The 221,738-nt window shown below is 35.7% G+C and overlaps 48 protein-coding genes across 48 annotated transcripts; 32 read left to right on the top strand and 16 right to left on the bottom strand.

Annotated features, from left to right (window-relative positions):
* Positions 1-38,719: 38,719 nt before the first annotated feature.
* INS49_014406 (uncharacterized protein) lies at positions 38,720-39,950 on the top strand (the record flags this gene model as incomplete). Its single annotated transcript, XM_043175097.1, has 3 exons — positions 38,720-38,893; positions 38,967-39,048; positions 39,115-39,950. The coding sequence occupies 3 exons, from the start codon at positions 38,720-38,722 to the stop codon at positions 39,948-39,950; spliced, it is 1,092 nt and encodes a 363-aa protein (XP_043022042.1).
* A 328-nt stretch (positions 39,951-40,278) lies between these two features.
* INS49_014405 (uncharacterized protein) lies at positions 40,279-41,938 on the bottom strand (the record flags this gene model as incomplete). The annotated part of the gene is made up of 6 exons (XM_043175096.1): positions 40,279-40,336; positions 40,411-40,538; positions 40,601-41,146; positions 41,210-41,356; positions 41,414-41,721; positions 41,782-41,938. The coding sequence occupies 6 exons, from the start codon at positions 41,936-41,938 to the stop codon at positions 40,279-40,281; spliced, it is 1,344 nt and encodes a 447-aa protein (XP_043022041.1).
* A 4,770-nt stretch (positions 41,939-46,708) lies between these two features.
* On the top strand, positions 46,709-48,473 carry INS49_014404 (uncharacterized protein; the record flags this gene model as incomplete). Its single annotated transcript, XM_043175095.1, has 3 exons — positions 46,709-46,930; positions 46,999-47,352; positions 47,451-48,473. 3 exons carry the CDS (start codon positions 46,709-46,711, stop codon positions 48,471-48,473), a joined length of 1,599 nt encoding a protein of 532 aa, XP_043022040.1.
* A 1,277-nt stretch (positions 48,474-49,750) lies between these two features.
* On the top strand, positions 49,751-50,398 carry INS49_014403 (uncharacterized protein; the record flags this gene model as incomplete). The annotated part of the gene is made up of 1 exon (XM_043175094.1): positions 49,751-50,398. The coding sequence occupies one exon, from the start codon at positions 49,751-49,753 to the stop codon at positions 50,396-50,398; it is 648 nt and encodes a 215-aa protein (XP_043022039.1).
* Positions 50,399-68,197: 17,799 nt separating this feature from the next.
* Positions 68,198-69,139, bottom strand: INS49_014402 (uncharacterized protein; the record flags this gene model as incomplete). Its single annotated transcript, XM_043175093.1, has 1 exon — positions 68,198-69,139. The coding sequence occupies one exon, from the start codon at positions 69,137-69,139 to the stop codon at positions 68,198-68,200; it is 942 nt and encodes a 313-aa protein (XP_043022038.1).
* Positions 69,140-70,134: 995 nt separating this feature from the next.
* Positions 70,135-71,050, top strand: INS49_014401 (uncharacterized protein; the record flags this gene model as incomplete). The annotated part of the gene is made up of 4 exons (XM_043175092.1): positions 70,135-70,389; positions 70,449-70,470; positions 70,529-70,590; positions 70,697-71,050. The coding sequence occupies 4 exons, from the start codon at positions 70,135-70,137 to the stop codon at positions 71,048-71,050; spliced, it is 693 nt and encodes a 230-aa protein (XP_043022037.1).
* Positions 71,051-71,629: 579 nt separating this feature from the next.
* On the bottom strand, positions 71,630-76,002 carry INS49_014400 (uncharacterized protein; the record flags this gene model as incomplete). The annotated part of the gene is made up of 7 exons (XM_043175091.1): positions 71,630-72,076; positions 72,154-73,125; positions 73,202-73,423; positions 74,402-74,752; positions 74,806-75,329; positions 75,439-75,641; positions 75,974-76,002. The coding sequence occupies 7 exons, from the start codon at positions 76,000-76,002 to the stop codon at positions 71,630-71,632; spliced, it is 2,748 nt and encodes a 915-aa protein (XP_043022036.1).
* Positions 76,003-76,239: 237 nt separating this feature from the next.
* On the top strand, positions 76,240-78,272 carry INS49_014399 (uncharacterized protein; the record flags this gene model as incomplete). Its single annotated transcript, XM_043175090.1, has 3 exons — positions 76,240-76,258; positions 76,323-76,379; positions 78,121-78,272. The coding sequence occupies 3 exons, from the start codon at positions 76,240-76,242 to the stop codon at positions 78,270-78,272; spliced, it is 228 nt and encodes a 75-aa protein (XP_043022035.1).
* An 8,497-nt stretch (positions 78,273-86,769) lies between these two features.
* On the bottom strand, positions 86,770-87,232 carry INS49_014398 (uncharacterized protein; the record flags this gene model as incomplete). The annotated part of the gene is made up of 2 exons (XM_043175089.1): positions 86,770-86,777; positions 86,902-87,232. 2 exons carry the CDS (start codon positions 87,230-87,232, stop codon positions 86,770-86,772), a joined length of 339 nt encoding a protein of 112 aa, XP_043022034.1.
* Positions 87,233-88,391: 1,159 nt separating this feature from the next.
* Positions 88,392-91,102, top strand: INS49_014397 (uncharacterized protein; the record flags this gene model as incomplete). The annotated part of the gene is made up of 4 exons (XM_043175088.1): positions 88,392-88,708; positions 88,773-89,741; positions 89,877-90,957; positions 91,025-91,102. The coding sequence occupies 4 exons, from the start codon at positions 88,392-88,394 to the stop codon at positions 91,100-91,102; spliced, it is 2,445 nt and encodes an 814-aa protein (XP_043022033.1).
* A 2,827-nt stretch (positions 91,103-93,929) lies between these two features.
* On the top strand, positions 93,930-98,757 carry INS49_014396 (uncharacterized protein; the record flags this gene model as incomplete). The annotated part of the gene is made up of 7 exons (XM_043175087.1): positions 93,930-93,932; positions 93,982-94,134; positions 94,579-95,006; positions 95,073-95,445; positions 95,862-96,931; positions 97,005-97,192; positions 97,244-98,757. 7 exons carry the CDS (start codon positions 93,930-93,932, stop codon positions 98,755-98,757), a joined length of 3,729 nt encoding a protein of 1,242 aa, XP_043022032.1.
* A 1,427-nt stretch (positions 98,758-100,184) lies between these two features.
* Positions 100,185-101,711, top strand: INS49_014395 (uncharacterized protein; the record flags this gene model as incomplete). The annotated part of the gene is made up of 5 exons (XM_043175086.1): positions 100,185-100,466; positions 100,531-100,722; positions 100,860-100,932; positions 101,004-101,296; positions 101,394-101,711. 5 exons carry the CDS (start codon positions 100,185-100,187, stop codon positions 101,709-101,711), a joined length of 1,158 nt encoding a protein of 385 aa, XP_043022031.1.
* Positions 101,712-102,201: 490 nt separating this feature from the next.
* Positions 102,202-103,386, bottom strand: INS49_014394 (uncharacterized protein; the record flags this gene model as incomplete). The annotated part of the gene is made up of 1 exon (XM_043175085.1): positions 102,202-103,386. The coding sequence occupies one exon, from the start codon at positions 103,384-103,386 to the stop codon at positions 102,202-102,204; it is 1,185 nt and encodes a 394-aa protein (XP_043022030.1).
* Positions 103,387-103,808: 422 nt separating this feature from the next.
* Positions 103,809-105,673, bottom strand: INS49_014393 (uncharacterized protein; the record flags this gene model as incomplete). Its single annotated transcript, XM_043175084.1, has 5 exons — positions 103,809-104,045; positions 104,111-104,215; positions 104,241-104,842; positions 104,907-104,946; positions 105,014-105,673. 5 exons carry the CDS (start codon positions 105,671-105,673, stop codon positions 103,809-103,811), a joined length of 1,644 nt encoding a protein of 547 aa, XP_043022029.1.
* Positions 105,674-106,912: 1,239 nt separating this feature from the next.
* On the top strand, positions 106,913-108,263 carry INS49_014392 (uncharacterized protein; the record flags this gene model as incomplete). Its single annotated transcript, XM_043175083.1, has 2 exons — positions 106,913-107,367; positions 107,450-108,263. The coding sequence occupies 2 exons, from the start codon at positions 106,913-106,915 to the stop codon at positions 108,261-108,263; spliced, it is 1,269 nt and encodes a 422-aa protein (XP_043022028.1).
* A 409-nt stretch (positions 108,264-108,672) lies between these two features.
* Positions 108,673-108,930, bottom strand: INS49_014391 (uncharacterized protein; the record flags this gene model as incomplete). The annotated part of the gene is made up of 2 exons (XM_043175082.1): positions 108,673-108,765; positions 108,835-108,930. 2 exons carry the CDS (start codon positions 108,928-108,930, stop codon positions 108,673-108,675), a joined length of 189 nt encoding a protein of 62 aa, XP_043022027.1.
* A 2,819-nt stretch (positions 108,931-111,749) lies between these two features.
* On the top strand, positions 111,750-113,657 carry INS49_014390 (uncharacterized protein; the record flags this gene model as incomplete). Its single annotated transcript, XM_043175081.1, has 8 exons — positions 111,750-111,755; positions 111,820-112,086; positions 112,154-112,218; positions 112,273-112,340; positions 112,480-112,741; positions 112,825-113,151; positions 113,213-113,264; positions 113,340-113,657. The coding sequence occupies 8 exons, from the start codon at positions 111,750-111,752 to the stop codon at positions 113,655-113,657; spliced, it is 1,365 nt and encodes a 454-aa protein (XP_043022026.1).
* Positions 113,658-114,120: 463 nt separating this feature from the next.
* Positions 114,121-114,804, top strand: INS49_014389 (uncharacterized protein; the record flags this gene model as incomplete). The annotated part of the gene is made up of 1 exon (XM_043175080.1): positions 114,121-114,804. The coding sequence occupies one exon, from the start codon at positions 114,121-114,123 to the stop codon at positions 114,802-114,804; it is 684 nt and encodes a 227-aa protein (XP_043022025.1).
* A 1,357-nt stretch (positions 114,805-116,161) lies between these two features.
* On the top strand, positions 116,162-119,457 carry INS49_014388 (uncharacterized protein; the record flags this gene model as incomplete). The annotated part of the gene is made up of 4 exons (XM_043175079.1): positions 116,162-116,607; positions 116,660-116,775; positions 116,830-116,997; positions 119,453-119,457. 4 exons carry the CDS (start codon positions 116,162-116,164, stop codon positions 119,455-119,457), a joined length of 735 nt encoding a protein of 244 aa, XP_043022024.1.
* A 20,553-nt stretch (positions 119,458-140,010) lies between these two features.
* INS49_014387 (uncharacterized protein) lies at positions 140,011-141,191 on the top strand (the record flags this gene model as incomplete). The annotated part of the gene is made up of 5 exons (XM_043175078.1): positions 140,011-140,083; positions 140,178-140,381; positions 140,514-140,921; positions 140,981-141,048; positions 141,099-141,191. The coding sequence occupies 5 exons, from the start codon at positions 140,011-140,013 to the stop codon at positions 141,189-141,191; spliced, it is 846 nt and encodes a 281-aa protein (XP_043022023.1).
* A 187-nt stretch (positions 141,192-141,378) lies between these two features.
* Positions 141,379-142,029, bottom strand: INS49_014386 (uncharacterized protein; the record flags this gene model as incomplete). Its single annotated transcript, XM_043175077.1, has 1 exon — positions 141,379-142,029. The coding sequence occupies one exon, from the start codon at positions 142,027-142,029 to the stop codon at positions 141,379-141,381; it is 651 nt and encodes a 216-aa protein (XP_043022022.1).
* A 1,124-nt stretch (positions 142,030-143,153) lies between these two features.
* On the top strand, positions 143,154-143,999 carry INS49_014385 (uncharacterized protein; the record flags this gene model as incomplete). Its single annotated transcript, XM_043175076.1, has 1 exon — positions 143,154-143,999. One exon carries the CDS (start codon positions 143,154-143,156, stop codon positions 143,997-143,999), a length of 846 nt encoding a protein of 281 aa, XP_043022021.1.
* Positions 144,000-144,678: 679 nt separating this feature from the next.
* INS49_014384 (uncharacterized protein) lies at positions 144,679-146,829 on the bottom strand (the record flags this gene model as incomplete). The annotated part of the gene is made up of 3 exons (XM_043175075.1): positions 144,679-144,694; positions 144,786-146,272; positions 146,326-146,829. 3 exons carry the CDS (start codon positions 146,827-146,829, stop codon positions 144,679-144,681), a joined length of 2,007 nt encoding a protein of 668 aa, XP_043022020.1.
* A 1,643-nt stretch (positions 146,830-148,472) lies between these two features.
* On the top strand, positions 148,473-149,464 carry INS49_014383 (uncharacterized protein; the record flags this gene model as incomplete). Its single annotated transcript, XM_043175074.1, has 3 exons — positions 148,473-148,631; positions 148,711-148,784; positions 148,846-149,464. The coding sequence occupies 3 exons, from the start codon at positions 148,473-148,475 to the stop codon at positions 149,462-149,464; spliced, it is 852 nt and encodes a 283-aa protein (XP_043022019.1).
* Positions 149,465-149,914: 450 nt separating this feature from the next.
* Positions 149,915-152,982, top strand: INS49_014382 (uncharacterized protein; the record flags this gene model as incomplete). Its single annotated transcript, XM_043175073.1, has 9 exons — positions 149,915-150,079; positions 150,277-150,667; positions 150,732-151,097; positions 151,268-151,426; positions 151,483-151,528; positions 151,612-152,005; positions 152,333-152,405; positions 152,514-152,615; positions 152,666-152,982. The coding sequence occupies 9 exons, from the start codon at positions 149,915-149,917 to the stop codon at positions 152,980-152,982; spliced, it is 2,013 nt and encodes a 670-aa protein (XP_043022018.1).
* A 63-nt stretch (positions 152,983-153,045) lies between these two features.
* Positions 153,046-153,542, top strand: INS49_014381 (uncharacterized protein; the record flags this gene model as incomplete). Its single annotated transcript, XM_043175072.1, has 3 exons — positions 153,046-153,178; positions 153,262-153,470; positions 153,537-153,542. 3 exons carry the CDS (start codon positions 153,046-153,048, stop codon positions 153,540-153,542), a joined length of 348 nt encoding a protein of 115 aa, XP_043022017.1.
* Positions 153,543-153,657: 115 nt separating this feature from the next.
* INS49_014380 (uncharacterized protein) lies at positions 153,658-155,251 on the top strand (the record flags this gene model as incomplete). The annotated part of the gene is made up of 4 exons (XM_043175071.1): positions 153,658-153,815; positions 153,999-154,317; positions 154,454-154,776; positions 154,831-155,251. 4 exons carry the CDS (start codon positions 153,658-153,660, stop codon positions 155,249-155,251), a joined length of 1,221 nt encoding a protein of 406 aa, XP_043022016.1.
* Positions 155,252-156,993: 1,742 nt separating this feature from the next.
* INS49_014379 (uncharacterized protein) lies at positions 156,994-157,233 on the top strand (the record flags this gene model as incomplete). Its single annotated transcript, XM_043175070.1, has 1 exon — positions 156,994-157,233. The coding sequence occupies one exon, from the start codon at positions 156,994-156,996 to the stop codon at positions 157,231-157,233; it is 240 nt and encodes a 79-aa protein (XP_043022015.1).
* Positions 157,234-158,465: 1,232 nt separating this feature from the next.
* INS49_014378 (uncharacterized protein) lies at positions 158,466-160,176 on the top strand (the record flags this gene model as incomplete). Its single annotated transcript, XM_043175069.1, has 2 exons — positions 158,466-159,431; positions 159,499-160,176. 2 exons carry the CDS (start codon positions 158,466-158,468, stop codon positions 160,174-160,176), a joined length of 1,644 nt encoding a protein of 547 aa, XP_043022014.1.
* A 2,260-nt stretch (positions 160,177-162,436) lies between these two features.
* On the bottom strand, positions 162,437-163,450 carry INS49_014377 (uncharacterized protein; the record flags this gene model as incomplete). The annotated part of the gene is made up of 4 exons (XM_043175068.1): positions 162,437-163,117; positions 163,180-163,236; positions 163,296-163,352; positions 163,418-163,450. The coding sequence occupies 4 exons, from the start codon at positions 163,448-163,450 to the stop codon at positions 162,437-162,439; spliced, it is 828 nt and encodes a 275-aa protein (XP_043022013.1).
* Positions 163,451-164,256: 806 nt separating this feature from the next.
* On the top strand, positions 164,257-164,733 carry INS49_014376 (uncharacterized protein; the record flags this gene model as incomplete). The annotated part of the gene is made up of 3 exons (XM_043175067.1): positions 164,257-164,370; positions 164,426-164,485; positions 164,569-164,733. The coding sequence occupies 3 exons, from the start codon at positions 164,257-164,259 to the stop codon at positions 164,731-164,733; spliced, it is 339 nt and encodes a 112-aa protein (XP_043022012.1).
* A 96-nt stretch (positions 164,734-164,829) lies between these two features.
* On the top strand, positions 164,830-165,255 carry INS49_014375 (uncharacterized protein; the record flags this gene model as incomplete). The annotated part of the gene is made up of 1 exon (XM_043175066.1): positions 164,830-165,255. The coding sequence occupies one exon, from the start codon at positions 164,830-164,832 to the stop codon at positions 165,253-165,255; it is 426 nt and encodes a 141-aa protein (XP_043022011.1).
* Positions 165,256-165,811: 556 nt separating this feature from the next.
* Positions 165,812-166,578, bottom strand: INS49_014374 (uncharacterized protein; the record flags this gene model as incomplete). The annotated part of the gene is made up of 2 exons (XM_043175065.1): positions 165,812-166,483; positions 166,546-166,578. The coding sequence occupies 2 exons, from the start codon at positions 166,576-166,578 to the stop codon at positions 165,812-165,814; spliced, it is 705 nt and encodes a 234-aa protein (XP_043022010.1).
* A 635-nt stretch (positions 166,579-167,213) lies between these two features.
* On the top strand, positions 167,214-168,106 carry INS49_014373 (uncharacterized protein; the record flags this gene model as incomplete). The annotated part of the gene is made up of 3 exons (XM_043175064.1): positions 167,214-167,303; positions 167,394-167,891; positions 167,990-168,106. 3 exons carry the CDS (start codon positions 167,214-167,216, stop codon positions 168,104-168,106), a joined length of 705 nt encoding a protein of 234 aa, XP_043022009.1.
* A 62-nt stretch (positions 168,107-168,168) lies between these two features.
* INS49_014372 (uncharacterized protein) lies at positions 168,169-169,070 on the bottom strand (the record flags this gene model as incomplete). The annotated part of the gene is made up of 2 exons (XM_043175063.1): positions 168,169-168,543; positions 168,618-169,070. The coding sequence occupies 2 exons, from the start codon at positions 169,068-169,070 to the stop codon at positions 168,169-168,171; spliced, it is 828 nt and encodes a 275-aa protein (XP_043022008.1).
* Positions 169,071-170,115: 1,045 nt separating this feature from the next.
* On the bottom strand, positions 170,116-171,150 carry INS49_014371 (uncharacterized protein; the record flags this gene model as incomplete). Its single annotated transcript, XM_043175062.1, has 2 exons — positions 170,116-170,393; positions 170,472-171,150. The coding sequence occupies 2 exons, from the start codon at positions 171,148-171,150 to the stop codon at positions 170,116-170,118; spliced, it is 957 nt and encodes a 318-aa protein (XP_043022007.1).
* Positions 171,151-173,219: 2,069 nt separating this feature from the next.
* On the top strand, positions 173,220-173,858 carry INS49_014370 (uncharacterized protein; the record flags this gene model as incomplete). Its single annotated transcript, XM_043175061.1, has 3 exons — positions 173,220-173,516; positions 173,583-173,667; positions 173,719-173,858. The coding sequence occupies 3 exons, from the start codon at positions 173,220-173,222 to the stop codon at positions 173,856-173,858; spliced, it is 522 nt and encodes a 173-aa protein (XP_043022006.1).
* A 2,250-nt stretch (positions 173,859-176,108) lies between these two features.
* INS49_014369 (uncharacterized protein) lies at positions 176,109-178,834 on the top strand (the record flags this gene model as incomplete). The annotated part of the gene is made up of 3 exons (XM_043175060.1): positions 176,109-176,536; positions 176,587-177,393; positions 178,087-178,834. The coding sequence occupies 3 exons, from the start codon at positions 176,109-176,111 to the stop codon at positions 178,832-178,834; spliced, it is 1,983 nt and encodes a 660-aa protein (XP_043022005.1).
* Positions 178,835-179,709: 875 nt separating this feature from the next.
* INS49_014368 (uncharacterized protein) lies at positions 179,710-180,588 on the top strand (the record flags this gene model as incomplete). Its single annotated transcript, XM_043175059.1, has 2 exons — positions 179,710-179,808; positions 179,866-180,588. The coding sequence occupies 2 exons, from the start codon at positions 179,710-179,712 to the stop codon at positions 180,586-180,588; spliced, it is 822 nt and encodes a 273-aa protein (XP_043022004.1).
* A 1,048-nt stretch (positions 180,589-181,636) lies between these two features.
* Positions 181,637-184,389, top strand: INS49_014367 (uncharacterized protein; the record flags this gene model as incomplete). The annotated part of the gene is made up of 2 exons (XM_043175058.1): positions 181,637-181,753; positions 183,757-184,389. 2 exons carry the CDS (start codon positions 181,637-181,639, stop codon positions 184,387-184,389), a joined length of 750 nt encoding a protein of 249 aa, XP_043022003.1.
* Positions 184,390-185,528: 1,139 nt separating this feature from the next.
* On the top strand, positions 185,529-186,356 carry INS49_014366 (uncharacterized protein; the record flags this gene model as incomplete). The annotated part of the gene is made up of 1 exon (XM_043175057.1): positions 185,529-186,356. The coding sequence occupies one exon, from the start codon at positions 185,529-185,531 to the stop codon at positions 186,354-186,356; it is 828 nt and encodes a 275-aa protein (XP_043022002.1).
* Positions 186,357-186,768: 412 nt separating this feature from the next.
* Positions 186,769-187,807, top strand: INS49_014365 (uncharacterized protein; the record flags this gene model as incomplete). Its single annotated transcript, XM_043175056.1, has 4 exons — positions 186,769-186,831; positions 186,960-187,058; positions 187,112-187,249; positions 187,292-187,807. The coding sequence occupies 4 exons, from the start codon at positions 186,769-186,771 to the stop codon at positions 187,805-187,807; spliced, it is 816 nt and encodes a 271-aa protein (XP_043022001.1).
* Positions 187,808-188,667: 860 nt separating this feature from the next.
* INS49_014364 (uncharacterized protein) lies at positions 188,668-189,809 on the bottom strand (the record flags this gene model as incomplete). The annotated part of the gene is made up of 3 exons (XM_043175055.1): positions 188,668-189,082; positions 189,138-189,610; positions 189,678-189,809. The coding sequence occupies 3 exons, from the start codon at positions 189,807-189,809 to the stop codon at positions 188,668-188,670; spliced, it is 1,020 nt and encodes a 339-aa protein (XP_043022000.1).
* An 813-nt stretch (positions 189,810-190,622) lies between these two features.
* Positions 190,623-192,120, bottom strand: INS49_014363 (uncharacterized protein; the record flags this gene model as incomplete). Its single annotated transcript, XM_043175054.1, has 2 exons — positions 190,623-191,518; positions 191,595-192,120. The coding sequence occupies 2 exons, from the start codon at positions 192,118-192,120 to the stop codon at positions 190,623-190,625; spliced, it is 1,422 nt and encodes a 473-aa protein (XP_043021999.1).
* A 3,255-nt stretch (positions 192,121-195,375) lies between these two features.
* Positions 195,376-196,401, top strand: INS49_014362 (uncharacterized protein; the record flags this gene model as incomplete). The annotated part of the gene is made up of 1 exon (XM_043175053.1): positions 195,376-196,401. The coding sequence occupies one exon, from the start codon at positions 195,376-195,378 to the stop codon at positions 196,399-196,401; it is 1,026 nt and encodes a 341-aa protein (XP_043021998.1).
* A 184-nt stretch (positions 196,402-196,585) lies between these two features.
* Positions 196,586-198,681, bottom strand: INS49_014361 (uncharacterized protein; the record flags this gene model as incomplete). The annotated part of the gene is made up of 10 exons (XM_043175052.1): positions 196,586-196,773; positions 196,837-197,031; positions 197,097-197,216; positions 197,286-197,418; positions 197,477-197,863; positions 197,923-198,016; positions 198,085-198,101; positions 198,178-198,222; positions 198,267-198,368; positions 198,430-198,681. 10 exons carry the CDS (start codon positions 198,679-198,681, stop codon positions 196,586-196,588), a joined length of 1,533 nt encoding a protein of 510 aa, XP_043021997.1.
* Positions 198,682-201,841: 3,160 nt separating this feature from the next.
* Positions 201,842-202,605, top strand: INS49_014360 (uncharacterized protein; the record flags this gene model as incomplete). Its single annotated transcript, XM_043175051.1, has 4 exons — positions 201,842-201,954; positions 202,026-202,182; positions 202,244-202,359; positions 202,419-202,605. The coding sequence occupies 4 exons, from the start codon at positions 201,842-201,844 to the stop codon at positions 202,603-202,605; spliced, it is 573 nt and encodes a 190-aa protein (XP_043021996.1).
* Positions 202,606-203,382: 777 nt separating this feature from the next.
* Positions 203,383-205,081, top strand: INS49_014359 (uncharacterized protein; the record flags this gene model as incomplete). Its single annotated transcript, XM_043175050.1, has 2 exons — positions 203,383-203,588; positions 204,118-205,081. 2 exons carry the CDS (start codon positions 203,383-203,385, stop codon positions 205,079-205,081), a joined length of 1,170 nt encoding a protein of 389 aa, XP_043021995.1.
* Between the last annotated feature and the right edge of the window lie 16,657 nt (positions 205,082-221,738).

Here is a 221,738-nt window from a genome sequence, read left to right as displayed (position 1 = left end):
CCTTAAGGGTTTTAAAATAAGACATTACCTAACTTATTTAGCTAAACGTTTTTAAATATTAATTTATTTTTAATAAAATTAACATTCATATTATACTTTATAACTTCTTTTAATTCTTAATAAACTTATCATTATAACATGAAGCCTTATTTAATAATTCATTAGATATTTATAAAGATAAAAAATTTAAAAAACTAAGAAAAATTTTATAAATATAAGCAATTTAAAAATATACGTTTTAAATATAATTAAATATAAAATATAACTTATAATAATAAATTAATAAGCTTAAAAAATAACTTTTTAAGTTAATCTTTCTTTTAATTTTATATTTATATTAAATATATGAAATATTTTATATATCATTAATAAATTAATATATAATAAGGAAAATAATTAATAATTCATTATAAATTTACCATTATTAATACTTTAAGTAAAAAAAATAATAGTTTATAATAATTATATAAATTCTTTACTTTTTTATAAAATTATAATATAAAAACTTATACTTATAAACTTACTACCATAAGTTTACTTATTTAGCTGCATTCCTTTTATAATTAAAAATATTTAAAATGCAATAAAAATTCTTATTAAAAGAAGTTTATATAATATATATATATTAACGTTATAATTATTATAAAAAATTAACTATTTATTAATTTCCTTACTTTATTATTTATTTTATAATTAATATAATAATTAACTTAATTAAATATTATAACCTTAAGTTATTAAGGCATTTAATAAATAATATAAAAATTAAAAGTTTATAAGTAACCTTAATTAAAAAACTTATTATCTTAGGTTTATTTAATAAAATATTAATATAAGTTAATTATTATAAAAAAAAAACAAAGCATTAATTTATAATAACTTAACGCTAATATTAATTAATATTATTAAGTAAGGTATATAATAAAATAATAATATATAATAATTAATCCTTAATAAATTAAAGAAATAAAGTAGTATTAACTTAGTTTAATTTTAAATATTTTAAAATAATATATTAAATAAGCATTAATTTAAAATAATATAATTAATAAATAATAAGTTAATTAAAATTAAGATTTAATTATATATAATTAATAATTCTAGCTAAAATATTATTTTAATTAATATATTAAGGTTAAAATGCTTATTAATATAATATATAAAAGTTATTATTTCTTAATATTATACTTAAGTTTTACCTTAAAAAATTTATCTTTCCTTTTTATAATTAAAGCTTAATAATTATATAAAAACTTTAAATTTAAACACTATATCTTATAAAATAAAAGTAATTATAATAACTTTAATAATATTTAAATATTATATTTAATAATTAAATTATAAAAAAACTTAAAAATAATTATAAAACATACTTTATTAATTATTATATAAGTAATTTTAAAAATATTAATTATAAATATATTAATTATAACATTAAGGTTCTTTATAATTTTTAATAAGGAAAAAATAAAATACTTTATTTATTACTACTTTTTCTTCCGCTTAAATTAACTTTTAATTAAATTAGCTATTAAAATAATTATAATATATTACTTATAATTATATATTTTAATAAGAAAGGACTTAAGCTTTAAAATTTATTATAAATAAGCTTATAACTCCTATATATTATATATAATATTTACTTATTATTATTATAAAAATATTTAATAATATAAAAAGTTATTTATATAAAGCTATTATATTATTAAGTTTAGCTATTACTATTTAAAGATTAATTAATAATATCTTAATAAAGTATATATATTAAGCAATATTATTAATAAGCATATTAATAATTATAATAAAGTAATTTAAGCATATAATATAAATAATATTATTTAAGTTCTTTATCTTAATAACTTAAAGTTTATTATTAATTTTATTTACTTTTGCTATTATAAAAACAATCTTAATAAATAATAATATTTATAAAGTATTATTTATAATTAAATATAATTTAATTATAAAAAAAAAAATAATATAAATAAAATATTTAAAAAAAATTATAATAATTAAGAATATTAACTTTAAGGAAAGAAAATTATAATTATAAAAAAAAGAAATAATTAAATTATATTTAAAAAAGTAATGCTATAAAAGTAAATTAAAAATTAAATAAATAAATATATATTAAAAAGCAAAAAATTTAATAAAATAAATCTTAACTTAAAGGTATAAAAAATATAATAATTTAATTATTAACTTATATAAATAAATTAAGTAATAATTATTAAAAACTTATTTTTCTTAATAATAAATAAACATTCTTTTTAAAATTACTTAAAAATATAAATACTTATTATATATTATAAGGCTTAATTATAATAAGTTTATAATAATTAATAAAATAATAATAAATTAATTTATAAAAAAGCTAATTTAAGGGCTTAAAAGTTTATAAATAAATATTAAGTATAAAAGTATAATTTAAATAATTACTTAAAATAAAGGTTTAAAAGTTTTTATAAACCCTTATACTTTTAATTAATAACTTTAGCTATAAATTTCTTAAAATTTATATTAACCCTTAAAAAAAATTTATTAATTATTATTATTAATAATGCTTTTATATTATATTTATTATTAATTAAACTTACTTTATATATTTTTAGCATTAAAAGCAATTTTTTATTATTATTAAATATTAAACCTTTTTAATATTAATTAAAATATTTTTTTACTTAAATATAATTAAGTTTTATTTTTAAATAAAAAATAATATTAATATTAAATAAAAAAAATATAAAATTTCTTTTAAAGTTATATATTATATCCTTTATAATATTTATTTTATACTTATTAAATAATATATAAAGTTAAAAAATTTTACTTTTAATTTTAAAAATAAATCTTTAAATATTTAAGTAATTATTATTATAAACTAACCTTAATATAGCTTTAAAAAAAAGTATATAACACTTATATATAAATTTAAAAATATTAATAAAAAGCAAGATATTTTAACCCTTATATTACTCTTATTAATGCATTATAAAGATATATTTAAAATACACCTTTAATAATTTTATTATTTTAATTATCAACCTATATATATTAAATAATTAATTCTTATAAGTAATAATTATAATATTTAATAATTATATATCTTTAAAATAAATATTAATATTAATATATAAGTTAAAAAGTAACTTTTAAAGGTTTTTAATAAATTATTTAATCTTTATAACTTAATATTTTTTATTAACCTTATTAAAAATAAATTTTAAGCTTAATATCTTATTATAGCCTTTAAGTTTTATAGCTATTATAAGAATATATTTAACCTTATATTATTAATAAATTATAATATTTAAGTAATAGCTATTTTTAAGCGCCTTTTATATAAATATAAATGTAATTATATTAAAAGTATTTTTAATAATATAAGGAATATTTATAACTTGCTAAGCTTTTTTAATATTTACCTTATTTTATAACATAGCTTACTTATTAAGATTTTTAATATAAAAAAAAATATAATATAATAACTTAAGCTATCCTTAAATATAAATTTAATTAATAATATAAAATTTATAATAAAAAAATATAAAACTTATATAATTATTTAAAAGTAATTTTAAAAAATTATGCTATTAATATTATATATATAAAAATGCAATAATATAATTAATAATCTTATCTTAAAACCTTAGCTAAATATTTTTAAACTTTATTTATAAAATTATTTATTATTATAAAATAATATATATTTAAAAAATGTTATTATCTTATAAATTAAATAAAATATAAAGTATAATAATAAAAAGTATTATTAAAAACTATTATTAAACTTAGCGTATTTTACCTTTTTTATAATAGCTTTATTAAGTTAATTAAAATAAATAATAATAATATATTTATTAAAGCCTTGCTTTTTTAATTTTTTTTAAATCTTAATAATAGCATTATTAAGTTTTTAAAGATTTTCTTTATATTTCTTTATAAACTCTTAATCTTTTAATTTTATAGCTAATAAATATTAATTATAAAGCTATATAATATTAAAATATTAAGTTAAGAATTCTTTATTTTTATTTAAGAATTTATAAAAAAGATTTAAGCATATATTAATAGTTTTAATTCTTAAAAATATAAAATATAAGTTTATTATTTCTTTTTTATTATAAATTTTATTATAATTATAATAAAAAAACCTTATAACTATATAATACTTAAGCTATAATTTAATTTTAACCTTAAGCAATATATATTAAATATTATATTTAAGTTAAAAATATTTAATAGCTTAAATTTAAAAAATATTATAACTTAATATAATAAAGTATTATTTAAGATAATGCTTTAAAGCAATAATATTATAATTATTAATATAGTTTTTATTTATTAACTCTTTAAATTTACTTTTAATAAAAAGGTTTAACCTTTTTATATATTACTTAACAAGATAAAAGTTATTTATATATATTAAAAAATATTATTGTAAATAAAATTTAATATAAATATATTAAAATTATTTAAAATATTTATTAAAGTCTTAATTATAAATATTATTAATATATTATAAGAATATTTACTTAAAAAATAAAGCTTATAATATATTTTTAATTACTTAATTAAAAGTTATTAATATAACTTATAATATTAATTATAATATTAAATTCTGCTTATTTACTTATAATATTAACTATAGTTTTAAGTCTTATTTATTAATATATAATACGCATTATAATAATAAATATTATAAATTTGCTTATAATATTAATTATAATATTAAGTTTTATTTATTTATTTATAATATTAATTATAATAATATATTTTATATAATTATAATTATATTTAATTTTACTTTATTTATATTTATAACTATATAAATTATTATAATTTCTTTATATTTTTAATAAAAAACCTTATTAATAATAATAAGAATATTAAGCTTATTTCTTATATTCTTATTACTAAGTAAGTTAATTAATTAACCCTTACCTTATATATTATTAAGTTAAATTAAGATAAATATATAAGTAATAACTTATTATTAATACACTTCTTTTTCTTTTTTAATTTTAATTAAATTTAATTTATATTTTAAAGAATTATAACCTTTATAAATTAACATTATTTATTTTTAAGTATTTTATGTTAAATAAAAACCGTTAAAATTAACTAATTTTAAAAACCATTTATTAAAGATAAGAAATTAAATAGCTACTTAGCCAACCTTTAAAAATATTCTTATAAGGTATTTATTTATAAATATAAGGAATTATAATATAAAGTAAGGAAAAATAAATAATTATTAAGCTTTAATAAAGATATATTAATATATAATTAAAATAGCTTTATAAAGGGCATTACTTAATGCAATTTATTACTAAATTTATATTATAAAAATATAACATTAATAATAAAAATAACTTATATATATAATTAAAATAAAATATTATTAGGTTTAAAATAAAAGCAAAATTATAAAAAATAAAGTATTAATAAATTTATTTATTATAAAATAAGTTATTAAGGTATAAGAATTATAAGTATATTATATTATAAGTTTTAATTACTTTCCCTCTTTTTTCTTTATACTTAAAAGTTTATTTAACATTATATATAAAAAAGCTAAAAAGAAAAGCTTATAAGTTATTTAATATAATTTAATTTTATAAATAAAAAATGCTTATAAATAACTTCTTAAAAAAGTTATAAATTATAAATTATAACTTTAATAATTAATTAATTTTAACTTTAAAATATAAATATAATATATATTATATAAAACCTTTAACTTAAAGCTTTTACTTATTATAATATTAATATAAAAGTTAATATATTTATTAATAATAAATAAAACATAAAAAGAATATCTTATTATATATAATAATTAAATTATATTATAAATAAGTTAGCTAATTAAGCAATAAGGCTTAAAATTAATATTAAAATTATTTAAGCTTAATATTTATTAGCAATATAACCTTAATAAAAATATTAACTTAATTTTTATTAAAAAAATACTTATATTATTATAAGCATTAATACTAACTTTATTATTCTTTATTTATTATTAATATAGCAATAAAAATAATAATAAAAATACTCCTTTTTACTTAATAAATATATTATAATTTATTATCCTTAATAGCTATATAATTTTTAAAATCCTTAACTTTTATTAAAAATACTTATAACTTTAATATTTTCTTTCTTAATATATATTTTTTTATATATAAAAAACCCTTATAAGCTAATAAAAGAAAACTTATAAATTTTCTTTAAATTAAAAAAAAAAAAATATATATTTACTTATGTTTAAAAGTTTTAAATTATATAAAAAGTTAAGAATATATTATATATAAATAAAACTTAAAATTAAAGCTAAAGAATAATTAATAATACTTATATTTTTTATATAAAGATTTAATTTTATAATTAAAACTTAAAGTATTATTAAAATATTATATAAGTTTTTTATTATTAAGAATAAATAAATTATTAAAAGATATAATTATCTTATATAATATAACTTTTTAAGCTATAACTTAATTAAATAACTTTAATTAAAAAAGAAATTGCTATTTATAAAAACTATCTTAAATTTAATCTTTTTATTATTTATTTATATAAAAAGATAATCCTTAAAAGCTTTAACTTAAAGCTAAAAAAATAATTTATTATATATTATAATTATAATATTTTATTATAAGATATTAATTATATTTTAAATATAAAATTTAATATAAAAAGCTTATAATTATTAATTTCTTTATAAAAATAATAATCTTTTTCTTAAATATTTTAAAAATAAAGCTATATAATTTAATTATTATAATATAAAAGTTATTAATAACGCTAATTATAAAAAGCCTTTTTTAATTAATAAAAGCTTTTAATATAATTATTAATAACTTAATTTACTTTTTATTTAATAATAATAAATAAAATACTTAATTATAAAACCTTAATTAAATTATTATTTCTTATATTTTACGCTTTTAATTATAATTAATAATAAGATATATAAATTTTATAAGCTATATATATAATATTAAATATAATATTAATAAAAATATTATTAAAATAAATATATATTATTTTATTATAATATTATAAATTATTAAATGCTTATTAATATTAAGTAATTAAAGTTAAGATTTAGCTAGTAATTATAAATATATTATAAAGGAAGTTATAGCTAATACTTATTTTTAATAATATTTAATTAATATTTTTTTAATATTAAGGGCCTTATATATAATAATAATAATTAATAATAATTACCTTACTTAATAATAATATTAATAACTTAATTAATATTAATACTTAAATATATATTAATAATTATAAATTATATAAATAAAAAATTAAAAGGAAATTTAACTTAATTTATTATTTTAATATATAAGCTAAGTTTATAAAAAAGTTGCATTTTATATTATAAATATAAAAAATAAAAATTAAGAATTATAAAAGATTTATTATAAAAGCAATTATTTAATTCTTATTTAGGAAATATAAGCTATTTTTTTAATTTTAAGTATTATAATTAAGTATTATTAAGTTTAAATAAGTATAAGAAAGTAAAATAAAACTTTATAACTTAAAGTTTATTTAAATTATTAAATATAAGTTAAAGAATATTAATAAAAATTATAATAAACTTAATATAAATTTAATTAAAGTAATAAGATATTATTTTAAATTAAATAAGCCTTAAAAAACTAACTTAATATTTAAATAAGCTAAAAAAAATTTAAAATTATTTAAATAAAGCTTTTAACTTAAAAAGTTTAAATATTAATAAATATATAATAATTTTATAAAGTTATATAAAAATTTATATAATTTATTATAAATTAATTATTTTAAGATATATTATTTAAATATATTTTTAATAATTTATAATAAATTAATAAAATAAGTTATTTTTATAATAAAATTAAAATAATTTATTATAAATTATTATTTATAAGTTTAATAAATTAAGTTTTATTGCTAACTTTTAACTTTTAAGGTTGCTTACCTTAAAATTAATTATAGCAACTCTTTATTACTTATTTTATAAAGTAAGTATAATTAATTAATTATTTATTAATATTTATTAATTAACTTATTATTTATTAAAATAAAAAAAACTTTAATCTTAAAATTTAAATAATTTTTCTTAAAAATATATATTTTATATATTTTTAAATTAAATATTAAATAAAGTTCTTTATATTTATTATTAACTCTTATTTAATATTATATTTTAAATATAATATCTTTTAATAATATTCTTATTTTTAACTTATATAATTATATTAAATATATTACGCTTAATATAATAAAGAATATAGTTATAATTTAAGTAATTATAATTATTAACCTTTATAAAATTTTAAAGGTTTTTTATTAACTTATATAATATAATAATATAAAAAATGCAATTAATAAGCTATTTTTATGCTTAAAGGGCGTTATAAGCTTATTTAATAACCTTTTTAATGCTAATAACATATTGCTTAAAACCTTGCAGTTTTATTAATAGCTTTTTAATTTAATTAATTATTAAAAGAATTATATAAGTAAACCTTAAAATAATATTTACTTAATAATAGCTAGCTAATTCCTTAATATATAACTTGCTATTATTAAGTACTTATATAATGCAGCTAATAACTTGCTTTATTAAGTAATATTTATTAATTTATTTAAATTAAATGCTTAAAAAAAGCATATAAAGCGCTATTATATTAATAAAAAAAAAGCAATAATTAATATAATTATTAATAGCTTTAAAAAACACTTTATATTTAAAAAGGTTCCCTTTATAAATATAATTATAATAAATTAAAAAAAACTAAATATATAATACTAACCTTTATTAATATTTAAAATTTTTTAATAATAATATCATAATATATTATGCTTTATAATAAAACTATCCTCTTTTAAAAATTATTTAATTAAATATTTAATATAAAGCTTTTTATTTAAGGGCAAGGCTTTTTTTTTTAAAATAAACTTAAGTTTAATTTAAATAAATACTTTAAGGCTTTTTATTTAATAAAATGCCATTTTTTTAAGCTATACTTATATTATTTTAATAAAAAATTACTAGCTATTAAAAATCTTAATTTAATTTTACTTTTTAATTATATAATATTAATATTAATATTAAAGCCCTTATTAATTACTTAAAATTTATATATAATTTACATTTATATAATTTATATATTACTTATATATAATATATTAAGCTTTATTTTAACTTTAAAAAATAAAAGCTTTACTTTTTTTTTATATAATACTTAAGAAATTAAATAAAAGCATTTTCTTTATAACCTTGCTAATAACCCTTAAATAATATTATACTTATTATTAAATAAAAACCTTATTATAATAATAATATTACTAAGCAAAGTAAATTAAATTTAATATTATACCCTTAAAAAAGGCATTATTAATTAAATTTAATGCACTTTATAAAATATAAAAATAATTTAAGAATTTATAATATAAATTTATTATAATAATAACCTTAAATGCATAATAAAATTACTAATTATAATAATAAAAAAAGCATTAAAAATACTTAAAAATAAAAATAACTTAAAGCTTAAAATAAATATCTTATAATTATATAATACTTAATACTTTAAAGAAGCTTTAAGGTTATAAAGCTAATAAAGTTTTTATATATTTTAAAAACTTTTAAAATTATAAAAGTTACTTTTTAAAAGCATTTAAAAGCTATAAAGGCATTTTAAAATAATAAAATAATAAGTATTTAAAACCTTAAATAAAAATTTAAAAATTAAATGCATTATATTTAATATATAATTTTATAAACTTAAAACCTTTTAAAAATTATAAAGAGGATATTAATTTTTTACTTAAATTCTTTTAATTTATTATATTAATAACTTTTCCTTTAAAAGTAATATTAAATATTATAATGCATTTAAACTTATTAAAAGTAATTTTATAAAGTTAATTATATTTATAAAAATTTATTTAAAATATTATATATATATTATATTAAATCTTAATTACGGTTTATATTAAATTAATAAAAAGTTTCTTAATTATAAAATTATTATTATTATTATTATTAAATTAATTTAGCTTAAATAAATTTTACTTATCTTTAATAATAATAACCTTAAATTAATATATTATATTATTTAATAAATATATATAGCTTTTATTATTATTAAGAATTAATTATATAAAGTTTAAGAATATTATTCTTTATATAAAAAATAAAGCTATTTTTTTAAATATATTAATATTAATATTTATTATATATATTTATATTATATTTATTAATAATATATATAAATAAAATAAGAAATTTAAAATTATATTATTAAAAAAAATAATATAAAAATTATATATATAATTAAGTTTTTATTAATATCTTTAAGTTTTTTTTTTAAATTATATTTATATATAAAAATTATTTTATATTATTTAAATACTTAAATATAATTATTTTATTTATATATTTAATTTAAAAATAAGACTTAAAGCTAAAAAAGCTAAGAAAAAGGTTTTTATAAAGCTTAAGGCCTTAGCAAAGCTTAAAGCTTTAATAAAGCCTAAGGCTTTTATTAAATATAAAATTACTACCTTAAAATATAAAGAAATATTAATTAAGCCTTAAAATATTAATAAAATAATTAAGAAAAAAAATAAAGGAAAAAAATAAAAGCCTAAATTAAAACTTACTTTAAAAAATATACCCTATTTTTATTATATTAAATTAATAATTAATAAAAACTTTAATAAAAATTATATATAAAATAATAATTATAAATTATATTAATATTATTATAATTAATATTATAAGTATATAATATTATTTAAAAATATTTAAAATAATATACTTAAATTATTATATATTTTAAATAAATATAAATTAAATAAGGATAAGATATAAATAATAAAAAAAGCTTATATTAAAGTATTTAATAAAATTTCTTAACTTAATAATTTTAATAATAAAAATAAATATAATTAATATTTAATAAGATTTAATAAGTTAATATTAAGGTTAAATTAAATTAATATATTATATTATAAGTAATACTTAATTAATATACTTATATTTATAATTTATTATTATAATTAATAAATAAATTAATTATATACTTAAATTAATATTATTTATTTTATTAATTAATTAATTAATTCTTAAAGTAATAAAAAGTTAAATATAATAATATTAATATTATATAAGAAAGTATTTAAAAAAAGAAAGGGTATTAAGTTTTATAAAAAAAAAATAAAAGTAAAAAAAAGATAATTTATATTTATTAAAATATTATTTTAAAAAATAAAAAGCATTATATTATATAATTTAAATTAATATAATTAATAATAAATTATAAAAAATTATTATATTTTTTAATAAATATTATTTAATTTTAAAAATAAATAATATTATTATTAAGGAAAAATTTAAAGTTTATTATTTTAATAATATTAATAAACTTTATTTAAAGTAATTAAAGATAAAATTATCTTTCCTTAATGCTATTTAACTTTAATTTATAAGCAATTTATTAAGCTTTTATCTTAAAATATATTATTAATAACTTTAAGCTTTTTTAAATATAATTTTAATAATCTTAATATTATAAATATACTTTAATATAATTTTTTTACTTATTAATATATTAATATTTATTTTTTTTAATAAATTATTTTTATTAAATATTTTAATAATATTAATCTTTATTATTTAACTTATTTAATATATATATTTAATTATTTATAAATATTTAATTAATATAAAAAGGATTTTTATAAATTAAAAATTATTTATATATTAAAAATTAAAATCTTTAATTATAATATTTATTATAATAATAAAAACCTTATATTTATTATTTAATTTTTTATATTAATTTATCTTTATTATTATTTTTTATCTTTTTTTATTATTAATATTAAAAGTAAATAAAATTAACTTAACCTTTTTATATAACTCTTTATTTATAATTAAAAAAAAGTATATTAATAAAATATTAATAATATAATTATAAAAAATAATAATATATTACTTTTTATAAGAATTATCTTTTAATTTTATATTTTTATTATTATTATTTATTATTTTATTAATTAATTTATAAAATTATTATAATTTTAAGGTTATTATTTTAAAATTTCTTTATATAATCTTTAAAATTTTATTTATTAAAATTTTTAATATTTATATAATATATTTTTAAGTTATATTTTAATTTAATTTAAACTTATATAAAAATATTTTTAATTATTCTTAAAATTAAATATTTTATATTTAACTATTTTTATTTATTATAAAATTATTAAATAAAGGTATAAAAAAATATAAATAAAATTAAGCTATATAAGGTTATAGCTATTATTAACTGCTTATTTTTTAATTATATCTTATTTAATTAACTTCTTATTATAAAATTCCTTACCTTTTTTCTTAATTAACTTCTTTTTTTTATTTTAATTAGCTTTTATTAACTTAAGCTCCTTAATAATTAAAATTTATATATTTATAATAAATATTAATTAAGTTACTTTAATTTTAATATTATTAAATAAATTAATATTAATATTATAAGCATTAAATATTAATAAGCGGTTTAATAAATCTTTATATTATATTTAACCTTATTAAAAATATATAATAAATAATTAATAATATAATTAAATTTTATTAATAATTTTATTCCTTTTAATATTATTTATAAAGCTATTTATAAAACTATAAATAAGTTATTTATAAAGTTTAATAATATATTAATTTTACTTAAGTAAAATAATAGGTAAATTATTAAACTTAATTTTAAATAAGGATTATTATTAATATTAAACCTTTCCCATTAATCCTTAAAGTAATTTATTATTATTTTTATAATATTAAATCCTTTCTTTATAATTATTTTATATAATATAAATAATATAAAAAAATGCTTATTAATATTTATAATTTTTTATATAGCTTTAAATAATTTAATTTTATTTTTTTTTAAAGCCTTTAAAGTTTTATATCTTATTAAAAATAATAATATTAAATATAGCTTATAAAATTAACTTTTTAAATTATTTAAACTTAGCTAATAGCTTTAAAGTTATTAAAGGGCTAGCAAGAAAAATATTATATATATATTATTAACTTTAATATTAAAAATACTTAACTTTTAATTAAAAACCCTTTAAATATTTTTAATAATATCTTATTTTTATTTAAGATTATAAAAGTTTTATTTAAATATTAACTTTTTATAAAAATAATAAAGCTATAAATATAAATCCTTTTTTTTAAAGTCTTTAAAAATAATAACTATTTATTATATTTATATACCTTTTAAATTTAATAAGTTAATTATAAAATAAAAGAAATTAATTATATAATTAAAAATACCTTAAGTTTTATAATTTATAAAATAAAAATATTAAACTATTTATATATTTTATATAAAATAATAATATTTATTACCCTTATAATTCTTTAAAAAATAATAATTAAGCTTCTTTATTATTTATTTCTTTTAAATCACCTTTTTAAAATTAATAAGGCAAGCTTTTATATAAAAATATAAAAATATTAATATTATCTTATTATATTTAATATTTAAGTTAATATAATACTTATTTATACTTATAATAATTAAATTTATAAATATTTAATATATATTAAAAATTTATTAAATATATATAAAAATCTTTATACCTTTAATAATATACTTACTTTATTTATTAATATTAATATTAAAAAATATTAAAGCTTTTTTTAAAATCTTAAAATAAAATTTATAAAACCTTAAATTAATATTTAATTTATCTTTTATAATTTACTTAAGGTAACTATTATAAGTAATCTTAACTATATAAATAACCTTAATAAAGTTATTTATAAAAAGAATTTTTTACTTATTATTATTATTATTATTAAAAATAATAAATATAAAATAAAGTATTAATAAATATTCTTTCTTTAGCATAAAAGTTTTAAATTACTTAATTTAAGTAATAAGCTAAAAGATAAATAATATAATTAATTAAGCTTTAATAAAAAAAAAGTTACTTATATTTACTTAAAAATAAAGTTTAAAAGTATTAATTTAAAGTTTAATTAATATAATTATAAAATTAATCTTTAATTATAAAATTATCTTTTTTAAAATATTAAATAAGCTTATAATTAAGAAATATATTAATTTATTTAATAAAATTTATAATAATATCTTTATTTAATTTTTAAATTTTATATAGCTAAAAATATTTAAATTATAGCTTAATATTAAAATTATTTTTATTAAAAACTTATTAAGCATTACCTTTTAAAATTTATTTATTTAAATTTAATTAAAAAAAATAATAATGCTAAGATTTTAAATATATTATTTATTAATATTTTAATATTTTGCTTTTTAAGTAAAGTTTATTTATTAAGTAGCTTAGCCTTAATTTTATTTTATTTAAATAATAAATAGCTAATTAAAAATATTAACGGCTATATTAATATAATAATGCCTTTAAATTAAGCATATTATATATTATACTTTATTACTTTTATAAAGTAAATTATATTTATTTTTATTAAAATAAATTATATTATAAATATATATATTAAAATGCTTACTTATAAGAATATAATATCCTTAAAAAGTATAAAATAATTTAATTAATAAAGAAATATTAAGTATTAAATTATTAAGTTATAAGTAATAAATTAAAAAATTAAATATAATACTTAAAAAAATATTTATATAATTATACTTTTTATAAAAAGATTAACTATTATTATTATTATTAATACTTTATAAGTTTTAAATATATTATTAAAAAAAATTTAAAAGTAAGTTTATATTATTAATAAGGCAATAAAGTAAATATTAATTATATATTTAATATTATAAAGTTTAAGTAATAATATTATAAAAAAGTAAACTTTTATAAGTTAGTTAATAATAATTAATAAAATATTAATAGCTATTACTTTATTAACTTATTTATTTATAAAATAAGTTAATTAAGCTTTATTATAAAGAAATAATAAAATAATTTATAACTTAATAAATAAAAAGTATATATTATTTATTAATATTTATTAAAGCTTTTTATAATAATTAAAATCTTAAATCTTATATTAATATCCTTTAAATAATAATAAAATTATATTATTTTTACTACTTTATACTTAATAATATTAAAGCATATAAATTAAATATTATATTTAATAATTAATATATATTATATAATGCATTTATAATAAATATTAAGGTATTATATTTTTTTTTAAAAAAAAGTAAGTTTAAAATAATAAAGTTTATTTATAACTTTATTTTAATTATTATAACTTATATTATAATATAAATTATAATATAATAAAATTTAATAAACTTAAGAATTATAATTTTAAAAATATATATTAACTTTATATTATAAATTTATTATTACTTTAAGTATTAAAATAATAATTTTTATATTAATTTATTATATTTTAAGCTTATATTTTAAATATATTCTTTTATATTTAAATTTAATAAATTTAGTTTTAATAATAAAAAAATAAATTATAATTAGCTTGCATTATAAATATTCTTTATTAAATATTGCTTATAAACTTAATTATAATAAATATAAGCTTAGCTTTAATTAATAAATATTTATTAATAAATTTAAAAAATAATTTTAATATTTAAACTTAAGTTTAATTTAGCATTTTAAAAGCAAAATAATATAATAAATAAAGATATTTAATATTATTTAAATAATATATTATAGTAATTAATAATTAATATTAAATATTAAAGTTAAAATAAATAAATTATATAATTAAAAAAATATCTTTATTAATTTTATTAATTATAATTAATAAAATATTTAAGCAACCCTACTTTATTATTAATAATAATAATAAAACTTTAATGCATAAATTAATATTAATAAAAAAAAAATTAAAAAACTTTTAAAGTTATAATTATACTTAAAATTATTATAAGTAAAACTTAAAAATTATTTAAATATTTAATTATAAAAATATAAATTAAAATAATTTATTATATAATTAAAAAAATTATAATAAAAATAATATTAAAAATAATATAAAGAATATTAATTATAAGGCTTAAAAATATAATTATAAAAACTTTTAAATAATTAAAGTATAAAATAAAAGTTATAAAAATATAATAAATTTAAATATAATTTCCTTATTTTTAAAAAGTAAAAGTAATAATATTATTAAGTTTATTAAAAGCAGCTCTTTAATAAATATAATTATTAATAAAAATAATATTAATAATATAAATTTTAAAAAAACTTTTTTAAGCAATAATAACTTTAATAATAAAGCTTTAAATAATAATAATATTAAAAATAAGGCTTTAAATAATAATAATTTTAATAATAAAGCTTTAAGTAATAATAATATTAAAGATAAGGCTTTAAATAGCAATAACTTTAATAATAAAGTCTTAATTAATAATAATATTAAAAATAAAGCCTTAAATAATAATAACTTTAAGAATAAAGCCTTAAATAGCAATGCCTTTAATAATAAAGCTTTAAATAATAACAACTTTAAAAATAAGGCCTTAAGCAGCAATACCTTTAATAATAAAGCTTTAAGCAGCAATAACTTTAAAAATAAGGCCTTAAGTAATAATACCTTTAATAATAAAGCCTTAAGTAATAATAATATTAAAAATAAAGCCTTAAATATTAATAACTTTAAAATAAGTAATTTAAGAAGTATTAAACCTTAAAGTATTTATAAGAAAAATTAATTAATTCCTAGCTTTAATATTAATAAAAAAAGTTACTTATTAAAGAATAATATTATATTAATAATTTAAAGTAAAAGAAAGCCTTAATAAAATAAGGATATTAAGTTAATAAATAATAAATTTAAAAGCATAAGCAATATTATATTATAATAATATATTTATAAAGAATTAATATTAATATTAATTAATAAGCTTATTAATAAAACTTAAATAATTAAGCTTATATATTTAAGAATTTATTATTATAATTTAAGTAATTATTATAAGTTAATAATTAAAACCTTTAATAATTATAATTAATTACTATAAATATATATATTAAATTATTATATAATATTAATAATAGCAATTTAATATAAATTACGCTAAGTTAATTTATATAATATAAAATCTTAATAATAATAATTTATTATAAATTATAAAAGTTTAGCTTATATTATATAAGCTTATTATTTATTAAGCAATATTTTAAATAAATAATATTAAATTATTAAATAATAACCTTATTTTTATAATCTTAATTCTTTAAGTTTTTATTTTCCTTTTATTATTTAATATTTATTTAAAGTAATAATTAATATTAATTATCTTAAGCTTAATTTATTATAATTAATATTATAAATTTATTAAAAAAGTATAAATAATAACTTTATTTTAAAGCCTTAAGTATAAATTAAAAAAGTTTAAATTTATTTATATTTTTTATTTTTTAATATAAGATTTTTATAATAATTAATATTTCTTTATTTATAAGCCTTATAAAAATATATTTATAATAGCTATATTTATCTTTTATATATATTATAAAGCTTATAATGCTTAACTTATAATTAAAAATAATTCCTTATATTTTTTTACCTTTACCTTTTAATATTTAATAAATTTAATATTTAATATTTTAAATTAAATTATATTAACTATATACTTATAATTAAATATAAACTTAAACTTATTAAATTAAAAAAATTATATATCTTTTTTTATAAATTTTAAAAATACATTATAAAATTTCTTTTTTTTAATATACTTTAAATAAATAATCTTCCTTATATATTATTAATTATTAATTAATATATTTAAATTCTTAAAATTAAGTTATAATATATTAAATAATAAATATATTAATAATTTATTATAATTAAGCTTTTTACTATAAATATATATTTTAAAATATAAAATGCATAATAATAATATTTAAATCTTTCTTTTATTAAAAAGGGTTTTAAATTAAATATTATAAGGAAAAAATAGCTTTATTAAGATTATTAATCTTTTAATTAATTATAAATTCTTTATATATTTATTTATATTCTTTAACTATTAATTAAATATTAAGGTAATTATATTTAATAAAAAGGCTAAGCTTAATTAAATTATTTATAATTAAATTAATTATAAGTTATTAATAACCTTAATTGCTTTCTTAAATTTATAAATAAGTTTTAATTTTCTTATATTTAATAATATAAAATATAAATATTATAAACTACTTATAACTTTAACTTTAATTTAAATAAATTATTTTAAAATTACTTAATAAATTATTTAAACTTTTAAGTCTTCCTTTTATTAATTTAATATTAATACCTTCCTTAATACTTTAATATAAATATTAATATATTAATACTGCTTTTTATTAACTTTTTACTTTTACTTTAATATTTAAATTATATAAACTAAGCAATATACCCTTTTTTTTAAGCAAAAAGTTAGCTTAATAATTTTATCTTTATTTTAATAATATAAAGTTAAGCTTATTTAATGCTATATTTAATAAATTAAAAAAGCTATTTAATACTTCTTTATTTTTAAGTATATAATTAACTAAATAATTTATAATTAATATTAATAATATAAGGTTAAGCTTATATAATGCTACAGCCATTATATTAAAAATGCTATTAAATGCATTTTCTTCCTTAAGCGCAAAATTATCTTAATAATTAATAATTAATAATAATAATATAAAGTTAAGCTTATTTAATAAAAGTAAATTATTATTATCTTTATTAATTCCCTTTTTAACATTTTTAATATTATAAAAAATACTTTAATAATTTAATATCTTGAACAGCTTATTAATAAAGATTAAAAAAAAGCAACTTATTAAAATAAGGAAAAAATTATATTAAAATCTTATTAATAAATAACTTAAATTTTAAAAGAAATTTCTCTTTATATTTATAATTAAATTTAATAATGCTTATAATAAATCTAACTTTAATTAATAAGCATATTATTATAAAAGTAATTTAAAAAATAACTTTAAGCTTATAAGCTTACTTAATAGCAATTATTTATAAAATGCAGCATTAAAGTTTAACAATTATTAATCATTAAGCTAAATTAATATTAATTATATAGCTAAAATAAAAAAGAAATTTATTATAAATATATAATTTATAAATTTAAATATAAATTAATTAATTATAATAAAACATTATAAATAACTTAAAAGTTATTAATTATTAAACGTAATTAATATTAGTTAATTATATATAATAAGAAAAAAATCTTATATAAGCTTATTTTTTAAAAATAATATTATTAATTAAATAGTTAAATTAAAAAGCTATTAATAACTTATTAATTATTAATTATTATGCTTAATAAATATTAATTATTTATTTATAATAAAAATAAAACTTATTATATTATTATCTTTTTAAAATAGTTTTATAAATTATTTAAAAAGCTTTTTTAAGTTATCTTTAAATAAATAACCTAATATTAAAAACTTTAAAAACTTAAAAAAAGAAAAAGCTATGGAAAAAGTATAGTTTTTTAAGGCATTAAGCTTTTAAAAATATAAATTAAAAATTTAATATATTTTAAGAAATTTAAAAAGGTAAGTTTTTAAGTAATTATATTAAAATTACTTTATAAAAAGTAATAAGTTATTTAATAAGGATAATAATAAGCTATATATTATAATATTATAAAAGGTACTTAAAATAATATTAATAAATAATTAATTATTATAATAAGAAAAATATTACTTTAAATATTAATTATAAGGCTGTTAAAAGATTAATTAATTAATTAAAGTTATTTTATTTAAGCATAAATAAAAAATAAAAAATATAAATTAATTAACTTTAAAGATTATATCTTAGTTATTATAAAATAGCTTAATTAACCTTATAAATAATAAATACGCTAAAAACTCTTATATTATTTACCCCTTATATTTTTTAAACCTTATTATTTCCTATTTTTAATATTACCTTATATAAATAATTATAATAATTAAATTTCTTTATATTTAAAGTATTTTATTTTAAGTTTTTAATAAGCTATATTAAATTATAATTATTTAACCTTATTATTAATATTAATAAAAAAATAAAAGAAAGATAATAAAGATTTTAAGAAAAGTTAATAAAGAATAAAATTATGCATTTTATATATTAAAAACTAACTTAAAACCTTTAAAAAAGGTAAATAAAAAGATATATATTATAATTAAATTAATAAATTTACTTATAAGTTAATAAACCTTAATTACATTAATTAATTTTAATTAAAAAAAGAAAGTTAATAGCTTACTATTAATATTATATAATAATAAAATAATATTAATTACTTAATATTAATAAGCTTGCTATTAATAAATAAATAAATATATAATGCAATTTTAAGAAATATAATATATAAAAAGTTCTTAATATAGCTAATAATATTAAACTATGCTTATTATAATTATTTAACCCTATTATTATTATAAAGAAAGGATTTTATAAATCTTTTAAGATAATAATAAAATTAACCTTTAATATAATAACGCTAATTAAAAACTTAATTATAAGTTAATTATAAAAAAAGTTCTTTATTAAAGCTTTTATTAATTTTAAATTAAAGTAATGCTTTTAACTTTTTAAAAAAATAATAATATAAATAATAATATAAGGATTTAAAGATAATAAGCTAAGCTTAATATAAATTTATAAAAAAAGCTAAATTAACTTTTTAAATATTATAAGCTTAAAAATGCTTTAATTATAATTAAAGAAATTATTAATATAATATATAAAAAGGTTAATAATTATTATTAAGAAAATATAAGGATAAAATAACTTGCTTATAATAAGATTATATATATAATTAACCTTATTTAATAACATAAATTATAATAATAACTATATTAAAAAATTAAATGCTAAGTTAATTAAGCTATAACTTAATAAATTAATAATATAAGTATATTATTTCATTATAAATAAGGAATTTAAATAATTTTAAATTAAGTTACTTTATTTAAAAATAATATTAATATATTCTTAAGCCTTAATATTATTATTTAAAGTATATTTATTAAAAGCAAGCTTAATTATATATTTATTAAATAAATTATATACTTAAATAATTTTATAATAACTATATTTTATATAATTAATAAGTTTTTTAAAAAAATAATAAAACTACTTTATAAACTCCCTTTAATATTTATATTATTATAAATAAACTTATAATTTATTATAAATCATTAATATTAAAAATATTATTTAATATATTTATATTAATTAATTAATATAGCTATAAAGTTTAATATTAATATTTTAATAAATTACTATATTAATATAATAATTTAATATACTTGCTTTTAATTAATATAGCTATATTTATTATTAATATTAAGTTATTACTATAAACTTATATAATTATCTTTAATATAATGCTTAAGCAAAAAAGTTTTAATTTAAATTATATTAAGCTCTTTATTCTTAATTTAATAATAATTATTTCTTAATTAACATTTTATTTTAATATGCCTTTTTATAAAAATTTTTTTAATTATAATTTCTTTTTTAATCTTTACCTTTTTTTAACCTTATATTTTAAATTTTATATTTAATTAAGCTATAATATTATTATTAATATTATTAATAATATTATTAATACCCTTTTTACTATTAATTATAATGTTTTAAGTTTAAAATAATAAAAAAGCTTTATAAAATTAATTTAATAAGTTTTTTTTTTTAAGGAATCCTTTTTTATAATACTTAATTATAAAGCTATATTAATATTATTAATGCTTATAATTATTAAGTTTTAAGTTTAATTAATAATAATTAATTTATTAAAAAATATATTTAACTTAATATTTAATAAAGCATTTAACCTCCTTTTTTATAACTTTTATATATTAAAATTATCCTTACAATCTTAATTAACCTTAATTATAAAAAGAAATATTATAATAAGAAATAATATTATATTAGCCTTATTAAAAGTATAACCTTTAGCATTTTTTATATTTTTCTTAAATATTATTTTTAATTTTAAATTATTAAATTAGCTTTTATTAGCATTAAATTTAATAACTTTATTAATATTTATATTAAAAGAAATAATAATTAAAATAAATATATTTAAGAAAATATTATAAAGTAATAATATTTTTAAAAAGTTAATTAGCTTTCTTATAAAGTAAATTATATAACTATTTATATAAAAAAAGTTAAGCTCTTTATTATTAATTAAGCCCTTATACTTTATAAAATAAAGAAAAGTAATAAATTTAAATTAATAAAGAAAAATATAAAAAAAATAATTATTACTTAATAAAATTTTTAATATATCCCCTTGCTTAACCTTTCTTATATTAAATTAAATGCTTATCCTTAAAAACCTTATAATTTTAATCTTTTTTATTTTATTTAATTAATTTAAAAGATTATAAATATCTTTTTAATAATATTTATTTAAATTATAAATATTAAAGCTATAAATAATTATAAAATTAATAAATAATTTAAGATTTTTATTAATAATTATCTTAGCCTTATATAAAAAATATTAATATATAAAGCATTAAGTAAGTAATAATATATTAAGATTAACTTTTAAAGGCTATTATTTATAAGAATAAATAAATAAGTAATTATAATAAATTAATGCATTTAATTTATAAAAACTTTAAAAAAGTTATTTATTATTTAATACTTTTATATAATTTAATTAAAATAAAAATAACCTTTAATATTTTATATTTATAATATAAATTTCTTAATTAAAGCATTAAAAGCATAAGTTAAAATAAAGATATTAATATCTTAACTTATATTATTATTAAATAAAATATTAGCTTTTTTATTTTAAATATTAATAAGCTTAAAAAAAAATAATAGCTAAAAGTACCTTATTAATTTAAATATAATTTTATTAATTTTAAAAAGCTTATTTACTTTATTAATTTAAGCTAATATAATTATATAAAGCTTATAACTTTTCTTAAAAATTATTAAATTAAATAATAAAAGAATTAAAATATTAATAATAATTTATTTTAAAATATAAATAATGCCTTTATTATTAATATAAGCATTAGCCTTATTATTATTAAATATTATAATTTTTTAAAGGTTTTTATAAATAAAAATATTATTATTAATAATAAAAATATTATTATTATTAAAATTAATAAAAGTATTAATAAAATTAAGAAATATAATTAAAGATATTTATAAAAAATTAATGCAATATTTAATATTATAATAAATTAAGTTAAAAAGTTAAAGATTTTAAAAATAAAAATGTAATAATAAAGGCGATTTAAATAATATAAAAATATAAATTATATATTAATAAATAATACTTAATATAAAAGTAAAAGAAATTATAATATTAAATATTAATTTTATTTTCTTACTTATATTATTTTATTTTTTTTATTATAGCAATTATATAATATTAATATCTTTATATAATAAATAATTAATTAAATTAATAAATTTTAAAAATAAAGGTAAAAAGTAATATTAAAAAAAATAATAAGAGCTTATTATATATACTTTTATTAAAAATATTTTATATTTTATATAATAATAATAAAGTTATAATATATATAATAAATAAATTAATAATAAGGTTTAAAACTTTAAATTAAGCTTAAATAAGGAAATTTATATATATAAAAAATATATAATAAATAAGCATATAATTAAAATTAATTTTATTAAAGAAATAATAATAATAAAAATAGGAAATTTAATATATAAAGGCTTATTAAAGGCTAATTAAAAATATTATAAAAATTATATTAATTAAAATATATAGTTAAATATAAAATAATAAAGGATAAATTAAATCTTAAAATTAAAAAAAGATTATAATTAATTTAAAAATTATACCTTATTAATCTTTATTATATTAATAATTATAATGCTAAATTTAAATTTAAATTATAATTTCTTTAAATATTAAACTTAAGGCTATTTATATAGCTTAAGAAATAAATAAAAAAGAAATTTAAATAATACTTCCTTTTAATTATATATTTAATTATTAAGAAAGTTAAATATAATTAACTTTAAAAAATTAAATCTTATTAATATAATATATTAATCTTTATATATAAAATTTATAAAAAGTAATTAAACTTAATAAACTTTAATTACTTTTTTTTTATTTTAAAAATTATATAAATAAAAGTAATAAATTATTATTATAAAAGAAATATTAATATTATAAAGAAATTAAAGGAAATAAATATTAAATATATATATTATTATTAATATTAAATAATATATTATAAAGAAAATTTTCTTAATAATATTTAATTATAATAAAAAATATTATAAAAACCTTATATAAAAGGCTTAAAATTAAATATATATTTTTATAAAATATAATTAATGCTTTATAATTAAATATTTTAAAAGTTGCTTATTATTCTTTATTTTTACTTATAAAATATATTATATAATAATAAGTTTTTAATAAATAAATAGAAAATAATATATAAAGCTTATAAAGTAAGTATCTTTCTTATAACTATATCTTTATTATATATATTAATATTTTAAAAAGTTAATAAACTTTATATTACTTAAAGAAAAAGCTATTAATATTAATATATTATTTAAATTTATAATAAAACTATATATAAATTTATAATAAATTAATATAAAGTATAAAAAATATATTAAAGGTTATATTTATATCTTTCTTAATAATATTTATAATTTAATAATTAATATTTTATTATATATCTTATAATTAATAATAAAAAACTTCCTTATTACTTAAAATAACTATAAAGAATTAATAAATAAAGATCTTTATATATATTTAATTATTTAATTACTTATAATTAAGAAAGCATTACTTTAATTTAAAGCAAATAACCTTATATATAATAATATTATTATTAATATTAAAAAGCTTTTTAAATAAATAAAAATATAAGTTATAATAGTTATTTATACTTATATATAATATATAAAGCTTATTATAAATAAAAAGATAAATACTACTTATTATATAATAATTAAAAACTATAATATTATAAATAAAATTAAAAATATTAATTTATAAGAATTAAGGATAGGAATTTTATGAAATATAAGATTTTAAAAGAAACTTAACTTAATTAATATAATAATTAAAATAATAATTAATAAAAGGAATATAATTTATAAATATAATTCTTTTAAAGTATTTAATATTAAGAATTTTTTAAAAAATATAAATATAAATTGGCTTTAATTTATAATAAATACCTTAAATATAATAATTAAAAGCTTAATATTAATTAATAATTAATTAATTAAAGAAAATGCAATAAAGAATTTACTTAATATAAAAATTAAACTTAAAACTACTTAAATATTAATTTTATATATATATATTTATTATAAAAAGGAATTTATTAATGCTAATAATATTTAATTTTAGCTTAAAACATTCCTAATACTCTTTTTATATAAAATTAATAACGTAAGAATTAAAAACTTATTAAAGTTAAAAATTTAAAATAAAGATAATTTTAAAAAAAATAAGTATTTAATAAATAAGTTTAATTTATAATATTAATTAAATATATATTTTTTTATTATAATAATTAATTTACTTATTATATTATTTTTAAGTTTATAATCTTTAATATATTTATTAAATTAAATAATTAATAAATAAGTATATAATAAAATAATTAATATATTATTTTATTACTTTAAGAATAAATAGCAATTTCTTATATTAAAATAATTAAAGAATATAGCTAAAAAAATGGAAAATATTAAAAAGATAAAGGATAAAAATATATAAAAGCTTATAAGGTAATTATCTTTATTTAATTATTTATTTTCTTTATTTATAAAGGTATAGCTATAAATATAAAAAAGAATATAAAGCTTTTTAATATATTTTAAGCTTTTAATTATTTAATTTATAATTAACCTTAATAATTTTATAAATTTAATTAAAAAGTAGCTTAATATATATTAATTTACCTTGCTAAAGGAAATTAAAAACTTATTTTAAAACCTTAAAGATAATTATTATAAGATAAGATTTAGCATTAAAAACCTTATTAGCTTAATATTATTTTTTTATAAAGAAATTATATTTTTTTTTAATATTTTATTTTAATTAATATAAAGTTTAACTTAAATAAAGTAAACTATTATATTAATATAATAAAGATTAATAAATATAATATACTTTATTTATATAATATAATTTAATTAAATAAGAATTTATAACTCTTATAAATATTAAAAATATTTTCTTAAAATAAACTTAACTTAAAATTTAAATATTTAAAAAAGAATTTAAAATAAAAATAAAAGGGTAAATTAATATTATACTTTATTAAATATTAAATAAAGAAGATGTAATATAAGTAGTAATAAAAAAGCTTAATATTTATACTTTTTTAAATAATTTAATAAGTAATAACTTAATTATTATTTAAAAAGAACTTATTAAAAATTTAATTATATTATATATACTTTATAGCTTTATTATTATATATATAATTTATTATAAATATAAAATACTTATTATTACTTTAATTATCCTTAAATTAAAAAAAATAAAATTAATATTAAAAATAATTATATATTTAAACTTAAATAAAACTATAAATATATTATTATTTATAATAAAGCATTAACTTTAATATTTTAATATAATTATAATATAGCCTTTATATATATTAAAGTAAAAAGCTTATTATTAATATATTATATAATTAATTACTTTATTAAATTTAATTTATTAATATAAAAACATCTCTTATATATATTATATAAATTTTATAATTTTAAAAGATTAAGTAAGAATAAAGAGGTAATAAAATAATATAAGTAAATAATAAATATATTAATAAGATAAGGTAGTTTTTTATATATATAATTAATTATATTAATATTAAATAAGAATTATTATTAATTAAGGTAACCTTATACTTACTTAGCTTTAACTTATTTATATTATTAATATTAATAATTAGCTTTTAATAGCTAATTATTTTTATGCATAACTTATATATTTCTATTTTTAAGTATTAATTATATGCTTATAAATTAGCATTAACTTAAAACCTTCTTTTAAACTTAAATAAGGGTATTATTATAACTTAAAGCAAAATTAAGATTAGCTACCTACTTACTTACTTATATTAAGGTTTAATTTATAAAATATTATATTTATATAATTATATAATATTAATTATATTTTAATAAATTATAAAAAATATATAATTCTTATTAATAATAATAATAATAATAATATTTTATTTACATAAAGCTATTATATATATATATATATATAGAGCTTATTATTTAACATGCGGTTCCTTTGCAAATTTACCCATACTAAAAAAACCGTGCCTTAGCTGGATGAAAACCAATATGCCTCTTAATTCCTTTAATTAAGAGCTCCTCCCTTAACCTTACCTAAGACTTATAAAGCTCTTTTAGCTCCTCCTCTCCTAGTAATCCTCTCTTTTAATCTTAATCTTAATAAGGGCTGCTTCTCATAAGCAAATCCCTTATAGTTGCTTAGCTAAGGGTTACTACTTCTTTACTAAGGGGCCGCGGCGGCTTTAATGCAGGGTCGCAAAGCTGCCTCTATTAGTGCGGGGCTTTTGATAAAGCTAATTAAGGCCTATAACAAGGCCTATTTACCGGTTAATTTAAAGGCCCCTCGCGGGGGGGCCTTTCTATAGGGTGCATTTTAAGGCGCCGCTAGCCCAAGGTTTCAGGGGCCTAGGGCTTTCTTTGGGTGCCTATTTTTCCGTTGGCTTCGGTGGGGTTTTCGGGGCCCTATGGCGCGGGCCCCTTTTTTGGCTAGGGGGGTTGCGGGTGTATTCTTATTAATAAGTTTTATATTATTTCCTTAAAAAAGTAGTTTATTCTTATAATAAATATAAAAAATATAAATAACTTGCCTTATCATTTTATATTTATTTAAATATATTAACTTGCAATTTAAAAATAAAAACTTAAACTTCCTTATTTAAGTTAAAATATAACATTTTAATCTTTTTATATTATAATATAAATTTTAATATAATAATATTAATAATTTTAATAAAATATAATTATAATAAAAAGAAAACTTAAAGGATAAACTACTTTTTTATATTAAAAGTAATAGCTTATTTTATTAATTAACTAAAAATGCATAAGTTAATATAAAAGCTTAAATAAATAAATATATATAAGCAAACTATATTATTAATAATTATTAAAACTTTAATAATATAAATAAAGTAATTAAAATACTTGCCTTAAAGGCTAAATAGCTAAAAATCTTATATAATATTTTATAAATAAAAACTAAATATAAAATAAAACTTACCTTTCTTTAATTACTATATAATAAATTAAGTGAAATATTATTTATAAATAATTAAAGGTATAAGTAAAATATTAATATTAATTCATTAAATTATAGCCTTATATAAATTAATATAAATACCTTTTTAAAAATATAATATATTATAAATTATAATATACTTAAATCTTACTTTAATAATAAAAATATAAACTTAAAAATATAATTAAATAAAATCCTAAACCTTAATATTTAATATAATATAATAAGTAAGTTATAAGCATAAATATTACTTATTTAAGCATTATTAATAATGATATAAGTAATTTAATTTATTATATATAATTATTAATAAAGGTTTAATATTTAAATATAATTTTATAAATTATTATTGCTAATAATATTAAGTTAACTTAAAACCTTAATAATTAATAATTACTTATAATAAAAAAAATTACGTAATACTTATAAGCAATAAAAAGTTAAAATATATAAAATATAAAAAAGAATTAATTTTTTTTATATATTAATAAAAGCGGCAATATTAATAAGAGCTAGTTTATTTAAGCTATTAAAAAGTTATTTTAAATTATAAATAACCATTATTTACTTTATATAATAATTAATACTAGCTTTATAATAATAAATATTAATAGTAAAATAATATATTTAGTTATAAATCTTAGCTTAAAAAGCTTTTATTTATAAGAAATAGAGAATTTATTAATAAATAAGTAAAAAAAAACTAAAATGCTAATACTTAATAAACTTAGTATAATTTTTAGCTATTTTTTTAATAAAATTAATAAGAAATTAAATTACTTAAAAAGCTATTATAATGCTAAGAATGCATTATTTAAATAAACCTTTATTATAATAATATTAAGTAACTTTACTTAATTCCTACTTATTAATGCTATCTTTATAATATTTTTAGCAAAAAGTAAAATATTAACGGCCCCTTTTATTAATAATAATAATAATAAATTATTAATTAATATTATACCTTAAAATATTATAATAATAATAAAATAGCTAATAAGCTTTAAACTTTTTAATAAATTTAAAAATATAATTATATTAAATAAATAAATAAAGATTAAGGATTTAAATTTTTAAGAAATATTATAAAAATTATATAATAATAACTTAAGCAAAAAGTATTAATAAAAGCTAAATAATAAAGTTATTATTATAAAATAATAAATTAATTAAAAGAAAACTTAAGTAATTATATTAATTAACGCTATAAAATAATAATTAAATATAAATATAATTATTAAATTTATTAAAGCTTAAAATTAAGTTAATTAAATATTTATTTTATATTATATATAAATTAATGCAAATTAATTATAAAAAGCAATAATTATATATTATAAGGATAATAATTAAATAAATATACTTAAAATATTCTTTTATATAAATAATATATTAATTTTAATAAATAAAAATTAATATTTTAATTTAAAACTTATAAATAACATAAAGTTTAAAATTAAAGATATTATCTTAAAAAATTAATATAATGTAAAACTATAAATTAAGATTAATATAATTATTTATTTTAAGTTACTAATAGCTATTTTCCTTAAGTTTAAAGAAATATAAGATATTAAGATTTTTAATGCAATATAGAAGGCAAGGGCGCTATATAGGCCAAAGGGCCCTATAGCCCTATAGCCCCGCCTGCTAAAACGGCTCTTACAACTTAAAAGGAAACAATCCCCACCCATTTACTAACAAAGAATCTCATTTTCTATTCTCTCAACCTCCTTCATTATAGCTTTACCCATTAAATAATAGCTATAACTGCTTCTTTTTAACAGAAATGTTTAAAAAAGACGCTTAGCGCCATTAGGAATTAAACCCGCCCCCCTTTATTTTTTATTTCTACTTACGCGCCTTTTCATCCCATTAAAAATAAAAAGATTATATTAATTTTAAACATCCGCAGTAAGTATAAATACTTACTTAATTATATGCCTAATTTAAATAAGATTTAAAGCAGGATTATGCTTATAGCCTTGCATTACTTGCATATAAGTTAGCATAGCCTATGGTTATTATTGCCTATATTAAAAATAAGCGCTTCTTTATATAGCTGCCCCGCTATTTTACCCAGCACTGCCCTTCTGCCTAGCCATTAAAAAGAACTGCTTTTTAAAGGAGTTAAATTTATAACCTTAATAGTTTTAAGTTAAAGAATTTTAGCTAAATTAAGCCAATTAAGTTTAAGGCAGCCAATATAAATAGCTTTTTTAATTTTTAAGTTAATTGCTATATTGCTAAGGGCATTTAGGCATTTAAATAAGCAGCCAACCCTATTATTAGCCCCTTTACTAATGCTAACCCCGCTATTAGCCCCTTTGCTAATGCCAACCTTGCTGCTAAGGCTATTAAGGCTTTTAATTAACTAAAAGCTGTTGCAAAGAAAGGGGATGTGGAGGAAGTAAATTAGGAGTATAAGGAGGAAAAAAAAGATTATTTTAATGAATATTTTAATAAATAATCAATTAATATAATTTAGCACTATATATTTAAAAGTTAAGGATTTAATTCCAGAAGGAATTAATTTCCTTTTTGCTAAGGGTAATTAATATAGTATAAAAGGCAAGGGCGCTATATAAGCTGAAAGGCCTTGCAGCCCTATGGCCCCGCCTGCTAAAACGGCTTTTGCAACTTAAAAAGAAATAATCCCCACCTATTTACTAATAAAGAATCTCATCTTCTGTTCTCTTAACCTCCTTTATTGCAGCTTTACCCATTAATTTTTAAATTATTAAAAAAATAAATTCTGCTAGTTATAAATAAGATTAAGATAAAATTAATATAAAATAAGTTTAAATTCCTTATAAAAAAGTATATTTAGCATAAACTTACTTATATATTAATATTTACCTTAATAAATTATAAATTATAAGGAAGGATATTTAAGAAAATTATTATTAATTTAAAAGCATAATTAAATAAAACTTATAATATTAATCTTATTATTGCTTATATTACCTTATTTAAATATAAAATACTTTTAAATATTTAAATGCTTAAGCTTATTAACTTAAGTAATTAAATATATTAAAATATTAATATATATTAATATTAAAAAAGTAATTATAAATAATAATATAAAATAATTACTTTTTATATAAAAACTATATTATTATATTATTCCTTATAATATATTAGCATAAACTTTATTTAATAAATATTTATTTTAATATATATAAAATTAAAAATAATTTATCTTAAGGCATAAGTTAAGTTATAGTTTATTATAAATTGCATTTTAAATTATACCTTAAGGACTTACTTTATGCTATATTAAATAAAAATATATATAATATAAGTTTATTAAAGAATAATAGCTATATTATTAAAGCTATATAAATAATATAATAATTATAAAATATATTTAAGTTAATTAATATAAATAATAAATTTTAACTTAATATATATAATATAAGTAATATATAATTAACCTTAAATTATAAAATAGCCTTAAAATAATATTTTAAGGTATTTATAATAACCTTGCTTATTATAAGTTAAATATTATAAAAAACTTTATTATATATATTTAATTAATAAATTTTCATTATATTATGCTTAAAAATAATTATAATATTATAATCTTTATTTATAACCTTAAAACTTTTATATAAAAGCCTTAATATTATTAATAATAATAAATATATTTAAAGTTATTATATTATTAAATTACTTAAATTATTTTTATAAATTATTTAAATTTAAATTTAAATAATGTAAAATATTATATAAATTAAGTATAAATAACCCTTTTTAAACCTTTGCTTTTTTTTAATTTTAATTGCATTAAGCATTTTTTATTAAATTATTTAATATAAAAAAAATAAAAGATTAGCAAAAACTTAATATAATATAATTAGAGTAATATATATATATTTTATAATTATAAGCCTTATTATTATAATAATAATTTATATAAGCTTTATATATTATTACTTATATAATAAATATAAAGTTAATTATATAAAGTAATTATAAACTCTTTTAATTCTTATATTATTTATAAGGCTTTTTTACTTCCTTATTAAATATTTAAATTAAATAAGCTATAAGGTTTTAAATTTTATTAATATAAAGGCATAATATTAAAAATAAATTTAATTAAAGATAATATTATATTAATAATAATAATAACGCTTTAATTATTTTAAAGAATAAAAAACATTAAACCGTTAATAAAATATCTTAAATATAATTACTTATAATTAAAATGCATTAATAAATATATATAAAAGATTAAATAATTTAAATAAACTTATATATTAATCTTTAATTAATAATACTATAATTATAAATATTAATATTATAATAATATAAAGTTATTAAATATTTAAAAGAAATTAAAGTTAATAACTTTAAGCATTATAAAATAAAAGCTTATTATTAAAATAATTAAGGGAATAACTTATATAATAAAATAAGATAATAATATAAAGTTTAGTAATAATGCTTATTTAATTAAAAGTATATAAATATAAAAATTTAAATTATAAACTAAATATTAAATTTCTAATATAAAATATAAATAAAATAAGAATTAATCTTAATAAAATATTAAATTTATATATTATTAAGGGAATATAAAACTTATATATTATATTTATTAAATATAGGAAATTCTAAAGAGCAGTTTGGTATAAACTACATAACGGGAGAGAGAATTAATATTTTTTAATAAGAGATAAATATTAAAGCTTATCCCTTAAACAAGATATAAAACCATTTTAAAAGAATGGTATATACCATTACATTTCCCTTATTTCTACCTTTTATTACAAATACTTACAAGCATTATAAGTATATATAAGCTTATAATTTTTTTAATAAACTTAATAAAACCTTTTAAGCCCTTTTAATACTTAAATAAAAACTAAAAAAACTTAATAACCCTTTAGCATCTTTAATTTAAATACTTAAAGGCTAACGCTCTTAAATTGCTAATTTAATATGCTTAAAGCATAAAATTTAAGGAAATTAAATAAATTAACTATAAGAATTGCTTTAAAGCCTTTATTAAAAAGGTAATTTAATATAAGTTATTAAAAAGCAAGAGCTTAAAACCCTTTTTTTAAATCTTATAAAACTTATTTTATTATTTATAAGCATTAAATAAGTTAAATTATAAGCTTATAATAATAAATAAATTCTTAAGATTTATTTATATCTTCTTCCTTATATTAAAAACTTAAGAATAAATATTTAGCACTTTTCACGTTTATAAAAGCTAAATAAAATGGTAATATAATTTAAATATTTATAAAATTAAATAAAATACTAAAGCTGTAATAATTAATTAATTTATAAATATTAAATATATTAAATAAGTAAAATAAAAGGGTATTAATTTAAAACTTACTCCTCTTTAAATCTTAAAAGCAAATAATACTATAAAAAAGGCTAGCAAAGTAATAATTAAACATACCTTAACTATATTATTAAAAGCTAATTTACTTTTTAACCTTTAGCTAAAAGCAATATAAGCTATAACTTAATTACATAATATATCGCTTATTTTAAGGAAAAGAAAACGCGCCTTAAATACTCTTTTATATATATAATTTTCTTATTATTTTTAATAATTTAAATTAACTTAAATTTAATATTTCATAACTTATTTATTACCCTATTAAAATAATATTTATACTTATAAATACAAAGCATATATACTTAAAAAGAAATGCAAAAATAATATAAAGAAATGCCTTATAAAAGAGGAATTAAAAGCTTATATTAAATATTTAATTAATTATATAATATTTAATATCTTTTAAATTTAAATTCTTTTACTTAAATAAATAATCTTTATAAGGAATATATAATTTAATAAGAATATATTTTATAAATTAATAATAAATAAAGTAAAAAACAAGCTTTTAATTCTTAAAGTAAAATCGCTAAATATTAAAATTATTAATACTAAAAAGATTTAAAATTATATTTATATTATATTTTTAATACCTTATATAAAAAATAACTTAATTAATTTAAATAATAAATTTAATATTTATTTTATATTAAGAAAAAATAAAATTAATACTTTTAATTAAAACTTAAAAATAAAAACTTTTAAATTTAAAAGGTAAAATTTATTATATATTACTTTCTTAAAAAGCTTAAGAAATTAAGAATAAAAACTTTTAATCCTTAAAAAAACCTTAAATATATTAAAATAAAACTTTTATAATGAAAAACATACTTTTATTAATAAAATAAGGGCTAATAAATTTAAATCTTTTTTTTAAGAATTATATATACTTAAAACTATAAGAAATTAAAAATCCTCTTAGTTAATATAAATAAGGAAGATATAAGAATAAATTTAAAAATTTAAATTTATAAAAAGATTTTCCTAAATATATAATTAAGATAAATGCTTTTAAAAATTCTTTAATTAATCATTATATTTAATAAATATAACTATATTTTACCTTAATATAACCTTTTAAAGTAACTTTATAATTACTTTTTTACTTAATTAACTTAAAAGATAAAAATAAAGAATACTTAAGGATTTATATTTTTTAACCTTAAATAATATAATAATAGCCATTATTTAAGCCCTTAAAATTAAATTTAAGCTTTACTTAATATAACAATATTATAAAAATCTCTCTTTAAAATTAATTATATAAAAAGAAGCTTAAAAAAGCCCTTTTTAAAATAAATAGCTTAAAGCAATATATTAAAAGATATAAAGCTTTATTAAGCTTAATATTTAAAGAATTATTAAGCATTAAAAAGCAAAATTAATATTATTACTTTTAAAATAAATATATAAATATAAGCTTAATAAAGATAAAATAATTAAATTTTTTAAAGTATAAATTTATATTTAAGGAAACTTATAATCTTATTTTATTATAAAAAGCATATATATTATAACCTTAGCTATAAAATTATTTTAAATAATAATAATAATTATTATATACTTTAATTTAAAAATTTAATAATTTAATATTATAATTATATTTTTAAATATTAATTAAAAAAAATTAAATTAAATTTATTATAAATTACTTAATAAATTTAAAGAATTAAGGAAATATAAAATACTTTTAAGGGTATTTTATAAATTAAGAAACTCCTTATTTTTTTAATATAAAGATTTTAATTATATGTTATAAAATTTAAGCTTAAAACCCTTTTTAAAAAAGCTATATTTTTTTATTAACTTAGCTTATAAAATAGCAATCCTTTTTTATATAAATAATATTTTAATTATATATTTTAAAAATAAATATAAATTCTTTATAAAGATTAAAAACAGGATTTAATTTATATATAAAATAAAAAATTAAAAAAAAGCTTAATAATTCTTAAATATATAAATTTTTAAAGATTAAGAAAAATATATTATAATACTTTTTTATAACTTATATATTAAAAAGATAATAAATAAATATAATTTATTAAAAAGTAAAAACTTTTTATTATTTACCTTAATATTTAAAGAAAAGCTTAAGCCTTTTTTTAAATAAGCCTTAAAATAAGAAATTTAAGAGTTTTAAGAAAAAGTTAATTTTATTTTTTATATAATAATTATAATATATTTAAATATAATATTTCCTTACTTTATATTATTAAAATTCCTTATAAACTTAAGTTTAAATTATTTTAAGGTAATAAATTATATAATTTAATATTTATATATTATTTAATTCCTTAAATTATAATTTAAAAAGAATTAAAAAGCTTAAGCGTTTTTAATAATTAAAAATGCTTTATTTATTAATAATAAGGAAGATTAAAGATTTTCTTAAGGGTATATAATAACTCTTTTTAAGGGCTTTATATATTAAAAAGTATATAAATAAATAACTATTTTTATTTTAATTATTAAGGCTAAATTATTAATTTTAAAGCTTATAGCTAAAAAAATAATAGCTTTAAAATACTTATTTAAAGATATAACTTTAAATTTAAGCAAGCCTTAAATTATTTATTATAATAATTAAATAATTATATGCTTAATTATTAATAAGTATAAATAGTTAAAAATAAGGCTTAAATATATAAATATTTAGTAAATATAATTAAAATAAGAATTTAAAAAGGGTACCTTTAATATTATATACTTAGAAATTAAGAAAATGCTAATAAATAAACTTATTAAAGTTTTATTATATATTTAATTTAAATATTTTAAAGCTTTTTTAAATCTTTAAGATATAAGGAAAGTAATAAAAGGGAATTAATTTATTTATTAATTATTTTTATTATTAAGTTTTTATTAAAAATCCTAAAAACTATACTTTTTAAAAATTATAATATAACCTTTATATAAAAACTATTTTATAATTAAAAACTATCTTTTAACCTTTATAATAATATATTAATTAATTTAAAATCTTTTTTTAATTATTATAATAACCTTTTAACTTTTTTAAAAAACTTTCTTAATCTTTAATTAAATTTTTAATTATAATTTTAAATTAAGATTTAATAATATTTACTCCTTAATATTATCCTTAAAATTAAAAGGCTTAATTAAAATAATAATATAATTCTTATATTTTTTTTATAATTTTTAAGTTATTAATAACTTAGTTTTAAAGCTTTTAAATTTTTATATTAATCTTATTACATTACTTTAAAGTAATTATAATTTAAACTTTAAAGCGCTTTATTATATTTTTATACCTATTTTTTTTAACTTTTAAAAATTATTATTATAAAATAAAAATTTTTTAAATATTAAAAGGAATTATAAGAATATAATTAATATAAGTTAAATTAAACTTTTTATGCTTATATATATTTAAGGCCTTTTTTTAAGCATATTAAAACTTTTTAAATATTAAAAAATTATTAAATTAAGTATAATAAAAATAAAGTATAAATAATAAAAAAAATATTAAAAGCAGCTTATAAGAATTGCCTTAAATATAATAATAATAATAATTATCTTTATTATTATAATTTATATAAAGATTATTATTATAGCTATATATAAGGCTTTTAATATAAGGGAAATAAGAAATATAATGCTTATTAATCTTTTTAAGCTTTTTTATAACTTTTTTCTTTTCTTTATACTTTATTTTAACCTTTTTCTTAAAAAAAAGTTTTATCTTAAGCTTTAAGCTATTTAAATATACTTAAAGGTTTTTTAAAGTTATATTAAAAATTAATATGCGCTTTAAAATTAATTTTTAAATTAATTAAAAAACTTACTTTTAAGTATATTATTTAATAGCATTTTAATAAAAGCATTAAAGCTTTTATTATTTTTATTAATAAGCTTTTTATTAATTTAACTGTATTTATATTTCTTTTTTTAAACCTTAAGGGTAGGAAAAAGTAAAATAATTTATAGCTTAAAAGCTTATTTTTTATTGCTTTTAATTATTTTTAATATAATTAAAAAAATACTTAAAATTAATAAAAATAAGTATTTTTAAATATAAATTTAATTAAAAAGTTTAAAAAAAAGCTTTAATTATTAATTATAAATTACGTTATAAGGCTATAAGTAGCTAAAGTTTAAGTAATAAAGTATATATATATTATAGGAAAGGTTAAATGGTTAATTGCTTAGTAAGCTATAGCTAATATTTTTAAGTATAAATTAATTGCTTAAAAAAGTAAGGTAGTTAATAAGGTAGGAATTGCCTTTTAATTAAGGGGTATATTATATATATATCCTTAACCCTGGTTTATAATTACTTTTTAAAATGCTTAAATAATTAAATTTCTTTTATTTCCTCCTTTTAAACTACTCTTAGGAGATAGACGCTTTTATAATCATGCTTTTAAACCCCTCACGACACTTGTAGCCTTCCACAATTTGGATCTTTCTGTCCAACTGGAGATCTGAGGAGCCTGGTTGGCAATTAATGGCTTTGGTCTTGAACGTGATGTAGCTATGCAGGCACAATCGAAATCGGCAGCATGACTCCCCCCTAGTTTTTACTGCGTTCTTATGTCCAGCTTAACTTTCCCAGACACTCAAACGTACGTTAATAGGGAGACGCAAGACCTGGGTGATCAGATGCATTTGGTCATATCCGAAAAGGTCACCTCATCCAAAGTTTCCCGCTGGTACCTTTGAGACAAGACCGCATCTTACAGGACGGTCCGCTTCCATGTGGTTCTCCTCGTTTGAATAGAAGCCGAATGGAAAGAACTGACAACACATAATACTTCCTTTCTGCTACCTGCACACCGCTACTTAGCTCTGTTTGGGTGTAGCGACAGCAGTTCTGCTTTCCCAGCCGTGAACCAAAACCTCACCTTTTCGTCCCAACTGCCTTCAAAGCTTCAGAACTTTCAAACCTCCCCCAACCTCTGCATCTCTCCTACACTCATTCGACGACAACCACTGTCAAAAACCACCTTCGAGACCATCACCGCTGCTACTTCAACATCTCAAGATGTCTGACCCCGGTGGCGATGGCATCCTTGCCAACGCCGATGTTCGTCTTTTCGAGACCGGAAACTTCGCCGACGCCACCATCGTGTGTGGTGACCGGGCCTGGAAGGTTCACAAGGCCCTCCTGAGCTCCCGATGCAAGTTGTTCGAGCATGCTTTCTTTGGAAACATGGCGGTGAGTTGTTAGCTTGTATCTGTGGTCTTCAATTCTCACTCGGGCACAGCAAGCTAACGAAAAGTGGCTACAGGAGGCTGCGTCCGGGAAGATTGTGCTCGAAGAGCAGGATCCTGATATAATCCACATCATGCTTCGTTTCATCTACAGCAAGGGTACGCGTTGAAACGATCAAGCTTCTAAATGCGAACCAATTCGAATCCCACTGACCGCGCAAACAGACCTCACCATCCTAAAGCTGGCCAATGGCAAAGGCATCCCAGCACTATGCGTCAAGCTTTTCCGAGTGGCCGAATTTTTCCTGCTTGGTGAGTTGCGGAGCAAGGTCAATGCACGTCTCCGTGTGTATCTCGACGCCTTACTCGCTATCCCCAGTACCGGTGACATCAAGAACACTCCTGCACGCATGCTCGAAATAGACGAGGTGCTTGAGTCGATCAGAGAGGCATACAAAGACAACAGCACCGAGTACCTTCGGCAGAAGCTGCTAAACTTTCTGTGGATGAAGAATGACAGAGTCTTCCAGGTGCCAAAGGTCATGCTCTTGCTTACGGAGATACCGGGCCTGGGAAAGGATCTGATGTTGTCCTACATCGCCTGTGATGGCACGACTCATCTTCACGATGGGACAAAGCCTCCCCAAGGTCTCAGGGTACTCGATGCCATCCGCGCACCGGACAAGATTTACAAGGCCGGGGATAAGAAGGGAAACAAGAAGGGACGAACCAAGGTTTTCTGCATCTTGCGTCACACACCAGGACGCCCGTCGCCTTTTGAAGCTGTGAACGCCCAAACTGGCGTTCTGATCCCGGAGCTGGCTTGGATCACGCCGGCCACATGCCGAATTTCCTCGATCGGCAGCTATGAAACTTCGGAGATTGTCTGCGTCGGTGATTCTGAGAATCGCAACGAATTGTGGCTTCGTTTCGAGACCGCCGGCGATGCGAGATACTACGCCGCATGCCACAGCGGAGTTGATCGCTTTGTTCGACAGGATAGATTGACCAAAACCCAACTGCAAGGAGAAATGTCTGCGGCGCGTGCTAGGGTGGTTTAGGCGGATGACTCCTCAATCAGTCAGTTCCCCTTCATGGAGAGCGAGTGCCTCGTATGGGAGAGGCAAATGCATTGCCTTGCCTTTTGGCATTCACGGGGACATCGACGAAGGCATACCAGCGCCAGGAAAATGACTCAGGTCTGGGGCAGGACCTTATGCGAATTTACGAAAGGAGGCATTTCAAGCCAATATGTACAGTGGCAAGAATCAGAATCAACCCATCTCTTTTGCCATCACCCCCCTGCAGCGAACGTCAGGAGGGGCGCACGATCCAAACATCCCATCCCCTCATTTCTTAAAACCCCCCAAATGTTTTCAATGACACAATCTAGTAAGTCGAGCCAATGGGGCCGAACTTGATGTTGGAGTAAATCACGGTGGAGTCGCTGGGCAGCGGTTCTGTTAGTGACGTACCAACCAAGGGAGGAAGGAAAGCACACGCCGGTGATTAAGGACTTACGCAGCATTGGACTCGACGTCGGAGGGGACACCGCTGCTGGTGGCGCATGTGCCGCGGGCGACGCCGGGCTTGCTGGTGCTGGCGCTGACGGGGTAGCTGGAGTCGAGCCACAGCATGTTGGCGTAGTGCTGTCACGGCAACGTTAGCATCATAAAAGCCATCACCTGGCGGTATCAAGGGAGGTACTCACGTCGTCCCACAGGGACATGACAAGAACCATGCCCTTGCTGAGCGCAGTACCCATGCCGGACAGGCCGCCCTTCTGGCTGAAGACGTCCTGGTCGCCGAAGGCGGTCTTCTGGGCCGTGCACATGGCCGAGGTGATGGAGTTGTAGCTGGTCAGGCCCGAGACGGTGGACTTGGGCTGCTGGATCTTGACGCCGTTCTGGATGTAGTACTGCTTGATCTCGCTGGAGGTGAACTGGGTGACGACGGTGAACTTCTTGGTCGTGTCGACCGTCTTGCCGGGGCCGTAGAAGCCCGTGTTGCCCATGCGGTAGGCGTTCCAGTCGCACCCGTCGGGGTCGCAGTCGCCCGCGTACCGCGTCGCCGAGTACGTGCCGCCACAGGCATCACCGGAGCAGATGTGCTGGGCAGAGTTGGTGCACGGGTGCGGCGTGAAGGCCGTGCTGATCGAGTTGGCCTCCCACACGTCCATCTCGGCGCAACATGAGCCCGAGCCACCCACTCCTGCGTTGGGGTCATTTGAGGACGGCTCCCAGCCCTCAGCGTTGGCCTATTTGGGTAGGGAGCGTTAGTGGGAGCGTTACTGCTCGGTGGCGTTACTCTTGGCACATACCATTCCGTTAATGAACTTAAGGTCGCGAGGGCACTGGGAGTCGCAGTATCCAGTACCGTACTTAGCTCCGGCGGTGTTGGTCGAGTACTTGGACATGCCACCATCGGCATCCATGGAGACGAAGTACAGCGCACCGTTGAGGCCGCACTATGATTTCTGCTCAGCTCACACTCTCATGAAGAAGCCGTGACGATGGTGACTCACAGGAAGCTTGCTCAGATCAACGTCAAATGAGAACTCGTTGTTCTGCAGGTTGAAGAGCTTGTACTTGGTCGCAGACTCCATGAGGTACAGTCTGCTGCCAATGTTCTTGTTTGAGCTCTGGGTGACAAACTTGAGCGACAGGGCGTTCCCGCTCGTGGTGGCGCCATAGGTGGCAGCGTAGTCAGCTCCGTCGAGCACGCAGTTCGCGGCACAGCTCTTGTTGTCAGGGCAGATCGTAGAATTCCAGGTGTTGCCCGTGTAGCAGTTGGTGTAGCCGTTCTTGTCATGGACCCATCGCCAGTTGGCATCTGGACGGTTGTGAGAATGGGCTTCGAAAATTTCAAGTTTGAGTGATGTTCAGAACATACCGACCACAACCTCGCCATTGTTCGTGGTGCAGCTCGACGGGGAAGTGCACGACTGCCAAGTCATCGTGGGATGGGTCTCGGTCTTCTGCGTGCCGACGCCCTGGGCGCTGACACTAGCAGAGAGCAGGCCGCTCGCGAAAGCGATTTTGCTGATCATCTTGGTATTGATGCTGATCCGATGCTTGTTTGGGGTGTTTGTGAAGATCGATGACTGAACAAGCTCACCAAGCAATGGCCCAGGTCTTGGGTTTATATGCAGTCTATTACAAGCTTCATGCTCCGGCTGGGCGGGTGAAATGGGCACATGTTGACCAGGGAGCTCTCCCAAAAAGGAAATTCGGCGAAGTCGGAGACGTGATATGTGGAGGGTTCATTTGTTTAACACGATCCAAGATGGAACGATGGGCCGGCTTCCGACTTCAAGGAGACTCTGATGTCAACATGTGGGTGGATAATGGAAGATCCCGCCCAGCAGTATATTTGCCGGAGGCTAGCAGGGTGGGCGAACACGCTGACTTGCCCCATAGCCACTGCGACGAGGTCGGTGCATGTCTGACTGGCGCATGACAACGTGGACAGGAAGGGGGCCAAAAACAACCAGGAGGAGGGCCGCATGTCCCCCGTGGAGGGCGGAAGGGAAGCGGCGACCTCACAATGCAGATTAGGGCGTAGTCTGAGATCCACAGTTGCATCAGAACTTAGATCTTGGTGGAAATAATATGAAGGACCAGAGAAACGATGGGGGTGCGGCCGGTAATATGGAAGGCCGGAAGGTTATTGGACAGCGAAAGGGGCTGTGTCAAGGTTTGCGTAGCCAAGCGGCCAGATGACTTTGAACATGCTCGCAGGGTCTTCATTGACACTTCGTAGCAAGGGGCTCACACTCAGCCAAGTGCTCCTGGAGGACGCGGATCGGAATCCGATATTCCATGCTTCCCCTCATACTCGACCGGTAGGAGCCAGAATAGAATGCCTGCGCGATGCTCGCTGCCTCGTCGAGGCCAGGCGCTGGAGGGGCCACTACACCACCCTTGCACCGCCCGCTGCCCGCTCGTGTTCCGACTCGACAGGGCTGTTTTGCGTGAACAGACGACCACTTGATCGTCTTGACTCCAATCATGTCACTGTGACTTCAAAACCGCCGATTTGAGGAGCCTGCTTAGACGAGGAGACGTTACTGGCTCTTTCGTCGGGGCGAAGGGTCATGGCACCAATGGACTTCTCGCTGTGGACGTCAGACGACAACGCTGCCCAGTACGCCTCACGGTTAGTGGTAGGCGTGGCATGTGGCGTGGCGGTGGGTAGACGGAAAATTGGGAATTCCGACAGTCAGGGACGAGTCGGCCCATGGTGCTTTTGGCGAGACGTGTCGGGCATTGGTCTCCATCCAGCCACATGACCCAGCGCCAGGAATGCCATGCATGTCGTACGAGTGGAATTGTCTATGTGACAGGCGGTTAATCTCGGGACAGCTGCCTTTGGCGAATCATGTTCTTGTTCCTGGGCTGGTTTGCGGTTGGGATTCCTGGTTAAGCCTGGTGCCAAAGCGCATATGCCTTGAATCAGCTATATCTAGGTTCGTACCTATCAGGAGGCGGTGGTGGACATAGGTTGGTTTAAGGTTGGATTGGACAGGGATCGCCCTCTTGACTGTGTCTGGGCCTCACTGGAACTTGTCATAGTGGCCGGCAGAGCTCCTAACGTGGCGTCCGGGGTACATTGGGGGGAATGATCGACTGCTAAGCATTTACGCAGTAGCCGTGTTGAAATGAATAGAAAACCAGTCTAGGGAGACCAGACGTCGATCGTTGCCGTGCTGCCATCCTCCATTTGCCGGCGCTGAAAAGGAGAGGCGTCACGCCGTTGGAACTTAGGCCCGGAGTGTCATCCTCCTATGTTCCAGATAAAGTAAGAAGCCTTCTAGAAAGGTGTGGGGAACCCTACCTCCTCAGGTGCTACCTCGCGCGATAATTCTGCCGGAGGGAACCTTGTTTGAAAGCTTCTATTTGCTTGATGCCCTGGAGCTCGGTCCAGCTCCTCCCCACCTGCGGCTGTCGGCACCGACCGCGGCGTGGGTCCGACCGCCAGTAGCTGTCGTGGGTCTTGGATTTCAGTATTCGGGACGACAGGCGAACAGCAGCGTCGTGTAACTCTCTTCAGAGGACCGGGCACGGCGAGCTGGAGATAAAAATGTGCTCAAGACAAGTCCTTGGCAAGAATGCCACCGCGTGTGTCGTATTCGAGATCGGAACCCCAGGGCAGAGGGTCAAGGTTGCTGTGAAGGCGTGTCGGAGGATTTCGAGCCGACTCGTCACGTTCCTGGTGTCTTGATGCAGGTCGCCCAACTCGTCCTTCCCAGTAATCATGCCGTAGCATCGTGTAAAGCCCAGACAGGCGAGGCCCTCTCGGGCTCCGTCTCCGGTGCCCCTTCTCCAGCAGCGAGTCTGTCAGCAGACGCATTTCTCATGTTTGCTTGACTGAACCCCACGCGCCTCATTGAGGTTGTTATGGAGGTACACCAGACTGTGGCAGAGATGAAACGGAATGTCAAAAGGCTGACCTCACTAACGGAGGTTCAAACGGAGCCACCAACGGAGCCATCAACGGAGGCATGGTCGTCGGGTGCAGTCGGTGCTCGGGACGAAGCTCGACATGGGTCGGCTTGGCCGGTTTCGTCAATACGTGCCGGAGATTGGGAGTCTGATAGGTCCATTCGTTCAGCTTTCCTTGATACCTCGCGTGCTCGTCTCAGGTTAGAAGACGGAAAAGGGGGCAGAGAAGAAAAGCATGAAAAGGGCCATGTTGGTCGGGAAGAAAGGCGAAAGGTCAGCTCACCGCTCTTGCACCAACTGACGAGCCCTCTTCCGCAAATCACTCGTTCTCTTTCCCTGCAGCAGCTGCCTGATAATATTAGCAACGAACGCCCTTCTCTTCTGTTCTGCTTCGGGTGTCTCTGCAGCGCCGCCGTCGCAGCCTTGGGAACAGCTGGGCCGTCTCCTCGTCGTGCAAAATGTTCCTTCACGATTAGCGGCCCCTCGTGATATCTCCTGCGTCTCGCCCTAGCCAAATTCCCCAGGCGTCGCGCAGAGAACACTTGAACTCAATGCCGGTGGAGGGACCAGGCCCGCCGACCGTGCGTAGTAGAGTAGCGGCTTAAATCGAGAGTCGGAGTGTGTGATGGTTCCGCTATATACTCGTCTGGGCTGTCGCAGCTGGTATTGTGGAACTCCATGAGGACGCCATCCATGCGATCCTTCGTCATCTGCGAGCTGTGCGGTGGAGGTGGCATCGGCAGAGACTGCTGGTTCTCGCGGGCTTGGTGGCTCTTGATGTTCTGAAGTAGTGGGATGGCACGGCAGACGCTCTGCGACGTTTGTTGTCTGGAAATAACGGAGACGGGCTTTCTAGCTCGCCTGTGCTTCTCGAGGTGATGACTGATGGTTGGTGGTAGGCGAAGCTGTGGTCGGGTTGAAAGCGTCGAGGTGGGTTTTGGCTTCCATGTCCAAGTGTGGCTCGATCTGAATCGCAATCAGGCCGCTGGTGGGTGATGTGGTGATGTTGGGCTGGGCAGGATGAAGAGAAAGCAAGGCGGGAGTTTGTTTCTGCTGCTGCCAGCACAAGCTCTGGATCCATGGGCCATGTGTCCTTATAGACCGATTTGAGGAAGTCGCAACGGCCTTGTGCAGTGTCACTGGGAGGGACCTGCCGTGCCAGTCCTGTCTGAGATCTGCCAGCACCAAATCCCGCGACCTCTACACATACCCATGGCCTAGGTGGGTGCGTACAGTTTTTCTGGGAGAGGGACAAATGAAGGAGAAGACGGAACCATTAAGTGAGGAATGGGAATGCGTAATGTTTCAAGCCGGCTCTGTTGGCTGCGTCTTGTCGTACTTGACCACATATTCCGACGTCCCCGACACTACCTGCCTGACTGGGAATTGTCACTTCTTCTCCCGAGGTCGTACTTTTGCAAGTGTATTATCTCTATGTCAACAACGATGCTCCCTCGTTATCATTATGTAGGGGGCCAGCGGCAGGAAGAAAAGTTTAGGATATTGGAGACATGACTTCATTCATCCAGCCATCCAGTTGCCACCTCGGTGTGTCCTCTTCGAGACTATCTGTCTGGCCTCTGCAATTGTGGTATCGCAGGGCTTTCCTGGAATTGCCCCTGAATTTACCAAAGAGAAGCGAGAGTGATCACCAACAGTGATGACACCCGCTGATGTGGTTTTCCGACTGTCTCTCCTCTCCTTGCCTCCTTCCCATCAGACAGGCAGCTCGGCGTTGAATCTCTCGGACATAATAGCGAATACGCACTCTGTAAGACGGGCTCGGCGAATGTGGAGCGGACAGATACGGGTCCAAATGCTATCGTACAGTAGTCAACAATTAGTAAGGACGAGTAAGCCTGATCGTGATCCCCTGGATCGACCGACTGGACCGACCGGGACTAACGAAGGCCGACTCCTGGCTGTTGGTGAACGTTGGCTGTAAGTGCGTAGGCAACCACGGCAGCTTTTCCCATGCTGTGTTTGAGCCAGGCAGAGGAAGTGAGAGCCGAGTCCCGGTGGCGTGCGACACCGGAGCGCCGATTGACAGCCAGCCAGCGCTTCCATCATTCTACTTGGTGACCGCGTCTCAGCCTTGGATCGCTGAGGTGGTCCTCTATCACACATACACACACAGAGACAACATCTTTCTCTATCGCATCCTTCCAAATACATGCACTCGCGCACTGCATAGGACACTATGGCTCGGCCGATCGCGCCCGGTGCTTGCTGTGGCGTCTTCATATGACCTCTTGCTGACTCCCCCTTCCCGCTGACAACTGCTCTGTCTTCCAAGCTTCTCTTCCAGCTTTGAATTTTAGGTGAGCTGCGCAACTGGCTTCTTTCTCGTCTGAGCGTTGTTTTGAACCACGCCCATGGCTTCTGCGCTAGACACGACTCGCCCGATTCCCACTGACCGAGACCAGTTCGGTGAGCAACATGTACAGATCGAGACAACTGATCACGAGGTCAAGATAGATACCGGTGCTGTTTCCGGGGGCAACTCCGAAACAGCTGCTGATGCTGCTGCGGTCTCCGTCGATATAGAGCTTGAGGCTCGCCTCAGACGCCTCGAGCAGCTCAGGGTCCAATACGGAGTGAGTCCAGCTCCGTCCCGATCCTTTCGTCACTTCGTTCTCCGGCTAATGGCCTGGGAAATCAAGAGCACCTGGGATGGCCCCGACGGCGCAAGATCACCATTGGCGTCATCTTCTCCTTCGGCCAGCTCGTCACCCTGATGACGGCCAGCATGATCGCCGCTGCCCTTGGCGACATCTCGGCCGACTTGGGAATCGACGCCGCTACCGCCCAGATCGTCTTTGCCACGTACTTCCTCGGACTGGCCTTTGGCCCCTTTTTCTCAGCCGCCTTTGCAGAGGTATACGGCCGCAAGTGGGTCTGGGTCGCTGGTAATGTTTGGTATATCCTTTGGAATGGCATCAGTCCAGCCGGTAACTCGAAGAGATTGATGATTGTGGGCAGGCCGATGACTGGCTTGGGAGCAAGTGCTGGTGTCACGGTACGATGACGCTCTGTTCTAAAGTTACTTACATACCACTGCTTGTAACAGCCCAAGGGCTATCCAAGACAGAGCTAATACATCCACCTTTGTTTCAGCTGACCGGACCTACCATGGCGGACATGTACGGCAGAAAAGACCGTGGCAAGGCCGTGGCCATCTCGTCGCTCCTCCCGTACCTCGGCCCTGCCCTGGGCCCCATCATAGGCGGCATCGTCACGCAGATGATTGCCTGGCAGTGGATCTTCTGGATCATGTGTGCCTTCAACGGCCTCACTACTCTGATCGGCGTACTCTGCATCCGTGAATCCTACACGCCCGTCCTTTTGCGTCGCAGGGCACGCAGCCATCGCACGGCTGCCGGACTCAACATCGAATCCCCATCCTTAAAGGCATCTCTAAACCTCCTTGGAGTCAGTCTGTGGCGGCCATTCCGCCTGCTCCTCCGACGCCCCGTGGTGCAGATGATCAGTCTCATCCTCGCCCTCGACTTCGCCATCTGCACCCTCCTCCTCGGCACCTTCGCCGACCTCTACATCACCAAGTACGGCCAGCCCGAGTTCATCAGCTCCCTGCACTACATATCCGTCGCCTTCGGCGCCACGTCCGCCACGCAGGTCGGCGGGCGGCTCATGGACTGGTCATACCGCCTCATGACGGCCCGCTACGGCGGCGGCGGCGGCGACGGAACGGGCAAGCCCGAGTTCCGCGTGCCATACCTCGTGCCGAGGGTCATTATAACGCCCCTCGGCCTCTTCCTCTACGGTTGGGCCGCGCAGCACGCCGTCGCCTGGCCGGCCATCGACGTCGGCGCCGCGGTCTTCACCCTCGGCAGCTTCATGGCCAGCCAGGTGCTCAATGCCTACCAGCTGGACGAGTTCGTCGAGCACGGTGCGTCGGTGACGGCTGCCACGCGCGTGCTCATGTACTCGCTTGGTTTTGCCTTCCCCGTCTTTGCGCCGGACCTGTATGACCGCCTTGGTTACGGGTGGGGAAATAGCATGCTCGCCTTCCTATGGGTCGTGTTCTGCTTCCCGTTGCCTGTTGTCTTGTGGACGTGGGGGGAAAAGCTAGGCGTCATGGGCAGGGGAAGCAAGGAAGGGCAGGTTGACAGTGCTTGAGCTACTAGGCGTCTGGGTTGTCCGAGAGCAGTTAGGACTTGACCCGTCTGCTCGGTTTGTCTGGGTGGTCGTGTCGTGAATTTCGAGCAGAGGGGGTAGAAAATGGCTGAACAGATCATCGTAGGCCGCAGCCGGGGCCGGGTGGCGATGATGAGGAGATGGTGTGCATGTGGGGGTTGTTGAGGTTGCTGGCTGGAGACGGCAGAATAAGCGGAACAGTGAGATGTCGAGGCTGTAGACAGGATGGCGGGTAAAATTCTTGAGACAGGTCACGATGGTCTGATGAGGCACAGCAACTCTCGGATCCCCAACTATTTCCGTAGGTGGTCGCATTCTTTTGGTGCTCCCCTGCTATCACCACGTCGCAGCTGCCCAGGTCAGGCCATCCCGATGCTCCAAGTCTATTGGCTGCAAGGTGAAAGTGCAGCTCTCTAGTGGAGATTCCCTATTTACTGAAGCCACGGCTTCAGCTTTCGTGTTACCAGAGGCCGTACATGGTGGGCAGCTTGGTGGGCGGTCATCAAAGTGGCGTCCATTGAGAGGCATCGGGGGATATCAGCAGTTGTGGCATCATCACACAGACTACCTAGGTACAGTACATAGTATGTAGCAGTTTACCGGTGAATTGTGGTTCCTGGAACCTTGCACCTCAAAGGCACCATACAGCGGGGCAGTGTCCTACGGCGGCCGCGTTGTGCCTTCCGAGAGACTGGGCCGCTCAGCCCTGTGATACTTGTGTTCAGCTTGATCCTACGGAACGCATTGTTGTCCTTGAGGCCTGTGGGCGCGAAAGAGTCGACAATCGAGTGAGAAAGTGAGCCTTCTAGTTGTTATATAGTCTCAATCATACGTCGTTATTTAAAGACCAACATTCGATCTACAAACGTTGTTCAACTTGTTCGGATATGCTCGCTCTCTTCACTCTGGGAGGAACCTACTCCGATCATTTCCCATTGTTAACCATGCCGACTTCACGCGAAGAGCCTACACACTATGCTCAGGCTCGGCCGTTATCACTACCCTGGCCATCCCCGCACACTGGCAGTGCGTACGGCGTAGGAGACGCCGATCTATGGTACGGCATTACCATGGGGCATCTCCTGGATGACCTGCAAAGCGACCACAGCCTGCATGACACAGAGCCCGTCCGATCATCAGCGAGTTCAAGCTTTTCTGCTCATCAACCGGCAGTTCCGCCGCTCGGCAAGCCTAGGGCAAAGAATAGAATTAGCAAGTCGGATCTGGCAGTGGCTGCTCTATCCCTCGTCTGTCTCGCAATGGCAATCACAGCAGTCGCTAATGAGGCCGCGGCGTGGAGCCTGGGAGTCGCAAACAATCAATTGATCGTCATCGGCTTCCTGCTTAGCATCATGAACCTCTGCCTCGGAAGCGTTACTTCAACATTTTTCCTGCTCATTGAAGCAAGATTCGGATCCTCCATACTTCAGAACTACGATGGTATCCTTCGCAACAAACCAACGGCTCCGAAGTTGGGCCTGCCCTGGCGGGTCGTTCTCACCCTGTTCCTCATTCTCCCAATAGCTGTCAGTGTCGCCTACAAGACCTTCAAGGGAGGTGAAAGCTCCATGAGGGTGACGAGCATGGGAGACTACGTACCATTTCCGACCTATTACGGCATGGTTGCGTCTCCTGGACTGATGGTCTTCGACCAAAGGCCAACCGGTCTTCCTCAATTCATGAACGCTACTCAGCCTTTACGGGCATTGTCATCCCCAGTAAATGGTTCTGAGCCAAAACTCCCTGGGTTTCCACACTCTTATGGGTACAATATCCTGCTGCTAAATATCAACACCACCGCGGTACTTGATAACGTCCCCGGCCCCAATCCCGGCCGCCCCCCCTTCCTAGCCGCCCTTAACACCTATATACGCCTTCTCTTCAACGTTAATTACCCGCTATTATAATGCATAATCCCTCTTTCATTAATATTTTTAATTTTTCAAAAGTATTGCTTTCTTTTAATACCCTTCTTACCTTTATTTAAGCCTTATAAATAGCCTTAATATTAATAAAAGTTGCATTTAAATTAATTTAAACCCTTTTTTTTTATAATTTTTTAATTAATTTTAATTTAAGCTTTAAACTATTAATTTTTTTATAAGGTTATTATTAATTAAGTCTTTTTCTTATTATATATTTTAAAAAGTTTTTAAAAAATATTTATAATATAAAGCTTAAATATTTATTATAATATTAATAAATAATTAATTAATATACCTTTTATAATTACTTAAAAGTTTTAAAAATAAGCTTTAATTATTAAAAAAAAATCTTTAATATAAAAAATTATTTAATAAAGCTTTTTGTGGGAATAATGGGTGTTGTTTGTATGGAGGACTATTTGGGACTAGGCAGCTTTGGCTCGTTAAGATGCCCGGCAGGCAGCAGCCTTGGCGCTGCATATAAAATAGCTAGCATAATTAAGCCTTTTACCTTCCTTCTTTTTATAATTAATAATAATTAACTATTATATTAACTAAATATTATATTATAATATATAACTTAATTATTATTAATTAATAGTTATAAAGGTAATTATAAATTAGCAAGGCTTAAAAAAATAATCTTTTAATTATATTAATTAATATTATTAATATTATAAATTTATATAATGTAATTTATAATAATAATAATATTTAATATATAAAAAGATAATTATTATAATAAGAAATTATAATAAACTCCCTTATGCTTAATATATATATATTTATTATACCTTAAATAATATTAATAATAACTTTTAAATTTAATAGTTATAATTAAAAGAATTAAATTAATATTTATTTTTATTAATAATATATTTATTTATATCTTATTATATAAATAAATATAAAGAAAGGAATTAATTTACTTTTTAATAGTTAAGTTATAAAAGTAACCCTTAACTTCTTTATTTTTCTTTAATATTATTTATTTCCCCTTTTCATTACTTTCTTTTTTAAATTAAATATACCTTTATTATTACTTTATTAAAATAATAAGAAATAATAATAATATAATAAATATAATAAGCAATATTGCTAGCTAAAATAATCCATTAATATTAATTATAATAAACTATATTTCTATACTTAAAAGTATTATTAAAATACTTAATCCCTTAGTATAAATAAATTTCTTAAAATCCCTTAATAATAAATAATACTTAAATACTTATATTTAAAGCTAAATTTAAGTTATAATATATATATTAAGTAATAAAGCATATAAAGTATTTATTAAGGATTTTTATAGCTAAATTAAGTTAATATTTAAGCAAGTTAATAAAAACTTATTATATTATATTAAGAAAACTCTTTAAGTTAAAAGCATTTATATTTAAAAAGTAAATACTTTAAGAGGACTTATATATATCCTTAAAGCATTAAATTATCTTAAATAGTTAATAAATTAAAAATAAAGATACCGCATTATATTTAAATTTAATTAAATTTAAAATTATAATTTAAATACCTATGTTATTCTTAACTTTAATTATATTATAATAAAAGCTAAGGAATTATTTAATAATAATAATTCTTTTAATTTTAAATTATTTAAATCGCTTAATTTACTTAATAATAATAATAAAGGTAATGATAGCCCTTTAAAACCTTTTAATTTATTAAAAGGTAATAATCTTCTTTTAATTAATAACTTTTATATAGCATATAATTATTATACTCTTTTACCTTTAATAAAAATAAAGAATTTTTTATTTAATTTAAATATAATAGCTAACTTAAGTAAATATTATTATAAAAATAAAATATTTATTAAAAAACTATATAATATTCTTAATAATAAAATCCTTTTTTTTATAAGGCTTATAATAATTTATAAATATAGCCTTAATAATTTAAAGCAGCTCTTTTATATATGCTTAAAGAATTAATAAAAATATATTATATTTAAGTTATTAATTAAGAAAACTTATTTATTTAAGCATATAAGAAACTTAAAAACTACTTTAATATAAATAATAATTACTATAATTATTTTATAAATTAAAATACTTTAACTTTTTTTATTATTTAATAAAGAAACTTAAATAAGAGTTATATAAATATTCTTTAAATGCTTATTAATAAAATATAGCTTTATTATAAAGTACTTAAATATATTACTTATAAAGATAGCTTTTTATAAGATATAATTTTATAAATAATATAAGGCATTTTTAAATTTTATTATATTATCTTAATAATGCTAATAAATATTAAATAGCTTTACTTTATTTTATAATAATATATTAAGGTATTAAAGGCTTAAAATCTTAAATTATAATATATAATTATAAAAGATAATTAATAAGCTTATAAATAAGGTTATATTAATAATTATAATAATTAAAATAATAATAATTTAATTATTATAAATATTAAAAAGTAATATTATTTTAATAAATAATATAATAATAATAATTAATATTTAAAATATCTTTAATTTTTTTTTAAAAGTAATAACTTTTAATTAAATTTTTACTTAAGTTAGCCTTATTAATTTAAAGGCGGTAGTTATAATAAAGAATCTTATAAAAGTAGTTATAATAATAAATATTAGCTTAATAAAGGTAATAATAATAATATATAATATAAAAAGAAAAAGTATTTTATATATTATAAAAAGAAATATTAATTAATAAATTATTTACTTAAAGATTAATAATATATTAAAGTTATATATATTTATATATATAAAGATATTAAATAATAAGTTAATAATAATAAACTTAATATATTTCTTATTAACTTTAAAGATTTTAATTTTAAAATTATTAGCATTATAATAACTTTAATTATTAATAATAATAAAAAGAGATATACTTATTATACCTTTTTTATAAATTAAGTCTTTCTTTATAACTTTTTTAATGATATAAGCAGCTTTAATATTTACTTTAATTTTAAAAATTATTTAATAATAAAAATATTTATTATTTAAGATTAATACTCTTATTAATAATATTAAGATATTATATTAAATATAAGTATAATAATATTCTTAATAATTAAATATAAATAATTTTAAGCTTTATAATATTAAATATCTTTTATATACTTAAATATTATATAAGTTAATAAAGTATAAATATAATTTAGCTTAAGCTTACTTATTAAGTTATTTAATATAATATAAGTTAATACTTTAATAAGGTTATTAATATTTTATATTATAAATAAACTTATTCCCTTTATTCTTTATATTTAAAATATAAATAAAAACTCTTTTTTTTTAAAATATTATTAATAAGGTAATTTAATAAAAAGATAAATATTTAAAAAAGATCTTTTTAATTATTTAAAAATAAGAATACTTATAAACTTTTCTTAATATAAGAAATAATAATATATTAATAATATTCTTAATAAAAATAAAGCTTTAATAACTTTATTATAAGTTTAAATATTCTTTAATTAATTATTTTTTATACTTTTTTATTAATATTAATTATAGCGATATTAATTCTTTTATTTTAAAAGTAATTTTTAAGTTTTATTATTATTATTAACTTTATTTTATAATATTATAATGTTTTAAGTTTAATCTTTAAGATAATGTTAACTTTAATTATAAAATTATTATAAATATTATATATTTACTTACTTTATTTATTTTATAAGTTATTAATTTAATAACTTCTTTTTAAATTAAATATTTTTTAATTTCTTTTTTTATAAAGAATATATAAAAAGTTATTTAATAATGCTAAATAAATATTTATTTAAAACCTTTAAATTATATTATTTATAATATTAAAATTAACTTTATCTTAATAAAATTTTAAAGCATTATATAAATTATAAGCATTATTTATAAATAAGTATTAATAAAGGTATATTAATTTATTAATAAGGTTAAGAAATATTATGCTTTGCTTTAATAAGCTTTTAATATTTTTTATATTAAACTTTTAAAAACTTATATTAAGAAAGTTATTTTATAAATAATTATTAAGATAATAAATAATATAATTAGCTTTAATAATATTATTTTAATATTTCTTATTTTTAATATATATTTAAAACTTATAAAATATTTTGCATTAACTTTTTTAACTTTTAAGAAAATAATAGCTATTTAAAAAGCTATAAGAAAGCTATATAAGGTTTATATTAAATAATAAATTAATATAACTTTAAATATTTATAATAACTTAAATATTATAAAAATATTAAGTTTTTTATTATAAAATAATATATAAATATAATAAAAAAAGTATAATTAATAAAAATTATATAAGTTGCTTAGCATTAATAAATATAACTTTATATTAAATCTTTTAAATAGCTTAATAGTTTTTTAATTAATATTAATTTAATTATATTATTAAAATAAGAATAATAAAGATAATATTTAGCTAGTTTTTAACTTAAATAATGCTTTTAATAAGCTTATTTAATTTAAATTAAATTTAATCTTAATAATATTAAAATTATTATAATCTTAATAATATAAATAGCCTAAGAAATTAAAGAATAAGTTAAAAAAAATATATCTTACTTAATAAAAAGTTAAGAATTATAATTTTTTTTTAAAGCTTTAATATAATAGCATAATTAATACTTTAAGTAATTTATTTAAAAAGTTTAATTATAAGAAAATTATAAAGTTAATTAATAATAATATTTTTTACTTTAAATACTTTAATCTTAAGATATATAAAGGTATTTAACTTTTTAAGTTATATATTATTTATAAGATTAAAAGTAAAATTAAAAAGCTATATAAGAAATTATAGCTTATTATTATTAAATATAATAATAAGGATAAATATAATATCTTTATATAATTTTTAATTATTTAAAAAGCTAGCTAAAGGCTTTTAATTACTTTAGCCTTATTTCTTTTAATATAAAACTTTTAATTAAAACTTTAAGATATTATTTAAATATATTTTTAATTAAAGTTTAAGCTTAAGCAACTTATTTTATATTACTTATTTTTTAAAATTTAAAATAAATACTTTTTTAAAATTATTATATAAGTTATTAAATTATTATATAATATTATTAAATTTAATATATATTAATAAATAATTTATTATAAGTTTTATTATAATAATTTAAATATAATTATCTTAATATATAATTTATGCTTTTTAATTATAAATTAAGAAAAGGATATTTTTATTATTATTATTATATAAATTAATAATATATTATTTTTTAATATTTTAATATTTTTAAAGTTAAAAAAATAAAAGATTAAAAAGGTAAATATTTAATATAAGCTAAAAGAAATATTTATTCTTAATAAGTTATTTATTTTTAATAATATAATTATAAGTATTTTTAATAAAAATACTTTATATTTTTATTAAAAGGGTTAAGATAAGAAAATTATGCTTATTAATAATAAGGTTAATAATTATACTTAATAATATATAAAGTAATATATATAAAAAGTATATTTTGCTTTTATTTATTAATTTAAAGTAATGTTTAATTTATTAATAATAATTTAAATTTAAAAGCCTTTTTATAAGAATTATAATAAGTTAAATTATTAATTAAAATAATAAGTTAATAACTTAAAATATAAACTTTAATATAAACTTTTAAATTTATTTTAAGCTAAATTAATAATCTTTATTAATAACTTATTTATTAATAATAAGAACCTTAGCTTATAAATTAGCTTTATTATTATATTTATAAATAAAATATAAACTTTATAAGCTTTTAAATAAAATATTAAAGGTAATATTATTTATTAATTCTTAATAAAATATTAAAAAATAATTTAAAGCATTTTAACTTTAAAAATTTATAATATAATTAATAGCTTTAATATAATTATAATATTAATAGCTACTTTATATTAAATTATTATATATTTAAATATTATAATAATTCCTTTTATAATATATATTAACTTATACTCCTTATATAAATGCTTAATTAAGCTTAATATAATAAAAAGAAAGTGCCTTATAATTAATATTATAGCTTTTTAATAATTATATAAAAAGCATAATATTTTTAAGATTTATTAAATTATTAAAAATTATAACTTAATTAATGCTTTTATAAAGAATATTTTTAATAATACTTTTTAATGCTTTATAAATATAAATAAAATTATAATTAAGATATAAAGCTATATAAATTATAGCTAAAGAAATAAGGTAATTATTTAAATATAATAAAAAGTTAAGAAAATTATAATATATTAAGGCTTAAATTTAAATTATTAAAGCATAATTTAATAACTTATTAATAAATTATATTAATATAATTTTAAATATTATTATTATATTATATATTATAAGATTATTATATTAATATTAATATAATTAACTTAAATATGCATATTATATAATTATAAAGATAAAAAGATTATTAAAAATTTTTAATAAAAGATAATAAAATAATATTTTTAATTAAAAGTAATATATAATAAAAGTATAAAAGTTTAGTTTATATTTATTAATTATTTATAAATTACTTTATAATATAATATAATTAGCTAACTTTAAATTATATTTCTTTTAAAGATAAACTTTATATTTAAGATTTTTATAATAATGCTTATATATTAAGAGTTTAAGTAATAAGGGTTATTATTATTTTATAAGCACTTAAGTTATTAGCTTTTATTTAATAAGCATCTTTAATTAAATTTTATAGTTTAATACTTATATATTAAAATTAAAAATATTATTATTTATTAATTTAATTAATAATCTTTATTTTGCATTTTACTTTTTTTTTTATTTAAATACTTTATTTATTAATTTTTATAATTTATTAATCTTTATTTTAATAACTTATCCTTTAATTATATTTCTTAATTTCTTTATTTTATAAGCAATATTAAGCATAATAAAGCTTAAGCTAAGTTAAATTAGGAAATTTTAATTATTTAAAAATTAAATAATTATATTAATAATTTAAAGGTTTAATTTAATTCTTATTTAATTTAAGCATTATAAGTAATAAAAGCATGAATTTATAAAATATATTATAAATAAAATATTTATATAATAATTATAATCCTTTAAGCTTTTTAACTTTATATAATTAAGATATTTTAATATATATATATATTTAATTAACTTTTGCTTATTAATTATATATTTTAATAAATTAATTAATTTTTAACTTTTTAATAATAACTTAAGCCTTTTTATATATTTATTTTTTATAATAATATAATATAGTAAAATAATAGCATATTTATAATTTAACTTATATATATAATTAATTAATTGCCTTTTAACTTTAAGTTTAATTTAACTTAATATCTTTCTTTCTTTTATATTTTTTAAAAGTAATATATATTTATAAAATAAAAATTGCTAATATAAAAATAATAGGTATTATTTATATAAAGGATTATTTAAGATTAAGTAGCTTTAATTTATTAAAATACCTAGTAGGCAGCAGCCTTAGCGCTATATATAAAATAGCTAGCATAATTAAGCCTTTTGCCTTCCTTTCTTTTATAATTAACAATAATTAACTACTATACTAACCAAACGTTATATTGCAATACGTAACCTAGCCAACACTTTTTATATTATTAAATTTTAATAATTTATATTAAATTTAATAATTTTTAAAAATATAATAATTTTTAAATACTTTATACTTAAATATTAATTAAAGATTTATTACTCTTTACCTTAATTAAATATTTAACTTTATAAATACCTTTTTTTATACCTTATAATAATAATAAAGAAACCTTTTCTTTATTATAATTATTAATAAATTATATTATTTAAGTTAATAAAAATGCTTTTTAAAAGCATTTTTTAAAGGTAAAAAGATTGCTATATAAAGAGGCTAAAGTATATATAATATATATATAAGTAAAAAAACTATATATATATAATTTAAATAATATTTTTATATAAAGTTAATAATTATATATATATAATGTTTATTAATTATAAGTAAATATTATTTAAAAAGGTTATTAAGAATAATATTAAGAATAAAGACTTTCCTTAGTTATTTAATAGCTATTTTTTTTATTTATTTCTTTTTAATAATTATAAATTGCTAATTAAAGTAATCTTTAAGGGTAATTAAAAATTATTATTATTATATATTCTTTCCTTTACAAATAATAAAAGGTTTAAACATAATGCTTAAGGCATTAATATATTTTATAAAGGAGGTTTATATTTAAGAATTACAGTTTTTTTAAAGAAGAGGATTATTTTTTAAATACTTAAAAGTAAGGGCATTTTTTAAGCAATTTTTTATTAACCCTTTCTTATTAATATTTTATTAATAAGCTAATTAAATAAACTTAATAATAAATAATTAAAAAAGGTTAAATTAAAAGGTAATATTCTTTTTAATTATTAATTAAAGATAAATAACCTTTATATATTAATTTTTTTAGCTTTAAAAAATAAGGTAATAAGAAAGAAAAGCTTTTAATTAATTTCTTTTAAAGGAAAGGTAGTTTTTATTTAAGAAGGTTAATTAAGCTTTTAAAGCTCTTATTTTAAATTATATTAATATTAGCCTTAATGTGGAAATAATGGGTATCGTTTGTATAAAGGACTATTTGGAACTAAGCAGCTTTAGCCTGTTAAGATGCCCAGCAAGCAGCAGCCTTAACGCTATATATAAAATAGCTAATATAGTTAAGCCTTTTACCTTCCTTCCTTCCATAATTAATAATAATTAACTACTATATTAATTAAATGTTATATTATAATATATAACTTAATTAATATTAATTAATAATTATAAGGGCGATTATAAATTAATAAGGCTTAAAGAAATAATCTTTTAATTATATTAATTAATATTATTAATATTATAAATTTATATAATATAGTTTATAATAATAATAATATATAATATATAAAAAAGTAATTATTATAATAAAAAACCATAGCAAACTCCCTTATTCTTAATATATATATATTTATTACGCCTTAAATAATCTTAATAATAACTTTTAAATTTAATAATTATAATTAAAAAAACTAAATTAATATTTATTTTTATTAATAATATATTTATTTATATCTTATTATATAAATAAACGTAAAAAAAGGAATTAATTTGCTTTTTAACGGCTAAGTTATAAAAGTAACCCTTAACTTCTTTATTTTCCCTTAACACTACTTATTTCCCCTTTTCACTACTTTCTTTCCTAAATTAAATACATTCCTATTATTACTTTATTAAAATAATAAAATGGTAAATATAATAAGTAATGCTATTAGCTAAAATGATTTATTAATATTAATTATAATAAACCGTACTTTTATACTTAAAAGCATTATTAAAATACTTAATCCCTTAGTATAAATAAATCCCTTAGGATTTCTTAGCAGCAAATAACACTTAAATACTTATATTTAAGGCTAAATTTAAGTTATGGCATATATATTAAGTAATAAGGCATATAAAGCATTTATTAAGAACTTTTATAGCTAAATTAAGCTAATATTTATATAAGTTAATAAAGACTTATTATGCATTATTAAAAAGATTCTTTAAGTTAAGGGCATTTATACTTAAAAAGTAAATACCTTAAAAAAATTAATATATATTCTTAAAGCATTAAATTATTTTAAATAGCTAGTAAATTAAAAATAAAAATACTGTATTATATTTAAAATTAATTAAATTTAGGACTATAATTTAAATACCTATATTATTCTTAACTTTAATTATGCTTTAATAAAAAATAAGAAACTATTTAATAATAATAATTCTTTTAATTTTAAACTATTTAAACTACTTAGCTTACTTAATAGCAATAGCAAAGATAATAATAGCCCTTTAAAACCTTTTAATTTATTAAAAGGAAGCAATAACCTTCCTTTAGCTAATAACTTCCATATAATATATAATTATTATACCCTTTTACCTTTAATAAAAATAAAGAACTTCCTACTTAACTTAAATATAATAGCTAACTTAAGTAAATATTATTATAAAGATAAGATATTTATTAAAGAATTATATAATATTTTTAATAATAAGATCTTCCTTTTTTATAAGGCTTGCAATAATTTATAGATTTAACCTTAATAATTTAAGGCAGCTCTTTTATATATACTTAAGAAACTAGCAAAAATATACTATACTTAAGTTATTAATTAAAAAGACTTATTTATTTAAATATATAAAAAATTTAAAAATTGCTTTAATATAAATAATAATTATTATAATTATTTTATAAATTAAAATACTTTAACTTTCTTTACTTTTTAATAAAAAAACTTAAATAAAAGTTATATAAATATTCTTTAAATACTTATTAATAAAATATAATTTTATTATAAAGTACTTAAGTATATTATTTATAAAAATAGCTTTTTATAAGATATAATTTTATAAGTAATATAAGGTATTTTTAAATTTTATTATATTATTTTAATAATATTAATAAATATTAAGTAATTTTACTTTATTTTATAATAATATATTAAGGTATTAAAGGCTTAAAACCTTATATTGCAATATATAATTATAAAAAATATTAATAAGCTTATAAATAAAGCTATATTAATAAATATAATAATTAAAATAATAATAATTTAGCTATTATAAATATTAAAAAGTAATATTATCTTAATAAGCAATATAATAATAATAATTAATATTTAAAATATCTTTAATTTTTTTTTAAAAGTAATAACTTTTAATTAAATTTTTACTTAAGTTAGCCTTATTAATTTAAAGGCGGTAGTTATAATAAAGAATCTTATAAAAGTAGTTATAATAATAAATATTAGCTTAATAAAGGTAATAATAATAATATATAATATAAAAAGAAAAAGTATTTTATATATTATAAAAAGAAATATTAATTAATAAATTATTTACTTAAAAATTAATAATATATTAAAGCTATATATATTTATATATATAAAGATATTAAATAATAAATTAAAAATAATAAATTTAATATATTTCTTATTAGCTTTAAAGGTTTTAATTTTAAAGTTATTAATATTATAATAACTTTAGCTATTAATAATAATAAAAAGAGGTATATTTATTATACTTTTTTAATAAATTAAGTTTTTTTTATAATTTTTTTAATAATATAAATAGCTTTAATATTTATATTAACTTTAAAAACTATTTATTAATAAAGATATTTATTAATTAAGATTAATATTTTTATTAATAATATTAAGGCATTATATTAAATATAAGTATAATAATATACTTAATAATTAAATATAAGTAATTTTAAGCTTTATAATATTAAGTATTTTTTATATACTTAAATATTATATAAGCTAATAAAGTATAAGTATAATTTAACTTAAGCTTATTTATTAAGTTACTTAATATAATATAAATTAATATTTTAATAAGGCTATTAATATTTTATATTATAAATAAGCTTATTTCCTTTCTTTTTTATATTTAAAATATAAATAAAAACTTTCTTTTTTTTTAAAATATTATTAATAAAGTAATTTAATAAAAAGATAAATACTTAAAAAAAACCTTTTTAATTATTTAAAAATAAAGATATTTATAGATTTTTTTTAATATAAAAAGTAATAATATATTAATAATATTTTTAATAAAAATAAAGCTTTAATAACTTTATTATAAGTTTAAATACCCTTTAATTAATTATCTTTTATGCCTTTTTATTAATGCTAATTATAATAATATTAATTCTTTTATTTTAAAAGCAATTTTTAAATTTTATTATTATTATTAACTTTATTTTATAATATTATAATATTTTAAGTTTAATCTTTAAAATAATATTAACTTTAATTATAAGATTATTATAAATATTATATATTTACTTATTTTACTTATTTTATAAGTTATTAATTTAATAATCTTTTTTTAAGCTAAATATTTTTTAATTTTTCTTTTTATAAAAAATATATAAAAAGTTATTTAATAATGCTAAATAAATATTTATTTAAAACTTTTTAATTATATTATTTATAATATTAATATTAACTTTATTTTAGTAAAATTTTAAAGCATTATATAAATTATAAATATTACTTATAAATAAATATTAATAAAAGTATATTAATTTATTAATAAGGTTAAAAAATATTATACTTTACTTTAATAAGCTTTTAATATTTTTTATATTAAACCTTTAAAAATTTATATTAAGAAAGCTATTTTATAAATAATTATTAAAATAATAAATAATATAATTAGCCTTAATAGCATTATTTTAATACTTTTTATCTTTAATATATATTTAAAATTTATAAAAAACTTTACATTAACTCTTTTAACTTTTAAAAAAGCAATAACTATTTAAAAAATTATAAAAAAGCTATATAAGGTTTATATTAAATAATAAGTTAATATAGCTTTAAATATTTATAATAACTTAAATATTATAAAAATATTAAGTTTTTTATTATAAAGTAATATATAAGTATAATAAAAAAAGCATAATTAATAAGGATTATATAAATTGCTTAATATTAATAAATACAACCTTATATTAAATCTTTTAAATAATTTAATAATTTTTTAATTAATATTAATTTAGCTATATTATTAAAATAAAAATAATAAAGATAATATTTAATTAGTTTTTAATTTAAATAATGCTTTTAATAAGCTTATTTAATTTAAACTAAATTTAATCTTAATAATATTAAAATTACTATAACCTTAATAATATATATAACCTAAGGAATTAAAAAATAAGTTAAAAAAATATATCTTACTTAATAAAAAGTTAAGAACTATAATCTCTTTTTAAAGCTTTAATATAATAATATAATTAATACCTTAAGTAACTTATTTAAGAAGTTTAATTATAAAGAAATTATAAAGTAAATTAATAATAATATCTTTTACTTTAAATGCTTTAATTTTAAAATGTATAAAGATATTTAGCTTTTTAAATTATGCATTATTTATAAAATTAAAGGTAAGATTAAAAAGCTATATAAGAAATTATAGCTTATTATTATTAAATATAATAATAAAAATAAGTATAATATTTTTATATAATTTTTAATTATTTAAAGAGTTAATTAAAAGCTTTTAATTGCTTTAGCTTTATTCCTTTTAATATAAAGCTTTTAATTAAAGCTTTAAAATATTACTTAAGTATATTCTTAATTAAAGTTTAAACTTAAGCAACTTATTTTATATTACTTACTCTTTAAAATTTAAAATAAATACCTTTTTAAAACTATTATATAAGTTATTAAATTACTTTATAATATTATTAAATTTAATATATATTAATAAGCAACTTATTATAAGTTTTATTATAATAATTTAAATATAATTATTTTAATATATAATTTATACTTTTTAATTATAAATTAAGGAAAAAATATTTTTATTATTATTATTATATAAATTAATAATACATTATCTTTTAATATTTTAATATTTTTAAAGTTAAAAGAATAAAAGATTAAAAAGGTAAATATTTAATATAAGCTAAAAAAAATACTTATCCTTAATAAGTTACTTATCTTTAATAATATAATTATAAGTATTTTTAATAAAGATACTTTATATCTTTATTAAAAAAGCTAAGGTAAAAAGATTATACTTATTAATAATAAGGTTAATAATTATACTTAATAATATATAAAATAATATATATAAAAAGCATACTTTATTTTTATTTATTAATTTAAGGTAATGTTTAACTTATTAATAATAACTTAAATTTAAAAGCCTTTTTATAAGAATTATAATAAGCTAAATTATTAATTATAATGATAAATTAATAATTTAAAGCATAAACTTTAATATATACCCTTAAATTTATTTTAAGCTAAATTAATAATTTTTATTAATAATTTATTTATTAATAATAAAAACCTTAACTTATAAATTAATTTTATTATTATATTTATAAATAAAATATAAACTTAATAAGCTTTTAAATAAAATATTAAAAGTAATATTATTTATTAATTTTTAATAAAGTATTAAAAAGTAATTTAAAGCATTTTAGCTTTAAAAATTTATAGTATAATTAATAGCTTTAATATAATTATAATGCTAATAGCTACTTTATATTAAATTATTATATATTTAAATATTATAATAATTCCTTTTATAATATATATTAATTTATACTTTTTATATAAATACTTAATTAAGCTTAATATAATAAAAAAAAAGCGCCTTATAATTAATATTATAATTCTTTAATAATTATATAAAAAGCATAAGATTTTTAAAATTTATTAAATTATTAAAAATTATAACTTAATTAATATCTTTATAAAAAATACCCTTAATAATACTCTTTAATGCTTTATAAATATAAATAATATTATAATTAAAGTATAAAGTTATATAAATTATAATTAAAAAGATAAGGTAATTATTTAAATATAATAAAAAAGTTAAGAAAATTATAATGCATTAAGGCTTAAACTTAAATTATTAAAGTATAATTTAATAATTTATTAATAAATTGCATTAATATAACCTTAAATATTATTATTATACTATATATTATAAGATTATTATATTAATATTAATGCAATTAACTTAAGTATATATATTATATAATTATAAAGATAAAAAATTGCTAAAAATTTTTAATAAGGAATAATAAAATAACTTTTTTAATTAAAGGTAATATATAATAAAAGTATAAAAGTTTAATTTATATTTATTAATTACTTATAAATTACTTTATAATATATTATAATTAATTAACTTTAAATTATATTTTTTTTAAGAATAAATCTTATATTTAAGATTTTTATAATAATGCTTATATATTAAGAATTTAAATAATAAGGGTTATTATTATTTTATAAGTACTTAAGTTATTAATTTATATTTAATAATCATTCTTAATTAAATTTTATAATTTAATATTTATATATTAAAATTAAAAGTATTATTATTTATTAACTTAATTAATAATCTTTATCCTATACCTTACTTTCCCTTTATTTAAATACCTTATTTATTAATTTTTATAACTTATTAACCTTTATTTTAATAACCTATCCTTTAATTATACTTTTTAATTTCTTTATTTAATAAGTAATATTAAGTATAGCAAAGCTTAAGCTAAGTTAAATTAAGAAATTTTAATTATTTAAAGATTAAATAATTATATTAGCAATTTAAGGATTTAATTTAATTCTTATTTAATTTAAGCATTATAAATAATAAAAGCATAAGTTTATAAAATATATTATAAATAAAATATTTATATAATAATTACAATCTTTTAAGCTTTTTAATTTTATATAATTAAAATATTTTAATATATATATATACTTAATTAACCTTTTTTTATTAATTATATATTTTAATAAATTAATTAACTTTTAACTTTTTAATAATACCTTAAGCCTTTTTATATACTTACCTTTTATAATAATATAATATAATAAAATAATAACATACTTATAATTTAATTTATATATATAATTAATTAATTACTTTTTAATCTTAAGTTTAATTTAACTTAATACCTTTTTTTCTTTTATACTTTTTAAAAATAATATGCATTTATAAAATAAAGATTACTAATATAAGAATAATAAATATTATTTATATAAAGGATTATTTAGGATTAGATAGCTTTGGCCCGTTAAAATGCCCGGTAAGTAGCAGCCTTAGCGCTATATATAAAATAACTAGCATAATTAAGCCTTTTGCCTTTCTTCCTTCCATAGTTAATAACGATTAACTATTACACCAACTAAATGTTATATTATAATACGTAACCCAGCCAACACTTAAATTATTTTAATTAATTATAAATAAAGTTAATAAAGCCTTTTAATAATTAAAAAAAAAGCTTTTAAAAATTAATAATAATATAATATCTTTAAATATTATTAAGATAATTAAATAATATAGCTTAAGGAATATATTATATTTTAAAGACTTATTAAGTTAATATCTTATTTTTTATAGTAATAAGGGTATTAATAAAGTTATTTTTAAATTATTACTTTATAATAAGAAAAATAATATTTAGGAAAAGTTTAATAATTAAAAAAAAATTCCTTATAAAGATATTAAGAAGTTAATATAAGGTAGGTATAAACGCATTTATGCGCGTATGCAGGTATGGGCCGGCCGGGATTAGGGGGCGGCCGAGATCAGGGCCGGGGACGTTACCTTGCAACCAGATTTCATTACTGCGGTCCAGAAAATTCTCGCTGTCGGGGAATCATTGGTTGTCGATGCACCGGTCATCGGTACCGTTGCCACTTTGAGTACCTCCAAGGCCGCGGACCCTGCCGGATTTGAGTCAGCCTTCAAGTCAGTCTGTGCGAATTCAAGTTGGAGTCAAGGAAAAATGGATAGATATGAGGACAACCATGGATCCTCTCTTTGGTTACTTGATGAAAAGCATAATCGCTCAAATCAATCGATGCAATACGTGGCATTTCCTCCCCTATACCAAAGCTCCATCGACTGTCCTGGACTTTTGCCTTACGTCCAACTCTACAATGTTTATCGGCAGCAGTGCCAAGGAAAATGGTCAATCACCCGCGCTGGCATTCAACTCATCAATGGTTCCTGTGACGGCGCACCTATGTCGGCGCCTGAGCAGAAAATGATCGTGAAAAATACAATGAAATTGACGGATTTCTATATGCCGACTCTCCTCGATTTCTTGGCCCCTTTTTCACCTTTTGGGTCTAGAAATCAATCGAGCTGGAATGGGCCGTACACGGCGACTTCCGTGGCGGCAATGGTATGGTCGAGAGTTGTGGCTCTCAACACTAATGACGCTCCTGTGGGTGCCGACAGGGGATACAATACGAGTACAATGGCCGGAGCTGCTTGGACGGAAAACAAAAAATTCCTCACCTTTGACGAAATCAAGTTACTATATCCCGTGAGTCTGTCAAACCAGACGATACTTCATATACGGCCAACACTACGCAGGTCACGTTTGCTTTACTTCATTTTGGCCGTTCAACCGATAATTACCGTTGCTATTGTCTGCTTTATTTTAACAATGCATTCGATCCCACTGGATAAGGGGTTTGGTCTGGTATCGATCCTTTCTGGCATCAACGCCCACACTCTCGACATCTTGTCTGGAGCATCACTTTCTGGGGAACTCAAACATCCTGTAAAGCTGATCATTTGCCCCACTGATAATGGGCAGACTGGCAAATTGGATTTCTGGGCTATGCCCATCGATGAAGGATCAGGTGGAAAGGCAAGGTTGCGCCGCGATATTCTTTATTATTGACCACAATCTATTCTCAAGTACTTATATCATAAGAAAGCACCCTTTGTGTAGCTTGGACACTGATTGCCACATGTCCAAAGTGAAGGCATAGTAGAGGAAAACGGCATTATTCCTGACGATTATGATATGTGAAACTGATATTGGCTCCATAATCGTGCTCAGCTCAGTAGCAGCAAACGGGACCAGGAAAGGCACATGCGACTCAAGCCGGCCATCTTGAGGGAGGCGACAGTCTGCAACGGCGTCCATGCAGCACAAATCCAGTAAAAGGGGGATGGGGCGGAACATGACCGGATAATATGTTCTTTTACCGCTACATAATGGAAATCAAGTGAGACAAGGACGTGTATGAATATAAGAATTTGATTGTACATACTGTGAAAACGACCAGAGAATTAGAGAATCAGTCACAGAGAGGAGAGAGAGAGAGAGAGAGAGAGAGAGAGAGAGAGAGAGAGAGAGAGAGAGAGAGAGAGAGAGAGAGAGAGAGAGAGAGAGAGAGAGAGAGAGGAGAGAGAGGAGAGAGAGAGAGAGAGAGAGAAACTAAATTAATACGCAGGACCTGACTGGTCTTACAAACTATTCGTCTTCAGCGCACAAGTCCCAAGGTTGGATGTGGGTGACAATGAACGCCTCAGGCAGGCAAATGAGATTTCAGGCCACTGTCGGAACCACATATTCTCATCGAGGTCGTCAGGGTGAAAGCCCGCCTCGTGGGTCTGTCGCTCACGGGCGACGATCTTCATGTAGTCACTTTGCAATGCCAGGTAGCTCTCAAGGGCAGAATGGCATCTAGCTGGCCCATCTTCGTCGCTCATTGTGACCGGTGTAGGATTATTGGCCCCGAAAACTTGGAGCTGATCCCAGGAAATATGGCCCCGAGGGACGTCGACCATTATGACCAAGTTTCGCACCCCAGGGAAGGTGAGAAACAAATCATGCAGTACAGAGCCCTGATACATAGAGACCCTAATTAAGTTCTCGTGATCCTCCCGGATCTGAATATTTCGCAGGTGAAAAACCTGTTCCAACGTCTGGAGGCTGAGCATGACGGTGTCCATGTCGTCCTCGTCAGGGAGGCCCTCACCAATCGGGACGCCATCACAAATATCCATGAACCGTGCCATGTCATCCGAGAGCCAGAAAACATCTGACGTATGCGAGAGGTCAAGCCCCATCAGCGCGTTATCGTTCTGAGGGGGTTTGATTATTTCGTCGGGGCGACCGAGAGACCGGGCCGCCACGTGCCTACTGGCACTGCATACACCCAGTAGGCTGCTGGCCACCACTTTCGGGTTCTCCGCGTGGAGCTCCTCCCGGTTTTCTACCCTAAACTTCCAGCCGCTGAGGAGCTGCAAGCCGAGCAATTCGGGAAGATCCGTGTCGACAATTTGGACTTCTTCGACGTCCAGGAGTACAATGCGAGGTTTCTGGGTTGCGAGAATGACCTCTTCGAACACCATGAGCTGTAGCTCGAAAGGTAGTAATTGCAAATGGTGAAATGTGCTAGACATTGTTGCTGTTGGTGACTGTGCAGAAGTTGAGAAGGCGATATGTTGCAGTTGGTAGATGGGTAACACTCCGGAAGCAGCCTGTATAGTTATTTTTTGTCACCAATCTCTTACCTGTTGACAGCCTGCCGGATGCCAATTGGAGTATTCTTAATGGGAATATGTCAGAATAGTGTACCTGTAGGAATTAACTAAGACTTTATACATCGCAGTTGTTTGGCTGTTTTGGACAATGCTAGTCACCGGGTACATCCAAACAATGATTTCTCGCTGTGTCGTATCAAAGGCACGGCTAATTGCATTGTGTGCGGAGCAGTCAATTGTTCCGGTGCGCCTCACGACGAAAATGACATTCTCTGTATTCTCAACGGCTCGTCTTTTGGTGGGTAACAACGGGGAAATGGCGAGCGAGGCTTCATGGCCGTGGATACAATAACCAAGTAAGCTCGTCTACGGTCAAGGCTGTGCAATGAAGTGGAATCGAGGTCTGCACAAGAAAGCTCAGTTTACACCTCAAACAACACCGCCCACCACTGGCAGTGTACTCCCGTATGTAACTGTGCCGCTGTTTAGGACTCCCCAAAGTCATGTCATCTGGTAGTCTCATTTTATTCAATTTCATTGCCTCGTTTCCCGGATCGCTTCTCTGTCCGCGGGGAGAAGTGCTTTCAGGGGCCATCTAATTTGCTAATGCTCGGGATGTTAAGCCAACTCACAACGATTTCGGCAAGTTTATCCGCGATCCCCTCTGACGTTAATTCCTGGGCGCATTCCATTAGCAGGGCCGGAACACAGCATGCCAAGCAAGTGGCTCTACACAGGCCTCGGGACTGCACCTACAGGGAGCAGTACGACCAAAATGCCAGCAGAGTAGCATTCTACAGTAAAAAGATGATATCAAAAAATACGAAGAACTGCCAGGTCTGCGAAACAGCCAAATCCATCCTTTCGCTCTCCTGCCACCTTCATCGAAGCCTGCCATCGGATGAGCTCACAAAATGAAGGGCGCCGCTATTCTGAATGCGTTCATTGCAACAGCCGTGGCTGCTCCAAGGCAGCACCATGGGTCACTCTTGAGACGGGCAGACAGGGACACCAGCATCGTCTGGGCTGGTGGCGTGGTCCGAAGCGAAAACATCACGGCAGTCACGGGCACGTTTCGGGTGATACGGTCGACACTGCCCACCGTGAGTGAGCCGGGAAAACACGCGTATTCTGCGAGCGCCTGGATCGGCATCGGTGGCTACACCAAAGTATGCCGACAGTGGCCTGTGGCAGGCTGATGTTATGACCCAACACCACGCCCTGACAGGTGAGGTCTGGCACCAGGCTTAGTAAGTAATGTCATTGAGACGCACGAGAAGGCCATTGTATTGCTAACGCATTATACAGGTATGAACTGTATCCTGATCCTCCCCGTGTTTCTCGACATTGGCAACATTCCGGACGGCGATGTACGTATTTTAAATTCCTCTGCTCGATTGTTTCCCTTCCAGTCAAGTAGACAGTCATGTGCTCTGTCAATTCTACCGTACAGTGTTGCTAAAAGGTTCTGCCCAGACCATCAAGGTATCTCTCGGGGTCCTTAGCTCGACACAAGCAAACGTCGATCTAGAAAACCAGTCTACGGGCAAGGGATTCAGTCAGACGACGAATATTACTCACCCAATTTGCCAGAAGACGGCCGAGTGGATCGTGGAGCGTTCTTACATCCTCTCTGGACTGGTGGGGCTCATCGACTTTGGAACCGAAACAATCGACAATATTGCGTACACCGCTTCGGATGAGTCTCATACGACGGTTCCTGATGATGTGATACTGGTCGACATTGTCAACGACGAGGCCAAAAACACGATACAGACACACACGAAATCTCACGAGGGCTCCATTCAGGTCACTTTCCATGGTAGCTAGGACTGTAGCCTGATAGCATGTCTATTTATAAGTGAGCCTAACACGCCCTTCTCCTCCTGGCGGATAAGCTAGATCACGGAAGCGACATCCGCGCGGATAAAAATGTTGAGCTGTTGTCTTCGAAAGTAAAGTGATTCTTCCTGTTTTCAAGAAACACCGAACCATTCCGAATGTATGATCATGACACAAAGGGGAACCAAAGATCAAAAAATCGATCCACCTGCATGACATTGGGAATTAACATGTGCGAGTCAGTCACAAGCGCCCACCTCGGCATCAAACTTTGCTTCTATCCCGTTCTAAGCCTCAGCTCGATCGCTTGTGCTACCAGGCCGAACTCGAGGCCAAAAAGGACACAATGTCCGCAAAACCCTGCCCGCGCTTGACCAGTCCTGTCTCAATCGATCCTGCACAACAAAGAAAGCCCTGCCGGACCGCGCCGCCCCTCGAGTTCCACCAACCCAATCGCCAGGACAAAGATCGTCACGTCCTCCGTCATCGTCCACCATCCGTTGTCCCCGAGCCACACCCTCGGCCGTCTCATTAATACCACCTCACAAGCAACCACTCATTATCTCATCACCCTCCCCAAAACCCCTCCAACCAATCATGGGCGCACTCGGAGCCACAGCCACGGCCGCCGTCGCCGGCCTGCACGGCTACATCCTCGTGCTGCAGATGTTCCTCTGGGACAAGAAGGCCGGCATGCGCGCCTTCCGCCAGACGCCCCAGTCCGCCGCCCAGACAAAAGTCCTCGCCGCCAACCAGGGGCTCTACAACGGCTTCCTCGCCGCGGGGCTCGCGTGGGGCCTGGCGCACCCGGTCCCGGAGTTTGCGAGCCAGATCCGCCTGTTCTTCCTCGGCTGCGTCGGCGTCGCGGGCATCTATGGCGCTGCGACCGCGCACAGGAAGATCCTCCTCATTCAGGGCGTCCCCGCTGCCCTGGCGGCGGGGCTGGTCCTCTCTGGGCTGTGATTCTGGGTTTGGGCGGCGATGGGAGGAGGAGGTGGTGGTGGGGATGTGCGTCTGGTGAGGAAGGGGTGCGCGAGGAGGTCTTTTGCTGGCGTCCGGTCCAAGGGGTTGTATTTGAAGACGGATCTCACCAGGTTGACGGCGGAGTCGAGCTCCCCGCGGGGGAGGCACCACTCTTTGATCTCTTCTGTTAAGCCTTCGCTCTCACTGTAGGTGTCGCTGCCCTCGCTTCCCTCTGCCTCATCGTGCTGCTGCTGCTTCTGCTGCGCGTTGATGGGGACAAAGAGGGTGAGGGTGGTGGGTTTGGCAAGGAATGCAAAGATCACGTCTTCCGTGCCCGATTCTTCAAGTCTGCATTTCTTTGCCTTTACTAGCTCTTCCGACGACAGCGAGACTGTCTCCGATTCGGCCATTTCGCCGTACTTTCTCTTCCGGGTGGCCCCCTTAGAGGCGATCCACTTGGCACGGTATGGCTGCGGCAGCGGGCCAAGGGCGTCTTCCCACCCGGGAACCGGGGACCATGTCCCCGCCGTCTTCTTTCTTGCGAACGGGTTCCTGGAACCGAGGACGTGCATCAGGGTGCAGCCGAGGGCCCAGAGGTCGGAGGCCTGGCTGGGCCGGGAACCGAAGAACTGCTCCGGCGCCCGCAGGGACACGTCAATGGTCTGGTGGTTCGGACGGTCTGAGGTCTCGAACGATGTACCGAAGTCGATAATGGCGATCTCCTTCTTGAAGTATTTTGGGTCGACCTCGGGCCAGTAGAAGCTCTCGTAGATGTATTTCGGTGCATGTGGTCCCGGCCCGTCGTGTCCTTCGGCATAAAGCTCTTCATAGTTGAACTGGTTTAGAAGAGGGGTGATGTCGTCGATGTCGAGGTCGCTGAGAGTAGTTTGAAGGAGGATATTGCCAGGGTGCAGGTCGCCATGGGCCATCCCCTTGCTATGAAGGAAGGCCAGGCCGCTCGTGACTTGGGAGCAGACGTCCTTTAGGAAGTCGACATCCCCAAGAGCCTTGGCCTTCATCACGTTGGGCCCAAAGGACAGGCATGACAACGCACAGATGTCGTCCGTTGGGGCCATCCTGCCAGAAGTGCTCCAAGGGGACTGCCAGGTGATTCTTGTATGCCTCTTCCACGCTGACCTCGTCGTCGTCTTTCGAGAGCAGCGCGAGAAAACCAACCTCTGTCTTGTAGTCCTCCCCGCTTGTGTCCGCCTGCATGACCTTGACGGCCCGCAGCTTCTTGACCTTTCTGTCCCAACACATCCAGACGGTACCGTAGCTGCCGTATCCGAGCTTCCGCAGCACAGTGAAACGGCCGGATTCGCCAAGTTTGTCCTCGACGAGGATAGGGTGATAGCCGCCCGGACGGTAGTATCTCAGCGTTTCGTGGCGGGAAACGTGCTGGAGTGGACGGTATCTCATTTTAGACGGTTTGCCTGTTGGGGCCGACGTATTCTCTGAGGATGTAGTGGAAGCCGATGAGGCTGAATAGCCAGGCGCAGGCGTCTTGAGGGCGGTGGAGGAATCTGCCATGGCTGCAGAGAAGGGGTATGTCCAGGACAGGGTGTATTGAGGAGGTCAAGTATGCTTTTTGAGTGAGTTGAAGATGCACCAAGGAAGTGCCAGTTGATTGATCGAGTTGATGATGTTGGGCTTTTTCAACGTTGGTTGGGAAAGAGGGCTGAAATTTAAGCTCCAGGAGAGTGAGTGAAGTTTCAATACCTCAGTTACAAGTGAATTGTGAGGAACGCATTAAGTATCACCGCAATTGTGCAGTGGCAATTGTTTGCATTTGTCTGCCTAGGTATGTCCTCGCTGGTGATTGTATTGAGCACCAGAATCACTACAGGCAATGAATGATTGGCTATTTTCAGACGACCGACCGTACCGCTAAGGGATACGCCCAACCACCTTGCACAGGGTTTGCTTCAATTTTATTGCCCTAGCTTTGGAGTGAAGAAGGCCAGCCGCACTGTAACTAGCCGTCCAGTCCAACACAATGAGAGACTCACCATTCAATGTTATTTTCATCTGACCCCAATTCACTTCCATTCAGCTCAGTACAATATAAACGAGGAGTCTGCCGTGTAGAGGTATCCAGGTCTTTAATAATTATCTACCCTGGGGCTAATGAATCCTGAAGCTATGCCGCATCACCAAACTTTTCCCAAACTGTTGCAATTTTCCCCAATTTTACCTTGGCGCCACACTTCGACTCCGCCTCAACAAAAAGCTCGGCCTCCTCCTCGGAGATCGAATGTACTCCCTGATCGCCTGTGAAAACGACTGCTTCCGCCTGCTGAGAGAAAGCCGCTGCGCAAGGGAAGGCCGCGGAGCCGGCATGCCCGACCGCCTCCGCGGCGCCGCCGCCTGGCTCACTGGGGCAGACGCATGCCTCCTGCCCATGAGTCCCTGTGAGCTCCGGGAGGCATTTATGCTGCTCAGAGTCCTCTGTTTCTCCTCCCGGATGTTTGTGAACTTGACCTGGCGCTGGTTGACGAGGTCCATCATGTGCGTTGGCGACGGGGGCGGCTGCCCTGGCTGCTGCCCTAGCAACGGCGCCGAGATGCTCCTGACGGGGTACCGCCTCATGCTGACGGGTGGGCGTGATGACTTGTTGACGTGCACCGTCTGTGGCTGGCCAGGGACCTGTCGGAGCATGCTCAGCGGTGGTCTTCGCTGTCTCCCCTCGGCCTCCGACTCTGGGATGCCTGGGAGGTCCAGCGCCAGCTTTGGGCGGGCCTTCGACTTGGGCGAGGGCGAGCTGGAGACGTTGCGTCGACGCTCTTCCCATCTTTGTCATAGTGAGACGTCTTGATACGAAGCTGTACAACCTTGCTAGGTCCCGACGCCGAGGACTTGCGAGTGGGTATTTTGGGACCGGCGGGTTGTTGTGGGCTGTCTGAATTCTCCGACGCTTTTGAGTCCAATTCCAATGGTTTGGCGGCGTGTTCACCCTTGTCGGCCTCAACGTTGACTGTCTCAGAGTGACTGACCTCAACTCCGGGGAGTGGCTCGTGGTGATGGAGGCTCTTCTCGTGGGTTAAGTTTGATCTCGACTCATCCTGGGATGGCTTGGGTGCAGACACCTCCACAAAATCTATCTCGTGGACACCAGGCGGCGCGGTGCCGACTGACTTGTGCTCGACGCCGGCAGAGTCAATTTTATGAAGTTCATTGGTCGTCTCATTTCCGTTGGGCTGGGCCTCAACGGGTGCCGACCACAGCTTGATGTTGTGGAGGTTCGCCTTCAGGTCGGCAATGTCGTCGTGCTCGCCGTCGTGCTCCCAGTCGTAGTCTGGGTTCGCTGACCGTCTTCTATCTTCAGATATGACAGTCGATGTTCCGGAGCGTTCGGAAGTGGCATAAAAAGAGTCTGCCAAATGTTCTTCCGCGGGCTCATAGGTGGTGCTGACAGACCCAGTCGATGTCGAGGACCTTCGTCGAGGGTTGGTGGATGAAGACGACTTCCTCCGGGGGAAATGCTCCCATGGCCGCCTCGTCAAGTTCATCATGGCCGTCATGGATCGTCTTCTGCGGCTGGGTGTTGTCTTTACGGTGTGGTTTCCTTTCTTCTCGTAATAGGAGACCATGTCCTTCACGCTCGGCGTAGGAGAAGCTGCGTGAATCATGTTGGCCACAGGACGGTATAGGTCGGCAAATTTCTTTGTTCAGCCTGAAGGAGCCGACACTCTAGAGCACACCATGAGAAGAAATTCAAGAAGGGGGCAGGCGAATGTCTCTTTGTTCGAAATTTCGGACCGGCGACGGGACTTTGCTAGTAATAAGGGCTAACCTGGTGCTGGGCCCAGACCGACCAGCTGCTGAAAAGGGGTCGAGCTGGAGCAGTGGCATAGAGTCTCGAAGCGCCACGCTGGTATTCCCAACGTTAGTTCCTGCAGCATGACTTTTCTGGCACAGGGCTTGGACATCCACCCCAGATCTGGACACAATCCGTCCGCGACGCTACTCCCGAACATTCCCAACGGGGCTAGCAATACGGGATGTTGGTGCGCGCCGTGCCATCCGCTGCCTTACGAGACCAAAGCAAAGGTTTCTGCTGTGTGCGATGACTGCCCTTTACAACAGTGAGTCAATTGATTGCGAAATGCAGATAGATGGCAGAAAATGATGGCCCCATGCTTGTGAATTACTGCGTTGTGGACACGCATGGAAACTGACGGCATCCCTGGGTGTTTCGGTAGTTGGACGACGGCATGGCCCGACAGCCCTACGGTTCGTTCTAGTACAGCCCAGCTTAGCCATTTCCGGGAAGATCTGACCTTGTTTCTTTTTCTAGAGCCGCTCGAGCATTTTAGGGCGACTCAGCTCGCCATCGAGTCGATGCTCGAGCACAGTCCGAGATGGAGGAAAACTCTGCAGCTTTGAGCCAACCTCCTGCACAAGCCTGAGTCTGGCATCGAGTCTAACCGTCAACGACCCACGTTTGCAGTCATGGAGGACATGATTGGCAGAAGAGGGATTTTGCCCTTGTCAACGAAAATTGCGCAACGTCTGGTCGCCCTTCCCCAGGTGCTGCCTGAGCTTGGACCGCAATGCCGATCCCACGAGTCCTCAAGTGCCAACCAGAGCGTCCCGCCCGTGACTGACACTCGTATACTGGTCAGCACCGAGCTGTGACTTGCCGTGTATCCGACGCTCTCGCGTGAATTTCGAACAAAGAAAACCTGCCATCCCCTAACGCCTCAACCTTGGCGACTCAACGATACGAGGCCCACATTCTGCTCGTTGCCACAGCCTAAGATCGCCGGCGCCTGGTGATACGAGAAGCGGGCAGCTTTCCCCGGACTTCGTCCACCGTCGTGAGGAAGAGCGCCGATGCTCCGGTTGTGCCGTTCGCATGGTGTGTAGGTGGAGCATCCAAAGACAACATGCTGTACGAGATCAATAGGCGTAGTCTTAAACCTGGACTAGACTCCAAATACATAGAATAAGAAGTGGCCAAGGATCCCACCTGCAAGGCCAACGATGACTGTGGACTTGGAGATTTCTGTCGTAACGGCGTCTGAAATAATAGCGTTGGATGCTTAGTCAATTAGGCTAGCTAACGTCTATTCTACGAGAGGGAAGGCCCCTATTTATAGTTATTATCCTCCATACAGTGGCAAACATATGGGGAAAAGGATATCCCGTATTAATAATAGCCTAGATATCTAGAATATTCCAACACGGCGCAGCGTTGAGATGCAAAGCTTGATGGGATAGGACCGCTGAGGCCAGCCGTGTCTCTAGAAAGGTGCCTATCCAGTAACTGCTGGGCTGTACCTGATGCTCGACAATTGCACGCAAATCTCAACAGTAAAGCAGCTCCCAATTGATGCCACAGTGGCCGTGTGCTTCGGGAAACCAGCTCGGGCGTGTCAAAGAGTCTAGGAGCAGTGATCGAGTTTCATGTCAGAGTCATTGAACAATTCTCAACCGGAGCAAGGACTTTAAAGCTCCAACATTTTACGGGTGTATTGTAATTGCGACCAGCAAACGAGACGCTGCTACTGAGAGACGCGGCGCAGGTGTCTTCTGGAACCTCAGTTGCCAAATTCTTACGGCTACTCCATTAGTGCGAGAAGCTGGAACAAAAACCGTCTCAGCCGTGGGATGGCATCTGCCACTCTCTCCATCCGATAACTTCGGTCAACGACAGCAAAGCTGTCAGATGGATCCGGGCGCTGGCGGCAGCAGAAGCACGGCCAGATGTCAGCACATGACCCAGCCCTGCGGCTTGTTTTGGCTTTCCTGCTGTCTCATGGACAAAATCGCATGTGAAGAGTCTGATCTCGGGTCTGGCCAGTTCGATTAAAACAAAGTCAAAGTCAAACCAAACGTGTCCGTGTCAAAACCCAGGGGCCTGGCTGAGCAGCTGGAGCCTGAGCCTGAGCCTGGCCCGGCTGTGCGTTTAGCAGCTCGGACGGTGCGAGCCGTTTCGGGTTGCCGTTTCTTTGCTGAGCGGACTCCGTTTCTCTTTACCGTTTCAGTGCAGGCCTGCTTTTTGGAACGGGCTCTTAGATTCACAGACCTTATGGCGTGCACGCGCAACATTCCCGTGGGTCGCTGCCTCCAAAGCTGACCATCCACGACAGCAGCCTACGCCTTGAAGATTGGACTTGAACGCAGGCCCGCTCCTCGCGCCAGCCAGCTTGAACATTCAGATGGTGCGGGCAAACTTCTCTGCAAGGGAATCAAGACCCGGTCGATGGATCAGCCCTGGGACATTTTCTGGAGCCAGCTGTAGGATGGCATCAATTGAAAGGAGCGTGTTTCGATGGGGACCCGACACGGCTTTTCGATGTTGAGCATACTCTTCACCAATTCAGACATCGCTAAGCAATGATAGAATTCCGGAATGCATCATCAGGCTTTTGAACCAATCAGTGTCTCGCGGGAGTTGGACCACGTCAAGAACTGCGACTGTTGGTAGGTCTCTCGTACGTATGATAATCGTATGGGAAGCAATCGTGTATTAATATTGTTCTATCTAAGTTCTGAAAGGCTACGTGCCCCATAGGAGATAACTAAAGTAGCCTCTTAATAATAAGGGTTATACTTATTAATACTTAAAATTTTCTCTTCTTTTAATAAGTATATATAATCCTTATTATAATTAGCTTAAAATTATAATTTATTACATATTATATATATATAATCTTTATTATAAAAAAGCATTACTAAAAAGGTTTAAAATTATAATTTATAAGTTTTAAAGCAAGTCTTAATAACCCTTGCTATTGCATTATTTCTTAAATTTATAACCTTTATTATTACATTATTTTTTAAACTTATAATTATTATTATTATATTATCTTTTAAATATTATACTTATTATTTTTAATATTTAGCTTTTAAGATTGCTTTTTTATAGAAATTATTAACTTTTATATAAAGGCCTTAGTTTTAAATCTTTTCTTTATAAGGAAAGTTAATATTTATAAAGTTAATATTAAACCCTTTAACTTATATTTATTTTTATTATATATCTTTATAATATAAATATTATTATTTTTATCCTTATTCTTATTATTAAAATATATTTAATATTGTTTTAAATTAATTTCCTTTAACTACTTTTTATTTTCTTAAAACTAAGCATTATAAGCAGCCTGCTTATTTATTATTTCCTTTTCTTGCTTTTTATTATTCTTTTTAATTTCCTTAATAATTATCTTTTGCTTAAATTACTTAAGTAATAATATATATTTTTTAATAAGTTTTTTTATATATAAGCTTTATATATATTTATTAATAATTTAATATAAAAAGTTTTAAAGCTAAGTTAATATAATAATTTAATTCTTTAATAATTAAATCTTTTTAATTTAATATATATAAAAGATATTTAAAATTAAAATTCTTATTAAGTTATTTATTATAAAAATTATAATAATTTAGCATTTAAGATAGTAATTATTTTAATAATTCTTATTATTAAAAATACTATATAGTTTTGCATTAAGAGTTTTAATACTTTTAATATAAATATATAGCTTTTTAATTATATTATTAGAAAATATTTATTTATTTTAATATTAAAAGTTATTAATAATTTAAATAATAGCTATTATAATAATATTATTTAAAAAAAGTATTTTAGCTTAAGTTATAATTATAACCTTTAGCTTATTAATTTTAATAATTCCTTAAAAGTTTATCTTAATAAGCAATTTATTCTTTTTAATACTTAATATAAGAGTGAATTTAAAGGTAATTTTTATAATCTTTATTAAGGTTTTATTAGCTTGGTTTTAATTATCTTTATTATTAATAATAATTAAATTGCTATTAATATTAAGTAAATAAAAGTTATTATTATTAATATTTTTATTAATATTTATTAAATAAGTAAGTAAATAAGAATTATTATTATTAATATCTTTATTAATATTTATTAAATAAGCATTATTAGCAATAACCTTGCTATAAAAGCTAATAAAATTAATAAGCTTATCTTTATCCTTATTAATTAAGGCAATTTTAGCCCTTTTTATAGCCTTAATAATACTTCCAATCTTTATCTTATTACTTAATAAAAATATAATTATAATATTTATTTTATTAATTAAGGTTATAATTACAATATTTATAAGGAAATCTTAATTTTAATTAAAGGTTATAGCAGGGCTACCTTTAATATTAATTATATTAATGGTAATTATGGCAATAATCATATTAATTATATCTTTAACATAAGTAATAAATATAATATTTACTAAATAATTTTGCTTATTATTATTATCCTTATAAGATATATTAATAAAAATATTAAATAATTCTTATAAGTTATTATTAATGTTTTTTATTATAATAAAAAGGAAAAGATTTTATAGGAATTTAATAATTAAAATAAATATTTATAATATAAAACTTTATAATTATTATATAATAATTATTAATTTATTTTTTAATTATAAGAAAAGTTAATAAGTTATAAATAAATTTAATAAAAGTTAGTTTTAATATTATTATTAATAAATAATAATAAAAGGTAATAATAATAATAAGGTTAACTTTAAAATAATAATTATTAATAATATTAATAATTATAAGGTTATTTTTATATATAATAAGGTATTAAAAAGGTATTAATTAAAATATAAAAGGTTAAAGTTTATATTAAGAGTTTTAAGTTTAAAAGATATAAGGTTTTATAATTAGCGGCGGTAAGGTTAAAAGGAAAAGGTGCTAGCGATAAGTTGCTCCTTTTTTAATAAAAAAGAGCTACTTTAGGTTTCTTAATTAACTTATTTACTTATATATAAAGCTTATTATTATTAATAAGCTTTTATAATGCAATATTTAAAGTTAGTTTTATTATTATATTAATAAAATTATCTTTTTTATTTATTTACTTTACTTTAATAATTTCTTTTATCTTATATAACTCTTATAATAATATAATATTAATTATAAGGCGCTTTTTCTTTATTATTCTTAGCTTTATAAGGTATTTATATAAGTTATATAAGTTTATATAAATAATTAAAGGTATATTTAATAATAAAAGTTATTTTATAGCTATCTTAATTATTATAGCTAAGGAGATTTTAATATTTACTTTATTTATTATATTATAAATTTTATTTATTAATATGCTTTAAATAATATATTTATACTTTATTAATAATTAATAAAGATTATTGCTTATTATTATAAATTCCTTAGTTTCCTTATAAGTTTTATTTATAAGGATAATAATATATTTAAGTTAAAATATTAAGTTTTAATTATTTATAAATAATCTATTTATAAATATAAAAAGTTTTACTATTTTAAGATTAAGAAATATATATTTAATTCCTTATATAGCATTATTTATTTGCTATAATAATTGCATATTTAAGCTTTTATAATTTCCTGCTTTTAAGTTTTATACTTATATAGTTATTAAAAGATTATATAAGGCTTTTAATTAATAGATTAAAGCTATATATGCTTTGCAAGTTCTTTATTTAAGGTATTTTTAAAAAGCATCTTTAATTATTGCATTAATAAAAATAAATTTATTAACTTATTTTTTTTATTAAGTAATAATTAAGCTAGTAATATTTATAGTTATATAAGCCTTGTTATAATTTATTAAGTTTTTAAGCATTAACTTTTATTTTAATTTTCCTTATAATTTCGCAGCCTTTATTTTAATCTCTTCCTTATTTTGGAATTTTAATATAAATAAAATTAATATATTATTTATTTATATATTTATTATCTTAAAGGGTTATATAGGCTTTATAATTATTAAGTAAGAATTATATATAAAGTAATTTATCTTAAGCTTTTATTAATAATGTTTTTAATATATATTAAATTAATAAATATTGAATTTTGCTATATTATATAAAGGTTGAATAATATAAATAATTATGCTTAAAAAGTATTTATTCTTTAGTTTTTTTAATAGCTTTGCAAGGATTATCTTATATAGTTTTAACTTTACTTAAGGGTAAGCTTAAATAATATCTTAAAGTATAAGAATTATGCCTTTTTCTTAAATTAATAAAGAAGTAAATATAAGAATTATTTATTAGCTTATTCTTTAAATAATTAAGCTTTATATTAAGATTAATTCCTTTTTATTATTATTATAACCTTAAATAATAAATTGGGATTTTTTATATAGTTTTATAGTTTTACCTTTTACCTTTTATATTATGCAAAACTTAAAAAAATAATATTTATTATATTACTTTGCTAACCATTTCTTAATTTAAAAGATATTTTTAATAATAAGGTTATTAATTTTTATTTTATTAAACTCTTTAAATAATAAGCTTAATATTATAATAACTTTATCTTATCTTAATTTAATTGCTAAGTTATAATTTTTATTTTCTTTCTTTAAGATATATAATATAATAATATAATTTTTTATTTTTAATAATGGTAATTATATAATAAGTTGCATTTAAAGTTTTATAGTTAAATCTTTTATTTATAAGGATTGCATTTTCTTATTATTATTTTAATAATATAATTAAATAATTATTAACTTAAATATTATAGCTTTATTTAATATATTTAAGGTTATATTATAGCTATTTATGGTAATAACCTTATATAAACTCTTTTATCCTTTTTTTTTTCTTTATATATAAATTTTACATTATAGTAAGTATTTTATGCTAAAGATAAGTTTAACTTTAATATTTAATATATTTTATATTTATTATTTAGCTATGGTTTTTTATAATATTTTTATAGCCTTTAAAATAGTTTTTACTTACTTTTATATTAATAATAATAATAGCAATTTATATAATATTTATAAGTATGCATTAAAAACTAAAAATATAGGAATTAATTTATTTAATTTAGTAATATTATTAATAGTTTTTATAGCTATTTATAAAATAGCATTATTATTTATATTATTATATAGTTTAATATATAGGATTTTATATGCTTATTTAAAGGCTTAATAATATTTTTTAACTTTCTTAATAAATTAATATATCTTTATAAGGACTTATTTATATTTAATTCCTATTATTTATGCTTTTAAATGGAATTCTAAAAATATAAAGTTTATTCTTATATTATATTTAATAATATTTAATAGTTCTTAATATATATTAATTTAAAGCATTTATAATATTTGCTATGCAATCTTTATAAATATAAATTTTAAGAATTTTGCTTTTTAAAAAGCAGTAGCTTAATTTATAATATGGAGAATTAAATATTTACTTAAATATATTACATTAATTAAGATTTCATAATTAAATTTATAATTATTATATAATATAAACTTAAAACGCTTAAATATAAGTTTATTTATTTAATAATAGTAATATATCTTTTTAATTTTTATTATTACTTATTTATTAATATTTAAATTACTAGCTTTTTTAAGCATTTAATATAGTTAATTTATTAATAAATATTTAAAATAATGATAAAGTTTCCTTATTTTTATCTTTAAGAGGAAATATATAGCATTAATAATTTAATTTAGGAAAAACTATAGGTAACCCTATTTTTTAAGTATTAATATAATAGTTATATTATTAAAGGAAACTATTTTATTTATAATATTATTATAATATACTTAAAGCTTATTTATATTTATTAGGCAAAGTAAGAATGGAATTTATGCTTAAATAATATGGAAGTTAATATAATTAATTAGGGTGGAAACTTCTACTATGCTAAGCAAATTAATAATTATTCTATTATTAAATTTAACTTTAGCTTTTCTTATAGCGGTTATATTAATTTAATACTTTAGGTTTTCTTATTATAATGCAAGAAATTGCTTATATTTAGCTATGGATATTAACAATGCTTTAATATTTAGCAAGATTTCTTAAAAATAAGTTTAATTATATTTATTTTTTAAAATAAATTAGCTGGCTATAATAGTTATCTTTATTTAAAAGACATTATTTCTTATGATTTAATGCATAAATGCTTTATTAGCTAGGAAATTAATATTTATATAATAAACCTTCTTATTAAATTTTATCTTTATAATATAGGTATTATTATTATAATTATTATTTTAATCTTATTTATCTTTATATTTATAAAATTCATCTTTATTATTTATCTTATATTCTTTAAACTTATTTAAAAAAGTATTAAAGTTATTATTATAACCTTTATATTTATATTATATTAAATAGCTTCTTTTTATTAAATATTGCTTATTAATTAAATATTTAATTAATTAGCATTTTTCCTTTTTATAAATATAATATCTTTTCTTTTAAAGTTATTTTCCTTTTCCTTCTTTATAAGTATTATTACTTTAAGCTTTATAGCTAATACTATAGGATCTTAACTACTTAAAGCTTAAATAGCTTAAGTTTAATTAGCTAAATTTTTAATTTCCTTAAAATGCTTAAAATTATAATTATTATTTTTTTTTTAACTTTTAATTATTATATTTATAATTAATATAATATTAATTTAAAACTTTATTTATAATATAAATTATAATTATATAGCTAAGTTATATTTTTATTATAAATCTTAAGTTTAAAAATAACTCTTTATATAATTAAGCTAGCTTAAAAGGAGCTATTTTTAGCTTAAGAACTCCTTTATAAGCTTTAATTATTATTATTCTTAAGTTATCCTTCTTAATATAATTTTAGTTTAATGCTTATTAATAAAGTTATAGCTTATTAAGCATTAAATATAAAACCTTATATAAGTTTTTATTTAAATTTTATATTTTTATTTTTATAAATATTATTATTATTTAATTTATATAATAATATTAATAATTAAGATTTATATTAAAATGCATTTTAATTTTAAGATATATTATTATAAATATATTAATTTAATTTATAAAATAAAGATAATAAGCCTTAGCTTAATCTTTAAGTATTTAAGGAAAAACTATATAAAATTAATTTAATTAAATTTTAATATAATAATAAATATTAAAAAACATCTTTATTTTATTATTTAACAAGTTATATAAATCCTTAGTATATTTATAAAAATTATTAAAGGTTTTTATAAACTATATTAACTTTATTAAATTTAAGTATTTATTAAGAATATATTATAAGGAAAGAATTTTATATAGGTTATACTTTTTATTTAATAAAAATATTCTTAAGGTAACTTAAGGTTATGCTAAGTATAATATATATTTTTAATATAAGCTTTATTTTTATTTCTTTATTAATAATAATAAGCCTTGCTAGCTATATTAATTTTTAATAAATTATATTATTAAGTTTAAGTTTTATAATTATATACTTAAAGCTAATAATAGCAATAAATATTATTTTAAGGATTGCCCTTTTAATAATTATTATTATTTAAAGCCTATCCATAGTTTTTATAAAGACTATACTTATAATTACTATTTTTAAAATTATATGCAATATTTATTTATATTTAATTTTAAGGCTAATAAGGCATTATAAAGCTTATTATTAATTTATTTTAATTTTTCCTTAGCTTAAATTATAGCAATTAATTATAATACTATAAGTTAATTATTACATTTTATATAAATGCCTTGCATTTAAAGAAAGACTTTTAAGTATTATTAATAAGGATTTAGCAATGCTTTAAATATTACTTATATTTATATTATATAATCCTTATAATAAATAATAAAAAAGTTATTATTATAGAAATTTTATTATATATAACTTATTAAAATACTTATTAAGTAAGTAATTAAGTATTTTATTAATACTCTTTATATAAGGGCTATAAATTATAATTTTAAATTAATATATTTATAATAAGCTAAGTTAATTAAAGTTTATGCAAGCATTTTATTAACTATATACCCTTTAATAAAAGCTAATAGCTTTTTAACATTATTAATTATTCTTATAAGTTTTTATAATAAATATTATAAGGAATAAAATTAATAAAATAAAGAAATATTAATAAAATAAATAATATTTAAAAATAAGTTAATAATAATAATTTAATAAAAAATAAGTTATGATTATTAAAAGGAAAAAGTTATTAATTTCTTTAAGCCTTAAAAGCTAGGGCTTTTTCTTATTATTAAGTCCTTTTATATTAGCTAAAAGCATAATATATAACTTATGCTTGCTTATAATATAGCATTGCATTAGCTTTAGTAATTATAATAATTATAAGCTTTATTTATTAATAAAATAAAGCTTTATTAAGTTTTATTAAGTTTTAAAAAAAAGTTAAAAATAAATTTATAATAAGTTTATTTTTAATAAAATCTTATATATAATAAATATATATTTCTTAAATAGCAATAAATATATATATAAATATTATAAGGAATGCTACTTAATTTATTTAATCTTTATAATATTTATTTAAGGAATTTAATAATATAAAAAGGCTTAAAAAAGTAATTATTATTATATAGCGCTTATTAATAAGGAAGATATAATTTTTAAATTAAGGAAATCCTTATGGAGTTGCCTCTTTTACCTTATTAATTTATAATACTTATAACTATTAATTAGTATTGGTAAGTTTCTTATACGTATGATAATCGTATGGGAAGCAATTATGTATTGGTGTTGTTCTGTCTAAGTTCTAAGAGGCTACGTGCCCCGTAGGGGATAACTAAAGTAGCCTCCTAATAGCGAGGGTCGTACTTGCCAACAGCGACAGCCGTGTAGCAAGGCTTCTGTCAAGGTACACGGCTTTGGCCAACAGTGCGCCCAGCATGGATCAAGCCCACTTCGAACAACAATCGAGTCAATGTAACAGTGAGAGGAGCAAGGCCTTAGGATTTCATCGAAGTATAAGTATGGTACTGATTGATGCTAGCCCCCTGTTCAAGCAAGTGATTTCCTCAACGCGCCCATCCTCACCAGACGTCCCTCAGATGGAATCAAACAAATTCCGAAGCATTCCCATGTGCTGCTCTGACAACCCAGTGACAGTCGCTCCATCACAAGGCTCATTGAAGACAGCCTCTCCGCATCGATTGTCAGGAGGAACCTCGCTCCAAATTGCCTTCGCCTTCTCGCAGCAGGTGGGGTCTACGTTGGTGATGGAGAACACGCCGTCCTGCGCCTTGCTGTAGTCGGCGTGAAAGCCTCTGTGGACACTCATGCATTGCTTGAGCTCGTCGAAGTCCTTTGGAGGGATGCTGGGGAGGTTGAGCTTGTGGAGGATGATGTCGAGGAGGCTTGGTGACCGTGCGGACGCCTCGTGCTTGGTGATGGCAGGGCTTGCGGTGGCCAGGGCGGCCAGAGCACTTGTGAGAACCGTGGAGAGCTTCATGTTGACTGGGAGCAAAGGCTAGTGCAGATGTCAGTGATGGGACGTGGGATGCGTGTGTCTTCAGAAGAGCGTACCAAGTATGTGCTGGGTGAAGACTGGGGTTTCGGAGCTGTCTAGCAAAATGATGTGGTGAAAGACTGGTAGCTGTGTCTGCAGCTGTAAGAGATGGAGATGAAGTTGGGGAAGGAAGAAGGTCGTCGAAGAGGGGGGGCGGGTCTGTTTTTGTGCTCGAAGGGACCGTTTCCGAATGAGGCATGCGCGATCGATGCAATGAGAACGGGAAGCTGCGGTTGTCACGGAACGGCCTCACCACCTGGCAGTAACATCCTCTCACTTTCATTTGTTCAGGGTCCGAAGGCGCGGCTGTCGACGCGCTTGATTTTTCTCAACAGCTTCAGACTCTGAGCTGTACCTGTACCTACGTTCTGTATTCCGGTGTCTCTCAGTTGACATGTCTTCTTCCGGGACTGATGAACGAGCTGAAGATTATGTACGAAGATATACGTAGGCTTCGAGCGGCAGCGTGCAGAGCAACCCACCAAGGCAAGGTCCCCGAAATAAGATCCCTATCAGGTCCAGTAGAACATTTTAATTCCCGTATTCTCTTGCCCTGCCATCCCATCTGGGCAGCCAGCGCCCATGTGAGAGTTTTGTCCAGTCTTTGGGGAGCTGCGCATCTCCCTCAGAAAAGTCGGGTTAGGGTTCGGTGCATGCTGGGGGGGGGGGTAGGCATCCATCTACCCTGATACCAACGCTTCCCTTTCTGTGACCTTCGCAAAACACTCCCACATATCTCTCACTTTCGTTTCACCCTCCTTTCTCTGATTCCTTCGATCCAATTCTCTTGTCGTCTTATTCAAGTTTTCGGCACCGAGTCCTCGGCTTGTTCCCAAGCATTGTCTTCGACAATCTCCAGCAGAGCCTTCCTCAACGCGTTGCAAACGCAGCCTCGTCGCGCCTGTCGCTCCCAATCCGTTTGCAAAACCTGAAGCACACGTCATTTCCTCGATCACCAGAACGCCTTCCTTCCCTCATCATCCAAAGCCTCGCAAACACAATCAATTGTCACCTGCCTTTCAATATCCTTGACGCGAGCCTTCCCAGCCCCTTCCCCAATTAACTCGATGGACAAGTGTTTGGCCACTGCCAGCACTTCAACATGACTCTGGAAGGGGTATTCAACCACCTGGTTCTTCCCCCGAAGCTGCCTGGTGGACAGGATCCTCACCTTGATGAGGAAGCTCAGGATTTCGTGGAGCGACTATTCAATGCAGTTGACAGCCTAGACGAAGCTACCCACAAGGTGTACACCGAGTCTCTTTCCTCTCTGCGGCAGTCTCTTCGCCTCTGCGCTCAGCTCAATCGTGGCTGCCTTGACAAGGATACCCTCGCGGCTGCGTTCAAAGACCTCGGAGACGCCCCACTGATACTCTACGTCGTGGAGCAGAACGCAGCGCTGATCATCAGACAAAGCAGGTAAGTCTTTCCCCGTTGATTATACAGGCTTCATTATTATACGTCTCTAACATCCGACCTCCAGTGAGACCAAAACGGTCACTTTCGAGGCTTTTGAAGCGTCGCCTTCATCGGAAGACGTGCTGGCTTCCGAGAATGCCTTGATTCAAGCTTTTCCGGGCCGTGCTTGCGCGGTCCCAGAAACTTGTTTCCATCACGAAGACTTCCAATCCTCCCTGGCCGAATTCCTGGAGAAGGCCAGTATGGAAACCCTGAACCGACTTGCGGCAAAAACGAGAAAGGCAGGCGTCGAGATAACCGAAGCAAGAGACACGACAGATCCGGCCATGATCACACAGCTTCTCATGCCTCTCCTTGAGAGTCTTGGTCAAAGTCTCCAGGTTGAGAAATTTCAAAAGAGGGTCCGAGACGACGTCAATATTGAAGTGCAGAGCAAGACTGGTTCTACGCTTCCTTTCCGACGTCATCCATTCTGGCTCATTCTGCGTGTCGCAATTCAACGACACCTAATTCTGTCCATGGGATACTACGGTGGGCGGGCATTGTACAAGTCACTCATTGCCATCGTTCTTGCACAGCTCATGACCAGTGCTGTCGGGCAGCTCAAGCCAGAGCTGACGCTAATGCTTCGAGCCAAGCTCTGCCGACGCCTGGCCAAGCTCGAGCAGGAAAAGGCCCAACGCCTGGGAGACAACGGCGTCTACGAATGCTTCCTCAGCTCCATGGGACCGTGGATGGAGCAGACCATTCAATCAGTCACGAACAGAATGGAGCTTGTTTGGGACCACTTCAAGAAACGAACCATGCGACATGTCGAGCTTCTGCCACCTCCACAATTCGTTCCTCTCGACCACCTGCGTCTGCAACTGCGCCAGAGTGGGAACTATCTTCAGGGGCTCCTTCGCCAGCCCCAAGAGCAGAAGCCACAAAATTCTGTTTTCGATCCGATGCGTATCAATGATGAAGTGGTCAAGCAGGTCCAGAAGTTCACTGCACGCTATGTCAAAATTTTTGTTTTTGAGGAGGGCATCAGGTACGTGACTCATGAGGCATTAGTCATTGCTGTATCCACGGATCTCGGCGGGAATCTATGGTTCTCGTTTCATTTCAGCACTCACGGTCATTGATGTATTGTTGCTGCCACATTCTGACAATTGTTTACTTCCAGGAGTCGGCGTTTCCCTCAAACCTCTACCACGGGCACTTCATCCACTGAAGCAAGACAAAATGACGAACCTGAGCAATTCATCACTACAGGTTTCGATCCGCCAACCCGTCATGTTCCTCCCGACGACGCGCATAATGACCAAGCCAGCGACCGATGTGTTGAGCTCGCAGAGTCCCTCTGCGAGTACTTTGCGACGACCGGCAATGCATATGAATCAAATCCAACCCAACTGAGCGTTTTCGTGCTCAACGTGCTTCATCTATGGGTACTGATGGATATCGCAGCTACTGAAGCATGCCCTCTCATACGAGAATACCATCCAATATTTACACCTGAGCTCTTGAATGTTGTGCAAGTTGAGCACTTCGAGGACTTTCATCGACTTTCCATCATTCAAAGGCACCTGAAAGACAGGATAGATGCCTGCCAGGCTGATTCTTTCGATATCCTCAGTTCTGAGAACTCACCCAACTGCTTTGCAGCAAAGTACCTGGTCAGTTCCAAGGAGCTACAAGCCTTGTATCTTGAGATCCTACAAGATTCCGAACAAGCTCGAGAGAAGAAGAACCAAGAATGGGAAGCCATCTCGGAAGAATGCGAGCAGCTCTCTCAGGAGATCGCCGCGCTGTCATGTCTTTGTACTGGGGAGCCCGGCGACCGCACCAAAGACGACATCAAGAATTGTACGAAGTGTTTTCTCCGAAGGAAACGCCGCCGCTTGGAGATTCAGGTCCACGAAGATTTTCTTCCAATTCACGATACCAAGGCAGCTAAAATCCTCTTCGAGCTTTCCCTACCACGCTGGTATGAAGCGTATCGTAACGTCACCTTCAGAATCATCAACGATCTTGCGTGGCCTGCTCGAATTGAGCAAGATGAGCCGCCATTGGTTCTGCGTGATTTTATTCCGCTGGCGAAATACCAAAAGGAACGGTCTGTCGCTGGAGGCGTGACACTTGCCTCACCGGCAAAGAGCTTCCTTCAGACACACTGGAGAGTCGTCCAGGTCCTCCGAGGCTCAGTCCGGGAAGTCTTGCGCCCGCATGGCCCCGAATTTGATCTGTATGATGTTAACAACAAGGTATGGGTCCAAGGCATTGACAGGCACTCCCTGACGTTCCAGCATTTATGTGGAATTGTCATACCAGCATGCCTTCGAGAACAGGTGCTTCCTGCAGATCCACATCCACCAGCTGTCCCCGAAGGCCCGTCCTCTTACGCTGTGATTGCGAATCAGCGCCAGTGCCCACAACAAGTGTCCATTCACGAGTTCTCCGCATACCAGAGGCTTCTTGCTGGTACATCACGACGTTGGATGACTATGCTTGTTGAACTGGGTTCATCGCATCTCAATTTCTCCAGCACCGAGACAGTCCGGCTCTTTTCACAGTTGGCTCTTCAAGCCGGTCCACCTGGCATGCGTGGTCTGCGCGAGTCATACCGGGTTTTTGCTGACGATGACTTCTGTTTCCGTCTGGCAGAGATGATTGATCAACGATTAGAGGCCATCAAGTTAAATTGGCGCGAAGTCAGCCTCATGGAGCTGTGCATTGCGCTGAGTCAACGCCTTTTTGTATTCACCTCCTCGTACGAGGCACGTGAACTAGCTCAAGGATCCATTCGCTGTGCCCGCAACGCCACCCTTCGATGGATTACCAGGCTTCGTGAAGAGCTGCGAAATGCCAAGGACGGCTCTACTGCAGAGAGAGCGGCTGCTTATGCTTTCAAGTCTGCTCTCCTATGCCGACGGACCTTTGCATCGACATCAGATCAGCTGAGTGCCGAGGCATTGAAGGCGTACTGCGAGGCTTCTATCGCATTGCAAGAACATATGACAACCGGCTTCGAAAACGACCCTCTGCTCAAGATGATGGTAATACAGGACACAAAAATGGACATTCGAGAAACCATTTACTCATCAATGCAGGATCATCCCCAAATTCTAGAATCGGCTATCATCAAGAGCTGGTCGGAGTCCGGTGGTTCAACTGATACAGCATTCTCTTCGTGGACATCAACGGAAGGAAAGGAGCCATGGGTGGTGGCACGAATTACCACGAAAGTTCCGGCCCCCATGGGTCAATCTTATTCATTCAGTCAGACTGTCCACTTCAATTATGTATCGGGCTTCCTGCTAGTCAATGGCAAGCCCGCCGGTCGTCTGCCAGAGCGCATTCGCAATTCAGAGGAAGTCAGAGAGTTATTCGGAGACCACACGCATTTGCGGACCTACCCATCCGTGCTGAATGGCATGTCCCACCAGCTTGTGGGTCTTGTCGAAGGCTGGCAGATCCACTTTGGCCTCAGAAATGACGAAGTACTTGTTCGGGCAATTTCAAAAACAGCAGCGCTGGAGTTCATCCCACGGAAGGTGTTCTTCAGAGAGACCGCCTACGATCTGCCCGTGGACTTACTTGAGAACTGTGTCCATTTCCTGAATCTGTCAACAGGACGTCTACAGATTCACCGCCGGCCCAGAATTTGGACACTGAGAGAACGGGACTGGGTGATTGACCTTCGCAGTCGCCAGTGCACACGGAGCAGCGGAAAGCTTGGGCGACTCTTGTGTCCTTACTCTGAGACTTCACAAACTGTGGCAAGACTTTTCAATCACTTCGAGCGACCGGAATTTCTCAAGATCTTCTTGTCCACCAAACACAAGTTGTGCGTTGACTTGAGCCGATTTGAGCTGTCGTTCCATGTCAACAAAGCCAGGCGGCTTGAGGAGACCAAGCTCGGCAAAGAGTTTGACCCGAATCAAGATGCCGGTACGCTTTATGGACTTCTCAGCAAGCTTGTTCTTCGAGACATCGCAAATTCGAGGAGACGAACCGTCATCGTGCCGCTCGGAAGGAGTGTGTATCGTCTGCGTGAATCACACGTGGAGGTTTCTATAATTCCATCGAGCGCAAATGCCTATGCCAAATATGAGGTCGATGATGTTCTTGGTCGGCTTACATGTCCTCCCGAACCTGCCTTGCTTTATACCAAGGCACATCTGCACGCATTGACAAGCTTCCCGATTCCGGACACGTTAACTGGAAGGACTGGTACCGAAGAAGCTATTCATATTCTCCAGTCCGGAATGTCTCAGCCATGGACCCCACTTGGTCGAAGCCCCATATCAGAATTGGAAGCCATCGCTGCACTTTCTCCGATGAGGGAATTCTACCCCGAGGACAAACGTAGCCTCCAAAAGATACAGTGGAGTCCTAATCTTTCAGTTTCAATTCAGCACGAGCGTCTGGAAACCCTCGCGCGAGACCTTTTGCGCAAGTCTCATCGTCTGCAGCCTTTCTCAGAGAACACCCTGCATGTCGACGAGGTGGAGATGGCGTCACATCTACGACGACGGGCCGAGATGAGGCGCTCTGTCTACGATCCTTCTTCGATACACCCACCCAGTCGCAAACCTTTCACCAAGCACACCTCCAATGGAAGCACCTCCAACGGAAAGCTGCAGCCGTTCCAAAATGACCCAGATCAATCAACACGGGACAGGTTTTATTCTGCCAGGGACCAGGGCATTGATTCCACTATGGCTATGAATGTCAAACACATAGTCAAAACAACTTTCAAGAGACCCTTCTACCTTTCCAAGAGAATTGACGTACGATCTAGGCTTATTGGAAGACAGATCATTGGCGGATTCCAGTCTGGTGTGGCTCCAGAGGGCCTAGGCAAATTGGTTGAAGACACGGTGATAGAACAATTTGGAGAGCTCGTCGAATTCAGCAGGCGCTTACGCCCCGATCGACTGTACAGACTTGCTTTTCGACTCGCACTGTTAAGCTTCAAGCCGCAGGCAGACTTAGATCTGCTTGAGGTGCTGGTCGCACTCGCGAGGTTGGATTCGCTGAAGGTTTCAGTTCCACCTCAACACCCCGTTTTTGTCGACTTTGATCTCATGGCGCCTACAGTCGAACATTTCGAAGCCTTAATTCAGTCCGCTTGGCCTCCATTCCTCCAACCTCGTGGAAGGAAATCGACGAACGTGGAATCTCGAGACCAGCACTTGATGAAATGCGAGGAAGAAGGCCGGCGGCTTGCAAAATGGTTCGTCAGACAATGGCCGTCCGAATCACCATCCCTTGATGGTTTCCAGTCCGGGACAAAGCTGCTCGACGGGACTGAAGCCCTGGACTCGGTTCTTGAAGTGTGGCAGCGGAAGCTGAACAATACCGAGCTCGACCTCTACATTGATGAGATCCAAGGAATCTTGGACAAATTTGTGACCGAGGGCAATGGCATAATGCAGGTATCACAACCCCTCCCTCTTGCCCCCACACTTCCCAATCACATTTCTCGCACAAAGCCCGTAACTCCATCTCTTCCTCTCGAGCTCCTCGACAAAACCGTTCACACTTTCAACTCGTTGATGCCGTTGAATTCGCATTCGGTCCAGTGGACACAAATGCAAGCTACGTCCAAGCCTTTGCCAGCCGCCCCGAGACCGGAACTCAACGAACTGCAGCGGATTCTAGCTGCATTCTTGAACTCAAACGATCAGCTGAGAAAGCTTTATGGAGAGGATTTACTCCAAAGCTTGCATGCGATGAGGAACGGTCAGGCGTTGTCATGCAGCCAAAGTCCAGATTTGCAACACCGGTACGAATCCGCATCACAAATAGTTTATTTCATTGATCGAAGCCGCACAACAATCGCAGAGCAGTACCAATCCATTACTGAGGCACTGGCGAAGGGCGACAAGCGCTCGGTCTGGCTCCGAATGGCCCACCTCTGGCCTGGAGGCAAAGTGACCATTCTGGAACAGCTTCGCTCGACCGCCAACAGCCACTTCGGCGCCGGGATGAAAGAAGCAATTATCAAATTCGGCGTCATGAACACCGAGCTCCAATGGCTGGAGAGGCTTCGACATTATCACCTCACCAATGACGGTGCCAAATTGATTGAAGCTTTGAAGAACACAGGGCATCAAAACTGGGACCCTCTGCAGAGACCCGACTGGCTGCTTATGGAATTGGAATGTGATCTTCTCATCAGGCCTGAGCAGGTTCAGGTTGCCAACGCGATCATATCCCCATCATCCGGCATGAACTCTGTCTTGCAGATGAACATGGGTCAAGGTACTGTACTTCGCCACTTGTCGTACTGGGGTTTCGCTGACCAGTATGTACGTATAGGCAAGACGTCCTGCATTGTGCCAATGTCAATCGCAATACTCGCAGATACCAGCCAGATTGCTCGCCTTGTCGTGCCCAAAGCGCTGTTGCTGCAGTCAGCTCAAGTGGTTCAGTCGAGGATCGGCGGTCTCGTTGGTCGAGAAATCCGCCACATTCCCTTCTCTCGCCGGACGCCATCCACGGATGAGATTCTTCGTCTTTACAGGGACTTGCACAAGGAAATCCGTGAAGAATCAGGCGTCCTCCTGACTACGAGTGACCACATGCTCTCATTCAAACTCAGCGGCCTCCAACGTCTTGTCGACTCGAAGACATCCGAGGCTGAGACGATGATTCGATTTCAAGAAACATTGACACGATTTTCCCGAGACGTCATTGACGAATCCGACTTCACTCTGGCGGTCAAGACACAACTCATCTATCCAGTGAGTCTCTACCCACCCAAACATTGAATTCATGCCAAACCCCACATGCTCAATTCTTTTTTTTTTGCTGCTTCTTTAAGAGCCTCATGAACTCTTCCATCAGACCATCTCCCCCCCCCCCCAACTCCTCCTAATTTTCCCTTTTTATCCCTGTGTGGCCGGGCGCCATCCAGTACTGCTACAACCCAACCCTCAAAAAAGTCAATTCGGAGTGACATAGATTCGTGCTGACCTCTTCTTCAGAGCGGTCCTCAGCTGTCTGTTGACGGGGCTCCTCACCGGTGGTTGATCATTCAAGAGCTCCTCCGACTCTTCGAGGAGCATCTCCCTGCAATCAGAAGAGCGTCCCTTCCAGCGTGGAAGTCGTTCCGCGCTCACAGCTGCAAGCTTTCCCAATGGCGTTTTTGCTCAGACAGGATGCTGAAGATGAATTCCACCGTCTCATTATCGAGGACATCGTCAACAACCGGACCTCTTTCTTGCGACTCTTGGAGTCCGGAGTTCCGCCAAAGAAAGTTAGGAGGACCATACGGCAATTTCTGTCCGAAGCCGACACTAAGATGCAGGACAAAGACGGACTGAAAGAAGTGGTCAATCTTTTTGCTGATCAGGAGTCCGCAGCAAAGACTCTCCTACTGGTTCGTGGTCTTATCTTGAACAGAATTCTGCTCTTCTGTATGAAGCGACGTTACAATGTCCAGTATGGGCTGCACCCAACACGAGACCCAATGGCTGTTCCGTTCGAAGCCAAGGGTGTGCCTTCTGAAAGCAGCGAGTTCGGTCACCCAGATGTTGCCATAATCTTGACAACGCTGTCGTTCTACTATGCGGGGCTCACCCCTGCTCAGTTCCGCCAGAGTCTCTCCAGTGTGCTCAAGGCTGATGACGCTGCCTCCGCATACGACCGATGGATTCATGGATGCGACACATTGCCAGCAGGGCTGCGTCACTGGAATGTCATCAACTGTGACGATGATGGCCAAGTTGATGAGCTGTACACCCATTTGCGTCTTGACAGGAACGTTCTTAACTCTTATCTGAACGCTTGGGTGTTCCCCTTGTACGCTAAGCAATTTGGCTTGAAACTCTCGGCGTCTGCATGGGATCTTCCCAACTACACAAGACCCCAGAAGTCAGCGTTGTCGGGGGCGAGAAGTACGGGTTTCTCTGGCACCAACGACAACAAATCGCTGCTGCCGTTGACGATTCGCCAAGATGACCTCCCTAGTCTGGTTCAGACCAACGCAGAGGTCCTGTCTTATCTTCTCCAGCCGCGGAATCGCCACTACTACTGTGCAGCCTACCATGGCACTCGGATGACCGAAGAGCAGCTCCTGCACAAGTTATACAAGGAGAAAATCATGGTTCTTATCGATGCTGGAGCCTACATCCTTGAGCTCAGCAACCAAGCACTGGTCAGCAAGTGGCTAGAGATGTACCCAATGGCCAAAGCTGGAGTGTTCTTTGGATCGGACAACCGCGCCTGGTAAGATATTTCCACCGTTGAGGCAGGGGACCCAGAAAACTCGGATTAGTACCAAAGCTCTAACTGGCAACAGGGTCCTCTACAGAGGGGTCAAAAAGAAGAAGGTCCCACTTGTTGCGACTCCTTTTGCGGACAACTTGGCTGATTGCTTGGTGTTTCTGGACGAGGCACATTGCCGTGGAACCGACTTGAAGCTTCCTCAAGACGCCAAAGGAGCGTTGACACTTGCTCTGGGCCAGACGAAAGATCAAACCGTACAGGGTAAGTATTGTGGCTTTTCTTCTACAGCGCTCAAAGTCTAACAAGATGCAGCTGCGATGAGGCTCCGGCAATTGGCAACGACTCAGTCAGTTGCCTTCTTTGCCGGCCCTGAAGTCCATCAAAGCATCATTGATGTTTGCAAGCTTCCGAAAAATGGCTTCATCCACTCTGGACATGTCGTTAAGTGGCTCCTGGAGCAGTCATGCTCTGCCAATGAGCATCTAGTAAATCTTCACCTTGCTCAAGGCGTGGACTACTGCCGGCGACTTGATGCACAATGGAGGTACGATAAGTTCTTAGCCACAGACGAACACCGCATGATGCTGCTTAACGTCATCCGGCAGCAGGAGCGACAGACCCTGAACCAGCAATACGGTCAGGTCTCCGATAATTCCATCAAGGGCTCATCAGATGAGGTGGTGTTCCCTTGTCTCAAGACATTGATGTCCAAGCTGGCCTCTCAGCGGAGGTCCATGGCTGGCAAATTCAATGCGAATGGCATGCACAGCTCCGCTCTTGAGGAGGTGGAGCAGGAGCGCGAGGTCGAATTCCAGGTTGAAGAGGTGCGCCAGGTCCAGAAACGCAAGGTTTTCAAGCCGCTCGCCTTCTCCCGCCTACACCCTGCTTTCGAGGACTTTGTCCACAAGGGAAGGCTTGTTGGCGACGAGGGATACGTGCATGCCTTCACCTTCCTGGGGACCACATCCATTGGTCAGAAGTTCATGGTAAAGCGAACCTCGAGCCGTTTCTTCGTCTCCAAAGAGTTCACTCGCACTGTTGTATTGAGCAAACAGGGGCAGAATAAGCATCCCGACAACTTCCTTCGACCTGTTGAGTGGATCATGTGGAGCTCTTTGACGGAGACTGCCCTGGTTGTCATTCCTGAAGAGGCGGAACTTCTGATCCCGATCATCCGCAGAGCTGGCCCTAGGTGTCTGGTCCACCTCATGACCTACGCCGCACCGGTAACCAAGTCGACCCTGCGGAACTTCAACAGCCTCAAGTACTACAATATGCCGACACTCCCAGACGATTACCAGTTTCCAAATTGGTTCACCGTGGAGTTGGGCATTCTTTCGGGACGGCTTTACGTCAGTCATGAGGACTGTGCCCTTGTCGCGAAGTACCTGCAGATGTCGCAGCAAGTAGAAGACCAGATGGACGGTTCAGCGGACGAAGAGGAAACGTTTGCGCGAAATCCTGTCACGTTCATGTTGGAGTGGCTGGCCCATCGCAGGCAGTCAGATATCCAGCAGACACCCATGGGATACATTCTAAGAGGCAGGATCGAGGCGCTGCACCCGGAGCACCCCTTCTTTACGGTGAGGACGGACGAGGATCAAGGCGTCTTGGAGGCACCTTTGTCAACCGGAAATCTTCGCAAGGTGGATGATGATGAAGACGATGATTCCTCCGATCTGGATCATGATGATGATGAAATTGACGAGGGATGGGACGACCTCGGGCAAGAGCTCGAGGGACTAGGGCTAGGAGACGGCCTCGTAGACGGCCCCGCAGAGCATCTCGGAGAGGATCCCGGCCGAGAGAGCCCTGTTGATGGCTGATTTGCAGTGCTGTGATGTTTGGCACGAATACGAAAGTTTGGAATCTTGCTGATTTGGCTGGTTCTTGGTGTACGAGTAGGTTGGAAAAGTTCTTGATGCAGTTGCTCTGGTAGAGAAAATCAAAATCAAAGTTTTATTTTTGTAAATGATGGGCTCCTTCGTCATCCTTGTGTTTTCTTCAGCATGCAGGGACTGGCCTGCTTCATGCCACCAAGAATCCAGGATGGGCATGCTCCCGCGACTACAGAGTATCAACCGGAGGATGGCGACAAATCAGCAGGGGCGTTCGGTTCGGTGAACATAATCCATGAGCAAGACAAGAATCTAGCAATGGGCGTCACAGGGGCTTCTCGTCAAGATCAAACCAAGACTACGATTTGGCCCGAGTCCAGGACTTGAGTTTTGTCTCCGGACTTTTGTCGAGTCAGTGCCGCGCCTGGCTTATCTCCCTGCAAGAAACTGCTCAGCCGGTGGGAAATTGGCGCCAGTCCCGTTGCAGGGAGGATGCCATGATCTAAAATGACAGTAGGAAGGGTTCGATGCTTCTAGACTGATGAATCGCGTGGGATGGCGCCCGAGATCCGACGTTAGCTCGGCGCCTAGCTCCTCGTCGCGTTCGACCGTGAAATTGGCTGCGTCGTTGAAATCGGCAACGTGCTCACTACTGGGAATTCCAGTCATGGCCCTCCTCACCTTTTTTTTCTCTTGGTCTCGCGGCACAGTCGCCATCGTTGGTTCTTTGGAATGGGGCCTGAATAGTCCGTTGAAACAAAACATGGCGATCGGCGCTGGGGTTGCTAGAGCCATCGAAACATCGGCAGAAGTCGATCAGGTGTCAAATTGAACAGGACTCCCCGCCGAGTGGGCCAGAAATCCCCAGGATCGCTCTGTCAATGTCGTTGCGAGGGGTCCGGTCCAAGAACCTGGGCAACCTTCCCTCCTCATTTCACACTACTACCGCTGGACTCAATCCGCTCACTGACCATCCGGAGTCCGGCTGAGCTGACCCCTGACCAAAAGCCCACTCACCGTTCCCTCATCCGGATGCTGTGATGTTCCAACGGCCCACCCTCGAACCTGGTCAGGCAATCAACTTATTGCAGTGGACCCGATACCCCGGACCGGTGGGGACCTCCCACCTCTCCTGATCGTAGGCGCCCGTCTCGGCGAAGGCTTACATCCTCCCACCACGCCTTGGCATTTAAGTAGGACGCGCCCTGTCGAGAACGCTGCGAGGATTTCTCGTTGCTCGTGGTTCATCTTCGCAACAGCAGGCATTTTCTGATACTGTTTACTTCTGGACTGTGTCCGAAGCCCCCCCCCCCCACTGTCTTTTCTGCACTCTTTCCTGACCTGTGGTCAAATTCCAATCATTTGTTTACAAGCACCGTCTCTGCGACCAACAACAGACATCCACTCCCTAGAAAATGCCTTGCGTGAAGACGTCCACGCTCAGCAGCGCCCTGACTGCAGCCACGGCAACCCTGTCGTCCATCTACTCAGGCTCCGTGCCGACCTCGGCCCCGGCTGCTGTCCAGACGTCCGTCTCCGTTGCCACGTCCTCGGCCGTGGCCAGCAGCGCCGCGGCCCAGGCCACCGATGCCAGTAGCGCGCCTGTTGCGCCGACTGCGACCAACCAGACCACATACGCTGGAATCAACATCGCTGGGTTTGACTTTGGTTGCGGCACCGATGGAACCTGCACTGTGGTATGTTTTCGCCTGGTGCTTCAGCTCGTTTTGGTCATGGTGGCTGACGGTAGACACCTTTTAGGATGGAATCACAGTGCCCAGCACTGGTGCGGCACAGATGCAGCACTTCTACAAAAATGACAACATGAACATCTTCCGCCTGCCTGTCGGCTGGCAGTATCTCACCAACAATGTTGTTGGTGGGGACCTGGACTCTACCAACTTTGGGAAGTACGATGGGTTGATGCAGAGCTGTCTTGACCTTGGGGCAAAGGTAAGGGACCCCATGATCATATCTCTCGGCTGAGGATCACCACATGCGTCATTCAGGTCTCATGTACATGTTCGAAAATTTGGACATGAATGGTCTCAAGGGCTTCAAGGAAATGTGGCTAATCGGGTTCTAATCAGTGTGTCATTGACATCCACAACTACGCCCGATGGAATGGGCAGGTCATCGGCCAAGGCGGCCCGACGAACGACAGTAAGCTGCACAGGCTCGCATCACATCCCCAAGGACCACCACGGCATACACTAACACATGACCGTGAACAGAATTCGCCGCTCTCTGGGCCTCTCTGGCCACCAAGTACGCTGACAGCCCCAACGTCATCTTCGGAATCATGAACGAGCCCCACGACGTCACGACCTCGGCCTGGGCCGAGACCGTCCAGGCCGCCGTCACGGCCATTCGCAAGGTCGCCCCGGACCACTGGCTGCTCATCCCCGGCAGCACGTACTCGTCCGCCGCGGCCCTGCCCACCGAGGCCGGGCCGGACCTGCTCAAGGTCACCAACCCGGACGGAAGCACCAAGAACATCTTCTTCGATGTGCACAAGTACCTCGACGTATGTATCCTTCCCACCCTTGCCCACGATTACCATGTCCCGTCCGTCCAGACAGAAAAAAAAAAAAAAAAGCTGACAAGACGAAAAACGCAAACAGAGCGACAACTCAGGCACCCACACCGACTGCACGACCAACAACATCGACGACGCCTTCGCGCCGCTGGCCAAGTGGCTGCGCTCCAACGGCCGCCAGGCCATGCTCACCGAGACGGGCGGCGGCAATACGGACTCGTGCGAGAAGTACGTGTGCGAGCAGTTCGCCTTCCTCAACGAGAACGCCGACGTCTTCCTCGGCTACGTCGGCTGGTCCGCCGGCGGCTTCGACAGCACCTACGAGCTGTACCTCACGCCCACCGGCACCTCTGCGGACTCCATGACGGATACGCCTCTGATGAGCAAGTGCTTTGCTCGGTAAGGGCGTATGAGCAAGGACTGGTATTAGGATGAGGTCGGATCTTGATGACCATGATTCTGGGTATGTTGGATGGTGGAATTGGGGTGTCGGAAATCTTTGTACTATACATTTCACTTCTTTCATCCCCGCGTTTGAGGCGGTTGCCGAGCAAAGCAAAGGAATCAAATGGCCTGCTCTTCCATTTGGAATCTTGTGGCAGTCTATGACTCAAGTCATCCACGCACAGTCTGAAAATTAGGCAATCGAAGTTGATTCGAGACGTTCCTGCTCATCGGATAACTCAATGTTATGTCTAATCCATCATCCGGAAAATGAAGAATAACTTTAGAATAACAGTGACTCCCAAGAAAACCAGGCATGTCTATCAGGAGTAAGACAAGATGAAGAAGAGCAATAGAAATCAGTCCAGCAACAAACATACTCCGAAAGCAGGACCCTAGCCTGCCAGCTTCACCACTTCTTCTCACCAGTTGTTGGCTTCGCCTGCGAGTCAGAGGAAATTGATAGTGACGCCCTTGGAGGTTCGGGGAACATAGACCTGGACATGGTCCGACTCCTCAGCACCATCGTCCCTCATTTCATGCAAGAGCACTTTCAGAGTACGCCGTCTGGTGTGTATTATCTCTTCGCCATCATCCGCTCCACCCGTGTCAGCCTCGTCGCCCTCGTCTTGGAATCCAATGAAGTCGTCTTCCGTCGGCTCTGTTTTGATGTTCGTCATCAGGTTGTTGTCTTCGAGGTCCTTGGGATCGTCGAAGATTCGCTGTCTCTTTGTGCGGTGTCTCTTGTTGTCCAGTCTCACCAGGCGTCTCTCATTGCTTGGATTGTTGACATGACGGGCAGGTGAAGCGTCCGTGGCCACGGTTGCGGGTTCCGTGGGAAGTGAGACGTGGATGGTTCCATCGCTGTTTTCGCGAGCTGGCTGATCTGTGTGACCACTGGATTGGGGCTCGTCGACCTGGCTTTTGTAGGCTTGAACCAAGGATTCCTCAGTCTGTCTGGGCCCACCCTGGTATTCGCGGATGAATGATCGAAACCAAGGGTATTTCAAGACCCTGTCTCCCCTTCGCTGGTTGGCCTTGTGGATGAAGTAGTCCAGGACCTTAAAGTCCTTCTCCATGGCGTGGAAAGCAATGAACTTGTGGATGTTCATGTCTAGAAAGCCGCGGATCGCCTTCATGTCGTCGCACAACTCGCCCAGGTTCTCGGCATCCCTCATAAAAGCCCTCACGGTGTAATTGTTGGCATCTGAGTCATTCCATGAATGGGCCTCGGCAAACTCAACGGCCATCTCGGCGATGTCGACTTTCCATCCTCCCCGGCGGATGCGATCCTCTGCCTGTCTTCTGCGGTTCTCGAGGTCCACCCCAATCACACGTTTACTGTTTCTGGGCTTATCCACTCCCAAGTCCTCTGTATCGGAGCTTCCGAACGGGTTATCACCCACTGCACCATTCCCAAGCTGTCTGACCCGGCCTGAACGGGTTTGCGGCGGGTCCCATTGATCTGGTAGCACAGTCGAGCGAACACGGTACGCGGGGTCTTGAGGTTGATGTCCTGGGACGCCATGCAAGTCCGAAAGTCGAGTCTGGCCACTGGGTGGGTTCATTGGAATCGTGGGCGTGTTGTCCGTGCCGAAGAGTCGTCGACGGGGGTTCAGGAAGTACCCGTCCATCCTAGATTTCTGGCGGATGGATGGACGGTGCATTTCGTTCGTGCGAGGATGGACAGTCTCACGCACAGTTGAGACGCCTGGGTTGGCGGAATGTAGGCGTGGGACGCAAGATGCTTTTGAGTGAAACAAATGTTTTCAGGATTGGAGTTGCGTCTGCCAGTTGTGATTGCGCTGATGCAAGCGGGATTTGATTGCTGATGGATAGCAAACCGCTCCTTCTCGATGACAGCTCTGGTGGTGGGTCTGCCTAATGATGGCCCGCTGCGTGCATTTGGAAGCTGCAACACAAGCCTGAAACTCTGCATAAGGAAGGGGCCACTTGAAGGCAACTTACAGAAAAAGTCGCCCATGAAGGAAGATCATGCTGGAATGCCAGTGTTGGCGTCACACCAAGTGAGCTTTTGTCTCTCTACCGCGCTAACTTATGCCTTGATACAAACGCAGCGTGGTGCATGTAAGAGATGCCCACGGCGCTTCCTCAGGAAGTAGGCATAAAGCCCGCCTGCCGTATACACCGCTCCGACACTGATGACAACCGGCCATTGAAATTGATCAGGCCTTGAGAAGATGATTGTTGTGACGTAAGACAGTATCTCGAAGAGATTCTGGAATGACGCCTCCACCGCAGAAAAAGTACCCCGATGGTCGTCCTCAACCTCCTGTCGTTCGCCAAGTCAGTCATCCTAGCCATGGGTGAGGCTTCACAAATGAGGGTGTAACCTACATCCTGTATGATGTTCTGCGCACAGAGATCAAAGCCCCAGAGCCCAATCCGACTCAGCGCAACACCAACCGCAAGCCCCGTGGCCGAGAAGATGCTATTCGTGCCCTTGCCCTCAAAGTCAGAGAAGTACCATGCCAGCACTCCAGCAAGGCACGTCAATCTGCCAGGCGAGGCTCCATATGCCAGCCCGCACGACGCCGATCTTCTTCATCAAGTAGGGTGCGGCCCACGTCGCGCTGATCTCGAAGACGCTGCCAACCCTGGCGATACCCATGTGCAAAGGCGTGTACCCGACTGAAGCCAAGTAGGTGATCATCTGACCCGAGAAGGAGAGGACTGTGAAGTAAAGCAGGGACAGCGCGAACGAGGCGAGGAACGCCGGGTGGCTGAAATAAAACGGGAGCGCCTCGATGGGCAGGACGCCGCTGATGGTGTTGAGCACCTTGGGCCCGACAGACCGGAGACGGCTTCTGCCGTGGGCCTCTGCGCCTCGGTTCGAAGCCACCGAGTCCCTGCGGTCCGAAGATGGAGCCGCCTCGGAAGTTCGCTGCAAGCCGGAGACGCGCCTGTACACCTGCTCGATGGCGACGTACTCGACAATGACTGAGGCCGCGTTCATGCCAAGGGTCGTCCAGATGGCGATCTCCGTGGAGGCGATGGCCACCAGGGACACGGTCAATGGTCCCACAAGCTTGCAGAAGAGGTCAATCCGTCGCATGCGAGCGTTCATTGCTGTTAAGGTATTAATATCACGCTTGACCACACTCTGGGCTCACAAGTGGCGAGGAGGACTCACTGCGACGGGCCATCTCATTGTTCTCGGTGATAACAACGACCTTTGTAACTCAGGTCAGTACGAAATAAAAACGGAACACGTGCATGATACATTGAGACGCCACATACCCAGTCCCTCTCAACTGAGATCAGGTTCATGGTCGCGGAGAGCTTCTCCACCACACTCAGGAACACAATCACGGCAAACACGCCAGCATTCTTCCTGGACCCAAGCTCATCCTTCTTCAACAACAGCACCAAGAGCAAGGCGCAACTCGCCGCAACAGGGACCCGTTGGCCAATGATGCTGGCCCGGATGAGGTTGAGACGGTTCCCCTTGTTGATCCAGTTCCCCACCGGCTGCGCAAAGATGATGTATCCCGCGTTCCGGACGAGGGAGTAGATCGAGACCGGGAGGAGGGTGCCCGGATAGATAAAGGTCAAGAAGAGGGCGGCGCCGAACTCGAACAGGCGTGAGTTCCACGTCGACAGGAAGTGTGACACGTACAGCCTCAGCGCCAGGGACCGGGGCACGCGGTTGGGGATGACGGCGGGGTCGTTATCATCGTCACCTTCGTTTAGGAGGTGATGGCCAGGTGTGGCATTGACTGCTGCGATGTTGCTGGTCTTCGGCGCGGCGATTGGACCTTGTGCACCTTCAGGGCCGGGTGTAGCCTCGGCGGCATCCGTAGTGTCCGGCCTTCTGGCGGTGGACGCCGAACCAGTGGACGTTGGGACTCGGTTGATTTCCAGGCTGCCTTTGCCGGCCCCAACTTGGTCTTCAGTCATGCTGGGCGAATGTGTCACCGATGCATGCCCAGGAGATGAGATTTGCACAAGTCGTTGGTTGCAGCGATTTTTCTGATGGTGAAAATGGCAGAAAAGTCGAAAGTTGCAGGCCCGCCGATGATCGGTGAATGGGCAGCTCCAGAATGAGGTGACTCGGCATCTTGCAGTCCCGGCTCCTCGCTTTCGGATCCGCTCCGTCTCCCGCGCCTGGGCGTCGTCATCTCTTGCCTTCCCAAGCCTGCTTCGGCTGCAGACTCCACTTGTTCTCAACAAGGGTTATTTAGCACGATCTGATAACTTTATTCAGCCACAAATCGATCCGAACCCAGAGCTTGTCAAGTTCGAGCTTGCGATGCGCGGATGCAGCCTGTCGAATCACAAGGCAAGACTGAACCAGGGGACTAGGAAAGTCAATCGGACATGAGTTGCTCCACCCTGTACTGCCGACTGTGTGAGAACATTCGCGTGACGCCGGAACGGACAAACATTCATTGAATGGACGTTGCTTCGGTGCTTCCACCTGATTGGAGCACGCACACGGCAAAAGCACACGGGCGCCTGAAACGCCTGCGAGAAAAAGGATGCCGTATCTACATGTGAATATTTCATTTCGTATCACTGAAATGATCTACCTCTCATTGCCGTTGAGTATCGCCTGTAACAGTCACAGACCCGGCGTCGGCTTGCCTCATGCGTCGAGTCTTTTTCTCCTCATTCAACCACTCGCTACCACAGGAATTGGGCTGGTAGCCAATCACATGTTAGAATCAGGCGGAAACAAGGTTGTCGATGGAGCCTTGGATCCTGCCCCAGCCGCTTAGCTGCAGCCTGCCATGCTCAAAGTTCGGCCGTCTTACCCCGGAGATCCCAGCCCGACGCCGATGCTACTCAGGGGAAACCCCGAGAATGTACACCCGCTTAATCGATTTGCCGATGCAGACAACACGGTAACCTCCTGGGTATCGTGTGTCACGTACACGGGGAGTGCCCAAGAGGTGTATGGTATTTCCGCACAATGCAGGAGCTCGTGTTGACGGACCGAAAAGGCCGATAATTTAACCAACGCATGTCAGTCAACGGGTCAACTTCATACCACATGTATAAAGATGGGTTTTCGCATGATGATACTCTCGTCAAAATCGTCTCTGGTTGACATCCATCTCAGCAGAACAACACCTCAGCCTCGAATCGTCATTTCCTTTTCCCGACAAGGTCAATATCAGCTGCATCACCCCGAGAATGGCTCGATTAAAAGTCCTAATTTGTGGCGGCGGCATCGCCGGCAACGCCCTCGGCTTCTGGCTCACCAAATCGAACCACGACGTCACGGTCGTGGAGCGGTACCCAGACCTGCGGGTGACGGGGCTGCAGCTCGACCTGCGCGGGCCCGGCATCGAGGTTCTGAAGCGCATGGGGCTCGACGAAGGGTTCCGCGCGCACGCTGCGAAGGAGGAGGGCACGCGGGTGGTCTCAAGCTCTGGGAGGGAACTGGCGTACTTCCCGGCGAACAAGAGCGGACAGGGCGCCCAGAGCATCACCTCGGACTACGAGATCATGCGTGGTGATCTTACCAGACTGCTATACGGTACTTCGAAGGCTAAGGTGTTGTTTGGGACATCCATCGAGAGCTACGAAGACAAGCGCGATTGCGTTGAGGTTGTGTTCTCAGATGGCAAGACTGAGCAATTTGATCTGTACGTATGAGTGTCCCGTTACTGAGCGCTTCACAGCATCGAACTTGATCGGAACTGTCATAAATACTGACGCACTTTCTAGACTCGTCGGCGCGGATGGCCAATGGTCACGCACCCGAAACATGATGATCGGAAAGGACACCCCAGACCCGATGCACTTCCTCCGCGACAACGTCTACATCGGCTACTATACCATACCCAAGGAGATGGAACCGGGCGACAACTACGACGCCAACGTCTTCCTAGCGACAGGGGGCCGGATGATCTTCTGCCGGAGGAGCGACCCGCACAAGATCCAGGCATACTTCGAAGTGATGAAGGGAGGCGCCACGGAGCGGCTGGCCCAGGCGCACAGGGGCGGCGTCGCGGGCGAGAAGGCAGCCCTGGCCGAGATATTCCGCGGCGCCGGCTGGAGGACGGAGGAGTTCCTCAGGGGGCTCGAGGAGGCGGACGACTTCTACATGGAGCGCCTCGCGGTCGTCAAGCTCGACTCGTGGTCCAAGGGCCGCGTGGTCCTCGTCGGGGACGCCGCGCACTGTCCGACGGCGGCCACTGGCATGGGCACGACTTCCGCTATGGTCGGGACCTACATACTGGCCGGCGAGATCGAGAAGCACTGCGGGGCGTCCGGGGGCAAGGAGGGCCTCGCTGTCGCGCTCGAGGAGTACGACCAAAAGCTGCGGCCTTTTATCACCCGGGTCCAAAAGGGGGTTGTGGAGGGCTCCAGGGTCTTCGATCTTGTGCCTACGTCGTGGGTAGGGACTGCCTTTCTCCATGTGATTCTGAGACTGGTCATGCTTCTGAGGTTGATGTCCATTGTGGGCTGGTTTTTCCAGGAGGACGGTGGGGATGAGTGGCGGCTCCCGGAATACGATGAGATGCTTGGCAAGGCGTAGGAGAGGGGATTCTTACTTTCTCTATGGACGTATATTCTGGGACGCACATACTCAACTCAGCTTATGCACATCATTCCATTCCTTCCCGAAACCCTCAGTACGTGATACGAAGAATCATTGTCGATGCCAGTCTGTCCCATTTCGTGCATCACACTCAAACAAATCCACATACTCTGGACAGAACGAATCGAGCGGTTTCATACTAGTTCAAGGGTATACAAGGAATGTATTCTATTTTTAACTACTCAGGTATGCAAACAACCCCATGTCCTCCTTTCAATCCCCTCATTCACACCGTTCTCGATACTGATCGCTTGACCATCCAGACTTTGAATCATGTTAGAAATATGCTCTATCACCACTATGGCTAAACTGAGTACTCACTGACAAGGCCGAGTGTGCTTCGCATTTAAGAGACACAGACGCTGCCTTTGGTGTAGCAAGTAAGGCCACCGCAGCAGTCTGCCTCCGAGTTGCAGTGGTCGAACTCATTACCGCATTGCTGTATGTCTAATCTTAGCTTTGAACGCACTTGCATGTCGTTGATGGTGAAGTCAAGGGATGTACTCACGGCAGCTCGCTCCTCGACGGTGTTGACATCAGGGTTGGGCAGGGCCACGGCTGTGCCGAGAAGGGCAATGGCGATGGTGGTCAGGGAGAAACGCATCTTGGCTGAAGTGTTCGTTGGGTGTTGTGTGAATGGATGAGATTGGATGTCTTTTTTGGCGTGTCTTGGGTCTGATTCTGTCAGGAACTTCGAAGGGACATTTCATGCCTTATATACTCTTCGCCGTAATCCATGCGTTGACCTTGGTTCGGACTTGTCGGTCGCCTTCTGATACGAGCGCAACCTCAACACTCCACACGTCGTCGCTCACTCAGCTCTTGTGCATCACAGGCACCTGCATGGTGTCCTGAATCATCAGCCCCGGCCAAGCCTTTGTGAAAGCTTATTTGGTGTTGGTCAACTGCGGCGACTGGGTAGGATTGTTATCCTGGTTATGGTGGCCAAACTGGCAACTTTTCCAAGTGGAGACTTCGTCGTGTGGGTCGAGAATCCATCTGCTGCAAGTGGTAAGCTGACAGGTGGAACATCTGTCCGCTTCATGGTGTTTATAGCTTCAAGTTGTTTGTGTCAGTTCAAGCAGGCAACGCTGTGATTGAGGAGCATAGAATCCTTCAGTGACGTGGGCAGTGCATTGTGGGGCTGGATGTACCGGTTCATCCATTCATCCTCTCGGCAGTCGGTGCAACTACGAGTTGGGAGGATCCAGCATGTGCCCCTTCTCGGATTTGATACTACGTGAGATACCCGTTTCAGAGATATTATTCAGGGATTTATCAAGTGGTCGCTAACACGTTTCTGATACCTTGAGGCTCTCAAATCTAACACAAAACTGCGTGTGACATTTCACAAGACCTTCCTCTGTGGACAGATCTGCACGGAGCATTGCCTGCTCTCTCTCTACACTTTCAGCTGGTCTATACTCATGAATCAAAGTCTTCGCGGAACGATTACACCACTTTGCGTTTCCTCGGGTGCCGGATTGACGATCATTTGTCACAGCGGGGCATCGTAAGACACGGAGGAAGATCACCGCCCAGCTGGTGAAAATCGGGGTCCTGTGGGTTCCTGTCGTGTGTCCATCCGCCGCTTCGGACATCGTCTCCGAAGCTACGGTACTCAGCCTTCTTTGCGTACACCGTTGTGGAGCCTATTGAGAGGACCAATCGACGTTTCTAGTGAATTCAGCACGGATCTCAGGTCTCGTGCAAGATCAGCACAGCTTTCATTTTTCCAAACTCGGGTGCGCGGAGATGGGGCTGGCTGGAAGATGGCGAGGAAGTGAAGCATTCTGCATACCGATCCGCGCAGGTTGAGGGACATGATATTTGCAATTACAGACTGATAGCCAGAGAGATATTCAATAGCTGGTATGATTATATATAATCTCTTTAAATAGTTTGGACAAAGAAATGTGCTTTATCCAGAGATAATTCGTCCAACTGTCGCAGCATCCCCACGTATACACACATAAGCAGGCACAGCACAAGGCACACCAGGCCCGACATGAACACGTCTAGGAGTACATATGGATAGCTGCCACTGCTCAGATAGCTTCACCAGCCCGGCCGCCGTGAGAACTCTTCGTTCGCCTCATCACTCACGTTTTTCTTGACGCTGTGGAATGACAGCTTCATGATCCAGGTCAGGGGTATCCCGAGGATGCCTCTGTATCTGTCAAGCTCTGGCGGCCTGCTAAATCGTGATGCCGTGATCACCTCGGGTAGAATGATGAAGGACAGAGACGCACTGCCCGGGACGCGCGACTAGGAGACCGCAGCCGGACTCAAGTGACTTGAAGTCGGGCGTGCAAAAAGGACCCTTTCTCGCTGCCGAATATACAGATGGTGCCGAGATGCTCAAGCGGTCCATCCATCAGCGTCTTTCCAACTGCCATTCAGTATACATATTGTAGTCGGTTGCCCAATCGTCTACGTAGATGTAGTTTGACCGATTCAAGCAAGACGTAGGCTCCTCAGGGGATAGCGAGACGCTGAACATGTCCACACACTCCCCAGCCATAATCGCTCCTTGCTAGGGTTACAACGCGGCAGCACGCCTGCTACACTACAGCATGGTTGTGGTGTCCTACCGGAACAACAGAGCTGCAAGGCTGAATCATCAGTAGGATAATCTTACAGGCTCGTACATTTTTAGGCGATTAGAACGATTGTGGGTAGTTTGAGATGGTATGATGAGGGTTTCGGGAAGTTAATGCGGAGTGTGTTGCAGCCTTTTCAAGATCACCCAGACTTGAGCCAGTTGGCTGTACAAATCTATCACCACACTGGCCCTAATGACGGAGATTCGTCTTGCAAAGGAATCATTTATCTCTGTTTCCGCAATCAAAATTTCATTAGAATCTATCCCACACAGATATTGTCTAAATAATGACGGGCGACTGATCATGTTGGATCTGAGGGTTTTCCTTACCGTTTGCAATGTTTATTTAGGTGCATTGGAAAGCATCCTTGTCCAGACTCATGTTTACTGTTAGTTGTTTCCATTATCCCCTTGACGAGGTTTCGATAAACTCCAGAGCCCATCTAGGAACACGTGTGTACTGTGAATAGGCCACCTTGGACTGGAGGACTGGTACTCATCGTCTTCATTTAAGCTTGTGAATGCTGTTTGTTGGAACATGCAAAAGTCCACAGCAGTCATCCACCACCCGTAACACTGCACCATTCAATGTGTACAGTACTAAGTTGTTTGCAAAATAGGGGCCACACCCTTTCTAAAGAATTACTTAAGAAATTTTCGATCAGTGTAATCTCTTCGATCTCTTTCCTTCTTTTCATCCTCTGCACAGCTCACTGTGGACCGCAATAACAAATACCACACTTTGTCCTCCACATACACGACACCCTTTTTCGGCAGGGAGACTTGGAACTCGCCCCCTGGACACACAAACGCCCACCATGAGGGTAAGCTTATCTCCATTTCAGGGCTACAAGAAGCCACATTTCGTACTGATTCGAAATACTACAGACCTTCTCTATGCTTGTGGGCATCTTGCTCGCCTTTTTAGGCGTGGCATCTGCGATTCCCACCGGAACCGCAACTACGCTGGAGGGCGCAACCCGTGCCAGTCTTGGTCCACGTCGGAACGGCTACAGTGACCTGCCTTCTCACGTCTCAACATACAACTGGGGCCAGCCGTACAATGCCATCCCCGACTACGTCATGGCCAACGATCCTGAGACCGGTGAAGACGCCATCATCTACACCCAAGAGGAGATCTACACTGCCATGCAGGTGGGTGCTATCCACAAATTTGAACAGTTTGTTGATGGAGCTAATCATGTATCTCATGGGGTTATAGCAAGGCTATGAGGTTCTACAACGTACCCGTGATCCGAGTCCTGGCGAGTTTGTCACGTACGGAAAGTATGTTGCCAAAGATTCGTTTATGGATTTTCGACTTAGTGCTAACAAATCTAGTATCCAGTATCCTTCCTACCTTGACTTCGGTGATGATAACCTCGATGGCACTCACTGGGGTCGATTTGGTGATTATCACAACTTTGACTTGTACGCATGGCCGCTACTGTGGACAAACTCATACACAGGCAAGTGCAAGCACTCCAGCCCGTTCTATCATGTCAATTCGGCGGCAAAACAGGACACCGTTGTGCTGACAGAATCTAGGATTCAACCAAAACCCTGGACAGGATCGTGTAGTGTTTACTGAACACGGTGTCTACCTTGGAGTCATCACCCGGCGCCCGAGTGATGCCTCACCAGATGGAGGTTACCGATGGTGCCCCCCAACAAATGGGTATGGCCAATGGATCGCCCGGTTCATTGGAGGCACTCGGGGTTGGGACTGGACCGGAGTGCCACCTGACGGAGCAAATAGCTATACTTCGCCCTCAAGGTGGAACATCGCTGCCAGCCAGCGCAAGATCTGGTGAGTACAGACCAATGCTGGGGACGCTGGAAATTTCCCTACTTTACTTTTTACGTGCCTCGATACTGACCCAGCAATCTCAGGATGGATTTGAACCCAGGCGGCATGCTACCCATAGGGAGCATCGGCGCTCAAGTCAACTCGTCCAACCCACCACCAGTCGACATGACGCCCCCGAGCGCTCCATTCGACGATGACAACCCTCTACAGTTTCCTCCCTGGGATAACTCAACCGGAGTCTGGCGGACCTACGTCCCGAGCAACACCACTATGAACCTCACTCACGAATTTGAGGCAGCCGACTGCGCCTTCGCTCGCGATCACGGAGCCGGCGGCTACCACCAGAGCTGTCAGACTAATTGGGGCGGGGGAAATAGCATGCAAGTCCGGGTCACTGTCTCCGGCACGGGGTATGTACACCAAGATGTTCCGGGCCCTTCGCCTTGGCAAGACTGCTAACAAAGAAAACAGCCAGAACACCAAGGGCTGGTGCCAGGGTATAATTGACAACATGATCAAGAACGTAAGTCCCATCCAAAATGATTCCAACCAGCCGTGCTGCAACAAGCGACTAACCAGCCTTCGGGTATAAATTCAGTGCGGTGGCAACTTCAACCTCCTCAACGGCGTGTACACCTGCAACCGAAACTACCCGGCCACGGCAACGTTCTCCAAGGCGACGGACCCGAGCGACCCTGGTTACGGCAGGTACTTCTACGGTGTTGACCTGCACTTTTATATGCAGTGGCCGTGGGTCGAGTCCGACGCCGACCACAAGTGTATGGCTAGTGCAGTGGAGCAGGGCAGCTGTGGGCGGTCGAACGTCAAGTCCCTGAACGGCAAGTGGTGCCGTAATGTCCACTGGAAGCCCAGCCCCCCTCCGCTGGAGTGGAGCAGCGACATGGGCCCTGCCTAGGGCATACGATAGGGCTGGAGAAGACTTGCAGTTGCATGAGTGTAGCCTACTTGGGCTCTAGATTTCGATGAATGTCAACATAGCGGCATACATGAAAGATCTCGAATCCCCAATGTGATGTGAATACGGAACATTGGACGCATCAAGCCCACTTCAACGCTGTTTTGCAATTTCTACTAGATATGCCTCGAACATTTGCTCGGCCATGCCCCCCAAAACCCCGCGGTCATGACGCAAAGCAGCTCTGTTGGGGCTATTCAGATACCGGAAAATTCCAGGGGGGGCTGTAGATGAGATTGACGTCAAGCACTTCAGCTCGGCGCCTGATAGGTAGTCTGGACCGCCAGCTCCCAGCCCCCTTTCCCACACTTTCGACCTGTACATCCAGGCTTATCTAACAACACGTTGGGCAATAGTGCTTCACCACCCTGTTTTAAAACATTCGTCAAAATACGCCAGCACCATGAGCGACTCAGAAGCCAAGAACAAAGATATCATTGACGACCACGACCCGGCGGAAGAAGAAGAATTCGTCCCAGAAGATGCGGAGGCTGGTGCTAGCGACGAAGCTCCAGAGCCTGATCCGGAGGACGTCAAGGAGGTCCTAGAAGACAACGAGGTCAACGACGAAGAACCCGCTGAAGAAGACGAGGACCAACAAGCCGAGGTCGACGAGGTCTATGATTCCGGCGGTGACTACGATGAAGACATCGAGAGCGAGGTCTCAGTCGAGGATGACGATGAGGCTGACAAGGAAGAGCCGCGAGGCACGAAACGCGATAACGAGGACGAGCAGCCGTCGTCGTCCAACAAGAAGCAGAAGGGATCGAATGGCGCCAGTAGCGCGGCCGAGACGCCGGAAGCCAACGGCGCCGAGGCCGAGGGAAAGGTCGGATCGAAGCACGACGACCCGCGGGATCCCGAGACGCAGGGATCAGCGGGAAGGCTGCCGGAGGTGGGTCAGCAAGTCGAATGGAAAGCTCTGCCAGGCTTTGTGGACGGCGAGGTCGTTGAGATTCTCCGCGAGGAAAAGGACGTGGAAGGGAAGACCATCAAAGCGAGCGAGGACGATCCACGGCTGGTGTTGAAGAGCAACAAGTCTGGGAAAATATGTGTGCACAAGCCTGAGGCCGTGTATTTCAAGTAATTTGTTCCAAATGCATACATACTTTCTTCCAAATTCCGGATGACCTCTTGGAATGAGTTGTGTGTCCTTTGGCAAGTTGAAATGCCTCCAGTTCTCCTTGTCCGACGGGTAACGAGACAGGACATGTGCAGCCTCACGCTTATCACTAGAGCGACAGTCGTTAATATAACTGTTAGGCATTGGTTTCTTTCGTGCTTAAATATTATCCGTCTTGGACATGATCATCTGGGATCTACCACGCTCATAGTGATGAAGCATACGAAACAGTGGTAGTAGCCTTAAAACATAATTGAATGTTAAGATGGATTTGCATCCCCAAGATATCATAATTTGAAAGAATGGGTTTTTGAAAACCCTGGACTTCAGCCAGTATGCTCAAGACATTATGCTCACGTCTCACATTTATGGTGCCCTTTGAGAGACAGGAATATGCGACGTTTCATGTGTCCAACACAGAAAGAGCCTGAGAGGAGAAACGCAGACCGCATTTTTCTAATAGGTGCTTTCATGTCCGGAGAACTGGAATGACTCAGGATTCATGTCTTCTGGTATTTGTAAGTAGCTCGAGTGGTCTCGTTTTTAATCTGTACACATATGCTTCTTAAGCAATATGCATGCAGTCCCTTCACAGAGTGATAAACGTTTAAACACCCAGCGTTAAAAAAAAAAAAAAAAAAGTAGCTTGAAAGCGCTTCAAAACTAAGAATCGAGACACTGGATCCCCAATTATCAACTACATTTCATGATGTCGCCGTACCGACAACGTTCATGAGAACCCCTGAAATCATTTAACAAGCGAAGCATAAACAAGCCGACATGAAGCTGACAATTGGTATCATATTGGCCGTTTCTTTCGCCGCGACTCAATTCGATAAGCAGTCTGCCCTTGAACGATGCCTACAAGCATGCACAAGAGCATTTCTTTCGTGTTTCTACCGCCGCCACCTCACTGAGGAGCCCGGCCATTCGGATGTCGTAACCTACCATGACGACGACATCAGTTGCAACCTTGGCTGCCACGGGGTCTCTCGAAGCAAATTTCAGGAGGACATGTCTGGGAGCTTGCTGGGGATCGACCCACCCCAGTAATAGGTTTTTGGATTGGTGATAGACCAGTTCTTTTAATGCTTATAAAGTATGCCCTTGTCGAGGACTTTTGACGAGGTCGTAAAATTCAGCGAATTATAGTCTAGGAACTCCGCTTCTCCCCACGTCACATCGCCACATCTCTAGGCCGAATGGGACTCCATGGGACTCCCTGACCCAACTGGTGCTAAATCGCGAGGGGCATCTTGAACTCATCGCTAAGCACACCAGAAAGGTGAAGTAAGGAACACTTGTATAGGATTGTGATTGAATGGCGCAAGCAACCACCGATCCGGGCTATTTAGCAAAGCCACCAGGGGACTGCTGCATTACGGGAAGCTTGCACGACGGCGAGCCACGCGGGACATACGAGACGGTCGAGGGGATAGAGACCTACGTTGTCCATCCACCTGACGGACGTTCCAATGGAAATATCGTGCTGTACTTCCCAGACGTCTGGGGCTTTTTCAACAATGGACTCCTTGTCATGGACGGCTTCGCAGACGCTGGATATCTAACCATTGGTCTTGATTACTTCAGAGGCGATCCAGTAGGGAAGCACCGCAAGGACCGACACGATACGACCACGGAGCCGGACTTCGACTATGAGGCTTGGAAGAAGAAGCATCAAGACTTTGCCGCTGAGGCTGTGCCGGGATGGGTGGACGCAGTGAAGGCCAAATATGGCTCGTCAGGGACGAAATACGGATGCGTCGGGTGAGGATATCTACTTGTTCGTTTTTTGCCGCAATGATGACTGACTGTATAGGTACTGCTTCGGCGCGCCGTACGTCTGTGACCAGCTCGCTGAGGGTGGTATCTGCTCCGCCGGAGCCTTCGCTCACCCGGCCTTCCTCAAGGAGCACCACTTCCGAAATCTCAAGAGTAAGAGTCTTTTTACCCAATGCCCATGAGACCATACTGACAACTTGGGAAAAGATCCACTGTTTCTCTCTTGTTCGGTGGTTGACCATACGTTCGACGCCCAATCTCGGCGACGGGCGCTCGACATGCTGGTTGAAGACAAGAAGACATATCATTTGCAGCTCTTCTCTGGGGTTGAACACGGGTTCGCCTTGCGCGGGAACCAGAATGACTCTTATGAGCGTAAGTCGCCCCGTAATTAAATCTTTGTAGACTCTCTCAGGTGAGAACTCATCTGAATAATGGTCTCGCAGGGTGGGTGAAAGAACAGAGTCTTCGGGGAATTATAGATTGGTTCAACTTTTGGCTCGCTCGTCAATTGTCTTCCATCAGATAGGGAGTATACTTCTATGGATCTTGATAGATAGTAAATACGTTCTTTACTCTAACGAAGGCATCAGTAGTAGGACGTTAATTATTTGCAGAATGCGTCTTGATATTAATACATGCCGGATACCCTGTTCCCTACTGGGCTTTATAATTACTTGTATCGCCAATGCAAACAGCGTTCCAAAACAGGGGTCCAGCCCGATGTTGTTCAATGCCTCGACAAGGATGTTGAATGCTCTATCGAATAGTAATTTCCGCTTCTGGTTGGCTCGTGAACATCTCCCTATCACCTGCATAATCGAACACCCCAACTCTGTAATAGATCAAGACTCCAGATTTAGTATCATTGTCTAGTGTAAGGATGAGACCCGAAGTATATTTATACTTTTCTGGTGTGAACTGAATCACGTCTATCGCAAAGAGACAAAGTTGACGTTGAAATTTACTTTCCTCTTCGACATCGTTTTTGGGCACCCAATCCAGGCAAGAGCTAGTGTCGCCCGAGCTGCTAGATACCTCCCACTTGTCTGGCCACCTGCCTTCGGGTTCCACAACGAGACGGCCGCTGCTTGGCTCCACTGGTGTCTGCAAAACCTTTCCAGAGAGCGTTATCATCAACCCAAATGCTACCGATACCATGGCACTTTTGTTAGAAGCTCGCAAGTCCGATTTGATAACTTGGAACATAACCCGTTCCACATCGAGAGCGTGAGGACAGCGAACACCCCCATTTCAAAACGCCCAGCTCCAGGATGGGGCAATATATCGTCCCCAGTCGTATAAAAGCGCAGGCAATTCAGTATATAACAATGCTGATTCTTTGCATATCCAACGGAGCTGCGTATAAAGGTCATTATGTTGCCATAGCCCCGCAAGATATTTTATTAGATTTTCTTGCGTTTAGTACGAGCATTGAATAAACTTAACCACACCGGCTATTCCTTTAAGTCTATCCAAGGCGTGTATAAGCGCCCTCAACAAGTAAGCCTCAACAAATTTCAACCAATAAAACTTTTGTCAATACTTAGGCATAAGCACATTAAACTCCCACCATCCATCCTTAAGGAAAGTTCCCTAGCCGCACCAAAACTACACGGTTTTGTTGCTAAATACAACTTATCATATAAACATCATCTCCTCTTGCCACACCCAACCACAAGACACCCATGCTGTCTTTATGGTATCTTTATTTACAAGTTTAACATATCGTAGTTCAAGTCGTATAGAGTATGAGCCCTAGATATTAAGCTTTAGTGTGGAGTAAAAGTTAAGAGTTAACATTTCCTTAGCAAGCCTTGAAAGGAAATGCTTACCAAACGAAAAGCATTTAGCCATACTAATAGTAACTCTTAAGTAAGCAAAAATATTGCACATTATAATAGCTTTAACCTTTTAATTATCTTTATTATCTTATATAATTCATGAAGCATTAATTTAAAAATATCTCATTCCAAGCTTCTTAATAACATAAATTGCATCCTAAAAGGTTACCAGCATATTTTACACCTATATACCCATAATTTCATACTTAAATTTATTTGTTATTGTGGGAATAATGGGTGTTGTTTGTATAGAGGACTGTTTGGGATTAGGCAGCTTTAGCTTGTTAAGATGCTTAGCAGGCAGCAGCCTTAGCATTGCATATAAAATAATTAGCATAGTTAAGCCTTTTACCTTCCTTTTTTTTATAATTAACAATAATTAACTATTATATTAACTAAATATTATATTATAATATATAATTAGCTAATATTAATTAATAATTGCAAGGGTAATTATAAATTAGCAAGGCTTAAAGAAATAATCTTTTAATTATGCTAATTAATATTATTAACGTTATAAATTTATATAACGCAATTTATAATAATAATAATATTTAATATATAAAGAGGTAGTTATTATAATAAAAAACTATAATAAACTCCCTTACTTTTAATATATGCATGTTTATTACGCCTTAAATAATCTTAATAATAACTTTTAAATTTAATAATTATAATTAAAAGAACTAAATTAATATTTATTTTTATTAATAATATATTAAAAACGAGCTACCTAAATAATAGGGGATAGGTTTTGCTAAACCCTCTTAAGGATAACTTAAGGAAGAGCTTTAATGTAATAAAAAGGGAAGATAAAAATAAAAGGGAATTAAAAAAAGGAAAAAGATAAATATTTTAAAAATTCTTAAAAATAAAAAAAGCTTAATTAAAGCATTAAATATATAAAAAAAGAAAAAAGTTAATTTCTTAAAAAAATATTTAAAATAAGTATAAAAGCTAGCTTTTTATAATTAGCTAAAATTTAGCGTAATATTATTTTTTATATAATTCCTTATACTTATTAATATACCCTTTTTTAAGTATTTTATAATAAATATTATAAAAACTATTAAAATAAAACTTTGCTATTTTTAATTAAGCCTTTAAATTTTAAAATTTACCTTATTATAATCCTAATTATTATTATTATTTTTAATCCCTTGCTTACTTATTTTATTATAGCTTTTACTTTTTTATAAAAGCTTTAAATATTTTTAAGATTTACTTAGCAATATATTTATTAATTATATTCTCTTAATTATTAAAGTTTGCTTTAATAGCTAGCATTAATATAGCTATTAAAAATTTAAATATCTTTATAAAATAAAAAGTAAATTTATTCTTTTTTTAATTATTATATTAAGCATAATATATTAGCTTTGCTAACTTTTACTTTTACTTTTTATAAAGCTTTTACTTTGCTTTTGCTTTTTATAAAGCTTTTACTTTGCTTTTGCTTTTTATAATGCTTTTACTTTTAATATTTATATCTTATATTTAATTACTTAATTAGCTTATTTATAAGCCTTTTAAATTATTCCTAAATAAATTTTATTATTATTTTAATTATTTTAAGTTAATTAATATACTTTAAGTTTTATTTATATTTATTATTAAAATAAGTAAATAAAAAAGATCTTTATATATGCTAAAATAAGCATTCTTTGTTAGCTTTAAAATATTTTATAGCATAATACTTAAATTAAAGGCTTATTTAATTAAAGTTATGCTTAATTAATTTTAAGTTATTTAAAAGTTTATACCTTATTATATATTAAATATTTAAAATTAAATTATTAAATTAATTTATATTAAAGGTATTATTTCCTTTATACTCTTCTTATAATTAATAATAATCTTAGCATATTATAATTTAAATAGCTGCTATTAAATAATATCTCTTTATAATAAAAGCTTACTTCTTGCTTTAATTACTTTTATATTATTAATCTTAATAAAAAGAATTAATATAAGTATTTAAATAACTTTATTAATTTTATTAAGCTTTAATTAAATAATAAATATTTAAATAATAATATTAATAATAGCTTTAAGCATCTTATAATATATAATTTTAATTAAAAAAGCCTTAGCTTAATCCTATACTTTTTAATTATTCTTTTCTTAATTCTTTTTAAAGTAGTTTTTAATAAACTTAATAATATGCTATTTATAAAATACTTTATTAATTTATCTTAATTTTAATGCAAACTTTTTATTAAAATCTTATATTTTATTTTTTAAAGCAGCTATTAAATATTTATAAATAAACGCTTTAGCATTTTTATTTATTTTACTTTTCTTATTTTTTAATATAAGATTATTTTATAATAAATAATAATTTTTTATTTTATTAAAAATTGCTATTATTTAATAATTAAGTATATAAATAAGCATAATAATAAATTTATAATTCTTTATTAATTTATATTATTAATATTTCTTAAGTAAGGTATAATTATAATGCAAAAGTTATAAAACATCCCTTTTATATTAAAAAAATTAAAAGTAAAAAAGGCTTAATATTATTTTATTAAATTTATTAATTTAATTAATTTTCTTAGCTTAAAGTAAAAATTAATACTTAAGAAATATTTTTATATTATTTTTATAAGCTTATTATTAAATATTATTTATTTTATATTAAAGAATAATAATTAATTAAGAATTTAAAATTATTAAATATTATTTAAGAAAACTTTATTTATAATAATTCTTATTTTAAAGGAATTTTTAAAAAAGTTAATACTTACTTTTTAAGTAAAGTTTTATTAATTTTAAATATTTATAATATTTAAAAATTATAATGCTTTATTAAGTAGGTTTTTAAAGTTATTAAAGTAAGAAAGTTTTATAATTATTAATGCTAAATTATTCTTTCTTAAATTAATAAGCTTAATTATTAAAATTAAGGCATTAAAGTCTTAAAATATCTTATAATATAAAAATAATTAAAATCGCTTTTTTACCTTATCTTTTTAATTAAAAAATATCTTAGCTTTTAATTATAAAGAAAAAAAGTAAAGAAAATAAATAATAAAGTAAAGAGTAAATAATAAAAGTTAAGTAATAAAAAGAAAAGATATAATAATAAAAAGAGCTTTATATCTTTAAGAATTATTATATAAATAATTAAGGTAAAAAGGGTTAAAAATAAAAAAAAAGATATAATTAATATTTAATTATAATTTAAAGTAGCTTTTATAAATAATTATTACTTATTTTTAAATAAGAATTAAGTAAGAAAAAAGATTAATATATTAAAAATATATTATTATTAAAATAACTAAGTAATAACTAATCTTTAACTTTTAATTAATAATAATATAAAAATAAAAAGAAGAAGAAGAAAAGAAAAAAAGGAAAAGGGCTTAGCTATAAATAAATAAATATAGCAATATATATAGGTTAAAGTAATAAAAGTTAATAACTTACTATTCTTAAGTTAAATAATTATATTAATTAAAAGAAAAAAGTAATAAAAAGGCTTATAAGTTATTATTAAAAGCCATTAATTTATTATTTTGCTAATAATTAAAATAAAAAGGTATATAATCTTTTATTTTTCTTAAATAATAGCTAATTATAAAATACTTTCCTTTTAATTTATAAGTTTATTAAATATAAATTAAAATAAGTTACTTAATTAAAATTCCTTTATAATAAAAAGATAAATAACTTTTTTATAAGTAAAAAATTAAAGGTAAATAACTTCTTTTTAATAATAAATTAATCTTAATTAAAAGTAAAATAATAAATTATTTTTTTTAATAATAAGGTAATTTATTATTAATATTGCTTACCTTTTCTTATTATAGCAACTTTATATATATAAATTTCTTTTTTTCCCTTAAATTTCTTCTTTTTCCTTTCTTTTTTTAATATTTTTTTAATTTTAATTAGCCTTTAAATTAAGCTAAAATTAAAGCAAAATATCATAATCTTCTTATCCTTTAATATCTTTTTATAATAATATCTTTATTATTAAACTCTTCTTAATTAAAATTAAGGAGTTTAATATAAAAGGATTTCCCTTTTCCTTTTTAAGCTATTTATTATAACTTATAAGCTAAGCAAGTCTTAATTAAAAGCATTTATATATCTTTTAAGCTAAAAGGCATTCTTAATAAAAATTAATTTATTAAAACTATTCTTTATAATACTTTTATAAAAGATATTTATATATATAAAATTATTAATATTAAATAAAATTAATACTTTGCTTAGCAATTTATTAATCTTACCTTTAAAAAGATAATTAAGGAATTATTTAATAGGTTTTTTAATAAGCCTTAAAAAGAATGGTTTTTAAATAATATTAAGAATTTAATTAAAAGCTATATAAATATTATTATTATTAAAAAAAGTAATAAAGCTCCTTATAAAAAGTATATAATAATAATATATAATTACTTTAATTATTATTATTAAGTAGCTTTATTTATAGCTTTTTATAACTATTAAAATGCTTTTTCTTATAAATATTGCTTAAAGTATATAAATTGCAATTTTTCCTTAATTATAAATAAGAATGTTTTTATTATAATTTCCTTTTTTAATTACCACTCCTTATATAATTTTTATAATAATATTTATATTAATTATATTTATTATATTAAGGGATTTAATTATACCTTAAATAAATATAATAATATAAAGAAGGTATAAAAGGCTATAATAATTAAGTAAGTAAAGTTTAAAAATATATTTAGCTTTATAATTATTATTAATAAAATAATATAGCTTAAAGGAATAATTAGCTTTAATATTATTTAAAATAAAAAAGTTAATATTATTTAAGGCTAATAATTATAATCTTATAATATAGAATTCTTATTATATTAATTATAAAAATAAGCTTTTAATAAGATATAAATAATAATTAAAATAAAAAAAAAAAAAAAAAGTAAATTAAGTTATTAAAAAGAAAAAGAAAGTTTTTAATTTTAATAAGAAAATAATAAATAAATATATAATAAATTTTATAATGCATTTTTTAAAAATATAATATTTTATATTTAAACTTAAGGCTAAATTTAATTAAGTAAATAAATATATATAAAAAGAAATTTTATATTATAATAAATATATATATATATATATATATATAAAAATAACCCCCCTTTTCTTAAATAAATACTTAAGCTAAGATTTAAAAGTATTATTAAGCTAGTTATATTAAAAATATTAAGGGTTATTTAATTAAAGTAAAGGAATATTAATAAATTATAAAGATTTATTTTTTAAGTTTCTTTATTTTATATATAAGTATATTATAAGTTTAATATTTTAAATATTAAAGTTTAAAAAATTTAATAAGTTTAAGCTTATAAATAATTAATATATTTAAGTAATAAATAAAGATATATTTAATTAATTTTAATAATAATTAAAGTTAAGGTTATTTAAAATAAGGTTAAATAAGTTAAATTTTATTAAAATATTTAAAAAAAGGTTATTATTTATAATAGCTATAAGATTAGTTTTTTAAAGTAAATAAGGTTTAGGTTTTTATATTTTAAAATAATTAATAAATCTTTTTAATTATTTTAATAAAAATATATTTAAAAGATAAATATTATTAAATATTTAAAGTTTATAAATATTATTATAATAAATATTATAAATAATAAAAGGATTAAATTAATAATAAGTTAATTTTTAAAATAAAAAATAATTAGCTTTTTTTTACTTATTAATAAATAAAATTAAGTTATTTTTTTTTAAGGAAATAAGTTAAGGAAAACCATAATATATATTTTACTATATAGCTTTCCTTTTATAATTAAAGATTAATTTAATTATTACCTTTATATTTTATAGGAAATTAAGGAGTAATTAAAGCTAAGAATTAAAAGCATTTTAAATAAAAATATTTAAAGTTTAAGTTTAAATATATTATATAAAAATAATAATTTTAATTAAAATAATTAATTTAAAGCTATAAAAAAGATAAAAAGGATTTTTTTTATAAAATCTTTTAAGTAAAGTTTAATTAATAAAGAAAGTATAAAATAAGATTTATACTTAGCCTTTAATCCCTTTATTAAATATTTTTTTAATAATAATTATAATAATAAAATGCTTATATTTAATAATATTATTAATATAAAGATTATATATTAAGATTATAATCTTCTTAACTTTAATTATTAAAAAATATTAAGTAAATTAACTTATATTTTTTTATTCCTTATTTATTATTATTTTTATTAAAAGCCTTTATTTAAAAAGGAATTTTTAAATAAAAAACTTCTTAATACTTTTTAAATTAATTATTTTAAAAAGTATAACTTTAACCTATCTTATTAAGTTATATTATCTTTTAATTAGCTTATTATATTCTTAATTAAAAAATGAATATTAAATATTAATATAAATTTTAATAAATAATTAATTTAATATAATTAAAATAATTTTATTATTATAAATTTAAGTATTTTATTTATTATAATAAAGATAGCTAATAATAGCTTTTTTAATATTAATATATATTCCTTTTTAATAATATATAGCTTAAATCTTAAAATAAGTAGCATTTCTTTTATAATACTTAAAAAGAGTATAATAATTCTTAATAATTTTTTACTTTTAATTAAGGTTATTAATAACTTATTATTATAATAAATCCTTTTTAAGTTATTTTTAAAGAATTCCTTTATAAATAAAAAAATAATAAGCCTTTTTATAAAAAAATAATTATTATTATAATATTAAGTTTTTAAGATAAGTTTTATAGTAAAAATATTAAGTAATTTTAAATAATTCTTTTAATTAAAAATAATTATTAAGTAATAATAATTTTTAATTAAATAATTAAAGTTAAGATAATTAATTAAAGAAAGTATTATATTAATTCTTAATATTTTTTTTAAATTTATAATTTACTTTATTTAATAGCCTTAATAGCTTTTTAAAAAGTATATTTATAATAATATTCTTAAAATCTTTAATATAATAAATAATAAAATTATATATTTTAATTATCATTAGTTATTTTATAATATAAGCGCTTAATATATTTAAAGTAAATCCCTTTAATTATTAAATTAAAATATTAAAATTTATTTTTAAAGTAAAGTAAATATTATAAATATAAAAGTATAAATATTTAATTATATATAAAATAGTTTTATATTTTTATTTTATTATATTATATAGCTTTTTAATCTTTATTTAAATATTACTTTTATATTAAATTAAATATTATAATTTATTTTTAATTTATATAAGGTATATATTTTATTTCTTAAAATTTATATTTATTATAAAAATAATTTTATTATTAAAATAATTAATATTAATTAAATATAGCTTTAAAGTAATTATAACTTTAAAAGTATTTATAATTTTTTAATAATTTAAAGTTTATTAATAAAGTATATTTTTTTTAAAAGGTTAAATAATAGCTTAATAATAATTTTATAAAAAGGTATTTATATTTTATAAAAGTTTAATAAGCTTAAAAAGAATTTAAACTTAATTATATTTTTATAAATATTTTATTTATTAATTTTAATAATTTTCTTATTTAATAAAAATTAATTAAATATTTTATAAGTATAATTAATAATATTAACTTATTATTTATATTATTTTAATTTAATAATATTAATTACTTTTTTAATTAACTTAAAATTATAAAGAATATTATTAAAATTCTTAATATATTTAAATATATATTTTTAAACTCTTAATAAGGTAAATATTTTTTTATTTTTATAATTTATTTTTAAATCCTTAATTATAATATTATTAAAAAAGGATTTGCATATTATAAAAATTAAGTTATAAAAAATTTAAATTATATATTATATAAATTAAATAATAAAATTTATAACTTTTATAAATAAGTTATATTATTAAAATAATTTAATTAAAATAAAAAAGATTATAATATCTTAATTTTTTTTATTTAGCTTAATTTAATTATATTTTAAGAAAAAGTTAAAAAAAATAATATTTTATATATTATAAATTTCTTAATAAATTTATTTATTAATAATAAAATAAAAATATTTTTAATTATAACTTTATTAACTTTTAAAATATTATTAATAAATTAATAATTAAAGTTTTTCTTTTTTATAAAAAATTATTAATTTTTATAAATAATATAAGATTTCTTAATAACTTTATTAACTTAATAATTCTTAAGCATTTTAATAATTATTTTTCTTAAAGCTTTTAAAAGTTAAATTATTTTTACTTAATATACCTTATAAGGAATTATTTAAATAAATTATAATAACATTATATTAATATTAATTTAAATAATATAAAATTAATTTTATATTAAAGATTTCTTTTAATTAAAAAGTAAATAAGTAAATATTTCTTTTTTTTATTTTAAAAAGAAGTTATAATTTTTTTATAAAAAAGCATTTAATTAATTAAGTATTAATCTTAATCCCTTATTAATTAAAGAAAACTTAAGCTAAATTTAAGTATTATATTTGCTTTTATAATTTTTATTTATAGCTAATTTTATTTCTTTTTTATAAATAGGTTTTTAATTAATTATATTTTTAAGAATAATATTATTAAAAAAATAGTTATTTATAAAATAAACTTTAATATTTATTTATTTATAAAGAGTTTTAATTAAAAGTTAAAAGGTTTTATTAATTAATTTAATAGCTATTAAAATAAAAGAAATTTTATTAATTTATTTTTTAATATATATAATTCTTTTTTATAAATAAATATTATAAATATAAGTTAATATTTATTAACTTTTTTCTTTAGTTTAATAAATCTTTTAAACTTTAATTTAAAAATTTTTTATAAATATAAGAATTAAACTTTTTATATTTTTATTTAAAAAAATGCTTAAAACCTTTTTATCTTTTTTTATCTTAATATTAAGATAAGTTAATATTATAATATATATTAATTAATATTAAGCTTTAATTAAGGCTTAAAAAAAGTAAAAAAATACTTTTAAAAGCTAATAAATACTTTTAAGAAACTTAAGCTTTTTTAAGTAAAATTATTTTAAAGGGCTTTTAATTCTTTTATTTTAAATTATATATTACCTTAATATTATTAAGAATAAAATAAGCATAAAGATATTTTTTTAATTATTTAAATATTAAGTTTATATTTAAAAAAAAGAATATTTTTAAAAGAATATAATATAAAATATTAAGGGCCTTATTATTAATAATAAAGAATATAGCTTTAATTTTATTTAAATTAATATAAATTTTTTTTTTATAACTTTAATTAAAGATAAAAAATTTTTCATTATATATTATTAAGTTTATATTATTAAGTAAAGTATATAAAAATTTATTATATTTATAATATAATAAAAGTAAGAAATTTATCTTAGCTTTAATATTTAAAAAAATAAATTATAAAAAGTAATTATTTACTTTTATATAAATTATTAAATAAGCTAAATTAAAATATCTTTAATTAATTATATTTATAATAAATAGTAATAAAGTTAACTTAATATTAAATAATTTATAATAAATTAATTAAAGTATTAATCTTAATATTATTTTTTAAGAAAGTAATTATATTAACTTTAAAAAATAAATTTTTAATATAATTTTTAAAATATATTAATTTAAAAAATATTTTTAATAAAATATATGCTTTAAATTATATTATTAATAAATACTTAATTAAAATTAAATTAATATTATTAAGCATTAAGATATTTATAATATTTATTTTAATAATTATAGCTAGAATTGCTTAAGCTGCTTTTTTTTTAAGTAATAAAGGTTATTAAATATACTTTTTTAATTTTAAATTTATTATATTTATTAAGCTTGCTTTTATTATAAAAAACTTAATATTTTCTTTTTAAGTTTAATTTTAATTAATAAATAAGTTTTTCCTTTTCCTTACTTTCTTTTTATCTTTAGCTATAAATTATTATTAATAATTTAAAATTAATTATTTTTTACCTTTTTAAAATCTTTAAATTAAGTATAATTAGCTTTTATAATTCTTATAACTTTATTTTAATCTTTAATATTTTTAATTATATACTTTTTTTTAATTATAATAATATTTATTTAAAAAAGTTTATTATTACTTATAATTATAAGCTTTTTTTTAATATAAATTATATAATTTATAAAATTTATAAGTATTAAAATTAAGTTAACTTTCTTTTAATTATTAAGCTTTTAAATTACTTTTAAGGCTTTTAATAAAATCTTTCCTTTAAATAAAGAATTCGCTTTAATAAACTTATAATATTTAATTATATAAAATAAATTAAATCTTTCTTTCTTAAATAAAAACTTTAATTAATTATAAATATATCTTTTTAAATTATAATTATTTTAATTATAATATAATTAAATATAAATAAAGTTTAAATACTTTAAAAGGCTAGCTTAAATATCTTTAAATAAGCTAAGAAATATTAATAATTTTTATAATTTAAAAATTATTAATAAATTATTTAAGGAAAATTATTTAAGCTTATTATATTAATATATATTATAATTTTAAAAAGTATAGCTATAATAAACTTTAAGTAACTTATTTTTTTTAAAAAAAAGCATTAAAATTATAGTTTATATCTTATTTTTATTAAAATTACTTTAATTAAATCTTATTAAAGGCTATTAAATAAAATTTATAGCTTTTAGCTTAATTATTTTAAGATTACTTTATTATTTATTATAAAAAAAAGCTTTAATATTTTATTAAAATAACTTAAATTTATCTTTAAATTTAATTAAGTTAAATTTTAATTTTATAAATTTTTTAATAAATTTATTTATATTTTATAAATTTTAATTATATTTTTTAATAATATTAATATAATTAAATTTAAATAAAGATTATTAAGCTTATAAGTTTTTATTTTAAAGATAATTTAAAAAATTAAAATTATTTTAACTTTTTTAAAGAAAATTTAGCTTTTTTAAATTAAGTAAATTTTAATTAAAATTATTTTATATAAATAAATATTTATTTTATTTAAAATATTTAAGTTTTTAATTAATAACTTTTAATAAAGCATATTTAAAGTTTAATTAAAAAATATTCTTTATTAACTTATAAGTAATTCCTTTCCTTATTAATTATTTTTTTAAATATAATAAAAGTATTTTATAAAAAGGCTAAGTTATAATAAAAGAAATATTATTTATATTATTAAATTCTTAATTATATTTTATAATCTTTTCTTTTTATACTTTTAAGTTATTATAAGGGTTATTATAAATAATATTTTTAATAATTATAATTAAGTTTATATAATAAATTTAATTATTAAATTTATAAAAGGTAAAAAGCTTTTTTTTTTAATTTTTTTAAATAAATTATTTAATAATAATATTTTTAATTATTTTTTATTAAGTTTAAAATATATATAGCATTGCTTAAGTAATTTTAAGATTTAATTATTTAAATAGGAAAATTAATAAATAATAATTTTAAGGTTATTTAAAACCTTAATAATATTAATTTTATTAAACTTTAAGGTATTTAAATTATAAATTATAAATAAAGCTATTTATAATAAAATTATTATATTAATAAAAAATAAAATTTTTAAAATATTAATTTAAGTTCTTAATTTATTATTAATAATAAATTATAAGGTTTAATTAAAGTAAGGTTAATATTTTAATTAATAATAAATAAAATTAAATCTCCCTTTTCTCTTAATAAGTTTTTTAAAATTCCTTTCTTAACTTTAAATAAAAAAAGATAAATAATTTTTAAGGTTTTAAGGTATTTTTAAAATAAGAATAAATTTAAAAGAACTTTAAACTTAAAAGTATAATATATATATTATAATAATTTTTATTAAAATAATAATAAAATAAAGAAATTTAAAAGTAATAATATTTTTAATTAAAATAATTACTTTTAAGGAATTTATTTTTAATATTATTATAAAATATTTAAATTAAAGTTTAAAAAATAAAGGTATTAATAAATATAATAAATAAAATAAATTTAATAAAAGAATATTTTATTAAGAAATAAGAATTATAAGGCTATAATAAAAAAAGCTTTTTAAATTTATATTTAATACCTTATTTATTAATATTATATTAAACTTTTAATAAATTAAATTTAAGTTTAATTAAAGCTTAAATAAAGTTATACTTTAAGTTTAAGTTTTTTATATAATTTAATTAATATAAAAATATATAATATAATGCTATTTATTAAACTTATAAGTAAGTAAGGTAAGTATTTTAATTTTATATTATAATTCTCTTTATTTTAAACTTAAAGTTATAATAATAATAATAAATATTAATTAAAAGTTTAAAGTATTTTTAATTAATATTAAGTAATATTTATAAAGTTTAAATTTATTATTTTAATTTTAAGTTTATATTATTATTATATTTTAAGTATAATTTTTAATAAAAAACTTAAAATAAATTTAAAGCTTAATAATATATTAATATATAATTAAGATAATATTTTATTTAAATATTAAAAGTATAAAAGGTATTTTTAAATTAAAAAATAGTTTTAAGGTATTTATAATATTATTATAAGTTTAATTATATTTAACTTTTTTTTATAATAAATTAAAAATAAATATAAGCTTTAATTAAAGCTTTAAGTTAATATATAAAATAATTTAATAATATTTAATATAAAAATAAAAAGAAATAAAATTAATAAATAATTAGCTTATAGTTAACTTTTTATTTTTTTTATTATTAATTAAAAATGCATAAGATTAAAATTATGCTTAAATTAAATTATTAATAAAAATAAGCTATTTAAATAATAGGAAATAAGTTTTATTAAACCCTTTTAAGAATAACTTAAGGAGGAGCTTTAATATAATAAAGAAGGAAGATAAGAATAAAAGGGAATTAAAAAAAGGAAAAAGATAAATATTTTAAAAATTCTTAAAAATAAGAAAAGCTTAATTAAAGCATTAAATATATAAAAAAAGAAAAGAGTTAATTTCTTAAAAGAATATTTAAAATAAGTATAAAAGCTAACTTTTTATAGCTAGCTGAAATTTAGCGCAGTATCATTTCTTACGTAATTCCCTGCACCCATTAATACATATTTATATATATTTTATTATATAAATAAATATAAAGAAAGGAATTAATTTATTTCTAAATAGCTAAGTTATAAAAGTAATTTTTAACTTTTTTATTTTCCCTTAATATTATTTATTTCCCCTTTTTATTACTTTCTTTTTTAAATTAAATATACCCTTATTATTACTTTATTAAAATAATAAGAAATAATAATAATATAATAAATATAATAAGTAATATTATTAGCTAAAATAATTTATTAATATTAATTATAATAAATTATATTCTTATACTTAAAAGCATTATTAAAATACTTAATCCTTTAATATAAATAAATTCCTTAGGATTTCTTAATAATAAATAATACTTAAATATTTATATTTAAGGTTAAATTTAAGCTATAATATATATATTAAATAATAAGGCATATAAAGCGTTTATTAAGGATTTCCATAGCTAAATTAAGCTAATATTTATATAAATTAATAAAGACTTATTATATATTATTAAGAAAACTTTTTAAATTAAGGGCATTTATATTTAAAGAGCGAATACCTTAAGAGGATTAATATATATTTTTAAAATACTAAACTATTTTAAATAGCTAATAAATTAAAAGCAAAAATATTATATTATATTTAAAATTAATTAAATTTAAAGCTATAATTTAAGTACTTATATTATTTTTAACTTTAATTATGCTTTAATAAAAGCTAAGGAATTACTTAATAATAATAATTCTCTTAATTTTAAATTATTTAAATTACTTAGCCTATTTAATGATAATAATAAAGGCAATGATAACCCTTTAAAACCTTTTAATTTATTAAGAAAAGGTAGCAATCTTTCTTTAGCTAATAATCTTTATATAATATATAATTATTATGCTTTCTTACTTTTAATAAAAATAAAAAACTTTTTACTTAACTTAAATATAATAGCTAACTTAAGTAAATATTATTATAAAAATAAGATATTTATTAAAGAATTATATAATATTCTTAATAATAAGATCCTTTTTTTATAAGGCTTATAGTAACTTATAAATTTAGCCTTAATAATTTAAGGCAGCTCTTTTATATATATTTAAAGGATTAATAAAGATATATTATACTTAAGTTATTAATTAAAAAAACTTATTTACTTAAATATATAAGAAACTTAAAAATTAATTTAATATAAATAATAATTATTATAATTATTTTATAAATTAAAATACTTTAATTATCTTTACTTTTTAATAAAGAAATTTAAATAAAAGTTATATAAATATTCTTTAAATACTTATTAATAAAATGCAGCTTTATTATAAAGCACTTAAATATATTACTTATAAGGATAGCTCTTTATAAGATATAATTTTATAAGCAATATAAGGCATTTTTAAATTTTATTATATTATTTTAATAATATTAATAAATATTAAGCAATTTTACTTTATCTTATAATAATATATTAAGGTATTAAAGGCTTAAAACCTTATATTATAATATATAATTATAAGAAATAATTAATAAATTTATAAATAAAGTTATATTAATAATTATAATAATTAAGATAATAATAATTTAGTTATTATAAATATTAAAAAGTAATATTATTTTAATAAGCAGTATAATAATAATAATTAGCGCTTAAGATACTCTTAACCTTTTTTTAAGGGTAATAGCTTTTAATTAAACTTTTGCTTAAGCTAGCCTTATTAATTTAAAGGCAATGGCTATAATAAAAAACCTTATAAAAATAGCTATAATAGCAAATATTAGCTTAATAAAGGCAATAATAATAATATATAATGTAAAAAGAAAAAATATTTTATATATTATAAAAAGAAATATTAATTAATAAATTATTTACTTAAAGATTAATAATATATTAAAGCTATATATATTTATATATATAAAGATATTAAATAATAAGTTAATAATAATAAATTTAATATATTTCTTATTAACTTTAAAGGTCTTAATTTTAAAGTTATTAGCATTATAATAGCTTTAACTATTAATAATAATAAAAAAAAGTATATTTATTATATCTTTTTAATAAATTAAGCCTTTCTTTATAACTTCTTTAATAATATAAGCAGCTTTAATATTTATATTAACTTTAAAGATTATTTATTAATAAAGATATTTATTATTTAAAATTAATATTCTTATTAATAATATTAAGATATTATATTAAATATAAATATAGTAATATTTTTAATAATTAAATATAAGTAATTCTAAGCTTTATAATATTAAATATTTTTTATATATTTAAATATTATATGGGTTAGCAAAGCATAAGTATAATTTAGCTTAGGTTTACTTATTAAATTACTTAATATAATATAAGTTAATACTTTAGCAAAATTATTAATATTTTATATTATAAATAAACTTATTCCCTTTTTTCTTTATATTTAAGATATAAATAAAAACTCTCTCTTTTTTTAAAATATTATTAATAAAGTAATTTAATAAAAAGATAAGTACTTAAAAAAAACCTTTTTAATTATTTAAAAGTAAAGATATTTATAAATTTTCCTTAGTATAAAAAGTAATAATATATTAATAATATTCTTAATAAAAATAAAGCTTTAATAACTTTATTATAAGTTTAAATACTTTTTAATTAACCGTTTTTTATACTTTCTTATTAATGCTAATTATAGCAATATTAATTCTTTTATTTTAAAAATAATTTTTAAATTTTATTATTATTATTAACTTTATTTTATAATATTATAATATTTTAAGTTTAATCTTTAAAATAATATTAACTTTAATTATAAGATTATTATAAATATTATATATTTACTTACTTTATTTATTTTATAAGTTATTAATTTAATAACTTTTTTTTAAGCTAAATATTTTTTAATTTCTTTTTTTATAAAAAATATATAAAAGGCTATTTAATAATATTAAATAAATACTTATTTAAAACCTTTAAATTATATTATTTATAATATTAAAGTTAACTTTATTTTAGCAAAATTTTAAAGTATTGCATAAATTATAAGCATTACTTATAAATAAGTATTAATAAAGGTATATTAATTTATTAATAAGGTTAAAAAGTATTATGCTTTACTTTAATAAGCTTTTAATATTCTTTATATTAAACTTTTAAAAATTTATATTAAGAAAGTTATTTTATAAATAGCTATTAAGATAATAAATAATATAATTAGCTTTAATAATATTATTTTAATACTCCTTATCTTTAATATATATTTAAGGCTTATAAAAAACTTTATATTAATTCCCTTAACTCTTAAAAAAGTAATAGCTATTTAAAAGGCTATAAAAAAGCTATGCAAAGTTTATATTAAATAATAAGTTAATATAACTTTAAATACTTATAATAACTTAAATATTATAAAAGTATTAAATTTTTTATTATAAAATAATATGCAAATATAGTAAGAAAAGCATAATTAGCAAGAATTATATAAGTTGCTTAGCATTAATAAACATAACCTTATATTAAATCTTTTAAATAATTTAATAATCTTTTAATTAATACTAGTTTAATTATATTATTAAGATAAGAATGGTAAAGATAATATTTAGCTAGTTTTTAACTTAAATAATATTTTTAATAAGCTTATTTAATTTAAACTAAATTCAATCCTAACAATATTAAAATCATTATAACCTTAATAATATAAATAATTTAAGGAATTAAAAAATAAGCTAAAAGAAATATATTTTACTTAGCGAAAGGTTAAGAATTATAATCTTTCTTTAAAGCTTTAATATAATAATATAATTAATACTTTAAGTAATTTATTTAAGGAGTTTAATTATAAGGAAATTATAAAGTTAATTAATAATAATATCTTTTACTTTAAACGCTTTAATTTTAAAATGCATAAAGATATTTAACTTTTTAAGTTATGCATTATTTATAAAATTAAAAATAAAATTAAAAAGCTATATAAGAAATTATAGCTTATTATTATTAAATATAATAATAAAAATAAGTATAATATCTTTATATAATTTTTAATTATTTAAAAAGCTAACTAAAGGCTTTTAATTACTTTAGCCTTATTTCTTTTAATATAAGGCTTTTAATTAAAGCTTTAAAATATTATTTAAGTATATCCTTAATTAAAATTTAAGCTTAAATAACTTATTTTATATTATTTACCCCTTAAGATTTAAAATAAATACTTTTTTAAAACTATTATATAAGTTATTAAATTATTATATAATATTGCTAAATTTAATATATATTAATAAGTAATTTATTATAAGTTTTATTATAATAATTTAAATATAATTATTTTAATATATAACTTATACTTCTTAATTATAAATTAAGGAAAAGATATTTTTATTATTATTATTATATAAATTAATAATACTTTATCTCTTAATACTTTAATATTCTTAAAGCTAAAAAAATAAAAGATTAAGAAGGCAAATATTTAATGCAAGCTAAAAGAAATACTTATTTTTAATAAATTACTTATCTTTAATAATATAATTATAAATATCTTTAATAAAGGTATTTTATATTTTTATTAAAAGGGCTAAGATAAAAAAATTATGCTTATTAATAGCAAAGTTAATAATTATGCTTAATAATATATAAAGCAATATATATAAAAAGCATACTTTACTTTTATTTATTAATTTAAGGCAGCATTTAATTTATTAATAGCAGCTTAAATTTAAAAGCTTTTTTATAAGGATTATAATAAGCTAAATTATTAGCTATAATAGCAAGCTAATAACTTAAAATATAAACTTTAATATATACCCTTAAATTTATTTTAAGCTAAATTAATAATCTTTATTAATAACTTATTTATTAATAATAAAAACCTTAGCTTATAAATTAGCTTTATTATTATACTTATAAATAAAATATAAATTTAATAGGTTTTTAAGTAAAATATTAAAGGTAATATTATTTATTAATTCTTAATTAAATGTTAAAAAGTAACTTAAGGTATTTTAGCTTTAGAAATTTATAATATAATTAATAGCTTTAATATAGCTATAATATTAATAATTACTTTATATTAAATTATTATATATTTAAATATTATAATAATTTCTTTTATAATATATATTAACTTATACTTCTTATATAAATATTTAATTAAGCTTAATATAATAAAAGAAAAGTGCTTTATAATTAATATTATAGCTTTTTAATAATTATATAAAAAGTATAAAATCTTTAAAATTTATTAAATCGTTAAAAATTATAATTTAATTAATATCTTTATAAAAAGTATTTTTAATAATACTTTTTAATGCTTTATAAATATAAATAATATTATAATTAAAATGCAAGACTATATAAATTATAATTAAGAAGATAAGGTAACTATTTAAATATAATAAAAAATTAAGAAAATTATAATATATTAAAGCTTAAATTTAAATTATTAAAGCATAGTTTAATAACTTATTAATAAATTATATTAATATAACCTTAAATATTATTATTATATTATATATTATAAGGTTATTATATTAATATTAATATAATTAACTTAAGTATATATATTATATAATTATAAAGATAAAAAAATCATTAAAGGTTTTTAATAAGAAATAATAAAATAACTTTTTTAATTAAAAGTAATGCATAATAAAAATGCTAAAGTTTAATTTATATTTATTAATTACTTATAAATTACTTTATAATATAATATAATTAATTAATTTTAAATTATATTCCTTTTAAAAGCAAACCTTATATTTAAGATTTTTATAATAATGCTTATGTATTAAGAGTTTAAATAATAAGGGTTATTATTATTTTATAAATATTTAAGTTATTAACTTATATTTAATAAGCATTCTTAATTAAATTTTATAATTTAATACCTATATATTAAAATTAAAAGTATTGTTATTTATTAACTTAATTAATAATCTTTATTTTATACCCTACTTTCCCTTTATTTAAATACTTTATTTATTAATTTTTATAACTTATTAATTTTATTTTCTTAACCCTTATTTTAATAACTTATTTTTTAATTATACTCCTTAATTTCTTTATTTAATAAGCGGCATTAAGCATAGTAAAGCTTAAGCTAAGCTAAATTAAGAAATTTTAATTATTTAAAAATTAAATAATTATATTAGCAATTTAAAGATTTAATTTAATCCTTATTTAACTTAGGCATTATAAATAATAAAAGTATAAATTTATAAAATGCATTGTAAATAAAATATTTATATAGCAATTATAACTTTTTAAGCTTTTTAACTTTATATAATTAAAATATTTTAATATATATATATACTTAATTAACTTCTTTTTATTAATTATATATTTTAATAAACTAATTAACCTTTAACTTTTTAATAATAACCTAAGCCTTTTTATATATTTACTTTTTATAATAATATAATATAATGAAATAATAATATACTTGTAATTTAACTTATATATATAATTAATTAATTATCTTTTAATCTTAAGTTTAATTTAACTTAATATCTTCCTTTTTTTTATACTTTTTAAAAGTAATATATACTTATAAAATAAAGATTATTAATATGGGAATAATAGGTATTATTTATATAAAGGATTATTTAAAATTAAGCAGCTTTGGCTTATTAGGATGCTTAATAAGCAGCAGCCCTGGCGCTATATATAAAATAACTAGCATAATCAGGCCTTCTGCCTTCCTCCCTTCCATAGTTAATAATAATCAACCACTATACCAACCAAACGTTATATTGCAATACGTGACCCAGCCAACAGCTATAATGGTTTTCATTATAAGTAACTAAGCCCAACAATAACTCAGGGTAGCATATTATAATTAAGTCTTAAAATAGGGTGGGAAGTCTTAAATTTAGCTATACTTTATAAGTCTTGCTGACGAAGCATTACAATCTCCAAAATCCAGTAAGGGCCTAGGGATAAATATAGGCTTAAAGCTCTTTTTCTAGCAAATTGTATAGTTGCTAATGCATTCATTAATGCGTCATCTCATAAAGCTGGTGCTTCATTCAAACATTAACCCATCGGGGCTTAATGGTATAATTTTAATGCTCAGCCATTCCTAGCACGGCCCTTTATATATAAAAGCGTTAATTAGCGAATGATTTCAGGAAAAATACTAAATAAGACATACCTAGCCATGCCACTATATCGAATTAATAGACATCTACCCAGCTGAGGTTCTATCCTGGGAAACTAACAATTACAGCCAGCCCATCAAGACTCTGGCTGGGCAGTGGCATTGCAGCTTCATCTTCACCATCGGAAATGGTCCGATGTTGAGTCCATTCATACTGTATAGTGCAACAGAGAGTTGAACCAGGTGAATCGTGCCACCAGGAACTCTCCGCGTATTGATCAATGAAGAGGGCTCGAAACCTGGAGCAGAAACAACATGCTCCGACGGCTGATGCAGAAATTTCAGGCATCCATGGAAGTGTCACAAGGCGTTCGTGTTGATCTCCAGCACAGAACCGACGGTATCGGCTTGTCGGGTCGTACGATTCAGAGTATGATTGCTGTCTCGACCATCCGGACGCATCCTTTTCATCTTCCTCGGGGAAGGATAAGCGTCGTCCTTATCGAAATCCGCTGTGTGATTCACTTGTCAAATCATTGTGTGTAAAGCCGGAAAGATCCAAGGCAGTTATTCCATCCGACGTATTCACCAGTATGGTGCCGCCGGCAAAACTTATCATTAATTATCAGGGCCCGCAAGCATAGCGCGCAGAGTTCGTAGTTGCTGCTGTTATTTTCTGGCGGTGCGGCTTGCGAAGCTGGCCGATAGTCCTCGCCTTTCATCCCAGTTGACGCCATCGTTCAGGAAGCTGGGCGGGCGATGCTGTGTTTTCATGCAAATTGTCGGAACGCCCGCCCTTTCTCGTCAGGCTTTGCCGGCGGTCCAGAATAACGGGGAATCCTGCAACGTATCAACGTGACTATGGGCCCATCTGTAATAAGCTTGAGTTGGCAGTTTTTATGCATATGGTGAGGCTGCAATATTTCATTACCGGGGTACAGCGTCCCACCTATGCAAGCCTGGCATAGGTGGAACGCCGCCGCACCAGGATGAGCCATCTTCTGAACGTTTCAATTTGGAGAACTAATACATACGTGCATTGGAGTACTGATTTGTATCCGGGCACACGAGGTTCGGATTTAGATTACGGCAACATACGCATCAAAAGGTGGGCGTCAAAACAAATATGAATATTAGGGATGCCAGTGACTTAGCTACGTGCGTAAATGCGTATTATGTAGCCATGAGAACTTTGACACGCATATTGTTGACCCAGGATCAATATCTTGAGTTTTCTTTTCAAATACATTCGAAGTGACGGATATGTTCATCAGCTGGAGGTGGGAAAGTTCGGGGCAAATGAAGATGGTGACGATCGGCTTGCAGGTACATAACCCGAGATGAGGGGAAACCTCCAGACCTCGGTAGACGTACCATTTAGAAGGCTGGACTTTCGCATCAGTGCGAACTGATCTTTTGACATCACTGACTAAACATATTGACGATTTTTGGATCTGTTGATACCCACACTGTCCCGAAAATGACACCCCCAAGAGCGTTCGATTTCGCCGGAGACGTGGCCATTGTGTCAGGAGCAGGCTCACGAATGCCAGGTGAGGGCAATATGGTCTAGCACGAGTGTGGCATCGAAAAGAGTTGCCAGCCATTAGCAACTTGAGGATCAGATACTGATTTCTTCCCCTCAAGGCGAGATTGGTAACGGCCGAGCGACCGCGGTCCTCCTCGCCCGACATGGCGCCAAGGTCATGCTTCTCGACAACAACCTCGAGTGGGTGCAGGAAACGAAGCGAATGATCGACGCAGAAGGCGGAATCTCGGAGGCAATTCAGACGGATGTCACACATGAAGAATCGTGCAGAAAGGCAGTGGCTAGGACGGTCGATCTGTTCGGTGCTGTGCACATCCTCGTAAATATAGGCAAGTAGTCGGGTCACTCCAAGTTGGCTGAGCAGACTCCAAGGGCGAAATATCTTGCATTTTTGACTGTGAAGAATGTTCTGACCATCTTTTGTAAACATGCAGTCGGCGTCGGCGGTGTCGTAGGCGACGCGACGGAGCTCGACCTAGCCGGATGGGACCGGGACTTCCGCATCAACGTGACCAGCATGGTTCTCATGAGCCGACACGTCATTCCTGAGATGCGCAAGTCCGACCGAGGCGCCATAGTGAACATGTCATCCGTGAGCGGGATGATGGGCGGCAACCCGAGCCTCCTGTACGCCACGAGCAAGGGCGCCATCATCCAGATGACGAGAGCCATGGCGGTGCACCACGGCAAAGAGGGCATACGCGTGAACTGCGTGGCTCCCGGGATGGTGTATACCCCGATGGTGAGGACCCGGGGTGGAGGGATGACGGATGAGATGAGGCAGGCGAGGATCGAGCAGAATCTCCTTGGGACGGAGGGGACTGCGTGGGACGTTGGCTACGGTGAGATCTGCTCTTTATAATTCGCAGATGTATTCGCTGACAGTTTGGTGCAACCTCAGCGACCCTCTTTCTTTGCAGCAAAGAGGCCAGATGGATTACAGGGCTCCTTATGCCTGTGGATGCTGGGGTAAGTAATGTCGAGGATTGAGAGATAGAGTGTCTATTAACGTGTCCAAGACAACTGCAGGGCGTCCCGATAGGCCGGCGTTGGAGGAGGATACACTGGCCCAACATAAGTCCGACGTGAATAGCCAAAATTCAAGGCTATGAGGAAGAATGATGTTGGAAATTTATTGTTGTATTGATGATGGGTACTGCTACTAAAACTATCCTTCCTTTGAATGGTGTATCGGCCCTCAAGAACGAAACCGGGCACTAAAAGCCCATCTTGAGAAAGAAACCCACGATGGTACAGACTAATAACGCTGAGAGTGCACAAAATTGTCCTCCATAATTCTCACGTCTGAGTCATATCGACCACTAAATCCCGAGAAATAGGAAACATGCTGTCGTACCCCGTCACGATATAGTTCAGTATCCCATCCCTTACATAAGCGCCATCATCACCATCCTCCACAGCCTCCTCATTCGCATACCAGATAACTTCCCTGACAACCTCCAGCCTCTTGCTAATCTGCGCCCGCACGTACTCCTCGCTCAGCTCCTTCCTCTTCGCGTTCAGCCGGCTGTGCTTCCAGCTCCCATGCAGCCGGTGCCGCATCCACTTCCCGCAGATCTTCATCTTGAGCTTGTACAACTGCCAGGACAGTTTGGAGAGGCCGGTGGCCCCTTGCATCTCTGATGCTCGTAGCTGGTGCTTGACCTCGCGCTCGTGCTCCATCTCGTGCATTTCCCCCATCACCCCGGCCTCGAAGGCGAGGAACTGCTGCTGGAGCGGGCGGGCCAGCTCGATGTCGCGGGTGAGCAGCCAGTGGCGGCGCCTCCGGCTGATGAGGTCCCGGAGGTCGTGGTACAGGGGCTTCTTCTCGCTTGCGTGTTGTTCTCGCGCAGGACTTTGGTCTTTTTGTGTGGGTAGTGCCACTGCGGAGTCGGCTGTCGACACGTTGCTTTGTCTGCCGACAGGGTGTTGTGGTTGATGTTGTGCCATGGCTTGCGAGGACGAATTTTGGCGGTGGTGGGTGTTGTTGGATTTGTTTGGAAGAGCGTGTATTAGGATGGCGGCCGTTGAGGCTGATTCCATCACACTGGTTATTCCGAAGGATAATTTGCGTGTTTGGTTTTGAGTAGTGGGTGGGTTTGAACTGAAATGTTTTGAAAGCGTGTGAAACTTCAGCAGAGTTGGGAAAGAGTTTGGAGTGGTGGTTGTGAGAGAGCAGCATTTCGAAATCGGGCCAGTTTATCTGGAAGGTGAAGGCGCCACTAAATACTGGATCCACCATGGAATTCTGGGCAATTCTGAAATCTTGCAATTTGCATCCCTCACTAGAGTCCCTTGATGTCCAGACTCTGAACGAGCCGCCTCAGGCTGTCAGAATCCTGCGACGGCTGAGTTCCAAAAAGACCCTTATACCATGGTTGGTTTTGGAGTGTCATTTTTGCCGCGGATGGTTCTTCTGACAGCTTTTCCAATCGTCGTTTGGCGAAGTATGTTCTTTGTGAAAGATCCCCAAGTTGTCGCGATATCCGCATCAAATCTGGCCGGAGCTGGTCGTGCGACCTGAAAGGTGGGATATCACGCACGATGAAAATCCAAGTAACGTCATCCCATGGACGACTCATATTTTCGAAGCTCGAGATGTATGGTCAAAGAGTTAGTTTCGAAGATACTGTAGTCGTGGATGGACTGGTGTTTTGGAATATTCCCGGAGGTTGAAGTGCTAAGATTGAGTGGTCATTGGGGTGCCCATTCTAAAACACATAAATAATCACCTATTAAGCTTTACTGGGGAGCTTACATGGACGCCTGTGCTTTTAGTCTAGTCGAGAACTTGCCGGACTTAGATGATAGTTGTGCTATTTCACGTAGCAAAGCACTATCATACATTGGGTGCATACTAGTGCATCGTATGACCATTTGGCATCGCATGTCGATAAACTGTCCTTTACTCACAAGATCTCTCGTCCCTCATGTGTGTTTGCAGAAATCCAGGTTCCTGGGCATGATAAATTTGAAAATCACTCCGTCCCGAGGCCGCGAATTCCGCGTTTCCCAAGACCAGACTGCTCCTCAACAACATCTCCGCCCCAAGCTCACACCCATTCACCATACAAATGGGTCAAATATTCAGTCGTGCCGGCAAGTTCCGGCGGAAAACGAAATGTCAAATCGAAAAGCAAGAACAACCAGACCTATCGCTACAAGCTGTCCAGACTGAGGAGTCGGCCTCGGCGGCGACCCAAATCCAAAATGAAGAACAACATGAAGAGCAATATCAATCAACATCGAAAGTCATGGGCCTGCCTCTGGACGTGATAGTCATGATATTCGACCTTTTGGACGTCCATGACGCGGTAGCCTTTTCTCTCGCATGCAAAGGCCTTCACGACCACCTTTTCGCCAACGCCCGAACCCTCTTCAAGGCCGCCAGCCGGGAAGACAAGTTCAAGGTGCAGACGATGCTGGAGAAGGATCTTCAATATGATCAGATCTACTGCCCCTTCTGTAGGACCTTCCACAGCCTCCACAAAGCTTACCGCAAGTCAAACTGCGCCGAAAGTGGCAAACACCAGGTGTCTCTATTCACCACACACGTACCAGGAGAGATGACCTCGGCGCTGAGCTATCTTGATGCGCGTGCGATAATGAACGCGGTGTTCTTCAAGCGGCCCTCCGCAGAGGGCTACCTCAAGTGGCTAGAGCGGAGGATCCAGACCGGGACCCGGGAAAGCTCATGGCAGCAGGTCTGGAAGGCAAAGGTGATCAAAGGGGAGCTGTTCCTCATGATCGTGACGGGGCACGACCGGATATCCACCACCAAAGACAAGGACGAGTTCGCCCTCAGCGTGTGCAAGCACGTCCACATCCGCGGGAAGTTCCCGCACCTGTGGGCCCTTCAGCTCGGAGCTGAGCTGGATATGCCTGTTTACATGCAGGAGGCGGGCTGCGGGGACCTGTAAGACCTGTCATGCGGATTGGAAGTTGGTGATGGAGTGGACTGATGGGAAGGATGAAGGACCGTCGGCTGGTGCTGGCTGGGACATCTTGATCCAGTCGTGGCACCGTCTGGGTCCTCTCCGTTCGCCTTCGGACTCGCTGTGGGCCCTTTCCGCCGGCGAGGGCCGGTCGCCAAAGACGGAGTGGATCCAGGGAGACTCGGTTCATATTATTGACCACGATGCCTGGGACAGAGAGTTCGCTGGATACACTCGCTCAAACGAGCATCGCGGGGCGGCCGAGATGATGTGGGAAGACGCTGAAGAGCACGGGGGTTGATTTGTGTCAGAGAGTCTGGGTGCAGCGAATCGCTGTGATGGAATGAACATCAAGACTGTGAAAGTAATCAAACCTCGATTATTTCACCACATGCGACCATCCCAACCATCCATCGCAGACCCAGCGCCCATCATGTCGAGGGAAAACCCGTGTTTCCCGCCGCCATGCCAAAGTTCGTGAAGTCATCCGTGCCCATGTTGCCCGGAAAGTCCAGCAGATCCAACATGTAATCCCCGGAGCTCGATGAATGTAGGCCTGGCACACCAGGACCAAGCTCAGCAGTAGATTGCAAGGCCGATCCAAGGGGAGGAGTCGAGAAAGTAGCGGGGGAAGTTGAGCCGCCTTGCACAAGACCTCCACTCCCTATTCCTCGTGAATCCTGTGACCCATCCCAGCCTTCCGAAACGGTACCTCCCACCCCAGAACCCTCAACAGAAGCCCCTTGCCGCCCTTGCATACCCCTAACATACCGAGCCTTAGCCATCAGCCGCCTGATAGGCTTCCACACCGCGCCCTTGGGCTCGTTCGTCCGCAGTATCCCAGAGTCGTAAACCCCCATGACGGCCGCCCAGGCGCGGTCGCACTCGGCCGACGGCGGGCGGCAGCAGATCTCGGCCAGGACGTAGCCGATGGCGTGCCACTGGACGTAGGTCCTCGAGTACCACGCCCACCTGACGAGCTTGGGGTGCGTGAGGATGGTGGTCGAGAGCTCGAGGACCTCGACGGAGATGATGAAGAGCTTGTGCCGGGTCTCTGCGTCGACCGGTGTTTTGCTTTCATGGTCGGACGGCGTCGTGCCCCTGCTGCTGCTGCGGCGTGCATCCGCCGGTGTCGCGCTGGTCTCGCGGCTTGTGTCGTTGCTGTTGGGACCCGGCTGGGGGCGGTACACCAGGAGCCAGAAGCGAGCGAAGATGAGCTTGATTACCATGGAAGACATGAGGAGGACCGGCACTGACGGGTCGCAATGGCGCAGGTACTTGTCAGTTACTCTTTCGACAAAGCTTTGCACTATCGCTTTTCGCTCCTCCACCTCCAGCTCAGCGGACTTGCTGTCCCCACCAGCCCTCCATGGCCCTCTCTGAAGCCCAGGGCCGATCAGCTTGGTGCTCGAAGCAGTGTTGATAGCCTCGCATCTGACCAGACAAAACATCATGTCGGTCCAGCCGTCCCTCTCAGGCGGGGCCTCTGTCATGTCTGGAAACAAATCGCCGTCATTTATGTTCAGAGGGAGTTTAGTGTCGGAGAAAAACTGATGGAGGTTTGCCTCGTGCTCCTGGTATTTCGACGAGTGGCCATCGAGGACACAGATGTACCACCACAGCCGCCTCCGAAGCTCCGTCTCAAACGGTCGCAGCCCGAAGACGGTGCCGTCGCGGTGCAGGCCCATGCTCTGCGCGACGTAGAAGACCAAGGCCGTCAGCGACCACGTGGTGCGCGAGTCGTCTTGGTTCCGCAGGGCTGACAGGAACAGGACGGCGGCCTGGAGGAGCACCATGCTGTGTGTGTTGAGGAGGTCCGCCCTGGCCAGCGCCTGCTCGACGGCGAAGCGGTACTTCTCTGTGGCAGCATCTCTCGCCGTACCTAAGAGTGACAAGCACTCGGCATTCGATAAGCTGATTGTCGTGGAGTAGTAGATGGCAAATAAGAGGGCTTCTGTGTTCTTGTCCAGGGAATCGAGGGAGGCGATGGCTTCCCAGTATGACTTCGACAGCGTTGGCATATGGAACAGGCGAATCACCGGTGACACGTTCTCAGTGAAGACTGCAAACAGGTTCACCGCCTGTGGTAGAGAGGGGTGGAATGAGAGCAAGGAGTATGCAAGTGCGCGAAAGCCGAAGAGAGCAGCGTTGGCTCCCGATGAATCACAAGCTTGAGCTGGAGGCACGGGTTGCACATCGGTTTCGTCGTCGTCGCTTTGGTCTTCAGCTTCTTTCACCATGTCGCGGAGGCCGTGGATCTGCAGCTCAAATCAGTCAAATTGTAATCACAACAGCTGCCGTTTGGTCGTACTTCGTTTGCCAAGTTTGCCCAGAGCACATTGCCGACATAATAGCTCTTGGAATCATTGATCACAAGACGGCCGAACTGAACATCAAGGGACGAGGCATTCTTGCCCGAGGCTTTCGGCGTCTCGCTCGCCGATTTGGACGGTCGTTGCTTGTCTTCGCTATCTGGTCTGGAGGAATGAGGAGTCGCTTCAGTGTGGTCCACATCTTCCTCAGAAGTATGGTCTACGGCAGCTTCAGCATCTCCCTTGTTCTCGGATGCAAGACGCTTGATGATATGCTCAAGCCGGCTCAGCTTGTCCATGAGCTGTGCATTCTCGGCGCGGCGTGACCGTTTCGGCGCCCGCCCCGGCCCTGCTGGGTAGACGCAGTCTTGGCCCGACCGCGTACAGTGCGAGCAGGGCTGGCGGCGGTCGCATTTCACTTTGCGCTGGCGGCACGATTCGCAGCTGCGGATGTGTGGAAATGGAGCTGCGGCGGCGGAGGCTGGTTGAGAGGAATCGGCCATGGTGAGTGAGTCGGTCGGTCATCGGGTTCGGGCGCCGTTCAGCGGTCCGGTGGGTGTGCCAATGGGCAATTGACGAGACTGGTTCTCGTCCAATACGCCGGGTGAGGAGAGGTGTGTGCCCATGAATGACGGGGGTTTGTCGATGCTGTGAGTGGGCTCTGGAGGGTTGGCAATGTCTCTTCGTTGGCGCTGTGAAGTCGGAGCTACGATCCCCACTTGCGCGACTCCTTCGCTCGGGTAGGCTTATGCAAGCCCGATCCCGATAAGCGGCCTTACTCTAAGTCTCGTATCACGTTGGTTAACAAGTCCAGCTGCCGACGGCCGGTCAGGCCCATGCGCCGTAGTTACTCGCTTTTGTCTTATCATAGCCGATTGCCGAAGTGAGCCTCAGTGAGCTGCTATCCGAAGAGCCAAACCCCAACCTCTTCTCCTGCGACTCGGCAATCTCTGTGGGTCATTACTCTCGTCTCATTCAAGCCCACAAAAGACAGGAGATGCCACAGGAGTGCGATGGTCCATCTCGATAGAAGATCTAGAAAACAGCGTCCAGGACGGCCTTGACCCAACGCCCAAAGAGGCGAACACACTTTACAGTTGCTGCAATGAAAACAGAACGTAGTGGTCGTCGTTTGACCTCCAAAGTGGAGCTCGGCCAGCTCCGACCTTCCACTCGACCACCGAGATCTCTGCTCGGCCTGAAGCGAGGGCTCCCTGACTGGCTCTGCGGCTCTTGGCATGATTACTGTAGCCGCCTTGGCTTTGTGTTGTCAGCAACGTCCAACATCCCCAAAGGCCCAGATGCCTTTGTGAACCTTGACACATTCCTCAGCCGGACAACGATTTAGATGCTTTCCCAACTTCCCATGTCCTGTCCAAGTTGGAGTCCATTCTTGATGATCTGCTCACCAACTGATGCTCCCAAAGAACACTGTGACATGACTGGTCACCCAGTTCCCATCCACGTGCTATCATCAACTTGTGACTGACGGCTCCCGTGGAGAATGTGATCCATGTCGACTATGACCTCCTTCTCTCCCTCACAGTAGGCCTACTTGATCCCGCATAGCCTGACCATTGTGAGCCTGGGCACACCGTGAATGTTTTGACCCTTCGGGATCTCGTCAAATCTCGCTGCCTGGAGCCCCTGATCGGTCACTGTGGCCCGAGTATGCTTTCTCGCGATCCCAACTCCTGTGGAGCACAACAGTGACTGCAAGGGCAGAGAATGGTGTCCTGCTGCCATTGCCAGTACTCCCAGTGGTTCCAGTCAATGAGATCCGCGATCTGATCGTGAAGCAGACGTCTTGGCCCGGGCCAATCATGCTTTGGGCAGCTATTGACGGCCAATCAGGACGTGCGAGCCGCCTCGCGGTCTGAACTTTGAATCCCTTGACTGGCAGATATCGTGAGATTCCATGGGATATCGCGAGGTTCCGTGGGATTCCGGTAGACGACACCATCGTCGGTGGGCCCTCCGAAAAACTACTTAAACCCCCAGCTTCTTCCCAGAATCCTTCCCTTTTTCTTTCTTTCTTCTCCATCTTCCTTTCTTCTCACCATTCCTCAAAACCCAACTCCCTCAACAGTCGACAGAGGTCGACCGTCTCCTTTCGGCGTCCGCCCCCACACCACTTCGACCGTATATGAAACGAGTCTCGCCCGACACCCTCGAAAACTTCGTCTTCAGCTCGCTCAAGCTGTCCACAACCGCTTCTCTCATGCGGAGAGCGGCTCTCAGACGTCGAACGCCCGTTTCGGAGACATCGGCGGTCCGACGACTCCCACTCCTTCTCAACATGCCCGTCAGCCTTTCCGCAATGCCACCACGCCATTCCAACAGTTTGGCCAACCTCACTCCCAGTAGCTGGTCCCAACCCGCAGCTAGAGGGCTGCCTGGGAAATCGCCTGGGAACTCGTACTGAAGTTGGTGTTGGAGGGGCAGTGTTGCCGGTCCCGTAAGTATTCGCCTCCGTTGTTTCGCGCATTTCAGTCTTGCTGACGCCTCCGTCTGAGAAGACGACCAAAGGGTCGGCTCACCTCGGTTGACAGGGGTGGCCAGAACAGTCAGGTCCCCGGTTCTGTTGGTCCGGCCAACAACCCGGCCTTCGGACCTTGTCCGAATGGCCATGACCCTGCTCTCGACGAGTTCACATTGGCCCCCGGCCAGAGCATGCACCATGTCTCACTTGCATCCTCAAGCAGCAACATTCATGGCAAAGTTCATGGTCGCCGCGAGACCAATCTGAACCCCAGGACTGGTGGCTTGAAGACAGAGGTCAATGCAGAAAACATCTGGAACGCCACATCAACCTCGGCGAACGATAATCACAACTTCTCCAAATCCATCAATGTACAAGGCTCACAGAGATGGCCACCTGCCCCAGGATTCGGCAGTGAGTACATCCAAGGGTACAGCTTTCCCGAAGGCCTAGCCCATGGTCTCCCCAACCATGGCCTCCCCAGCTTTCCTGATAACCAGGCTGTCGGCCCATCCTTCGAGTTCGGTTCGGCGACGGGCAGCGTACCCAACGTCGACAGCTCTTCCTCGTCCAGCGGCCGAGTGAACGGAGAGTTGGAAGCTCTCCGAGCACTTCCTTCGGCAGCTTTTCGTCCTCCATTGGACACCAAGACATGACGTCCTTCTCTTCATGGCTGTGCTGATTGGAGGCCGGACCAACGACTTCTTCAAACAGGCTCGAAGCCTCGCGCAACCACAGCTCCATGTCAACCCCGAGCTTGAGGATGAAGTTGAACAACAGATCCGGGCTCGTGACCACGAGAAGGACTCAGCATTCTCAAGGATGCTGGACCTCGTGAAGAAGGGTTGCCCTGGAAAAGCATGCAAACCTTGGCATCAGGCCAAGAGAGACCAGTATGCCGCCGACACGGACTCCTCTGCCAGATCGAAGTACCGACATTGTCTTGATGAAGGGGGGTTTTCCAGGCCCGAATTTGATCACCATCGTGATCAAGGATCAAGAGGAGTCTTGCACAATCGACAAGGAAATGGCGATGGCGCACTCACTCTCCTCCTGTCCGACAGTATGATCACCTGACGCCTCAGGGGAGGCTAGGTTGCATCATAATGGGAGCCATGGCCAAGAATGAGACGCAGAACAGCCAGGCGAAACCAGGGGAGGGCAAAATCTCCTCGAGGCAGACGCCGCCCGAGGAACACCACGCCAGTGCTATCGTCCACCTGGAGGCCTGTCTCAACAACGGCCCCCAGTCCGTCCACAAAAGCCGTGGAGTGCGTGCGCATCTTTGCACCGCATCGTTTTCGCCAACACGCCCGCTGATCGACGAGAGCACCGAATCCCAGAGCTTGCCGTCGCCTTCTCTCCACTGGCACTGGGGCCCACCCTCACTGGCCCCATTGACACAGCCTACTCTTGCGGAACGCTCTGCATTACTACCACCTATCCCGTGGCCGGACCTGGGTTGTAGGCTGTGACAGTCGCGGCCTATAAAGCTCCGAACAAGCGCGAGGTGTATCTCCAGATCGTCTGTTCCGCCGCGATCGTTGCTGCGGAGAGTACAATCTTAACAAGCACCGGACCTTGGCCGCCGTCCAGAGGGACGGCCAGTATGACGCTCGGCCCCGGAATCGACATTCCGGCAAAGATTCGAACGACCGAGTTCACGTACCTGAAGAGGAAGACCAAAGGAACCCTGCGGCTACACATAGAGCAGGAAGCCAAGGAGCTGAACGAGCTAAACACCAGGATCTGTCGCCTTGAGCACTTGCAGCGAATCCGCAACACCAGAAACCAGGTGGGATCGCTGCACGATGGGAGTGGCGAGTGGCCCCAGAGAATTGCTCACAGGAGCACGCACTGTGACCGGGGCGACATTGGATTCCCTCTTGACGATCCGCGGGCTGTTTGGGACTGAGTCCGAAGTCGTGGACAAGACGTCTCTCAAGAGACCATGTCCGGCATTGAACGCCCCGAGGGAGACACTACTGCGGCCAAGCCTGATATTGAAAGGTGCAGAGGCACCTTCCACGGGCATGGAAAAGGGCGATGTGACCGCCGAGGAGGCACCCTCGACGGCCAAGACCAAGAACGATCCCCTGGCAGAGAGGGTCCTCGCCATCAAGATGGCTATGCTTCCCGGCATCATTGAGTGTCCTAATGCATATCGCGAGGCCCCTCAAGAGAACATGTCCGGCATTGAAATCTCCAAGGGCGCCGTTGCCGCCGCCGCTGCTGAGGCGGAGCCTGATGTTGAGGCTGCTGAGGGTCCTATTCACGCCAGTCGTGGCGGTAACTCTCCAACCTCATCGACTGCCAGTGTGGTGGGATCTGATCCGGCCTGGCCTGGAGAGGCCAGTCGGCAGACATGGTGGCTACCTCGTCCCAGACGCTCGACGATGCCAACGAGTCCGGCCTCATTGCTCAGTAATTCGACGACGAAGTAGCTCGCATCCACACAGCTCGTGATACCACCGTCGAGGCCGCCCGGGCCAATGAGAATGCCGACCTGGGGGCGGCTCTGAGTGCTCGTCGTGCCACAGCAACCTTCGACACAACAGCAACACTGGCCGACAGCGACACCGCCACCACGAATACCACACCACTGTCTCCGTGTCGGAGTAAGTAGAGTAACCTCATGATCTTATCAGATGCTTGCCTCGCAGAAGCGCCTCAGGGCGCATCACTCGTGGCGCACCTATGGCCGTTTTCGCGGAGTGCCAGTGAGCGTTTCTTCGAGCGCTCCACGTCCAATTTCTCCCGACCACATTGCTCCGAGCCCCATTGCTCCACGCCCAACACTCAGCTCGTACCGAGCCAGGCACAAGGCTATGGGCAGTTTCCAAGCAGACTTCGCAACGATGCAAGGGCTGAACCAGGGCTGTTTGAAACTCTTCCACCAGATAATCCCTCCTGGACGTGTATTCAAAAGAGAAACACCACGAGGCCCCAACGTGGAGCCCACAACACGCTCCAAGTCAAAGCCGAGCCCAGGTGGGATCTGGATTGCAGTTGGGGTCCTCATCGGCCATAGGGCCGAAATAACGACAACATGTCTGGTTTGGAAGGAGATGGTCAAGGCAAACACTACCCAAGAACGATACCAAGTCTGGAAAGTCATGCTCCAGACCATGGACCCTACCTCAAAGCCATGGTACTGGAAGGAAGACATCCAGAATGCCACCAACGTTGGTAATTCCGTAGGTACCGAGGAGAAGTGTAACCAAAACGTCAATGGCACACAGGTGCCTCTTGATATCGTTGAGTAGAAGTCGCTCAACACCTGCAGAAGTCCAAGCACTGAGATTTCTTGACAGTTCAGCAACATCGTGGACAAGCCAATGAAGAGACATTCCGCTGACGGCGGGCTATGTGTAGCAGCGCATTCGAAGCCCTGAAAGACAACTGAGGAATTCCGGCTTGCCACCCGCTGCCCTGTTCACGGTCCTGCTGTCTGCGATGACTCGTCTTGGGAAGACAATCAAGCACCTGCATTGGGCTGATGAGGCCTATGGCGAGTTTTCCAGCATCGAGGGCATTTCTCCATCAACGACCCGGACGACGGCGACGAGATCAAGGACGACCGCCACAAGAAGACTTGTGACGCTCGCTTTCGCGCTGGTTTCAAGCACGATAAGGACCAGCCTAGCCACTTCCTTCTCACCGAACAGGAGGAGAAGTTGGGTCGAGATTAGGGTCTCGCTCTAGTGGAGGCCGCAGAGCGCAAGCTTCCCGCCATCAAGCGGGGTGAGGGCGTGGTCGATGATGACATGCCCACCCAGCAGGAGTGGGAGGACAAGGGAGACCAATGTCCATTGACCTGTGGCTCAGTCTTCCCTCCGATACACTCCCAAGAAGAGCATCCCAGGATCCCAGCAGAGCACCCCTGAGCACCCCTGAGGCCCAGCATCAGAGTGGCAGCGCGACGCCCGAGTCCATCACTCCCAACGACTGCGGTGGCTCTTCTGGCGCCTCCGACAACGACAGTACGCTCAAGGTTCCCCCTTCAGGCCCAGAGGAGCCTGACGACACCACTAAAGAATCCATCGAGTACAAAGGCATTGGAGGTGCTATCCAGAAAAGCCTGGAGAGGCTTCAGCAAGGGCACCCGTTCAAGTTCAAGAGGACAATATCAAAGTCCCCGATGATATCCGCGAAGTCCCCCAGCTTGGATTGAAGACAGAGGAGGTCGCTGAGGATGAAACTCGGGGCGAGACCATATGCTCACAAAGCAGAGAAGATGAGCTCCCTAACCCCCAACACCTACCGCCGGTACAAGATGGGCACTGAGGCCATGTTCAGTCGGCTCTTGGAGGCTCTGGACAAGACTGGCATAACTCTGGACACAAGACTGGAGGATACTAGCATCAGACGTAAGCACACACCTTGTCTCATACCTGGGGTCTTTTGGCTTCCATGAATGAATGAGGACGGGAGGATGCTGACCATTACCCAGACCTCCTCAACCTTGCATCTCGAGCCCAGAGATCGGGTGCGTCGATGCCGTACGAAGTTCTCCACTCACTTGAGGATGCGCTCAAGATACGAAGGCATCATGGGTTTGCTCTGACTTCCAAGCCGCATCTAGAGAGCTGCTTCCTGGTGGTCCACATGAGTTCACAGGATGAGCCTGGTCCGCATCAATCCAGGAGCACCATTCCCTTGGTATGTCGTTCAGAGCAGGTAAGGCATGACCGGTCAAGACTTGTTCCGTCGCCAAGCCCCTCAGAGCGATAGGATTGCTGGCACTCCTCTCCATAAACTGCCATGCTCACGATGAATTTGAAGAGAACATTGATGCTGTCAACGCCGAAGGCGCCAACGGGTCCACAAGGAAGTCAGCTACCCCATCATGCGACAGCACGAGGTTGACCACGTTCTCGTCGTTTTTGACGGTCTCCTTGGCTACTCGGGCGATTACATCAACAAGTTCCTCTGGATGGCCAGGATTGCGGAATGTATCTGGCCTGACGAGGTCAAGGAGCGCTACTTCTTCACGCCGCGTGGAGAGTAACGTGTCGATGACGGGGCCACCGATACTATGAAGAACTCGCTGGTGTGAGAATCAGTCTTCCACCACCTTTCGGGCCACGAAATGGGACGAAGGATATGACGGACAGCTGGCCCAGTTCCAGCCAGATAGGTTTCTGGTACATAACCAACTTGCCAGTCTGGCGACGCAGCCCTGGCAAGGAGCCTGCAACTCCATCACGAGACCGCCGAGCCCGACCTGAAGGACTTTGTGGACGAGGAAGAGTGGCTGAAGAACACCCTCGACAAGCTCCAGCGAAATCTTGCCGACCACATCAAGCTCATGGAGGATGCCTGGGCGCGACATTACATCAGCGTCGCGATGGGATTCCAGCTGACCATCACGAACTTGTTCATCGAGCTCGCCGTCCGTTTCAGAGACCTGAGCCAGAAGGCTACGGCTCTGATTGACGCCATTAAGGCAACTCGCAGCGAGTTGTCCATCATTGAAGTCGATATCGCTCGCACAGAGGTCCTCCAGGTGATCCAGTCACAGCTGCGTCCTGCAAGCAACTTCAGCGACGCGCTCCAGCGACCACCCGGGACAAAATTGGCGGCCAGAGGGCCGCCCTGGAACACGCCCAGGGCCTCGGGCTGAGACTGATGCAGACCGCAAGGCGCGCGATGATGCGAGCGCCGTCGAGTACCAGGCGAAGGCGTTGCAGAAATACAATGCCGAGCAGCAGCAGAACCAGCACAACAGAATAATCAGTACAATCAGCAGCTGGTGCCGGCGCGTAGCCAGGGTTTCGGTGGTCCGTGGTTTCGATACCGACTTCCGGTGGTTCGAAGACGATTCCCGGGGCGTGGATGACTCTCGCATGGTTGCTGGACGAGAGCCCTTCAAGCCCATGAATGCGGGGCCGGATCTGGAGGCGCCAACCCGCCCTCTCACCGAGGAGGAGAAAATAACACGAGACATGAAGGGAATCTCGCACAGGTAGCGCGGGTGATGGCTCAAAGGAGCCATTCAAGCCCATGAATTCGAAGCTAGATCCGGAGGCGGCGAACCGCCCTCTCACCGAGGAGGGGATGGGGTACTCAAGGCGCGTGGCGAGCTCAAGGCCGAAGAAATCAAGCTCCTGAATGCAGAAATGTTCACCAGCTGGTGGGAGGTGCTGGAGAACCAGCCCTCCTTCAACATGCTTCGCGGCATGATGGTTGCGCTCTTCGTGGCATCTGATGCTTTCAATGGGAAGGATAGCCGTCACGAGCTGATGCGGGCGCTGTCGCCTGCTGCACAGGAGGCCGTTGTTGACGAGTTGATGCGTCAACACGATGATGTCCATCAAGAGGTCAGAGACGGCGCCGTGCGCCTGGAGGAGTACATCGATGATGATGAGGGGATCGAGGAACTCACTCGGATTCGCCGAAGAGTTAGCACCAAGGTTAGAGACACAGTTCGGATGAACTGACACACTTCATCGAATTTCAATGGCGTACCGAGCGAGCCCCGCGACCCCCACGGTAGTGGTCAAACTCGAGAATCGGGGCCAAGATCCTCAATCTTCACCTGGGGGCTTCCTGCGGTCCATCATCAATGCCCAGAGGGGCATGCTCCGCTCCGTCGCAAATGCCCATGGGGGCATCTCTCAACCTCAACGCCGAAAAGTTTGTGTCTTGGACTCCCGTGAACCTGGCAACACAGAGCGACCAGGTGCACTGTGTGGGTGGCTTGCTGATCCTTCAATGCCACTGAGAGGATCGACAACAACCCGATCCACCTGGCCACCTAGAACGACCCTCCAGCCTGTCTCAGTGGCGAGCTGGCTGGTCGTGTGCCAGAGGGGCACTGGATGAAGTCTTCGTGGCCGGCGTGTTCGTTCTCAGATCGCCCCTCGATTCCTGTGTCACCAAGCAACACCTAATTCGATCGAGGTGCCGAGAATCAACGATACCAGACTATGAAAAGTCACCGGATGAGAGCCGATGGGGTAAAGCCTGGACAATAGATATTTCGGCTTCGTGAACATGGCTCAGGCGGTATTCATAGTGCTGCACATACCGAACCAGCCCATGCCGAACAAGCCCACGACTTGCCACACATTGATCGTCAGTGCCAGAAACGCTTCTATCGCAGTCAGGGGTCCTAAGACGTACTCCGGGTTGAGTGGAGCCTGTCGAGTAGCCGACGAGGACGAGGCCCGTCTCAGAAACGGACAGTATTGCCAAGGCCATTCACAACCCATTGCCAGTGTTTTTCATCCTTTCTGCCCCCAATGGGTTGAAAGGCTTCGAGAATGAAGCGCCAAATATCAAAGCAAAGACAAGAAGGAACCGTGGACGCCTCCCATTCTTCCCTATCCGAGGAGTTCACTGAATACGACCGAGACACAGCCATTTCTCGGTCTGTCTTCCAGATCGACGCCCGAGCCCTCAGGAAGATCCGCACGATCTGCTCGCCTTCCTGCACAATCGATCCCCCAGGTGGCCGCTCCCGCTCGGCCAAGTTCCTTGCAAGTCGACGATCGGAACTGATGACGATGAGTTCATGGAGACCCCTGGTGTTTGTGACTGGGCAAACCCCAAGTTTGCAAACATCCCTGAGGGCATCTGCCTTGTCATTTCCTCGCACTTGAATCCAATTGTGGTGATTTCCAGCGCACGAAACTGTCAGGCAGACGAGTGCCACACGCAGATGGTCGTGTTGTGATGACACGTTGTCTTCGGTCTTCCGAAATTCCAACGGGCCACTGAGGCAAGAGTGCCTCGGTGATAGCGAGTGTCCGGAATGCTGAAGGCCCTGGTAATGCCAGTGTTAGGGTTGCCAGTATTGATGGAGTCAATGAAGTAGTGGTAGCTTGCGACCGCCATTTGATGTGGAATAGATGGCATGTTGACTGCGCCAGGTCGCAGCGAAACCCTCCAAGGCAATCTCAATCGACAAAGAACCGAGCATCACCAATACCAGCTTCGGGCCAACGACTTTGATCAATCCATGGTGTGGTTTCACCGGAATACCTGGCAAGGACGGACCACTCATTGCGGATTGCGGCGCTCTCCATCGGGGCTGGAAATGAGCTTTTTGCGGCCACTTGGTTTGTTTTCACGCGGAGGCATGCTGTTGTTGTGGCGCTTCTCCAATCTGAGGGTCGCAAATAATATTTCGCTAGGGTCCCAGGAAACGAGAATTGGCAGCAACCAGCCTTCGAAGACAATGATAGCTTTTGACGAAACTTTCACTGAGGACTGTCTTCTCAAGCAGACCACGCTCGGCGATGACCTGTCCTCCCAGAATGTGCTCCTAATCCGGCGTCTTCGTCCTGCCAGGAGATCGGTAACCTTGTCCGTGACGAGCAACGACAGGATAGTCCAGGAGGTCTTCGAAGAGGGCGAGGCCCCCAAGCAGGCCCAGCCCATCCACCGCATCCGCGCCAATTTGTCAGTCAAGATCTGAAGGCGCATGGACGTCCATAGCAGCGAATTGGACACATCTGGGAATAGAGTCAAGGTCGGGTTTCACCGCGGTCATCGAAACAGAATCCTCCAGTCCATTGTTGAATACTCATCTCCATGAACGTTGAATGGGGTATAGAGGTACCCCAGGCGGGGTTTCCAGTTGCCCCTGGTCTCTCCTGATTCCGACCGGATTGTCGACCATTGTCAGTGTTCCGCACCCGGCCTCGGCGACAACTTCGGTGGTAATCCCTGCTTCTTTGAAGAAAAGGGCGGCCCAAATTACCCAGTCTGGGCCCGGACGCAGGCGCTCGCGGATGATTGATTCCACCAGAGATGAGCTTCACCTACCGATTCCACTGGTGGAGATGACGAGATCGTGTCTTTCCACTAGTGGCAGATAGATGTTTTGGTACAGAGGTACCCGCTCCTCCATGTCTGGCACCAGCTGCGAGCTCAATTTCCACCGCCATTGTGAGCCCGTAGCTCACAAATATGGGCTGTGGTGGGACTTTGGAGTTGGGGTGCGTCGGCTCGGGAATGGACCTGAGCTACCGCTCAGGCAGGTCTGGTGGGTTCCTTGACCAAGTTGATAGTAAGCGGCCCCTGCAATCTTCAGTCGTGTACTACAACATCTCCAATTAGCTCTTGTGTCTGACGAGTCTGATGATAGTGGGAATCAACTTGGGTGGCCTTGTGAGGGTCAACCAGCAGGAGCTCGGGGAAGAGCAAGCCCAGCAGCAGAAGGAAGTGTTGTTTCAAGACTGACTCTGATTCTGGTGTCGACCTCTGGGGTTGAAAGATGATGGAGAACAGCAACAAGTGCTTTCCCATGTTGCTTGCTGATGAGAGCGAGGGGGTTGAGAGATAAGTGAACGTCGTGAGCAGGAACTTATGGCAGCAAAGCTTGTTTGCCTACCTGCGCCTCAACCAAGACGCCGCCGAGCTCCACCTGGAGAGCTGTATGGACGACGGGGCAGGACTCAGCAACAGCCGGGGCAGGCTTGCAGGACGCTTCAACGGCGAGGTCCAGCTCATAGAGCATGTCAACGTGCAATTTTCGATCAGCTCTGCCATGTGACTCGTGGCTGCCAATAGAGCTCACCCTAGCTCCGTTCACTTTCCAACCCACCTTTTTAACGGAAACCTCGCACGACAGAGCAGCGAGAACTTTTCTTCTTCTGTCAACCCTCTCAATCTCCTCAACACAACTTGCACCTCAAATTCAATACGATGTCCCCTTCTGATGTCAAGAAGGACACCGAGGCCGCCAGCGAGTTCGACATGGCCACCGAAGCCAACATGGGTGTCACCCCAAACATGACCACCCCCGAGGCTGCAACTGCCTCCGCTGTCGAGCAGCAACCAACGAACCCCCATGTGAATGATCTGCTTGAGGTAATAGCCACCAGTGCCAGCGAAGCGGTCTCTAACGAAGTAATCAAGAGCGATGAAGCGCCAGACACTACCAAACGGGTCAGTATCGCCGGACAGGTCAACATTACGGGAAAGGTCAATCTCACCGCTCAGATCGACCCGAGCGGACGGGTCACCATCATCGGAAAGATCAACCTGGATGGACTGACCAATCTGGAAGGAATGGCCGCGTTGAACGGACAGGTGAAATTGAGCGGGGAAGCCGACATCACCGGACAAGTTGTCGTAAGTCTGCCCGATATGGTCGCCCGCGACGCGGTGGTCGTCGCGCCAATACCAAGGCCGCAACACGCTGACGCGTCTCTGTTCCAGCCGGCAAACTTGCTGCGCCGTCTGACGCCCGAGCTGAGAAAGCGCATCTTCGACCTCGTCGTGGCTGATGGCGTGCCAGGCGCGCCTCATCCGATCCGAGGCGAGGAGCAGTTCATCCGTACGCTCAAGTTGCCCAATATCACCATGGTCGATCGGCAGACTCGCGACGAAGTCTTGGGACCCCTGCTGCATGGCAAACAGTTCTCGGTGCAACTGCCTCGGGATGAGGACAAGATCTCGAGGCTGGAGTCGCTCCAGGAGCTGGTCATGAACCGCCACCGCGGTCTGGGATTCGATTCTAAAGAAATCCTGGAGGACATGAAGGAGCACGCCAAAGCGACTGAGGATGAGTTCCATGAGTACCTCGCAAAAACACCGGATCTGGACCTCTGCCCGTTTCCATATGTTGGAAGCCTGATCGTCACTTACAACGGTCGCGTCAGACTCAATGTCGACGATGGAACTTCCAATTGGAGCCCACGATCCTTTCTCGTCGGCTTCCGGGTGTTATGACGAGGAGGGCTTCGAGAATTGGCGAGGCCACCCGAATGAGCGAAAGCAGCTCAACGGTGACGGCGGCCTCGACTGGAGGGACTTTCGCGGTGTCCGGAAGGCGTTTGTTGCCGCTCTCATCAAGAACGAAGATTGGTTCTCGTACGTCCCCTACAATGACGTTCTGCTGCATCCCATGATCCAACACCTTGTGAAGGCGCTCTGCATGTTCGGCTCAAGCCAGAGTAAGCCGCTGCGTTGGGTGGAGGTCATCGTCTTCGAGTTCATCGATATCCCCACGGGTCTTGGTGTAGAGTGGTCTTACCTGAACTACGGCGAGGCTGTTTACCAGTCTGAGCCTGATGATGGTTTCGGAGGCTTTCCTGATGGTCGGTTCATGAGTGGTAGCGAGGACAGCCGGGAAAGCTGGGAGAAGGAGAGCAGCGCTGGAGAGGGCGATGAGGATGATGAGAATGAGGATGAGAAGAGCTCAGAGGACGCTGACAACTCCGAGGATGGTAACAGCTGTGAGGGGCAGGGCAACTCGGGCGACGACAAGTCTGATGGTGACCACGTCGACCAAGAGGAGGTCGTCAAGGCCGAGGAGGAGGCTCGGGAGAAACCGGCTGGTGGTGACGAGATGCAGGCCGACAAGGAGTCTGAGGGAAACCACAACTCCAAATTTGAGTGTGAGGGCGCCTGATTTGACCACGAAGTTATCGTCATCCATCCATCGATATCGGGTCTTCCCGGGTGACTGGATAAGGGGAGATTTGCTCCACATACAAGAGTCGATGACGATGTGTGATCCAGCATCAAAGCAAAATGGAAAGATAAAAGTGGAAGAAAAGGGCCAGGAAAGGAGGCGTGGCACTTGAGCAGCGTGTTCAGTGCACTTGGCCCAGATGCCGCCAGATCAACTCTGGACCTCAGACTTAGGTGGTTAAGAAGCACGCTTCGCATTAATTGACGATAACAATTTTTATAAGGCTTTCATCTGATTGATGATAGTTGGCCCATTTGTGCAACCACGCTTCAGAGCCGGAGGCATGATCTGTGGTGGGTACCTAGGTATTTAAGTGCCGTACATGCTGTCATCGCCCAACTGAAAAGATTGATGAAAGCCCCTCTGTCGGCTCATTTATGATTCATTTGTGATTGCGCAGATTGCTCACTGGTGTCTGCCAGCCGGAATCTGCCTTTCGCATTCGCAAGTTGGCAGTCACCGCGCATGACGAGGCAGGCAGGAACGGAGCTCTGTCGCACTTTCCACAACCAGCACACCTTGCTTGCTTTTCGGCGCACCTAATTTCAAGTCGCAAAGTTTGCCACCGGCATCACCACTCCTCACCAAGCAGACCAACACAATGGCCGTTAGCATTGTCAATGCCAAAACGACGCCACTGTCATAATGGACTCAGTCACAGACCAAACTTCTGCTGCCGTGGATGAAGAGGTTTGACTTCTACCATCTCTTCTCTTCAAGCAAGCCAACCTCCCCAGCTGGACCCCGTTGACGCGGTCGCAGGCTACCGAGAGCTCAATTGCTATGGATATTCACACCTTTATCCAGGTACCCAACAGATAAGGTTTTTAAATGCATGGAAATGAGATGGAAACCACTCATAGAATGCCATGACAGCGTCGGTCCTTGTCTGACTATAACAAGCCTGGCTGTAGACTGGGATGACGGTGGAAGATTATACTGCATAGGCATGATGGCTCTCTATGCCGCGAGATATCTGGCCTCCAGCGAGAGCCCTCTGCAGCTTCTGTCACTGCACGACTTCGATATCTGTCACAGCAAAAACTACCCCGATTTCTCTGCCGGTGGGTTTTATCGTGTCTCAAGACCTTCGCATTCCCAAGCATATAACACTACTCCCTCGATCTTCAACCTGAGCAGCCCCACCTCAAAAGCCCTATTCCATTTCCTTCACTATCGCAGGCTCTAGGACCTTACAAAGTTCCAGAACAGGTCCCCATGGAGCTTCGTCCGGCTGACTCGGAGATGCGCTGCACATCAGAGTAGCCACCCACATGCTAGTTTCTGCGCGGTAAAGTTGGTACATATGTAGGCTGCGCAATTAACTCATTCATCCTTATCCAGGCACACAATTCGAAGTGAGTGGTGCTCTAGTCCAGCGCTATTCTGAGAGTTCCTACGCAAGCCTCCACGCTTCAGCCGTACCTCAAGAGTTTCCATTGAAAATGGAGGCACACAGTAAGATGTATGTCAGTGCCCGTTTTTAGCCTCTGGCCGTCGGCCGTCTTATACTATTTTGTTGACGGTACTGTTCCATGGTCTCACGCTTGACTGCACCTGATCCTGAAGTCCAGCTTGTCAAGTGCGCGATGAGCGGCTCTGCCAGGAATCACTTGCAAACAGCTGAATTGATCACCTATTTTGACAGCTCATCTTCTGTCTTAGAATACGGGATTGCCTCGTATCAGCATCAAGGCTGGAAAGAAGGCGGCTAAAAGCTCCCAGTTGTTAGACATCGTGGGGCCCAGCAATTTCGTGGCTGACAACAGAGCGTGTCCTGGCCAAAGCCAGGGTGGCAACGACTTGGCTGGCGATGTATGCTTAGAGAAGGACATGTCGGTATGCCTCGGACATTATTTGAAGCCAGTTAAGATAGGCTTTCGTCTACCATTCATGATGCATACTTTCCACGTTGGTTGCAAGTATGCCTGCACAACTGGCCCTGGGACAGGGAGGTTAAACCTTTATCTTACAGAATCAGATAGGTAGAGAACGTGATGAATTCTGACGGTGCATTACACTGTTAAACTAATTTTGCGGGACCGTTTGATGCTTGTGTCCACCTGAAACTTGATTCGATCTGCAAAACGGATCTCCCTTGGTAATTGTCTCCATCATCGGTACCCAAGATAGTAGGCGTTAGGATAGCTGAGAATGTAGCTATAATCACCAGCCATCCATTTTTCCACCACCCGCTTCAGCCTAAGTAGTACTCAATTCCGATTGCCTTCTCAATAGGCTGGGCGCTCCCGGTGAAGCTCATGTTGACGAGGTCAGAAGCCTCCTTCACGCTGCGGAATCTGTCTCTGCCTCCCAATTTATCTCTGCTTCCGAATGTCACATTCTTGACAATCCACCGGTATTTGGTAGGGTCGAAGGGTCCTTTCTCGGTTGCAGAATCAGATGTGAAGGGTATGCGCTGTTTCTCGCTTCGGATGCACAGACTGCTGTACGTTTGGTTGGCGGCCGTCTCTGGATCTACGTCGTCCACAACTGTGCTGTAGACTTTGCTGTAGCGCGGAGGATCGCCGTATGTGGAGGGGTTGATCTGGACGACTATGTTCATGATGTATCGCATGGGACTCTCGTCCGTGGGAGAGGTTGTCCGCCGTCCGAAGTACTCCATCATTTGGGTGAAGCGGTGGAAGAGGACAGGGTCTTGGTCACTGAGACCATCATCCGTTGCCCAAAGCAGGAGATAAAAGTTGTTCCCAGCGTAGTAGATCGGAAGAGCCTCGGCAAGGATTTGCCTGTTCACTAGGGTCAGGGCTGGCGGGGTGAGGTTGGTGATCAAGCGTGCGTAAAACCTGTCAACCAGGGCAAGCTGATAGATCTTGTTTCTGATCTCCGCAGGCAAATCAAGAAATCCAAGGGGCTCCTATTGTAGTGCTGTTAGCTAATATGGCGATAGAATGATGTAGACGATGGAGGTAAACGAACGGGCTTCTTCTGATTGATCTCCATCGCGGGGCATTTCTGGTTGTCGTCATGGTCAACCTGTTCAACCGATCAGTCACCATTCTGCAGCGGTGGGGTTCAGCTGGTGAGTCACGGACCTCTGTACCATCGGGACCATCCATCATGCCGCTCCTTTCCACTTTGTCGTCAAGAACCTATGGTGGAAGGTGTGTCAGCTTCGCATCGTGGGGAGGGAATCTGCAGCAAGGTGTGAACGAACCTCCCGTTGATCTTGGTTCTGGTCTGTCGCCATTCTGGGTTGAAGAAAACAGACAGAGTGTGGTACTTCGGTCCGAACGATTCCATATGTTGACCGTCCATGGATGGTCGGGTGGCGGGCGGTGGTAGGAAGGGAAAAGGTGATGAACTGGGAGGGGTGGAAGGCAGCAGCAAACAGCGCCACAGCTGGGCTGAATTACGGAATGAATCACGGGTGTCTGTTTGTAGACGGCCCAGCGAAATCCAGCTTGGACAGCCTGTGTTATCTCTGGACGTGTTGGATAGTCTCCCCTAGGCGTGTGGGTTAACCTTCCCTGGGTGTGTCGTATACTCTTCCGTGAGCGTGTTGGTTCTCTGGATTCAACTAAGTGACCACCATATGGGAGGAGGGCCGGTTGTCCAAGCTTGAATCTACCCGTCGTCAGGCAAAAGACGATGTTTAAGGCTGGTCGGTTCGTAGGGGCAAACCCGCTTGAGAAGTAAAGCGGCCGATGAAAATGGCATACCTATAGATCCGCCTACAGAAGAGTGAATGAAAGGAAGTGAAGAAATCAGGTAATCTCCCATGCACGCCGGCGTTGCGGTGTGTAAAGGCCAGAGAACGGTAAGTCCTAACTAGGTAGCCTACAGCTTCCTGCAGTGAGTCAGCATGTACCTGCGAAGTGTGACTGGCGTAGCAAACAGCTTCTACAGCTCTTCACCCTGACAACCCTTCACAAGTCCGTTCAATTTCCATTTCACACGTGAGCCCTAGGATCTTAAAACATGCGCTCCCAGAATGTCGTTGTCCTTTTCGAAAGCCACACCTGCAACCTCCATTTACCTCACAACCTCGACAACATGGAGGCCGACACCGTCTACAGTGCGACGGATCGCAATGAATTGGAACCAGACAATGCCTGTCAGATGAAGCCTGAGCAACAAGACGCCAGAGCCCCTGACGGTGCAATTCAGGTCAGTGATAATCCGACTCCAATTCTATGCCCCGCCGCTAACTCGTTCTCTTCAGCAGCCTCACCCTGATGATGCCCCCATGGTTTCTGAGACTGCGGTCAGTCCTATGAAGGAGGTGAGACATGTACTTGGGCACCACAGTGCTTTGGCGTCGGTCATCTGAATAGGTGGAAACTGACACCATACTGCTGTTTCCAGAAACCTTTTCCATTTCTCCGTCTGCCGGCCGAGGTCCGCAACATGGTTTATCGACAACGTCGGATCTACAGCACCACAGTGTTGATCACCCTCCCCGACCTACGACAGGCCCCAATCACCCGTGTCAACCAGCAACTGCGCCAGGAAACTCTCCCGATTTTCTAAAGCACACACCGATTCGAATTTTACCTTCCCTCCCTTCCGAGGGGATATGATGGTGGCAACAACGAGGATCCCAGCCTTCTCGACCATGTTCGGAAGATGTTGGGTGCCTTCATGCCCAGCCCGAGAAACACCCTACAATCCAGCAACTTGCGATTTCTCTCCTCTCTGAGCTTTCACATTGACGTCAAACCTCTACTGTACCCGGAGGGCCTCATCTCAGTGGGTTTCGTAATGGCCAGCTTCCAGCTCGAAAACGTTGAGATGGAGGCCTCGGTGTGTACTAAGGGCCTCGACTGGAACCGTTACGAGGACGTCAGACTCGCGTATTTGGCGGCCATAGATTCCAGCCTGGCATCATCGGATGCCAGGGACTTTTTCGAAACGGTGAACATACGGTGTGACCGAGCCAACCAAGCTGCGAATGAGCTGGTGGCCCTGATGTGCTTGATCTCGGGGCAATGCCCGCAGTTGACGAGTCACGTCCACGCCATCACTTTAGGCCGCGATATAGTGATCCTTTAGCCGACAATCATGCGTCGCCGGCGGTCCACGACGAATCGCACGGGTTGGAGCCATGGCACGGAAGTTGATGTAGCAGGAACACTCAGCAGGGGATACGGATTAGGTTACCGGCTTTCATGAACACGTCAAAAGCAATGCAAGTGTTTCAGGTCGCCTCTTTATATATGTGTCGCAGCGTAATACGCAAAATGAGAGACACAAGGCATAGGTCCATATGCATCCTGGGTCCCAGCTACCTCGTTACCAGTTGACAAGGACACCGCGGCCCCACGCTACTAGCTTGCTTAAAGTATGGACTTGGGTGATGCTAATACCTATGTGGTTCTCCAGGTCTGAGTAGTACAACATTAACGACAATAGAATTTGAGTACGCTTTCTACGGTAACAGGATTTGAGATCTTCGGACAGTACACGACGGCTGATATTTCTCACATATTGCCTAATTCTTACTGAGTTATACCAAGTCCACACGGGCATTCACGGCCTCACGGGCCATTTGAGATACCTTTTCGTACCTCGGCTCTGAATATGTACATATTCCTTCGATTTGAAGTTGTTAACTTCGTGTGCGAAAGGTATCTGAACAGCCTGCCCTGAAATGGGCTGCCTTCCACCGTGTCGTATTGAAAGATGCCTGAAGGTTGTACGCCTTGAAATAGCGGCTGTCGACCTCGATGGAGAACAGGGACCCGGCTGGCAGCCAGAGCAGTTCACCAGGGCCGACGCGCTCCGTGTCGCCATCGACCGTCGCCCGGATGTACCCATCCGAGACGTGAAGAGCGTGGTTGACGGTGGAGAACTTGAAGCCGCCCTTGAGGATCTGCGTCTTGTAGGCGCTCGAGCCCTCGATGGTACCGAGCGTGAACTTGTTGTCCGACTCGGCGCCCGTGATGAGGGGACGCACTACGGTAACGCCTAGGACGGCGCTGGGGCCTCTGCCATTCTGTAGGAAGTAGGGGCCAGGCCGGGGCTGGGCGTCAGTCTTGTCGCTCCAGGGTTTCGCCTCGGCGGCCTTATAACCCCGGACGGGGATGACGTCGAATTCCTCGGCGGCCTCCTTGACGCGCTGGGGCAGGATGGCGTGAGGGTCCCGGTCATCGATATCAGGCCACAGGTGTCCCTCGTAGTGGTCGCCGATCTTGTGGAAGAAGGGCTCAAAGGCCCTCTCGACGATGATGCCGACGATCTCGGTGTGGGGAGACAAGAATTGGTACGAGTGGACTGTTCCCTGCCATATGTGTTAGCATCTATGTCTCGTTGTCAGCCCTGGTGTGTCTTGCTGCAACTTACTGGTGAAACGCTTGCATAGTCTCCTTGGCTCATGATTCGGCACTCTTCGTCCAGCCACACCTTCATCTATCCACTTAAGACGAGAAAGTCATGACGCGTCTGCCTGTGGTAATGGAAAGGCACCGGGACTGGCACGCGAGAGGCAACACCCGCGCCCCCTACTATGGCAAAGGTGTTGTCGGACTCCTTCATGGGCACAAGGTAGCGGGTTGTTCCGGCCGACGTGGGCACGTAGACATTCTCGCCACCATAGGCCTCGACTATGTACGGCTTTCCATAGTAGGGGCAACAGCTTGCGGGGCCTACATGGGTCCGCTCGGAATAGCCACCGAGGATCCGCGATCGGAACCCGGCACGGAGATTTGATTGAACTTAAGTAAGGCGAATAAAGGCAGACCTCTACGATGTCTAGTCCAGCACCGTGGGGTAAGAATGCAAGGTTGTGTCTGAGGCACATCCGGGAGAGCATGCTGCAACCACGTTAGCGTCACATGGAAAAGCCGGCTGCGAACAGTATATCATTGGATGAAATGGTGCGGCATTTCCAGCACCGGTCAACTTCCAGCCTCTCCAAGAAATGATTATTAAAACCAAATATGCCTTGATGGGGATACCGAGGAGGCAAGTTGGCCACATCCAACCGGCTTTCAGTGACTAGAAACTTTACAATGCCTCCCATTCTAGAGGGTCTCCAGGCCAACGTCCAAACCGCATTCAGCTTCTTTGGCCATGTACCAACAATCGTGCTCGTTCCAGCGGTCATTGGCGCGCGGTAAGTCGCCTGCATATTAGAGCCTTGTATATTGGTGGCTATTGCCCAAGATACTGAAGAAGTGAGACAAAAATAGGCTGCCGTTTACCTCATCTGGACTACCGTCTACAACCTGTACTTCCACCCGCTGAGCTCATATCCTGGACCGAAACTATGGGCCATTACCGAGATCCCCTGCGCGCTCATGATGGTCCCGGGAGAATCCCACAAGCAGACGTTGGAGCTTCACAAGAAATACGGCCCGGTAGTCAGGCTCGGGCCAAACTGGCTCAACTACGGCCAGCCGGAAGCCTTTCCGCTGATAGCCGGGCACCGCAAGCCGGGAGCCGGAGTGAATGAAAAGCACGACAGGACATGGGAGACCCTTCGAGACACCATCATCGGGTCCAAGCGCGAGAACCACACGCGGTACAGGAAGGCACTGGCCCACGGCTTCACAGCCCAGGCCATGCGCGACCAGCAGCCACTCATCATGACGTACGCAGACCTGCTGGTTCAGCGCATAGGCGAGCACAGCGATGGAGGGAACAAGGCTCTCGATATGGCAGCTTGGTGTAATTGGATAACATTCGATGTGAGTGCCAGAAATGAAACCGGTTGAATATGGGAAGAAGAAGCAACACTATGAAGAAAATTGGAGGATGGATCACTGAATCTTGTCTGTCCCCAAAGATCATTGGCAATCTCACCTTCGGCGAGCCCTTCGGCGGCCTGGAGAATGTGGCCTACCACCCGTGGATCTCAATGCTCTTCCAGGCACTTGGGGCTACATTCCCACGGACAAGGTAAAATGCCCATACTACGCGGGGTGAGCTCGAAATGATGTTGGTTGCATGTGTCAACCCAGGAGCCTAGCTATCACCAGCACCGTCGGCCACAGCCTTCTCAGCCATGCCCACAATCCAGTCGACAACCTCTTTGAACGCAGTGAGGTTCGGCGCATGGCCAGCCTGGATCCTCGTCACGTCAACCTTGTTCCCGCTCTCCCGCTCGACCAGCTCGATCATGTCGGCCTGGCTCTCGTGCGGTATCGTAATGTCCTTCTCGCAGAGCAGGTAGGAGACCGCGACGTCCTTGTACCCCGCGTACGTCAAGGGGCTTGTGAAGCTGGTTGATGAGTGGTACGACAGCTCCCGGGCCAGGCGCTCGCCTTCTTCCACCGGTATCTCGGCCGCTATCAGGCTTGCGGCCTGGGCTGGGTCCGTGATGAAGATCCAGCCGTGTTCCTGCACGATGAGTAACTTGTTCAATGGATTGAATCTGGGTTGGTTTTCAAGGAAACCATCAGGAAATAGCTTACATCCATGTCCATCTCCACACTGGTCCCCGCAGCTCGAGGCCGATTCGTAAGAACCTCGTTCGCCGCGGCCCCGAGCTCCGGCACCAACGAAGTCATATAAGCAAGCCTCACAACGCCTCCAGGCTTACCCTCCTTGGCCCTCGCCGCCTTGGACAGGCCGCGCACGCTCTCGGTGGCGGGCACGCCGCCGTACGAGTGCGAGATGATGATGACATCCCTGCCATCGTCGGCGAGGACCTCGGCCTCCCGGGCGATGAGCGCCGCGTCCTCGTACATGGTGGGCGGCTCCCTGACGGGGCCCGTCTCCGAGCGCAGCCGCACGCTGGGCAGCTGCACGGCCCGGATGTCGTGGCCCCGCCTTGTCACCTCGGCGACGACCGGGTCGTAGACGGCGGCGGGCGTCATGCCGCCTGGGACGATCAGGGTGAACGGTTTCTTGGACGGGGTGGACATAATGGGCAGAGGTAAACGGGAAAGCTCGTTTGATCTAAAAATCAGTGGAGAAAAGTCGAGACCGTGGCTTCATTGTTGGTTCTTTATGGGTTTGTTTTGATCGGTGCGGCGCATGTCCGCAGCTATGCCGGATTTGAACACGGGTGAATCCTTCAGACCCGCCAACTGTCACGCTGCTGACTTCATGTAGACAGGGAGAACTTGAAGCACCTGGTACGGAGTGAATGCTTGTTGGCAGCTACTGATGCGAACGGGCGTGGAGTCGCGTCAGGGTTGAACCCTGCTGTGTGTGGAAAACGAAACTATCCCCCCCTGTCTTTTTGACCCCAAAATCCCAATTTTCAAATCTAACTATAATTCATCATAACTTTATAACGAAATTAAATATCTTAATATAAAATATTTATTTATAATCTTTATTTCTTATATTATATAAATAATATAAATATAAATAATATTAATTTATTAATTATATATAATATTTATAATTATAAATATATTATTTATATTAAGTATTTTAATATTAAAATAATTTTATAATGCGGGTGCTTGCCTTGCCTGAAGAGGCAATTCTGCGGGCCTCCTGGACGGCACTTCCGCCTGCGCCACCTGCGCCACACCAAGGTCACTTCCCCAGCTGGATATGTAGCTTCTTGGGCACTGGCCCACACCTGGCTGGTGGAATTGTGCCAAGAACTTCCGGCCCAAGCTTGGCTAGCAGAAGTATGCCAAGAAGGCACTTCTCCAGCTTCCTTAATCACTACTTGTAATAGATTCTTCTACTTGCTTTACTTGTTTACTGTAGAGAACTATTAATATCAAGCTTTTTGTTATGATGTCCTGTATTATCCTCCAAGCACTTATGTAATTGTAGTGAAAACCTACCATTGTAACCAATTTAAGAGGCATTTGGCCAGCTGAACTAAATTACTCTGCTGGCAGAATGACCCTTACCCCGCCGCCTGCTAATCTCTCGCGAAGGTCCTCCATTGCTGCGCCCACCTGTTCCTCCACGAATTCCTCCATCTCGGACCGTACAAGTGTGTCAACCCCGAGAGAGCTCCTCCATCCTGTGGTCGATGTACGCGTCCAGACCCTCCGATGCTTCGCACTCGTACTGCGCAGTAGCCTCGATCAACTCGACAACTTTAGCGTCGGCCTCGGTCAGACGCGCGCGTAGGGTTGCGTCCTTCGTGTCAGCCTCGGCGGTCAGGCACTCCAGCCGGGGGATCTTGCTGTTCGCATCTTTCAGCAGCCGCTGTAGGACCTGGATCTGTGACCATATCTCCTCTTGCCCCGCCGAGACGTCTGCGGTTGCTCCACCTGAATTGCTAGCGGGACTCGAACTCAATTCCCGCAGTCTCTTTCGACCCTGTGTGTGATCAATCTCTTTTCCCTTACCATCATATACCGGCGGCGCCTTGCCCGACTCAGACCCTTCATAGGCCGGTGGGCTGGCATGTGTACTAGGACTCGTCGTAGGGGAGCTCTGGTCCACAATATCCGCGACCTTGTCCAGCGGGACTGCTCTGACGCCCCGCCCTGCAAACACCCTATCAAGTTTCGTGTGCGCGGTGGCCACAGTCGTGGACTGCGTCACGCCTGTGCAAATAGACGACGCCTGTGCGTCTGTGAGGGCGGTGCCGGGGATATAGAGCGTGAGCGTGAGGGTAGAGGTCGTCGCGCCGGCGACGCGCTGGAATGCGGTGAGGGTGGCAAGATCAGACCGCGTGTGAGGGATGAGGCGATCAGTCAAATTGGGAATAATCAGGGTCGGGGGGGAGGAGATTGTCAGCTTGAGTGAGAGTGTCTCTCTGTCTGACAGGTGTGTGTAAACCGGAACAAGGCGGTCGGGGAGCCTGGGGAGTCGGCAGGAGGCTAGCGAGGTGATCTGCTCGGGGTAGACGTAGAGGGAGACCTTGAGCTGGACGTGGCGTTGGTATCCGGCGTGGCGAGTGAAAGCAAGCTGCGTGCGCCGTGAACTCGTCGGGGGCACGAGGGCTTCCTGGTTGAGCAGGCTAACGGGAGCTTCGACTTTGAACAAGGCGGTATTGGCAGCGGGGTCGAAGAAGAGGCACATGTTGGCGCGGAGAGAGCATGATCGGGAGGGTGTTCCGGACGGGGACGGGGTTCGGGGTGATCCAGGACTAGGGCGATTAGGACTCTGTTCGAGCAAGTCCAACACGCCTAGTCTTTGGAGTTGAATGTTGGGAGACGTAGCCATGACATCCACGGATCTTTCTCATTCGTCTCGATCCACCCTATAAGCGGGATATTAGCAATAGGGTAAATAGAACAGGTGAGGAGGCTGATATGTATTGATCTTGGATATTCAGCATTATTACAAATAGCAACGCTTTCATGCAAAGAGAAAGATGATGTAGAGTAGAGGGGAGACGATGTTAATGATAATGACTGCACAAAAGACCAAGTGCCAGCCCCAGACGCAGCCAGCAGAACGGCTCCTCCTGTCCTCTCGATGTCCGCAGAGATGTGACTACTCGGGTCGATACCGAAGTTGAGAAGAGGAGGATTACGGAACTGCCCCCAAAGCCCAGGCGCACGCAAGTCCTATAGCAGCAGGGCTCCCCCTGTCCCCGGATTGCGCCGAAGAGGAGGATTACGCTGCCGCTTGGGCTGCCAAACCCAGGACCTTCACGTGGTTCCTGTCGCGTGGCGATGGGACGGCTTTGGCTGTAGGCTGGTGGACTTGCTGCAGATGTGCAATGCAGTTGTCTATTGCGCTAGCATTGGCGTTGGTGCTGGTGAGGCATATGACGTAGATGTAGCGAGAATTGCATTCGATGTTGTGGTGGTGGTGGTGATGATGATGGAGGAAGATTGATGTGGAGAAGTGGAAAGTGAATGCTTTGAAGCAGGACACAGAGTGGCGGGGACTGGGCTCCAAATATGCACGGCCATTGGGAGTCGGGTACCTGGACCGCGAGACTGTGTTGCCGACGGCAGCAACCGGCAGACGGGTCTCCACTTCCTGGGCACTGACCCACGCTGAGCTGGTGGAAGTGCGCTAAGAAGTCATGTTAATGTAGAGGGGACTTCCAGGAAGCCGAATGATCCCGGCACCCAAATACTCAGTTATTGATCTGGTCATCTGGCCCTTGTTCGTGGTCAGATATTTTGGGCTCGGGTCAAGTCCTTCCGTTCTGCTCACGCTGGATTCCAGGAATGCACGACTTTAACATGAGAGACAAAAGTCTGTACGAAGCACGTTCGACGTGCTACACAGCTGCCCATATGTGCGCTCTGATTTGTGTGGGTAACTCACAGGGCCCGTGGCCAAAATGCTCCCAAAAGAGCAACGTTTCAGACGGCTCATGATAACGGTGAGCCCACCTCCACCACGATGCGTCGTGCATATGCAGCCGCACGACATTGGAAATTAGCGGGGCCACCTCACAGTGGTTTGCTGAACCAAGCGCGGGCTGAGTTGGGATTATTTCAACGCGTCGAGCCGACTGATCCACGCGTTTTACAACGTACCTACACCTGAGCCTCTACATCACAGTGACTAATGAGTCCTCTTAATACTTGACCACTGGCTTTGACGTGGTTCGTGGTCAGCCAGGCCGTGTCTATGAGGCTATGTCGTTCTTGAGGAGGCAGCTAGTCCGGCCAGAGAAGGTGCCCTGGTCAGTAACTCGAAGCTCCCCACCGCTACAGTAGGCCATCCTCCCGTCTGACCCAAGTCGGAGCAACAGCACTCTTGGCCTAGATCTGGGCGCTTCTACTTCTAAGCTCACATTAGCTTGGAAACCGTCTGAGACTGGGCCTCCCAAGATTATCCGCGTTAGCTTTGAGGGCAACCTTAACCACCCAGAAATGCAGAACACTCCAAGCGCCACAACCTCGATATACGAGTTTGTTGCACAAGCAACATACCAGGACGACTCGGACAGGCTGGTTATAGGAAGGCGAGCCTTGGCGAACGGCCACCGAGTTCCTTGCAAAATGCTCTTGCAACATTGATGCGGCATAGGCCGGGGACTAGAGGACTTACCCGGGGAAGATTACCTGCTTGGATTATGCCGTGATGAGTTAGTATCGTCCGAGGACGAAGATGACGCCCTGCACGACCATTATCGCTTTCTCCTCGAGCAGGCACTTGCAAGCGCAGATTGCCATGGACTCATGACTACATCAATAGTAGTCGCATATCCGACATACTTGTCCAGATTCGAAAAATTTGGGGATTTTGATAAGTGGAGGTTTCACTGTCTCAGGATCATCCGCTCTGTTTGCAAGGATCATCCTGACATCCAGTTTCGCACCGCGAACGAGGGCCAGTGTGCAGGCGTCTACCTTTCTGAAGAGTTTGACGATCCGCAAGGTGGCCTGAGGAGAGAAAAGCTCCAGGCCCATTTTGGTACCCTTCGGTTAGACGGAGATATGCTTTGGGTGGTCGTCGATGGCGGGAGCAGTACTTTCGTGCGTATGAGAATCTGACTACTGCACGCCCTACGTACGAAGACATCAATTAACATTTTCAACCAGAACATGCAGGGTCTCGCCTTTTACTTTGATGAAAAGCTTCAAGTAGAAGCTAGCCAGTCGGTCAGTGGTCCAGGCTGGTCACCAGGTAAGCTGTCGGACGGATATGTACGCGGCCAGGATTCTAACCCGTGAACAGGAACACGCGGCGGTAGCAACCTGCTTGACGAGAAGGTTCAGGGCTTATGTCGTCCCCAGTTGGAGGAACTCTCCGTAGATCTACAAGATGACAAGCTTGCAGCCGTAATGAAGGACTTCGAGGAGCAAAAATGGGGCTAGGACTTTGACATTAAGGCGCAGGGCCTCACGCTCCGTGGCATAAAGCCATGGATAGTCGTACGCCTATCTGCTACTGAGCTACACCAAGCCTTCAAAAAGGTGTTTAGAGGGGGTCTCAAGGTACTGAGAGGTCTTCTCTTTAGGGTCTTGCAATACGGCACCGACTTTGCGGTAGTATTCTGTGGAGGGAGTTTTTGCAGCCCAGGCCTGTGGCGAGAGATTGAAACATTGATGATAGAACTGAGGGATGTTGCGGCGACTGGGCAGCCCGGCCTAAACTTCCACTATGCACGTCTTGCCGACTTTAACATACATTGGTGCGCTACGATTTACCCCCCGTCTATCATTATCTCTTCTCCGTTGTCTTGTCGTAATCACTCCCGGACAGAACTTCGGCTATATCAGCCGGCGCAGCGCTATCAACATTCAATATTCCACCACCAATTAATATGCTTATTAGGTCGGCTATCGGAATATACATGCTCACGAGAATATCGAGTGCCGCTACTAACCAAGATAATTCTGATGATGATTCCGATGGGGAAAGCGACGATTTAGATTAATGCAACTCTGCTCCAACCAAAGCCAAGCACTATGGGTTATGGCAAGGTAGTGCCACTGCAAAGATTCTCCTTGTGCCCGTAGATCCTGCAGTTATCGTAAATATTGCCACTGCGCCATTACTAAATGCAATTTAGGGCTTGAACAAGGAGCACTTTGCTAATTTTGATATTCCTGCTTTAACAAGATTGAATACTCGATTCGCACTCATCTGCGCTCCTGGATTTAAACATAGCGACAAAAAAAATCCAAACATGGTTAGAGGATGAAAAGGCGTTTAAGCGCGGGAAGCTTTACGCGTATGACCTTAGTTGGGCCGTGGAGTGCAAGGACCTCCCACCGGGTGCCTTTCGTTTACATCTCAATGGAAAGCAGTACGACCTTTTGTCTGGGCCCCCGGATCAGCTGGGCCGCCAACACTTCAACGACCGATCCATCGATCTACTGCTTAGCTGCTGCTCAATAGCCTCTCCAGGCGGTGAGCTGCAGTTTTCAGCTTCCGACAAGAGATGGAAGCTGACTATCCAAACCGACTCGGTCACGAAGTTCTTGATGGTGGAAGACGCTCAGGAACTGCCAATGTGGTGCTTGACGTGTTGGGGTGAAATTGGGAACGAAAGCTGGGAATGCAGGGATTGCGATGAGAGGTTTGGGGTCTGTGGCGACTGTTACCATGAAGGACACGGGAACGACCACAACGAACGTCACGTTTTCGAGTTGTGCACTCATGTTTTTCCTGAGGGCCCCAAATCGCGCGACTGAGCCACTTCTCTCACCCGGGGAAAGGCAGTCCTGTCACAAATTTACATGCGCACCTCCTCAGACAGCTCGCGTATCCATTGCCGTTATCGTGATGACATTTCATTGAAGTGGCCTTGTGTTCACATGAGATCCCAAGACTCTGAACTGGACAAATTCTGTCGCCCAGCCCGCTGAAGCTCTGCTCGGCATGCGAGCCAAGGGTACCTGGTGGAGCCTGTTCTGGAAAGTTTGCTTCTCTTGCGTTGCGTTGCATGAGAACTAGGGCATTTCTGACGTCTCGGCCGGCTCTCCCCGGTCGGTCTGGCCCCACTCTTGTGCTTTCTAGCCTTTCTAGCAACCTGCGGTTGTGGAAGCGCAATTCCTGTCTCTGAATGTCTAGTCCAGTGAATGTTGAAGCTGCAGCATTTAGTCTAACTGTTGTTTGCACAGGCGGGGGCCAGCTCAGAAGTCATCTTGAAACAGAGTGTTACAAGATCCATTGCTAGGAGCAATGCTAAAAAGATCGCGACCAATCGCAAGGTTCTTCTTCAGACGGTGTTACAAGATAGACATCAAATACGCTGCACTATACCCAGCTGTATTCCTACTCTGGAACGGGAACTGATTGGGTTTGGTTGACCCTGCGCCCTCACAGGGGGTGACCCCTGGGCTTAGGTTTGCAACACCTGCAAGTGGACGAGCAAACAAACAGAGTCTGCATGCCGCCTGTGCGTCGACCGATTGATGGACATGCAGACCTGCGTTCCCCACTGAACACACAAGAGGTTCATTCCTAACGGGGTTCGTTGAGAACTTGCAGAACTAGAAGTCGTGGGAAATATCTTGGCTTCTCTCCCTCTCTCTGTCTCTGACGTGTGTTTAAACCTCTTATCTCAATTCAACAAGCGCATCAGCAGACAATCAAACTTGCATTACTTTACCTCCAGGATGCCCCCACAGAGAAAACAATCCAAGGAACTCATCTCGGTGGTTAGTTCCAAACACGACAAATCGGGTTCCGAATATCAGGTTTCGGAAGGGGATGATGAGACTGAGACCGATACCGGGATAGAAGACGACGCTGAGGATGAGAGTGACGGAGACCTGGAGGAAGCTGCTGCCGACATCACTGCCGCAGATGTTGAGGAGCAAGTCCGCCAGTTTGACCTGGCACACAAGGGCACAGGGCTCAAGAAGCCGGTCCAAGCCAACACGGACCGCCAGGATGATGGTGAAGAGCTCTTCGATGGAAATGTGCATCCTCCCGAGTACTACCGTCGGGACATGCAGGATCTTAACGAGAGAGCCTATCTAAAGAAAAACTACTCGGAAGGCACACTCGAAATGGTCAACAGGGTCGAGCGTCAATGGACTGAGTATGCACCCTTCCGCCAATGGGGTCAGGAGTTGGCTAACATATGTATAGGTTCTCCCGCAGGATCCAGGGAGTTGATGCAATCCGTGGCTACGAGACCATCAATTTTTCCTCTGTCTTCGCGTTCCTGAAGTGGACTCTGAACCAGAAGAAGTCACTGGATGGGAAGCTTAAGCGGGGGACGACGAAGAAGGCCTTCCTGATCACCTTTTGGTGCAATTTCCGTCTTGCTTACCAGAGGGCGATGGGCTGCAAGATCGACCAGGCCGTCAACACGCAGATGATTAGTCAAGGCATCGCGGAGCTAACGAATGTCTATGACCTGTCTAGTGAGAAACGGAATAATAGGGCGATGTTGCTTGCGGACTTCATCCTGCAAATTGATACAATGCTACGCACGACTGAGAAGGATTTCAAAATCGGCGAACTCCGCATTCTCTCGGTGTTGTTCTTGCTCCTTATGGCCCCTGCGGGCTCCCGGCTGAGATCCATTCTACGTCTTCGCTTCGGAGATATCAACATACTCCTCGTACGGGACCCAAAGCACCCAGAAGGGCCTTACAAGCTGCTCATCCGCTTTACGCTGGCATTCACCAAGCGATACCTAGACAGCAAGGCGATCAAGACATTTATGATCCCGGAGATCATCTACGATGATACACTGCTTCTGAGCCCCCACGTCTTTCTCCTCGGCATTCTTTTCCGTCACAATGCCTTCCGTTCAGAGAGTCTGAACAAGAATCCCGGAGCACTTGCTGACCTTAGGATCTGGAAGGACGATAAAGAGTTGTTGATTCCCCTAAGGAGAGACCTCGACGAGGTGCCCCTCTTCCGTCGGTATGAAGAGACGCTTACGGGGTATGAAATGTCTGCCACGGAGCCAATGAAAGAGGGGCACCATGGAGGGATGTGTGAAGAGGATTGGGGAAATTGTCGGCTTTGAACACAATACGATCTGTTATACACTCCGCTATGCGGCTGGTAACAACATGGACAGGAACGGTAAGCCATGCCCCTTTCCAAGTTCTCAGCGTCAAGTCGATGTACAACGTTTCCCTCGCAGCTCTGCGAGCCACCAAGTCCACAAGAAGCACATGTGTTGCAATGGCTTTTCCATCACACCGATCTGCCCCCAGCCTGTGAGAACTCTTTGAAGAGATCACTCCCATTCCTCCATGCCCTTTCCCCCCGTTCCACCATCGGGGTTGTAGGACATAGAGCAGCAGTCGGGGATCTTGAACAGCAGTTCATCATGTCAAGACTCCATAGAATCAAGCTAATTACTGAGTGATACATAGTCGACATTAGCGGAGCTTTACGCAACCTTGTAATGGATCACGCGCCCAACTCCAACACCTTCCAGAAACATTATGTGGCACGGAATGTGACGGTTGTTCTCTGGGCGCTTCATTTGGCCCGTGAACCACAACGCGAGCTTGTAGAACAAGCCGGAAGCCACGGCCATTCGCGAAGTAGCCGCCGACCTGCAAACCTAACGCCACAGCTGTCTGCGTCTATTAACAACGATCCCAAAATCATACGCCTTACTAGTGCGCTCAGCAAGATGCCTAAAAGGACGCCGGCGTATAGGAAGGCAGCCAAGGAGCTATCGAGTGCCAAGATGAGGTTGCGGCGGTCGATGAAAGCTCGCATGAGAGCAGAGTGGGGTGCGAAACAGGCAGTTCAAGTTGAAGACATCGAAATCCAGATTCAAGGCAACGGCTTCGCGGCATCTCCCAACGACACTCGGAAGTCACGTCCGATGAGTTCACCACTCCGAAGATTGGTTACCGCGCTTACAGCACCGCTTCCTCCTCAAGATCTCGCCGCTCAATTCCAGCGTAGGACGGAGGCGGTCCTGGCTGTCATGGCGTACTGCGAGGTGATAGAACGCCCCTCATCCAAGGTCATAGAGGCTAGGCCGCGGCCTCCTGCGATTGAATTGCAGCAGCAGAAGCATGCCGATGCAGTAGAGCTTCTTAGACGGTCTGTCTTCTGCAAGCCTGGGCAGCGTCTCCGACGCTGCTTTATTTGTGTGGGCAAGGCGCTCTCTCTCCCGTCTGACGACCCAAACATACCTGATCTCTGCCATACCTACGCTGGGCACCGTGAGTCCAAACGCCACTTCATCAGCAAGCACCTGTCTAAGCTGGAACCAAACCAGAAAGTCGTCTGCCCGGTCTGCATCCCCAAGAAGGTGCTGAAACACAAAGACCACTTCCGTAACTATGCAGAGAGTGTCCATGGCATCCGGACCGTTGCAGTTAATGGTGAACCAACTGACCCTCGCTGGTACTGATAGAAAGAAATCACAGAATGAATTGGTATACGAAAATTGGTCTTCGAATTAGTTAGTTAGTTTTCATAGCTCATCAAAAAAAAAAAAAAAAAAAAAACTGGTCTCATTCACTTTCCACCAGCGGGCAGTGTAAATCAAGCGTGCACAAGGGCACCTGGCCATGGAGCAAGGGGACCAGGAGTCTCATAGCCATGGAAGTCAGCTATAAGAAACGGATGGCGGGAAGTGGGCGATGAAATGGGCGATGAAGTAAGTGATGCAGGGAAGTGGGCGATGGAGACCAGGTGGTGAGGGGAAGTGGGCGAGCTGCAGAGCACCACACAGGAAGGTACATTGCCAGGTGAAGAAGTGACTTCAAGCTTGAGGCGCAGCAGCCCTGTACCTTGCAAAGAGCTCTTGGCAGCATTACTTGGACAGGGAATCCCTGAGCAATAAGTTGCATTTATTTTTATAATTATTAAATTATATTTAATAATAATAAATAAATAAAAATAAAAATAAATAATTTAATTTATATATTATTTAAAAAGTTATATTAATATTAATAATATTTTATTAAGAATTTTTAAACTTTAAAGTTTATAAATATATATATATATTATATACTGTTATTTTATTAAAGTGAGTTATTAAAGAAATAGCGTATTTTTAAAGTTTTTGTTGTTCTGCAGCGGAGGGGGAGCGCGAGTCAAAAGGACAGGGGGGGGGAAATAGTTTCGTTTTCCACACACAGTGGTACCGAGTTGGGAGTCAACATCACTTTTCCAACGTCAACGCGTCGTCTGCACAGAATTAACGCGTCACGTCAATCAAGACCGCGATTAAGTCGCGATTGGGACCTTTCACACCTGAATCTCATTCCTAGCTGACTCTGAATGGCGCCGACTGACATAATTGAGGCTAGCACTGACAATATATACCGGCATGGTGTAGAAAGCCCCCCGGGTGAGGCTGGAAACGGCGAGCAGGACGAGGTAAGCCACGTCGCGTGTTCGCTCCGCTGTGTCTGGGACTAACCAACTTTTGACCAGAAACCATTCCCCTTCCTCAGCTTTCCCGGCGAGATCCGGGACTCGATATACCATCAGCTTCTAAGCTTGCATCATTCTGAACGCGAGGACAACCGCCTTTATGAGCAGCCAGCCATCACGCGAGTGAACAGGCGGCTCCGCGCCGAAGCGCTTCCCCTCTACTATGCGAGCTCAATCGTCCTACGTGTCAAAGCGGAGTCGCCAGAGGACTGGACCCCATTCATTCAACGCGTCGTAGATGTTTTCACCGGTGGTCCTGTTGGATCGCCGGGCTCCAGCACAATGCGGCTCCTCGGTGGTATTCATCTCGACTTCTTCTTGAGACAGGATGGGTACCATATTGAAGCCGACCTGGTGGCTGACCCTGACGTCCTGAAGGCCCCAGCTACAGGCCGTCCTCTCGGGCCAAGGGAGAAGATTGGCAGCGCTGCCATGAACTGGGCAGATGCCACCGCCCTTCGGGCTGCGTGCGACGAGGCGGTAGTCCGGCTGGAGGACGACCTGATGGAAACGCTCATGGGGAAGCGGTTCCGCGGACAGTCCTTTAAACCCTTGAATATATTTAACCAGAGGGCTGCGCTGGATGCCCTGTGTGCTTTTGCATCGGCGTGTCCTCATCTGACACATGCACTAGTCCGCGTCAACGTCGATAGAGAAGACTCGGAAGAGGAAGAGGAAGAGGAAGAGCTGCATCGAAGCAATTGCAGATGTCCTTTCCGATGAGGAAGAGTAGAAGGAACCCGGAGCCCTTCGGAAGGGCAAGAAGGCTCAAAGGCATTAGATCAGGTTGGAGTGGTCCTGGGAGTATGTGCTTGTCACCTTAAATAAAACATTCCCACGAGATGTCCAGTGCGCCCTTCTGGTCGCCTCCTTGAAGGGAACGATCCATCTCCATTTCATCAGCATACATGCGGTGATTTTAGACACCTTTGGCAAGAAGAGTCACTCCAAAACCACCTTCAGTATCAAAACTTAGATTCAGCCCGTCGTGGGTGGCGGGGATGATGTGATGCAGCTGAAACTTCTCCTGTATGTCCTTCCCACCATCAATTAGCCTGTGTGACCTTGCGTAGCCCCATTTGCATAGGCTATGGCAATATGTAGACGGCTATCTATATCTCTGGCGCACTAATTGCAACTCACGTTGTACCGCAGTGATCAGAGTACAAACCAAGTTCATTACGGACCTATGGGAAATGTGAGAGCGGGTGGACTGTATGCGAGCTGCCTGCAGTTGGACCCTTGTCAATATTACTTCGTAAGCGTATCGTGTCACCCCACGGGCCTATTTAAGGGCTTAGAGGGCACTCTTAAGTCCGCCGAGCACTTCCTTTGCTTGAGTTAGGCAAGTCGCAATACAAATCAACAGATATTCACAGTCAACTCAGGCACTTCTGCTGTGACAAGGCGAAGACCATCTTAGGAAACTCCCACCACTCCGAATCTTTTGTTCTTTCGTCATGTCGACATTTCAATATACCATTCCCAGAAGAGACAGGACGGCTTTTGTATTTCTTAGTAGCGCTTTCACCACCGTTTGGAATACTTTGGCACCTCTAAGGCTGTTTGGCCTTTTGCACCATGCACACCCCCCAGCACAGCCACATAGGTTCACTTCTAACGCTTTTGTTGCCAACGGTGTTGTCCAGCCCATACCTGCCCCTTATTTTCCACAACCATTCCAAAATTGGCGCTTAATGTGCTTATTGCAGTTTGGAATGACCTTTCTCTGGTATATTTGGTTACTTTACACATTCAACTTCAGGTAATTATGATCTTGGAACTCGAGCTGGGAATCAGAATCGCGTCATGGTTTCTGCGAAAGGCCGCCATCATCGACAAACCGTTGTCACTCATTATCATCTACAAGATACTCAAGGACTACTTTGTAAGCATTCAATTTTTTTTTTTTTTTTTACTTGTTGTTTTCTCTACCCGTTCCTAACTGCCAGACCAAAAGGCCACAGTGACATTACGAATTATATCCAGAGTGGATGAACCCATTTTCTGGTCTTTGTTTTGGTCGGAATACTTTCTGTTCTCTGTGCGAAGGAAAAGATTCTCTCAGAACTATACTGAGGCCTGGCGACAAAGATACCCCGACCATGCTGTCTCAGTCTTTTTAACCGGTCCAGCTGCATACGCATTCCTTGCCCCGACCCTCACGACTCTGCGCTGGACGACGCTTGGTTGTGGAATCACCTGTCCTTCTTTTATCGCATATCGAGGATAGAAGAAGGCATAGTTCAGGTAATGCTCCCAAAGTCACTTGTGAGGCTGGAAATTACAAAGGTAAGCTCACTGTCTCCCCACCAGGCAGTGGTGCGAATGGAAGGGCACGTTTGGTCTGAAAACAAGGCCAGAGGTTGGACGTGTGTAACGCGAGACTCTCATGAATGTTTAATATGCGCGGGGGAGATTCAAGACAATTCAAATGCTTCAACTGACTCATACAAAAATCGTAGATCAGAAACGGGTCCGCGGCTGGGTCAACAGTTTCGACCCTTGACGTGCCACCGAGCACCTGTGCGTTGATTGAGGAGTTTAGCACAGTGGAAGCACCAGCAGGTCAAAAGGACTCAAATAATGGAACTGCAACGGCTTAATGTATACCCAGGGACTGGTTCCTCCAATCCTCCAAATGCCCTGAAGTTTGTGGTCGGATGGGACGCTTCCTTGATCTCCAATATTATCCTTCTTCCAACCCTTCTCAGCATTGCCGCCACGGTTGCCTGGCCCATTGTTGCAGTACTCAGATACGGTGGCGAAGTACAAGCAAGTGTGCAGACTGGGACGGCGGTGGGCAGTTACATCATTACAGCTGCTCTTGTGGTCGGATTGGTTACATTGTTTGATGCCCTGGCCAAGTGAGCTATTTCATACATCAACTGGACACCAGCTTTTGCAGCTCTCCCATTAACGCTGTGGAACCAGGAAATTTGAAAATCATGTTAGCTTGTAGCAAATCCTGAACATCCACGAGTGAAATTCATCCTAAAATTCCCACGAGAAAGTCATGAATAGCTCGTCGACGTGACTCCCTTCGCTAGACTGCCGCGGGACCGGCCGCCATTTCAGAATAATTCATTTGAAAACCCAGCGCTTCTGCTGTGAATCATAAGCCTACCTAATAGGCCTCTGTCATCTCCCCTTGTACCCAGAATCGTCCTTCAGTAGCACCACGGCAACATCTTTCCTCTCCATATTATCATAAGTTGAAATGATCCACCACAACGGGGATCTAGCTCCGCCATTCCTTGACATGTTCAGAACCCCCTCTCTGAGACCTCTGAAAGCCGGTATGTCAGCCACAATCGAGAAATATCTAGACGTCCTCTCGTAAGTCTTCCTTCTACTATCTCCTATTGAATAGAAAAAGTACAAGCCCCCAGAAAATAGGTGAGTCCATATAATTCCCTCCTCTCCGAGACCCTGTTGCTAGCGGCTTCGAGACGTATTTTCTCAGTCTGACAAAGGCAAGTCCGATGCATTGCTTTGCTTGGTAACTTCATTCCTCGATATGCTGCCTGTTGGACGCTTTAGTCTCATTGTTCCCATTTCTAGGCACCCCGCCTCGCCTCAAATGCTGTCTCAGACTGGGAACAATAGCACAAAACCATAGCGCCCATCAATGGCCTGAGACAATTAATTCAATGCTCCATTCATCAACGTTGAGTTATGAAAACTGGTGAGCAGCTTATTAAAAGGCCGCAGTTGGCCGCCTCTAGGAAAGGCAAGACGGCACATCGTCTAAGCGACACATCCAAATCATGAAAATGGGCCAAGACAATCAAGTTGTCATCACAGCTCGAAGGGGGCATGACAATGTTTGACTCCCCACAACCGAGGTATCTATTTTCCTTCGACTATAGCTAACCATAAAGTTATTAGAGCGGCTTCCCGTTTCTCAGCCTCCCGCCTGAAATTCGAAACATAGTCTATCGAGAGACCTTGCTCAAGGATCGCCTTGTCGCATCCTTGAGGCAGCCAGGCCTACTTTGTGCAAACAAGCAGATTCGGGGAGAAGCCCTTGCCATGTTTTACTCCCAAAACAAATTCTTTCTGCTCATAATTATCCAAAGCAGCCAAGTCCTCCAGAAAGTCCAAGAAATCATCCAGAGCATGCCCAAGACCATCGAGGCGCACGTCCGGGACATCAAAGTCAGTGTACACTACAAATTAGACGATCCCAGTCCATGCAACGAGCATTTACAGTACTTTTTGGATCACCTCCCATACCACTTCATTCTGGCCGATCGACAAGTGGGGAGCCCTGAGGCGGAGCGGACAGACTACTCGTCGGCCAGGAAGGACTTCATCGCAAAACTATTAGCCGACGGAACTGCGCTTACTCCGGACATGTGGCGCGAAATGGACGAGGGAGTCTATGATCGTGAGTTGCTCCCTCGGGCCCTAGAGCGATTCGATGTCGCCTGGCTCCTGGCGCATGCTTTTCCCGAGGCAAGAAAATCCATTACTACGATAGCTCATCTGCCTTTGGGGCTCGCTTACACCTTTTGGTAATGCAGAGCAGGAGCCAAGTGGATGAATACATAAGGCTCTAAGACTATGCGCTCTCCTCCTTTCTTCTCCCGTCACGCCGGGATGCTCAAGGTATTGTGTTGTCCTTGCTTCCCGGGTGCTTCTGATATCTTGTATATTGCATTAGTTCTCAGTGGTACATTTCGGTGGGAGTTTGCTTTGAGGCAACTCTTCATCATACAGCATAGTGCCTGTCATGGCTTCACGTGGAATGTACCCCGGAATGATCTCGTAGGATGGCATTACCTACGAAGTCTCTCACATCAAATCTCTCTAGTTATTTCATATTCATCAATGCCACCGTACCTTCAGCTAAGTATCGCTGTGGAGCAATACTTGTCGCATGATAGAGCCACTCAAAATAGTCTCAAGCCCATCCTAAGACCTCTCTCATCGTCTCGCGACTTGAATACGTACTCATGTTGCTGCCCTCGATTTTCGGGCGTCACAATGATCAATCCGCGGGACCAGGCATCTTGAAATTTGAAGCTAGAATCTTTTGCAAAGTGTGACGGTCGTTATGATTTGACGACTTTAGAGAAAATGCACAGTATTGGCAGCTTGTTATCCTAAAATCGGGCTCCGCACTCGGCAGCCAAGTCGGAATTCTTGTCAACTGTTCTATTTCGGCGACACTTTGTCACTTCATCGGCCATGCCACCTCGCATAGCACAAGAATAGGGTGCCAGCTGCACCACACTACAGTAACTCAGAGGCGTAGAACAGACGCTCATAGCCTTTCTTCAGCCGGACCGAGTTGGGCCACGACGATGTGCGAGCCGATACCAAAGTTAACGTCACGCGGACATGATAAGGAATTCGACATATCTAATATTGCTCTAGTCATCGCCTGTCTGCAGCTAGTGTGAGCCAATCTTCTAGTGGGTGCCTAGGACGTCCTAGCGGAGACGAAATCAACCGACCACACAACAATTTAAATACGTTCAACTCGACTGCGGTCTGCGACACGTCTCCACGTCCCAGATCAATCTTCCAAACCTTTTCTGTTGTTTCGCAGCCCGTCCCTGCCTTCTACAATTCGCCATCATTCATCAGCCTATTCCGATAAACCACATCATGCCGCACTGGTGATATTACAAGCAACCGTCCAACATCTCGAAATGCCTCATTCCCTTAGGATGCCACAACAGTCCGTTGAGGTGTCGGAAGACTCCATCGTCCGCGCTGCTCCCGCTCCGAGGCTGTTTGCCAGGCGCCAGGAGCCTGTCTCTCATCTCCTCCGCCTGCCTCCAGAGCTTCGCATCCCAATCTACCACTATGCTCTAGTCGCCGAACCGACTCCTCGTATGCGAGCTCATGGGGTCACACAACCACCCTTCAACAGTCTTGCTCAGCCGCCATTGGCCTTTGTCAACAGGAAGCTACGTGAGGAATGTCTCCCGGTCTTCTATGCGAATAACAACTTCTCCATCGCTGTGGGGAGAGGGCCCGTACTATGTGATGCTGGAATTCCTGAAGGCAGAGTCGCCCGGGTGCTCGAGTCATTCTACCTTTACTGGAATGGCTTCCCGCGAGAGAGCAACCCGCGGTCCATCAGGAACATCCAACTGTGTTGGGGGCCAAGCCCATTCATTACCAGCATTAGCCATCGTCTCGCCGAGTTGGTTGTCTCTTTCGGACGTCCAATCAAGTCTAAACACGCCACGAGACTGCAGCTCGTCCGTTGGAGCAAATGCGGCGTGGAAGAAGCTGTGTATGCAGCAGTGCGGCAGTCGTTGCGATCTTGGCCAGCGGCAAGGAGATACAACCTCATGCTCGGCGGCTCCGGCCTCCGACAGATCATGAACATAGTATGGCTCTGCGGAAACAATTGCCCAAAGGCTCGCTGTCGCATCGAGCTGTGCACCTCAGTTGAGGATATAACAAGACCGGCAGCCCGAGCAGTTATTGGAATACTCACAGGGTCGGGGAATGTCGTCTTCATGTAGCAGGTTGATGTCGTCCTAACTACGTAACCTCGAGAATACCTCGTTATTCTGAGGCTCTAGCCGGCGAAGGTCCATCATACAGGGCTGACTTGTTTTCACGCCATCGCATTAACGAGAGATTTCTTGAGGGTCAGGAATAACCAAACGCTTAATCCAGACCATGGATTTAACCGTATATCTTCAACAAAATTCGCTGATGGGTCGTCCAACTCAAGCTGAACCACCATCTAGCAGCCCCGAGGCCCTTGCCCAATAGAATCCGAGCCGTCGTATCTGCACAAAGATACATCTGCACAGCTTCCTTCCCCTTCTTGACTCCGTGGCAACATATCTGCGACTTCCTTGTCATACCCTCCTGCATTAGCCAGAACTTCTTGCAGGACCATTGTGACATAATCAAATTTAAATCAACATGGAGGACAACAAGGACAAGATTGACGACAGCGTTGTGAATACCATGACTGACGATCTCAAGGTGAGTTCTGCCAACCACCAGTCAACGCATCCGATTCCGAAAGGGATTGCATCACCCATCGATTAGGGTAACCCGGAATCCAAAAGAAGACCTGGGATACAAATGAGCTGCTGACACATGGTCTGCAGGCCGACCAGAGCGATGATGCTGACCAACTGGACAAGCTTGATCAGGTTGACGGCTACATGAAAGAGGCACCCTCATCCCCTCCTGCCATCACTGCGAAAGTGTTTCAACTAATGCCCTGATTCGAGTCGCTCCCAGTACTGACCGTCCGCAGAATCAGTTCCCCTTCTTGAACTTGCCACCTGAGATCCGCATCATTATCTACGCAATGGTCATCGCCGACATGCCCCGCACTCAAGACCCAAATCACCCTGTGGGCGAGTTCAACCTCTGCCAGCCCACCCTGGCAAAGGTCAACCGGCAGCTCCACCGCGAGGTCCTCCACATGTGGTAGAAGGAGAAGAATTTCGGAATTTGCATCTACCCCAAGCGGCACTCCGAGGTCGACCAGGTCTGGCAGGACTTCGTCGACCGGTTCAAAGCCCACACCGCCGGCGCAGACGGCAGCCACCACCTCTCCCGCATCCAGCACCTCCAGGTCGAGCTCTGGCACCCCGCCTTTGGCCCTGGCTTCGACCACCACCGTCTCCAACAGGGATCCGGCGCATTCCCCTTCGACATGTGCAACGGCGTATACATCCGGTTCGGGGCCTTCGCCAGGCCGTTGCGCCACAACGTCGGCGTCCTAAACACCGACTGGACCAACCGCGATGCCGTCCGGGGTCTAATCGGGGCCAGCATCGTGGAGAGCCGCCACGACTGGTTCCCTGGCAGGCTCGAGCGCTTCTGGGACACATACCCTTTCGAGCGGCTGGTGGATCTGGTGATGATGATCGCCGGTGAGTGCAAGGAGGCCGCGGGTTCTCTCCACATCGCAACTTCGTTGCCGCCTCTTTACAGCTGGTTCTAGAGTTCGTGGACGAGTCTCAGGCCCGTGGTGATGATGACTGGTCTCGAAGTACTGCGCCGGGCTACGGTTAGGGGATGGTGTCCACATGGCCTGTGGGGAACGGATACTATTGGTACTTGACCGTTATCCACCACGGTGGTGGGATACCCCTTGGTGAAGGACTTATTCGTTGTGTGATTTTCGGAGTGGATATGGATCTTACCCGTGTCGTCCCGGTTTCCAAACGTTGGCAACCTATCTAGTTTGGCTCGTAAGAAGGGGGTTGACTGTTGGCATATCCGTGATCGCAGCTGCACGGGCGAAGAGCAAGTTTTTCTTTCGGAATGTGAGCTTCTCCAATTCTATTTAGAGATTTACGAAAGACGTAGACCTCACTGATCATCGGCTCCGTAGTGAACAGACTTGTGAGCCAGGTATTGTGATGCTTGTGCGATTTGAAAATCATATCTACACGTTGATAAAAATTTCCAGTGACTGGATAGAGTCTCCAATATGCGTGCATTAAATTTTAGGTACTATGTACAAGGTCCCTAGGTTACATGTACGCGCTCAAGTGCATGTACCGAAGTCTGGCTGGCATCCAGTACCGCAGTACAAGTCCGACGCTCCACAGTAACCATACTGGCTACAGCAGTTCCCAAACTCGGACCCCTGACACGTCTGCGCAGTCGTGCCGCCACAATTCCCGTCGAGGCTGACGTTGTTACCAGTCCTTCAGCATTTAGAGTCAGCTTCAAATCACCGAGGAAGTAGTTCCACAGCATGTCACAGAACCTGCAGTATGGTAAAAACCATTGAGACACAGGCTGCGGACGGGAGAGCTCTTTCTTAAGGAAAAAAAGATTGTATTTGAAAGCTACCTACGACTGGTAGAGCTTGATAGAGTTGAACAGCCAGTACGCGTCGGCAAAGGCGCCGGGGTTGCCGGCCACGTACGCGGCGCAGGTACTCGCCTGGCTACTGCACGACGTCACGGCCTTCCACGTGCCCTCGTCGATCATGGAGCCGCAAAAGTCGGTGTTGATGATGATGGTCTGCGCCTGGAAGTTGTCGCCGATGTTGCAGCCGCCGTCGGACGTCTTGAAGTCCGACGAGGGCGTGCCCCAGCCCTCCGGGCTGGGGGACCCGCTGGTCAGGTCCGCCGGGACGGAGGCCCGGGGCCACGACCAGATGCGCAGCCGGTTGTCTTGCAGGTAGGTGGCGTAGACGCCGCCTCCTGCGGAGTTCAGGGCGTCGCCGTATGACTGGGCGTTGCCTGTTGAGCCGCATCCGTCCCTAGACACAATTCGTGAGTTTCTGGTTATCTCGTCGAGTGAACAAGATTTCTTACCAGTTGGTTGAAGCATCACTGCAGTCCCCACCAAGTGCACAGTTCGCCCTCTCATCTGTGCCTCCAATTTTCGTGAACTGGCAGGCACTGCAGGTATGCAACGACACGATATTCCTCTCCTGCAACCCAGCGGCGCCGCCTCCCTCGATGATGTCGATCTCGCCCATGGGGTTCTCCCCGAAGTTGTACGACCAGAAGGCTGGCCAGACAGCGCACTGGTTTGCTGGCATGTGCGCAATATCGGCCACCAAGAGAGACCCTGTGCCAAATGTCTCCTTGGACTCCAGGCGCACCGACGCTCGGCCTTGGGCTGAGGTTGACAGCTTGGTGGTGGAATCCACGCCGATGTATACTTGGCCGTTTGACTGGACTTTGGTCAGGCCCTTGGACGATGCGGCTGACGCCGACTGGTAGTCCACGAAGCCATCTGTTGGGTCACCCGACTCAATGCCTATGCTGTGGAAATAGGCTGTCTATAACAGGACAACGTGATCAGTTTGAAATGCTGGGCCGTGTTCAGGTGAGAGTAATGGAACTTACATCTCTGAAGTAAAATTGGTCGAGGAAGTTCGAGCCACTGTAGGTCCGTACTAAGTTAAGAGCAGCGGACGCTGGCGAAACGTCGAGACTCAGAGCCAGCATAGTGGCGACAACGTGAAGCTTGGAGCGCATGGCTGCGATATTATATGCCGGTGTGTTGAGGGCTGGTGGGATGGTCAGGGTAGAGTGAGCGGAATACCCGGAAAAGAAGAGTTCACGACACTTGATCTTATAGTCTCTATAGCCAAGTGCAATTGCCAGGACAGGAATAGACTATATGAGCTAATGACACCTTTTGTCGGTTCCTTCGGGCCACTCCGGCTGGAACTGGAGATCCGGGGAACGGCTGGGAGCGTCTAGCTGGTCCAGGCAGCCTTGTATTGAATCCTTCCTTCTAGAACTCGACTGTGTTCGCAAAAAGAAAAGTCTTCTGCTGACTTCCCAAGTCCGAGGTCACGCGAAGTGTGAATCGAATCCTCCTACTGGACGGTAAATGAGAAGGGTGGGGCCCCTTACCTAGCGTTAACCACTTTCAGTCTGTTCTGGGTAGGCTGGGCATAAGCCAAATGGAACTCGGCCATACCACATTCAGCTACAGGGGGAAGACTTACTATTCCACTACGCGTCTTCCTTCCCGAGAGAGCGGGCATTTTCTAGGGGTTATAACAAAATTCCAGCCTATAGAAGACGGTCTTTTCTAGGCTGCCTAAAAAAGAGTGGAAACCTCCGAAATGAATCCTTGGCAACGAGGAACGCCTGAGTGCATAACGCCTTGTAACGAGACTGCGCATCCTTCGGGACTCGGGCCACGTGCGCTGACGACCGATCAGTGGAAATGCCGAGCACGCTTATTAGCCCTCCTTCGACTGTAAACGGATTGTCAGTGTCGAATGTCTCTCTTCAAGAGCAGTGGAATGTCGCAGGTGCCTATCGGGCAACTTTTGCTTACCTGGTGGACCTGCCGGATCCATGGGGATCGAGTTCTCTACTACTAGCTTCGTGTTCTCGGCCGAGTGCGGTATCCTCCTCGCCCGTACTCTTTCTCTTCTGCCTATGCTCGTCATACCATGGGAGCTTGAACAACACCTTGGTTTCCAGGTGCTGGTCAAATCTCCGGAACGCCTCAGGCGCGCGTTCAAGCCCAATATACTCCTTGCTCACGACGAAACCAGGCCTCGCAACTCCACTCGTTACCAGCTCAAACAGCATCGACGCGACTGTCAGGATATCCGCACTACCTCCCCTCATGCTCAGCGACTTGCCCCAGAAAAGCGACAAGGGAAACTTGATATCCGGCGCGATGGTCGACTCCCGCGGCGTGCCCTTGCTGTCCGGCTGAGCGATGTTCACGCCCGGGACGCCGATGCCGCCCTTTTCAGACGCCGATGCCGCCCTTGTCAGACGCCATCTTGACGGCCTCGGTGAGCACGAAGGCCTGGTCCGGCTCGAGCTTCTCGTTGACGCACTCTCCCCGACGCAGTCGCACACGCGCGTGACCCCGTCCGGCGCCAGCTTGAGGATCTGCTCCGATGGCAGCCCGCCTTTGGTGAAGTTGATCGGTATGGCGCCGATCGACTTGGCCTTCGCGAGGCGCGAGGGGACGTGGTCGATGCTGTACACCCTGCTTGCGCCGCGGAGCTTGGCGCTATATGCGCACATGAGGCCGACGGGCCCCGCGCCGAAGACGGCTACGTCGTCGCCTGGCTGGAAGCCTGAGTAGTTGAGGCCCTCCCACCCCGTGGCGAAGATATCCGAGAGGAAGAGCAGTTCCCTGTCCGGGATCTGCGGGTTCCCTACCTCCATCAAGGTCTCGTCTGCGATGGGCACGCGGACATATTCGGCTGGCATTAGGTTAGTATCACAAGTCTATAACATTGGGTGCTGAGAGGTGTCCAAGAGTCGAGGGTGAACGCGTACCTAGAGTTCCCCCGAGATCTCCCCAGTCTTTGCCGCCCCCGAATATTGGAGCGCCTCCCCCGATGGTGGGCTCGAGCAGCAGATGCCCGGGGGCTTGTACTGCGCTGATGACAACACGATCCCCTTCCTTGATGCTCGTGACCGCGGATCCGGTCTCCACTACAATACCCATGCCTTCGTGGCCCACCGTCCATGGCACCTCCTGGCTGCCAAGTACTCCATGGTATATGTGGAGATCAGTGCCACAGATGGCGGTGGTGGTGATCCGGACAACTTCGGCTTCCAGGACTTGATCTGCCCCTATACCGTATTGATGAGTAGCCGGTCCGTAGCCGCCTCCTTGCAACCAGCCACCGATGGCACCGATTGATGGCGCTCCTCCACCAACCACGATGGCATTGTGTGCTTGTGCTTCGGCATACACATCGCTCCACTGATAACCTCCACCAATTCTCAAGGCACTGCCCGTCCAATTGGCGTTCAGGCAGTCCAGACCGGTGCGATAATACCTCATCCAGATCTCCATGCTCCCGAACCCTTGAGACCGTCGAAGTAAATCGTGGCCAGTGGCTTTGACAACGAGCCTGACATTATTCTCTCCAGCGAACTTGATGCCAGCTGCAACGTGCTCGGGTGAAGTCGCGTTGATCGCATATCTGGGATGGTTCCCAATAGTGCAATTTTTTCCGGACCCGGCTGGCGGAATGACTGGAGGACACGTCAGGTCGTCAGACTCCTGGCACAATCCAGCAGGTTACTCTGCTTGCCAGGCGCACTTATCCCACTGCGAGTTCACCGCGGCGCATGTGTCGTTGTTGAACAGGGGCCCTGGATAACATGAGATAGCTAATGGTTGGACGGCGATGACTTGGCCAGATATAGAGGCGTTGAGAGCGTGCCACGATAAAGGAGAAGGCCAACAGCTGTCTTCCGGGGCCTATGCTAAATGGTAAGTAACAAGTGATTTTTTTTCAGTGCTTACACTTATGTTCCGTTTCAGAGGCACAACCTTGCCGAGACAAGACCGCGATTGCGAAGATAGGGAGCGTTAGGATTGCCATAGTAAACGAAGAGGCAAGAGCCGTTGGCACAGCTTCATAAAGCCTGTTTGATTGGTCTCGAAAATATGTTTCTCATCACGAAGTCGTCCGAGCATCTTGTGAGCATCTTATATCTGAAAATCGGACGAGTCGAGTGCCCGTGCAAAAAGTTTCCGAGGAGGAACCCCTTGAAAAATGGAAGTATGGCCTCATGCGGCGAGGTTAATGGTTTTGGGGGGGGGGTTGTTTTCGGATTGCGGTTATTTCAATTCATCCACGCCAAGATATTATCGGGACCACGGGCATTTCAGTTCGTCCAGACCGTGAAGGTTTCCACTGTGGACAATTCAATTCGTGCAGACGATGCTACGCTAGATCAGTACCGGGCATATACGAATACGATGAACGGTTCCTTATTCATCCGCAAAGCTTCATCAAGGCACGCCGACAGGTACGGCAAGTTGCGGGCCGCTCGAAAGTGGGTTTCGTCTTCGAGGCTGAAAGCCGATCGAATTTCGGCTTTGAGCTTGTCCATCGCTGAAGAGGGTTTGAGAAGGGAATAGGTCACTCCGAAGAGCGAGGTTTCGGTTGTCTCTGAGCCGCCCGCAATAAGAATACTGCTGTTCGCCTGAACATCCCTTAATTTCGATTCCTGCGGTAGTCAGTAACATGGCTAGCTAACTGGAGTCCACGATAGAAGTAATACCGATTTGTCTTTGTTTTTTAATGAGCCTCCTACTTAGTCTGGGCGTTATGCTCCAAGTTTATGCGCTTCATTGACTTGGCTTTGGTAAACTCCATGTTCGCTCGCGATCAAGTTTCGCACTTTTTAGTGCCATTGAACGTGATGATTTCTGGATTAGTGGGTAGTCGCTCGATGACTGGATGAAGGTACCCAGTCGTGCCATCTGGAAGATTGACCGCACCCATGAATCATAGTTAGAGTTGTTCAGACAGCCAAAAGGCTCCCCAGAAGCCAGATCGCCAATGATATTGAACGTGGTGTACTTATACCAGGCAGCCATGTTCACAAATTTTCCCTGTACAACGCCATGTTCGTACAGTCGCTGGATGAAGAGATCAATTTAGTTTTTGATAAGCGGCTCGTGATCGCGCAAACTCCCGTCGCTGAAGCCGTGCGTATGCTGACGTCGTAGGATGCCATGTTCGCGGTTTTGCATAATTACTGACCGCTTTGCCTCGATGTGCCTCTCCGCGGCAACGTTGCGCCGAGTTTCCAGGTGGCCCGCGCTCATCAACTAGTGGTCAAGGGAAGCTGTGTGTTGGCGAATTCGTGACGCGCGAAGCTAGGCGGCTCCCAGTTGTGGCGTTTCATTAAAAACCTCGAGGCGGCTTTCAGAGGCGGCACTGCCTTGATTCCGCGATGACATTGCTGCTCTTCCGATGAGTTCACCAAGATGGCTGACTAAGACAAGTCTTTTCTTTCCTTTTTTTTTGGGGGGGGGGGGGATGAGCCCACGATGCTGTATCATAGATGTTGGGCAGTTGGAACCAAATGTGTATCGGATGGGGGTACAATGATTGAAGCACCGGTGTCACCTCATGCTACTATTGTGAAGGAAAGCAGGCCCTTGTCTTCTCTTTCTGAGTGACAAGTTTCCAGAGACTGTTGCAACTCGATCATGCCAAGCCGTCTTTCACGGGACGTTTGTGTAGGTATTCGCCGGCGAATGGAAGCGTGAATGAGATATCACCGGAAGCAGCCCCGTTTAACTCCGGCATGAAGATTGTCACTTTGTTCCTCAACCCCGGCATCCTTTGAATACCAGAGCAGAAAGTCGTTGAATGTAGTTCAAAATTTTATGAAGGCCAGGGCATAAAATAACTGCTGAAGTTCTACAGATCAAACACATAACTATTGCAATGCAGAGGTCCGCAGTCAAATGCACTAGCCAAAAGATTGACCGCAAATCACGGGACGCGACGAAGTCCGAGCCACTGTGTGTGGAAAACGAAACGCTACCCCCCCCTGCAAATTTGACTCAGTGTCCCCCCCCCCCGCATAAGAAAAAAGCCTTCTTCGCGCGGGCGACTATATAGCATTTGCGCTACCTTCCTCCTCCTCTTTACTTTCCTCTTTACCTTTTATAACAAAAGGAAAAGATTTATAATTAAAATTATTATTTATATATAAAGTAATATTTTTTATACTCTTTTAATTATAATAATAATATAAGTAATAATAAGAAAGGTAAGAAATATAAGGTATGCATTATATATAAAGAAAGTATAAAAACGCTATATAGGCGCGCTTAGTTACAGGAGGTTATAATATTTTCATAGTAAGCAGAAAACGCGAATACGCTGCGCTGGCGCGCGCGCGAAGAGGGCTTCTTTTCTGTGCGGGGGGGGACACTGAGTTAAATTTGCAGGGGGGGGGGGTAGCGTTTCGTTTTCCACACACAGCAGGACTAGATTGGTAATCCATGACGCGCCTGGACCAACCCGGGGACCGGACGGCTCAATGTTTCAGACCAAGGCCGAGCCTGGATTAACATCACACGAGCAAGTCGCACTTGGAGTCAACCGCTCCTCTCAAGATGCCGTCACAAATCAGCTTATCTAGATCCACGCGGGTACCCGGAGGCGAGTCTCGGACCCGAGTGGTCATCAAGCCACTACCACCCTGCAAGCCATAAATATTCGGGCGGGCACTGGCGGCCTACTCATGCAAATAAGCCAACTCTAAACTCCAAACATCCCCAAATCACATCGTCGCCATGTCCGTGCACCTGGAGAACGACGCCCGCTGGGAGACCAGCCTCCTCGGGCTCCTCTACCGCCAGTTCTTCTATCGCCCCAAGCCCATCAAAGCAGACCTCTCCGGCCAGACAGCCATCATCACCGGGGCAAACATAGGCCTGGGCTTTGAGACAAGCCGCCAGCTCCTAGGGCTAGGGCTCTCCCGCCTCATCCTCGCCGTGCGCTCGCAGGCAAAGGGCAACGCGGCGGCCGCGAAGTTGCGCAATGAGAACCCGGCCGCAAAGATCGAGGTCTGGCTGCTGGACATGAGCTCATACGCCTCCATCCACGCGTTCGTCAAGCGGTGTGTTGGAGACGAGCTACAGCGGCTGGACATAGCGATCCTTAACGCCGGCGTGCAGAGTTCAAAGCTCACCAAAAACGAGCAGACGGGGTACGAGACGACGTTCCAGGTGAACTACCTGTCAACAGCTCTTCTCTCCATCTTGTTATTACCGGTTCTGTGGGAAAAGAGAGCGCCGGGTAAGCCAGGGAGGCTCAGTGTCATCGGCTCGGATACGCAGTACTGGGCGAGCGTCGATCCCGCTGGTGGGCCGATCCTGCCACGGCTCGCTAACCCGGCCAAGTACGACACCATGGACCAGTACTCGGCGACCAAGTTCCTCCTCGTAGGATTCATCTCGAAGCTGGCTGAGAATATCAACCCGGACGGGGTGATTGTGAATACGGTGAACCCTGGCTTGACGGCCAGTACCGACATAGGTAGGGACACGCAGGTGTCACTGCCCTTCCGGATCTTCGTGGGGATCACGGGGCGGAGCTTGGAATGGGGCGCGGATACCTACGTCGATGGGGTCGTTGTGCAAGGAAGGGAGAGCCATGGGTCATTTGTCAGTGACTGGACCATCAAGCCGTTTCCTGCGATTTACTACACTGCAGAGGGTATTGAGTTTAGGAATCGACTCTGGGAGGAAACTATGGAGGAGCTTAACTTTGTGGGGGTATCCAGCATTGTTTCCAAGCTGGCACAGTCAAAGTCGTGATCCACACCTTGTCGCTACTTCTGTCAATACAAAGTCGAACATTTGGAGAGTGGTCAATGCGGGCCAAGGATATCAACTTGGCAGGGGCCCTCATCGGTATCCATTCTTCGGTATCTATTCTACCCTCTGGACTTGAGACTGCAATTCATCTTCTCATCGCTATCAGACGAGTGATGACTGTTTATCACCAAGTAGCGCGAGCCTTTTCGCAAGCCTCCAAATCAGGGACACGCCGCGGTGGGCGGATGCTCTCCCACGCAGCCATGAGCTTGACTAACTTGCCTTCCGCATTGGCCTGCGCGACAGCTTGCAAGCCGTAGGGTCTACCACTGCTTGAGACGTAGCCCAACGGCATAGTTGACATGGGGTAGCCTAAGAGTACAAGACAGTGTGAGCACAGAAAAAGCTGATGGAGTGGCAGGAAGAGACACCTACGCGCTGCAACCGAGACGGCCGCGAAGAAGCTGTCGGAAGCGCAGACCACCACATCTACACCGTGCTCTGATACAGCCTTGTCGATGCCGTCCGTTGCTGCCCATTTCTTGCAGCTGTCCAGTCGTGCGGTTTGGTCTTTTCCCGGCCGAGATGTCTCTATTAGACTCAGAAGCTTGTCCTGGTTGGGGCAGTAGTCTGCGCATACGACGACATAATTAGTTAGCGAGGTCACCCGTAATGACTCGGAATGATGGACGAACCTTTGTCAAATTCAGCGTCGGCATGCTCGTCATTGAACTTCACCAGATCGTCCAAATTCCGGACCTTGGAATACTCAAAGAACTGCAAGAACTGATCAATACCAGACTTCGCTTCCTGGTCTTGAACTCCGTTCAGTTGGGTCAGTAAAATCATATTGCGTCCATGGCGTTTCAAACACGGCAACCCACTGATAATAGTGTACATCAATTCATCGATGTTTGTGTCACCGATTGGAACATGTTCCGGCTCTTCGATATCTATGTCGATGATATTTGCGCCGTTGCTCTGCAGGCACTTCTTGGCAAGCCAGTACTCCTCCGCCTTCAATAGCCAATTCAGCAATGAAGACTTCACTGAGGCGGGACGTGAGTAAACATACCGTCTCCTTGTAGTAGTTTGGGTCAGGATTCTGCGCTTCAGCTGGCAAGCGCCATTTCTCAATGTCGAGGAAGCCGATGGCCATCTCGCTCAAACTTGCGGATGCCGCCAGGGACGCCAGGCTTGGCGTCTCCTTTCGAGCCAACAGAGCGTCACATGCGAGGGCAACATCAAGGGCAGACTTGCCCATAGCACCGACGGTATCAAAATAAGGCGTCAGTGTCAGAATTCCACGTAGCGAAGTTGACCCGGGTGTGAGCTTCAAGGCATATAGACCGGCCACCGCTGACGGCGACACCAAGGAGCCAGTGGTCTCGTGGCCGAGAGCCAAGGGGGCGAATCCGCAGGCGACCCCAACCGCGGAGCCGGTCGAAGAGCCTTGGGGGGTCTGAGTGGTCATTCATCAGTAAGTACAAAGGAGCGATAATATAAAAGAAAGCTACTTACAGTCTCGCCTTTACGCTTGTCTCCGAGCTTGTACCCGGTGGGGATATACGCCGGCTGGCACATACCGCCAACTGCTGACCAACCAGCCCGGCCCCTGCGTCAAGTCCGTTTTAGTCTGCCCGGTGAATTTACACTTGGGCCGATCTTATTTGCTTGACTCACTTGTGACCGGCCATCTCCTGTTCATCGTCAGCAAAAAAAAAAAGAAAATGTCTCCGAAAGGCCAACTCTGACCAAACACAAGCTGTGACTCACAGTCATATTCGTCTTGCCCATGATAATAAGGCCGGAATTGATCAACTGGGACGTCAGAATGCTTCTCAGCGCCATGAATCGCGACTTACATTGTTAACAACGTCGCAGTTTCCAGACGGACAAGCATCCAGGAGACCATATGAGCCCAGAGTAGTTGGCATACCAAGGGACACGTCAGTGGCGAAAACATCCTGACAGAGATAAGATTTGTTAATAGATCTTAAAGGTGAATGCCCTTGGGTGCGTTCTTACCTTGAGCAGGATTGGAATCCCGTGGAGGGGACCTCGAAGACTGCCTTGTTGTCTCTCCTGGTCAAGTTTCGCAGCCCATGAAATCAGCTGGATCCTTGGCGGGGTAGAAATCACAGCCCTGCATTTCGCACCCTGCGTGTTGTGTCTCTGGATTTGGTACAGATACAGCTCCACGATTTGCACGCTGTTGATGGAGCCCTTGTCCAAGCGCTGACGCAGTTGATCAGCGGTGATTGTGATGGCATCAAACATCGGCTCAGGGCGTAGAGATGACATCTTCAGTAAGTAATAATGGTAAGCCAGGTCAAGCGCGTTTCAGCAAGCCCATTAGCCACGTTGCAGAGACGCTGATCCCAGCAACAAGAGGTGGAAAGAAAGGGTTGGGTTGTAGGCGGGGGTTAAAAAGACGAGGTTTGCACTGGAGGAAGCAGTTGGGTGCGGCCTCGCCGATGCTTGTGTTTTCTCCCTACTTAAGTACTTAGGTACCTGAGTGTCCCACTCACCTGAGGGCACCAACTCACGTTTTCTCACATTGTCAGGATTCGGCTGTCCTGATGTGCACAGACTGTGATCTTGTCCGGTCGAGCAAATATGGTGGAATCATGCACTGTGACCAACAATGTTTGTTGCCCTCCTAGGCATTGTTGGTAAAGAGGCTAACCATCTTCATAGGACAAGATCTGTCACACTTTCTCTACCCTGCATCGGCCAATATTGTCCCTTCTGCCAAGTCAGTCCTTTAGGCTTCATGCATCGTTGAGGGTGACCATTGACCTAACCGTGGTTTTTGGTCTGCTGATGCTCTATATTCCTGCTGAGTAAGTGGAATGAAATATGACCGGATTAAATATATATAGGGTAGATTCTAGAGCTATTCACTGAGACACACAGGCATTCTCTCAGAGGCCTCGCCCATTCACGTTGCTTCCTGCTGCGGCCCCTTGAGCCCTGTACGACCGGTGCTGGTGCCTTGGGCCCCTCTGCAACTGATGCCACCTCCTTGGGGCCAGACCTATGTGGCCTTGTCGGCGTCAACCGTACTGTGTCTGATAGTGCCATGGCGGCGAGAAACTTTGTGGATGGACCGTGTGGCTTCTCTTGTGGCATGGCTGTCGAATTTCCCGCGACCAACAAGTCCAGGAGCTTGATGTGTATCCAGGAGCTTGATGTGTACGTTGTGGTCGTGAGATTGAGACCTTCTCGGCTTCCCTGGTATATTCTGCCCCAATTGGTGTTCACTGTGTCTCCGGCCTGCATTTTGCATGACAGGATGGGACCTCGACTGACATAATCATGATGGCCTTGGGAGATCAGGCCGAAAAAATATTTTAGTTGTGCATTTAAATGCATTCCGACAAAAAAGCCGATTTGCCTTTGCACGTTCAAAAGGATCTGTTGTCTAATGAGTACTGGGGGGATGAGTCTAAGGCGATTTATGTATGCATAGGCAATATTGCTGGTTAAATCGTACAAATGCTCCACGTTGAATTAAGTCTGTAACTACAAGTCTTATGTTGGTAGGTAACAAGGTCCAGAGTCCCGCAAGACTCATTCACGCAAGTAACGAGTTGTTTGACCGTGAAAATGTGTGTAAAACCTCCCCCGCGCGATCCGCGGGAGTGCGGATCACGGTGAGCCAAAAAAACATATAAAAGCCGAGTGGATCATGCCTCCGATCGGCGCAGAGCTGGCGTCAACTAGGGACAGAGTAGCGACGCTATAACATTATGAGGAACCAAATAGAACAACGAAGTCAAAGGATTATCAATCATAAGGAGGGTTGTTAGTCCGACTTGACATCACAGCTTGCATTATGAAGTCGTAGCTGACGATGTTCGTCCTTGGCGTGATTCGTCTTTGGGCACATCTTCTCATCCTCCCCATCAACTACCACAAAGAACAACACCAGTCCCACCCCTGACCGACAAGGACGATTGGTTGTCACAAATTTCGGAGATCCGTCAGTTCTACGCTGGGAGACATGTAGTTTCGACGTGAACTTGCCGCAAACGAAGTTCTGGTCAGAATTATTGCAGCTGACATTGCAGGTCCAGACAACACGCAGCGAGTTGACGGATATCCTGATCCCCGAACTGCGAGCCCAGGCTTTACACCCGGTTACGACCTTGTTGGTGAGGTCATCGCCGTTGGCTCTCTGTCTCAGTCGGCCCACTGCTTCTCCCATGGTGATCTTGTCGCATCAATGTGCGTCGTTGGTTCACACGCTACCCACATTATCTTGCCCACCACGGAGCTTTTCCGACTTGATCCGGAGGACGACCCCGTCAAGGTCACAGCTCTGCCCCTCAATTACATGACGTCTTGGGGCATGATTCGGTACTCTGGAGTGGAATTGTCGCCAGGCTGCAGCATTCTAATCGGATCTGTTAGTGGTGGACTTGGTACTGCCTTGGCACAACTCGTCCACGCGTTTGACTTGGGAATCAAAATGATCGGCACCTGCTCACCCTCCAAGTTTGATTATGTCAAATCTCTGGGAGTCACACCAATCAATCGCCACGCCCCGGATCTTATTTCTCAAGTTCAGCAATTGACGAACGGGGCGGGGGTAGATGTTGCATACGATGCTGTGTGAAGCCAAGAAAGTGTCCTACAGAGCCTTCAGGCGACAAAGTCTGGCTCAGGTCGGGTGGTAGTGGTTGGAGTGATGGCCGAGATTGATGAAGGCGGCAAGGGTCTGCGTGCGGGCAAGATTGACTTGGACGAAATATTATCTTCCCGGCTGCCACCTCGAACAAGCTTCTTTAACCTGATGACGGGTTACTACCTGAAGATAAGAGATGTTTTCATAAAAGACTTTGCGTCGATACTAGGCAAGGTCCGAACCGGAAAACTGGACCCTCAAATGTGTCGAATTCTTCCACTAAGAGCCGCCATCGAGGCCCATCAGTCACTTGTATCAGGTCAGAACATCAACGGGAAGATGGTGTTCGCTGTGGACCAAAAACTAGCAGCTAAGTATGGACTGTGAACTCTGAACTTCAAGTTACTGTTGAAGGGTCGTGGCTGAATATTCCAATCATGTATCATGCCGTATAACAGTCTAACCAAGAAACCCCGGAAATTGGTTTGCGCCCTTGCAAGGGCGAAGCTTAATGTTGACGGGTTTAGACGGCTATGAATAGAAACAGGGCTGAGCTGGTGCCAAGCAAATGCCCGTGGCCCGAGGCACTCAATCTGAATAGTGGCACGTTCATTAGGGGCAATAGAGTTTCGGCTACGCCCCATTAAAAGGCACACATTCAACATAAAAGAGAATGCAAAGAACTCCAGAGTGAAAGCACCTCCACCTTTATCACTTCAACGTCCATCGAATCGATCGCATACTGTCGTTAAATTCCCACCCGTCGATCGCCTAGTCTCTCCTCGTCCACCACCCACAGACTTCACCATGCTCGCCACAACACTCCTCCTCGCCACGGCACAACTAGCCGCTGCCATAAACTTCGCGGACTGGGACCCACAGCCCGGACTTCCGGAGGAGGTCAAGCCGTTCCTTGAAGCGTGAGTCCTCCCCTGTGCTTTCACCTCCACAACGCGACGGCGACCACGCGATTACTGACTCGCAAGCACAGTCTCGTCAACGCAGCCGAGGACGGCAGCGTCACGACCGGCTACACCGACTACTTCCCCGCCGATGGCATGCAGACTACCGAGACTATTCACTGCGTCGGTGCCGCGGGAATCCAGAAGTGCAAGGAGGCGTTCCTGGTTAATGGAAGGGAGCTCGTGGTAGGTCTTTATCACTTGGATATGAATTGAGCCATCAGCGAACTAATGATTGATCGTCTAGCACTTCCCAAACAAGACATTTGTCGCATCGAATAACGACACCGCCACAACGTACGAATCATGGGGCCGCATGGAACAGACCTACCCGGCGCCTATCAGCAATTGCTCTCAGCTCTAGTAAGGATCAATTCCCCGGCCGCACCTTTGTGCCCTATTTCTAACTTTGACACCCGTAGCTACCAAACTCAGTACACAGTCTTGAAGACAAACAAGAGTGTAGATGCTCTCCCAAACCTGACGCCTGAGCCCCAACAACAGGTGTACTGGTACCATGACCTCGTGGTCAGCCGATTTGCTGTTATTTCCGACATCCCATGCGATAGCAAGGAGACGGCCAAGAGGAGCCTTCCATTCGTGGGATAAGTCTCGTGCATGGAATATCATCCTGTTGCTACCCGCTGTTGGATAGATTTCGGAATGGCGGAGTATCTCAATAGACACAATTTGAAAGCAGATATTGGTAGACGACCATGAACACTATTCCCTCCGTCCTGTCACAAGCCCGGTATGACTGGAATTGGAAAAGGAGCCCGTCTCTGTAATGCCCGGAATGAACCCATGGAGAATTCCTCATGCCACGCAGAGACAGCCCAACAGCTGAAGTTGCGCAAGGCATGGTTTTCGGTGCTCACCTGATGCGTGTAATTTGTCGTTACCCGGTATTATGCGTCAGTTGGCTAGTCTAAAATCATGTCACATTCCATCATGTGGGTCTACACCAGATACGGAACTGGTGTAGTAGCGACACGTGTGCCATCATCGGCCGGCCCCCTCATCGATCCACTCAGACTTGCATAGTCAGGACAGTCGTTGTATGAACGTATGTATTCTCTTTCGGGGTCCTTATTTCGCATTCACAAGTCGCTTCCGAATCACACAACCACCACCGAGTCTTTCGTCATAGATAGTGGCGAAGTCAAGCAACCTGCCATGACCAGCGCGGCGCCAGCTGCAAGTCTGGACAAGCCATGCCCCGGATGCCAGGCCCTGGTCCTCAAGACGTTAATTAAATGCGCGGACCTTTCTTTGAAGAGCAATCTTGCCTGTTTAGATGAACAAGAACTGTCCGAGGCCTATCTCGAGACCCCTCCATTGGTTTTCAATATTGAGCGACTTAGAGCCATGATCTCTACATGCTCAATGTGCAGATTGTTGTGTACAGAAATAGCAAAGGCTGTGCCGGCGAATGCTGAATTTGTGTCCATGGACCGTTGCGAGGACCTCGGTGACAAGCTTGATTGCCTTTGGGTGTACCCTGAGTACGGAAAGCGCAAGATGGAGGACCCAATGGCTATAATCTATTGCTACGCCGACGAAGGTCAGTTGCTGCCGGAACGAGATGTGAAGTATGATTCTCACGCTCACAGTTTTGCAGCGTCACTTGCCAGTCAATATGTCACGCTACGTCCGATCAGCCCTGCAGGGTCCCGGGCATCAATGGCCACCATCAAGACCTGGCTGAAGGGATGCGAAGACGACCACCCGCAGTGCCGCTCCAGTCTTTCTGGTGGCCCCATGCAGTCACCTCCGGAACTTCCCACCAGGGTCATCGATATATCGCGTTACCCTCATTCTCTACGTCTCGTGGTTTCTGGCGGTAGGCGGGCCAAGTACGTGGCAGTGAGCCACTGTTGGGGCGTTCATTCACCGGTTCGGACGACGAGGTCAGGTCAACTCTGGGTGAGCACCTGAAGCATATCAGCCCGCGGGCACTCTCGAAGACAATTCAGGACGCGGTGTGTATCACACACTCACTGGGAATACGCTACCTATGGGTTGACTACTTGTGCATCATCCAAGAAGACGACGAGACAATGTGTTCAATGGGCCTCTCAACCGGCGGGGATGGGTGCTACAAGAACACCTCTTCTCCAGGCGGACGATTCACTTCGCCGCAGACCAGATGTACTGGGAGTGTGGCAAGATCTCCGTGGGCGAAGACCATTCCAACGCACAACATCGCGCGGACATGTATTTCCCTACGAGGTCCCTTCTATGCTTGGTTGATGACTTCCGAGAGTTTCAACGCACGCCGCAGCGAAACAAGGAGGAACAGTTCAAGTTACTTAATGGCGTACACACCACCTGGGCCAAAATCGTCATGCATTACTCCAGGTGTGGGCTGACCAGGCCTGGGGAAAAGTTACCTGCGCTCCTCTCCCTCTCACTGGCGCTTGGAAATATGCTCGGCAACCCATTCCACGAAGGGCATTACTTCGACAACAGCCCTCATGTGCTCGACGGACTTCTCTGGATGGCGTACAAAGATAGCACTCTCACCAGACCACCTCAGAACCGTGCGCCTTCGTGGTCCTGGGCATCTGTAGACGGTGAAATCGAGTTCATCGGCCAATGCTACCGCGACCCCGACGAACGGCACCCTGACCCGAATGACCTCAGGATACTGCGGGTGGCTGAGCACCGCCCTGCAGGCCTGCCCCCACGCCGCGCTCTCCTGGTCTCGGGGGTCTCGCTCAAGTGCTCAGCACACGGGGCTTTCCAGACAGCGGCAGGCCAAGACGATCCCGTGACCAGGCGCTGTGGCCATGGATACCAGAGCACGCAAGTACTGGACTCATTCTATACGAATGATGGGGCAATGTTTCCGGGATGGCTAGCACATGATGTCGCCGAGGATAGACCCTGCCGATTCTGGCTCATAAATGTCTACGCCCTGCGCATGCGCTTCGAGCGCACGCTGGTCTACTACGTCCTGATGGTGAAGCCAGCGCCTGGTCATCCTTTCAAGGGTCGCGTTTTCCAGAGGGTTGGACAGGGGCTTATTAAGGACCCCAACTGGATTAGGAATCTTGATTCGAAGTTCATAGCGCTGATATAGACAGCACCAAGGCAAGCTCGAGATGCACATCGCTCGGATGGTACAATAAATAGGGACGAGACACTGAAGTATGCACTTGAACTCTCAAGATTGAATTTGTGAAGCCATCAAGTGCCTGATGAAAAAAATTCCTCAACGGGCCTTTGGTCCATATGATAAAAAGAAAAGTCCGTGGTGAAATGTGTGCTTTGCTCTCTGTCCACTTTTTGCCCCACTGTTAATATGGTATGAACAACCTGGTACGGAGATGTAGTTAACGTCCCCGGCCCCGATCCCGGCCGCCCCCTAATCCCGGCCGGCCCACACCCGCGTATACGCATAAATGCATTTACACCCACCCTATATTAACTTCTTAATATCTTTATAAAGAATTTTTTTTTAATTACTAAACTTCTCTTAAATATTATTCTCTTTATTATAAAGCAATACTTTAAAAATAATTTTATTAATACCTTTATTATTATAAAAAATAAAATATTAATTTAATAAGCCTTTAAAATATAATATATTTTTTAAGCTATATTATTTAATTATTTTAATAATATTTAAAATTATTATATTATTATTAATTTTTAAAAACTTTTTTTTAATTATTAAAAAGCTTTATTAACTTTATTTATAATTAATTAAAATAGCTTAAAGTTAGCATTAATATAATTTAAAATAAAGGCTTTAAAAGCTTAATTAACCTTTTTAAATAAAAACTATCCTTTCCTTAAAAGGAATTAATTAAAAGCCTTTCTTTTTTATTACTTTATTTTTAAAAGTTAAAAAAATTAATATATAAAGGTTATTTATCTTTAATTAATTATTAAAAAGAATATTAAATTTTAATTTAATCTTTTTTAATTATTTATTATTAAATTTATTTAATTAAGTTATTATTAAAATATTAATAAGAAAGGGTTAATAAAAAGTTACTTAAAAAATGCCCTTATTCTTAATTATTTAAATAATAACCCTTTATTATAAAAGAACTTTAATTTAAAAATATAAATTTCTTTTATAAAATATATATTTATTATAAGTAGGTTTCTTAATTCTTTAATTATATTTAAAGAACTTAATATATAATAATAATAATTTCTTATTACCCTTAAAGATTATAATGATTAATAATTTATTATAATAAAAAAAAATAAATAAAAAAAAGAATAGTTATTAAATAGCTTAAAAAGATATTTATTTCTTAAATTACTTCTTTAAACCCTTTTAAATAATAATTATTAATTATAAATAGACATTATATATATATAATTATTAACTTTATATAAAAGTACTTTTTATATTAAATATATATAATTTTTTTATTTATATATACTTTTTATATATTACAGCCCCTTAATATATTAATATTTTCTTTATTAAAAATAATATTTTAAAAGCATTTATACTTAATAAAGTAATATAACTCCTTATTAATAATAATAAAGAAAAGATTTTTTTTTTATTATTATAAGGTATAAAAGAAAATACTTATAAAATTAAATATATATTTAAGGTAAAGGGTAATAAAACTTTAGCTAATATTTAAGTATAAAGCACTTAAAAGTTATTATATTTTTAAAAATTACTAAGTTTAATATAAATTATTAAAATTTAATATAATAAAGAGCTTTATTAAGTAATTTTTTATATTTAAGGTTTTTTTTTAATAATTAAAACTTATTTTTAAAACTTTTAAGTAATTATAAAAATTATATTAATTAATTACTTATTAGCATTATAATAAATATTTAAGTTTTATATTATAAATACTTTTTAAAAAGGTTTTTAAAGCATATAATAAAAAATAAAGTTAATTAATTATAACTTTATAAAAAAATTAATAATTAAAAGCTTAAATTAAGATTAGCTAAAAAATTATAAAAAGAAAGATTTAAATTAATTTAAATATAACTTTTATTAATATTAAGGTTATTTATAAGGCTTAAATAAAGGTAGAAAAAGTATTAAAAGAAAGCAATGCCTTTAAAGAATTAAAAATATTAATAAAAAAGGGATTATATATTATGATAATAGGCAATTAACGTTAAAGAAAAGGCATATATGGGTGCCAAGGGCGGCTGAAAAGGGGGGGCGGCCGGGATCGGGGCCGGGGACGTTATTTAAGACAATCCCTGGGTTAGAGCGAGTTAGCGTATGCCCACCTAGCTTCCATAATACGCCTACCTAGCTTTTAGTGTTGGCTTACCTACAGTGGGACGCAAAGAGTCTTGCACACACCCTTGTCTTATACCAAAACTTACCAACTTTATTATTATTTTAAAAATGATTATAAAATAATATATTAAAAGTTTTTAATATATCTTAAAAAACTTTATAATATTTATCTTTTTATATATTTATTTTTTATTAAAAAAGCTTATTTATTAAATTATAATGGGCTTGGGCTATTGCTTAAGCCGTAATGCATGTTTATGCCGGGCCTATATTGCACTTAACCCTCTTATATAACGGGGTATATACTTAAAAGATAGATTTAAAGTTAAGCCTTTTTAAGGCTTAACTTATTTCTTAAATATTATAATTTATAACTCTTTTTAAGTACTTTTTAATAAATACTTAAGGCTAACTTATAATATTAAATTATAATTTTTAAATTATATTAAAAAGAATATTTATATTATAAAGGTAAATAACCTTATATTTAAAATATTAATCTTTTTATAAAATATATAGCTAAGGATTTCTTAATTTACTTTAATATTAAGCTATAAAAACGCTTAAGAAGTATTTTAACTCCCTTAATTATTTATAATAATGCTTATTAATATTAATAATAATATTATTATATCTTTCTTTATAGCAATACTTTATTAACTTATAAAGCTTAAAATATATATAAACTTTCTTAACTTATTCTTAATTTAATATAAACTGCTTTTAATTAAGTTCTTATTTAATAATAATTAAGATAACTTTTTAACTTAAAAGATTATAATATAATATAAATTATAAATTAATATAAACTTTATTAAAGGTTTTTAAAAATATTAAATTTTCTTATAAAGTTAGCTATTTATTAAGATATAATTATATATTATAACATTTTATAAATAAGGCAAGCCTTAAAATAGCTTTAATATAAATAAATTTTTTAAATATTTAAAATATTGCTATAAAAACTTATATTAATAAATAATTGCTTTAGCTAAGCTTAAAATATTTTAAATATAAAATTATAATAGCTTTGCTTAGTTTTATATTTAATTTAAATAATTAATAATATAAATTAAAAGCTTTAAGTAATTAAATAAAATAAAGTTAAATTAGTTTTATAATTAATTTTTTTTATAGCTTTATAATAAAGCTATTAAGGTATTAATCTTATATATAAATTATAATAAAGCAATAAATATATATTATTAAATTACTTATAAATTAAAGATATAAAATCTTAAGTATTAATAATATATAAGCTTAACCTTATATTCTTTAAAGTCTTTAACTTAAAAATAATAAGTAATAAATTAAGATATAATAATAATAAATATAATTATAATAAGTATAATAAAAAGCTAAAGTATTAAGAATAAGGGGCTATAAGGGTATTAAAATACTTTTTCTTTTTAATTAGCTAATAATTAAGCTAAAATACCTTAAATTTTTAAATTTAAAAGAAAAGCTTAATAAAGATATAAAGCATACTTATATTATAGCTAATAAGAATACTTTATAATAAATTATAAACTTTTTTTTATAATTATATTAACTTAAGTTTAAGTTATAAAGTTAGCTATATTTTATAAAAAGGATTTTATTAGCTTTAAAGGAAAAGATTAGCTTTTAAGTAAAGTTTTATTTAAAAGTATAAGCTTTTTTTATAAGCTTAATTTATATAAAACTAATATTAATAAATATAAAATAAAATAAATAAGCTTTTTTTCTTAATTTTTATTATTATAAATTATAAATATATTATTATTACTTAAGTAAATAATAAATATAATTATTATATTATTATAAGTAAGTAATAAGTATAAAAAGTAAAATTAAAGTTAATAGCTTTATTTATTTTAAGAAATTTAAAGATAATTATTAACTTATTATAAAGTTAATATATTATATATATAATATAGCTTTCCTTAAATATTAATATATAATAAGTTTTTATTTTAACTTATATAATTTTAAATATAGCTTATTCCTTTTTATTAAGCTTATTTTAATTATATTATTATAATATTTTATTAAACTTAGCTTATAGCTATATAATAATTAATATAGCTTAAAAAATAATTATAAAGGAAAAAAATTAATAAAATATAAATAATTTAATTTAATTAATTTTTAAAGTAATTATAAGGGCGTAAATAAATTACTTATCTTATAATAAAATAATAAATATTATCTTAATAAAAATAAATATAAATAAGATTATATAAATTCTTTAAATTATAACTTTTTAAAAAAAAGATAATAATAATATAAAATAATATAAAGCTAAGCCCTTATTAAAAAAAGTATAAAACTTTATTAACCTTTTTAATAAAAAATAAACTTTAACTCGTTTATTATATTAAAGTTAATTTAATTATTATATTTATTTATTATTAATAAAAAATAAATTTATATTAATATTATTATAAGGCTTATTATATAATATACTTTAAGATTAATTATTTAAGTTATAAAAATAAATTATTAAACTTTATAATAAAGGTTAAATAAAAATTAGCTTTTTACTTATAGCAGCCTTAATTTTCTTAATATATAAAATAAATAAGGAATAATAATTTTATATAAATTATTATACCCTTAATAAGATAACTTAATAAAATTATTACCCTCTTTCCTTTATTAAAGAAATATTATGCTTTTTATTTAATATTTAATAATTTATAAAGCTAAATATTTATATAAGCTTTTATTAAATATAAATAATAAAAAGGTAAAAGCATTTAATAATATTTTAAATTTAATTTAACTTATTTAAATAATTAATTTACCCCTTTAATTTATTTAATATACTTATTATATTTTAATAATATATTAACTTAATTTTAATTAATATTTTAAAAGATTATATAATAATATATTTAAATAATATATTAATATTCTTTTTAAGCTTAAAAAGGGATTATATAAAGAAGATATAAAAGGTTTTATATTATTTATAAAATATTAAATTAAACTTAAATTAAAATAAATATAAGTTTATAATAAAAAAAATAAAGTATTTAAGCTTTATTATTATAATTAAAATAAGCATTTAAGCAAACTTAAAAAAGGTTAAAATAATTTAAAAATAAAAGGCATTATAAATAATTTATAATATTTAAAACTTTATAAAATTTATAAACTTTTATTATAACTTTATTAAAAACTTTTTTAAAATTATTAATTTCCTTTTTTATTTTATTATTAAAGGGACTTTTTTTTAATAAGAAAATAAAAAGAATAAGGCTTTTTATTATTTTAAAGCAATATTTATAAAAATATTAATTTTAGCTAAATAAAACTTAAATTTAAATATAATAATAAAGATAAATTATTTAAAAATAGCTTTTAATATATATTAATTAATTTAAAAAAAGGGCTTTTTACTTAATTACTTATTATTTTATAAAGCTTTTTTTAATATAATAAATTTATATTATTTATAATAAAAAGCTATTAATAATAATTAAAACTTTAAAAATATAATTACTTATACTTTAAAATATATTTTACTTATTTATAATACTTATAAATTATAAAAGCTTTAAGTATTTTATTAATTTTTAATTTCTTTTAAAAAGATAAGCTTAATAAGCTAAAACTTTATACCTTTTTTATTATAATCTTTAATATTACTTAAAGATATAAATATAATATTTTAATATATTATTATAATAAAAATAAAATAAAATAACCTTAAAGGAAAATTATATAATTAAAATACTTTAATTAATCTTAATAATAATTTTTAATGCTTATATTATTATGCTTATAAAGTTATAATTATTTAATAAATTAATATTAATTATGCTTTAAAATAAAAAAGTTTAATAAAACTTATAATATAAAATTTATTATAAAGTAATTATATTTAATTAATAATAATTTCTTAAAAAGGTTAAGATAATAACTTAAATTATTAATTATACTCTTAATATATATAATATACTTTAATTTTAAAGTTAGCTATAGCTTTTAAATTAAAAATTGCTTATTATATTAATATTATAATAAGCTTATAACTTTTTTATAATAAAGTATTTAAAATAAAAAGAAACTTTTTAAGTTTTTTTATATAACTTTTATTAAAATAATATATTATAAGTAATTTAGCGTTTTATTTAAAATTATAATATATATTGCTAAACTTAGCTTAATTAATAATTATAATAAAGCTTGCTTTACCTTATTTTTTCTTTAAATCGCTATTAATTTTAAATATTTATTAATTTTATAATAAACTTATTAACTTATAAAGGTAACTTATATTACTTAATAATTATTATAAACTACTTTTTAAAATAAGTTTTTTTAAAAAGCAATATACTTTATAATTATAAAGAATTATATATAATGCTTTATTACTTTATAATAATATTATTATAAATTCCTTATATTTATTATTAATAATTAAGGCTTTAATTAAATAAAGGCATTTTAAGCTTTTTTATATATTTAAATAAATATAAAACGCCTTTTATTTATAATATATTACCTTAAAATAAATAATAATATTATTAATAAATATAAGGAATTACGTAAGAAATAATACCACGCTAAATTTTAACTAACTATAAAAAGCTAGCTTTTATGCTTATTTTAAACATTTTTTTAAGAAATTAACTCTTTTTTTTTCTTATATATTTAATGCTTTAATTAAGCTTTTTTTATTTTTAAAAATTTTAAAATATTTATCTTTTCTCTTTCTTTAATTTCCTTTTATTTTTATCTTTTTTTTTATATTAAAGCTCCTTCTTAAGTTATTTTTAAAAAGATTTAAAAAAACCTATTCCTTATTATTTAAAGAGCTTAGGGGGAGGAAGAAGGGAACGGAAAGAGAAGGGGAAGGGGAGAGAGGGGGAAGGAAGAAGAAGAAAAAGAAAAAGGGAAGGAGAAGGGAAAGGAGGGAGGAAGGGGAGGGGGGGGAGGGGGAGAGGAAAGAGGAGGAAAGGAGGGGAGAGAGGAACGGAAAACGGGAAGGAAAGCGGAGAGGGAGCGGGAACGGAGGAGAAAAAAAAAGGAAAGAGAAGGAAACGGAGAAGAAGAGGAGAAGGAGGGGAAAAGGAGGGGGGGAAGGGGAAAAGACGGGGGAGAGGGGGAAGAGGGAAAGAAAAGAGGAGCGGAAGGGGAGAGGAAGAGAGGAGGAAGCGGGAAAAAGAGGGGAAAGGGGGGAGGAAAAAGGAGAGGGAAAAGAGAAGAAGAAGAGAAACGGAAAAGGAAAAGAAGAAAGGGAAACGGGAGAAAGAGGAGGGAAGAGGAAGGAAAAAGACGGGAAAGGGGGAAGGAAGAGGGAGGAGGAGGAGGAGAACGGGAAACGGAAAAGAAAAAAAAAAAGAGAAGAGAAAAGGAAAAAAGAGGGAGGGGAGGGAGGGAGAAAGGGAAGAAAGAAGAGGAGAGGAGAGAGGGGGGAGAGGAAGGAAAGGAGAGAAAAAAAAAGGAAACGGAAAAGGAGAAGGGGAGGGAAGCGGGAAGGAAAGGGAAAGGGAAGGGAGGAAGAAGAAGGGAAGAGAAGAGGAAGAAAGAAAAGAGGAAAAAAGAGAAAGGGAAAAAGGGGGGGGAGGAGAAGGGGAGAAGGGGGGAGGGGGAAGAAAAGAGGGGGGGAGGAAAGGGAGGGGAGGGAGGAGAGGGAGGAAGAGCGGGAGGGGGGGAAAGGGGAAGGGAAAGAGGGGGAGAAGAAGAGGAAAAAGAAAGGGGGGAAAAAGAAGGACGGGAAGGAAAAAGAGGAGGAGGGGGAAAGGGGGGGGAGGGGAGGAGGAGGGGAAGAAAAAAAGGAGAAGAGAGAGAGAGAGGGGGGGGGAAGCGGAAAAGCCCGGGGAAAAGGAGGGGGAGGGGAAAAGAGACGGGGAAAGGGGAAAAAGGAGGGAGGGGGGGGGGGGAGGGAAAGGGAAAAAAAAAGGGGAAGAAAAGGAGGAAAAAAAAAAAAGGGAAGGGGAGGGAGGGAGGAAGGAAAGAAAGAGGAACGGGAGGGGAAGGAAAGGGGAGAAGGGAGGAGGAAGAAGAAAGGAAAAAACGGAAAGGAAGAGGGGAAAAAGGGAGGGGGGAGGAAGAGAAGAAGGGGAGGAGAAAGAAGGGGAGGGAGAAGGGAGAAGGGAAAGAGGGGAAAAGGGAAGAAAAGGAAGAGGAGAGGAAAAGGGGAAAGAACGGGAAAAGGAGGAGGGAGGAAGGGGGGGGAGGGAAAAGAAGGAAAGGGGAAAAGGAGGGAAAGAAGAGGAGAGGAGGGGAAAGGGAAGGAAAAAAAGAAGAAAAAAAGAGGAGGAGGAAAGAAGGGAGGGAAAAAAAAGAAAAAAAAAAAGCGGGGGACGGGGGAGAAAGGGAAGAAGGAAAGGAGAGGAGAGAGAAACGGAAGGAGAAGGAGGAAAAAGAGGAGGGAGAAGAAGGGGGAGAAGAACGGAAAAAAGAGAAAAAAAAAAAAAGGAGAAAAGAGAAGGAAAAAAACGGAAGAAGAGAAAGAAGAGGGGGGGGGGGGAGAACGGAACGGGGGGGAGAAAAGAGGGGGAGGAGAGGGAAAAAAAAGAAGGAAGAAAAAAAAAAAAAGGGAGGGAGAAAGGAAGAAGGAAAGAAGAGGGGGGGGAAAGGGGGAAAGAGAGGGGGAGGAAAAAGGGAGGAAGGAAAAAGGGAAAGAGGGGAAAGAAAAGAAAGAGGGAGGGAGAGAAAAGAAGGGGAAGGAAAAGGGGGAAGGAAGAGAAAAAAAAAGGAAAGGGGGGGGAAAAAAGCGAAAAGAAGGGGAAGGGGGGAAAGGAGGGGGAAAAAAAAAAAGGAGAAGCGGAAGAAGGGGGGAAAGAAAGGGAAGGAGAGGAAGAGGAGGAAAAAAGAGAAGGAAAAGGGAGAAAAGAAAAAGAAAGGGAGGAAAAAAAAGGAGAAAAGGAAAACGGAAGGGAAGGAAAAGGAAAAAAAAGGGAAAGGAGGGGAAAAAAGAGGAAAGGGGGGGGGAGAGAAAAAAGAAAAAGAAGGGGAAAAGAAGGAAAGGAAAAAGGAAAAGGGGAGGGAAGAAGGGGGAAGAAAAAGGAAGGAAAAAAAGGGGAAGAAGAAGAAGAAAGAGAAAAGGAGAAGGGGGAAGGGGGGGGGGGGGAAAAAAAGAAAGGAGGGAAAAGGGAGGAGAAGGAGAGAGGGGGAAAAGAGAGAAGAGAGAGGAAGAGAAAAGAAGGGGAAAGAACGGGGGGAAAGAAAGGGAGGAAGAACGGGGGGAAGGAAAAAAAGGAGGAAGAGGGGGGAAGGGAGGGAAAAAGAGGGAAAGGAAAGGGGGGAAAAGAGGGAAAGGGGAGGGAGAGGGAAGGAAGGAGAGGAGAAGGAAAAGAAGGAGAAGGGAAAAAAAGAGAGGGAGAAGGAAGGAAAGGGGGGGGGGGGAAAAAAAAAGAGGAAGGAAGGGAGGGGAGAGAAGGAAAGAGGAGAAGCGGAGGAAAAGAAAAGGCGGGAGGGAAAAAAAAAAAAAGCGGGAGGAAAAGCGGGAAAAAAAAGAAGGGAAAAGCGGAAGAAGGAAAAAAAAAGGAAGGGAAGGGGAAGAGGGAGAAAGGGGAGAAAGGAGAGAAGGGAGAGGAAAAAAAAGGGGGAAAGAGAAAAAGAAGAAAGCGGGGGGGGAAGAAAGAGGAGGAGAAGGAAAAAAAAAAAGAGAGAAGGAAAAAGAGGAAAAAGGAAAAAAAAAAAGGAGAAAAAGGAGAAAAAGGAAGGAAGGGGAAGGGAAAAACGGGAAAAAAAAAAAAAAGAAGGAAGGGGAAAGGAGGAAGAAGAAAGGAGAAGGAAAAAAAAAAAAAAAAAAAAAAAAAAAAAAAAAAAGGGAGGGAGGAAGGAAAAGGAAAAGGAAAAAAAAAAAAGAGGAAAGGGGGGGGGGAAGAAAAAAAGCGGAAGAAAGAGAAGAAAAGAAAAGGAAAAAAAAAAAAAGAGGGGAAGAAGGGGGGAGGAGGGAAAAAAAAAAAGAAGGGAAAGGAAGGGGAAGGAGGAAGGAGGAAAAGAAAGAGGAGAAAGAGGGGAAGAGGAAGAAGAGGAAGGGAAGGGGAAGGGAAAGAGGGAGGAAGAAGAGAAGGGAAAAGAGAGAGGGGAGGAAAAAAAGGGGGGGGAAGGAAGAGAGGGGAAAAAAGGAGAGGAAAAAAAGGAGGGGGGAAAAAGGAAGAGAAGGACGGGGGGAAAAAAGAAGAAAAAGGAAAAAGAAGAGGGGAAGGAAGGGAGGAGAAAGGAGGGAAGAGGAGAGGAAGGGGAGGAGGAGAGGGAGGAGAAAGAGAAGGAAGGAAAAAGAGGGGAAGGGAAGGGAGGGAAGAAGGGAGAGAAAAAAAAAAAAAGAAGGAGGGGGGAGAAGGGAGGGGGGGAAAGAGGAAAGGGAAAAGAAAGGGGGGAGGGGGGAGGGAGAGGAGAAAGAGAAGAAACGGGGAGAGAGGGGAGGGAAGAAGAGAAAGGGAAGAAGAGAGAAGAAAAAAGGGGGGAGGGGGAAGGAAAAGGAGAAAAAAAAAAAAGGGAGAGGAAGGGAAAGAAAAGGAAAAGGAGAGGGGGGGGAGGAGGAAGAAGAAAGGGGGAAAGAGGGGAGAGGAGAGGGGGGGAAAAAAAGGGGGGGGGGGGGGAAGAGAAAGGGAAGAGGGAAAAGGAAGGAAAAAAAAAGAGGGGGAGAGGGAGGGGGGGGGGAAGAAGAGGAAAAGAAAAAGAGAAGGGAAAAAAAAAAAAGAAAAGCGGGGGAAAAGAAAGGGGGGAAAAAAAAGCGGAAGGGGGGGAAAAAGAGGGAGGAACGGGGAAAAGCAGGGGGGGAGGGGGGGGAAGCGGGAAGGAAAGCGGAAGAGGAAGGAAGAGAGGAAGAAGAAGAGGAAGGGAGGGGAAGAGGAAGAGAAAAAAAAAAAAAAAAAAAGAGGGGAAAGAGGGGGGGGGAAAGAAAAAAAGAAAAAGGGGAAGGGGGAGAGGGAGGGGAGGAAAAAGGGGGAAGGGAAAAAGGGGAAAAAAGGGAGGAAGGAAAAAAAAAAAAAGAAGAAAAGAGGAAGGGAGAGGGAGAAGAGGGAGGGAGAAAAAAAAAAAAGAGAGAGAGGAAAAAAAAAAAGGAAAGAAAGGGGGGGGGGGGGGAAGAAGGAGGAAAGGAAGGAAGAAAAAAAGGGGGAAGGGGGAAGGAAAACGGGGGGGAAAAAGAAGAAAGAGGAAAAAGGGAGGGGGAGAAAGAAGGAGGGGGGGAAGAAGAGGAGGGGGAAAAAGAGAAAGGAAGGAAAAACGGAGGGAGAAAAAAAAAAAAAAAAAAAGAAGGAGAAAGAAAAAAGGAGAAAAAAAAAAAGAGAAGAGGGAAAGGGAAGGGAAGGGGGGGGGAAAGGAAGAAAAAGGAAAAGGAAGAGGGAAGGAAGGAAAAAGGGGGGGGGAAAAAAAAAGGAGAACGGGGGGGGAAAAAAAAAAAAAAAAGGAGGGAGGGAGGGAGGGGGGAAAGAAAAGAAAGCGGGAAGAGAAAAGGAAGGGGAGAGGAGGGAAAGGAAGAGGAAGAGAAGAGGAGGAGAAGGGAGGGAAAGAAGGGCGGAGAAAGGAGAGGAAGGAAAAAAGAAGGGAACGGGGAAAAAAAGGAAAAAAAAAAAGAAGGAGGAAAAGAGGGAAAAAAGGAAGAAAGGAAGAAAAGGAGGAAAAAAAAGGGGAGAGGAGGGAGAAAAAAAGGAAGAAGGGGGGAGAAAAAAAAAAAAAAAAAAAGGAAAGGAGGAAGGGAGGAAGAAGAGGGGAAAAGGGAAGAAAGGGAGAAAGGAAAAAAGAGGGGGAGGGGGAGGAGGAAGAAAAAAAAGGAAAGAGGAAAAAGGGAGAAGAGAGAGAAAAGAGGAGGGGGGGGGAAAGGGGGGGGGAAAAAAAGAAAGGAAAAGGAAAGGAAAGAAAAAAAAGGAAAAGAGGAGAAGGGGGGGAGGGGAAGGAAATTAGGGGAAGAAGAGAAGGGAGGGAGAAAAAAGAGAAAGGGGAGGAGGGAAGGGAGAGAAGAGAGAAGGGAAAGGGGGGAAGGGAAGGGGGAGAAGAGAGAAAGGGGGGGGGGGGAAAGAAGAGGAGAAGGAAAAGGGGGAAAAAGAAAAGAGAAAAAAAAAAAGAGGGAGGGGGGAAGAAAAAAGGGAAAAAGAGAGAAGGAAAGAGAGGAAAAAAGGGGAAGAAGAGGGGGGAGAAAGGGAAAAAGGAAGGAAAAAAAGAAGGAAGAGGAGGAAAGAAAAAAAGAGAAAAAGAAAGAGGAAGAGGAGGAAGGAGAGGGAGAAAAATAGGGAAGGAAGGGGGAGGAAAAAAAAAAGAGGAGGAAAAGGAAGAAATAGAAAAAGAGGGAGAAAAGAGAAGGAAGCGGAAAGGGGGGGGAAGGGGAGGAAATTTTTAGAAAAGAGAAAGACGGGGGGAGAAAAGGAGGAGAAAGGAGGAGGGAAATTTTTAAAAAAAAGGAGAGGGGGAGGAAAAAAGGGAAAAGGAGGAAAAAAAGGAGAAAGAGGGGGAAAAGAGAGAAGGAGGGGAAAAGGAGAGGGATGGAAGAGGAAGGAGGGGAAGAAGAAAAAATGAGGGGAGAAGAAAGAGAAAGGGGAAAAAAATAAAAAGAGAGAGGGGAGAGAAAAGGAAAAAGAAAGGAGAAAGACGGAAGGGAAGAGAAAAAGAAGAGGGAAAGAAAAAGGAAAAAGCGAGAGAAATAGAATAAAATAAAATAAAAGCTATTTTAGAGAGAAGGAAATATTTAGATTTTTAGAGGGAGAATAGGGACGGGAGGGGAAAAAAGAAAGGGAAAGATTTTAAGGGAAGAAGGAAAAAAAAAAGGGACGGGAAAGAGAGGAAGGAGGGAGAGGATAAAAGAAGGAAGAAGAAGGAAAAAAAAATAGGGGGGGAGGAGGGAGGATAGGAAAGATTTTAAAAAGATTATTATAAAGATACTTTTTAAAAAAGGAGATTAAAGCTATTAAAGAAAGTAAATTATAAAGGGAAAAAAATAGAGGAAAAAGGAAGAGAATACTTTTTTTAATTAAGGATTTTAATTTTAATTAGGGAATTAAGGAAAAAAAATTATTATTATTTAATAAGGATTTTTAATTAAAAAAATTATTTAAAAAGGACTTAATACTTTTATTAGAAAAACTTATTTTAAAAACGGAAGATTATAATAAGAAGGAGGGGGGGATAAAAAAAAAGCTTATTATTTTTTTATTTATAAAAAAAATTTTTAAAAATAATTTAAAAAGGATTATTATAAAGAATAAGTTATTAATAATTTAAGGAAAAAAAAAAAAAATATTAAAAATTATTATATTTTTTTTAAATAGGATAAAAAAAATGCTATTTATTTTTAAATTTAAATTATATATTATTAAAAAAAAAAAGATATATATAATATTAAAAAAAAGGATTATTAATTATTTTTATTATAATAAATAAAATATTTAAATTTATAATAATAAAAATATTTTAAGGATATTAAATTAAGGATTTATTAAAAGGGATATTAATATTTAATATTTATTTTTTAATTAAAAAAATAATAAAATAATTAAAAAAGAAGATAAACTAAGAAAAGAAATTAAAACTATACTTTTTAAAATAATTAATTTAAAAAAGATTAAAAAAATTTTATTTAAAAATTTTTTTTAAATAAAGGCTTTTAATAAAAAAATAATAAAAAAAAAAAAAAAAAAAATATAAGGAATTTACTTAATATTTTTTAATAATTAAAAAGGAAAAAAATTATAATTTTAATATATAATTTTTTATATTAGAAATATTATTAAATATAAATATTTTATTATTATAATTATTATTAAAAAAAAGACTTAATAAAGAAATTAAAAGCTAAATATAAATCTTATTTTATACTTTTTTTATTAATTAAATTTTACTTAAAAAAATCTTATAAAAAAAAAGGGGGGGATTTTTTTTATAATTTTAAATTAAGGATTTTAATTAAAATTATTATTTTAGATATAATATATTTAAATTTAAATTTTAAATATATTTATTTTAAAAATATTTTAATTTTTAATTTTAATTATTTTTTAATTTTTATAAAAATATAAAAAATAATAATTAAATTAATTTTTAATTATAAAAAAAAAATTATATAATAAAATATATATTATAATTTTTTTAATTTATTTTTTTAAAAAAAAATAACTTAATTTTATTTATTAATAAGTAAAAAAAAGCTAATTATTTTTATTTTTTAAAAAATTAACTTATTATTAATTTAATTTTTTTATTATTTATAATATTTATTATAGAATAATATTTATAAACTTTAAATACTTAATAATATTTACTTTTTAAATATATTTTTATTTAAAATAATTAAAAAAATTTATTAATTATTTTAAAATATAAAAAATTTAACTTTATTTATTTTAAAAAAAGGAATTTTATAATTATTATAAATAATAATTTTTTTTTTAAATATTTTAATAAAATTTAATTTATTTAATTTTATTTTAAATAACTTTAACTTTAATTATTATTAAAATTAATTAAATATATTTTTATTTATTATTTAAATATATTAATTATTTATAAACTTAAATTTATTAAATTTTTTAAACTTTAATATTTAAAATATTAAACTTATAATATATTAATATATAAAATAAAGAAACTTAAAAAATAAGTTTTTATAATTTATTAATATTTTTTTATTTTAATTAAATAACTTTTAATATTTTTAATATAATTAACTTAATAATATTTTTAAATTTTAACTTAAATATTTATTTAAAAAAAAAAGTTATTTTTTCTTATATATATATATATATATATTATTTATTATAATATAAAAATTTTTTTTATATATATTTATTTATTTAATTAAATTTAATTTTAATTTTAAATATAAAATATTATATTTTTAAAAAAGCATTATAAAATTTATTATATATATTTATTTATTATTTTTTTATTAAAATTAAAAACTTTTTTTTTTTTTTTTAAAACTAATTTACTTTTTTTTTTTTTTTTTTTAATTATTATTTATACTTTATTAAAAGTTTATTTTTATAATTAATATAATAAAAATTTTATATTATAAAATTATAATTATTAATTTTAAATAATATTAACTTTTTTATTTTAAATAATATTAAAATTAATTATTTTTTTAAATTATATTATTTTATTAATAATAATTATAAAGTTAAATATATTTTTAAACTTTATTTATTTAATTATTATAGCTTTTTATATTTTTTTTATATTATTATATTTATTAAAAGTATAATTAAATTTTTTAATATAATAAATATAATTAATATAAATATAATTATAAAAATTATATAAAAAGTAATAATTAAAAAAGAAAATTATAATAAAAATATTTTTATTTATAATTAAAAAAAAAGTTATAATTTATATATTTTAAATAATATTTATAAAGAAAAACATTTTAATAATTATAAAAAATTATAAATAAAGCTATTTAATAATAATAATTAAAATAATTATATATTATTATTATATATTTTTTATAAAAAGCTTTATTACTTTTCTTAATAATAATAATATTTATATAATTTTTAATTAAATTTTTAATATTATTTAAAAATTATTTTTTTATAATTTATTAAAAAATTTATTAAATAATTCTTTAATTATCTTTTTAAAAATAAAATTAATAAATTATTAAGTAAAATATTAATTTTATTTAATATTAATAATTTTATATATATAAATATTTTTTATAAAAATATTATAAAGAATAATTTTAATAAATTAACTTTTATTAAAAATATTTTTTAACTTAAAAAATATATAAATACTTTTAATTAAAATTTATTTAACTTATAAGTTATAATAAATAACTTAAAAAAAAGAAAAGAAATTTTTTTATATTAAACTTTTTAATTTTAATTAAAAAAGATTTAATAATAAAAATATTATTATAAAAAGATATTAAAAAATAAAAGGATTATAATATTTTATTTTAATTTTAACTTAACTTAAAAATTAATTAAAGTTAAGAAAATATTAAAAAAAAAAAGAAAAAAAAAAAAAACTTAAAAAAGAAAAGGAAATTTATATATATAAAGTTATTATAATAAAAAAAAGTAAATAATATTAATAATAAGCTACTTTATTATTAAAAAAAGTAATTTATTACCTTACTTTTAATTAAAGTTAATTTATTATTAAAAAAAAATTATTTATTTTTAATTCTTTATTTATAAAAAAATTATTTATCTTTTTATTATAAAAGAATTTTAATTAAATAACTTATTTTAATTTATACTTAATAAATTTATAAATTAAAAAGAAAATACTTTATAATTAGCTATTATTTAAAAAAAATAAAAAATTATATATCTTTTTATTTTAATTATTAATTAAATAATAAATTAATAGCTTTTAATAATAACTTATAAGCTTTTTTATTATTCTTTTTTTTTTAATTAATATAATTATTTAACTTAAGAATAATAAGTTATTAATTTTTATTACTTTAACTTATATATATTATTATATTTATTTATTTATAATTAAGCTTTTTTTTTTTCTTTTTTTTTTTTTTTTTTTTTTTTTTTTATATTATTATTAATTAAAGATTAAAAGTTAATTATTATTTAATTATTTT

Source organism: Diaporthe citri, assembly GCF_014595645.1.
Source record: "Diaporthe citri strain NFHF-8-4 chromosome Unknown scaffold_7, whole genome shotgun sequence".
Taxonomy (NCBI): domain Eukaryota; kingdom Fungi; phylum Ascomycota; class Sordariomycetes; order Diaporthales; family Diaporthaceae; genus Diaporthe; species Diaporthe citri.
The sequence above is the reverse complement of the archived record's forward strand: the minus strand, read 5'-3'. Positions and strand labels throughout refer to the sequence as shown.